Source organism: Salvelinus alpinus, chromosome 10 (assembly GCF_045679555.1).
Source record: "Salvelinus alpinus chromosome 10, SLU_Salpinus.1, whole genome shotgun sequence".
Lineage (NCBI taxonomy): Eukaryota > Metazoa > Chordata > Actinopteri > Salmoniformes > Salmonidae > Salvelinus > Salvelinus alpinus.
Window position 1 is genome coordinate 31,709,914 of NC_092095.1, and position 227,555 is coordinate 31,937,468.

The window sequence follows — 227,555 nt, forward strand, 5'->3', positions numbered from 1 at the left end:
CCTCCACAGGATCAAGAATCACACCAGCACACCTGTGTCTCTGTTCGGCTACAACTGTTCACATGAAGGGAACCCCATGCGGACTGTGTCAATATCACGAGGAGTGTGTGTGATGTTGGAGGTTGTTTTTTGGGATGGAGGGCAGCGGAACGTCCCCATCGCCTCCAGATCAATCCCTCGCCCCCTGCACCACTGCTCTAGTTGTTTGCTTGTGTTTGCTTACACTGAGACCTCAAGCTGTTTTCAACATGTAAATAACACATTCCGGGACTGTTCGGCTAAGCTCAGTGGGAGTTCCTGTTGACTTTTGGAGCGTTTTGCTGAATTACTGTCCCAGATTGTTGCACGTCTAATGGGCTAATTACCGCTGTATAAATTAGCCTAATGCTCTCGCTGTGCTGAGGCTCTCTGCAGTACTGTACGAGGTGTGTGAGCGGCCTAGACTCAGCAAAACAGCTAGTGTGCGTGTGGGTGTGTTTTCGTGGGTGTGCATGTGTGTTTGACTGGGGAGAAAACAGATCCTTTACTCAGCAAAGACTAACTGTGAGAGAGAAGACAAGGCAAGAGGGTAGAGGTTAAATAAAAGAAGTGTGTTTAAAGTGTTGGCTTGCCAATCTCTCTGCCATTCATCATCGAGAGAAACGTTGGCAGATTGCACTTTCTCCTTTCCCAGTAAATCAATACACTTCTCTTCTTCCGCTCTCTCTACCTCCTTTTTCTCTCGCTGTCTCCCTCTCTCTCTCTCAAAGAAGCAAAGAACGTTCTAGTTTACACTGCATAAGTCACTCTGTGCAGGATCTTTTGGCGTTGTGCCTATGCATTGCTGACAGTTCCTTACATACTGGGGCATATACTGTAGATGATTTAAACCAATCAGGAAGCAGGATAGAGATGAGGGTTGAGATTAGGCAGTGAATATGTTTGGTCAAAGCAATTTACCCTCCCTTATTCCCCTTACCCCCGTACTCCTTTACCCCCTACCCCCATACTCCTCTTACCCCCTACCCCCGTACTCCTCTTACCCCATACCACCTACCCCCATACTTCTCTTACCCCCTACCCCCGTACTCCTGTTAACCCACCCCAAATAGCATAATGGAAGTCCTGCATCGGCAAGACATTTACCAAGTGGAGTCAATCTTAGCAAATTGCGCTCCCAGCGAGGGCCCTCGCTTTGTCTCAGAGTGGAGCTACACACGTACCACTCTCCATGAACTGTACCCCTACACCAGCTCCCCTGACATACCTTCCCTCCTTCTTTCCCTCCCTCCTTCTCTCCCTCCATGCCAGCACAGAGCAGCAGAGTAGAAGTTGAGACTATTTTGTGGGGTCCTCTGCAGAGAGCCAATCTATCTACTGCATTTGGTGAATTCCTACAGATTGGCCTAAAATGCGGGGGGGGGGGGGGGGGGGGGGGCAGAACAAAGCGCATTGCGTCGGTTCGCCCTCCTCTTTCTCCTCCTCTCTCCTCCCCCTTTTCCTCCCTTTCCTTCCCCCCCCCCTTCCCAGCCGGGTAGAGATTTACACTGCACTAAACTCCTGTCTCTCTCTCTGCCCCTCTCTCTCTCTCTCTCTCACTCCCTCTTCATCTCCATCTCTCTCCCGCTCTCTCTCTGCCCCTCTCTCTCTCTCTCTCTCTCTCTCTCTCTCTCTCTCTCTCTCTCTCTCTCTCTCTCTCTCTCTCTCTCTCTCTCTCTCTCTCTCTCTCTCACTCACTCCATCTCCATCTCCATCTCTCCCATCTCTCTCCCGCTCTCTCTCTGCCCCTCTCTCTCTCTCTCTCTCTCTCTCTCTCTCTCTCTCTCTCTCTCTCTCTCTCACTCCCTCTCCATCTCCATCTCTCCCATCTCTCTCCCGCTCTCTCTCTGCCTAGTGCCTGGTCCCCCGAGCAGCCAGTCCAAACAATGATACATCTCGCGGTGGAAAGGAAATGACTTAAACCTCAGGTTAACTCAACAGGCCCATGCTATACGCATATTTGGGTTTTATTCCCATGTGATTTATGGTGGTTCGAGACTATCCTATTTTCAGATCTGTGTTGTTTTTAAGGCCCATGTTTAAGTATTTAACCCCAGTGAATAAATAAAGAGGAACATTTTGTGCCAGACCGTTCACTAAACATCTATTTTAAGCATAGCTAATGTATGGTGTATATAGTATATAGCACCATACAGTATATGATTAAATAAAGTCACCCACACACTACCTCTGCAAATTAATCAACAAAACTCTTTGAGTGTCCGTAATGTCATGAATTTTACTTGTGATTTCAACTTGAATGTGTTACTGTGTGTGTATGCTAATATCCATGTATTTAAGTGTCTTTCGCTGCCATGTGGATATCAGTAAAAACTTGAACTTGAAATAAGATAAGACAAGATGTAATTTTTTGTCCATTAGTGCAGAGAGATGAACCAACATTTTGTAAATAACTTATTGACCAACATCAGTTCAATTATTTGAATTCCATTTCGGTCAGGTTTTTTTCTGTGAGCTCAATGCGCACATTGTGCAGTTTCTCTGTAGATAAATCAGATCAAGCCCATACTGTGCGATGTAGTAATGAGTTGTAGTTTCCAACAGGCCAATATTCTACATAGTTTAGCGCAGAAAACATGGTAATTAACTACAATGACCATAATCAATACCCCAGGCCTAGGTGTGAGGAGACATATTGTATTCTACAATTTGAGGAGGACTAAAAATGCTTTTCAGTCTCACTGACTCACCCAATGATCCGCAGCTTACTCGCTGGTGATGGCATATGAGAGAGAGAGAGAGAGAGAGAGAGAGAGAGAGAGAGAGAGAGAGAGAGAGAGAGAGAGAGAGAGAGAGAGAGAGAGAGAGAGAGAGAGAGAGAGAGAGAGAGAGAGAGAAGCGCATAAGCTCTCTCTCTCTCTCTCTCTCTCTCTCTCTCTCTCTCTCTCTCGCTCTCTCTCTCGCTCTCTCTCTCGTTTTACTTTGTAAAACAATATTTGGAAGTTGATAAAATAGTTTAGTAGCCTACAGCTGAAAGATTATTAGAGTCTTCTCTTTTCAGCAGGAGACATTTGCTTTCCAACCTGTGTTTTCCCGCGATTGTAAACTATTTGAAATATTGCGAAAGGCCAGTTTTGTCTGCATGCTGTTTGTTGACTGACATATTTGCTGCGCGTTCCCGACTGCAGGCTATGCCTTGTTATTGTGTTACACACTACAGCTAGGCTATTTTTAAAAGAAGCTATTTATCCTCTGTGGCAAAATGTTAGGCTTTCTCATGGTGTAGTAGGCTATTCTGAATTATTTCATTTCTTTCTGAACAGACAGCAGTAACTCCCGAGTGGCGCAGCGGACCAAGGCACAGTGCTAGAGGCGTCACTACAGACCCTGGTTAGATTCCAAGCTGTATCACAACCAGCCGTGATTGGGAGTCCCATAGGGCGGCGCACAATTGGCCCAGCGTCGTCCGCGTTTGGGTTTGGTCGGGGTAGGCCGTCATTGTAAATAAGAACTTGCTAACTGACTTGCCTAGTTAAATAATGGTTAAATAAGAAAAAAGAAACTCTAACTTTGGCAAATTTATTTACATTTATCAGACATGCTGCAACTCCTCCAGAAGCGTTCGCGTGGCTCTATAAGGAAATAAATGATGAAGTGCAATGCTGAAGAGATGAGAGTTTGAGGGGGGGTTGTGTTTTGATTGTGTTTATTCAAATTTTACATTGCAAAAAGTGACATTTATATTTAATGCCATGAGAGGTACCGGATCCGGCCAAATAGATTCCGGAAGGAAACAGTCCAAAACTGAGCCGGATCCTGTTCCGGCTCCTGCCTATAGCCCCCATATCTCCACAGTGCAGCTCCACCGTGGGCCCCACGGCAGGTCATATTGGGGCTGACCCAGCATGACAGCGTGTATGAGAGTAACCCTGCCTGACTCTGTGAGAGTCAGTGACTGTGAGGCTAATAACACACAGACCGGGTACGGCAGGGGAAAGAGGGACCTCAATTCTAACCCACGCAGAGTGAGGCTAGCTAGTGAGCAGGGTTGGGATTCAACAAGGCTTTGGTCAGCGTGACTGGTCACTGTGGCCCGGGGCATTCAAGTTGATATCCACATGTTATGAAAGAACAGACAGCGTAGGAAATAGCATAAGTGGCTCAAAAAATGAACTAGTAACTAAACTATACTTTTATCTATTCATTTATTACACATGTGATATTTAAGATTCATGATTCAAGAATGTAATACTTTAGTAACATAAAAAAAAAAAAAAAAATGGTAGGAATTTGATTTAGTGCGTCTCGTTAATGTAGTGCACCTGCATGTTGCAGACACAGTCTACATATTTTCAATTATGAGTGTCTACTCTCTTAGAAAAAAGCGCTCCAAGAGGGTTCTTTGGCTGTCCCCATAGGAAAATCATTTATTTCATGTTTTTATTTATTTTTCCTACGGGGACATCACCTTTTCTTTTAAGATTGTAATTGAGGAAACGGTGGGTCACACCACGCGGTGTAGAGCAGAGAGAAACCCAGGGCCGTGTGCCAAATGGCACCATATTCCCTATTTAGTTTACTACTTTTGACCAGGGCTCTGGTCATAAGTAGTGCCCTATTTAGTAGATAGAGTGCCATTTGGGACGCAGCCCCAGTGTCACAGCAATCAGACAAATGACTCTCGGGTCTCAGGAGCAGACAGGGGTCGTCACCTCTGGCCAATTACAGCCCTCGCTCTTCCTCTCCGCACAGCAACACTCCCTCTGTAACTCTCTGACTCTCTTCATTTCTCCCTCTCACACACGCACTCTTCGGTCTTTCTCCGTCTCTCTCCCCATAGGCCGACATCTCTGTCTCTCTTACCTTCTCTATCGCTCATATTGTCCTCTTCCTCTTCCTTTCTTTCGCCCTCTTCCTCTCTTTCTCCCCCTTCTCTCTTTGTCTCTTACTCAAAGCGGGGCCTGATCTCTCCCCTCTCCCTCCTCCCAAAAACAAGGATAACTTGTAATCCATTTACTCCACCCCTGTCAACAAATTCCCCCCCAAAATAATCCTAAAAGACTTACAACCAGAGCTAGGTACTATCAAGGGAACGGAGGGCGAGAGAGAGGAGAGAGAATACACATGGGGCAGGGAAGGAGTGATAGCACTGAGACAGAGAAAAGAAAAGGAGAGCAGAACATACAGTACTGTACACAGGGGAGCGAGGAAGGGTAGAAGAGAGGAGAGAGGAGTAGAACTTGGTGTCACAGTGATTTTTTGGGGGTCTTTTGTCACGCAGGTGGCGCCTCTGGGGGTCCCTATGGCCTCGGTGACTGTGGCTGACAGACAAACGGGGCACCGTGTAAAACCTTAAAGAGGATTAACCCTGCCGGAGTGATTTAATGAGACCTGAACGTGGCGGGCACCGGAGAGCCCCGCTGATTGAACCGGGCCAGAGAGGCAGAGAGTCTGGCTCCCAGCGGCCCGACAGGCCCCAGCCGCACCGCTCAGCCTGCTCACACTGAGCCACATCAAAGCCGCCCCGGCTGGAGGAGTCGAGCTGAGGAGAGAAGGGGGGAGAGAGACGAGGAAGGAGAGGGGGAGGGCTGGACGGAGGAATCCCTTATCTCCTCCTGAGAGGATGCTGCTCTGCAGAGCGAGATTGTCTGGAGCTGCCACCTGTCCCAGCCATCTTTGAAGGCAACACTAAGCCTATGATGGGCCTGACCTCCTCGAGCTCCCATTCTTTTATGTCTCTCTTCATTTTCTGCTTTGTTACACCCCCCCCCCCCCCCCCCTACTCCTCTCTCCTTCTCCAGTCTCACTCTCTTCTCACTGGCACTTCTTCTCACCCCCGTTTTTGCCCTTCCATCTCTCTTTCTGACTCTCCCTCTCTCTTTCTTCCTCTCTCCTGTCCTCCTCCTCTCTGTCGTCTCGCTCTTCTGTAAGTCTCTCCCCTGTGGTACAGACAAGAGGATGTACTGTCGTCTACTTATTTGCTCCAGCCTCAACAGAGGTAACAGAGCTGAGAGGAAACATGTTAATTACCCAGCATGCCTCAGCCCTCTCCTCCTGTAGAACAATAGGTACAGTCCGTCCTCAGGAGAGATGGAGAGATGAAAGGGAGGGAGGGAGGGAAGCGTTGGGGGGGTTGGTTGAAGGGATAAAGGTGCTAATCTTGTAGCTAACGCTATGAGAAAAGGGACACGAATCGCTGCTCTACAAGACCGGCGGTGAGATTTGCATAGAGTGAACAAACATATAGGCGGTCACGAAATTGAGTGTGACTCTCCCACTCCACACCAAGTGATTATCCCACTGCTGCCACTTCAGGAGGGAGAGAAGAGGAAGGCACAAGATGTCATGGTTTAAAAACCAGCAGGAGGAGGAAGACCCATGAGCCTCTATGTTGTCCGTACATGCGCTCACGTCTTTATGGTCTCTGCGTTGAAGACGCGTTATTGTTGTTTCTGGTGGTGTTAGTGCTGGTGGTGGCGTATCCTTACGGACAGTCCGAAAAACAAGTCTTCGTTTTAAAGCCTTCGCTACTTCAAAGCACGCCTATTGTTTTGGACATGTGATGCCTCTGTGTGTCTACCGACCGATTAGCCATTCCTCATTCGACGCTGGGGTCCAAAACACAGACAGATGTTGCAAGAACGATATCCAAAAATGCTGAATATTCATTTCTTAAATAAATATTTTTCATTTATTTTCCAGCCACTCCAAATTAATCTTGGCATTGTTAAAAAATGCAATTGTACGCACGTTCTTGGGCTCTGAGATATTAAGAGAAACCACAAGAAAGTCTGACCTTCACTCAGAGCGAACGTGGCGTTCCTTAATAACTACTTCAAACTTTGCCTAACCCCTTCAATCATCAAACGGCCTACAAACGGCACATGCATGCGAGAATATGGCCTATCTTACACTGCGAGATTCCTCTAATAAGCTGTATAAAAGAGGATCACGGGCGATTATCCCCGGTGCGTTGGACTGCGGGGCTAATTCAAGAGCTGCCCGGCCACGGTTCTCTTTCTTGATGAAAGGTGGTGGATTGAAGAGACTCCTTTCCATCGCCTGCAGGGCGCCCCCGGGCACCCCCCGGTTCCTCTCACCCCCCCCCCCCCCCCTTCTTGCCCCCCTGTGCCCCACTTTCACCAGGACCGCCCGCCGCTCCAGAAGCCAATATTGAAACAATCACAAAGACTTGCCCTCGATCACCCTTGAAACGGGCACGTGTCTCCCCACGCTTCCTCGTGCTCCTCTGTAGTCTAATGTCTGTGGGGAGGAGAGCTTGAACCTGTGTCGCCAAGACTCGTGATGAGGAACCCAATGTGGAACCCAGAAAGTTGGCCTCTTTGAATGGGTTGTCAGAGAAAAAAATATTATAAATGACTTTTTCCAGTTTTTTTCGTTTTCGTTTTTTTTCTGTGGCAGGAAAGCTTTCCTACAGTTCCTGTACGGCCTATATGTGTGACTCTGAATCAGAGAGTGCAGTAACGCAGTCATTAACTGTACAGAGCCTGGTCCATTGTGGTGCAGATCACATTGGGGTCTTGTGACAGCCAGCTCATTCACTTCAGTGGTCAGCTACTGCGCTTGAATATTGAGGCAGACAGACTGACATGGGCTGAGCCTTCGTCTCGCCTCGCCGTGCTACGGACCTGTAGACCTGAAATCTCCTCTGCAAAGCAGCCATGGAGGTTAACCTAACCCCTGTCTGGGGCTGGAGATCACCAGACCACTACCACTGCATAAACCCTGGGTCTGGTTGAGTGCTGGCTGGGCTCTCCTTCCCCTCTCCCAGTGCTCTGGGTCTTCACAATCCCAGGTAATGGGTCACTTCAGCCAGGGCTTTGACTACAAAGAGCAGGGTTACAGGGATACAGCCTGGCGGTATCCAGACGACGCACTACACCAGCCATAGATCTCTACTGTACTTCCACCTTGCTATTTGTTTTAGAAGCCCTGGTCTAAGAGGTCTCAGAGGTGAGACATGGACAAGGCTTTGGTGTGAGGATTACCAGCTGGAGGTGCTTGGCCTTGGATCCTGATTCCAGACAGCAGACTATTACGCTGATATGTTCCCTCTTCTACTTCAGCTATAAGAGTCTGTCTCGGTCCACACAATGACCTAGTCATCACAGACACACACGCAACCACCAAACAGCCTTGGTTGTTAAGGAACCAACCAACATACTTAAGGATTGTTTCAACAGCTTAGTGCTTTTCCTTCCCTCCCCAGTCGCCTTCCTTTGACAAAACATCTTCTGATGTTTCAATACTGTTTGGAATGGTAATGAACATAAGAAAGCCGACCATTGAAGAGGATACGCTTCACGATCCCGTAACGGGAACTGTTTTGACTGGCCGAGGAGGAAGGGGCGAACGAGTGTTTAAGAAAAAGACAAACACTTGAAGGAAGAAGAGGGATCCCGGAGGAGGGAGAGAGCGGAGCCGACGGACGGATCTCCAGCAAGTGTTCCACTGTTGCTGAGGCCCACTGACCCGCTAATCAGCCCACGATGTAAACAGATGTCGCTAGCGCCGCAGCCCGCCGCACTAACGTCCTCACAATACACACGTACTCGTAATACAGAAATCTTTAAAAAAGAAAAGAAGTCTCTCTCTCTTTCTTATTAATCCTCCTCCCCAATCCTTCCTCCTCCTTATCCAGGCGAAAGCCCCACGTATTAGTGTTGTGGTAAGCAGGATATGGACTCTTAGTGCTTACTCTCCAGTGTTTGCCCAAGAAAAGCGGCTAAGAAGCTAGTCATCACCGCGATTTAGCTAATGCACACAATAGGGCCTATTTTTCCTTAATGCCTCCTCCTTTATGTGGGCAAGTGGGTGTAAAGATGAGAGTAAACACAAACATCAGAGTCTTATAGGCCTCAGACAGGGGAGTGGGAGAGAGCACAGAAGGGGCTGCTTGAAAAGGAAAGATTTGCGAAGAGAAGCAGCGACCTCTAAAAAGAACACAAACTCCACTCCCCCTCCTCCGACCCCCAGTATCCACCCTCCTCTTCTTCTCAACACCCACCACAACGCGTATCACCACCACAGCTATGACCATGACGACCCGGCAGTCCAGGTGCGCTTGAGGCTGCAGGTGTTGGCGCGTTTAACCGCATTAAGCACTGACAGTACAACGGAGGGAAGAGTAATCGCATTTACCTGGTTGTCGGCCGCAGCCAGGCCGTGCGGCGCCCCGCGCTCTGCAAGCACAGCACAAAGACCCATGCTCCCCTCTCCATCACCCTCACAGGCACAACATACACCTGGGATACATTTAGGGAGGTGACAGTCAGTCAGAGACCCCAGGGGAGAGGGAGTGTTGGGGGCGTGGACCGTGGAAGTAGGTTTGGGAGGGGTTCAACCAAGCACAGGGTCAATGTTCTTCACACCTCTGGGGCTAGTGGTGGTGGTGGTGTGGCAGAGCCATGGGGCTCCGTGTTCAAAGGGGCTGGAGGCTGCTTTGGGGGGGGGGGGGGTTCTTGCCCTTTCCTGACCCCCAGACTGAAGGCACCATGAGGGGCTGAGGTGGAGGCTCTGGAGCCTGGTCCTGGGTCTTGCCTGGGTCCAATCAGAGAGAATGGGACCGGGCCGACCGGCAGGCGCCTTCAGGGACACCTCGTGTTCCCCACACCTGGTACCAGAGGAAGCCATTTTACACAGCCCCCCGGCCTGCTCTCTTCTCTGACCTCTGGTCGTAATTCTTTCTGAACTGAGTCAGGGTCAGGGCACGTCCCAAGGACATCCATTTACTTTACACTCCACCCTCCGAGGAAAAAACGACTGTCTTCACATTTCAGCATGTACTCCAGTTGTACTTTTCTACTGAACTTCACTTGAACTTAGTCATCTCAATTCGGTAAAATAATTGCCTGTGTGCTAAAACATTGGGATGGAATTGATACTTTTATCAATTTCTGAGTCCAAGAAAGAGAGTGAGAGCGGGAGAGAGAGAAAGAAAGAGAGAGAAACAGAACGGGGGGGGCTATAGCACCAGTCATCTCTCTATCCACTCTGCCCTCTGCCTGGTCTGATTGCTGTCCTGCGGCCCAGGAGGCCCCCAAGTGGAAAGAATGGAGCCCTTTGAGGCTCTACGACCCCTTTGACTTTTCCTGCTTCTTCTGAACTCTCCATTTCAGACTCTGACTTTTACGCATGACCCTGAGGCTCTGCCACCCCTCACTGTGACCCCCAACCACCCCCACCCACCCATCCCCCCAAGCCCTCGCCCCTAGTTCCACTTGGCTTCAGTAGGCTTAAACCCCCTACCCCAAGTGCTCACCCCCAGTGCTCACACACACACACACTCACAATCAAAAGTGGCAGTCCTGCTGAGCTAAGACCGGGCTGTAATCGACAGTAATGTTCTGCTTGCGAGGATCCTGTCCACTATACCAATGAACAGAGCCAGGGCCTGACTTTAAGTAACCTTTCAGATTAGTACTATAGCTCTGTGGTGGATGGAAGCACCAGTGCACAAAGGAGACGCCGGCTTATGAACTAACTAAATAAATAGAGTTACAGTAAAGAAACAGAGCCGGAGCCAGAGCAAGGGACAGAGAGACCTTTTCATTACGGCCTGCGGATTAAAACCCCTCTGTCAGGCCCAATTCGCAGGCAATGTATCGAAAGTAAACAAATCGTCAGATCAAATCCTGGAGGCCACGTCCATTCAGGCTACGGTGGCGGCGAAATGAACCTCCTAAACAGCCCCTAGCTCTCCACTCATCTGTCTCTCTTTCATTCGATTACTACATCTTTCTCTTATTCCTTCTCCCTCTCTCTCTCTCTCTCTCTCTCTCTCTCTCTCTCTCTCTCTCTCTCTCTCTCTCTCTCTCTCTCTCATATTTGATTTTCTATCATTTTTCTGTCATAACCTCAAACCTCATGTACCTCGCTCACTCCTCCCTTTATATATACAGTATCTCTCTCTTCCTCCCGTCTCCCTTTATATATACTGTATCTCTCTCTCTCTTCCTCCCTTCTCCCTTTCTCTCTCCCACAGTCTCTCCATCCCAGTAAGAGAGAAGGGGGAGGAGGTGGGGGGTTAGTGAGTGTGGTTTGACTGTGAAATGCAGTGTAGTGTAGAGTTGGGGTTTGATGTGTGTGTTGATGAGTGGAAGTGGAGTACTGGGCTCAGACAGGCCCCTAATGAGGGAATTAAGGAGCTGCACTGAATGCTTCACATACTAACTTCCCAGAGAGGGAGCAGCTGATCTGTCAGGCCTAATCAAGCGACTAGCAGCCTTGCCTTCTACCTATTATTCTACAGAACCTTGGTGCCACTGTTCAGAGGGTGTTGGGGGTTCTACAGGCATGTTGTCTTTGAGCCTGCCGCCTCACTCAAGTTACAGTATATTGCTCACAAATACGGTTAATTTTTTGACTTATCATTGATCTCGCCCCCAGTTTTTTTTTAATGTAATTATCCATCAATCTATTCAGTAACTCACTGAGACAATTCAAGTTGTCTGATGACCAAAAGCCCCGCTGACACAAACTAAGCGAGTACCCACTACTTTTGGCATCACAAACATTCTCTAACAATCAAATGGAACATCCTATCCAACCCCTCCTCTATAAACGGAGGTCCGTTGTCTGTACTCACCGTAGTGGGAGTCCAGGTATCCGTTGCGAGGGTCCATGGCGAACAGCGTGCCGCGGTACGGGAGGCCGTGGTCGACCAGGTGGGGCAGCGAGCTGTGCAACTCTTTCTTTACCAACGGTGGGCGCTCTTCTGTGGAGGTGGAGGGCTCTTCACCCAGCTTGCTGCCAGGGGGCCCGGGTGTGGGGGCCTGGGTGCTGATGGCATTGCGCCTCTCACGGTGGTGGTGGTGGTGGTGGTGGTGGTGGTGGTACGGCGTGCCCGAGCTCTCATCCTCTGTAAGGGGACAGGGGGGAGAGAGAAGGTAAGGTCCTAACTTATTGAGGGTACATACACCATAATTGATCCCTGTACATTTAAAGCTACTGTACAGAGCCTGAAGTCTGCTGAAGTCTTCTCAACCTGTCCTGAATGCCTTTGGTGGTGAAGGGTAGTAGTTTCACAGTCAGTAGAATTATGAATTACGGATGCTGCCGTCAAGGGGAATTTCTTTACCTCTCAGAGTCAATACACACACACAAATTAGATAATGTAGCATACTCCTATGAGGGGCAGGGGATTTGTTTTGTACGCATGCAACCAACCAAGTATGCACGGTGGGTCTTCCCTGCAAATCCACGCTGGTTTGGTCTCCATATAAGCCAGCTGAACATGTGAGTTCTGAAGCAGAAGACAGCTCAAGCCAATAGGACTCAAGCAGAAGACAGCTCAAGCCAATAGGACTCAAGCAGAAGACAGCTCAAGCCAATAGGACTCAAGCAGAAGACAGCTCAAGCCAATAGGACTCAAGCAGAAGACAGCTAAAGCCAATAGCACTCATCTCTGGTGCTCTCACCAACTAAACGAACCCCCTGCATCACAGCCACATTCAGGGGGAGCGATTCCCAAGTCGGAACTTAAAGTCAGCCTCGTCTGTTCCTTTTATAAAATAAATGGATTCCCATGGAGAAGGCAACCGGGTCTTTCCGCCTGCATTCCAAACTGCCCATTAAGCGGCCTCATGGTATCAACCCCCCCCCCCCCCCCCCACCACACCACACCCCACTTTCTCCACACACCCTCTCTGCCAGAGTAATCTCTTTCTCTCTCTATTTCTCTCTCCAGGTGAAGGAGAGAAACTAAGCGGAGAGATGGAAAGGCGGAGAGTCCCCCTGAGAAGCTATCCCTGGTGTGCTGGGTTAGTGGGGATGAAAGTGAAGAGAGTTCAAGGGCTGAGCTGCTTTGGAAAGAATGTACCTTTGACCTGACCACTGACCCTGGCCTTCATGGGGTCACATGGTACCTGACCTGGTGAGTGCTACTGTACAGACTAGTTCTGAGTAGTCCCTAAAGTGAGCATACTCTGGGCACTCTTCATGTAACACTAACTCCTACACACTTGAATAGTGTCCAAGAAATGATGAATGTTGAGCTTTATTGTAAATAAAAGGAGATTATTCCTATCATCTGTACCTTAGTATGATTATGATCAATTACTACATTTTAACATGCTTAGGTTAATGTTTTGTATGATCGGAAGTTTTACACTGGCTCATCAAAGGTTTTACACTGGCTCATCGAAAGTTTTACACGGCTCATCGAAAGTTTTACACTGGTTCATTGAAAGTTTTACACTGGCTCATTGAAAGTTTACACTGGCTCATCAAAGGTTTTACACTGGCTCATTGAAAGTTTTACACTGGCTCATTGAAAGTTTTACACTGGCTCATCAAAGGTTTTACACTGGCTCATCGAAAGTTTTACACTGGCTCATCGAAAGTTTTACACTAGCTCATCGAAAGTTTTACACTGGCTCATCTAAAGTTTTACACTGGCTCATCTAAAGTTTTACACTGGCTCATCTAAAGTTTTACACTGGTTCATTTAAAGTTTTACACTGGCTCATCAAAAGTTTTACACTGGCTCTAGCCGTATGCGCTTCAGAACTATTGCAGAACCGGTTTGATTCAGTCACATACAATTTTGTCTTCCTAAATGCCTCAAATCCATCCTATTCCTCCATCCTGATCCAGAGAGTCCACTGAGTTTGGCCTTATCTTGACTGAGCAACAGATCCACTTCATTGGAGGCTGCTGGGAAATCTCCTCTGGTCCAGCCCTGGTTCCTGGTTGATTCGGTGCCCCCTGTTGCTGTCTCTTTTCTAACGTCTCACTGAGGGCCCTGACAGAGTGCCGACGCCAAAGGTTCTGTAGCATTTACCAGCCTAGCGCTGTAAGGCCCCCCTATGAACTGGAGGCAATGGAGAACTGCAGCCCTTCAAAAGCCCATTAAGTGCAGAGGAGAGGGCTAGATTAAAGAGCGCTACCCCGAATCGGAGAGCGAGAGGGGTCGAGAGGAGAGCGAAAGAGAGGGAGAACGAGAGACCCCCCTCTCACTCTCCCACGTCCATTACCTGTGTAAGGGCCCAGCCATGCCCGACTGGTGCCACAGCGCTCGGAGCAGCAAATTCCACGAGCCTCAACACAGAACTGACAAACCAGCAAGAGAGCAGAGGCTCATGCTCTCCTCCGCAGGAAATGATAGTGTCAGTTATGATATAAGTATTTAATCCTATACTGCACAGCCCGTGATCTTATTAAGGGAATAATGGCACTTATGCTGTTAAAGCTGGATTAATAGGGGCTGCTCTTGCAAAGCGTAATATTAACATAAAGGGATTTCAGACTCGGGGTTCATCTTCTCGCATGGATTGGATTTGAGGAAGAAAGTGGGGACTGTAAACTGTGCTGGGAGCAACTAGAGCAAAGGACAGGGTTATGCTGCTGAGAGGAGTGTAGGCCGGTATGTACCGAATACTGATCCAGCAGACACAGTGTCGAGGCCGGGAATAATATCTTATGGTAGACCCGGAGAAGATTCTAATTCTTGGTCTAGTTTATTTATGTATTCGCTCCATAGACTTGACATACACAATGTGCTTGTAGCAATAATCTGTGAACATTTGGAAGTGAAGTCAAACTCCCACAAGCCCATGCAGCTAACACCGTCTATGAACTCTTTCTGGAGACAAAATACTTTGGTAATTATTCCCAAAGATATTATTACACTACGTTCCTGTGTCTGTCTTTGGCTTCTTCCCCTTTTCCCCATTTGGGTGTCTTTCTTTCTTTCTCTCCCTCCCTCCCTCCCCCTCCCTCTCTCTTTCCCTCTCAGTGAACTCCAGCCCTACTCACTTATGTCTCGGAGAGGTCAAGCAGCTAATATTTAAATCAAACTATTGTCACTCCAACATTCCTCTCCCCTCCACGTCACCATGGTGAACTGTCATTCTGCCATATACCACCTTAAATGGGTTCATTATTTCAGTGTATACCACCTTAAATGGGTTCATTATTTCAGTATATACTACCTTGAATGGGTTCATTATTTCAGTGTATACCACCTTAAATGGGCTCATTATTTCAGTGTATACCACCTTAAATGGGTTCATTATTTCAGGATATACCACCTTAAATGGGTTCATTATTTCAGTGTATACTACCTTAAATGGGTTCATTATTTCAGTGTATACCACCTTAAATGGGTTCATTATTTCAGTGTATACCACCTTAAATGGGTTCATTATTTCAGTGAATACCACCTTAAATGGGTTCATTATTTCAGTGAATACCACCTGTAATGAGTAATTATTTCAATGTATACCACCTTTAATGGGTTCATTATTTCAGTGTATACCACCTTTCATGGGTTCCATATTTCAGTGTATGCCACCTTTAATGGGTACATTATTTCAGTGCATATTACCTAAAATGGGTTCATTATTTCAGTGTATACCACTTTAAAAGGTTAAACAAATACTGGGCAGCAGAAGGTCAAGAACTAAAACTTGAATGGTGAGACTGAAATAGGAGGGATCCCCCAAGACTCAGTCCTATCCCCATTTCTATTTTTTATCCCGGTCACATGTCATCCAACCTAAACGGCTCGAAAACTTTTTTATATTTTACTTGACTATACTTGAACTTCATAGGTGCAGTTTACTGATAATGATTATAATATGTATTTTTTGGTCTAATGTATGTCCAATGGTGTTTCATAGTGTATTGCGTTGGATAGCTGGAGGCTTTATAGTCAGTGTTCTCATCCATTGTGGCTGTGCAGCGTACTCTGCCTCTGATGTGGAGGACTCAGGTGTCTGCAAACACTTTGAAAAGCCTGAACTTCAGGAGCACCTCTCCAACCCTGAACACCATCAGCCTCAAACAGACCCTCTTGGCTTTTTCTCTTTCTTCCCTCCCTCATTTTTCATTCCTCTTTTATTCCCTCCCTTTTTCCCATGGTTGCCCCCATCCCGTCCTCCTCTCCTCCACCGGTTCACAAGTCCATTCACCCACAACACAAAGCAGGAGGCCGGTCCTCGGTGGACCAAGGGGAAGCATGCCTCACACACAAAAAAAGGGGAAAAAAGACCTATCCCGGACTCTCTATGGTGATTGAATTTCTTAACATCTTTTCAAAAACTGCTTAAATGCCTGCAGGCGAGAGGAAGAAACAAGCTAATGGTGGATGGGGAGCGCTGAACAAATTTCAGAGCCCTTTCCTGCTCGCGTTTGAGGTTGAAAGCGAGCTCCTGCCTTTCAAGTTTCAAAGTCCTCCTTCCTCCCGCAGTGTCACTGAAGGATTTGAAAAGAAGGTAATTGTGCTCACTGCAGTCCTGATCAGAGTGCACGCCCGGCTCCAGTATTTCAGGAGTTCTCTGCTACTATAATGGAGCCTATGCTCTCTCCATCCTCTCTCCCTGGCATTCTCTCTCCTCTCCTCTCCTCCTCTCTTCTCTCCTATCCATCTCTCTCTATCGACTCTCTCTCTCTCTATCCACCTTACCTTTTTCCCCCCCTCTCTCTCTCATTCTTTCTTTTTCCTATCTCACTTTCTCTCAGTGTCTCTTTCTCACTTTCTCTCTCTCACTCTCTATCTCTCTTTCTCGCCCAGCCAGCCGCTCATTAAATCCTAATGCCCAGGTTTTTCCCCTTTTTATGTTGGGGCCTTCCATTGTAAAAGGCTTCTCTGGATACCTTCAGAGAAAGCCCCATGCTTGAGCAGGGGAGGAGAGGGCCTTTAATGGAAGGGGGAAAAGGAGGAGGGAACGAATACAACAAATGACAAAATGAAACATATAAAAGAGATAATGAGGAATGGAGTGGAGCCAACTCCTTAGAGGAGGGGGAAAGAGGCCGAGAGAGAGAGATAGAGAGAGTTGGGCCCTGGGACAAGGGAGCTGAAGTTAAGGGTGCCTGGCTGATTCAAAGTAATGAGAGGGAGCGAAGACAAAAAGCCTCTGCTTCGGAGGGAGTTGGTGTTTCTCAAAGGCAGCCGTTGTGTAGAACAAGGGTCGGAGTGCCAATCTGCTCCTGCCTCTCAGACATTTGATTTGGTACTCTACAGCCAACACCATGTAGGAGTCTCCGCTGCCTTAAGCTACGACATGTGTTTCAGTCAGAGGAACACAAAGGGGCATTTTCATCAGTCTTGCACATTCTACCCCCGAACTGGCTTTGTTGTGCGAAACCTTTACCATCGAGGAGGTGTCGTTTGCCTCTGAACAAGCGCCAGCGACACAACAACCATTCTCCTCCACCTGCAAAAATGTGCAAGCCGTGTTGTCGGTGGCACGGTGATGGGGTTTGGCTGAGGAACCCGACAAAGGGGGGAAAAGATGAGAAGAGGAGTGGAGGAAAACACAAAACACTTCTTCAAAGCTCCTCTCCTCCTGTGCGATAATCTCTCTTTCCGTCTTCTTTCTTTCTCTTGCAAATCAACTCCCGCGAAAAAGAATGAAGACTGCCCAATTAAACAATGAGAGGGAGGCAAACATTTCAGCGGCTGGCTAGAGTTTAATAAGAGCGTAGCAGCTACCTCTCCAAGCGGCTTAGGAAGAGCTCGCTGTACATGGCACCTGCACTATAGAGAGAGGGAATCACTCACGATTAGCAGCGCAGGCTGAAAGAAGAGACAGAGAGAGAACCTTCAAACTCCACCAAGAGGAGGATTCGCAAACACAACAAGAGAAGAGAAGAGAAGGGGGAAGATTAGTGCAATTGTGTGGGGTATTTTTCTGATCAACTTTTTGGCTGCCGGTCCCATAGGATGCAGGTTTTGCCAGAATGGTTTCTTTTAGCCACCGCTGAGGGAGCTTCAGTGGTATCTCCCACAACAGAGTTCAGTTGTGTATTGTGTTGAAGGTGACTGAGTCTTAATGGAGCTTCTTCCCAATGTCTGTTTACAGTGACATGGAGACGTGTCAAGAAGCTCTTTGCGGAACGTCACGACACTAGCACAACATCTCAGAGGATCCTGTGTGCTTAACCTCACAAGGCACGATCTGTGGCATCTTGGACAATCAACTATTGGCCATCTTCCCATTTATCGATCACCAACACAAAAGCTGTGGAATTACATGATTTGGATACGATTTATTTTCAGGAGAACAAGCGAGAAAAGTAGACCGTTACCAATCTATAAAATGTCAATAAAAAAGCACTAAAAAGTTAGCTGTTGCGCAACACGCCAGAATTCACTGTCGGTAACGTTCAGCCCTTGTCTTATTTCCCCTCTGCAGAGTGGTCCCATAGTGGCGCATTATGTAAATACAGCTGCTGTGAGTGATGCTTAGAGTAATTGCAGTGAGAAGCGGTGGGCAGGTCGGGAAGATTCCTGATTTCCCCCACAGCTCGACTGCTGCTCTCCTCGATATTCATCTCGGCTAATTTCGACGGCTCCCACGTCTCAATTTGGCTCGGCGGCACACCGCCCCCTCCCCTCGGCATCCCCAGACCCCATCTCCCCGGAGTCCCACACCCCTCACTCCGCCGCTGGGGCTCTGCTGGGACCCTACCAGGGGCCCCTGGCTCTCAGTCCCAGCCCATAGCCTAAAGGGGAGAGGAATCAAAATAAATCTAGGCTTCTTCCCCCCCTTCCCTTGTCTCTCTGCTCTCCCTGCTCACCTCAAATCAGCCTCACAGCAGGGCCGTGCCTAACACCCACTCCAATCCCTACTGACTACCTTTCATACATCAGGGGCCGGATGCAAGCCATCCGTAGGGCTAGAACCACTCTCTACACCCCCCCCAGCCTATTTCATCAGGAGCACATTGTGAAGGAGCAGAGCTACACTGGTCAAAGAGCTGCACGCACTGGCTAAAAAGAACAGTGATGAGTTGGGGCCATGCCTTTTTGAATTTTTAAGAATTTCACTCAAAGGGCACCTTGACTCATATACTCTTTTAAGAATCCAACCGAGGAGATGCATTTGCTCAGTGCTCGAAACCACAAACGCAATAACGAAGTCTGACCAGCATTGGCATTGCTTCATATTCAACTAACAAGGTCATCAGAATCCGACAACCTTGTCTGTTATCCTCATTGACCTCCTGTCTTCCACCACAATATAATATGATTGTGATACCGTACAGCTATGACAGAAGTGTGACTGGACTGGACGGGCTGGATGGGCTGCTAACTGGGTCTGTTAGGGTAGAGCGTGGATTCAGGCATGGCTCCCAGCCCACCAGGCCGGACTAGGCCAGCTTTCCACTGGGCCGGAGCATTGGAATCCCACTTCTGACGCCACTGTGATCCGGACGGGGCCTGTGGCACTCAGATTAGGAGGCGCTCGCCAAGAGAACATGGACACCCAGCCAAAGCAAGGAGGTGGGGAAGTGCCAACCAACAGTTAGAGCGAAATAAAAAACAGTTACAGTGAATTAGATCCAAATGTCACTGTGGTGAATTCTCACCTAACAAGACAGAATTATTAAAAGACATAATACATTTATCTCACTATAGTTTCTACAAACTTTATGAAGAGTTTTTTTCATGGCTGCCTCTCAGAGCTGCTTTTCTAACACATTGCGATGGATGATGTGTGTGTGTGTGTGTGTGTGTGTGTGTGTGTGTGTGTGTGTGTGTGTGTGTGTGTGTGTGTGTGTGTGTGTGTGTGTGTGTGTGTGTGTGTGTGTGTGTGTGTGTGTGTGTGTGTGTGTGTGTGTGTGTGTGTCTGAATAGATGCGAGGCGATCAGGCAGAGCAGGCTCCATTAAGACAGTTAGCCAGTGCTTACTAGTCAGAGGGATAATTAGACACTTCAAAGGCACCTGCCCACTGCCGTCCCAGAGGGGGATAGAATCGCCCGCATCCTCCCTCCCCCTCCCTCCCCCTGCCCCATTTAAAAGCATGTTAACTCCTATCTGAGGCTAGCAGGCTAATTTAACTTTTGACATTTGATATCTGAGGAATGAGAGGGATCAGCCGTTTAGCTGGAACCGGATTACCTCCCTCATCCCCCCCCCTCTCCCCTTCGGTCCTCTGCCGCCCTCCTCCCCCACATCCTACCCCCTCCCACACCCTCTCTCTCTCTCTGTCAGGCCGGGTGGATGGTGGATTCATTAATTTGCCCGCTGCTAAGCAGTTTATCAATGACTGGTAAATGTCTCAGGCTCTGAGTGGCACATTCATCGCTTGGTTCTTCTCCCTGTCCCTCTCTCCCTCTCCCCAGCTCAGTGGCCATGGTGATTAGGGTTCTTCTGATGTTAAATCCAATGTATGGATCAGTCCACTGCCCTGGCCGGTACTCACTTAGTTAGCTGTTGATCTATTCTGGCTGTAACTACCTGCTTAACAGCTCAACCAACAGTGTAGAGGTCGAATCAAAGTGTTTGAAGTACATTCAGCAATTTCTATAGAGACATGGCAGTTTTGTAATAGTTTCCAGTAGCCATTTTTTGCGCTTTCAGGCATAATTTTGCGAAATGAAAATAAATTCTACACACAAATGACCTCTCACACCCAGTAACCATTCCAGGGAACCAATCAGGTGCGAGCTTCGCTGACCTCTGACCTGCCATGTGGAGGAGAGGTGTTAAGAGTTAACTCAAGGCTGTAACCTCTCATTGGTTGTGGTCTTGACGCTCTCTGTTCAATGTCTACATTACAGGTTGAATCAGGGGCTTTGTGCGAGTGTGACGGATTTGGGTTAAACGCACAACATGCCCGAGCTCCTTTGATGCGGCAGCTGTTAACGCTTCCCGTTTCTCACCCGCCGCATTCAGACATACGGGCTCTTTTTACAGGGAGAGCATGAGAATCAGAATTCCAAACTACATGCCAAACGTCATAAAAATAACACGACCAAACAGATTTCTGTACCGCTTGCCCAAAGCCATAAACACAACCCTGCCCGGCAACCAGGGGCTCTGAACACTCTGAACACATCCAGTCACCTGAAAAAAAACGGAAAAAAAGAAAACCCGCTTCAAGGTAAATCGACATTCTCTAACTTGACACGATAATCATTTGAAAGTCATCAGTTGATTTACCATGCCGTTTTTCCTCACTTTTCCTGACAGCTCAAGACTTGCTTCTTCCCGTCAAAGTCTCCGCGTCGACCAATCACGGGCAACAATGAATCCTTTTACAAAGATATCAGTCTTCATTTACTCTACACAACCCTCATTATAGAGCAGATTTGGATAACTTCTGCCACCAACTGCAGTTCATTTCCCCCCTCCTGTGATCTAGGGGTCGTCCCATGTCATTTCAGCAAGTCATGACACCCACCACCTCAGATGGTTCTGAACTTGTTTCTGTAGTTAGAAACGGAGAAAAGTAGCTAATTGATTGCACCCTAATTGGCCATTTTAATTTATAGGATACTGTAGTAGCTAACATCCGATTTGGACCAAACCTTTTTGTAACAGTGAGTAAGACATCAAAATAAATGGTTTTCGAGCTTCATATGGATTCTGGATGCAATCAATTAGCTTAAATTTAGCTTAAACTCAAATTATATTTCAACAAAATCATGTTGCAGGAATGCCATTCTTATCTGTTTCTAACAACAGAAACTATTTCAGAATAATCTGAAGTGGTGGGTGTCGAGTTCCTCTTTCTTCAGCTTTTTGAGGTGGAACAACCCCTAAGGAGGGAGTGACCACTCCGTAAACAGCACGTAATTCAGCCCCCCAAAACACCTAGGTGAAGCGCGGACCCCATCATTACACTGTCGCAGGCAGCCATAGAAGCCGTAGAGATTAAAGGATCAGACTCAACCACAGTCTGGAGCTGAGGAGAGGTGGGAGGTGGAGAAGGTGGCTAGAGGAAAAAAAGCACAATCTTTCTCCCTATGATTAGATAGACAACTTAGTCAAAGCCAGGCCACCATGCTAGAGACGGAGAATGGGAGAGATTTCGCTTTGTAAAGCTTTGACAATTACTAAATGTTGTAAGGTTTGTCTTGGAAGCTCGCTCCCGCAATCATCCAAAACTGATGGAGTCACACACAATAGGGTCCATAGCTGGGCTTATGAAAGGATAAGAGTAGGTAAACAAGGAAACAATACTATTCTAATCAGAGAGAGAGAGAGAGAGAGGGAGGGAGAGAGAGAGAGCAATGAAAGAGTTAGAGGAGTGCAGAGAGGAGAAGGGAGAGGTTAAGGTCAGGGGCTGAAATGATGCATTGTGGGAAAGGAAGTGCTCTTGGGCACATTTCTACGTGAAAGCTAGATGTGCTCTCACTCCATCCTTATTCCTCTCCTCCATCAACCTCAATCACTATCCCTCATTTCTCAGATTTGTCTTCTACTTCTCTGTCACTTTCTTATCACTACTTGTTCTATCACTTTCTCCCCCTTCTCCCTAATACTTCCCTCTCTCTCTCTCTCTCTCTCTCTCTCTCTCCATGTCATACTCATTCTCAATGTCATACTCTCCATATTCCTCTGCCCTTTCTCTCTCTCTCTCTCCCTCACTCCCTCCCTCTCTTTCTGGGAGTATTGCCTCCTGTTGCTGTCCCTTCTCAGTAATGAGATTTACTCCTCTGTGACCTATCCTGTCACTCCGGCCTATGGAATCCTCCTCCTCCTCCTTGCCATCGCCCCAGAGATGTTTCTACCATCAAACTCCCCTCCTCTTTAATCAACCTATTAAATTCCCATTAATCCCAACATTCCACACACACACAGCTGGGATGACCGACCGACACATTGCACTTCTCCGTTTTTCCCCCTAAGGAAAACAGCTTTGTCTTGAGCTCTGTTATGGTTTACATGATCATGACTTGAACACACAGAGGGAATAATCACAGTGTAACATGGTGGGAAAGGACTATTGGGACGTTTGGACGTAAATGTACTTTACATAATGTACAAACACTGTAAGGATAGGAGCTCCTCATTAGGCTAGATGGTTTTGAAACTTTTGCAAACTGTACATACTGTCCTATACGTATTGTATTGTACACCCCTAGATATTTTCTCCCCCATCCCATCTCCTTCCTCTCTCCATCCCCTCTTCTCTCTCCACCTCCTTTCTCCCTCCTCTCCCTCCCTTCCTCCCTCCTTCCTCCCCCTCTCCTCCCTCTTTCTCTATCTGAGGCCGGTAGGGTTGAGGCAGCCCTATGCCGTAGCCCCATGCTGAGCTGGTCTAGAGCCAGACCAGAACAAAGAACCCATTGAGCCAGCGGTGCTGCCAGGGCTGGGAAAACGTGGTCCATCTCTCATCTCTTCCTCTACTCGGGTCTGACAGCACCACAGATGAAGTCATGAGGTCGCCAAACAGTTAATAAGCAGAGGAGGCCCATCCTCCTTCAGCTGCCCCCAGAGAGAGAGAGAGAGAGAGTGTGTGTGTGTGTGTGTGTGTGTGTGTGTGTGTGTGTGTGTGTGTGTGTGTGTGTGTGTGTGTGTGTGTGTGTGTGTGTGTGTGTGTGTGTGTGTGTGTGTGTGTGTGTGTGTGTGTGTGTGTGTGTGTGTGTGCGAGTGCGACCTCATGGAAAAACCACATGAATTTCACGTGTTCACATGTGATGTCATCTGTTCACATGTGATCTTATTTGACGTTAATGTGATAACATGTGATAACATGATACTACACGTGTGAAAACATGATCTGGTGTGAAATAAATGTGACAACATGGGTATGCAAAGATTCAACATGTGATACCATGAAACTACACGTGACAACATTTTAATGTTTTTCAGGTGAAAGTAGAAATTTGATTTACAAATATTTGCGATTACAAATTCCACATGTGAATCTGCAATTCATATGTGAGGTCAAAACATGTTATTCTCCTAGCAGGTAAAAAGGTGGTGTTAACATGTGAACTCTACAGTATATTGAATACGTGTGAACATATGGCCTCACGTGTCTCTTTTGTTTTCAAATGTGAACATTTCAGCTCAACATGTGCAAATAGTTATGTGATCACACGTGGAAATCCACATGTGAAACATCATCACATGTGAAGTGTTCCCCAAAAAATGTACATTTTTTTCACACGTGAAATCATGTGGTTTTTCCATAAGGACGTGTGTATCTGCCAGTGTAATTACTTGCATGTGTGAACTAATGACTGTGTGCTTTACTGTACACACCATGTACTGTACTGTAGATAATATTAAATCATCTATTAACTTCTGACACCTAATAACGTTTCATTCCAGATTGTGTTCAATTACTCTGTAAAGGTCATTGTTAAAACATAATGCCATCTAGTGACAGTTGCTCCAGTAGTTTTCTGCTTGACTCCAGTGATAGGGGCGTATGTCCCCCTTTCTCTCTGTCTGACGCGAGACACGTCTCCCCTGGACTGGAGCTGTCGCTGCGAGGCCCAAACTCTCAACATCATTAGGCTCACAGCTTCAGGTGAGACACAGAGAAAGAGAGAAAAAGAGAGAGAGAGAGCGATGGGGGAGGGAGCGGACAGAAAAGTAGGCCTCAGATACAATCTCTGTGTGTGTGTGTGTGTGTTGTGTGTGTGTGTGTGTGTGTGTGTGTGTGTGTGTGTGTGTGTGTGTGTGTGTGTGTGTGTGTGTGTGTGTGTGTGTGTGTGTGTGTGTGTGTGTGTGTGTGTGTGTGTGTGTGTGTGTGTGTGTGTGTGTGTGTGTGTGTGTGCCTCTGTGCGCGCTTGCATGCTTGCTCCCATTACAGCATATTTATCTCAATAACATTGAATAGGCACGGCCCTTTAACATGCCTTTAGAGTGCCGTTCAGTTGTCAGTGGCCCAGGGCATTGGATTGGCTTGTGTTAGGACCGAGGGGGAGGAGATGGCAAGAGACAGCTATGGCATTGATTAACATGAGAAGGGGCTTGCTCAAGTTCAAACTGCCCGCCCTTCTGTTGTAAGCAACAGCCGTGAGTTCAGTTCTCCCAGACAGTCAGACGTTTCTTCTTCTCTTTTCCAACCCCCCCCTGTCTTCGCTACACATCTGAGTTCAATTCTCCGCGTGCCCCTCCTTTTTTGAAAATCACTCCATCACCTCTTCTCTCCATTCCTCTCCTTCCTGGGTTCCACCGCCTTCCAACAGGCACATCCAAAACTTGAAACGACCTGAGCGTGGAGCTCGTTCCAACATGGATGTCGTTACTTGGTATTTCTTGGAACTGGCTGCCAATCGCGGCAGTTGTCTTCACACTTGAAAACCTGAGCTATTTACGAGGGCCCTGGGAGGGTGCGCACACAGCCGACGAGAGAGTGGGAAGAAAAGACGCTTCTCAACCTCCTCTGCTTCTAATCAATCACCAGAAATCACTGCCATGGTTTTACTTTCTTTGATCCTGGCTCCTTTTTCGCACTGCGAGGGGAGAGAGTGGGGGCGGAGAGGGGGAGGGAGAGGAGGAGAGGGAGAGACGGGGGAGGCAGGGGGTCGGGGAGGTCAGAGGGGAGAGATTACAGGGTTTAGGGTGCAAACTAGCACATGGTGCCTGCCCCCTTCCCTCCCCCTCTACCCTTCAACCCTGAAACCTAAGATCACGTCTTGATTCATTTTCATGCATCTTGATCCGGGGTAAAAGGACAAGTTTTACATACAGATGTTTTTGAAAACAAAATTCCAACTTATACACACATATGCACTCAATCATACATATACCAGCACACACTCTGGACAACAGACAAGTCATTCACAGACACAAAAACACTGTCTCGCCAAAGTTCACATACAGCATAACAGACCCTCTCCCTGAAACACAATACTTTTTTACATTTTTTAAAATTTATTTAACCTTTATTTAAATAGGCAAGCCAGTTAAGAACAAATTCTTATTTACAATGATGGCCTAACCCGGCCAAACCCTAACCTGTACGACGCTGGGCCAATTGTGCGCCGCCCTATGGGACTCCCAATCACGGCCGATTGTGATACAGCCTGGAATCGAACCAGGGTCTGTAGTGATGCCTCTAGCACTGAGATGCAGTGCCTTAGACCGCTGTGCCATATTAAATGGTTCACACACACACACACACACACACACACACACACACACACACACACACACACACACACACACACACACACACACACACACACACACACACACACACACACACACACACACACACACACACACACACACACTAGTTACTGTCTCTCTCCAAGTCTCACATCCCCCTCTATCTCTCTCATCCAGCAGAGGTAAGCAGGCGCGAGCGAGGGAACAAGAAAAAGAATGAGAGAAAAGAAAGAAAGAGTGAAGAGGGACATGGAGCAATACATTCTGCTGGCAGGGTCAGGACACTCCTGCTTTGTTCCTCTCCGTAGGAGGGAGGTCACTGATGCCTACCGACAAATGGACACAGTGGCAGAATAATCAACTACTGTTTTCCTACTTTCCTACTTTATGTCTTTACGAGGCCCCTGACTGTCTTTCCGTCCGCCCGCTCGTCTGTCTGTCTCGCTCTCTAAACTACACAGACAATCTAGGTAGAAAGTTGCTCTTAACAACAGGTCTAGGATCAGATTACCCTACTTCCTTTCCTAACCATAACCGTTGAAGGGACAGAATATCTGACCCAGTGTCAGTAGTTAGGGGGAGACTGCTATCCACCTCCTCCGACCTCCTGCACAGACAGGCCAGGCTGATCCCCCTCTGTGAGTATTGAGGATGTTCATTGGTTAAGGTTCATGCTCCTGACCTTGTTGACCCCTGACTTCATAGGCCTTCACGGCTTTCACCATTTCACTGAAAAGGACCCCAGGAGCTCCATTGACAGTATTTTAAAGGTTCATACAAACTATACTAACAGATTATACTGCAATATAATACTACCGGCTGAATTTATAAAATGACCAATACCAAATGTGTTTGCTTCCACTCCCTTTTCGGTAGACATATGAAAGAAGGTGACCCATATTGAACGACTTCACTACATGATGCCAACACCAGAATCTTGAGAAACACCAAGCCCCAGCAAACACTCCTGCCAGATCCCCGCAAGACAGTGGGCATAAGAGAGGTTGCCAAAACACCTCCACCTCCCCCTAACCCCTGAGGGCCCGAGAGAGAGAGAAAGTGTAGCGATTCAGATTCTGCATGCTACAGTTGAGTACTGCTAAAGGCAGTGCGAGAGGCTATGTGGAAGCAGTGGAGTTTCTTCCCAGTCCAGAGGTGAATGGATGCTGGATGGATCACTGTGGTTCCTGCAGGCAGACATGCAGGCAGGGGGAGGCCAGGCTGGGTTGAGGTTGTCGGGCAGGGCCTGGGCTAGCTAAGGGCCCCTCCGCCCTGACGAGCAGCGGGGCCGCCCTAATCCTGCGCCTCAGGCCCCCGTGAGGCGTCCCTGCCAAAGCCCGTCGCCCCGCTGCTGCAGGAAATTGCCTTCAGTGCAGAGGTCCATGAAACGGCTAACTCACAAGTGGAGTCCACAGCATACTGCACAACTGTGTGTGTGTGCGTGTGCGTGTGCGTGTGTGTGTGTGTGTGTGTGTGTGTGTGTGTGTGTGTGTGTGCGCGTGTGTGTGCGTGTGTGTGCGTGTGTGTGTGTGTGTGTGTGTGTGTGTGTGTGTGTGTGTGTGTGTGTGTGTGTAGGGCCACATTGACTTTCTGTTCATATCTCTGTATCTAACAACCGCTCTCACTCTTACCATCGTATTGTGTCATTATACTGTTTATCTCAAACACTGTGAGCGTGAATAACGTAAAGTGGTCATTGCTTCTGCGCGTGTGTGCGCGTGCATGTGTTTGTCTGTGTGTGTGTGTGACTCAGACAGAGCCTAGAAGCCACCTTTCGTCCGTGGCATGGGGTGGGTTTGTCAGGGGGGGTCTCTCCCGCCTCCTCCATTGTGCTGTTTGTCCCTTATCCCTCTATCAGGCCTCTATCAGACCCCCTCTCATTAACCCCCGGCTGGCTGGCTGGCTGGCTGAGAGAGTGCGAGGAGGGACCCACCTCCCTGCTTTTTACCACAAGAGCCACAGGGGCCTCACTACACCACTATACTTACATGTATACAGCCCACACTAGCACACTCACAGTCAAGTCTACTATTACCACAAGCAGACTACAAGTCTACAAGCATAATTCATGCAATCGCAGCCCCAACCATAGACATACTGTAAATCAACAATATCTAGAGGATTTTCTCACACGAAATGGCGACGCCACTACCATACCAGAGCTACCAGCCAGAAAGACTTGTACAAGCTGGCACTAAATGCTGAAATAAATTATGATTACACAGGCCTATTTTCATATCACCAACAAATCTCCTCCACCCCACTTCTCTCTCTGATATCGTCCATATTTTTCAAAGCCACTCATAAAATCTCCATTTCTTTGTTAACAAAAAAATCTGCCTTTTGGTTGGTAAAGAGAGAGAAAAGGTGGAATGAAAAGCGGAGAGTGGTGATGGTGGCAATGTTCGTGTGTGTGTGTGTGTGTGTGTGTGTGTGTGTGTGTGTGTGTGTGCGTGCGTGCGTGCGTGTGTGTGTGCGTGCGTGCACGTGCGTGTGCGTGTGCGCGTGTGCGTGCGTGCGTGCGTGCGTGCGTGTGTGTGTGTGTGTGTGCGTCCGTGCGTGTGTGTGTGTGTGTGAAGGAGGGAGTAAAGAGGCAGGAGGACAGTGGAGAAACAGTTGATTATGAGTCCCATTAAGTGATCAATGATTTCATTAATAAGATGGATCGCGTGGCTGTCATCCCGCTGACAGGGGTGCTGAGGGATCATCTGCTCCCCGCGCTCCATTTTCCCCAACGCATCGAATACCAGCCCCCCCCCCCCCCCTCCTCTCCCTCCTTCTCTCCCTCCTCCCTGGCCCTCCATCCCTCCATCCCTCCAATATTTCCAGACACACGGAAAGCAACGGAAAAGGGATGGGAGCAGAGTTGGGGGGGGGGGGGGGGGGGTTGTGTTGATGGGGGTGAGGAGGTGGGGAGGGAATGATGGAGGAAGGGGGGTGAGGCAGGCAGTGGAAGAAAAGTGAAAATCCATTTTGAAACCCATTTTCAATTAGGGTCCACAAGCTGTTATCACAGGTGTCGCAGAATGGGGGCCCCGTAAGTGAAAATGTCTCCTATCCGTTTCTGAAATGAAACCTTATCTGGGCAGCACAAAGATGGCCAGGGACAGCGTATCTGTAAATGACTTTCCATCCCCGCTGTTAACCGGGAACTTTATTTCTGTCAGATGACATCCCCCTTCTATTTACCGTTGATCATTTAAATGGCTCCCTAAAAAGAAGGTGGCCCCTTACTCTTTCTCCTCTATCTCTCCCCTCTCTCTCTGTATCTCTCCCTCTCCTCTCCTTCCCTCTTTCAGGTTTTTTTATATTTTCAAAGCAGTCAACAGCTCCTTTTCTCTCCGAAACACTTTTTCCACGCTCTTCGTTTGGGTTAGGGATATCACTGGTAACCTACTACACATAAGCAGAAAATTCCTTGCCCTTCAAGGCTTAACTTTTGGGCCTCTGAGACTCCTGCTCCTGCCCTTCCAAGCGTGACCGTTTAAAGGTCTCCAGTCCTTCCTTCATAAACTATTAGGTTCACAGACACCCTGCTACTTTAGGCCATGCATTCCACTACAATTTCCTAAACTAGCTCGCTAACTCAAACCCTCCCCTCTTACTCCAATTTTTCTTCTAAAAAATGTCTCTAATTTTTTATCTCTACTTCCCCTCTCTCACTCACTCTTTCCCTCTCTTCTAGCCTTCTCTTTCTCTCTCTCTCTCTCAATCCTCTTTGTCCCTCGCTTCCCTCGCTTTCCCTAATTCAGCAGCGTCCATAGCAAAAAAAGTCCAACGGACCAACCAACCAGAAACTTTTTTCCCCTCTCTCTCTCTTCAATCAATAGGCCTTCCCCTCCCTTCTTCCCTCCCTTCGTTTTACTTTTTTTTATTATCAAATTATCCCATGACGACAGGATTTATTCAGCCAAAGAGCATGGACATCTTTTTTTGGAGGGACCAGGGAAGCAACAAAAGAATCAGGAGACTTTGTGGTCCACCTGCCTGGAGAATGATGAGGGTGGGGGGGGGGTCTCCCCCATGCCTCCTCCCTGCCCTCCTAAATAACACCAATCACAGCATTGTTGTGGCCCAGTCGGTCCTTTTGAGCTGTCAGGCCAGGGGAGCGGGCGAGGACATGAATGGCACACAGGATGAAGCCACCATTTAGCCAACCATGTGGGAACGCTAGCTACAGCTAGCTCCCCCTCCGATACTCCATTACAGCACCAAGCAAGCTCTCTCAACTCAGACAAAACTTACAGAGAAGAAGAGGAAGAGAGATCAGAAGTGAGAGGAGTGCACGTCGACAGAAAAGAGAGGGTAGTAGGATTTTTTTTTTTTTAAGTGAGAGATAACAAAGGAGCGAAAGAAAGGAAGAAAGCCAGAGAAAGGACAAAAAGGAAGAAACAAAAGTTTTGCCAATTTTTTATTTCCACTGCTCAGATTTTTATTAAGTTAGGAAACTCCCCAGGACATATGTACACACACTGTCACATACTGTAAGTGTATAACTACACTAAGCCCTAGGGTTTTGACTGAATATAAGTACTGTATTTTTATCATAATTACAAACCACAACTAATTTACTTGTGTTATCTACTGAATATAAAAATAAAAAACTTTCTAATCTTTAGAAAGAAAAAAAGTTGTATCTTTCCTCTTTGTTCTTTGTGTTCTGGAATTAGATTCGGGAGAGTGGATAGTAACGTCATTTCAAATGAAAATTGGAGTCTTCTAATCAAATTATAACCTCCAGGTCTTGCCAACATTTGAATCAATTAAGTCCAAAACAGCTTTGACTCAAAGCCTATCAGGCAAGGTTTTCCAATAACTTATTTCCATATGCTTTAATCACAAACAAAACCAAAGCACTCAATCATGTTGTAATTGTATTGCAAAAGAAAACACTTCAGAGATGCCTAAAGCTAAACAGCCCATAAGTCCACCAATAACTGCCCCTTTTCACTTTTCACCTTTTCAGTTCTAATAGCATGCAGTGGCGGAGGGGTGTCCTACAGGGTTTCCTCTGCGTGGGTTCAGGGGCCACTACTCCTCTGCAGCATGACAGGGGAAATATTTGCCTGGGCCTTCCTGAGAAGAGCTAGCCACTGGGGTTCCACAGCTGCTCACAATTACCTTTTGTTTGTATGGGGAGCGGGGACAGGGGGGCTACAGGGGTTAAAGTTGACGGGGTGTAAGGTTACACCTGATAAGAGGTTATAAGTTCTGGGGCCACTTGGGGAATGTGCTGTCATTATAACCTGCACAAAGAATGTATAAGCTATCTTACGATTCTCAGAGATATGGATCTAGAAGAGTCTCTCTCTCTCTCTATATATATATATATATATATATATATATATATATATATAAGCCCAGCTATGGACCCGATTGTGTGTGACTCCATCAGTTTGGGATGATTGCGAGCTTCCAAGACAAACCTTACAACATTTAGTAATTGTCGAAGCTTTACAAAGAAAAATCTGCAATCACCAGAGCCAAATTACATCCATGCTTTTTCCACACCATAAAACTTTTTTCCCCTCTTTCCCCCCTTTAATTAATAAAATAGTGTTGGCCATCTGGGAATGAGTAAGAGAGGGAGAGAGTTCCCAAGATGCATCAGGATGTATTCCCCCTTACACACCACCCCACCCCGCTCAACTTCCTGCTATAACTGGCATATGGAGAGAGTGAGAGAGAGAGAGAGAGAGAGAGAAAGAGAGAGAGAGAGAGAGAGAGAGAGAGAGAGAGAGAGAGAGAGAGAGAGAGAGAGAGAGAGAGAGAGAGAGAGAGAGAGAGAGAGAGAGAGAGAGAGAGAGAGAGGCAGACCCTCGGAGTCATTAACCCTCTCCTGGGGTGTTTGAAGTCTCCCGCCACGGACCTGGAAAGATAACATTTCACATCCTACAACTCAGACGGAAACCAAGGGTGACAGAGTGCTCTCTCTCTCTTTCTCCACGGACAACCCTAAATCTACTCCACCCCCGAACCTCCCCGAACCCTTCCAATCCTCGATCCCCCCCAACCCCCCCACTCACCAAAAAAAACTTCAATCTTACAGCTCAGGCTAATGAGCACAGCTGCAACTTAAGTCATGGTCATTTCTTCTCTGGGTTTGTTATGACTTGTGTCTGGCAGTCCCAGTCACTCCTGGAGAAAAAGTTATCTTGTTATCTAATATTCTTCATTTCTGCAGCTGTGTCGTGAGTGAACGATGAAAATGTGAATGAGTCCACAGTCAAAATCTACCTCTCTTTTGGTGTGTCTTCAAGATGTTGCATACAATGCCTTCGGAAACTATTCAGACCCATTGACTTTTTCCACATTTTGTTACGTTACAGCCTTATTCTAAAATTGCTTAAATAAATAAAAAATCCTTAGCAATCTACGCACAATACCCCATAATGACAAAGCAAAAACTGGTTGTTAGAAATTTTAGCAAATTTATTAAAAATAAAAAACAGAAATACCTTAATACCTTAGTATTCAGACCCTTTGCTACAAGACACAAAATTGAGGTCAGGTACATCCTGTTTCCATTAATCATCCTTGAGATGTTTTTACAACTTGATTGGAGTCCACTTGTGGTAAATTCAATTGATTGGACATGATTTGGAAAGGCACACACCTGTCTACATAAGGTCCCACAGTTGACAGTGCATGTCAGCGCAAAAACCATGCCATGAGGTCGAAGAAATTGTCCGTAGAGCTCTGAGACAGGATTGTGTCGAGACACAGATCTGGGGAAGGGTACCATACCATTTCTGCAGCATTGAAGGTCCCCAAGAACACAGTGGCCTCCATCATTCTTAAATGGAAGAAGTATGGAACCCCCAAGAATCTTCCTAGAGCTGGCCACCGGGCCAAACAGAGCAATCGGGGGAGAAGGGCCTTGGTCAGGGAGGTGACCAAGAATCAGATGGTCACTCTGACAGAGCTCTACAGTCGATCTGTGGAGATGGGAGAACCTTCCAGAAGGACCACCATCTCTGCAGCACTCCACCAATCAGGCCTTTATGGTAGAGTGGCCAGACGGAAGCCACTCCTCAGTAAAAGGCATATGACAGCGCACTTGGAGTTTGCCAAAAGGCACCTAAAGACTCTCAGACCATGAGAAACAAGATGATGAAACCAAGATTGAACTTTTTGGCCTGAATGACAAATGTCCCGTCTGGAGGAAACCTGGCACCAGGGTACAGTAGTGGCAGCATCATGTTGTGGGGATGTTTTTCAGCAGCAGGGACTGGGAGACTAGTCAGGATTGAGGGAAAGATGAACTGAGCAAAGTACAGAGAGATCCTTGATGAATACCTGCTCCAGAGCGCTCAGGACCTCACACTGGGGTGAAGGTTCACCTTCCAACAGGACAGCGACAGCCAAGACAACACAGGAGTGGCTTCGGGGCCAAGTCTCTGAATGTCCTTGAGTGGCCCAGCCAGAGCCTGGACTTGAACCCGATCGAACATCTCTGGAGAGACCTGAAAATAGCTGTGCAGCAAAGCTCCCCATCTAACCTAACAGAGCTAGAGAGGATCTGCAGAGAAGAATGGGAGAAACTCCCCAAATACAGGTGTGCCAAGCTTGTAGCATCATACCCAATAAGACTCGGGGCTGTAATCACTGCCAAAGGTGCTTCAAGAAAGTACTGAGTAAAGGGTCTGAATACTTATGCAAATGTAATATTTCAGTATTGCGAAAATGTCTAAAAAACAGTTTTTACTTTGTCATTATGGGGTATTGTGTGTATATTGATGAGGAAAAAAACAATTTCATCAATTTTAGAATAAGGCTGTAACCTAACAAAATTTGGAAAAAGTCAAGGGGTCTGATTACTTTTTGAAGGCACTGTATGTTGCATATGAACTCAACCTCTTACAGAAGAGCCTTGTTTTACACATGAGTATATATATGAGTAAGCTCTCACCACTGGTGTCCCCCAGGGCTCTGTTCTAGGCCCTCTCCTATTCTCGCTATACACCAAGTCACTTGGCTCTGTCATATCCTCACATGGTCTCTCCTATCATTGCTATGCAGACGACACACAATTAATCTTCTCCTTTCCCCCCTCTGATAACCAGGTGGTGAATCGCATCTCTGCATGTCTGGCAGACATATCAGTGTGGATGACGGATCACCACCTCAAGCTGAACCTCGGCAAGACGGAGCTGCTCTTCCTCCCGGGGAAGGACTGCCCGTTCCATGATCTCGCCATCACGGTTGACAACTCCATTGTGTCCTCCTCCCAGAGTGCTAAGAACCTTGGCGTGATCCTGGACAACACCCTGTCGTTCTCAACTAACATCAAGGCGGTGACCCGTTCCTGTAGGTTCATGCTCTACAACATTCGCAGAGTACGACCCTGCCTCACGCAGGAAGCGGCGCAGGTCCTAATCCAGGCACTTGTCATCTCCCGTCTGGATTACTGCAACTCGCTGTTGGCTGGGCTCCCTGCCTGTGCCATTAAACCCCTACAACTCATCCAGAACGCCGCAGCCCGTCTGGTGTTCAACTTTCCCAAGTTCTCTCACGTCACCCCGCTCCTCCGCTCTCTCCACTGGCTTCCAGTTGAAGCTCGCATCCGTTACAAGACCATGGTGCTTGCCTACGGAGCTGTGAGGGGAACGGCACCTCCGTACCTTCAGGCTCTGATCAGGCCCTACACCCAAACAAGGGCACTGCGTTCATCCACCTCTGGCCTGCTCGCCTCCCTACCTCTGAGGAAGTACAGTTCCCGCTCAGCCCAGTCAAAACTGTTCGCTGCTCTGGCACCCCAATGGTGGAACAAACTCCCTCACGACGCCAGGTCAGCGGAGTCAATCACCACCTTCCGGAGACACCTGAAACCCCACCTCTTTAAGGAATACCTAGGATAGGATAAAGTAATCCTTCTAACCCCCCCCCCCCCCTTAAAAGAGTTAGATGCACTATTGTAAAGTGGTTGTTCCACTGGATATCATAAGGTGAATGCACCAATTTGTAAGTCGCTCTGGATAAGAGCGTCTGCTAAATGACTTAAATGTAAATGTTAAATGAGTATGACTGATAGGCATTCAGAAAACATTTGTATGAGCATGATCCACTCATGGCTTGCATTCCACCACAAACATCATTCTAAATGAAGAAACACCCATATTTCAACTTCATGACCAAAACATTCAACTCATTGTAACTCCCTGTTTGGAGCGGAGACAAAACGACAAATAGACAGGAGAGAGATAGAAGGAACCAGCGAGGAAGAGAACAAGAGAGAGGATCAGAGCGGGTAAGGAAGGAGGGATTAAGGTAAGTTAGACTCTTACCGTTTGACGTAGTGCTAGAGGCCACAGCCTTCTCGCTGATGTCGGTGCGCGCCGACGAGCCCTTGGTCGCCACGATGGTCTCCACCCTCTTCTTCTTCTCAGCTGCAGAACTGGCCTGGGACTGGGTTTCCATGACGACTGTTCATTCCTCAGCACGTCATGGAGACAGGACACCTGGGGAAGGGGGTGACAGAGAGAGAGGACAGGTAAGTACCCCAACCAAGAGGAGACCAATGATGTAGCGTCCTATTATAGTACACCATTAGTACACACCGTCGCATCACAGACTTTCCCAACATTCTCTCCAGATACACTGGTCTCTCTGAGTGAGGATGGCCCAGTACAGTAAGTATCTAACATAGTTAAAAAAATAAAAAATAAAAAATGTTTTTGTTGTTGCTTTGTTTTAAGCTTCAAACCATTGTTAAACAAGATTTAAAAAATGGAATTGCTCAAAAAGTTGATGATGTCACACTCTCGCTCAACAATAGAGCTGCAACAGTACGCCTCCACCTCTTGAGAAACTAACTGTGTTGAATTAAAGGCATGACATCTAAAAGCTTTGAAAAGAAAACAATCACATGGTACTGACATTCATGTTTGCTGACCTCTGACCTCTATACCATCAGGAAGTCCTCCCAGCCAATCCCAATTCATCCCCAGCCACAGCGAAGGCTATGGGTCAATCCACCAGCTCCACTGTGTTTATTTTCCCTCATAATTGTTATGTTTGATTTTCCCACTGCCCTCTCAACGCACCCAACGGCCTTATAGTATTCTGATAACCTTCCCCAAATTTCCAGGTTTTACACAAATCCTGGAATAAGCGGAAAATCTGGGAATCCTTCAACTGGAATTTTGGTCCTTTTTCAACCCTACAAACAGGACAGAGAGCTAACTTCTCGTCTTACCCAACTGTGACAAAGTAAACTTCCAGTAACCAAGGGAATTAAGTTCTATATGTTTTATTTCAAAGTAAATTAGTTAAAGAAGTTGCTGTACAATAAGTTTTAGGTTATATCTTAGAGTACATGGAAGTGAAGGTTGTGGATAGGTACGTACTGAGAATTCCTCCTCTTTCAGAGAGAAAGAAGTGACTAACCTTCAGGGGATACTACAGAGAAACATTCACAACCCCAAAAATGAAGACTTGTCTGGGGGTCCTTTTGGGAATAATATGCTGCCAGGCAATTTCTCCTTCTCTCGAAGAATAAACTTTGTTTTGGTTAATTCTGTCTCTCCATTTTAAAGAGGAGTTCAGCCAACAGTCTATAGTAGCACATCGTCTTAGTTCAAAACCTCGACTTGGGTCAAGTCTTCCCTGAATCTTAGCCATGGAGACAGTAACCCAACATGGTGCTAAACCACTTAAAACATGGGATCGTTTAAATCCACTGCAAGCCCTTCTTTTCAGGGGCGTCATGCACCCCAGAAATCTGAGGGGGCACAAAGTACGTGAGAATGACGGGGGTGGTCTGGAGGGGGGGCTATAAGTTTGCATTTTACAGCTTTTTCCTGCAATCTAGAGCCATAATCATTATGTTTAATTCTATTTAAGTCTATTTTTCTGCATATCTAAACATTCCTCTTGAACTGTCTCTATCCTCCTAACTGGTGGTTCTTTTTTTAAAGAAACAAAATATGCTTCTCTGCATCTCTTCAAAAATCTGGGTAAAATTTGATTGATAGCCTGAAATGGCTTCTTGGTAGCTAGTTATGAGGTTGGGAGATTGGGAACCTGTCTGGACTAGGTAAAGCCAGCTTTAAGTGGCTGGTATTGCAGATAGTTTTTTCAATTCATTTTTTATGACAAATCTGCGGGGGCAAGAGCCCCTGTGCCCCCTATGGGCATGATGCCTCTGCTTCTTTTAGACCCTGAAACATGCCATAATTCATGGGTAATTGCTGGAAATATTTAGTCTATGCAACATTTTTCTTTCAAATAAAGACAAACATGCGTTTTGTTCATTTTTTCCCCCAACCCTCCTGAAAAAACTCCGTCTGTCGTTCATTCCTAACCGACAACAACATCTGTAAGCAATCGTGGCGTTACCACCAAAAAAAAACAGCCCAATTACTCCCCGACCAATCAAAACAGAATTAAACAAGAGCTCTTCCTCTAATCACTCCCACATGAATACATGTGTACCATGTCACTCCAGACCTCGTTTCACCCTTTCTACAACAGATCTCATCTCAAATCACTGGTATGTGTTTGATAGGATGAGTGTTTTAGTTTTGGGTTAGATTTAGAGCTTTTTTGGGGGGGGGGGGAGAACAACAAGTGTGTGTGTGTGTGTGTGTGTGTGTGTGTGTGTGTGTGTGTGTGTGTGTGTGTGTGTGTGTGTGTGTGTGTGTGTGTGTGTGTGTGTGTGTGTGTGTGTGTGTGTGTGTGTGTGTGTGAGAGTTCCTGAGCTCGCCATCGATTTAGGTCCTGGGTCGAGAGAGACAGCAAGCCGCTCAACCCCTTTCAGCGGCCCGCAACCATAGAAACTCAAACGTGAGGCGCTCCTCGACTGACAGTCCATCTCAGGCAGAGGGGAGATCAGACAATAGAGCCCCTGAGTCAGGTTTTTTCAGCCCCCCTTTAAATTACACGCTACACCGTTCTGACGATTGAACTTCTTGCAAAAGCGAAGAAGAGAAAAAAGAAGAAAAGGGAGAAGGGAAAGAAACTCCTCCCATTATAGACTGACCCTTGGCATGCCCGTGCTTTTGCCGGTGTGTGCTTGTGTGCACGCGCGCCCTTCCTTGTTTGAGCCCTCAAACCTCTCTGCCTCCTCCCAGGTGAGTCAGAGGAGAGGAGGAGAAAAAGAGAGAAAGAAAAGGTTGGAAGACAGGAGGGAGGGGATGTTCAGATTCAGAAGGGGGAAATCTACTGGGGGAGGAGTGAGGGGTGAGGAGAAAGCAGGGGCATAAACATTCCATTGGTAGAGCAAATATTCACAGCTCCTGGCCACTCAAGCGTGGCTGACTGCCCTTTTGTGTTCCATGAGGCGGTCGGAGCGGTCCGTGGTTCCAGAGCAGCAATTAAAAGCAGGACCTTTTCACCCATAATCCCTCTGACCTCGACGCCACTGCTACATCCAATCACCCCGTCCTGCAGGTGTTCCTCTCTGTCCGTCTCTTTCTCTCTTTTTCTACTTCTCGGTACCTTTTATCAGTGTCGTCACACTCAAGCAATATAACTGATATCTGATTTTGAACACCTGAGTTGTGTTTTCTGGACACATACAGTACATGTGTTATCAGTGGTGCCCAGAGTTTTTCCTATGTCACCTGGCCGGGGAAAACTCTGGGCCCTAGTTATGACCTAATCTAGTTATAACCATTATCGTTACTGAGTAAGTCATAAGTATGTCACATTGTAAGTACCTTGAGGATGCGCCGTTTCTGACGATTCCAATCTAGGCCAGGAAATGATAATGATATTTTCTATCCCGAGGATTTCTCTCAGGGAGGCACATAATATTATACAGTACTTTTGAAAGTCATGATACTGTATGTTGTCATGTACTGTAGGGCATCTACCCTGAACCTTAGCTGTTAGAGAATACACGCTAATCTACTTACATGTCAATACCCACTGGGCACAAATGTCAATTTAACATCTATTCCACATTGGTTGAACATAATTTCATTGAAATTCTGTGGAAATAATGTTGATTCAACCAGTGTGTGCCCAGTGGGTAGAAAATCAAATACTCCACCACGTTTGCATGAGACATCACAAAAATAACCAACATTTTACAGAGGCTGTATAATGTTCATTCTCTGTCTGTTTAACAGAAGGGTTTGGTCTTTGCATGCTCAGTAAGCACCTTACAAAAGAAGGCATTATGAACCACGCATCGGTTGCAGTCGTTACCCAAAATAAATGTACATTTCATATTAATGCTTATTCCTTGAAATGACTGTCCCACACTCAATTAGTGAAGGGAGAATGAAAGGGTGTATCTTTATTTGTGTGTCACCATAATCCTTTCGCACAGAAAGGGAGGCGATTAAACAGGTTTAAAATACCACAATTCAGACTGTTGGTTAGGAAAAAAACATTCTTATTTTATAAGCACATTAAGCAAATCAATTTAACATAAATTATACGCTGTGGTGACAAAGGCTCTGAGTTGAAAGTCATCTGCAAATGGCGCACATCAAAGTCAAACACCGAAATAAACTTTTGCCTTTGATCAAAAAAGCGAACCGGTGTTTTCTCTCCACACAGGGTTAAACAACAAGCCACAAACATTGCCTTTGAAAAATCCTTTAATTTTTGTAACTGCTTAAGGAGACCATTATCGAAAGAATCAAACTAGTCACAATCTATTGCTTTCCTGAATTTACATAGTATGGAAACTTATAGAAACTCAAATAATATTTGTGAGAAAAATGCTGAGGGTGTACTTCCAAATCGGGGGTGGGGGGAGCAGCACGGTGCCGGGGGATCCCTGAGGGGGGGACTGGCAGTGCTGCAGCATTCATCATCATTACATCAGCGACCACCGAGATCCTTTTATCTGACGCTCATTGACAGTGCACAAACACACTACAGCACAGAGAGGGGGGGGAGGGGGGAGACGGAGGAATAACGTAGGATAAATAGAGAGAGGGATGAACAGGGTTCAAGATGAGGGGAGAAAGAGAGAAAGAATGGAAAACGAGAGGAATATGAGAGAGGAAAAAAGTAACAAGCATCATTCCATCAATGGAGGAAAAGGTTCGATCTGGAAAGAGTGAGGAGGTGCACGTGCATCAAATCAAATCAAATGTTATTTGTCACATACAACCGAATACAACAGGTGTAGGTAGACCTTACAGTGAAATGCTTACTTACAAGCCCTTAACCAACAATGCAGTTTTAAGAAAAATAAGTGTGAAGAAAGTATTTACTAAAATAAACTGAAGTAAAAAATAAATACAAAATGAAAAAAGAAGATAAAAGAAAAATAACAAATAATTAAAGAGCAACAACGAAATGACATTAGCGAGGCTATATTCAGTGGGTACCGGTACAGAGTCAATGTGCGGGGGCACAGGTTAGTAGAGGTAATTGAGGTAATATGTACATGTAGTTAGAGGTAAAGTGACAGCAGCGTAAAAATGCAAATAGTTCGGGTAGCCATCTGATTAGCTGTTCAAGAGTCTTATGGCTTGGGGGTAGAAGCTGTTAAGAAGCCTTTTGGACCTAGACTTGGCGCTCCGGTACCGCTTGCCGTGCGCTAGCAGAGAGAACAGTCTATAACTAGGGTGGCTGGAGTCTTTAGCAATTTTTAGGGCCTTCCTCTGACACGGTCTGGTATAGAGGCCCTGGATGTCAGGAAGCTTGGCCCCTGTGATGTACTGGGCGGTACGCAGTACACTCTGTAGCGCCTTGCGGTCGGAGGCCGAGCAGTTGCCATACCAGGCGGTGATGCAACCAACCAGGATGCTCTCGATGGTGCAGCTGTAGAACTTTTTGAGGATCTGAGGACCCATGCCAAATCTTTTCGGTCTCCTGAGGGGGAATAGGCGTTGTCGTGCCCTCTTCACGACTGTCTTGGAGTGTTTGGACCATGATAGTTCGTTGGTGATGTGTACACCAAGGAACTTGAAGCTCTCAACCTGCTCCACTACAGCCCCGTCGATGAGAATGGGGGTCGTGCTCTGCCCTCCTTTTCCTGTAGTCCACAATCATCTCCTTTGTCTTGATCACGTTGAGGGAGAGGTTGCTATCCTGGCCTCTCCCTCATCGTGAACAAGACAAAGGAGATGCGTGTGTGTGTGTGTGTGTGTGTGTGTGTGTGTGTGTGTGTGTGTGTGTGTGTGTGTGTGTGTGTGTGTGTGTGTGTGTGTGTGTGTGTGTGTGTGTGTGTGTGTGTGTGTGTTTGCACTTTGTGCAGCTATGCCAACAACATTAAGAGCTCAAGCACAGCTGGAATAACTAAAACACTGTGGGGTGAGGATGTAGTGGGTATAACCAGAAACCCTCTGCAAGGGGCCTGGGCCCCCATGTGCTCGCTTTGGAGAGGGATGGGGGGTTGGGGTTGAAGGATAGGGCCCTATAAAGGAGCACACAAAAACCAAGTTCGCATCCCAAATGGCACCCTATTCCCTATTTAGTACACTACTTTCGACCAGGGTCCATAGGGCTCTGGTCAAAAGTAGTGCACTATATAAGGAATAGTGTGCCATTCGGGAGGCAAGCCCGAGAGAAACAGCTGAGAGGTGGAGCGGTTAGCAAACCTCAAGTGTGACCAAATGGTCGGAGGTTGGCGGTTCAATCCCCAGGTCAATCCCCATATCGAAGAGACTAGAGAGACGTTCACAATTACAAGCTCAATGGTGTCATTGAGTGAATGGCACATACTTAGGTCGCCATGCTGTGTGCAACACTGCACTGATGGGGATATGGGGATGCCCTTGGCCCTATGGGAGGGGAACGGGAAGAGGGATTCTCTGCTGGATGGAGGATTTGGGTGGTGGGTCCCATTCAAAAGGGATGAGACTTAACATTGTGCCCAGATGGCACTTAGTCTGGCCTACAGCTGATGGGGGATCGTCCCCTGAAGTAAGGCCATTTAGTAGCAATTAGTTACGCCTCACCACACACACACACTCGCACACACACATGCCATTCAACTTGTTCAGTCTAGCCCTTTCTCACCCTTTTGTGTTCAGTGACATGGTCGGGCTGTTTAAACTCTTAAGTCGTTCACACGTTTAGATATTGTTCTATCAGAGTGGGCGACGCCACACCTTGACATCTGAACTGTTTGTGGGGCAATGAGTTCTAGATGAAGTGACTAATGAACAGGACCTGAAATGGAGGGGTGAAATAGCTATGATTCTCGTCTGTTACCCGTCAAAGAAGTCCGCAAACATCTACCCGTCTCCAACAGATACACCGCAAGAGGAATCATTTCAACAAAACTGGGGCTTTTTGTCCGAAGTATCAACTCCATGCAGTTATTTGGGAGTGGGGAGGTGCGGCTGCAAAGCACGTGTGAGAGAGGTTTGGTTTAAATGTTGTTGTCAAGGACAAACAGTGCAACAACGCAGCCCATCGGTGGCTTTCGGCGGAGCTAATGCGATTATGCTCGTCGAGTGCCTCCGTCTCCCAGACCTCTCTACTTAAGACGCTTTGGAGGACTGGCGAGGGACCGTGTGTCGTTTCACACAGCGACGCGCTGAGTGCATCTTACATTCCTGGGTAACAAACCCACACGATGTAATCTTAATGCTTACACGACGCCTCTTTTGCGCTTGCTACCCTGCAGATAAGGGGCAAATAAAGAGCCGGGCCACAATGGAAACCTCCGGCGTTCCTCTAGCGTTTCCCCGCTCCCCCAGCCCTCCGCCTATTAGCTTATTTATTTATTGTGCACTGTATTTGTTTGAGTCGCACTGGTGTACTAAGAGCAACTGGGACCCCAAAAGTCCCCAAGACTGAAACAATGGAAAAAGCAGTCAGCCCTTTTCCCTTGGTGGAACGGTTACGCGGTATCGGGTCGCTCTCTCTCTCTCTCTCTCCTCGCTTTTACTCTGACTCGATTCATTTCCCCCCACGATGCCACAGAGACTCTGTTCAATACACTTTCTGCTACTTGGCATGAAAGAGGGAAAAGATGCTAGTTCGGGTATTTCGTTTCCAAGCAGAACCCAACAATTGCAAACTGATATCCAGGTAAAGCACAGTACGGCAGCAGCCAAGAAATATAATACATGAAGTCTAGCCGTCATTTGTCCGTGATTCCTAAACCAGTATGTGGTTACTTGAGATGTTGGTCCATCTTGACTTGAATCCCCACAACAATGATTATTATACAAATAAGCCTCTCTTTCCAACTTGCTCCTAGCCATTCAGTTCAACATGGTAAATACAAGTTTCCTGCCTACATTCACCACTTTGAGTCTTTGGCCCTAAAATGGGGTTAAGTGACCGCATGGAATTCAAAGCGGAGCAAAGAGTGAGGGTCGTATTGACACACTTCACACCGCGCTTCGGGAAGGCTCGCAAGCAGGACACCACAAAACCTGAACCTACTCTACCTACACATCTCTCCCGTACTTTGCTTAGTATGTTTACCACTGTGTTTTTTTCACTATGGGTACCTCAGCATGTGTCAAAATGAGAGCGAGAGATGCTCTCTACTGTATTTGAGAGTGTGTGAGCTTTTCTGTGCGCGAGTGTATGTACACTGTATGGGCATGTGTGACTTTTCATCTGCAAGTGTATGTATGCACAGCATCAGGAAGAGAGGGGACCCTAGGGAGTGGAAGGGTAGAAGCAGAGGAATTCCTTTGTTGATGAAAAAACTACACATACACTAATACACACACACACACACACCTCATAGTGAGTGGGATCAAGCAGAGGGATGGTAGGGGGGCTGTAGAGGGAGCAGGTAAGGCTTTGAGAGGGGGTCTCCTTTTGCATGGCCCTGGGGACCATCGAACTGCCTCCTCTCCTCCATCTCTCCCTACCTCCATCCCTGCATCTCCACAGGAGGCCTTCCTCTCCATGTCTCCACATACAACTACTCACACTCATGAAGACCTCTAGATAGCTAATACAGTTTGTCCACATACAACTACTCACACTCATAAAGACCTCTAGATAGCTAATACAGTTTGTCCACATACAGTAGAACTTCCATTCATATTTGCATAGTCATCCCTAATGCAATGTCTCCATAGAGGTTCCATTCATATCATTAGACTTGTGTCATTGCATGAAGCAGACATCCTTACCAAGATAATGTACTTCCATAGTTGACATACAGTCAACTAAGGCTGACCCCAATTAGTCGTGGGGTCGATTGTTTGGTCGAATAGACTGTTGGATCGACCAATACTTTTTTTTGTCGAGCAGTAGCAAATACACTATATATACACGTGGACACCCCTTGAAATTAGTAGATTTGGCTATTTCAACCGCACCCGTTACTGACAGGTGTATAAAATCGAGCGCATAGCAATGCAATCTCCATAGACAAACATTGGCAGTAGAATGGCCCTACTGAAGAGCTCAGTGAATTTCAAAGTGGTACCGTCATAGGATGTCACCTTCCCAACAAGTCAGTCAAATGTCTGCCCCGCTAGAGCTGCCCCGGTCAACTGCAAGTGCTGTTATTGTGAAGTGGAAACGTATAGGAGCAACAACGGCTCAGCCACAAAGTCGTAGGGCACACAAGCTCACAGAACGGGACAGCTGAGTGCTGAAGCAGTGGAAACACATTCTCTGGAGTGATGAATCACGCTTCACCGTCTGGCTGTCCGGCGGACAAATCTGGGTTTGGCGGATGCAGGGGGTTCGGGCTAGGCCCCTTAGTTCCAGTGAAGGGAAATCTTAATGCTACAGCATACAAAGACATTCTAGACGATTCTGTGCTTCCAACTTTGTGGCAACAGCTCTTTACTGTTTCAGCATGACAATGTCCCCGTGCACAAAGCGAGGTCCATACATTAATGGTTTGCCGAAGAAGAACTTGACTGGCCTGCACAGAGCCCTGACCTCTACTCCATCGAACACCTTTGGGATGAATTGGAACGCCGACTGTGAGCCAGGCCTAATCACCCAACATCAGTGCCCAACCTCACTAATGCTCTTGTGGCTGAATGGAAGCAATTCCCAGCAGCAATTGTGAGTGTGGCTAATATGCACAATGCACATCTCTCTCCTGAATGCACTCTCTCTCATACCAATTTGTGCTCATTCATTGTTTCCTAACTTAATTGTGTGAATTGTTTGCATTTGATTGTTAGTGTATCAATTGCTCATGACGTATATCACCAGTATTACATTTACCGTTAATTCCTTTCATTTCTAATCTACAATGTTTGTTTGGTTACAGCAATTTATTTTCATGCGTTCAATATATTATTACTCCAGACTTCTATCGTTTTCATTATCGGATTGGACATTTTGTTTTGGTTAATTTAATTCCATTTAGTTTTGTCAGTTTAGTCATTGTCTTTTGTTTGGAGTGCTCGTGCCAACGTTGAGTAACGACGTGCACCTGATTACACATAGAAAGAAGTAGGCCTATAGGCTACCTGGCCTGCGCTAAAATCTAGGCTTATACATTTTATTTTATTTATTTTTTATTTCACCTTTATTTAACCAGGTAGGCTAGTTGAGAACAAGTTCTCATTTGCAACTGCGACCTGGCCAAGATAAAGCATAGCAGTGTGAACAGACAACAACACAGAGTTACACATGGAGTAAACAATAAACAAGTCGATAACATAGTAGGGGAAAAAAAGAAAAAAAAGAGAATCTATATACAATGTGTGCAAAAGGCATGAGGAGGTAGGCAATAAATAGGCCATAGGAGCGAATAATTACAATTTAGCAGATTAACACTGGGGTGATAAATCATCAGATGATCATGTGCAAGTAGAGATACTGGTGTGCAAAAGAGCAGAAAAGTAAATAAATAAAAACAGTATGGGGATGAGGTAGGTAAATTGGGTGGGCTATATACCGATGGACTATGTACAGCTGCAGCGATCGGTTAGCTGCTCAGATAGCAGATGTTTAAAGTTGTTGTGTTGTACATGTGCCCATTTGGAGATCTGATAGTATTTCTGATTGGCTTAAAGCACCACCACTAATGAGCTGTGGAGCTTCTCAAAGTAATCGTTTTCTTCACCTCAGACAGCAAGTAAACAAAGTCTGTTTTTACATCCATAGAGAATGACAATAGTTCCTCAATGTATTTGAAAAATCTTTCCAGCTCTCTCCCTTTCGTTAACCACTCAGCGTGAAAGGGAAAAATGCCTTGCTCTGATCCAGTGGAAACATCATAAAATAGGCCTACCTGATTACTTTTTTATCCCGTAAGCAAATCGCCTACAGTTGTGTCTGTCCTGAGCTCACTTGACGTGTGAGAAACTCTGAGGGCCTAGAAAATGTTATTGAATGTTGCAAGTTTGCTAGCACCAGCTTCAGGCCTGACCTAAGTTAATAGTTGATACAATGTTTCAAGTTCATTGCAGACAGGCCATGCGTAGCCAATGTGATTTATAGGATATTTATTTTTAATCAGGATATTTTCTACCTGCAGGCTGCAATGTTTTATTTGTTGGCTTTATGTAGGTTAGTTTTGACAATGGCAATAGAAGTAACTTTTTAGGTTTGTATCATTTTCATTTAGATTTGGATCGAATTTTGATTAACCACTTGACAATGACTTTGAGATACGAAGACATTATTATAAATGAAATTGAACTGTTCCACGAAAATGTGAATATGAAAACCATAACTGGCACGCAGATCGGTAGAAATAGTGAGATCAATTGGCATTCCACATGAGAAAGGTTGCCCGACTCCTCATGTAGCCTATTACCAGCAACTTCAGGAGACTAACGGCAGAATTTACGAAAGCTAGCAGGAGTGGGAGGAAGACGGTCGGGTCAGGTTATGTTTTTTTCCCTTCTGGTCATCTTGATCTCTGGCTCCCTCTTGAGTCATATGTGTCTTGTTTTATGGCCCTGGTCAAAAGAAGTAGGGAATAGGGTGCAGACACAGAGGCAGTTCCAGTGGAGTGATGGAGTGATGGAGTGATGGAGTTGTTGCTTCAACTTCCCCCAGACCATGTCCGTCTGTCTGTCCAGAGGCTGAGCCCACAGGTTGCTGGTCCCTCTCTCATTTCCACACTCTAACCACCCAGTTCCCTCTGGGCTCTCCTACTCTCCCTCTGTCTCTGTCTATTTTCTCTCCTTTCCCCCTCTCTATCTTTCCATCGCTCTCTTTCCCTTTTCTATATCTGTCTTTTCCTTTCTTTCTCTCTCTGTCTCTCCAACTTTCTATCTCTCTTTTCCCCCTCTCTTTCTCTCACAAATCTCTCCTGTGCGCCTGCTCTCCCTCTCGCTCTGCCTTCCTCCCACCCCACCCCTTTGCTCTCTCCTTCCTCTCTGTCACTGGTATAAACGGTACAGCACAGACCAGAGTGAGTGGAGGAGAGGAGGGTAGTGAATGATGTGATTGATGACAGAGCAGGGCCTCTGCGGGGGAACAACAGCCAGGGGCCAGCGTGATAATAACGCAGCACAATAATCAACCCAACCCATGAAGCAGACAATCAGCAAGGCAAAGCAGGCAGCACAGGCCCCTATTAGGCAGGCCTCATCAGGACGGCTAAGTGAGAAATTAGCCCTCGCCGAGCTCCGCGACGATTCATCAAGTCGCTGGCCCCCGACGCCCCCCCTCAAGAAGTCATAATGTTTACTTAAAGACTCGCCGCCATGCCCCGGAGGTGCGCTTTATTGGCTGTTATTAATTCTCCGTCCGGACCCTCGCGGCCGCCCCATTTAAAGTGTATCAGAGGGGGGATGATTGGACGAGATGAAGTCGCACTGGTGTTTGGCTCTCTGGCGATAAAGCGAGGGAGGGAGGGAGGGAGGGAGGGAGGGAGGGAGGGAGGGAGGGAGGGAGGGAGGGAGGGAGGGAGGGAGGGAGGGAGGGAGGGAGGGAGGGCAAAATAAAGGAATGCCATCACATTGCAAAATGAAGTCCTGGAATTAGACCCTTGTTCAATGGGAAGTGAAAGAGGGATGGAGGGATGGAGGGAGAAGGAGAGGACGAACGGGCGGAGGAAGTGAAAAAGGAGGAAAGGCATTCAAAGGGCAACTGAGTCGCACATTCCACACTACATTCCGATGATTCGGTTTTATCATCTGTTCTCCTTCTACCAGGTGGACCCACGGGGTCCAAGTCCCAAATGGCACCCTATTCCCTATTTAGTGCACTACTTTTGATCAGGGTCCATAGGGCTCTGCTCAAAAGTAGTGCGCTACGTAGGGAATAGGGTACCATTTGGGACGATACCCGAGGAAATAACTTCAACACGCCCTGGCCAAGAACGCCTGACGATTGCTCATGCTATCAGCATGCTATCAGAGCCCTAATAGTCTTTTAACATGGCATGGCTGTGACGGACGGGGGAAGAAGCGGGAGAGGGAAGTGGGGGAGTTGGGCCTAGTTCATTTGTTGGGGCGGACGGAACTGAGGCTCACTTAATGAGGCGGCTAAGTAACTCCTCTTAAACCACGCAATGCTATGAATCACTTGTATAAAACAAACTCTATGACCGGGTGTAAGGAGTGTGCTGAGAGTTGGGAAGCAAGTTCAGGGAGTGAGTGATTTCATAAATAAACACAAGTAAATACAAAACAAGAAACACAAAACAGACATGACACTGGAACAGAACCAATAACGCCTGGAGGATCCGAAGGGAGTGACATATACAGTGGGGAGAACAAGTATTTGATACACTGACGATTTTGCAGGTTTTCCTACTTACAAAGCATGTAGAGGTCTGTAATCTTTATCATAGGTACACTTCAACTGTGAGAGAAGGAATCTAAAACAAAAATCCAGAAAATCACATTGTATGATTTTTAAGTAATTAATTTGCATTTTATTGCATGACATAAGTATTTGATACATCAGAAAAGCAGAACTTAATATTTGGTACAGAAACCTTAGTTTGCAATTACAGAGATCATACGTTTCCTGTAGTTCTTGACCAGGTTTGCACACACTGCAGCAGGGATTTTGGCCCACTCCTCCATACAGACCTTCTCCAGATCCTTCAGGTTTCGGGGCTGTCGCTGGGCAATACGGACTTTCGGCTCCCTCCAAAGATTTTCTATTGGGTTCAGGTCTGGAGACTGGCTAGGCCACTCCAGGACCTTGAGATGCTTCTTACGGAGCCACTCCTTAGTTGCCCTGGCTGTGTGTTTCGGGTCGTTGTCATGCTGGAAGACCCAGCCACGACCCATCTTCAATGCTCTTACTGAGGGAAAGAGGTTGTTGGTCAAGATCTCGCGATACATGGCCCCATCCATCCTCCCCTCAATACGGTGCAGTCGTCCTGTCCCCTTTGCAGAAAAGCATCCCCAAAGAATGATGTTTCCACCTCCATGCTTCACGGTTGGGATGGTGTTCTTGGGGTTGTACTCATCCTTCTATTCCTCCAAACACGGCGAGTGGAGTTTAGAGCAAAAAGCTCTATTTTTGTCTCATTAGACCACATGACCTTCTCCCATTCCTCCTCTGGATCATCCAGATGGTCATTGGCAAACTTCAGACGGGCCTGGACATGCGCTGGCTTGAGCAGGGGGACCTTGCGTGCGCTGCAGGATTTTAATCCATGACGGCGTAGTGTGTTACTAATGGTTTTCTTTGAGACTGTGGTCCCAGCTCTCTTCAGGTCATTGACCAGGTCCTGCCGTGTAGTTCTGGGCTGATCCCTCACATTCCTCATGATCATTGATGCCCCACGAGGTGAGATCTTGCATGGAGCCCCAGACCGAGGGTGATTGACCGTCATCTTGAACTTCTTCCATTTTCTAATAATTGTGCCAACAGTTGTTGCCTTCTCACCAAGCTGCTTGCCTATTGTCCTGTAGCCCATCCCAGCCTTGTACAGGTCTACAATTTATCCCTGATGTCCTTACACAGCTCTCTGGTCTTGGCCATTGTGGAGAGGTTGGAGTCTGTTTGATTGAGTGTGTGGACAGGTGTCTTTTATACAGGTAACGAGTTCAAACAGGTGCAGTTAATACAGGTAATGAGTGGAGAACAGGAGGGCTTCTTAAAGAAAAACTAACAGGTCTGTGAGAGCCGGAATTCTTACTGGTTGGTAGGTGATCAAATACTTATGTCATGCAATAAAATGCAAATTAATTACTTAAAAATCATACAATGTGATTTTCTGGATTTTTGTTTTAGATTCCGTCTCTCACAGTTGAAGTGTACCTATGATAAAAATGACAGACCTCTACATGCTTTGTAAGTAGGAAAACCTGCAAAATCGGCAGTGTATCAAATACTTGTTCTCCCCACTGTATAGGGCAGGTAATCAAGTAGGTACTCTACTCTACTGTAATCTACTCTACTGTACTCTAATCTACTCTACTGTTCTGTAATCTACTGTACTGTACTGTACCAGGAGTATGGTTGAGAGAGTGGTAGATCAAAGGAAGTAGAGACACAGAGGGAGTCTTAGTCAGAGACTCCCAGCCAGCTCCCCTTTGGCTGACGTGTCTCCCAACAGCACCACTAGTTTGGTAGGAAGACAACACTTCAGTCTCACTTTCATGAAAAGCCCCCCCATCAGGGCCTGCTCACTCTCACTCTCTCTCACACACACACACACACACGCGCGCGCACACGCACACACTCTCTCAGAGGGATTGGCGCTCCCCAAAGCACCCGTTTCTCTCCCACAGTGTCAGTAAGGAGCACCTACGCTCACACACATGCACCCACGTGCCCCCCCCCCCACACACACACACACACACACACACACACACACACACACACACACACACACACACACACACACACACACACACACACACACACACACACACACACACACACACACACACACACACACACACACAGAAACGCGCACTGGAGCTAATCCCTCACAAGCACAATAACTCTTACCCAGAGCTCGGCCTAAAGGTCTACTGAAGATGCACTTCACGTTTCAAAACACACACAAGTGAATATCATCGGAGTGAAGACTGAATTTGAAGTTACCGCAAGTCCAGTAAAAAGGTATACATCTGATTCAAACAGGTACTCCATTGAGATATGCAATAACATCCACATGGCTTATCATACAACTCACAGCATTTCCAAGTGTGCAACAAAAACCTCCCCCTACACTCAAAAGGGACATACAGACGAACTCTCGAAAGAAAAGGCCACGAAAAAACGCGGGGAACAAGACTTGTAATTACACTGGCAGCTCCCTCGAGCCGTCGTCAGTCAGGAAGCTAACCAACATCTGGCTGTGTTTACGCCTTTCAGCTGTTTGCGTTGCCGCCTGAAATAAATTCTGGGGGCCGTAAAGCCATCGCTTAGGACGCCTCCTAAACACTCTCCACACTCGCTTACTTCTCAGTTATCCCTCCAGACCAAGGTTGTATTCATTAGGGCACAAATCGTTTCAAAACATTTTAACAACGGATAACACATTTTTTTCCCCTTATTGGACAGGTCAAGGTAGTCCGTCCCTGTTTCAGTCTGTTTTCTTCCATTCGGTGCCCGATGAACACAGCCCGGGGCTCCGGCACTACGCCAACGCTAGCATGCTAATACGTGCAAATAAAAACGTTGAGGAGGAAGCCTTAATTGGTGAGTTAGACGGGTACCGGGGGTAAATTGGGAAACATGGGGAGCAGCTGGCACCGTTCTGGAGGTTGAGACAGGGATAATAAGTTCACCCTTTGCAGGAGAGACAGTCGGCGATGAATCAGATCAGAGGAACGTTGTACTGTAATCACCCCCCTCTCTTTTTCTCTAGTGTTTTCCTCTCGTTCTCTCTCTCTTTTCTGATCGGCAGAGACAGTCTGGCTGGCAGCTACACAATCTGGCACCTATCACACACAGGACTGGTTGGTAGTCGCGGGAGAGGGCTCTCCTGCGTTCACACACACACACACACACACACACACACACACACACACACACACACACACACACACACACACACACACACACACACACACACACACACACACACACACACACACACATACAGAAACGCGCACTGGAGCTAATCACTCACAAGCACAATAACTCTTACCTCTAGGACATGGACCTACTTTATCAGTTTAAGGGTCGATGTATGTAAATGTCTTTCCCAATGTATGTGTAAATGGGTTATTAGGCTGTGTTAGCCGGTTTGCATTGATCTCTACGCCAGCGGGAGAAACGGGAAGCTAGCTCGGCGCTCTGCTCCTATCTCCAGAGCGGAGCCATAATCACACCGCAGCTTGTTTCAATGAAGGCAACATTAACATACACCATCTCAAACGCACTAAACCGTCCACCAGGACTCTGTATAAATGCACACAAAACTCTACAGTGCAATCAAGCCCATATGTGACGGTCAGTATAACTTTGTGATTTTCCTCTGAAGTCTCAGAATTGGGCGTGTCACTACAACCAGAACTCTACTAAATAATAGAACCCATATAGGAACTACTGGAACAACAGTCGTTGTTTTGATCTTGTACTTCTTCGCCCATTAAAAGAAACAGAATATATACAACTGGTGTCTGTAAAGAGTGTCCGAGTAGGAGTCCTGATCTAGGATCAGCCCTCCCGTGCATAATTCGAATCTTATTATGATCTAAAAGGCTAAACTTATCCTAGATCAGCACTCACTGAGACTCAGTACAGTAGCAGAGGGAGTATTTGGGGTTGAAGGTGGCGCAGGTAGAGTCATAGGCAGTAATGGGAGGAGACAGGGATTTACAGAGCCACACAAAAGCCAAGCTTTATAAATAATTCCAAAAGCTAACAGGATCCCTTGTATGTGTGATGTGTGACTGCTGACTCTCCTCAACACACACACACACACACACACACACACACACACACACACACACACACACACACACACACACACACACACACACACACACACACACACACACACACACACACACACACACACACACACACACACACACTCTCTCTCTCTCTCTCTCTCTCTCTCTCTTTCACACACACACACACACCCTACCACCTCTCTTGAATAAGTCATTTCATACCCTCCTTTGGTTCTGGTTAGCACTGACTAGTTAGGACCCATTCATTTTGGGTAACCTTCTAAGAAAAAACATGTCTTCTCACAGTGCACATTTAACCCAGAAAAATACACTCTCTCTCTCACACGCACACGCTCGACACACACACACACATATACTCATGATCCATGGCGGCAAAGCAGCACACCGGAGACCTGTCTTGTAAATCTCTTTGTGAACGCAGCTTTGGGGGGTAGACAGGGCAGGGGCTTACACACTGAGACCTGAGGTAGAGCTATAGACTCCACACCTCTAACGCTCTCTCTCCTTCTTCCACACCTCTAACGCTCTCTCTCCTTCTTCCACACCTCTAACGCTCTCTCTCCTTCTTCCACACCTCTAACGCTCTCTCTCCTTCTTCCACACCTCTAACGCTCTCTCTCCTTCTTCCACACCTCTAACGCTCTCTCTCCTTCTTCCACACCTCTAACGCTCTCTCTCCTTCCTACACACCTCTAACGCTCTCTCTCCTTCCTCCACACCTCTAACGCTCTCTCTCCTTCTTCCACACCTCTAACGCTCTCTCTCCTACATCCACACCTCTAACGCTCTCTCTCCTACATCCACACCTCTAACGCTCTCTCTCCTTCCTACACACCTCTAACGCTCTCTCTCCTTCCTCCACACCTCTAACGCTCTCTCTCCTTCCTCCACACCTCTAACGCTCTCTCTCCTTCTTCCACACCTCTAACGCTCTCTCTCCTTCTTCCACACCTCTAACGCTCTCTCTCCTTCTTCCACACCTCTAACGCTCTCTCTCCTTCTTCCACACCTCTAACGCTCTCTCTCCTTCTTCCACACCTCTAACGCTCTCTCGTTCTTCCACACCTCTAACGCTCTCTCTCCTTCTTCCACACCTCTAACGCTCTCTCTCCTTATTCCACACCTCTAACGCTCTCTCTCCTTCTTCCACACCTCTAACGCTCTCTCTCCTTCCTCCACACCTCTAACGCTCTCTCCTTCTTCCACACTTCTAACGCTCTCTCTCCTTCCTCCACACCTCTAACGCTCTCTCTCCTTCTTCCACACCTCTAACGCGCTCTCCTTCTTCCACACCTCTAACGTTCTCTCTCCTTCTTCCACACCTCTAACGCTCTCTCCTTCCTACACACTCTATCTCTCTTTCTCAAACACACAGCCACACTCGCTCTTTCTCCCTTTTTCTTTCTTTCTTTTTTCTCCCCTTCTCTCTTTCACACACTCTCCATCACTCCTCCTCTTTCCCTCTTCTAGTTCTCTCTCTGTCCGACTAGCAGTCGCTGCTCCAGAACAGCGTTGGTTGGTCCCACAGCCCCGCAGGCTCCACTAGCACCGCGGTGACTAATGTCCTGCCTTAGCTCAGACAATGAGTTTGGGACGGAGCCGGGAAAGTGTTGAGGAGGGAAAAAAACTGCCGGGCACCTTTGACAAATGGAACCCTTCGCACTCCCCTGCTCGCTGAGGGAGGCTTTACAAAGTCACGCGACACGGTGCGACACGCTCGGCGTCCTCCGAGGCACGGCTGGGACATGCGGAGCACCGAGGCTTCTGGGAAAGGGGAACATAATGAATTCTTTGGGAAGTCCAGGCCTGGCTTTTTTTTCTTCATGAATAAGATCTATTTCCAAAGCATGTCGACCTCTCTTAATAAAAACACCAGTCAGGCCTGGAATAGCCCAAGACGTTTTAGGGGCCCATATACAAGTTCATATTTCTGTTGCTCTATACATTTCCGAGGCCCACTTTTTTTCTCCCCAAGCCAAGCCTGTCGGAGTCAGTGTAGTGTCGGGGCCGCCCTGAGGTTTCCTCTGGCAGGTAGGGGAGCCCCGATGACAGACCGTCATTAGAAACGGCTGGAGTCCCCCCCCCCCCCCCCGCTTTTCAAGGAACTAAAAACTCTTGGATCCCCCCCACCTCCCACTCCCTCCTCCGTTTCCCCACCCCCCCCACCCCACCTCCCACCTTTCTCCCTTCAACCCTGCAAGGAACTGGGCTTTGTCTAAAAAATAAGCAAAGGAGAGGAATCCCCCTGCGCCCCCTCCAACCCCCGTTCCTCCTTGCTCCCTGCGGAGTATTGTTAAAACACAGCCCCCACTAGCTCCTTCTCTCTCCCTCTCTTTCTCTCTCTCCGAGGCCCAGCTCTTAAGACAGAGTGCTTTTGCATGAGAAAAAAACGATTAGTCTTCAAATGCCATCCAGACAAAAGAGGCCTCCTTTCAGGTCGGGCAAGAAATTTGCTCCGATAGTAGAGTTCCCCTTTTGTTTTTCTAAGATGAGGCATTTTTTGTCTTACAGGCAGGGGCTGTTAGCATTCACTTGCAGAGGAGGCCCCACTGGCCCCTAGAGAAGAGGAGGAACGGGGGTCAAATTCCCCGCAAAAGAGGACGGAAGTGAAGGAGAAGGGGAAAGGGGGAAAAGAGGGAAAGGAGGGGAAGAGGCACTCATTTAAACATGTTTGCAGAAGGGAGGGGGCAACTGGGCCTGAACTTTATTCAGGTATTAACCTTGGGATTGGCATTTGACATTCACACAATGTCCCCATCCTCAATCTCGACCCCCAGGTTCCACTAAGACCCACGGGGCTCACTCACTAACGCAGATAACCAGGCCAGCATGGGGCACAGCAAATACAAAACACGTTAAAACAACTTCACCATTGTCATGTGTAGCAGAACAGTCTGAGCAATGCAACAGAATCATTCCAAACAGCTATTTATGAAATTGATATGAGAAATGATCTTTCTCATACAGACTTGGGGGGTGTACAAAAATGAACTCCCATTCAGTCCCAATCACAATAATCAGTGGCCCTTCCCTTGCCTTCAATTGACCTCTCCCGCAGTAGTTCTGTGTGTGTGCGTGCATGCGCCTGTCTGAGCCTATCCAAGTGTGTGTGTGTGTCTTCGTGCAGCAGCCTGACGCATGGCTTTCCACACACACACACACACACACACACACACACACACACACACACACACACACACACACACACACACACACACACACACACACACACACACACACACACACACACACACACACACACACACACACAGAGTGACAGATCATTGTTCACAGTGAGCTGGCCGCCTCATCTGTCCCCTGGCCGTCACCACACTCCCTGGACAACGACGGAGAGCAGGCCCCCTTACGGATGCCACAACTGGCTCGCATCAAGTCCCTGACACAATGCCACCTCTACAATAACAGACCCAAAACCCCTGGAAGTCGGGAACTACAACTCCACTGTCCGAGCTCAGCGTCTCAACTTTACACAGCCCACCACACCACAGGCAAATGGGGCCGCAGCTCACTTCACCTCTTGCTGCCACACTTCACACAGCAGCCGCAAAGACGCTTTTACAGCGGCTCAGGGCTAACAGCGGAGGAGACGAGCGCAGTCCAGCTCCATCGTCAGCCAGGCGCGACCTGCCGCCATTTGTACTCTGTTTGTACTCGAGTGTGTGAGAAAAGACAACGCAGGCGCCCGCTGACACGCACTGGGGTTCATGCAGGAGTCTGCTAGCGCTCATTCACTCCTGCATTCATCTTGTTTTTTATCTAGTAAATCATTTGTTTCTCTCTCTTTTCTCTCTCTTGTTCTCTGTTACTCTCTCTCTTTTCTCTCTCTTGTTCTCTGTTACTCTCTCTCTTGTTCTCTGTTACTCTCTCTCTTTTCTCTCTCTTGTTTTCTGTTACTCTCTCTCTCTTTTCTCTCTCCTTCTCTGTTACTCTCTCTCTTTTTCTCTCTCTTGTTCTCTGTTACTCTCTCTTTTCTCTCTCTCTTGTTCTCTGTTACTCTCTCTTTTCTCTCTCTCTTGTTCTCTGTTACTCTCTCTCTCTCTTGTTCTCTGTTCCTCTCTCTCTTTTCTCTCTCTCGTTCTCTGTTACTCTCTCTCTATCTCTTTCTCTTTCCCTCTCTCTCAGGGAAGATGGTTGACCAGGAAGCTGGTTGACCAGGCTAAATGGCAGGTCCAATCTGGGTTTCCGTGAGGCCAAAGCCCTGGAAAAGAAACGGCCACTCTGACTCTCAGCCTCTACGGCAGCTTGAGCTCTGCCCCCCCCCCCCCCCGGGTGCGGTTGCGTGCGTGTAAAACATGTCTATGATGGGGATATTTTATATTGAGGTGCGTTTGCATTTTAAAACATGCAGGTGGAGTCGGAGCACATTTGGAAGCCCATGTGTAGGGTGTGGATGTGGGGGTTTATCTAAATGCATGTGTGTGTATAGGCATGTCATTACACTTGTCTCTCTCTCTCTCTGATCCCCCTTCATCAGATCAACCACCCCCTCCCCTCACTTTGCAAAAGACATGAGCCCAGTGAAAGGTGCCTTAAGTGGGGCTCCTTGAAGCAGGGAGTGGGGGAGGGGGGTGAATGGGGTCCCGCTCTGGGACGCAGCTGGTGGAGGTGGAGGGGAGCTGGGGGAGAAGGAACACATAGCATATTAAATCGGCTAGCGGAGGCCGGGTAGGTCCACGCGGAGAGCTAGGAGAGACAGATCTGAGGCATGCCCTGAAGGGATGGCTGGGCCTGGGGATTAGGAGAGCCAAGGAGAAGCCCTCGTGCTGCGCCACGCCGCACGCCTGCCTGCCCCCCTTCTTCTCTCCGCTCACACGCAAATGCATCCAGACACTTTGGCGTAGGCTACACTTGGTGGCGAACTGCCACAGCACAAACTTTTTACAAGGAGGCGAAGGAGCCTCTCACTCATCACACATACACCTCCGTCTCCTGTCTCGCTGCCTTTTTCCCCCCTCAATATCTCTCTCTCTCTCTTTCTCTCTCCTGGACTTGTTCTCATTCCCCCCTCAACTGTGCCTTTTCGATTTTATGTCGATATATCAAAGTTCAGGATCATCAAAGTGAGGGAATCCTATTGGGGCCCGTCTATTCATGAAGCGGCTATACTCACACGTAGGGGAAAGATGGATTGGATAGCCATTGTGATACCATGTTTATTTATTTCTGCCAACATGCTCTGAATAGATGAGGTAACTGCACCTCTCCTCACCTGCTAATGTAAGCTGTGGTTTGTGGGATAGAAGTACTTAGCGCTCTGCTAAAGAGTTGTATGATAAACCTTTCGTCATATTGACACCCGTGACCGTCGAACGGCCCGTGAGTACCACAGCAGGAATCCCACCCCATATCTGCCTCATACCCAGGGATCCACACCACAACAAACCAAAAATGTGAATAAATGCTACAAAAAATGCCGTGGCCCTTATCTTTGATCAAAACAACTTCCCCTAAATGAACCTGGTAGAGTAATACACTTGCTACCTATGAGTGTGCCTTTGTAGATGCCCATTAGCACGTCATTAGGGCCTCATGCATACACACCTGATAACAGGTATTCTTCCTCTAGGATGTAAAATGGCCTAAGGACAGAGGCCTGCCTAGAACAGTGGATTTGCGGGCCAGGGCGAGGAGGAGGGGGCCTTGATTTAAGAGGGTAATAGAGTGTCATCATTGTGCATTAACATCTGCTTGTGTGACAGGTCCTATTTTGGGCAGGTTGGAGAGGTCACGGGTGCACTGCCTGGTGTTTTTGCAGCGGTGCATAATTGAATGTAAAGGTGTGCTAATATGGAGATAAAGGGCTGCTCTGCTTTCTGACGGGCTGAGGAAGGATAGGGGTTATCCGTGAGTTTCCTTCCCTATCCGTGGGACTGTGAGTTACAGATTCCCCCCTTCACCAGACAGGCACTGATTCATCTCCGCTGGTGGAGGGGAAAAAAACAGGCTTCTTCTATGTGCCTTTTTTAAATACCAGATTATCATCTTAAACATTGTGTGTATTTATCACTGTTACTGAATCATTTATGACATGCAGTCCTTGTTTTGTAAAATTGCACCTGTTCAAGTGAAGCTAGCTGGGCTCTGTTCAGTTCTGGAGACATTGTAAAACAGTAACGCCATACATATTTATAACACGGAGTTTGTTCATCAGATATCATTCATATTTAATATGATTAAATCATAAAATATCTCTGGCTCCATGCACATTATTATACACATGTACTTAGAGCCAATCTGTGGTTATTTCAGAGCATCATTTTCTCATGGAAAATATCTGCCATCCATTAAGGCTAAATAGAGCTCAAATTAATATAATGACATTTCATGTTGCTTTTGTGATCATTAAATCTGGAGGTAAGTAATCACACATTCTTCAGGAAAAATGCACTCTGTCAAAGAGATTTCTGTCGACAATCAATCACTACTATTGCGGTAAATCAAACTCAATAGCAAAAACCCAGAAATATATAAATTGTAGAATTCTTTTTAAGTCCATTGCATCCTCTGGAAATAAAATAACAGATTATAATTTAAAAATAAAATGCAGGTAGGCCTTATCGAATTGAGGTATAACATTAGGATTTGTGGAAGCCAAAAACATTGTTCCTGTTGATTAAAAGGCAAAAATGCATGAATAAAAATGTCCTGGCTAGATAAGGATAACAATGCACTATATTACTGTACCAAACAGATTATTTGATTATGAACAATAATCTATTGAGGTATTGCTAAAAGAAAGGTTTATATATTCCTTGATGTTCACACTTACCAAATATTATTTCAGCAAAATAGTTGAGCCGTTTCCTTTATCAATAAAATTATTATTCAGTAGGCTAGCCTAATAAGCATATGATTTCAAAAATAAGTGCATAATTTCGGCTCATGCAAACAAAAGTATGCATCAAAAAAAATAGATGTGTAAAAACAATCACTAAATTAAGTGGGTTATATGTTCTTGCAATGTATTTATTTATTTACAAATTACCACCTTAAGAATTGTGTAAAAAACACGCATGGCAAAAAATGTAAAAAAAGTAGCACATGACAGATTTTTCATAAGGGCATTAAACTGGCATAGTCCAGTTCAGATGACCATGTTCTTAACCCGAGGGGGAAAAAAAGCTTTTTATCTGCACAAGCTCTTAAACTTCTATTGTTTTGCATTCAACTCTTACTGCTCGTTCTCAAGGCAGTTAGATCTCCGTTAATAATTTGCCAAGTGTCAAAGAAGGTTTGGCTGAGCCGTCACCGCACGGCTGAACGCCTCGAACCTTCGTCGTTTGTATAGCGGCGTGAAACCCGAGACACAAACGGTCCACCAGTCACTCACAGCGAATCCGACAAGCAGATAAAATGTGGAACAGCTGGCGTGGAGCAGAAGGAAAAGTTTAAAACAAATATCTCCACATGTGGAGGCGTGCTGCCATGATACATAACGGACCGAAAAGTACATACGCAGAAAACTCAATGGATAAAAGACTAAAAATTATAGGCCGAATAATTAGGCCTGATTATAATAAGGGCAATAAAATATTTGGGGGAAGTATCCAAATGTGCCCGCGCTAATATTAGTAGCATATCCTGTATTTCAACTCAGAAATTAAATGTTATATTTAGAACTTTTGTATTTAATTTGATATAACCCAGTCAAAATTCTACTATTGTCAAACTCGATAAAATGCTCATTATATAGGTCTGCAGGCCTGTTTAATCTTGAAGCTGTGCCTTGTAAAATAAATGTTGGCCTACTTGTATTCCAACATTCATATTTTGATTGTAGAAATAGAGACATCAGTGTTTGCATTAGATTGTTATCAGAATAGGCTATACTCGATTCAGGAAAATGTTCCATACATTATAGTAATGCAGTCATAACTCATATTAGGCATAATGGATGAGACCGAATCGATAACAGGCACGACTTGGTAAAATCGCGCTGAAATATGATCACATGTAGGCCTAAATATGCATGCCCCGTGCGTTTCTTTAGGCAAAAGTCCAAAAAGTTTTGTGTCTGTAGTGGAAGTTCCCAAAGTTGTTTCAGCCCACACTTCTCAACAATGCAATTACTTTTGCATTACAGTGTTTACAAATAGAAAAGCTTCAACCTTCCATAAAATAACTTTAAACGCACTTTAACAACTATTGTGCTGAATTAACAGAGTTTCTATCACCTAAGAAATTACATCAGCAAAGTTGAGAAAATTTGCAATGGGTCAACTTGTAACTTTAAAGAATGTAGAAAACAACTAGAAAGCATCCAGGAAAATAAATAGTAATTTTGTGTGATAATATTTGTGAATAAGTTGAGTTTTCATACAATTGTATTATTTCATCACCACCCTCCGATGTGTAGACTTCTATGAAATTCCAGCTTATTTGAAACGTGATACCTCTGACAGTTTTTGAATAGACGTCGTGTTTTCTCCCTCAAAACTTTCAAAGCCAGCAAAGAGCAAAAGGTTCAAAAGAAACAGTTCACCATGCCTCGTCGTGTTTTTTGCACTTACGTGTTCGAAGGATGTTTCCCTCCAATAATTCTTGATATGTTCTGTCTTCTTCTCTTAAGTGAAGTATTTTTTCGCTTGTTGCAGATGTGCCTCTCGCGCTCTGGAGTTGCCTGTGAGACACCAACTCCAAAACCGCTCTCCCAGACTTTTCCTTCTTTTCCGCGTCTTTCTCCTTTTCACAGTTTTCTGAATAGAGCGAACACTGAACTAATACTGTGAGCCTCCCTGCATACCTGACGATGGCCGATGATGAACCTGTATGAATAAGACAACATAAGTGTTTACAAAAACGTGTGGACTGTTGTTATTACATTAAGTATGCTTTTCGAGGAGAAGAGGGCGAAGTGTAGTACTCCAGCTGCTCTTTCCCTCGCCTGACTCCTCCCTTCGGATCGGGCTCCCTCGCTCTCTACCTCCCTCTCTTTCTATTCTCCCCCGCTTCCCCTCCCTTTCTCTTCTCTGCTCCGGGCCGCAGTTTCCTGAGACGGTGTAGACATGGTTGGAACGAATGGACCGTTGTACACCACCAGTCCCATACAATTACAAGCATTGGCAAATACTAATATTTCACTTATACCAATACTCCTAAGGATGAAGTTTGTGATTTTGAGTGTCAGTGTTGTCTTGTTACTTATGATAGTTTCAACACCAGTGGCTGGGCACCAGCACAAGTGGCCCTATTAACGATTGGGTTTAGATCTTTTTCACAAACAATAAATAGAGCATGATAAATAAGCAGTATAAAGGATAAGTTGAGCATGGTTTATTTCAGTATGAGTTAATGTAATAAACCATACACACATTCTATAAATATGAACATTATATATATATTTATATATACACTGCTCAAAAAATTAAGGGAACACTTAAACAACACAATGTAACTCCAAGTCAATCACACTTCTGTGAAATCAAACTGTCCACTTAGGAAGCAACACTGATTGACAATAAATTTCACATGCTGTTGTGCAAATGGAATAGACAAAAGGTGGAAATTATAGGCAATTAGCAAGACACCCCCAATAAAGGAGTGGTTCTGCAGGTGGTGACCACAGACCACTTCTCAGTTCCTATGCTTCCTGGCTGATGTTTTGGTCACTTTTGAATGCTGGCGGTGCTTTCACTCTAGTGGTAGCATGAGACGGAGTCTACAACCCACACAAGTGGCTCAGGTAGTGCAGCTCATCCAGGATGGCACATCAATGCGAGCTGTGGCAAGAAGGTTTGCTGTGTCTGTCAGCGTAGTGTCCAGAGCATGGAGGCGCTACCAGGAGACAGGCCAGTACATTAGGAGATGTGGAGGAGACCGTAGGAGGGCAACAACCATGCAGCAGGACCGCTACCTCCGCCTATGTGCAAGGAGGAGCACTGCCAGAGCCCTGCAAAATGACCTCCAGCAGGCCACAAATGAAGCAATACATCTATCCTTCTTTGGACTAGTTGAGTATCTGGAGGATCAGCATTTGTAGGTTCGATTAGAAACAAATAACTTTCTTCTGAAACTCATCAGTCTATTCTTGTTCTGAGAAATTAAGGCTATTCCATGCGAGAAATTGCCAAGAAACTGAAGATCTTGTACAACGTTGTGTACTACTCTCTTCACAGAACAGCGCAAACTGGCTCTAACCAGAATAGAAAGAGGAGTGGGAGGCCCCGGTGCACAACTGAGCAAGAGGACAAGTACATTAAAGTGTCTAGTTTGAGAAACAGACACCTCACAAGTCCTCAACTGGCAGCTTCATTAAATAGTACCCGCAAAACACCAGTCTCAACGTCAAAAGTGAAGAGGCAACTTCGGGATGCAGGGATGCCTTCTAGGCAGAGTTGCAAAGAAAAAACCATATCTCAGACTGGCCAATAAAAAGAAAAGATTAAGATTGGCAAAAGAACACAGACACTGGACAGAGGAACTCTGCGTAGAAGGCCAGCATCCCGGAGTCGCCTCTTCACTGTTGACATTGAGATTGGTGTTTTGTGGGACAAAAAATGGACAAAAAAATTGCTTTTCTTTAAAAAACAAGGTAATTTCTAAGTGACCCCAAACTTTTGAACAGTATATACAGTGCCTTCGGAAAGTATTCAGACCCCTTGACTTTTTCCATATTTTGTTACTTTACAGCCTTATTCTAAAATGTATATATTTTTTTAACTACACACAATATCTCATAACGACAAAATCTAAAACTTGTGTATAGAAATTTTTACAAATGTATAAAAAAAATTAATAAAAAAATACATTATTACATAAGTATTCAGACCCTTTACTATGAGACTCGAAATTGAGCTCCGGTGCGTCCTGTTTTCAATGATCATCCTTGAGATGTTTCTACAGCTTGATTGGAGTCCACCTGTGGTAAATTCAATTGATTGGACATGATTTGGAAAGGCACACAGTTGACAGTATTTGTCAGAGCAAAAACCAAGCCATGAGTTCGAAGGAATTGTCCGTAGAGGTTCGAGACAGGATTGTGGCGAGGCACAGATCTGGGGAAAGGTACCAAATAAATTCTGCAGGATTGAAGGTCCCCAAAAACACAGTGGCCTCCATCAATCTTAAATGGAAGAAGTTTGGAACCACCAAGACTCTTTCTAGAGCTGGCCGCCCAGCCAAACTGAGCAATCCTGGGAGAAGGGCCTTGTCAGGGATGTGACCAAGAACCCAATGGTCACTCTGACAGAGCTCTAGAGTTCCTCTGTGGAGACAGGAGAACCTTCCAGAAGGACCACCATCTCTGCAGCACTCTATCAATCAGGCATTTATGGTGGAGTGGCCAGACGGAAGCCACCCCTCAATAAAAGGCAATTGACAGCCCGCTTGGAGTTTGCCAAAAGCCACCTAAAGACTCTCAGATCATGAGAAACAAGATTCTCTGGGCTGAGGAAACCAAGATTGAACTCTTTGGCCTGAATGCCAAGCGTCACATCTGGAGGAAACCTGGCACCATCCCTACGGTGAAGCATGGTGGTGGCAGCATCATGCTGTGGGGATATTTTTCAGCGGGAGGGACTTAGAGACTAGTCAGGATAGAGGGAAAGATGAACAGAGCAAGGTACAGAGAGATCCTTGATGAAAACCTGCTCTAGAGCGCTCAGGACCTCAGACCGGGACAAAGGATCACCTTCCAGCAGGACAATGACCCTAAGCACACAGCCAAGACAACGCAGGGGTGATTTCGGGACAAGTCTCTGAATGTCGTTGAGTGGCCCAGCCAGAGCCCGGACTTGAACCTGATCGAACATCTCTGGAGAGACCTGAAAATAGCTGTGCAGCAGCGCTCCCCATCCAACCTGACAGAGCTTGAGAGGATCTGCAGAGAAGAATGTGAGAAACTCCCCAAATAGAGGTGTGCCAAGCTTGTAGCATCATACCCAAGAAGACTTGAGGCTGTAATCGCTGCCAAAGCAGCTTCAACAAAGTACTAAGTAAAGGGTCTGAATACTCATGTAAATGTAACATTTCAGTTTTTAGTTTTTTTATACATTTGCTAAAATTTCCCAAAAATACTTTTTGCTTTGTCATTATGGTGTATTGTGGGTAGATTGATGAGGGGGAAAAAACTATTTAATCAATTTTAGAATAAGCCTGTAACCTAACAAAATGTGAAAAAGTCAAGGGGTCTGTATACTTTCCGAAGGCACTGTATATGTACAGTACCAGTCAAAAGTTTGGACACACCTACTCATTCAAGGGTTTTTCTATATTTTTACTATTTCCTACATTGTAGAAGAATAGTGAAGACATCAAAACTATTTTTTTTTAAACACATTTGGAATCATGTAGTAACCAAAAAAGTGTTAAACAAATCAAAATATATATTATATTTGAGATTCTCCGAAGTAGCCACACTTTGCCTTGATGACAGCTTTGCACACTCTTGGCTTTCTCACAACCAGCTTCGTGCTGAAGCGTCATTCTTCCTGTGCTTTCTCTTGGAGTGTGGGGTGGCTTCGTGATCTACATTTCATTTATTCGGGTAAAGTTAAATTGGTATTTAAAATCCCATTCCCATATCTCTAACTAATTGAAATATATTTATGTTTACCATGAGATTCAGATAAGCCTAAAGTAGGCCTATGTATAACTGGGTCCCTCTTTACAGTAGGTAGGTAGTGTGTAATTGCAGAGAGTAGATAGCCTACGCATTGTTACATAGTAGCCTTCTTACAACAGTTTTACCTGTCTGTTTCATTACACATTCAACCTGAGAAACAACCAACTAACATAGGTCACTTGCTCTGGGTATTCCCCATATAAAGTCCCATTCACGTATGAGGGGGATTATGTGATAGGGAAACTGGAAAAGTGGTCCCCTGGGCCACAGCCTTCTGAATGAGACCTAATGTTACGGTAAGGAGGGGGAAAAGCTTTCCTGTTGGGTTAGGTGTGATCAATATACATAATCAATATGCACGGAAATGGTGTAGTAAAAGAGGCGTACAGGGGTCTGTATCAATCAATGGAGAGGTGGGGGTTTGGCAAAAATCACCAATTATCATTTAAGCAGGATTTGACTGTGTGTGTGTGGTCTAGAGGTCATGTTGTCCAGTGGTCTATGGATGTGTCCCAAACAGTACCCTATTCTCCATATAGTGCACTACTTTTGCCCAGAGGGCTATGGGGGACTAGGGGGCCATTTGTGACGCATCGTATGATCATTCTATTTAGGTGTCACAATAACAGAACATGTCACTGCTATGTTGTAGCAGTGGCACCCTGGCTCGGCCATTGCACTCTGGCCGTGCTGACCCCTGCAAATTCCCCAAAGGTGGGAATCTTGACTGCATAAATTGTGTTAGTGGGGGACTGTGTCACGCTGTCCCCTGAGAGATACAAAAAGAAAAGATGCAGAATCATGGTCAAATCAATGCCCCGCTGTTGTTATTTTTTTTAAAGCTGTATCGCAGAGAGTGAGACCTCTGGTGTCTAGTCCTATGTAGATAATTACGACTAGGTAATATTGACTAATCACTCTCGGGATCAATAGTGTGTCATACCCATAGACTTCCAGTCATTGCACTAACGCTAGTTAGCATTGGCTCACAAAAACGACCTCGAACTTCCTTCATACTGGACACAGAGACATACAAATGGTATCGACGAGTTCATCTGACTGGGGAAGTAGATCAAATCCAGAAGCATCCCTTTAACACTTTCAGATTTAAATGTAGGCCATTGATTTTGCTGTGTGTCTTACAGTGGACCTTTGACTGGGCATGCTTTGCTGTTGTCACTGTCACTGATTGGCCACTTCATGCTTCCTGCTTATAATTTTGTAGAATAGAATAGAATAGAATTAGTATTCCCAGAAGAAACTTCAGTTCGTACAATCTATGTTTACTTTGTAGTGCCCTCTATAAAGCTCTCATTGAACTGAATATTTTTTACCCTAAGTGTTGATGAAATGCACTATTGGATTACAGGGAAACTGTTGTACAGGCACAAGCTATCCCTGACCACATACATACAGTATACAGGAACACTTTTCTAATATTGATTTACACTCCCTCTTTGCCCTCAGAACAACCTCAATTCGACGGGGCATGGACTCTGCAAGGTGTCGAAAGCGTTCCACAGGGATGCTGACCCATGTTGACTCCAATGATTCCCACAGTTGTGTCAATTCTTGATACACACAGGAAACTGTTGAGCGTGAAAAAAAACAGCAGTATTGCAGTTCTTGACACAAACCGGTGTGCCTGGCACCTACTACCATACCCCTTTCAAAGGCACTTAAATCTTTTGTCTTGCCCATTCACACTCTGAATGGCCCACATACACAATCCATGTCTCAGTTGTCTCAAGGCTTAAGAATCCTTCTTTTAGCTGTCTCCTCCCCTTCATCTACACTGATTGAAGTGGATTTAACAAGTGACATCAGTAAGGGATCATAGCTTTCACCTGCATTCACCTGGTCAGTCTATGTCATTGAAAGAGCAGGTGTCCTTAATGTTTTGTACACTCAGTGTATATCATAAGGCCTATCTTTGATGGCTTAGTTTTACCCTAACACAGTTTTGTTAGGAAACTCCTGGTTTACAAGCCACATCAGGCTTTCAAGTCATATTATGCTGGTTTGCAAAGTGATGTGTAATATTGGAATCCAACCATAGTTAGGATATCCAACAGATTGAATTTTTATTCACCCGCAACCTGCATTCAGAATGACTGTCAGGTTTAGGAAAGTTGATAAGAAGACTACCTAAACCATTTAAACTGAGACAACCATCTCAGTAACAGGTGCAATACATCTAAAATAAATGTATGTTATTTATCTTTGTGTATCATAAAATTTAAGTTTTCAGACCCTTTGACTTTTTCACATTTTGTTAGGTTACAGCCTTATTCTAAAATTGATTAAATTGTTGTTGTTTTTATCATCAATCTACACACAATTACCCATAATGACAAAGAAACAAACGGTTTTTAGAAATGTTTGCAAATCTATAAAAACAACAACTGAAATATCACATTTACAAAAGTATTCAGACCCTTTACTCTGTACTTTGTTGAAGCACTTTTGGTCGCAATTACAGCCTCAAGCCTTCTTGGGTATAACGCTACAAGCTTGGCACACTTTTATTTAGGGAGGGTCTCCCATTCTTCTCTGCAGATCCTCTTAAGCTCTGTCAGGTTAGAAAGGGAGCGTTGCTGCACAGCTATTTTCAGGTCTCTCCAGAGATGTTCAATTGGGTTCAAGTCCGGGCTCTGGCGGGGCCACTCAAGGACATTCAGAGACTTGTCCCGAAATCACCCCTGCGTTGTCTTGGCTGTGTGCTTAGGGTCGTTGACCTGTGGTAATATGATACTTTACATCAGTCTGAGGTCCTGAGCGCTCTGGAGCAGGTTTTCATCAAGGATCTCTCTGTACTTTGCTCTGTTCATCTTTGCCTCCATCCTGTCTAGTCTCCCAGTCCCTGCCGCTGAAAAACATCCCCACAGCATGATGCTGCCACCACCATGCTTCACCATAGTGATGGTGCCAGGTTTTCTACTGATGTGACGCATGGCATTAAGGCCAAAGAGTTCAATCTTGGTTTCATCAGACCAGAAAATCTTATATCTCATTGTCTGAGAATCTTTTGGTGACTTTTGGCAAACTCCAAGCAGGCTGTCATGTGCCTTTTACTGAGGAGTGGCTTCCGTCTGGTCACTCTACCATAAAGGCCTGATTGGTGGAATGCTGCAGAGATGGTTGTCCTTCTGAAAGTTTATCCCATCTCCACAGAGGCACTCTAGAGCTCTGTCAGAGTGACCATCAGGTTCTTGGTCACCTCCCTGACCAAGGTCCTTTCCCCCAATTTCTTAGTTTGGCCAGCTCTAGGAAGAGTCTTGGTGGTTCCAAACTTCTTCCATTTAAGAATGACAGAGGCCACTGTGTTCTTGGGGACCTTCAACGCTGCAGACCCTTTTTGGTACCCTTCCCCAGATCCGAGCCTCGACAAAATCCAGTTTCGGACCCCCACAGACAATTCCTTTGACCTCATGGCTTGGGTTTTGCTCTGACATGCACTGTCAACTGTGGGACCTTATATAGACAGGTGTGTGCTTTTCTAAATCATGTCTATTTAATTGAATTTACCACAAGTGGACTCCAATCAAGTTGTAGAAACATCTCAAGGATGATCAATGGAAACAGGATGCACCTGAGCTCAATTTTGAGTCTCATAGCAAAAGGTCTGAATATTAATGTAAATAAGGTTCATTTTAAAAATATATTTACATTTGCAAAAATGTTTAAAAACATGTTTTCGATTTTGTCATTATGGGATATTGTGTGTAGATTGCTAAGGATTTTTTGTAATATTGTAACGGCTGTCGTCTTCCTCCTCGTCTGAGGAGGAGAAGTTTGAAGGATCAGAGGACCAATGCGCAGCGTGGTAATTGTTCATCTTATTTAATGAAGTGAACAACTCAAAATACAAAAACAACAAAGTGAAAACCGAAACAGTTCTATCTGGTGCAGACACACAAAGACTGAAGACAACCACCCACAAAACCCAACAGAAAACAGGCTACCTAAATATGGTTCCCAATCAGGGACAACGAATGACAGCTGCCTCTGATTGAGAACCATATCACGCCAAACACAGAAAACCAACACAGAAATAGAAAACATAGATTACCCACCCAACTCACGCCCTGACCACACTAAAACAAAGAAAATACAAAAGAACTATGGTCAGAACGTGACAAATACATTTTAGAATAAGGCTGTAACTTAGCAAAATGTGGAAAAAGTCAAGGTTCCTGAATACTTTCCGAAGGCAATGTACACAGGTATTAAAAACAATCCTAAAACATCTACCTGCAGTAGAGCATGCTGGGAAATATGATAATGATGGGTATGATTTCAATGGAACTGTTTTACTCTCCACAGTGTAAACAATAACTCTGGTTATTAACACCAACACTGGGGGTTATTTTACACCACTGAGTGTTAATTTCACTCTTACATTTCACTCTTACTTAACTCCTGAATCAACACTAGAAATGTTAAACTGTAAAAAGAAAAATTCTAATAATAATAATAAAATACTGCATAGTTTCCTAGGAACGCGAAGCGAGGCGACCATCTCTGTTGGCGCCGGAAGAAAAGTGGGAAATTTGATTTGATTTGATTTTTGAAATGTTAAACTGAAAAATCAACACTGGCCAATTTACTGTGCACGAGTCATTCTCCTGTCTGTTTGTGAAAGCTTGTGCTTATCTGACCCAGACTACATCGAGATAAAGTCCTTGTTATATGAGTCTCTCAAAGAGAATCCTAGGAGCGGGGGAGGACAGGGGAGACAGTGAGGGGGGAAGGAGTGATGGAGGGAGGTGGGGGTGCACATGGACATCAGTGGGGTTAGCAGCTCCCGAAAGTATTTCATCAAAGAGGGCTAGGATCCTAGGGATTGAGATTCAGCCTGGAGGCAAGTAACCGATGGTCTCCCAAGAACATATTCCAAAGTAGAACTCAGAGAGCCAAAGCACACATCAAAAGCACCTCTGGAGCCAAAGCCATTCTGGAGGAGAAAGAAAGGGGTACCGGTCCCTACTTGGCATCCTCTAAGCCCCAGATCTCACCCCAATAAAGGAGGAACTACTGTTTGTTCCAGACCTGAGATCTACTGCAGTCAGAGAGGTGCACACCAAGGCAGGCAGGCAACACAAGCACACACACACAAACAATAATACAGTATACAGTCTCACATGACAAACAAACAAAGGCTACACATATTGTATTCATTTCTGAGACATTCTTGTACTGTAATAGTGTTATACTAAACAATATGTTATGAACTGTATGCATTTGTTTGTCTTCAGCTACACACTGATTGAGACATGACAACAAATACGTATTGTAATACTGGAATAGTCTTTTTCCAAAAGGTAATTTCATGATCTCAATGAAATATCATGCAATGGCCTGTAATGTCTACATTACACAAGTAACATAAATGCAGTACTTGGCAATATGGAGTGTGTTGAATTTCTCTCTCTAATTCTATCCCATTGGACAGATGTCACAGTGAAATGGATATGTCAGCAGAAAGCATATGATATCCATCCAGATGTGACCTTTAGCATAGCATTGGACATGTCCCAGTGACGTGTCCCAAATGGCACCCTATTCCCTACATAGTGCACTACTTGGCCCGGGTCGAAAGTAGTGGACTATACAGGGAATAGGGTGCCATTTGGGATGCAGGCCCAGAGAATGGCAGACTTGTTCAGTGAGTTGTGCCGTTGAGAGCCGCATGCCGTCTCTTCTCGAGTTAACACCAACGGTTTCAGGTCAAGAAGCAGTTTTTATTCCTTTTGGACCAATATCGTGTATGTTTCAAAGCTTCCATTTAATGTATAAGACAATATATTTGTAATACTCTCTTAATTACAGCTTTGTTAAGTCAAGATCTGACTAAAACGTCTCACTGACATCCTATGCTGTGACTCATTTGGCATTATTTCCCACCGCTATCAATGAATAGAGAGGCGGCCTTTACTGTTTATTTGAGCCCCACTTGTTTGTGTAGCACATGGGGATGTGTGAACCTTACTTATCAGCCTGAAGTGTCGTCACTTGTGCCGCCAAACATTTTGGTGGCGCAGACAGGTAAGATGCTTCGAGTGGGGCGGTCACGTGTGCCAGCAAGGCAGAGGTCCTGGGGTTCGAGCCTCGTTGTGAGCCGAATCAGGAGGAAATGGTGCTACTCTATTAAATAACACTACTCCATTATAGTTCATGACCAGGCAGAAAACAGACTAGGGCTACCTGGCCCAGTGGCCCCTGTTTCCCAGTGTGTCAGGGGACAGAGCTACTGAGGGGCAAATAAACACGCCACAAAGGACCACTTTACTGACCACTAATCTACTCCTGAAGAGAGCATTAGGCCTCATCCATCCTAAAGCTGTATACACAGGGTTCAAGTGCTCCTCCGCACACAGACACACATACACACAATGAGGCTCACAGCCATCCGCCAAACCAAAGAACAAACAGGGAACACACCACTGAGATAAAGCCTCTCTCTCGCCTCTCTCATTCTATCTCTCCTCCTTCCTTCTCTCTCTCGCTGCTCTCCTGACTCCCTCTGTGCCTGCTGGAGGTATATCGGGTGTCTATGAGTGTTCCATTAGCATGCATGACTGATAACAGGCGCTCAGTCGCTTCCCCCCCCGCCCTTATAATCGGAGAGAGGGATATTTGCAGAGTTATTTAGAATCTGTCAAAAATAATAAACGCAAAACTATATCCACTTCGGCTATTTAAGCAATTTCCCTGTGATAACGTCCCGAGGGGATCTCATGCGGCTTCCAAATGACGACATAATGAAACGACGACGCCTGCACCCCCTTATCAGGGTGGATTAAAAGGGAATAATGAAAGTGAGGGGGTTTGGAGCCTTGTGTGGCATTAATATGATTATCTAATGGACTCCAATGGAAAAGCATGTTAATTCCACTTAAACGCAAGACCTTTCCCAGCCCTATCTCCTCCTGGCTCCTCTGAAGTAGTTCTCCTTCCCTTCTCGCCCTCTCTCTCACTCTCTCCCTCCTTTCCTCTCTCCTCTCCTTTATGTTGTAATAGTCTCATCTCTCCTCAGCAGAAGTCATTATGTGTACGAAGGGCGAACGTGTGAGAGTTTAGCATTTAATCCCCCTAGTTTTTTCACCGTCTTTTCTTTCTTTGGGCCTGATTGGAGTGTGTGATGCCCTCTCTTAATTTTCAGACAAAAGCTCTCAAGGCGGTTAACAATATTCAGAATTGTTCTCCGTGCATGTACATCCTCGCTGTTGCTGAAAGAATGTGGGTCACTTTCCGACAAACTCAAATCAAACTTTTGGAGCCACCATTGGAAATCGTGTTACACGCTCCCTGATATTAGGCTAAGTAAGTAAAGATTTGACTATTGGGTCAGAAAGGTATTCTTTCGCTTTGCTGAGGAGAGTGCATACTTCAACTCTGACATGATGACAAAGTTGGCAAAGTCAAAGTTCAAGTGAACAGTTCTTCCTCTACACACTAGATAAGGATATGTACGCTGGCTAAATGTTGACAGGAAATTGACGACACAGTACAGTGGGGCAAAAAAGTATTTAGTCAGCCACCAATTGTGCAAGTTCTCCCACTTAAAAAGATGAGAGAGGCCTGTAATTTTCATCATAGGTACACTTCAACTATGACAGACAAAATTAGGAAATAAAATCCAGAAAATCACATTGTAGGATTTTTAATGAATTTATTTGCAAATTATGGTGGAAAATAAGTATTTGGTCAATAACAAAAGTTTAACAAAATCCTGCAGTGCCAGACGTGTCCCCCTGCTTAAGCCAGTACATGTCCAGGCCCGTCTGAAGTTTGCTAGAGAGCATTTGGATGATCCAGAAGAAGATTGGGAGAATGTCATATGGTCAGATGAAACCAAAATATAACTTTTTGGTAAAAACTCAACTCGTCGTGTTTGGAGGACAAAGAATGCTGAGTTGCATCCAAAGAACACCATACCTACTGTGAAGCATGGGGGTGGAAACATCATGCTTTGGGGCTGTTCTTCTGCAAAGGGACCAGGACGACTGATCCGTGTAAAGGACCGAATGAATGGGGCCATGTATCGTGAGATTTGGAGTGAAAACCTCCTTCCATCAGCAAGGGCATTGAAGATGAAACGTGGCTGGGTCTTTCAGCATGACAATGATCCCAAACACACCGCCCGGGCAACGAAGGAGTGGCTTCGTAAGAAGCATTTCAAGGTCCTGGAGTGGCCTAGCCAGTCTCCAGATCTCAACCCCATAGAAAATCTTTGGAGGGAGTTGAAAGTCCGTGTTGCCCAGCAACAGCCCCAAAACATCACTGCTCTAGAGGAGATCTGCATGGAGGAATGGGCCAAAATACCAGCAACAGTGTGTGAAAACCTTGTGAAGACTTACAGAAAACGTTTGACCTCTGTCATTGCCAACAAAGGGTATATAACAAAGTATTGAGATAAACTTTTGTTATTGACCAAATACTTATTTTCCACCATAATTTGCAAATAAATTCATAAAAAATCCTACAATGTGATTTTCTGGATTTCTTTTTCTAATTTTGTCTGTCATAGTTGAAGTGTACCTATGATGAAAATTACAGGCCTCTCTCATCTTTTTAAGTGGGAGAACTTGCACAATTGGTGGCTGACTAAATACTTTTTTGCCCCACTGTATGTATCCTAGCAATTTGAAGGGCTGTAAGCCTTTTGTTATCAGACACACAAACAAACTGTAAATGTACTGGCTAATAGTCATTGGAGAAGATTAGCTAAAAAAAACCTCTCTCCTTTTGATCCCAAAACAAGATGGCCGACCAACCTTATCACCTCGTCAAGGGGGCCATCCATCACATTAAGGACCATTAGGACCAATAAGACTCCTTCAACTGATAGCCCAGTCCATTCTCCTCCAGTAACAGCAGCAGCAATGTGGAACAGACCACTACACACACTACACACATCCTGAAAGCAGACAGAGATCCCACAGGATACAGTTAAAAAAGAGAAACATCAATATTTCAAACTACTCTCTTTTTCTGGTCCACATCAAAGCTTTCCGCTCCCATTGAAATCCTACAGGTAGTGATAGAGCTCTATTTGTTTTTTCTCCTCCGGTACAGCTGTAGAGACCACAGAGATTCCCCCGCTCTCCTTTAGAAAACCTCTCGGTTACACTGTTCGTCTGTCTCGTGGTTTATCGCCTCGCGTTTTGGAAGAAGAAGTGCATAGGGGAGGGCTGGAATTAGAAAGGAGAAGACATACTAGGGACATCTAGGGGAATAGTTGAATCTCCTCAATGTTGCCGGATAGCCTGTAAATACTGCATGTAACGTGATGTTAGTTTGACTTTGAAGGGCTCTGTGTCCTATGTGGGAGTGACCGTGGAGAGCTCTCGACAAAAGGATTGAATGAAAGAGCATGGTACAGAACCTTAACTGTACATTGAGCACTGTATTACAGTAGGCCTTTCATATTATTGCCTGTACATTGATGTCTAAGCTCATCTCTGATTCACACTTACATATGCACATTCACAACAGTCCATATACGACACAAGAGACTCAGTTTAGTGAATCAGTTAAAAGTAGAGAACATGTCTGAATTTGCACTCTTGCATAAACAAAGGATTCTTGGAATCAGAAATCACATCAAAAAGGCCTTTAATTTTAAATGAATCAGAAATGCAGGGAAACGATCGTTCGACAGACAATCCACGAAGAGGAACCATCTGACATGCCAAACCTGTCAGGGGAATGTACAACCCCTGGGAGAGCTCCCTAGCTGGAGGAGGAGGAGGAGGAGCATTGATAATTGGTTGTTGGAGGAGATTTGTACACAGCAAATTGGCCTGTGTTACCTAGTGTTCATTTTTCTGTGTATTATTTCTAGTGTTAAAACTTGAAACTTGAAACTTAATCTTATGCTACAAAAAGACAGCATACATTTTTCGAAACAAATCTTTAGGTTTCAGGTTCTCTTTATTCGCAACAAAGAAAGAAAGTGAAAGACAAAACAGTACAGGGCCAAACAGGTTATATCCTGCCTGTTTGGCCCTGTCCAGGGGTATCGTCGGACGGGGCCACAGTGTCTCCCGACCACTCTTGTCTCAGCCTTCAGTATTTATGCTGCAATAGTTTATGTGTCGGGGGGCTAGAGTCAGTCTGTTATATCTGGAGTATTTCTCCTGTCTTAGCCGGTGTCCTAAGTATGCTCCCTCTAATTCTCTCTCTTTTTCTCTCTTTCTCCTTCTCCTTCTCTCTCTATTTCTCTCTCTCTCTTTCTCTCGCAGGATCTAAGCCCTAGGACCATGCCTCTGGACTACCTGGCCTGATGACTCCTTGCTGTCCCCAGTCCACCTGGTCGTGCTGCTGCTCCAGTTTCAACTGTTCTGCCTGCGGCTATGGAACCCTGACCTGTTCACCGGACGTGCTACCTTGTCACGGACCTGCTGTTTTGGACTCTCGCTCTCTACCGCACCTGCTGTCTCTAACTCTGAATGATCGGCTATGAAAAGCCACCTGACATTTACTCCTGAGGTGCTGACCTGTTGCACCTTCGACAACCACTGTGATTATTATTATCTGACCCTGCTGGTCATCTATGAACATTTGAACATTTTGGCCATGTACTGTTATAATGTCCACCCGGCACACCCAGAAGAGGACTGGCCACCCATCAGAGCCTGGTTCTTCTCTAGGTTTCTTCCTAGGTTCCGGCCTTCTAGCCACCGTGCTTCTACATCTGCATTGCTTGCTGTTTGGGGTATTAGGCTGGGTTTCTGTACAGCACTTTGTGACATCGGCTGATGTAAAAAGGGCTTTATAAATACATTTGATTGATTGATAAACTGGTCAAAACGGTGTGCAGGTGAGGTCGGAAGCCCAAAAGGCGTGTTATGAAAACCACACCACAAATATAAGTACAAAAAAAAAGGTGTTTGTGTGTGTGTGTGTGTGTGTGTGTGTGTGTGTGTGTGTGTGTGTGTGTGTGTGTGTGTGTGTGTGTGTGTGTGTGTGTGTGTGTGTGTGTGTGTGTGTGTGTGTGTGTGTGTGTGTGAGAGAGAGAGAGAGAGAGAGAGTTAGTCTACATGGAGGAAAATAATGGGTAGTTAGGTTCATCAGGCTGACCCCCAGTTTTCACTTGAAATTGTTGAGGGATGATGATGTTTTGGCAATGTGAAGATAAGAATTCCAGAGTATGGTACCTCTGTATCTGATACAGAATTGACTATGTGAGGTGCGGCAGTGGGGAGGGTAAAGGTTGTCGCAGTGTCTTGTAGATCTATTTCAGAATTAACATGGAAGAATCCAAAATCCAAAATCCATTTAGTTAGATTTATTGCACCCGTTACTGAAATGGTTGTTCCAGTTTAAATTATTTAGGTAGTCTCCTTTATCAATGTTCCTAACCCTGACAGTCATTCTGAATGCAGATTGAGGGTGAATAAAAATAACAACTATTGGATGTCCTAACTCTGTCTGGATTGCAATAGGAAATATACACTTGTGATTTGCAGGCCTGATGTGGCCTGTAAACCAGGAGGTTCCCAACACCACTGTGTTAGGGTAAAACTTGGCCTTCAAAGTAAGACCTTATGATATACTGTATGTAAAGTATTGGCATAAAGTTTCATTTTAATGATAACATTTAGTGATGGGTCGTTCGCGAATGAGTTGGCTCTAAGAGCCGGCTCTTGTAGGTGAACGTTGGGAGCCGGCTCGCTTATCTAAAGAGCCGAATCTATTTTTACAAATATTTTTTTAATTAAGATATGAATAATCAAAAGGTTTAAATGAATAGAATTAACTAATTCAAAGAACAATTTTTTTTTTTTCATCTGAAGAGGAGGAGTAGGGATTGGACCAAAGCGCAGCGTTGAAGGTAGACATAATTTATTAAATGAAACCGACGAAACACGAAATAACACTTGACTAATACAAAACAAATAAACGATGTAGACAGACCTGGACTAGAGAACTTACATATAACGAAGAACGCACGAACAGGTATAGACTACAAACAAACGATACAGTCCCGTGTGGTACGAACATACAGACACAGGAGACAACCACCCACAACAAACAATGTGAAACAACCTACCTTAATATGGTTCTCAATCAGAGGAAACGTCAAACACCTGCCTCTAATTGAGAACCATATCAGGCAACACATTAACCAACATAGAAACACATAACATAGAATGCCCACCCCAACTCACGCCCTGACCAACTAAACACATACAAAAACAAGAGAAAACAGGTCAGGAACGTGACAGGCCTAAATGCTCAGACTAACAGCCTCACCTGTTGTTCCTGTCAATCAGACACGAAGTGTCAACCAATGAACCAAAGATGCGTGAGGGAGGGCCGAGCCAACTCACTCACAGTCACACACTTAGCAGCCGAGGAGAGAGAGGAAGGACAGCTGTGAAGACAACAGCTGGAAAATGAGTCGGAAGCACAGTAGCATTTGGATGCATTTTAATAATGTAGACAATGTTAGAGCACAGTGTAGAATTTGCCAAAACAAAATCTCATATAAAGCCGGTTCTACGCACAACCTACACCGGCATATGCGAACTGTGCACCCAACTGTGAAGTTAGCTGTAGCGCAGCTTCGAGAAACTAGCGGGCCTGCTAGTGATAGTGGTGGAGCCAGCACCTCCACACGTGGAGATGTATCCACTCAGTCAAGTAGGACTACTCTGTACCCACAGCAACGCAGTCTTCCATGGACCAGTTTATGCCAAAGTCGATGTCTGTAGCAAAACAAGGCCAAATTGATATTGCATTGCCTAAAATGATTCCACCAATTTCCAACCATTTTCGATCGTGGAGGACAGAGGTATTAGAAATTATAGCAATAATCTAAATCCAATGTACACAATTCCATGCAGGAAAACCCTTTCAAAATCACAGTCTAGCTGTCTTCTGGACTGCTTTGAGTTCAGCGACAGACACCACTCAGAGAACTTGGCAGAGGAACTGTTGAGAGTGGCCAAAGAATGGCAAGTAGATGGAAAAGTGGTCTGTTGTGTTAGCGACCATGCAGCTAACGTAACCAAAGCCATGAAAATGTTCAAATGGACCCATCATCCATGTCTTGCTCACACAATCAAGCTGATTGTAAGAGATGCTCTGAAGGTGATGAAGCCCACTGTGGACAAAGTGAAAGCAGCTGTGGAATACTTCCACAGGAGCACAGTAGGTGCTGAAAAACTAAAGTCTACACAATGCCAGATGGCGATGCCTGAGCTGAGGCCTAAACAAGACTGCACTACAAGGTGGAATTCAACATTTTATATGTTGAAGCGGTTTCTTGAGTCAAAGGATGCCATCATCTACCCTGGCCATTGTCAATGCACCTGTTGATGCTCTGACCCAAGAGGAATGAGAGGTGGTGGAGGTGGTGTGCAGAGTCCTGGAACCCTTTGAGCAGGTCACTGTGGAGATCAGTGGAGAGAGGTACAGTAAGCAGTTATTACTACATCATTATTTAATCCAGTTTTATATATGTATATGAGCAGTAGATGAGAATGTAGTATCAGTAGACAAAACATGAACCTGAACTAATAAGTTACTGTTCTCTCTTTTCAGCTATGTGACAGCCTCAAAAATGACACTCCTGTGTAAGGGTCTGTAGCGAATCACAGCCAGCTGCCAGAGAGAAGCAAATGTAACCACAGGACATGTGACAGAGTTGATGGACACCCTATGTTCATCAATGGACAGAAGGTTCCACAGAATGGAATATAATCACGTTCACGTGATATCAGAAACCGCTGCACTTGACCCAAGGTTTAAGAAGTTAGCCTTTAGTGTTAGCCTTTAGTGATGCCAGAGCAATGCCAGATCAATCAGTGATGCCAGCGCAAACTCCCTTATTGAAATCCTTAGGAGTGAAAATGAACAAATTCTCTGTCACTAACAAATACAGTCATGGGTTGTAACTCCAGAGATATTACAGAAAAAGGAGATAGGAATCCCATTGGGAAATAAATGGAGAAACTTAAAACACCCCACCCAACAGACTGTCGACCAATTGTGTTCAGGTTGTCATGCTGTGTCACGCAGTTGCTAAGCTAATCGTCACTCAATCCCTTCGAAAAAGTCAGTCAATAAACCTGCCTATTTTTCTCGAAAGTACGTAATGACAAAGCTATACAATATTACAGAGAATAAGTGAATTATCTCACATCTCGGAAAAGATTTGCAATGTTGAACTTCTTGTTCACAAAATTCATGCTAATGTTGGGTTTTTGAGCTGGCGCCCAATTGACTCCCATTCATTACTTGAAGGAGAGCTCTCATTGTCCCAGAATTGCCCAGAATGCACCACGCGGCCCATTGACGACACATGTGCAACGTACACAATGGGCGCTAATACGATTCCAATGGAGTTTCCTATCTCCTCAAAAGTATCTCTGGAAATTCTACAATTCACTCGAAATGGCAAGGCACACTGGGAAATGATAGTGGAGGCGTGGCTTAGTGAGTGGCTTTCAATTATTTTTGGCCACCCGTGAATGGAAGTGTTGTATCCGTTTAGGTGGGCTATGGTTATATTAATTCAAATTTGTGCATGTCTGCAGACAATTCTGCAGGAGAAATAAAGGCTTGTAAATATTATTGTAATGTCCTTAACTTGACACTGAAACATATTATATAAAAATGCTATAAATGGTGTTATTGCATAAAACCTTTGGTGTAAACTAAAGTGCATTAGGAAAGTATTCATACCCCTTCCCTTTTTCCACATTTTGTTATATTACAGCCTTGTTTTAAAATGAATTAAATAATTTTCCCCCTCATCAATCTACACACAATACCCCATAATGACAAAGTAAAAGCTGTTTTTTGGAAATGTAGAAAAACAGAAATACCTTATTTACATAAGTATTCAGACCCTTTGTTATGAAACTCGAAATTGAGCTCAGGTGCATCCTGTTTCTACAACTTGATTGGAGTCCACCTGTGGTAAATTCAATTGATTGGACATGATTTGGAAAGGCACACAGCTGTCTATATAAAGGACACATAGTTGAAAGTGCATGTCAGAGCAAAAACCAGGTCAAAGGAATTTTCTGTGGAGCTCCAAGACAGGATTGTGTCGAGGCACAGATCTGGGGAAGCGTACCGAAAACACAGTGGACTCCATCATTCTTAAAGTTTGGAACCACCAAGACTCTCCCTAGAGCTGGCCGCTTGGCCAAAAAGAGCAGTCGGGGGAGAAGGGCCTTGGTCAGGGAGGTGACCAAGAACCCCATGGTCACTCTGACAGAGCTATAGAGTGCCTCTGTGGAGATGGGAGAACCTTCCAGAAGGACAACCATCTCTGCAGCACTCCACCAATCAGGCCTTTATAGAGTCAGAAGCCACTCAGTAAAAGGAACATGACAGGCCGCTTGGAGTTTGCCAAAAGGCACCTAAAGGACTCAGACCATGAGAAACAAGATTCTCTGGTCTGATGAAACCAAGATTTGTCCTGATTGCCAAGCAACACGTCTGGAGGAAACCTGGCACCATCCATACGGTGAAGCATGGTGGTGGCAGCATCATGTTTCTCAGCGGCAGGGACTGCTCCAGAGCACTTAGGACCTCAGACGGGGGTGAAGGTTCACCTTCCAACAGGACAGCAACCCTAAGCACACAGCCAAGACAACGCAGAAGTGGCTTCGGGACAAGTCTCTGAATGGTCTTAAGTGGCCCAGCCAGAGCCCAGACTTGAGCCCGATCAAACATCTCTGGAGAGACCTAAAAATAGCTGTGCAGCGACGCTCCCCATCCAACCTGACAGAGCTAGAGAGCATCTGGAGAGAAGAATAGGAGAAACTCCCCAAATACAGATGGGTCTTCTTGGGTATGATGCTACAAGCTTGGCACGAGGCTGTAATCGCTGCCAAAGGTGCTTCACAAAGTGCTGAGGTAAGGGTCTGAATACTTATGTAAATGTTATATTTTGGTTTGATATTTTTTATAAATTTGAAACAATTTCTAAAAACCAGTTTTTGCTTTGTCATTATGGGGTATTGTGTGTGTATATTGATGAGTGGGGAAAAAAACAATTTAATCAATTTTAGAATAAGGTTGTAACGTAACAAAATGTGGAAAAGTCAAGGGGTCTGAATACTTATCGAATGCACTGTATATACACTTCTTAGTGTTAAAAATACAATAAGGTTTTATTGCATAAAACCGAAAGTGTTAATTCCCTAAAACTGATAAAGTGTAACTGAGTCAGCACTAAGTACAGTGTTATTTTAACAATCAAAAGTGTGGTCCCGTGTAAACACTGGCCCAGTGTTAAATTTAACACTATCAGTGTTGATTTAACACTGGAGAATTTAAGTATTTCCATGGAACGGATAGTTTTGTTTAGTGATCTTCTAACTTTCATCTATCATTGTGGTTTTGTTGTCATTTGTTCCCTTTTTAAAGATTGTTCAGTGTTTTGTACATGCTATTTTTTCACAACATGAGAATCATACATTAAGGACCCAAAGCAAAACACAGATGAACCAGTTTTACAACTGGAAATCCCTTACATTTTAACATGAAACCACTTTTGAATAAAATCAAAAGAATTATCTATTTGATATTGCTCTGGCTTTGCCTGTGTGCAATATGTTGGATTGTCGCTGGATTTGTACACTAAACACATTTTCATACACTGACACGTTCTGAAATGAGGAATGTGTGTGTGTGTGCATGCTTGTGTATTTTCCCCATAGCCCTACTGCTGTGTATTGTGGCTGGGTGTTTAGAGTGTGTGGCTCCAGAACAACACAAGGGTTCTTCCCATCATCACCATCGTCAATCTGTGACTGTCACTCAGAGTTGGACAGTGACAAATGACACTCCCAGTCAGTCACACACTTATCACCATACAGGTAACACACAGCCCTGGAAAGGACGGACATGAAATGGAAACGTCTCTCTTTCTGTGGGCCTGGGAGTCTGAAGTGAAATATTAACTGAGGGAGAGATGGAGAAGGATAACAGGGTCCCTGTTTGGGGGGTGGATACATTTCTATAAAACTTATTTTTTTAAAGAGAGTGTTATGTGTTATGTTATTTGCGTTTAAGAAAATACTTGTATTGCCTTCTGGATAGCTTGAACTCGCAGAGAACGTTTTTGAATTGTATTAACCTTTAAGTCAGTCCCAAACTTTTGCAACACAGTGCATTTGTCATCACGTATTTTGAGATCTTAGAATAGGATCCCGTGTGTGTCGCAGGCCATTGTCATTGTTGATACATGAGCCATGGTCCCTCAGTCTCACAGTACCAAATCCTCTCTGGTGCCAGAATGCAGCCAGGCCAATGGGTCAACACATCCCAACCTGGACTCTCCCATTCTACTAGGCCCATAACTCAGAGGCCTTTCGCTGTTTCTCATATACACCCTTGCGCACAGGCACCTGCTTGTGCACACGCACACACACCGTTGCTCTTATACAATCTATCACAGACACACACACCTAAATCCCTGGGAGAAGAAAGATGGAATGGTGGTCTTAGGACACAGGTGTTGTTTCAGTTGTGAGTCACCTCCCACCACAATCCTTCTCGCTCCGTTTTAACTGATTTTCTTCTCCCCTGTGTTAATTGCCATTACATTATACAGGGTGAATAAAATGTCAGATCAATAGGCCTGTCTTTTGGCAAAGTTTGTTATTCACTGACTGTCTTATTGCAAGACAGTCTATCAGTCAATGTAAAATGAGCCTTCATTTCTCAAGACGACTTGACGAAAGAGGTATCAGGCTGTGCTCTTCATTGCCACTAGATGGCGTTAATTTACCAATAACATTAACACCACAGACTAACGTCAGAGTGACACTTGGTAAAGCTAGTTCGCCATCTTGTGGCAGATAGAGTAATTTTATTTTCACACAGAATGACAAGTTCCCCGAGTGTTTGTCATGAATAGGGGCCCTCATGCCCCCCGAAAGTTGTGATGTTCTTCTCCAAGTTCTGAGGTGAAGAATTCAAGTGAACAATAGAGTAGAAGTAGAGCCTTTGTGAAGCAGATTACTTGTGAACTTGAATTATTACCTGGAACATATTGAAAGGGTTGCAAGTGGGGTTGTGAAAGCTTTGCAGTGGAGAATATTATGAACACTAATACGGTCTTTCTCAATTGACGATTCAGGATGAAACGGGATGATACGATGAGGATAGTTTCTGGGGGAAAAAACACGTGTACAAATAACTTTACACTTAAGACTGGACTATAAAGTACACTATATATACAAAAGTACACTATACAGTGCATTTGGAAAGTATTCAGATCCCTTGACTTTTTCCACATTGTGTTACGTTACAGCCTTATTCTAAAATTGATTAAATAGTTTTTTCCCCTTGTCAATCTACGCACAATATCCCATAATGGCAAAACAAAACACAAAAAAAGCCTAAAATATCACATTTACATAAGTATTCAGACCCTTTACTCAGTACTTTGTTGACGCACCTTTGGCAGAGATTACAGCCTAGTCTTCTCAAGCTTGGCACACCTGTATTTAGGGAGTTTCTCCCATTCTCTGCAGATCCTCTCAAGCTCTGTCAGGTTGGAAGGGGAGCGTCGCTGCACAGCTATTTTCAGGTCTCTCCAGAGATGTTCGATCGGGTTCAAGTCCGGGCTCTGGCTGGGCCACTCAAGAACATTCAGAGACTTGTCCTGAAGCCACTCCTGCATTGTCTTGGCTGTGACAGACAGATTACCAGGACGTGTACTCCAAGCATGCACTGACCAACTGGCAAGTGTCTTCACTGACAACCTGTCCCTGACTGAGTCTGTCATATCGACATGTTTCAAGCAGACCACCATAGTCCCTGTGCCCAAGAACACTAAGGTAACCTGCCTAAATGACTACTGACCCGTAGCACTCACATCTGTAGCCATGAAGTGCTTTGAAAGGCTGGTCATGGCTCACATCAACACCATTATCCCAGAAACACTAGGCCCACTCCAATTTGCATACCGCCCCAACAGATCCACAGATGATGCAACCTCTATTGCACTCCACACTGCCCTTTCCCACCTGCACAAAAGGAACACCTATGTGAGAATGTCATTAATTGACTGCAGCTCAGAGTTCAACACCATAGTGCCCTCAAAGCTCATCACTATGCTAAGGACCCTGGGACTAAACAGCTCCCTCTGCAACTGAATCCTGGGCTTCCTGACGGGCCGCCCCCAGGTGGTAAAGGTAGGTAACAACACATCCGCCACACTGATCCTCAACACGGGGGCCCTCAGGGGTGCATGCTCATTCCCTTCCTGCATGGCCAGGCACGACTCCAACACCATCATTAAGTTTACAGATGACACAACAGTGTTAGTAGGCCTGATCACTGACAACGATGAGACCTGGCCGTGTGGTGCCAGAACAGCAACCTCTTCCTCAACGTGATCAAGACAAAAGAGATGATTGTGGACTACAGGAAAAGGAGGACCGAGCACGCCCCCATTCTCATCGACGGGGCTGCAGTGGAGCAGGTTGAGAGCTTCAGGTTCCTTGGTGTCCACATCATCAACAAACTAGAACGGTCCAAACACACCAAGACAGTCGTGAAGAGGGCACGACAAAGCCTATTCCCCCTCAGGAGACTGAAAAGATTTGGCATGGGCCCTCAGATCCTCAAAACGTTCTACAGCTGCACCATCGAGAGCATCCTGACTGGTTGCATCACTTCCTGGTATGGCAACTGCTTGGCCTCTGACCGCAAGGCACTACAGAGTGTAGTGCGTACGGCCCAGTACATCACTTGGGCCAAGCTTCCTGCCATCCAGGACCTCTATACCAGGCAATGTCAGAGGAAGGCCCTAAAAATTGTCAGACTCCAGCCCCTCTAGTCATAGACTGTTCTCTCAGCTACTGCACGCCAAGTCTAGGTCCAAAAGGCTTCTTAACAAGCCATAAGACTTCTGAACAGCTAATCAAATGGCTACCCAGACTATTTGCATTGTCCCCCCTTTTACGCTGCTGCTACTCTCTGTTTATTATCAATGTATAGTCATTTTAACTCTACCTACATCTACATATTATCTCAATTACCTCAACTAACCGGTGCCCCCACACATTGACTCTGTACCGGTACCCCCTGTAAATAGCCTCGCTACTGTTATTTTACTGCTGCTCTTTATAATTTTTTTAATATATAAAAAAAAATGTAATCTATTTTTTACTTGATACTTATTTTTCTTAAAACTGCATTGTAAGGTCTACTACACCTGTTGTATTCGGCGCATGTGACAAAACCATTTTTTTATTTTATTTTTATTTTTATCTAGCTTAGTTGAACGTAAGTCGCTCTGCATAAGAGTGTCTGTCTGCTGAATCACCAAATGTAAATGTAAATCTAAAAACAAACATTTGCAAAGCATGTTGGGTGTTATTCTAATGAGTTCTGCTCCCAGACAATTACACATTTGGTCCGGACCAGACCAATTCTGAACAAATCATAGACGTCAAGTCTATGTTTCACAAGTTTGAACAGTACAGTACGGCACAGTTTAGTACAGTAGAGTACATTATAGTACGGTACAAGACAAGACAGCAGAATTTTATTCAGTACAGTACGGTACAGTACAGTTAATACAGTAGAGTTTAGTTCAGTAGAGTACATTAGAATAAAGTAGGGTACAGTACAGTAAATGATACTGTGCTGTACTCTACTGTACTAGTTTTTACTTTAATGTACTGTACTCTTCTGTGCTCTACTTTATTGTAATATACTGTACTATAATGTACTTTATTGTACTCTGCTGTGCTCTACTGTGCTGTCCACACGTGTGAAACTTCTATGATTGGGCATAGATGTCTATAATTGGTTCATAATCAATCATAGGTGCCTATGTTTGGACCAAATAAAGGCCGGTCCGGACCAAATCTGAACCAGTTATAGACATTTATGTTTGGGCCACTTCAAGGTAACCAAATCTGAACCAAACAAACCAAATCAGACCAAATCTGAACCAAACAGACAAAGACATCGAGGACCAAAAATCAACATCCATGGAAGTTGAAATCAACGCCGGTCCGGACTGAACCAAAAAAAGACATCAGTGTCTGTCTGTGTTCACTGGGTACACAGTGCAAAATTGACTGATCTACAAATCACCTTGCATCACAAATAACTCCTCAATATCATTTGTAGGTCAGTCAATTAGATTGGAAGTAGGTGTTTCAGGGAAGGAAGGCCCGCCCCTGCAGGAAATTGGAAGTGGGGTGACTGGTCATTGGTGGAAAGTCAGTCAGGAGAGTGTGGGAAATGTTATACATGACCTTTTTGCAAAGTAACAACTTAAGGTAACTCATTACCATTTCAAGGCCACATCCACATGGATGGCAGTTAAATAAAGGGAAGTATGTCATTTTGGAGTAGGCAGAGGAGAAGCGGAGAGAAAGCTGTTACTGATGGAGGTGAGTTATCTGGCTGGTCTCCCTATGGAGGCCTAGCTGTCTGTAGTGTAGCTTTTGTACAGCGATCTAGTGTCTGTAGTATCGCAGTAGTACTATACAAGGATACAAGGATACAGGAAGCCAGTTGTTGACATGACTGATGGCTTCCTGTCGTGCATTGAGCAGACAAAACAAAAGAGACATGAAAGTGTGCGTCTGTGGTCTCACCTGAATTGAACAGGTACAGTGGTGCATGGCCCACCTCACTAACCTCAAAAACACACCATGCTTTTTTTCTACCCTCAGTCTGAGGCATAGTGAGCTTCAAGCAGAGCAGCTTGTCAAGTTTCTCATCGCAAATTTGTTGAATTTCCTAGCTCTCATGAAAACGTTTATATCTAATCGGGAATCCACCTTTGCAGCACAACTTAATTATCTCATCGTTATATGAAAAACACACGCACTGCCTGCCATGCTCAGTTGTCATTTACAAATGTAAATGCGTGTTTTAGCTTGGTCTGGTAAATGGAACGCCATGGTATGCCTCTGTCAACCCCAACTTCAGTCAATCTCTGTCTATTTGCTATTCAGTCTGATTTCAGACTTATGCTTTGATAGCGGTGGTTTGAGTGCATCCGAGGGGGAGTTATGAAACAGATTATGCAACGGGCAGACAGCCTACAGTAAAGCTCACACCGCTTCACCATCTCCAATTGCACTGAGGAGTGAAGAGATAAGAAGGCCTTGCCAGCAACTGCCCACCATTACTGGCCTTTGATGTTCCCATATTTTCAGTAGCATGGCCAACTGTAGAAAAACACTCCCAAAAGTGTCTGCCTGTATCAGATCAGATGGGGTGTCTGTGTCTATACTGCTTATGGCTGGTTCGGGTTGTGACAATCTCATGCCTCTTTTCAACCTGTTGGGTTTGAGAATATTGGCTCAATAATGAGTTCTCAGACACACGTGTATGTATTTATGTCATCTACAGTATGCTGGTAATCTTCAAAGACAAGTGTTTGGATGCTACAAATGGTGACTAAAACCAAAGCAAGTTTAATGTGTAAAATTGCAATTAGATTTCAAACTTAGCTTCCTCTGCTATGAGGCTAAATTCAGGTCAACAACAAGCAGGGGACAGGGGTTTTTCAGTATATCATTCTCAATAGAATGAGGTTGCTCCGAATCAAATTCTCTATTGTCAAACTTCATGACATGCTATTTTCACCCTCTGCCACAGACTTTCACCTCACAATGTGAGCGAAGCCTGGAGCCGAGGCTACTTTCACCCTGTCTGAACCAATGGTGATGACTCAACGGTTTTCAGAGGTGAATGAGTAAACATTTCTCATACCAGTATGAATGAGGTGGGCAAACTTCACCACTAACTTTGAAAATGCCTAGTCATACCCATACCAACATGGGGTACAACTGCTTTTCAATGGGGAAACCGATTGTCAATTGTGCTTGCTCTGCCAACTAAGAGCAAGTCATAGGCTGCAGTCATAGTGAAAGAGTTGTGGACGCAACAAGCCGTACTTAGTCTGTTTCCCCACCACAGGACGTACGTTACACCATTGAAAACAGTGTGCCGTATTCTCACACCAAGTGAAAAATAAGAAGTGAACGTCGCTCTTGTGTCTCAAACGGTTGCATTTATTCATGTGGCCTTTGGGCTGCCTATTTCAATCGTATGACCTCTTATAAAAGAGAGTGTGTGAGTCTCATTATTGTTGACACATTTTGAAGAAAGGACTAAGTGAGGTATTCTAACTGGTGTTGGTTTTCAAGATAATGATTTGACTGTTCTCACTTTGACAAACAGAGGACAATCATTTTATTTCAGTTTTAATTGATACCTTTCACAATTATAATGCCAATAATTTTGAGGATTTGCAGCAGCACCTACTCTTCAAATACAGAAAACAGTAACACAGTCGAGGTAACAATACTCATTGACACAATTTATATACAGTAATGTACACTTTTATACAAGGACCTAGAGAACTGTATGCATTGTATGTTTCTTGACTGTCTTCATGGGGTATATGTAAACAACAATGAATTTCTATACTGGCAAAATACCAACGTAATCAGGATGCAGCTGGGTTTGTCGCCCTGGAAACGTGCGGTCCATAGCAGCCTATGATATCATATGGAAGTAATGATAAGGTCGGAGGCATTCACAGGGGGCTGAAGCCTAACTTTGAGACCCCTGGTATTAACCTTTACACATTTAAATGTATAGATGTCAATGAGAAATTTGAATTACGCACACAGATCTTTAGCTAGGATTCAACCCAACGGTATGGTCTGAGGGGATGTTTAATATGTAGGTAGGTGTGGTAACGCCAAGATGGGGTGAGTGGTCACAGGGAGGTGGGGTTACAAGGAGAGGGCAGGGGTGGTCTCGGTGTCGGACATGACGGAGGGGCGTTTGGGGACGGCATGCATCTTACTGAGGCCTCTCTGGTTCAGGCCACAGGTGTACTGCCTCAGCAGCCTCAGCAGATCCTTCCGGAAGCGAACGCCAATGAACACGTACAGGAAGGGGTTAATGCAAGCATGGGTGTATGCAAGGCTCTTCGCAATCTGCCCGGCGACATCGAAATGGCCCGATACGGCACAGTCTGTGATGGTGGTGTTGGCGGCCTGCATGGCATCAACCACGAGTAGCCCGTTGTACGGTAGCTGGGAGAGGACAAACACAGCCACCACGGCGAAGATGACTCTCAGTGCCTTGTGCTTCTCAAAGCTCTTGGCCTGCAGCAGGGTGCGGATGATGACCGAGTAGCATAGCACCATGACCAGCAGAGGCAGGCAGAAGCCCACACAGACCTGCAGAGCCAGCACCAGGATCTTGGTGCGGTTGAATAGGTTGTTGGGGTAGACCAGGACACAGAAGGAATTCCCCCTGTGGTCAGGCTTAACCTGGGCAAAAATGAACTCGGGCAGAGCCAGGAGGCCTGAGATGATCCAGACAGCCAGGCAGACCAGCTTGCTGACAAACAGCCTCTTGTTCTTCAGGTTGTGAGCCTTGGTGACCTGGACGATTGCCACATAGCGGTCCACACTGATACAGGTGAGCAACAGCATGCTGCTGAAGAAGTTGATTTTGTAGACGGCCGAGAGGATCTTACAGAGGCCCAGGCCGAACACCCAGCCCCTGGTGGCATCAGCAGCCCAGAAGGGCAGTGTACCCAGGAAGAGGAGATCAGCCACAGCCAGGTTGAGTAGGTATACGTCTGTCATAGTCTTGAGGCGGTGGCGTACCGTGGTAAAGATGAAGACCACCATCAGGTTGCCCACGGCGCCCAGGGCGAAGATGAGCCAGAACAGAGGGGGTTCGTAGAGACCCCGGAACTCCCTCACCCAGGACTTATCACACATTCCCCCTGGGGTCTCAGTATAGCCTCCCTCATAGTCCTCTGTGTAATCTCCAGATCCCTGTAATACAAACAAGCATTCTGAGACTTTTACTTTGAATTTGTGCAACAGGTGTCCTTAATCATTTATTTTGTCACTTTGTCTTTCATAACGGTTTAAGACCAACAGATTTATGTAGTTTGAGCTTTAGTTTTTTCTCGTGACTTCCTGTCTGCAGTGGTTGACTAGCTAGCTGCCTGTTCCCCTAAACCGTCTGCCTACACTACAGTGTTTCATAACACAGTGCATTTAGCGGCGCCCAGCACGGTGACATCAAGACCTTTAGGTAGTGACGTTCTACCTAAAGCCAATGCTGCTGTGGTTGCTCTCAGAAGCAGGTGTTGTGTCTCACAACAGGAGAAACCACACCGCTGCACCACTTCCTCTGTGTGAGATGGGGGGGCTAACGCTCCAGGGGGGCTACAGAGAGGGGCTCAGGTTCACGATGCACGTCAGCGACACTGCGCTCGTTGTCGCCTCCGACACAGATCTAGGACAGAGATAAATATGGGGGGAAGGTGACAGTTCTTTTGTGCGCACCGTAGATATTTGATGCTGATGTTTGCGTGTGTTTTTGAAATATTTGCTTCAAGAGTTCTTGTACACTTGCACGAACACAGACTACAAAAACATTGTTACAAACATCATAAACAACCCTTCCAGTCTGATCCAAATCCTGATCTGAATCTTGGCTACTTTGGGTACTAAAAGTGGAAAATAAAATGTTTTTCTCTTCAACCACATTAATGTTGATGTGAAACTTTATGTGGTCTTTGTACGGGAGTTCAAAAGACAAGCACTAGATCAGGGGTATCCAGCCTTTTCTATCATGAGAGCTACTTAAAGAAAAAAAATGAAACTGGTCGCGTGCTACAAATTTTTTCTAGCATTCAAATAGGCACGTTTTTCTCTTCTCCCCTAAAACTCTTCCCCACATCCTAGTGTAGAAGTGAAAGTAGTGCACTGTTTTCTGCCAATATACCTGGTAAAGTAATAGTTAATAAACAACTCTAGGGGGCCCTATAAAAGCTGAGATTCGTTTTTTTCTAATTCTGTTTTATATATTATGTTGTTTTCTCATTTTCTAGTTTAGATTTGTTTTTCACTCTCAATTACAATTGTTCATTTAGAAACAACACAATTGGATGTTCTGAGTCCGTGTCAATGTTTAAATCACAGCAGAATACTTTTTTAGGTCTGGAAGAAAACTAACAGATTTAGATATTTTTTTTTTGAAATCCCCTTTAATTGTGCATCTGGCCAGTGAAGAATGTGCCAGTCTAGTGATGGTTTTGTACTGCTGCTGCTCCTTTCGTGGCAAAGTTTGCAAATAATAGATACACATGACATACTTACTCGTGATACACTTCTGCCAGGTAAGCCTACTTTGCAGTTAACATTTTAATTGTGACGGTTTAGGTGAAACTATTTCTGTCAACCCACAAGACGTTGATCACATCAACTGGCTAAACGCAGAGTGGTAGACGAACGCACCACACAGACAGGCAATATTGCTGGAAGTGAATTGGCAGATATTGTGTTAGGTTTGGCTTTTTAAGCCAATAGTGGCTACCCAGGGGGTGGGATAATGTCATGGTTGTGTTGATTAGATAGTAGCGTAACTGGGAGCTTGTGGTGTCTGATACGTGTGAGATTTGTTAATGACAGTTTGAGGTGGAACACTTATGAATTGCAGGTACCTTCAGATCTGTTTGGCGAGCTACTCAGAGATCTCTGCACTAGATACTCTTGGCTACAATTAACACATTTGGATTGAATCCATTCTCTGCTGATTTGTTGTTGCTCTCTAACTCACTTTATAGCATGGCTTTATAGTTGTAAATACAAGCAATTAGATTGAGATAATACTTACTGTTTCAGAAGTTGGAAATATTGTGAATAATGGCGACTCCATTTTGCCTGTCAGAAGAAGGAAAATGTAAAAAGTTTTATAGTTTAGTCCCCAAACAACCTAATATGTGAGAATTTTTTGTTTACTGCAAACATACACTTTAACACTAGATCATGTCATAATTTATCACCGTCGACCCCCCCCCAATGAAAACATTGAAGAATACAAATAGTTTACATAGTACTATGAAAGAACATCCCACATTTTGGAATAAAACTCACTAAAAAGTTAATAACAAAGACAATGTTACAAGAACTTACCCAGTCTGTGATGAGTGCTACTAGCAAACTAGATAGCAATGCTTTCCTCAAGCCCTTGACAGATATTGCTACATGTCTCATCGTCACCAGCTTTTATGCTTTTGCCTTAACTACAATGGAGGCTGCTGTGGAGGCTGCTGAGGGGAGGACGGCTCATCATAATGGCTGGAATGGAGTCAGTGGAATGGTATCAAAGATGTGGTTGATACCATTCCATTGACTCCATTCCAGCCATTACCATGAGCTGTGCTCCCCTCAGCAGTCTCCACTGGCTACACTGTGAGTATTAAATTGAGATGCTGTGTTTCATTTTAGGGAACCTCTCTGGCATTCATGTCTGTCGGCATGCTAGTGATTACTTGCATTTGTTCTATGAGACACCAACTTAGACAGAAACGAATAGCATTGCATGCAGGCGTTATTAGTCATATCTGCTCTACACATTGGGTTTCACGTCTATTGTCTCTTTCTGCTGTTACAATTCTCCCATTCATCCCTCCAAAAACACGTCATAGACCTTCATGTCACGCCACATTTTACACAACACCGTATTCTAAGTTAAGCACTTAGTGCCTGGGAGAAGTGAAATGGAGAACCTTGGTAGTAGGTGTAAGATAATACCAGTATGGTGAGGGGAGGTTCATGGTGGGCTGTTGTGACAGCATTATCACAGTGAACACACATTTGCACGGTGTAGAGGGTTTTCTAAGACAAGACAATGTACCTGTATGTCACAGGACTCACAATGATCTGGTCAGGTGTTCCCTATATGAAACTAGATCTGAGAAACACCCATGTTTTACTATTGTGGCGAAGAAGCAGACACTGTAGAAAGGGAAGTGCAACTACTATGAGCAGACATTGTGCAGGACAAGGGGAAGTTAAAGAAATGTAAGCAAAGTAAACCACATTTATAATCCCCAAGAATCACTGAATCAAAAGTACCTTGCATTCCTGGACTTGTTTACAACACGGATAAATGAAAATGAACAATCGGTATTGATAGTTTTGATTGAATTCATTTTAAGATATAATTGTGTTTTTAATCGGCCTGAGTTCCAGGTTCCAGCAAGTTTGACAAAACTTGATATAGTCTTATATATATACTCTAAAAGTTGATATCAAGACAATATAAAAACATGTGTATATATATATATATATATATATGTTTTTATATTGTCTTGATATCAACTTTTAGAGTTTCCAAAGTGACTATGTTATGATAGAGACATAAAGGGAGAGGGAAGCCTGCATGGTTGTGTGTTTCCTGTGAGCAGGTGTAAGGAAGAGTCTTCTCTAACCTTATATGTTTTGAACCATCTTTAGGCACCGAGTAGAACAGAGATCAGAGCAAGCCATTGTGCCATCCTCATAAAGGTTTCGCTACCCAAGCTGATTTAGCAGTTTCCGTCTGAGACTGAGGACCCAGAGATGAGAGAGGTTGAGAGTAGATACCAGTCTCTTCTTCTGTCATTTTCAGGTTGCGTTTCTCGGTTTGGACCACAAAGAGGAGAAGTGAAACAACCATGGCCTGTTAGCCGGATTAAGGGTACATTAGGGTGCCTATGAGAACATACTCTTGAAGAAAGTGACAGACGGAGAGGTGTTGGAGGTCACATCAGTACCAATTGACACATGGCAAAGCAGCATTGCTGTAGCTCTGATGTGCATGGTAGGTGCTTAACACCTGTGCAGGACAAAGCCAGACCTCTCTGTCACACACACAAAATGCTCGAAAACACACACTGATACTGAAATATGGCAAACCCAGTCCCCAAATGATCTTGCGCTTCTTGCATAAATTACTCAAATCCCACAGAATACACAGAAGGAAAATCCATATCTAAACGCTGTCTGCACTATGGACATTCTTACATACATCTTACGATTCACTACAATACAATAATAACCACAATGAAATCCTATATGATGAAGCAAAGTTTATTGGGCAAAGGGTCATGTAAGGTCATATAGGGTCACCATGCTGTGATACTGAGGTCTGACCGAGGACTCAGACTCTGCATCAAATGCATTAGTAGTGGTCTCAGAGTAGGCCCCTGTGGAGAGAAGGCAGTGTTAGTTCCAACAACATCTCCTCTGAAATTCTGTCTAAGACTTAGAAGGACTGATTTATTAAGTAATAGGCCTATGCTATGTACATAACATTATGTGGTTGATGGTGATACTGAGAGCATGAGTGCTCTGTGAAGTCCCCTGCGGATAAGGGCAACTCCAACAGATAATCTGAGTGCTTGAGACTGATTCAGCTTGACAGTGATTCACGGCACTTGCAATGACCCTCCTAAGCCACATGGTCCAGTATCATTGGTCTGCTAACACATTGGCTCTGTCTGGTCAAATGATAAGGTTATAGAAACTTGCCCGTGACCACTTCTTCTTTGGTCTCACTCTCAATGACCTCATCTGTCACTGTAACAAGAATTAGAGAACATTAATCAGTACTAATAGTCTTTAATGACGTCAGCTTTTTTAATCTAAGATATAATTGATGAAGAAAGAGTGGCACTCTTCTTAAGACGAATGACACAACACAGTGATGCATAGAGAAGAAAGGTTAAATAGTTATTGTCTGGTTTCAATGGTGTGGATATGTGACATCTATGATTTACCTAGTCATTAAGTTACTCATATCCTCAGACTGCATTATGGCAGTTTGGGCAAATGCCAGATGGGCTGGTCCATCTTTAAGCCAGTGAGCCTTTCTACATTTTTTATTTATTGTACAGAATGATCATTATTTGACCAGTAATGTGGGCCTTCAGGGGGGAAATGGGCCGATTTGTAGGGCTCTCAAAGGGGGGGAAGTCCTTGGTCCCAGTTCTTCCCTGAAAGAGACTATAGATGCCTGGTGGTCTTCATACTGTTTTCTCACCAGTGTAAGTGTAGGAAGTCTTTGTGAAAGACATACTCTCTGCAAATACCCTGAAAGAGAGGTCCAAAACACGGAAACTATTTCATTTTTCAATGATATTGAATGATGCAAGACATTTACCGATTTGCTCAGAACTGACTATTTGATCTTTAACTAAACTCTTTCTTCATCACTGTAGTGAGCTCTGCCAGAACTCCAGATGTGGAGGAAGAGGGGCTCCTGATGTGGGAGGGGCCGGGTGAGATGGACATGTAGAGAGGGGAGGAGCCATAGGACTGGACGGGGAAGCTGTAAGGACAGCCAACTGGTTATTGCCTCACTGACACTGGTGGATGATGTGGATAATGTGAGGTCCTATCCATATCCTCATTAACCAGTGTCGATTGGAAATAAAGCATTCATTCAATTGAATTGAATGAGAGCTCCGAGCCCGCATTCATAAGGCAAAACTGATCATAGATCAGCACTCTAACCTAATATCATCCCAGTTCAGAAGTGTCCGGTAGGTGGTGATCTCAGCGTCCAGGGCCAGCTTGACGTCCAGGAGCTCCTGGTAGCTGAGGATTTGCTTGTGCAGGTCCACCTTAGCCACCTCGATGACCCCCTCCAGGCCTCTGATCTGGGTCTGGTACTCCACCACGCCCCCACTGGACTGGGCATGAGCCTTGGCAAAGTTAAGCTCCAGGGACATGTTCTTCAGAGAGAAGGGAGGAGGATCTGTTAACTAACTAGCTAGCTCATGTTAGAACATATGTGGCATTGTTTAACTGGGACAACATAACCACCGTCAGTCAGTCACCCTGTTATCAAAAGTGTATCTTTCAAAATTAAAGTGCCAGTCAATGCAACCCATTTCCCATAAGCAGGACTGAAAAACAAAACAGCAGACTGATTTTGAGGTAAAAAGAAAACAATCCTGTTGGTGCCTTGGCAAACCCCATTTATTCCCCTGTCTTTCTACTGGAAGGCACAAAACTGTGGTGAATGGATACACCACTGTGATGTCTTCTGGGAAGCAGTATTGCTGTTTGGGCCTAAGCTCAGAACTAGGGGAGTTTGGCAATGCGAGACACCATAGCAACCACTTCCTGTGTGACTGTTAGCAGTGATTTATATCAAACTCTGATACTCATCAGCTGCATCACAGCACTGTCACAGCGTCACTGACTTACAGAACCAGTCAAAAGTTTGGACACACCTACTCATTACAGGTGTATTTTCTACATTGTAGAATAATAATGTAGACATCAAAACTATGAAGTAACCAAAAAAGTGTTAAACAAATCAAAATATATTTTATATTTCAAGGTTATACAAAGTAGCCACCCTTTGCCTTGATGCCAGCTTTACACACTCATGGCATTCTCTCAACCAGCTTCATGAGGAGTCACCTGGAATGCATTTAAATTAATAAGTAATTCCTTGTGGAATTTCTTTCCTTCTTAATGTGTTTGAGCCAATCAGTTGTGTTGTGACAAGGTAGGGGTGGTAAACAGAAGATAGCCCTATTTGGTAAAAGACCAAGTCCATATTATGGCAAGAACCGCTCAAATAAGCAAAGATAAATGACAGTTCATCATTACTTTAAGACATGAAAGTCAGTCAATCTGGAAAATTTCAAGAACTTTGAAGGTTTCTTCAAGTGCAGTTGCAAAAACCATCAAGCGCTATGATGAAACTGGTCTCATGAGGACCGCCACAGGAATGGAAGACCCAGAGTTACCTCTGCTGCAGAGGATAAGTTCATTAGAGTTACCGGCCTCAGAAATTGCAGCCCAAATAAATGCTTCACAGAGTTCAAGTAAGACACATCTCAACATCAACTGTTCAGAGACTGCGTGAATCAGGCATTCATGGTCAAAATGCTGCAAAGAAACCACTACTAAAGGACACCAATAAGAAGAAGAGACTTGCTTGGGCCAAGGAACATAAGCAATGGACATTAGACCGGTGGAAATCTGTCCTTTGGTCTGATGAGTCCAAATTTGAGATTTTTGGTTCCAACCGCCATGTCGTTGTGAAACGCAGAGTATGTGAACGGATAATCTCCGCATGTGTGGTTCCCACCGTGAAGCATGGAGGAGGAGGTGTGATGGTGTGTGGGTGCTTTGCTGGTGACATTGTCAGTGATTTATTTAGAATTCAAGGCACACTTAACCAGCATGTCTACCACAGCATTCTGCAGCGATATGCCATACCATCTGGTTTGCGCTTAGTGGGACTATCATTTGTTTTTCAACAGGACAATGACTCAACACACCTCCAGGCTGTGTAAGTGCTATTTGACCAAGAAGGAGCGTGATGGAGTGCAGCATCAGATGACCTGGCCTTCACAGTCACCCGACCTCAACCCAATTGAGATGGTTTGGGATGAGTTGGATTCATGACCGTTGGAAAAGCCTTTCAGGTGAAGCTGGTTGAGAGAATTCCAAGAGTGTGCAAAGCTGTCATCAAGGCAAAGGGTGGCTACTTTGAAGAATCTAAAATCTAAGCAAATATTCTGATTTGTTTAACACTCTTTTGGTTACTACAGGATTCCATATGTGTTATTTCATAATTTTGATGTCTTCACTATTATTCTACGATGTAGAAAATAGTAAAAAATAAAGAAAACCCTTTAATGAGTAGATGTGTCCAAACTTTTGACTGGTACTGTACATACATGGTTTCATTTCACTATGTCTATAGATATCTCTCTAAGGCCAGTGAAGAGTTCTATTCACATACGAGATGGTATTGGTACAATAGATTGAAATGGTGTAATCAGTCGGTTAGACCCGACGGTTAGACCCGACTCACCATGTTGACCAGACTCTGCAGCTCCAGACTGAGGGCCTGCAGTTCTTTCCTGGAGGCAGAGATCTCTGCCTTGGAGGTGGTGAGTGCCTCAGAGCTGGTGGCATTGGCAGGCTGCACCTCATCCAACTGCAGGCAGAGACAGGGCAGCACGGGGCCATTAGCTACTGTCTCATACACACTTTGATAACATCATTCAGTGTATTCTTTACATGAGCTGCAGGATTCTTGATGTGAGTCACTTTCAGAGTGAAAGATGCATGTAGATGTTTGCATGAGAGAGGCGGAGTGAGTGTCTTGTGTGTAAGTATGCATGTACGTACATCTATATCTGTCTGCATGTCAGTTCTTTTAATAAAACATCAATCCAACAGCAAAAAGGCTGGCAGTTGTTTGTTTCTTCCCCTGCTTTAGGAAGTTGGGTTCCCTGAATCTTTTGTCTGCACCAAAGACACCACTAACTGGGGGTTAACCCACGGCAAACTGCTCTGCAGCTTGGTGAGTTTCACTCAAAACAGGAGGAGAGTAACGGTTGGCTGGTTACCACACCATCACACCATTTTCCGTACCAAAGGGCACCCTATTCCCTATAGGTTCTAGTGTTATATTGGGGACACAAGCTTGTGGTGTCTGTGACAGTTTCAGCTCTAAGAAGATCAACAGATCAAGCCAAATTGTACCTCCCCCTTGTTCCTGCAGGCCAAAATGTAATGGCCTTTGAGTAGCTTATAGGCCTTTTCTGAGTGAAAAGACAACAGTATAACTAGTTGTTCAGTAACTAGTTGTTCAGTAACTAGTTGTTCGGAGTGATCTGCTTTTCAGACTTTGTAAACCATGCGCTAGTTATTTCATTACATAGATTTCAAGGGATTTATACTTTGTGTCGCTCCCCAAAAACATAGCATCCTCACGTCCAAATATTTTCTAAGTAGGCCTATCTCATTCACCATGAGACATCCAGCCATATCTACTGACCCCTATTGGGCAGAGAGTGTATTGTACATTCACAGCAAACAATTAGAGTGGCTTTAAAATAAGTAGCAAATATAATTCATATTGTTTAGAAATCTAAATGGTATTACAAGAATAAAATGTCATATTTACATTTAGTAGGCCTAATGCTGTCAATTTGCATTTTGTAGTTTGAGTAAGCTGTACCTTGATTTTGTAGTAGGCATCTGCCTTCTCTCTGTGCTGCTGTACTGATTTCTCATACTCCGCTCTTATCTTGTTGAGGGCAGAAGCGATGTCAAAGGACTTGACCGGGTCCACCTCAATCATAGATACTGATGTGTCAGTGGACGAGGTGCCCAGTTCGGACTGAATACCGAACAGCTCCCGTAAAACCATCCATCTGTCAGCCAATACCACTCATTACAGTTCACATGACAACACTCCTACAATCTGGTGCAGTCTCATACAGTTGTATGTAGTTTAATAGAATAGAATATAATGACTTTACTTATCACAGAGAGAACTTCAGTGTTCTCTCTGAAGTTTGCCTTGCTCACCATCTCACAATGAATGTAGAGATGCACACATCTACACACAAGCATCGCACGCACTCATACAGTGTTGTCCTCTGTGATGTATTCTAGGCTATTACCTCATTCTGAGTCTTGGTGATAAAGTCCAGCTCATCTTTAAGGCTAGAGTGTTTGGCATCTAGTTCCAATGCGGAGATTCTGGGCCATGTCAATGTCCTACAGGATGGAGAGCTATAGTCATAGCGATTTGTTGTCTAACTGAACAGGAAATTATATTGAATGAAATCTGACATTTATAAGCATATATTCTGCAGTACCCTCCTCATGGTGGCAATATCTGATTCCAGCTGATACCTCACGCCTTGTTCAAAATCATACCTGCATGACAAAAAGTGACAGGTATGACAGGAAATCATAATCGCCTCTTCACAATTTGTTTAGCAGACAATGAAAAGCTAGCATGTAAAAATAAATCACATTGGATGCGTCACTATGGGCCCTGATCAACAGTAGTGTACTATAAAGGGAATAGGGTGCCATTTGGGAGCATTCATGCACTTCTCCCAATGAGAAGGCATGCAGTGAGACTTACTTGGCCTTCATCTCATGGGCGGTTCCCCGGATGCAGTCCAGCTCCATCTCAAGTTTGACCATGTCCAGGGTGGGGCTCTCCAGTTTACCGCGGTTCTCTATCAGCTGGGTCTCGTACTCAGCCGTGGTGGTGGTGGCTCCGGTGGACACATTGGTCATATCTGCCAGCCTGAGCCTCCAGGACTACATTCTCCTGCTGTAGCTGCGTCACTTTGGCCATGTAGCCTGAGAAGCGCTTGTTGAGCCCAGAGAGGGTGTGTTTCTCTGCAGCCCGCGAGAGGACCGGGGCCAGCAAGGGCCCCGCAGCAGGATATGTTCCCGCAGCATCCAGAAATGCACCCGCTCCCAGCCCTCCTACTGCCATGGTGCGTCCCATAGAGAAGGCAGCACTGCCACCACCACCACCCATACCCAGGCCCATCCCAGCCCCGTAGCCTCCTCCTTCCCCAACACCTAGGCCTGCTTCACCCCCCATTCCCATCCCCGTATCCTCCTCCACCCTCAAGACCTAGTCCTGCATCCCCCATCCCCATGCCTCCACTTAACCCCAGCCGTGCTCCTGCCCCAAGCCCCATTCCATAGCCAGCTCCAGAGCGGAGAGCCAGGGCCATCCCTCCCCCCCCACCACCTCCCCCACCCAGGCCTCCAGAGAAGCCCGCTAGCCCCCACGATAACCTCCTTCCCCGGACAGCGTGGAGGACCCCATAGAGAGAGCCATTGGTATGGTCTTCAGATAATGATAGGCTCGGTGGATGGTAAAGCTGGAGCTTCATAAGTGAGCTATGGATGAATATCCAGGATTTATATATAAAGCTCGGGAGGCCAGCCCCACCCAGCCTAGCCCAGTGGTGTATATATCCTCAGGCAAAATCTAAATTGTGGAATATCAAGGTTTTATATAAGTCTTTACAGTCACCTTAAGGGCTACTGAATGAAGATGGGTTCGGCTGTTGCATTGCATGCGTTGCTCTAACATTCCAATTACTTTGATGGTTGTACCTGACACAGTACGTGCTATAGGTCTATTCCACACCAGCTTACCCCGAAAATATCTTTGGTATCCCAGATCGTTCTGGCAATTCTCACATAGAAACTTCATTGAGAGGAAGGATGTTTGACATGCTTTTTACATTTGCATCACAAACCATTTTTGAGAGTATCGTGTTAAAAGTGGCCACATTAGGCCCTTTTTAGACCTATACATGCCTCCTGTAAAACCCTATGACTTGTGAACCGTACAGGATACAGACAACATCTTGATGTCATTATACTCCTTATAATGGGCTCTAACATATGGAGTAGGTCTACATTCTGAAGAATTTTTTTTCTTCACATTCATTTATTCAACATAAAAAATATTGATATCTCAAAAGTATCCTTTTAGATCATGTTAATTTTAAGACATATTATTTTGAACAATATACGGTAACACTGACACCAAGCGTCATAAGTTATAACACGGTCATAACCATGTCATAATATATCATGACAGCTGACATAACCTGTCAAAATATGGTCATAACCCTGTCATGATACAGACATGTACAAAACGTTAGGAACACCTGCTCTTTACATGGCATAGCATGACCAGGTGAATCCAGGTGAAAGCTATGATCCATTATTGTACAGTAGATGAAGGGGAGGAGACAGGTTAAAAAATGATTTTTTTTTTTAGCTTTGAGACAATTGAGACATGGATTGTGTGTGTGTGCCACTCAGAGGGTGAATGGGCAAGACAAGAAAATGTAAGTTACTTTGAATAGGGTATGGTAGTAGGTGCCAGGCGCACCGGTTTGAGTTTGTCAAGAACTGCAACGCTGCAGGGTTTTTCATGCTCATCAGTCTCCCGTTTGTATCAAGAATGGTCCACCACCCAAAGGACATCTAGCCAACTTGACACAACTGTGGGACGCATTGGACTCAACATGGGCCAATGCGAATGCTTTCGACACCTTGTAGAGTCCATGCCCTGATGAATTGAGTCTGTTCTGAGGGCAAAAGGGGGTTACAGCATAATATTAGGAAGGTGTTCCTAATGTTTTGTACAGTCAGTGTAGAACTTATATTCCATAAATATTTATTTGCATTCGCTAAGGTCCAACCTCTGATCTTTCCAATAAATATTTGATATGCTAAAACAGGATAGATGGTAAGAAAATTAAGAAAACATGTCAAATCATACTATGTAAACATTTCCCTCACTAACTTCCCTCGAGATATGTTTTCATGTTATGCTATGCTGCGATTCCTAATATGTACCATTAGCCATGACTCTATTCATGGAGCTCTGAATTACACCATCTGAATACATATAGATAGATGTTGCATCATGCCTTAACTACATGTACAAAGAAATAGATGAAAAATAATGTACTGTCTTGAGAAGAGACAATAATTCATGTGTTGGTGTCATGGAAAAAATTACACATCACCATCAGACAGATATAGATGGCTGCAAAGCTTCAGGTATATCTCCCTTATTCAGAAGGCCTCCTTTTTAGACAGTGAGTCAAGGACTTGAAAGTACTTGCATAGTGCAGTGAGGAAAACCTACTACTACATACAAAACTTCAGCTACTAGATAGGACTCCAACTCATAGATATGGGACAGAATAGAGAAGCAAAGGGACAGAGACATTCAAGGTTCTTCTCCAGTGAGACTGACCATAGGAGGCTCTGTCGATTAGCACCCAACCCTTAATCTCCCACAATCCTCTCCTAAACCTAACGACTACAAAAGCTGCTGGATCAGCGAGATGATACGATTCTTCTAGAAGGCTCTGAACTACTGGTGAACTGTGATATTCTCAAGTGCACTTTTAATTCCAAACGCCTACTCCTGCAGTGGGGTAGAATAAATGATGAATGGGCCAAAACATTCTCCACCGTGACAGACCCTGGATTTGGGCCATTTCCACCTTCTTGTCATGCGCTTTAACCTCCATTTTGTGTCTTGTCGTGTGAGGCAAAGGGTTCATTCATCTGACTCGTATCTGGAAATTAAATATTGGAAATGTTAGCGGAAAAGGTTGTTAGACAGGAACTGCAAACATAATCATCATTCAGCAGAAGATGAATTAATCAATCTGTCTGTCTATCATTCATGATCATTTCTTATGATAATCAACTTACTCACTTTGAAAGGCGTTTCCTGATGTCCTTGATCTGCTCGTTCTTCTTGGTGAGAATCTCCTTCATGTTGCGGTAGGCAGACGTCTGCTGGAACTTCCTATCCAGCTCCTACGCACACACAACCACACAACAGGGTTGCATGATAACCTCTTATTGGCAAATATAGCTGATATAATTGGGTCCATAGCTCTTGAGCCAAATGCTTACTTCAGACACTTCACCCAAGTTCACCCAACCTTGCATTGTTTGACAGCAATGCATGATTTCTGTGAAAGGCACCAGGTACCAGTATGGGGTAGAGGGACGTACCTTCTCTGCTAGGGCCAGCTGTTCTTGTACCCTGAGCAGGTCGTGTTTGGCAGAGACCAGGTTGTCCTGCAGGTCTCTCTGAGAGGCAGCGTTGACACTCAGGGACTTCTGGTAGTCCTCCTGCAGCGCTGCCATCGTGTCCTCAAGACTAGTGATCTCCTGAGAACGGGTGGCCATCTTGGGGATAGAAACAAAGCACTTCAGTGGGTGGACTTTTAGGCTAAGTCCCAAATGGACCCTTTTCCCTATAGAGTGCACTACTTTTGACCAGAGCCCTATGTGAATAGGGAACCATTTGGGATGCACACTTAGATGGACATGTATTCAACACACAAAGCATAGTGTCAGATTGATACATACCAGTTGATTTCCATGAAAGCAAACAAAATAATAGTATTGTTCAGAAAAAAGAACGACTAAAGGTTCAACACATCATAAACAAGGCCAGCATGGGGTCAACTTATTTAAAAGGAAAAAATACTACAATGCTCAAATCAAAACAGGAAGGAAACCGGAAATATTACTGAGTGAAAAGTCAACTGCAACAGTCATCTTATGTTCCTTTGGCCCATTTTGTTATATTTATATTGTTAACCCTTATAGTGCTAAAGTACCTTCTGTTCCCCCTGGACCTTCTGCAGGTCTTTGAGAGCCCTCTCCGCCTTTGTCTTCTCATCCAACGCACCCATGGCCTGAAACACAATCAGTATACTGCAAGCTACTTCATAAAAGTGATTCCAACATTGATCATTCAATTAGCAAGGTCAGGTGTAGGTTAGATGGAAACATGAGCACAAAATAAGAATATCCTAAATCAGAAACACACATCATGGATTTAAATACCTGGGTTTCCAAAGTTCGGAGCCTGCCCTTGAGCTTATCCTTTTCCTCTTGTAGCCTGGATATCTCCTGATGAAAAACCAATGTAATGTAACAGTTACGCATGAGTCTCATACAATGACCTGGTGTTAATTCTGCTAACTCTATATTACCACAGGAGAGTTGAGTTCTTTACCTTGTTGAGAAGTTCAGATACCCCACCTTCATTCAGGGGTGATAACTTGGGCCTGCTAATTTCCTGGTTAGTCTGGGTAAGAAAGCAAGGCAAGTTTTCAAGTTTCAAATGACATTTCCACGAGCATAAGTACAGTGAAATGCCTTTCTTGCAAGCTCTTTCCCAACAATGCAGTACTCAATATCAGTAGAACTATAAAATGAAGTGAAGTAGAACACCTCCTCTCTCATCAATGAATGGCATCAATTCATGATTCCAGCCGTTAACGACCTTGATAACATGGACTTAAAAACAAAGTGAAACACACAAGTTGTTGTTGGTGAATTGTTGTTCGGGCCTCAAGTGAAAACCACACCTCGACAAGCCTGAAGGGAGAACTTCATAGAAAGGTTTCGCATGGGGAGGGTGTGAAGTGCTAGATGAGACGATCCTATCAGAGGGCTGATGACCACGTTGTTCTTCTATGGTCACGTCGTGTGGTCTGCCGTTTCCAATTGTGATACGATTCAAGTGCTGCGTATTTCATGTAAGTGCGATAACTCCGCTGAGCCAGTATAAATCAACATGTCATACATTCAAGCTTATTGTTCGATGGGTGATTTAAGCTGTCAATGACTTTGACTTCAAACATGAACTTATAAACTAAGTGAAACGTATGAGTTGTTGTTGGTGAATTGTTGTTCAGACTCAAGTGAAAACCCACACCTCGACAAGCCTGAAGTCTGGATTTCATAGAAATGTGTTGCATGGGTATGAAGTGCTAGAAATGTGTTGCATGGGGAGAGTGTGAAGTGCTAGAAGAGATGATCCTATCAGAGGGCTGGTGACTAAAAATAGTTGATTTTCTATGGTCACATCGTGTGGTCTGCCGTTTCCAATTGTGATACATTAAATACAAAGCATTTGAATCGTAAGTGCAATAATTCAGCTTAACAAGTATGAATAAACATGTCATAAATGTATAATTTATTTTATATAAAGGGCAAATGGTTGCATAAAAGTCTAGGTGGTTGGGCTTTAGTTAACAGTCACCTTATTTTGGTTTTTAAATTCAGTCCTCTCAAACTCAGCCACTTGCTCTAACAACTCTCTGTGGAGAATGAAAACAAAAAAAGGGGAGAGATAACATGTAAATTAGACAATTAGCACATTTATAGCTTCCTTTTTTTGTCATTAAGCAGATGGTCTTATCCAGAGTGACTTACAGTAGTGAGTACATACATTTTCTATACTGGTCCCCAATGGGAATTGAACCCACAACCCCGGCATTGCAAAAGCCATGCTCTACCAACTGAGCCACACAGGACCCCATGTGGGATACAAACAAAGCAGAGTAACGACAGACTGTTTGATACCATACAGTGAGTGTCAGTGTACTGACTCGTTGGCCTATTACAGCTACATGTTTCTTTATGAAAGAGATGTATAACATATTGCAAAACATTTGACGTCAAGTATAGGGGAGCAGCCAACTGACAGTTCCATATCTTTAAGAACAATAAAACACACTTGTTGTCCTCCTGAAGACAGTTTAACACTAAATGTTTGTGGTGAAGAAAGCACCTCTACACGCTTACTGCATATGTGGTTTGAAAAAGCTGCAGAACGCACGTAGATGTGTGGCTACTAGGGGCGTATTCCCTGCTTCTGACGCCCTACTAACAGCCACACAGGATTGAGGCCTACGGAACACTTTCAAGGGCTTGTTTATCTTATCACATGAATGTAGGCGTACTACAAAAACACTCCACAAAAGCACAGGGCTTGTTATTTTTTACCTTTTGCTTTTGTTTGACTGGTGTCAATAATAAAGGTCAAATGGAGTTGAAGCTCCCTCACACTCATGCCCCCCCCCCCCCTTTACACCGCTGCTACTCTCTGTTGTTATCATCTACGCATAGTCACTTTAATAACTCTACCTACACGTACATATTTCCTCAACTAACCGGTGCCCCCGCACATTGACTCTGTACCGGTACCCCCCTGTATATAGTCTCGCTATTGCTATTTTACTGCTGCTCTTTAATTACTTGTTACATTTATTTCTTATTCTTATCCGTATTTTTTTTAAACTGCATTGTTGGTTAGGGGCTGTTAAGTAAGCATTTCACTGTAAGGTCTACAGCTGTTGTATTCGGCGCATGTGACTAATACAATTTGATATTCGCAGCCACATTATAGGAAAAGCAAAGTCTTGTCTGTAAAGTACAAAAATTCTCTCTCTCTATCAATTTTCCATGTAACCACAGCATTCTACCGTGCTGATGGACTGCCAACTTTTTATATCAAAAAGTTGGGACTGTAAAAGGAATGGCTTTCCCCTCCATCTCTAAAAGACACATTAACACAGTCCATGGGCCTGGAATTGTACTCCACATCACAGAGCCATGCTATAAATGTCAGTGTCATGTTCCTGTGCCCCAGTAACAAGTTAAGATCTATCCAGAGACTGGGGGAGTGAGTGTGAGGAAAAAGTCCTCAGCCTCATCCTCCCATGTGATCTTACTGGTGGGGAAAAGAGGGAGTGGAGTGCGGGAAACCGTTACCTGATAATCCATTACGTAATTGCTCCAAAAGCCCTAAAATCAGAGTTTAGATTTCGGAAGGGAACAATTGAGATGAATTGAGCGACCAGCTAGTTGCCAACGTTTCACTGCTGACCCGGCTGACTTTGGCCACGCTGCATTGTTCCCTGTTGTATCTTTAGCACCTCTGGTCTGAGGCACCATGATGAATGATCCTGTGGTATATTCAGCGTGATGAAAGGGAATGCGCTAATACGTTTTTTGGCACCGTGTCAGTATGCCCTCAAGGGGCAAAGTAAAAATGTGACAACCCCTCCCTATGAGATATAGCTGTTTTTAACGGTAGAGAACATTCCCACATCTTTCTGTGTCCAGGCTTGTTATTAAGCACTCCTGTAAGACATTCTTGGCAGCCATGCTTAGAAACCCTGGATGCAACAGAGACCTTTCATTGGCAGTTTTTTCTACACATTTTGCTTTGTCTCCACTTAGCCTAGTCCATTTACATTTTCTTAAATGGCATTCATTTGGACAAAATTAGCTGCCAAAATAAAGAAATGTACATGTTAACTTTCAAAACATTCACTACACTGCATGTGGAGAAAAGCAAACTTCCTGACAATATACACCAGGCAAGGCAGGCGACAACAACCCAAACAAACCATACCTAGGTATCGTATCATGTGAACTACTCCACCCACACAGGTCACACAAGCTGTGGTTGCATCTGGCTACATATCAGTGACAGTAGGAAACCACAGAAATGGAAAAGCAGGGTACCATTCAAATAAGAATGAGTGGTTCAGCAATGACCTCAGTGCCTTACGTACATGAAAAACACTGAAGGAAGCGGCTTCTGCTTTGAGTATGGGGGTGCTCACTGCTCAAACTCTTGTGTACATAATAGGTGACTCTACTGACAGGCTACACACAGAGGCATGTTGGGGTTAAAAGGTTGCTTCCCATCTGAGTTTCACCCTCTTGTTAACCCTTGAACTCCCATAAACCTTCACACACTGCCTAATTCTCAGTACTACCTACCTACTGCTATCATGTACTTCCATCGGTTTGAAATGTCAAAGTAGGCCTCAGCCTGCCCTCGCAGCCACCCCTCATCCCCACAGTCCACCTCCAAGCCATCCCACCTATCCTCACAGCCCCCTTCCCAGCCACTCCACAGCCCACCTGTTCTCCAGCTCCGAGATGTCAGTCTGCAGACGGAGGTAGAACTTCTCGGCCTGAGAGAAGAGCTGCCGGAGCAGCAGCACGTTGGTGTGGGCCGTGTTGATGAGCTCCGTCTCCACCTCTCCTCGCACCACTAGCTGCAGCCCGTCCAGCATGTCCCGCACCTCGTCCACCGTGAAGGTCTCGTCCACTAGCCTAGAATGTAATAACTTGTTTTCCCAATAACATATACACAAATACCATAAAAAGCAGTCCTAAAAGGACGGGACTTGCATTCCTCCGACCAACATTGTTGGCTAGCTGTGATAAACAATACCCTAAATTTTTTGACACAACACCTGCTGTCTTTGAGGTCCTCAAAGCAGGAGTCAATGGTCTTGAGTCTGATGGCCCTCTTGGAGCGTGCAAAGCGCATGTAGTTGATCGCCTCATTCTGATGGTGTTCATTGAAACCAAACTCAGCCTTCAAGGAGGGACAAGGAGGAACAGGGATGGATGTCAGTGAATATGCAGGTAAGTAATGTTAGCTAGAAGACTGTCTAATCAGTGGCAGTGGCCCTCTTGATTGATCAACTATAGACTAGTTCCTTAGTTAACGTTAACTGCCTAGTTATTGTCTCAAGCATGACATCGAATAAGGCAATGGAGGGGTCCTGCTATTCAATAAATGTATAGTACTGCAAGGTTACCTGGCTGCAGTCACTAAGCTATGATATGGATGGCTAGCTAACCAGTAAAGAGCGCTGTGTTGTCATGGAAACATCATACCATGTAACTTCTAGCTAGGCAGCTAGCAAGCCTAGTTGTTGGCTAGCTAGTTAACGTTAAGGATTTGAATTCGTATTCAGCACTTCGCTAGCTACTAAACTAGCTAACATTAGCTAACTATCCGTGCAGTAGACCGCATCGATTGCAGTGGTTAGTGTAGTACTAGACGCAAGGCAAATCTACATCCCTTGCTAAATCAACATCAGCAAACTGTCCATATCATAGCTTAGCCAAAGATACTGGGCTCGTTAGAGTGGTAAGGCGAAATCAACCGACTGTAGACGAGAGTCGATGAGTGAAGTTGGGGTTCGTGTAGCGTTATATACGACAGCCGAAAGTCGGACCCTAGTGTGGTTTTCCAATGACAAGGCTCAGTGCAACATACTAGTGTTGCCATTGTTTATAAAAGTTGTTTTACCCCTATTACTAGCCTGTTCAACCTCTCTTTCGTATCGTCTGAGATTCCCAAAGATTGGAAAGCTGCCGCGGTCATCCCCCTCTTCAAAGGGGGTGACACTCTAGACCCAAACTGCTACAGACCTATATCTATCCTACCCTGTCTTTCTAAGGTCTTCGAAAGCCAAGTTAACAAACAGATTACCGACCATTTCGAATCCCACCGTACCTTCTCCGCTATGCAATCTGGTTTCAGAACTGGTCATGGGTGCACCTCAGCCACGCTCAAGGTCCTAAACAACATCATAACCGCCATCGATAAGAGACATTACTGCGCAGCCGTATTCATCGACCCGGCCAAGGCTTTCGACTCTGTCAATCACCACATTCTTATTGGCAGACTCGACAGCCTTGGTTTCTCAAATGATTGCCTCGCCTGGATTACCAACTACTTCTCTGATAGAGTTCAGTGTGTCAAACCGGAGGGCCTGTTGTCCGGACCTCTGGCAGTCTCTATGGGGGTGCCACAGGGTTCAATCCTCGGGCCAACTGTCTTCTCTGTATACATCGATGATGTTGCTCTTGCTGCTGGTGATTCTCTGATACACCTCTACGCAGACGACACCATTCTGTATACTTCTGGCCCCTCTTTGGACACTGTGTTAACTATACGAAATTGTTTGACTACAGAGGTAGCAAAACTGTACTTCAAATCTATGATACTCCCCCACTTAACATACTGCTTGACTAGTTGGGCCCAAGCTTGCTGTACAACATTAAAACCTATTCAGTCTGTCTACAAACAGGCTCTCAAAGTGCTTGATAGGAAGCCCAATAGCCATCATCACTGTTACATCCTCAGAAAGCATGAGCTCCTGAGTTGGGAAAATCTTGTGCAATACACCAACGCATGTCTTGTATTCAAGATCCTAAATGGCCTAGCTCCCCCTCCACTCAGTATTTTTGTTAAACAGAAAACCAAAACATATGGCAGCAGATCCACAAGGTCTGCCATGAGAGGTGACTGTATGCTATATGTTTTGGTTTTCTGTTCCCTTCAGGAAAAGCACCTTTAGTAAAGCCGCTTTATCTGTGAGAGCTTCCCATGTCTGGAATACACTGCCATCAGACACACATAACTGCACCACATATCACACTTTCACAAAATGCATGAAGACATGGCTAAAGGTCAATCAGATTTGTGAACATAATCCCTAGCTGTGTATTGCCGCTTTCCATGTTGTCTGTTGTCTGTAGCTTGTGAGGTGTGGAGGCCTCCTAATTGTCCCTAAAGTTTCTAAGCAAACAGCTGGAGGCAGGGCTTTCTCCTATAGAGCTCCATTTTATGGAATGGTCTGCCTACCTATGTGAGAGACGCAGACTCGGTCTCAACCTTTAAGTCTTTACTGAAGACTCATCTCTTCAGTAGGTCATATGATTGAGTGTAGTCTGGCCCAGGAGTGTGAAGGTGAACAGAAAGGGTCTGGAGCAACGAACCGCCCTTGCCGTCTCTGCCTGGCCGGTTCCCCTCTCTCCACTGGGATTCTCTGCCTCTAACCCTATTACAGGGGCTGAGTCACTGGCTTACTGGTGCTCTTCCATGCCGTCCCTAGGAGGGGTGCGTCACTTGAGTGGGTTGAGTTGCTGACGTGATCTTCCTTTTTGGGTTGACACCCCCCCCCCCCCCTTGGGTTGTGCCGTGGCGGAGATCTTTGTGGGCTATACTCGGCCTTGTCTCAGGATGGTAAGTTGGTGGTTGAAGAAATCCATCTAGTGGTGTGGGGGCTGTGCTTTGGCAAAGTGGGTGGGGTTATATCCTGCCTGTTTGGCCCTGTCCGGGGGTATCATCGGATGGGGCCACAGTGTCTCCTGACCCCTCCTGTCTCAGCCTCCAGTATTTATGCTGCAGTAGTTTGTGTCTCGGGGGGCTAGGGTCAGTCTGTTATATCTGGAGTACTTCTCCTGTCTTATCCGGTGTCCTGTGTGAATTTAAGTATGCTCTCTCTAATTCTCTCTTTCTTTCTCTCTCTCGGAGGACCTGAGCCCTAGGACCATGCCTCAGGACGACCTGGCATGATGACTCCTTGCTGTCCCCAGTCCACCTGGCCGTGCTGCTGCTCCAGTTTCAACTGTTCTGCCTGCGGCTATGGAACCCTGACCTGTTCACCGGACGTGCTACCTGTCCCAGACCTGCTGTTTTCAACTCTCTAGAGACAGCAGGAGCGGTAGAGATACTCTCAATGATCGGCTATGAAAAGCCAACTGACATTTACTCCTGAGGTTCTGACTTGTTGCACCCTCGACAACTACTGTGATTATTATTATTTGACCATGCTGGTCATTTATGAACATTTGAACATCTTGGCCATGTTCTGTTATAATCTCCACCCGGTACAGCCAGAAGAGGACTGGCCACCCCTCATAGCCTGGTTCCTCTCTAGGTTTCTTCCTAGGTTTTGGCCTTTCTAGGGAGTTTTTCCTAGCCATCGTGCTTCTACACCTGCATTGCTTGCTGTTTAGGCTGGGTTTCTGTACAGCACTTTGAGATATCAGCTGATGTAAGAAGGGCTATATAAATAAATTTGATTTGATTTGTGGAAACACTGTTGCTTTTATGAATTTTGTCTTGCTGCGTGAATTTAAGTATGCTCTCTCTAATTCTCTCTTTCTTTCTCTCTCTCGGAGGACCTGAGCCCTAGGACCATGCCTCAGGACGACCTGGCATGATGACTCCTTGCTGTCCCCAGTCCACCTGGCCGTGCTGCTGCTCCAGTTTCAACTGTTCTGCCTGCGGCTATGGAACCCTGACCTGTTCACCGGACGTGCTACCTGTCCCAGACCTGCTGTTTTCAACTCTCTAGAGACAGCAGGAGCGGTAGAGATACTCTCAATGATCGGCTATGAAAAGCCAACTGACATTTACTCCTGAGGTTCTGACTTGTTGCACCCTCGACAACTACTGTGATTATTATTATTTGACCATGCTGGTCATTTATGAACATTTGAACATCTTGGCCATGTTCTGTTATAATCTCCACCCGGTACAGCCAGAAGAGGACTGGCCACCCCTCATAGCCTGGTTCCTCTCTAGGTTTCTTCCTAGGTTTTGGCCTTTCTAGGGAGTTTTTCCTAGCCATCGTGCTTCTACACCTGCATTGCTTGCTGTTTAGGCTGGGTTTCTGTACAGCACTTTGAGATATCAGCTGATGTAAGAAGGGCTATATAAATAAATTTGATTTGATTTGTGGAAACACTGTTGCTTTTATGAATTTTGTCTTGCTGCTTTTTGTTCTATGTTGCTCTGTATGTATGCTATGTCTTGCTTGTCCTATGTTGCTCTGTGTGTGCTCACTGCTCAATGATTGTCTATATTGTAATTGTTTTTAATAACCTGCCCAGGGACTGCGGTTGAAAATTAGCCGGCTGGCTAAAACCGGCACTTTTACTGAAATATTGATTAATGTGCACTGTCCCTGTAAAAATAAAATAAACTCAAACTCAACTCAAACCTCCAGACGAGCTTCAATGCCATACAACTCTCCTTCCATGGCCTCCAACTGATCTTAAACGCAAGTAAAACTAAATGCATGCTATTCAACCGATCATTGCCCGCACCTGCTTGCCCGTCCAGCATCACTACTCTGGACGGCTCTGACTTTGAATACGTGGACAACTACAAATACCTAGGTGTCTGGTTAGACTGTAAACTCTCCTTCCAGACTCACATTAAGCATCTCCAATCCAAAATTAAACCTAGAATCGGCTTCCTATATCGCAACAAAGCATCCTTCACTCATGCTGCCAAACATACCCTCGTAAAACTGACCATCCTACTGATCCTCAACTTCGGTGATGCCATCTATAAAATAGCATCCAACACTCTACTCAATAAACTGGATGCAGTCTATCACAGTGCCATCCGTTTTGTCACCAAAGCCCCATACACTACCCACCATTGCGACCTGTACGCTCTCGTTGGTTGGCCCTCGCTTCATACTCGTCGCCAAACAAACTGGCTACAGGTTATCTACAAGTCTCTGCTAGGTAAAGCCCTGCCTTATCTCAGCTCACTGGTCACCATAGCAGCACCCACTCGTAGGACGCGCTCCAGCAGGTATATCTCACTGGCCACCTCCAAAGCCAATTCCTCCTTTGGCCGCCTTCCCTTCCAGTTCTTTGCTGCCAATGACTGGAACGAACTGCAAAAATCTCTGAAGCTGGAGACTCATATCTCCCTCACTAGCTTTAAGCACCAGCTGTCAGAGCAGCTCACAGATCACTGCACCTGTACATAGCCCATCTGTGAACAGCCCATCTATCTACCTACCTCATCCCCATACTGTATTTATTTATTTGTCTTGCTCCTTTGCACCCCAGTATCTCTACTTGCACATTCATCTTCTGCACATCTACCATTCCAGTGTTTAATTGCTATATTGTAATTACTTCGCCACCATGGCCTATTTTATTGCCTTAACTCCCTTAACCTTTTTTGCACTCACTGTGAATATCATTTTTGTTTTCTTTTGTTCTACTGTATTATTGACTGTATGTTTTGTTTATTCCATGTGTAACTCTGTGTTGTTGTATGTGTCGAATTACTATGCTTTATCTTGGCCAGGTCGCAGTTTCAAATGAGAACTTGTTCTCAACTAGCCTAACGTTACCTGGTTAAATAAAGGTGAAATAAAACAAATAAACACACGTTGAAAGGCGGTGACTATTGACAAAAGTGATCAGCTCGAACGCACCCACTAGTAACTGCTCCTTGCTCTAAGTGACTAACGTTAAACGTTACTAGTAACGTTAGTTTACAGTGGCTACTATAACTAGCTAGCAAGCTTCCTGATAACATTTGGCCAATGTTACTTACCATTGCTGCCAGCAAACACCCGACTCCTTAACTGCTAAATTGTAGGTTAACTGGCTAGGCCACAATGCACTAACTAACAGGTACAGTACGATTTATATGTATTCATTTATAGTGATATCGGAGAAGATAATCTAATAACGTTATCAGCGAGCTACGCTATTCAGTGGAGATTATTGGATACCGAATAGAGTAATTGCTTTGGTAACCATGGGGACCTTCTTCTTCCTCTTCTATGGTGTTTATCAGCTGTTGGTATCCAACGTTATGGTGCATTACCGCCACCTACTGTACTGGAGTGTGAGCCAGAGACGGAGAATCTAAATCCTACCTGCCAGCCCTGTTTCTCTTAAAAAAGATAACAACATATTTGAGTCTGTATCTAATGATGTTCTACTCAGTATAATATTTAAACGAATTTCCCTTTCTCCCTCATACTGGATCTCAGCCTCTCTTTTTCCCTCTCATACTGCCCTCACTGCATCAGTCCATGCTCCACTGTCTCTGTTTCCTGGCAATAATCACACTTTCCTGTTGGATGCTTTCCTATCACATTTAAAGTCATATTATTCAACCGGCTGTGTCCCACCCTTAATCTTGTAAAAATAGCCTCTCTTCCTGCCGTCCTCCCCTCCCCAACTTTCCTCAATACTTGAAATAAATACCTGCCCTTAGTATCTCTATTCCACTGCTTCTGCCATCGCTGCACCATCACTGTCCATATCAGGCATTTTGCCTCAGCCTTGCTCATTGAAACTACAACATCAACATCCCCACTACTAAGTACTTGTTTAGCCAGTACATCAAATGCCTCGTTCCCCTCCACCCCCACATGGGCTAGGACACAAGAAAATCTTGTCTTTATACCCATCTGTCTAACCCTGCCATGGGTTTGTAGTATGTCATAAAGCAGGTCTTATCTGCTACGTGAGCTAAAGGACTGCAAACACTTGACCAAAATAATGTGGACACCTGCTCGTCAAACATCTCATTCCAAAATCATGGGCATGAATATGGAGTCGGTCCTCCCTTTGCTACTATTACAGCCTCCACTTTCCTGGGAAGGCTTTCTACTAGATGCTGGAACATTTCTGTAGGGAGCATTAGTGAGGTTGGGCACTGATGTTGGGCGATTAGGCCTGGCTCGCAGTCGGTGTTCCAATTCCAAATATGTTCGATGGGGTTGAGGTCAAGGCTCTGTGGCCAGTCAAGTTCTTCCACACTGATCTCGACAAACCACTTCTGTATGGACCTCCCTTTGTGCACAGGGGCATTTTCATGCTGAAACAGGGAATGGCCTTCCCCAAACTGTTGCCACAATGTTGGAAGCACAGAATAATCTAGAATGTCATTGTATGCTGTAGCATTAAGATTTCCCTTCACTGGAACTAAGGAGCCTAGACCGAACCATGAAAAACAGCCCCAGACCATTATTTTTCCTCCACCAAACTTTACAGTTGGTACTATGCATTGGGGCAGGGAGCGTTTTCCTGGCATCCACCAAACCCAGATTCGTCCATCGGACTCCCAGATGGTGAACCTTGATTCATCACTCCAGAGAACCCGTTTCCACTGCTCAAGAGTCCAATAGCAGCGGGCTTTACACCACTCCAGCTGTCGCTTGGCATTACGCATTGGTGATCTTAGGCTTGTATGTGGCTGCTCGGCCATGGAAACCCATTTCATGAAGCTCCCGACAAACAGTTCTTGTGCTGACGTTGCTTCCAGAGGCAGGTTGGAACACGAGTAATGAGTATTGCAACTGAGGGCAGACGATTTGTACGCACTACAAGCTTCAGCACCCTGCAACCCTGTTCTGTGAAATTGTGTGGCCTACCACTTTGCGGCTGAGCCGATGTTGCTCCTAGATGTTTCCACTTCACAATAACAGCACTTACAGTTGACCGGGGCAGGGCAGAAATTTGACAAACTGACTTGTTGGAAAGGTGGTGCCACGTTGAAAGTAACTGAGTAAGACCATTCTACTGCAAATGTTTGTCTATGGAGATTGCATGACTATGTGCCAGCAACAGGTGTGACTGAAATAGCCGAATCCACTAATTTGAAGGGGTGTCCACATACTTTTGCATATATATATAGTGTAACTACTCTGTCTGGCTTGACTTCCTCCACCCACTGCAAGGCCAACCGTATAGCTCTCAGCTCCGCCATAAATACAACCAGATGATCTGTAACACGTTTCCTGACTGCCACCCCACATTCCTGCACTACAAATGCTGACCCAGTACGTCCTGTCCTTGGATCTTTTGAACCATCTGTGTAAATGGCCACAAAATCCTGATGCACAGTGTCCAGATGTCTCTTAAACCGATCAGATGGATCAACACCCTCCCTATGCTCATGTCTTTAAAATCCCTTTCGCAGGATGAGACACCCCATGTCCCTGTAGGATGACCCAATCAATTCATCTCCAGCTGTCGTCTCCAAATCTAAAATGGCATATACCCATCTCCACCTGTAGTGCAGACACTGGGGTGGTCCGAAACGCCCCACTACATATTGATGAGGTTTGGGCTGCTGAACCATACGCTATACTGCCATAGTCTGTTACAGATCAGATCAATGCAACATACCTGGTGTCATGCCCTGACCTTAGAGATCCTTTTAATGTCTCTATTTTGTTTTGGTCAGGGCGTGAGTTGGGGTGGGCATTCTATGTTTTGTGTTCTATGTTTTCTATTTCTGTGTGTTTGGCCGGGTGTGGTTCTCAATCAGAGGCAGCTGTCTATCGTTGTCTCTGATTGAGAACCATACTTAGGTAGCCTTTTCCCACCTGTGTTTTGTGGGTAGTTGTTTTCTGTTTTGTGTCTGCACCAGACAGAACTGTTTTGGTTTTGTTTGTTGTTTTTGTTATTCAGTGTTAAGTTTTATGAATAAATCATGAACACTTACCACGCTGCGCTTTGGTTCACTTCTTCATGCAATGATGGCTGTTACACCTGGTCCTAATATACTGTATATATTTCAAAAATACATATCTGGGGGATTGGAAATCACGCAGACAATTACATTGATAGAAGCCACAATCTATTTGCAATATTAAAGCTGATCCAACCCCTAAAAAAATTAACTAAAACATACATGGTCCTCAGTGAGGTACGCCCAGCCCCCCACTCTTCCCTGTCAGACAGCGCATCACATTTAGCACCTTCTTACCCTTTCCCACCACTCTCTCAATGTGTTCTGCCCAGGTCAGCCTCGTGTCAAAGTACCCCCCAAGGAACCTGAAGGCCCCCACCTTATCCAAGTTTCTACCATATGACCTCAAGTGTACCTCATCTCCCACCTTCCTCCTAGTTAAGAACACTGTCTGAGTTTTCTCTACAGAAAACCTGAATCCCCACATTAATGCCCACCGCTCTACCTCATCAATTGCTTCCTTTATCTTCCTGACTATGTAAGGCACATTTCTTTCCCTATTCCATAAGGCCCCATCATCTGCAAATAACGACCTCCCAATATCCGGCCATACCTGAGAGTAAACATCATTGATCATGATGGAGAACAACAGAGGACTAATCACGCTCCCCTGCGGTGTACCGTTATCCACCAGGTAGCTAGCTGCCTGATAGAGACTTCCCCACCCTCACCTGGATAGACCTTCCAAACAGGAAGTCCATTATCCAGTTGTACGTTCTTCCTCCTACCCCCATAATATCAAACTTGATTAGCAACCCCTCCTTCCAAATCATATCATATGGCTTCTCCACATCAAAAAAGACAGCTACAACAGTCTCCTTGTTCACCTGAGCCTTCCTGACCTCTGCTTCTAAGCAAAGCACTGGGTCAATAGTTCCCCTCCCCTTTCTGAACCCACTCTGATGTGGCGATACTAGCCCCCTGCGCTCCAGGAAGTAAGTTAGCCTCTCCGTAATCATATGTTCAATAATCTTACATACATGTCATGTTAAAGCTATTGGCTGATAGCTTGTTGGCCTCGTACGGTCCTTCCCTGGCTTCCAGATTGGTACCACTACCGCCAGCTGCCTGGTAGTTTCCCCTCCTCCCACACTCTGCTGTACAACACCAATACCTTATTCAGTGCCTCATCACTAAAATGGGCCATTCTACAGAGTTTACACCCACAGGGTCATCATCGCTATTATTGTGGCCCTTAAGGAATGGGAAATCACCTTACATTCAGATCTTTGCATATTAGATAGCTAGGTTTTATTTACACAAATACATGTGCCAAAACGGAGCACTTTGGCAGTTTACAGTAAAACTGAATTGCAGTGCAGCTTACATAATATATATACAGTACCAGTCAAAAGTTTGAACATTACTCATTCAAGGGTTTTTCTTAATTTTTACTATTTTCTCCGTTATAGAATAATAGTGAAGACATCACAACTATGAAATAACACATATGGAATCATGTAGTAACCTTTTTTTATTTTTTATAAATCAAAATATATTTGGGATTCTTCAAAGTAGCCACCCTTTGCCTTGACAGCTTTGCACACTCTTGGCATTCTCTCAACCAGCTTCATGAGGCAAGAACAGCTCAAATAAGCAAAGAGAAACAACAGTCCATTACTTTAAGACATGAAGGTCTGTCAATGCGGAAAATGTTAAGAACTTTGAATGTTTCTTCAAGTGCAGTCGTAAAAACCATAAATCGCTATGATGAAACAGACTCTCATGAGGACCGCCACAGGAAAGGAAGACCCAGACTTACCTCTGCTGCAGAGGATAAGTTCATTAGTTACCAGCCTCAGAAATTGCAGCCCAAATAAATGCTTCACAGAGTTCAAGTAACAGACATACAGTATCTCAACATCAACTGTTTAGAGGAGACTGCGTGAATCAGGCCTTCATGGTCGAATTGCTGCAAAGAAACCATTACTAAAGGACACTAATAAGAAGAAGAGACTTGCTTGTGCCAAGAAACACGAGCAATGGACATTATACTGGTGAAAATCTGTCCTTTGGTCTGATGAGTCCAAATATGCAATTGTTGGTTCCAACCGCCGTGTCTTTGTGAGACGCAGAGTAGGTGAATGGATGATCTCCGCATGTGTGGTTCCCACCGTGAAGCATGGAGGAGGAGGTGTGATGGTGTGGGGGTGCTTTGCTGGTGACCCTGTCAGTGATTTATTTAGAATTCAAGGCACACTTAACCAGCATGGCTACCACAGCATTCTGCAGCGATACGCCATACCATCTGGTTTGCGCTTAGTGGGACTATAATTAGTTTTTCACAGGACAATGACCCAACACACCTCCAGGCTGTGTAAGGGCTATTTGACCAAGAAGGAGCGTGATGGAGTTCTGCATCAGATGACACAATCACCAGACCTCAACCCAATTGAGATGGTTTGGGATGAGTCGGACCGCAGAGTGAAGGAAAAGCAGCCAACAAGTGCTCAGCATATGTGGGAACTCCTTCAAGAGTTCCCACATACAGTATGTGAGTTCCCACAAGAGTTCCCACAAAATTCTGTCAACAAAGTCAAAATGCAGGTTCTGTAATGAAGAAGAGGACATAGGCCTAATGCATATTTTTTGGTACTGTCTGACAGTGGGTCTATTTTTCTTAAAGGTTCAAGAGTGGCTTTCCCATTATTCCATCAAACTACATATTAACCCACAAATGATCTTGGGTGACCTCAAAGTCCATATTCCCTCAGTTTATAACACAATATTTCTGCAAGATAAAATATTATCTCTAAAGCACAACCTGTTTACAATTTGTTAGGCACCAATTTATCTTTGAAAGTTGACTACAAACCAGAAAGTGATTCTGAGCAATAGGGAGTGTTCTGGAAGCTCAGTAAGCCTATTATTGAGAAAGTCCACAAAATTGTTATGAATAATATGAATTAGAATTAATGCACGTTACTATAAAGGCAAAAGGTTCCATGTCTGCTTTATTTATAATTGATAGATCACATGGCATTGCTTATATAGTAATTATATAGTAGGCCTATTGTTTGTGTTTGCGCTTGTCTTTTTGAGCATTGTCGTGTACATCTTCCTCAGTTTTTATGGTTGTCTTGTCATTGTCTTGTTTGTATTTCGTAATTTTTGTTTTAAACCTCGACGGACATAGTATAAGATATCAGTCCTTTCCACTCTTTGGGTTTTAATTTGCTTTGTTTATATGGGTGCAAGGTGCATTAACGTAATGTCAGCAGCCAATCACTGATCTGTTGTTCAACTCTGTCCCAGAGAATTATCAACACAACCCCTTATCTCAGCAAACATTTGCCACACACACACACACACACACACACACACACACACACACACACACACACACACACACACACACACACACACACACACACACACACACACACACACACACACACACACACACACACACACACACACACACACACAAACAGTCAGGCAGGCAACATAGATAGACAGCCACTGTTGCACAGAGAGAAGGTAAACACTAAAGAGAGGTGGGTTAAAAAAAGAAGAAGAAAGAAAAATAACAATAAGAACAAGAGACGTTGTTTGTTTTGCAGGCCGGAGTAATGGAGATATGTAGTACAGTGATGTTGGGAGGCCTGCTGTTGGTTCTACTGTGGTTGTTCATGCTGAGGAGGAAGAGACACGTCCGTCTACCTCCCGGACCACGCGGCCTGCCGCTGATAGGCAACCTGCTTCAGATGGACAAACAGGCCCCCTACAAGAGCTTTGTCAAGTGGAGTGGTGTTTATGGGCCAGTGATGACAGTGTATCTGGGGCCCCAGCGGGCCGTGGTGCTGGTGGGGTACGAGGCGGTCAAGGAGGCTCTGGTGGACCAGGCTGAGGACTTCACAGGACGAGCTCCCATCCCCTTCCTGGTCCGAGCTACCAAGGGATATGGCCTGGTCATCAGTAACGGGGAGCGTTGGCGCCAGCTGCGTCGTTTCACTCTGACCACGCTAAGAGACTTTGGGATGGGCCGTAAGAGGATGGAGGAGTGGATACAGGAGGAGAGCCAATACCTCATAGACAGTCTGGACGGCACTAAAGCCATGCCCTTTGACCCCCAGCCCTTCCTGAGTCGAACCGTGTCCAACGTCATCTGCTCCCTGGTGTTCGGCCAGCGCTTCGGCTACGAGGACGACAAATTCTTGCGCTTGCTCAACATCCTCACGAACTTACTGCGCTTTGGAAGCACCGCCTGGGGACAGCTCTACAACATCTTCCCCTGGCTGATGGAACGCCTGCCTGGTCGGCAGCATGTCATGTTCAGCCAGGTGGACGAGGTGAGAAGCTTTGTGATGAAGAAGATCCACAAGCACCAGGAGACCATAGACCCAGGCATCCCTAGAGACTTCATAGACTGTTTCCTCACCAGACTCAACCAGGAGAAGGATGTGTCCTCCTCTGAGTTCCATTATGAGAACCTGGTGTCCACAGTGTTAAACCTCTTCCTGGCAGGAACAGAGACCACCAGCACCACTATCAGATATGCCCTCGTGCTTCTCATCAAATACCCTGACATACAGGAGCACGTGCAGCAGGAGATCGACACAGTGATTGGTCGACACCGCGTCCCTCGAGTGGAGGACAGGAAGTCTCTCCCCTTCACAGACGCTGTCATCCACGAGGTGCATCGATTCCTGGACCTCGTCCCGCTCAACCTCCCACACTACGCTACCAAGAATATCTCATTCAGAGGGTACACTATCCCTCAGGGCACCGTGATCCTTCCCATGCTGCACTCTGTTCTGCGAGACAAGGACCACTGGGCCACGCCAACAACCTTCAACCCCAATCACTTCCTAGATATGAGCGGAAACTTCCAGAAGAACCCTGCTTTCTTGGCGTTCTCTGCAGGTAAGCGTGCCTGTGTGGGGGAATCTCTGGCTCGTATGGAGATCTTTCTTTTCCTGGTGTCTCTGCTGCAGCGTTTCTCCTTCTCCTGCCCTGGAGGACCTGACAGCATCGACCTCAGCCCAGAGTCTAGCAGCTTCGGTAACATGCCGCGCCGTTACCAGCTCATATCTACCCCCCGCTGACCAAGAGGGGAACTGCAGCTGCACCACAGGAGGAAAACTCAGGAGGAGGAGGTGTAGAGATGAGGGACAGGTGTTTTGACCAGATAGTAATGCAATGGATGCTGAGGATTCAGGCTAGTGTAATCTGATGAGTTGGAGGCTGATCCAGGTAGCAGTGTATCTTTCACTTGATCAGTTTCTTTGTGTCTAAGCAATGAAATGTGAACCAAATAAAAAGTTACTAAATGTTCATTCGGCCTCCCTTTTTGCCTCCTTTCTCTGAAGCCTGTAGATATCAATGTATGGTTTGTTTTGCAGGATTGTAGGGAAGCCAAATGCTCCCTTTTCCTCTTGTGTCTATCTATAATTCAATTTAGCTAATGGGCAGCACATGGTTGGTAGGCCCTTGAATCAGATGCTCCATAACGTGACCACTCCGTGTCCCTGTCCCACTCTCAACATCACTCTGCCACTCAGTCACAGAGGCCAAGATGTTTCCCATCTACATTCAAGCGCGGTGAGTTCTTACACTTTATGCCAGGCAGGGACCCAGGTGTCACTAAAATCAATAGTCTCGGTTTGTGGAACTGGCTGGCAAGACACTCCTACATTGTGTTGTATTGTTTAGAGAACAACATCTAGAGAGCTACAGATCAACTGTACACTGATTGGGTGCAGTCAGTTCACTGTCTGAGTCACATGAGACAGAAATATCCCACATTTCTAGAAACTTTGTTAGTTTCTATTTTGTTAGACAAGGCTATTGGTGACTGTGACCTACAAGCTGAGGTCAAAACCAGACAAATGTAATTTTATTGTTACATTCAACTTAGCTTCTTCTTTTGTTTTATTTTATCTACTCTGGAAAGGGGGAGTGCACATTTGTTGAGAATGTTCTTGTGATGCGCCATATCTAAGTCAAATGTGGTCTCTACCAAAGTGCACTGTAATGGGTGTTAGGTAACCTAGCGGTTAAGAACATGGGGCAAGTAACTGAAAGGTTGCTGGTTCAAATCCCCGAGGTGACTAGGTGAAAAGTCGATTGATGTGCCCTTGAGCAAGGCACTTACCCCTAGTTGCTCTGGATAAGAGTGTTTTCTAAATAGAAGAGGGAGGTGGTGGAAGGTTCAACTACTTTATTAAATATTTGTATGACATTTTGAGATAATAGATACAGTTAGATCTTAAATAGCCTACTCATTTGCATTCGGTGGTGGAAAAGTACCCAATTGTCATACTTGAGGAAAAGTTAAAATACCTTAATAGAAAATGACACAAGTGAAAGTCACCCAGTAAAATTCTACTTGAGTAAATGTTTAAAAGTATTTTGTTTTAAATATACTTAAGTATTAAAAGTAAATGTAATTGCTCAAATATACTTAAGTATCAAAAGTAAAAGTATAAATAATTTCAAATTCCTTATATTAAGCACCATTTTCTTATTTTTTTTCTTCGTTTACGGATAGCCAGGGGCACACTCCAACACTCAGACATAATTTACAAACGAACCATGTGTGTTTAGTGAGTCCACCAGATCAGAGGCAGTATGGATGACCAGGGATGTTTTCTTGATAAGTGCGTGAATTGGACCATTTTCCTGTCAAAATGTAAGAGTACTTTTGGGTGTCAGAGAAAATGTGTGGAGTAAAAAGTACATAATTTTCTTTAGGAATGTAGTGAAGTAAAAGCAAAAGTTGTAAAAAATGTAAATAGTAAAGTGCAGATACCCCCCAAAAACGAATTAAGTAGTACTTTAAAGTATTTTTACTTAAGTACTTTACACCACTGTTGGCAAGTAGAAGCCATCAACCCTAACCTATAGGTTATGTCAGGTGAAAATAGACATGATCCTGCCGTTCCCTGCTTTCTGCAGAAAGGTCAGGATGTTGTCTATAGTGGGCGCTACTACTCTCTTAATTAACGGAATGTTACAGTTCCATGAATGTTCACTGTAGTGGGCCAGACTTCGATAATTTTGCACCAGTTCAAGGTTTACACAACTCTTTTTCAGAAGAGAACAAAAACAAAACAACTATAAAGCTGCCTTTATTTGCACTAAAGTATATAGTTTCATTCTATCTCTAATCATGTATTATTTATTTGCCTATTTTGTGTTTTGTTCCCCTTCAGAAATAACAAAAACAATCTTTGCCTGAATGTATACTGATCCTCCTCATAAGTTGTGAGATAACCATGACAGGGAGTGACTGTATCGAAATGTACAGGATCTAATTATTATTAATAATAATTATGTAATTGTAATTAATGTGTAGATAACCTCTGGTGGGAAGAGACAGAGGAAGAGGCGAAGCGAGAGGAATAACTGGGCTTCTCCAGCAGGTGGCGTTTTTTTGTTTTGTTTTTGCTCATCAAGCAGGGAGTTTTGTATGGAGGTCAATGAGTGTCGAATTTGGTTAGCTAAACATTTTCTGGATTATTTGCAACGTGTGGGTTATTTGATCGAATAGACGTTTCGTAATGCTTAGGTTGTTACGACCGTACTGCAATAAGTAGGACACGTGACATCCCGGCAACTTTGAGAAGAAAAAAACACTATATCGGAGTTCTGCCTGTTGTTCACACGCGTATCTGTCCTCTTATTGGTTAGAAGGATCCCACCTGATCTTGCCTCGTCCCGACTGCCTTCCATTTAGAGCGGCTACTTGAGTATCTGGTCAATATTATGAATAATCTGTGGTAGAGAGCAACATTTACGCAGCTGTTTATTTTGGAAGGCATCTTTCTTATCCCATTTTATATTCCTCTGCTAATTCTCTGGGTTCACTGATTATTGGCTGATCTAAGGGCATCTATGCATTTGTTGCTCTCAATACCCAAGACTGAGTCTCTTTGATATGATACTGATCATAGATCTGCGCTTATAGGCAACTTCTTCTTAGAAGCATAGACATGAACTTTTAAGCTTAGAACGCTTCTGGACAAATTTCATATTCACAAATGTACATTTACAAACAAAACACCACATTTCATTACATTGGAAAAAGAAATTGAACTATATTTGTCAACAATATCTGTCAACAAAAAAGCTGTTAGAATTATAAATGTGCGCGCAGCGATCTAAGGCACTGCATCGCAGCGCTAGAGGCGTCACTACAGATCCTGGTTCGATCCCGGGCTGTGATCGGGAGTCCCATAGCGCGGCGCACAATTGGCCCAGCGTCATCCGGGTTAGGGGAGGAGTATGGCCGGAGTAGGCCGTCATTGTAAATAAGGTCCTTGTGTAATATTCTTTATATATAGTTGTGTTCGTCATTTATTTTTTTGTATTGATTTGTTGTAAATAATAAAAATACAAATAAAGAAATCAGGCACAGAACGCGCTACTTCCTGACAAACCAATCAGACACTCATGACCGACAGATTTCGCGCGTGCGCTTTCCGCACTTTCGGCTATCAGGAATATGGCAGCGTCCTGAGCCCCGAGTGAAGATAGCGCAATTAAGCAGCTACAGCATCGGATTGGGAAAACAGAAACACAACAGCCTCGCACATTGGAGGGTGGGGGTTCAGGGTCGGAAAATAATCGCATCTGGTAGCGAACATACAGGTAATTTCATCTGCGATTGCCACAATGCACAACTCCTTTCCTTCATTTTTGAGCTCCATAGACATAGCCCTTGCTAAGCTAGCTAGCTAGGCTTACCTAGCTAACTAGGCAGCTTGCTAGCTTCCCCCTTTTGCGAAAAAACACAGCCAGTTAAAGTGTGTTGATAATAAAATAAAACACTGTGACACTTCTAGGTTTCGCTTATTGTCATGATATTTACAATGTTCATCACGGGAATGGCCATTTCGACTCGTCTTTACTCGGTCTAGAGACTCCTCCCAACTTGGCCCGCTCGAGCTGCACTTGAATGTGGCCCTACTAGCCGCTAGCTTGCTACCCAAGCAGAGCCAGATACACAGCGGCTGCCAAACAGGGTGTGATCAAAGTGAGTCGGCAGTTATTTTATAGAATTGTAGAAACCCATATATACATTATCTTTCATTGTGTCTGCGAAAACATATACCTAGTTAGTTTTTCTAACGGAAGTTACTTGTCAACCTATAGAGTGGTTTTCGAAGAGCATTGTTTTGGTCATGACCCTGTGTGATATGTACTGTGAAATACATTTTCAAGTTTTATTAGTCGTATGTACAGGACACATGGTATACACCGACCAACGAAATGCTTACCGAGAAATGTATTTTGCAGTCATACTGTGAATTTGAAAGCAGCATCTACATCCTCAGGCTGACTGCGCTGTGTTGTGGTTGTCATGCATTCAATAGGATTTCTTGTGCCCCTACAGCTACATTAAATAATGTAACTTTATTTATGGAAAGCAATTCCAGGAACAATGCTCATTATTCTGCTGTGTTATTAGTATGTGTAGGTGATTTTACTTCCTAAGTTAGTGGTGGTAACAAATGTGGGGACTAATCTGTCGATCAAATTTGTTGTAGACCGAATGAAGGTAATCTAGGCAACTCCATCCACCCATTAACCGAGATTGAAGTTTTGGAAGTAGCCTTATTATTGATTTTTACCAGCACTATCAGTGCTCAATCAGACACATAATAAGACTAATGTCCACTACAAAGGCTGAGATCCATAAGGCCTAGGGGGGCAATTCCACGCTAACAGAATGATGCTGAGACTAAGATTCTTCACTTTAAAATGTATGTCAAACAAAAACCAATCATTGCAAAGTTAAACAAACCATACAACTCTATGCACAAGGACTACTTTTAACAATTTCCACAAACCGTCATTCGGTTACCAAACTTTGCATCTGCATTGTTCTAAATCTGTTTTTCTAAAATGTTCAGTGGACATTGTTAAAAGTAGTCCTTTTGCATAGAGTTGTATGCTTTGTTTAACCTTCAATGTTTTTTGTTTTTATACATACATTTTAATGTGAGAAATCTGTATCATTCTGATACCAGGGAATTGCCCTAGTCATTGATTGCATGGACGCTATGTAACGATAAAAAGATCACAAGACCCCTTTCCCTAAAGTTATCAGTTGCAGCAATATTACCAACTTATAACATTTTAAGAACACTAGTGGAAATGTTGAGGCACAGAATTATCAAACCTCAAGTGTGTGAAGTTAGACATTTCTTTCTCAGTAGCAGAGTGCTATTATATTAGCTGTCACTAGCCAGGTTTCCATACAACCTTTTTGTACAAGCTTGATGGAAATAGCACATTTTCTGGTAAACTTTCCAAATGTCGACAAAACAAAATATGCTAGACAAAGAATATTTTTGTGTCGGTAAAATGTATAATGCAATAAATGGCAGGGGAAACACTTTTATGAGCAAATATTGATATAATAACCGTCATATCGAAGTAAATGATATTGCGTGACTCCAATATTGTGAACACCAATATTGTGGACCCCAGGAAGAGTAGCTGCTGCTTTTGCAACAGCTAATGGGGATAAATAAAAAAATATTGTGTGGTCCTCCCACTACGACTTGGGGAAAGCATGCAGTTTATTAGGCTACAGATTATGATGAACTTCACAGGGTGTTGAAAGTGCTGTCCACGGTAATGGGTCTTTTCTGGTGACATGATGATCGATGGTTGGCTGCCGTTTGACAAATACAAATGATCTCGCTCTTTTGTCTATAATAATCTCATCATGTAGGTAGCCTACCCGCACTGTATCTGCCAGTTGTTTGCTAGAGCACACGTGCCAAGACCAGAGTGGGCACATTCACTATATAACGCAATTTTGTTTTTGACAAAAACATCCGAGATGAAAATGCGATGGAAATCCATAACTCGTTTATTTTATTTGATACATGGGATTTTAACCTCAAGTAATTTTTCTATGCACTACATCATCACACACAACGTTTTATCCGCAACAACTACATTTGATGTGAACACATCTCTGGTGGGAAAATGCGCAGATTTTTTAAAATGCAGATTTCAGAATATTTGCATTTAAATCTGTGTTACACCAGGCTCCTGGCGTGACAACTGTTCCTTTCAGACAAATACGATTCAAAGATGTAAGATTTGACTCTTTTTATTCCCATTACTATTTCATAATTCTGTGTTAACTGCCACAGGTATCTTAATCTTGTGCAGAACTTCAATGATTTAGTGTTATTGCGCAGTCACATGAGAGCAGGTTACACAGTCACCCAATGTTCAGAAAGGCTTTGCGTAGTCAGCACTGTTCACTCACTGCTTGGAAACCATATGCGGCCTCACAGGTCGTGTAAACCCCCCCCCCCTCCGACTGTGAGGTGTCCGTACAATCCTTTTGCAGCTCTGTCTTGTGTGTGTGTGTATACCATCCATTGGCAAGCTAAGGAACAATTCTCTTCAGAACCAAAAGTCCAACTACTTTTCTCTATAGTTCTTCCTGGTCCGAGGTGGTTTATAACTCTGCAGCAATTGAGCCACAGGAAGAGCTGGGTAGGGCCATCACATGACCACATCCTGGAATCTGGGCGTTCTCTTAATACCCCTCATCACGGTAACAGAATTAAACTGCATGGCCTTTGAGTTGAGAGGAGTGCAGGTCACGTGGTCACATCGATGCCCATCGCTATTATAAAAATCCATCCATCTGGGCTGGATTAAATTAATTAGGTAGAAGGGTTTGATGCATAAAAAATCATGTGCTCTGATTCAGAACGGTTTCTTTTGGTTTAAGATGGCTCTAGCACTGGTTCTCTTTCAGAGGAAGATTGATGACTAACTTTAGGATTAGTCAGCTAGCTCCTGTCTGGTTTGCTATAGGCTGTGTCAGTGGTGAGTCAAGAGGGAAGAACACCCATCATATACGTTGCCTAGGAAGTTTGTATGATACAGTTCTCCGTGATTTCATCTTTCCGTTAAAGAAGGGTTCGACTCGTCGTCTCTTGGGGACACACTGGTCTTTCATAAGGACTTATTTTGTTGCCCCTTGCTGCAGGCCGACATGGAGAGGAAGGAAAAGAAAAGTCCGTTATTTCCAGGAGGATCTGAGCAGAGTGCTGACAAAGGTTCCCCCTGTGACACTGACAGTGCAGTGGCCAGCAGAGAGAGGTTACTACTGCTCTCTGGGCACGATTTACTACTAGTCTACTACTACTGTCTCACTGTACTGTTTGTTTGTTTGTTTGTTTGTATGTCTGTTAGTTACTACTAGTTTTTATCCACTGACTTTTTCTGTGATTTCGTGTGACTAGTTACATTCCAAAGAGGCCTAGGTCTAGTATTCTCAACACAAGTACTGAAAATATGGAAACCTCTGTTTGCCGTCTCAGTATGACACATGGCCAGTGTTTCTCTTTCTAAGGGAGTCTTCTGCTACGAGTCCAGTTTAGTGTATATAAATTGTCATTGTTTTGGCATGATCAATACATTCTCTTGGTATGCTATGCTGACCGGCTCAAAGGCTACGTTTTATTTTTGCAATGTTGTTGACCACTTGCATGCAGTTTCCGTCCCATTTTGCTGTGTTGGCACTATTTCCCCAATGCCTGTAAGTAGGCTATGCCCCAGTCTACACTGAGTGTCTGTGAAAATTTGCACACAGGCTTTCAACGAAGAGGGGGAGAGACAATTTCCATTCATCTATGTGAAAGTTGAGGACATCTACAGTGACTCTGATTCGATTCTAATAGTTGCTGTCAGTCGGAGTATCACGTCTATCTGTTGTGTTGATTCCACTCTAATTTGCTTTTCAACACTGTTTATTCTGTGTTTAGCACCACAGAGTTTGCCAGCGACGAGACAGGACTCTCCCAGCCAGCACAGGGAGTGTCAACAAGGATTTTCACTCGAGGTGTAGAATGTGACCCGCCAGTGTGAAGTGTGTGTGTCAGGTTTTTTGGACAGTGTGTGACATAATGTGCAGTAATGGAAGTATTTTAAGCTCAGGCTGGGTTCTGCCTGTGACTTCTCAATAGAACTAAGCATCTGCTTATCCAAATGCCTCCACTCCACTCCCAACTCACGTGACTACTTCAAGATAGCACTATGAGGGGAATCCATCCCTCTCATTGATCTGTGCTCTTCACGCATAATTGAATTAGCAAACCGTAGGCCTAATTTATATGCTTGCTGCCATTCGCTCAAATGAAAGTTGCCTGGCGTCCAATTCCACTGCTCTGACCTGTATGTACTCAATGAAGAGACACTAAAGCGGGACTGTTAAAAGCCCATTTCATCATCTCTTTGTGTCTGTCTTACCCTGACCTTGTTCTCTTGTGTTGCAGGTCTTGCCAGAAGATGAATGTCATCAAAGACAACAGAGACCTGGCCTGTTTCTACACCACCAAACACTCCTGGAGGGGAAAGTAAGAGCCACCTCATATTCTAACGTTCCTTTCCCTGAAAGACCTCCCATTGATACTGATAACATTCGTTCAACTAATGAAATCCTTTCTCTCTCCTTGGGGCTGGTTTGCTAGGCTGAGTTGGGTAATTACTCCTTCACTAGTCAAGTACCATAACTTCTATATGCATCTCTGCTTTGTGAAAGATAGCTTAGTTTTCTTGATGTTCAGGTCACGGGCAACTAGGTAATGTCAGGTCCGGTACATTCCCTTCTACTCTTTATCGTTCTCTACCGTTCCACACTGATCCTAGTTGTAGGCCTAGCAATCAGGCAGCAGGACAGACACACTGATGTCAACACCAGAACAAAGGGAAAGCACTGAAATCCCTGACTCAGTGCTTCCATTGTGTGTGCGTTTCCTTCAATGGGTGACAAGGTGTACACAAATCACTAGTGTCAGATTCTCACTAACCCGAATACATGTCTCTGAAATCCCAATACCTAGATAACGCAGGTTAGACTGCACTCGTGATCTATGACTTAAGGTCCATAAGTACAGCTGAATGGTAACAACCATGAGATCATGAATCAATGGGATCTAGGTCTATATACTATGGAAAGAGCAAATGTTACTAAACAAACTGGTAACTTAAAAATAAAGGAGAGCCGCACACTCTAGGAGCTCAGATGCAAAAATATTTAATTTACCAACGTTTCGACAGGCAAGCTGTCTTCATCAGGGTACAAACAAACTGAACAAACTGGTCCCATCCCTTTTCTCTGGTAGACCTCCACAGAGGTGAGACATTGAGCAGTAGACAACAACAGGACCACATTACCGATATCCGCTCCCTAAAATAGCTTTATCCCATTAAGGCAGCCATTGACTGTGGTAACTTTAGCAGTAGTGCTAGAGCGTGGATTAGCCACGGGCAGGGTTGAGGGCTTCATAATATGTCATCTTCTACACATCCTCTGTGTGTGTGTGGGTGTGGACACTGAACTAGACAGTCAGTGAGTGAGGCCAGGGCTTTGACTGGGAGGTCAAGAGAGAAGGGTTTTGTGTATTACGTAATGTTGTTGCTCCTCTTCGCTCCCTGTGGCGCATAAGGCTGAAGTAAGGTCCTTTGCGGCTTTCTCAGCTTCACCCCAAGACATTTTGTTTTGTTTGTATAGCCTACAGTGGCCTATTTGCTGTGGCTTTATGGAACTTTATGGTACGCAGCCACGGTACCAGAATGCAAAGCCGGGCTTCTCTACTGTGAACACGGAACATCTGCCAGGGGGCCAACCTTAATTACAATCAACCTTGATTAGCCTGCACTCTTTACTGAAAGTCCCAGCGTGAGCAGCACGTTTGTCCTTTTAATTAGAACCACCTCAGTCCTGAAGTACAGTAGAGAGCAGGTTGAGGAAGAAGCTAGCTACAAGCCTCAGTAGAAAAGGTTCACCACCGATTACATTGCTTCAAAGGGCTTTTTCTGATTTGTGTGTGTGTGTAGTAGTATTTTCCTCTCCCACGGCTGTGTCCCTTCTGTAGTCTTAGTCCTTTTGAATCCTGTGACTCTTGGCATCTTAAGGCTCTATTAGACTTGGCCCCGGCGTGGCAAACAGGCTGCTCAATGTTGTGGCCACACAAAGGACCTCTCTCAGAGCCATCGCTGCCTGGATCGTGGACCGTCAAGAATCTCCGCTCCCCTGCTGCCATGACGAATCTGCTCTGAGCCGGGCGCAAAGGATTCACTCTACACACACACAGACCACATCGGTTACGTTTAGGCTACAGTTTACACACACTACTTACACAACACACGGCTGCTAAAACAGGTTTACCAGGAAACTGGTTTTGGCAGCCATGTGATTTGTGTAAGAAGTGTGTTTGGCCAGTGGCGATTTCTGAAGGCCTCAGGTCCTGGTTTTTCTTTATTGGATTGTTCATACCTTGAAAGTTCAAGCCAAGGTTATGAGGACAAGTGCTTGCCAAGATAAGTGTTGAAGTTGTTCTAGGCTCATACTTACCTAATGGGATCTTAATGAGGATCTATGGCAGTGTGGTAGTTAGCTAGCTGGTGTCCAACCACTAGTCTACCACTTAGTTTAGCGTCACTTAGCCTAGCTTCACTTAGCTTAGCTTAACCGCAAGTGAAGGAGTGAAGGCGCCATTACTCAGTAATCTGATTGACTGACTGCTTCTTTTGTCATCTTCTGACTCAATCAAGGCTCAGACTACAGATCTCATCCTTTATGATAAAGTAGAATGGAGGCTTCTGTCCAAAGGAGGGCTTTTGTTAAAATGTCAATGTGAAGTGCCTTCAGAAAGTATTCATACCCCTATACCTATTCCACATTTATTTTTGTTGTTACAGCCTGAATTCAATATTAATTAAATGGATTGTTTTTACCCAATATCGCATTTAAATAAGTATTCACACCCCTGAGTCATACTTTGTTGAAGCACCTTTGGCAGCGATTACAGCTTTGAGTCTTTCTGGGTAAGTCTCTAAGAGCTTTCCACACCTGGAATGTGCAACATTTGCCCAATATTCTTTAAAAAATGTCTCAAGCTCTGTCAAAGTGGCCTATGGCCAGTCTCTGCTAATCTCCAGGCGAGCTTCAATGCCATACAACTCTCCTTCCGTGGCCTCCAACTGCTCTTAAATGCAAGTAAAACTAAATGCATGCTCTTCAACCGATCGCTGCCCGCACCTGCCCGCCCGTCCAGCATCACTACTCTGGACGGTTCTGACTTAGAATATGTGGACAACTACAAATACCTAGGTGTCTGGTTAGACTGTAAACTCTCCTTCCAGACTCACATTAAACATCTCCAATCCAAAATTAAACCTAGACTCGGCTTCCTATTTCACAACAAAGCATCCTTCACTCATGCTGCCAAACATACCCTCGTAAAACTGACTATTCTACCGATCCTCGACTTCGGCGATGTCATTTACAAAATCGCCTCCAACACTCTACTCAACAAATTGGATGCAGTCTATCACAGTGCCATCTGTTTTGTCACCAAAGCCCCATATACTACCCCCCACTGTGACCTGTACGCTCTCGTTGGCTGGCCCTCGCTTCATACTCGTCGCCAAACCCACTGGCTCCAGGTCATCTACAGGTCTTTGCTAGGTAAAGCCCCGCCTTATCTCAGCTCACTGGTCACCATAGCAGCACCCACCTGTAGCACGCGCTCCAGCAGGTATATCTCACTGGTCACCCCCAGCCAATTGCTCCTTTGGCCGCCTTTCCTTCCAGTTCTCTGCTGCCAATGACTGGAACGAACTGCAAAAATCTCTGAAGCTGGAGACACATATCTCCCTCACTAGCTTTAAGGACCAGCTGTCAGAGCAGAGCACCTGTACATAGCCCATCTGTAAATAGCCCATCCAACTACCTCATCCCCGTATTGTATTTATTTATTTTGCTCCTTTGCACCCCAGTATCTCTACTTGCACATTCATCTTCTGCACATCTACCATTCCAGTGTTTAATTGCTGTATTGTAATTACTTTGCCACCATGGCCTATTTTTTGCCTTACCTCCCTTATCTTACCTCATTTGCACACAATGTATATACACTTTTTTTCCTACTGTATTATTGACTATGTTTATTCCATGTGTAACTCTGTTGTTGTATGTCGAACTGCTTTGCTTTATCTTGGCCAGGTCGCAGTTGTAAATGAGAACTTGTTTTCAACTAGCCTACCTGGTGAAATAAATATAAAGAAAATTAAAATCTGCCCCGGGTCTCATAAATGCGCTGCTATACTCACAGAATGTTTCAGAGATTTAAAGTTATGACGCTGCATTTCATCAAATGTTCGCACTAAAATGACCAATAATACTGTGCGACTCTGGTTCTTTTCATGTGTTTGGTCTGGACTGCATTCTCACCTGCAGCGAACTGCACCATGGTCCAAATTGAATCGTACCGAGACCAACCTTTATGAGCGAGCCATGGTGCTAATTCTTTTTTTTTAGTGCGCTACGAATAGTGTTCACACTAGTCCAAATGAACCAAACTAAGAGGGTAAACACACCAAGTTGTTCAACATTTTTATGCTAAGACAGATTTCCATGCACATGGACGTCTCATTCAGTTTGTGCAGATGTCTGTTTAAATGGCTACTGGATTTTCCTAGCATTAGCATGTTGGCTAAATGTTTGGCGTGTTGCACATAGCAACATTCCTAATGATTTGGATTCAGTTAGAATCGTTTTTACCATTCGAGACGTGGGGTTTGTGTGAGCTGCGAAAGAGAAGTGATTGTACCAAGGTTTCCAGCAGACAGAGGAAGTTGCTTAAAGTGATGCGTTATTCTGAAATCTGAGGCCGGGAAAGGAAAGCAAAACCCCAAAGTTTGCACAGAGTGGAGGAGGGATGGCTTTAACAGGCATAAATGACTGAAGAAGTGGACAGTTCAGTTATGCCTAGTTCATTTCTCACAGGCTTTTCTGCTCTGTCAGTGAGGTTGAGGGCTGTACTATGCACTCTTCTGCATCTTGTGCTTTCTCTCATATAAACTCCCTTTATTGGAGGGTAAAACCTTCATCTCTATTACATCCTGGTAACATAATCCACCATAACCACCCCCTGCCTGCCTTCCTCTGTCCCAGGCAACAGTGAGGAATTGTAAAGGAGGGAAGAGTCATGGATTCAGTCAATGGAAAGGCTCTTTCAGTGTGTGTTTGTACACAACAGTATGCGTGCGTGTATGTGTACGTCATGTACCAAAGCCTGGCTGACTGTAGACAATTGATTTTCCAGCTGGAGTCAATAGCTCAGTGCCAAAGTGCTTATCACTGCCTTGCTTTGCATTAGGCCTCAGTGTAACTCTATAAGCTGTGTGCAGCACAACAGCAGACTAGTGTTTTTATATACACCGTGTACTTTACTCTCTGTGGCGGCCAGTCCCGTCAGGTGAGAGTGATTCCTGGCTAAAGTCTCACTCGGGTTAATAGGCATACTGCATACTTTACTGTAGTTATCTATTGATGGAAATAAATCTTGGCCTTGGAATTCATCTCTTGTTCAGAATATCTTCTGGGTTTAGCTGTGGTACGGCTTTCGAGGAAATCTAGCCGGCTGGACTGAGTTTCAGTGGAAGACCTTCAAACCAAACTGCAAACGGGAGGGAAGATCTAGCCTTTACCTCCATCTCCAGTAATAATGACTAGTTTATCTATCTAGCCTATTGAGTGGTAGCACTGCCAATTAAATGTTACACTGCTTCCAATAACATTCGTATGAACTTTTATGATGTTATAAAGCACTCTGAAGTCATGGCGGGAGAGACTGAACGATGACTATTCTTGTGAGGAGCAGTATACTGTTCCTGCCCTGTACATGACACAATCTCTGACCCATGTAAATAGGCTATATGCTATGTGGCGTTTTCTGACCATGTGACCTGCCCAGGAAAACAACTGAGCCCCTAGTTAAGCCTTTAACCTGGGCCCAGAATAAGAGAACAACCCTGGCCTTGGCTACTACAGTACCTGTCCTGGGCTGTTCCAAACTTAGACTGTGCTGGTGAGTGGCTGTGTCTGCCTGGAGGGGATGACTAATTAAACAGTCTTGTGACGAGGTCGGGTCCAGCCACTGAGCAGCAAGGTCAAAGGGTCTGTGTATGAGGGTGACTTTCGGAGCAGAGCAGGGGCCCTGCACTTAGAGCTGGGAGGGAGGGAGGGTGGAGTTGGCTAGGATGAAAGGAAAACGATGTGCTTGATGATGATCGAGGAGGAGAGGGAGCTCAGTTCTGCTACTGGGATGCAGAGACTGTAGAATCCACCCAAACCTTGACTCTGATTACTCTCAATCTACCTCTGGATTTCTATACTGATATCTGGGCACACTCAGGCGTGAATAAAAGGCCTTTCTACCAGTTATATCCACTTTGTTTCTCTTTACCTAGTGAAGCTGTGTGTGTGCACAGGGCTCAACGTCAGAATGTTTTGTGCTGAGGACAACAGTGATTAGGAGGTACTGAAAGTGCTCCTTTCAGGTCACACAGACTCCCTTCAGCTATTGAAGAGAGGCAACTCTGTGTGAATTCAAGGTCTACAAGCGTGACAGTCTTCTCCTGACAATATGCCTATGCCTAAATGTGTGTAGGTAGAGATTGTAAGACGACAATAAAGCCTAATAATAAGTAGTTGAAAATGTAGGGGCAGCGTGTTGAGCAAGGAAGTTTGCATGATTGTCGTCAGAAGGCCGGTTCATCCTTCCTGTGTTGGGTCAGTCAGTCAGCTTCCACTGAATCTTTTGCCTCACTCATTCAGCACATTTTTAAAAGCATCAGCGTGACCACAGCATGGTTAGCAGTATGTTGGCAGATGTCCAGAAATAATCCCATCCATTCACTTTGTCCAATTTAACAACCCAGGAAATAAGTTCTTTGGGGTTTAGCTTAACAACATCTGAGCCTCAAATCTGACTTCAGCTTGGTTTAGTTTTACAGTTCAGTTCAGAGGTGGATCAGGGGTGCAGTTTAGCGGAAACTCTAAAGCCGGTCTGAGGTAGCTAGAGTGGGTATTGATTGCGTTTTTCATTCACGTTGGTGTAGACCTAGTTCCATGAGACATGGTTAAAACATTAAGTTAAGGTAGATTATTATTATGACTAACTAGGTTTCCCCTTTCATCTGTGATTTAGCTAGCCACCTAGCTAGCGATTGGCATTAGCGGCTAATGAATTTTGTAGGCACAGACCGCATGCTAACTAGCGTTTTGCAGAGAATAAGATACACAAACTAATAGTATAGCAAAGTGGAAAGCAGAATGGTTTTCTCGATCTGGTTTAGAGAGATGTTGCTACTTGACAGCATGTTGACTGCATGCAAGTGCCATTCGCGGAGTGGTCAAGCCTCGAAGAACAGCCTCCTTGAGTGGCAGGGGGCGGGGCTACAGGAGGTGTGTGTCTGCGAGCGGGGTACAGGAGAGAGAACTCACCAGCAAAAAATCACAATTATAAACTGGTTGGTTCGAGCCCTGAATGCTGATTGGCTGAAAGCCATGGTATATCAGACCATATACCACTGGTATGACACAACAATTTATTTTTACTTTTCTAATTCCATTGGTAAACAGTTTATAATAGCAATAAGGTACCTAAGGTTTGTGGTATATTGCCAATATACCACGACTAAGGGCTGTATCCAGGAACATCCCTTAGCTGTGCTATATTGGCCATATACAACACACCCTCTGCCTTATAGCTTAATTAACATGCAGAGTGAACTATAAAAACGGACGTTACAAGCGACCTAGTGGAATGTTAAAATATCACAACCTGTTAAGATTTGGATTCAATTAATTGTGTAGCCCTACCACACACAGACACACACACACACACACACTTACACTGAGTGTACAAAACATTAGGAACATCTGTGCGTTCCATGACATGGACTGACCAGGTGAAAGCTATGATCCGTTAATGAGGTCACTTGTTAAATCCACTTTAATCAGTGTAGATGAAGGGGAGGAGACTGGTTAAAGAAGGATTTTGAAGCCTCGAGACAATCAAGACATGGGTTGTGTATGTGTGCCGTTCAGACGGTGAAGGGGCAAGACAAAAGATTTAAGTGCCTTTGAGCGGGGTATGGTAGTAACAGTGTTTCCGTTAAAAGAATGTGCCGCCGGACATTAGACCGGCAGCATTTTAGATACACTGGACATTTTGAGAAATGTACCGAATCCATATGCATTGGGTGTGTAACCTGATTAGGGCGTCCACCTACAGTGCTCAGAATGACAGAAATGCGATTTAGGTGATGGTAATTCATATTAACAAAGTATTCAAGTCGAGGATGCAACGATGTTCGGTCCTTCTTACCGAATTCTGATGTTCACTTTGAAGATGTTAGAATAACTGTCCAACAAGACAAGCAACGAACAGCAAAATCACTAGCCTGTGTCAATCCACTATCACCCATAGTAGAAAAGTTGACCTATTCTATTGGTCAGCTTGTTGAGAAAGAAAGGGCCTGTTCCAAACAGACTCTGGGACGCTTGTGGGACAATAAATCCCAAATTCATACGACTAGTAGGCGTAGGCTACATAAAATAAACTTTGAAAAGCAATGAGTCTGATGCAACAGATCAGAACATTTAGCTTAAGATGTTGATAAACTATTTCTTCACATTAGGCGTAGCAATGCGCACAAGGCAGTAGGATACGAGTAAATGTTCGTTCCATAATGCAATTAGCGGGTAAACACTGTTGTCAAAAGGGCACCGCATATGCGAGCAGTTTCAGGTGACAGATGAAAATATCCATTAGAAAGAAGGGAGATGCAACAACTAGCATGTTTTGCTAGTATGACTAGGATTGTGCCTTTGGGTACTGGACAATGAAAGAAAGTTGATACATAAAATAATTGTTTCCACGGATATGGTCTGATTTTGGCTAGGATACTTTGAAGCAGGGAAAACATGCCTCATAATATGTAGTAAAACATTCAGGTTTCAAACAATTAAGAAAACGTTTTCTAAATGCATACTGCCTCCAGCTCATTGCAAAGTGGTGTGTGACGCACTGCCTGTCTTCATTTGCTGTTTGAGATGCGATAGCAGCCACTCCCGTGCGGTCTGACAGAAGGCTCTGTATCTGTATGCAGTGCGTGAGTGATGAATAAGATGCCTAATGAATATACTGTACATGCGCCGATTTAATTCCACAAAATTATGCAAATTAACATATAGACCGATAAGCATGATCAGTCAAATGTATGTATATCGACTGGTATTTCCATCAATGAAAGGCTAAAAAGCATTATTTCGCAATGGGATTGCTTCTTCAGGCTTTTCAAAAAATGTTATCGGTCAAAAGTCGTCTATTACCGGCTAACGGAAACCCTGGGTAGTAGGTGCCAGGCGCACCGGTCTGTGTGTCAAACAAGTTTCCCTGTGTGTATCAAGAATGGTCCATCACCCAAAGGACATCCAGCCAACTTGACACAACTGTGGGAAGCATTGGAGTCAACATGGGCCAGCATCCTTGTGGAATGTTTTCAACACCTTGTAGAGTCCATGCCCTGACGAATTGAGGCTCTTCTGAGGGCAAAAGGGGTGCAACTCAATATTAGGAAAATGTTCCTAATGTTTTTTACACTCACTTTATAAACAGTCAGCTTTACAGTGGCTGCCCTTTTCGACTACCTCTGAATGTGGCATGCGGTCACATTTCTCATAGATCTCGGAGCACACTTCCCTTGGCTCATACATTAACTCAACCACTGTCTCCCTCAGTGTCAGCTACTACTTGGTTTATGTACAGTGGGGAGAACAAGTATTTGATATACTGCCGATTTTGCAGGTTTTCCTACTTACAAAGCATGTAGAGGTCTGTAATTTTAAAACAAAAATCCAGAAAATCACATTGTATGATTTTTAAAGTAATTAATTTGCATTTTATTGCATGACATAAGTATTTGAATACCTACCAACCAGTAAGAATTCCAGCTCTCACAGACCTGTTAGTTTTTCTTTGAGATGCCCTCCTGTTCTCCACTCATTACCTGTATTAACTGCACCTGTTTGAACTCGTTACCTGTATAAAAGACACCTGTCCACACACTCAATCAAACAGACTCCAACCTCTCCACAATGGCCAAGACCAGAGAGCTGTGTAAGGACATCAGGGATACAATTGTAGACCTGCACAAGGCTGGGATGGGCTACAGGACAATAGGCAAGCAGCTTGGTGAGAAGGCAACAACTGTTGGCACAATTATTAGAAAATGGAAGAAGTTCAAGATGACGGTCAATCACCCTCGGTCTGGGGCTTCATGCAAGATCTCACCTCGTGGGGCGTCAATGATCATGAGGAAGGTGAGGGATCAGCCCAGAACTACACGGCAGGACCTGGTCAATGACCTGAAGAGAGCTGGGGACCACAGTCTCAAAGCAAACCATTAGTAACACACTACGCCGTCATGGATTAAAATCCTGCAGCGCACGCAAGGTCCCCCTGCTCAAGCCAGCGCATGTCCAGGCCCGTCTGAAGTTTGCCAATGACCATCTGGATGATCCAGAGGAGGAATGGGAGAAGGTCATGTGGTCTGATGAGACAAAAATATAGCTTTTTGGTCTAAACTCCACTCGCCGTGTTTGGAGGAAGAAGAAGGATGAGTACAACCCCAAGAACACCATCCCAACCGTGAAGCATGGAGGTGGAAACATCATTCTTTGGGGATGCTTTTCTGCAAAGGGGACAGGACGACTGCACCGTATTGAGAGGAGGATGGATGGGGCCATGTATCGCGAGATCTTGGCCAACAACCTCCTTCCAGCACGACAACGACCCGAAACACACAGCCAGGGCAACTAAGGAGTGGCTCCGTAAGAAGCATCTCAAGGTCCTGGAGTGGCCAGTCTACAGACTTGAACCCAATAGAACATTTTTGGAGGGAGCTGAAAGTCCGTATTGCCCAGCGACAGCCCTGAAACCTGAAGGATCTGGAGAAGGTCTATATGGAGGAGTGGGCCAAAATCCCTGCTGCAGTGTGTGTAAACCTGGTCAAGAACTACAGGAAACGTATGATCTCTGTAATTGCAAACAAAGGTTTCTGTACCAAATATTAAGTTCTGCTTTTCTGATGTATCAAATACTTATGTAATAAAATGCAAATTAATTACTTAAAAATCATACAATGTGATTTTCTGGATTTTTTTCTGGATTTTTGTTTCTGGATTTTTTTCTGATTTTGTGTTTTTTTTTCACATCACCCTTTAAACAATGAAGTCTTTATTTTGCCTATAGACAAATACAACTTTCCAATCAGAAAAATGGCAGCATGACTGAGTAGGCCTGGTTTCTGTCTCTACTATATGAAATAAAGGGGAGAAAAATATTTAAAAATGAAAAGTGCTTCTTAGCTTTGACAACCTGTAGCTCTTCATCTCTTAATCCAGTACATAGTGAACTGTCACAGTGAGGTAGCTTTGAGTTGCTCTGGAGGGCCAACTATCAGTGGAGAGAGCTAGATAGGGTGTCTGTGTCAATTCGTTTTCAATTTCTCTCCGTGATGTTTCATAGAGTTTGGGCATTCTGCTGAAATGTGTGCGGGAGGGGACGTTGTAATGCGGTTCATTTTTTTTCACCAGGTGACGAAATCCCGAGTCAGTAACCACCGAATAGGGTGGCAAATCTTTGGCTATGAATACTCCCACTGCGTTCGTTAATTCTTAGTTTTTCTGAATTTGTCGCAAATTGTTGTTGAAAGGCAGCAGCGAGAGATTGTTGTGTTTTCGCTAACGAGTTGACTCTCCTTGCTCCAGCTCCAGGGATACGGCCTGGTGATGTAAATGACAAATCATGTTAGAAGTGTTTCCACTCGAGTAGCCGACAGTGGCAATGCTTACAGACTGTACTTTGTTTGTTTATGGTCTTCTTACCCTCGTCATCGTATTGAACGCTGAATTCAAAATGTTCCCACACAGCAGATTTGAAAGAGGTCGGTGCCTCTTCAAATTTGCTTCCCTCTGTCTCGCTAGCGCTCGCATTTGTCACGTCGGAGCAGAGATAATATTTGTTTTTTGTTTCCCATCTCTTCATGAGGCCCCTGTAGGGAGGTTTCCTACTGAGATGTCGTTTCAAATCGTCCATTAGTTGTTTAAGGGGGAGGTGGTTGCGGCCTCTACATTTTGAGACATTGCTGTGGAGTAAAGTTTGTCAGCCCCCACAAGCTGCGCGTCTAGTTCTGTGGATCTGAATGTACAACGTGCGTGTAGTCTGCAGCGCAATAAGCACGTTTTGGAAATTATAGACAGGCATACCGTAATTCCGCGGTTCAAGTGTGCGTATTGAACCGTGGGGGCGTACCGAACGGTTCGATAACATACTGTGTACCGTTGCATCCCTAGACTATGGATGGATGGATGGTTATTCAGTTCCAGTGACAAAACACTCAGTTTTTCAGAGCTCCACTCATCCGTATTGGTACAGAATAAACATCTGCCTCTGAAAATAGCACCATATTCCCTTCATAGGGTTCTGGTCAAAAGTAGTGCACTAGGGAATAGGGTGCCATTTTGGATGTACACAAGTTCCCTGGTCCATTGGTCTCACTGTCCAGTGTCAAACTCCCCAGACATAATAGGTCTTTATTTCTGCCATGGTTATTTCCAGCTCGGAGGGTATTTTGTGGAGCGCTGACTAACGGGGAACAATGTTAGCATAATTTTATCAATGCTAATGGAATTCACAAGCCAAGCCAATCCAATGCTAAGCTAACCTCTGTCACTTCAGAAATACCACCACTTAGGCTACAGCAAGGGCAATCATGTCCACCTACTCCCTCACTGCAGTTCTCCACAGTCCACTCCACACTGCTTGTCTGCATCCCAAATGGCACCGTATTACCTAGGGCTGGCACAATGACCGTATTATTGTGCAACTGACGATTATGGATGAACATCGTCACGAAAATAAAATAACTGTCATAACCGTAAAATAACTGTCATAACCATTTTATTTATTTATTTATTTATTATTAGTTTTGTGTGTGGGTTAGCTGACTGCAGACAGGAAGGCCTGGCACAGGTGTGGTTGAGTCGGTTTCCGCGGTAACATTGACTCTTTACAACCACTTTGGTTGCCTTGAGTTCATTTGACTGTCACGGCCCTGCTATTACCTATATACCGCTTGACCTTTGACCAGGGCCCATAGGTCTCTGCCTCTGGTCAAACGTAATACACTACGTAGGGAATTGGGTGCCATTTTGAGGTGCAGACATTGTTTTGGGTGTTAAGCTACCTCCTGTGTCTTGTAGATCTTTGTATATCAAATGTTGTGTAAGTAGGTATCGGACTTACTGAGCTCCCCTTTTCTCTGTTCCAGGTACAAACGAGTCTTCTCTGTGGGCACTCATGGCATTACCACGTACAACCCCACCACGCTCGAAGTCACAAACCAGGTCAGGGGACTCCTCTTTAATCCCGTCATGTTTTCTCAGTCTGAGTCATGTGACATTATCCATGTGATGAGTACCATTTATGTGATGACTGTCAACATATTTTTTTCTTCTTCTGTTTAGTCCTAAATAGCCCAGTGGTTATGGTTTTGTTCAGCATATCCCCTTTCACCAAGTTGATGAATATCTATGAACTGTCATTTTCACTGTTATGGAATGTGACTTGTTGACACGTGACATGTTGGTCTCTCTGTCTCACTCTCTGTGGTGCCCTGTAGTGGCCGTACGGGGACATCTGTGGCATCACCCCGGTGGGAAAGGGCCAGGGCACCGAGTTCAACCTCACATTCCGCAAGGGCAGTGGCAAAAAGTCAGAAACGCTCAAGTTCTCCACAGAGCACCGGACAGAGCTACTCACAGAGGCACTGGTGAGAGAACACACCATTGGTTCTGGAAGAATATACTTTATAAATCCGTGAGGAGCTTGGTTTAACTGTCTTACCTCATTACAACCCAAATATAAGCTTTTTTTGGTCGATTGTTTGTAAACCATAGAATTTTAAGAATAACATTGTATAACATAAACATGGCTCAAGCTAGCATTTTGATATCATGGGTGGTCAGTCCATAGTGCCATCTATACATTTGAGAGGGGTTACATTTCTTAAGCCCCACCCCCTCAGCTGTTTTCCCCAAACAGTGGTGAGATGACTGCTTAGTAGTTCTTTGAATCCCAGATTGCCCTTTTTAGTATGTTGTACTGGGAACTACACTCACCTCCCAGAACCCATGTGTAGCATCAGCCATTATTTTTTCATGAGAACGCTCAACACATTAGCAACAGTGGTCGACTGTTGGCCTCTTTAGAAACACCATCACATACAATAAAAGTAGGGCTGTCACGTGATACAAATAATTAATGGCATTACTTAATTGCGATTTAATCACAAATCAAGTTTGGCCCTGAAGAACATATTTTTCCATTTAAAAAGCAGTGCATTGAGTTACAGGCATACTATTCTTTGATTGTAAGGGACGGAAAACACTTATCTCCATCAGAATGTTTTAGTAACATGTTCTAAATGAGTGCAAGTATAGGAATAAATAACTGGATACGTGGATACAAAGAGCTTTTAAACTTGTCCAACAATGTTATGAAAACACTGTAAACATCTGTACTGTTCAGATAACTACACACACAGGCCTACACTCTCCCTCCCCTCCCTCTCTCCCACACCCGATGTCTTTCACTCCCACTCTCACATACACACAATCATACACACCCCACTCTTGCATATGCAGCCTACCTTTGAAGCATCTCTTTGAGTAGCCTATTCCTTTTCAATTCTTCCTGTGCCATTCCAATTTGTGCTTAGCCTAGTCAGTGGTAACATTTCTTTGGGGTGGCAGGTAGCCTAGTGGTTAGGGCATTGGGCCTGTAACCGAAAGGTTGCTGGATCGAATCCCCGAGCTGACATGGTAAAATACAAAAATCTGTCCTTCTGCCCCTGAACAAGGCAGTTGTTCCCCGGTAGGCCCTCATTGTAAATTTGAATTTGTTCTAAACTGACTTGCCTAGTTACATTTAAGGTTGAATGATAAAAGCACAAATTCGCAGCAGAAAGAAAAAACATAGCTTGGGCATAACTTTTACATGATTTTGGCTAGAGGCACACTGTCTTCAGCGACGTAAAGGCGCAAACATTCAACACAATCAATTTGTGTTCTGCGCAATGGTCCGTGCGGAAACGCGTGTGCTTAACTACAGCCGATGTCCACGCCGCCACCTCAAATCTAATTAGCATCATAAAAAAACTGTCTAAGCTAGAGATCCATGTTTTTTTTAATGGGCTGCATCTCAATCCGCCGTTTGACGGATTGCCAACTTCTGTCTGAGGAGTTCGAAAGCTTGGGCTACAATCAATCAATCGATCAAATGTATTTATAAAGCCCTTTTTATATCTGCAGATGTCACAACGTGCTGTACAGAAACCCAGCCTAGAACCCCAAACAGCAAGCAATGCAGATGTAGAAGCACAGTGGCTAGGAATAACTGCCTAGAAAGGCAAGAACCTAGGAAGAAACCTAGAGAGGAACCAGGATCTGAGGGGTGGCCAGTCCTCTTCCGGCTGTGCCGGGTAGAGGTTATAAGAGTACGTGGCCATTAAGGCCAGATTGTTCTTCAAGATGTTCATATATGACCAACCGGGTCAAAAATAATCAGTGGTTATAGTGTGTGCAACAGGTCAGTACCTCAGGAGTAAATGTCAGTTGGCTTTTCATAGGCGAGCATTGAGGTCGAGACAGCAGGTGCGGTAGAGAGGGAATCGAAAACAGCAGTTCCAGGACAAAGGTAGCACGTCCGGTGAAACAGGTCAGGGTTCCATAGCCGCAGGCAGAACAGTTGAAACTGGAGCAGCAGCACGACCAGGTAGAATGGGGGCAGCCAGGAGTCATCAGGCCAGGTAGTCCTGAGGCATGGTCCTAGGGCTCAGGTCCTTTGGGAGGGGGAGAGAATTAGAGGGAGCACACTTAAATTCACAAAGGACACCGGATTTGACAGGAGAATTACGCCAGATATAACGGACTGACCCTAGCGCCCCGGCACTTAGACTATTGCAGCATAGATACTGGAGGCTGAAACTGGTGGGTCGGGGGACACTGTGGCCCCGTCCGACGATACCCCCGGACAGGGACAACCAGGCAGGATATAACCCCACCCACAGCACAGCCCCCACACCACTAGAGATATCAACACACCTCCAACTTAGTACCCTGAGACAAGGCCAAGTATAGCTCACAAAGATCTCCGCCGCCACACGAGCCCGAGAGGGGGGGGGGGCAAAACTGGACAGCAAGATCACGTCTGTGACTCAACCCACTCAAGTGACGCACCCCTCCTAGGGACGGCATGTAAGAGCACTAGTAAGGCAGGGACTTACTAGTTAGAGGCAGAGAATCCCAGTGGAGAGAGGCTACACACACTAATATGACCGCTCTGTTGAAAGGTGAGACTCGCTAACACGTCCTTTGTTTTTGCTCTAGGACGCTCACAAGAATAGTCTGAAGGTAGCCCAGCTACCAGTGTTTTTTATATTTTTTTTATATGGAAGTAGTTTAGTGCCTAAAAAAAGGGGTTAAATATGGTTGCAAAATGTTTTTATTTCCTGATCATTATTATATCGCTCAGGTATACACTTCAAAACAAACTTATTTTTGATACATGTTTTTCCATGTATGAATCTGTTATTCAATGCTTTTCTATGGGCTAATAGCAGTAAGGCCAAATTCAGTGTGTCATCCCCCAACAAAGTATTTATTATGTTATACCTAAAGTGGTTGTAAAATTCAAAATCAAAAGCGAAATAATCCTTGGTTGTATGACCATCTTAAAACAATTCCATATCTTGTCTTAAGGAATCCCCCTTAGACTCTAGGGGGTTAAAATGCTCCGTGCGGTGAAGAAATGGAGACGTGATTAACAGCATCAACTTTTTAAGCCGACGAACATGTCAAGCGTTATTAACACTTTACGTTTACAGCCCTAATTAAAAGCAATGAAATTGTCAAGAAGGTGCGCCCGTTCTCTCTCTCTCTCACACACACACACACACACACACACACACACACACACACACACACACACACACACACACACACATCTAAATTGCAGTGGCGGTGGGGAAAAAAATAGCTGCAAAAACGCTCATTGTCTAAATATTTAGCAAAAAATGATAGCGCTTGCAAGTTACAGGTCCCTTGTCACCGCCGGTTCTCACACCACGCAGAAAACAAAATGTGTTGATGACATGAAATTGGTATTCTGAGGAGATGTAAGAGATTCTCTTTTTAATGAGTCTGATATTTCCCATAAGACTCAAGTTTCTCTTTCTAGTGACTATATGCAAATTAGACCAGCATATTTTTCTCAACCTTTATTTTGACATGGAGTCTTGCTGAGACCAAGGTCTCTTTTTTTTATAGATGAGCCGTGTAATTACAAAACTATACACATCAGTACAATATGAAAATCAGAACAGAGATACAAAACAGTCATAGAAAACAAACGCATTCATCATTTAAAATGCTCCTCAATCGGCCGTCTGAAATGCCCTAGAGGCACCAAAAAAACAAATCTTATTTAAATAACTCTGTAGAGACCGAAGGTATGTTTGACCGGTTCTTTGAGACCGGGTATGGTAAGTTGTACAGTGCCTTCAGAAAGTATTCATACCCCTTGATTTATTCCGCATATTGTTACAGCCTGAATTAAAAATGGATTAAATCTATTTTTTTCCCCTCACCCATCTACACACAATACCCCATAATGACAGAGTGAAAATGTGTTATACATTTTTGCAAATGTATAAAAAATTAAATAGAAATATCTAATTTGCATAAGTATTCACACCCTTGAGTCAATACACGTTAGAATCACCTTTGGTAGTGATTACAGCTGTGAGTCTTTCTGGCTAAATCTCTACGAGCTTCATACACCTGGATTGTACAATATTTACCCATTATTCTCTTCAAAATTCTTCAAGCTCTGTCAAATTGGTTGTTGATCATTGCTAGACAACAATTTTCACGTTTTACCATAGATTTTCAAGCAGATTTAAGTCAAAACTGTAACTCGGCCACTCAGGAATGTTCTTTGTTCTCTTGGTAAGCAACTCCAGTGTAGATTTGATCTGGTGTTTTAGATTATTGTCCTGCTGAAAGTTGAATTCGTCTCCCAGTGTCTGGTGGAAAGCAGACTGAACCAGGTTTTCCTCTAGAATTTTACCTGTGCTTAGCTCATTCTGTTTCCCTGTCCTTAATAATTACAAGTTACCCAAACATGATGCAGCCACCACAATGCTTAAAAATATGGAGAGTGGTACTACTCAGTAATGTATTGTATTTGCCCCAAACATAACACTTTGTATTCAGGACAAAAGTGAATTGCTTTGCCACATTTTTTTGCAATATTACTTTAGTGCCTTGTTGCAAACGGGATGCATGTTGTAGAATATTTTTTATCTGTACAGGCTTCCTCCTTTTCACTCTGTCAATAAGGGTAGTATTGTGGAGTAACTACAATGTTGTTGATCCATCCTCAGTTTTCTCCTATCACAGCCATTAAAGTCTAATGGTTTTAGTCACCATTGGCCTCATGGTGAAATCCCTGAGCGGTTTCCTTCCTTTCTGGCAACTGAGTTGGGAAGAACACCTGTATCTTTGTATTGACTGGGTGTATTGATACACCATCCAAAATGTAATTAATAACTTCACCATGCTCAAAGGGATATTCAATGTCTTATTTTTTTTTACCCATCTACCAATAGGTGGGGCCTTTGCGAGGCATTAAAAAACCTCCCTGGTATTTGTGGTTGAATCTGTGTTTGAAAGGGACCTTACAGATAATTGTGTGTGGGGGTACAGAGAGATGAGGTAGTTATTCAAAAATCATGTTAAACACTATTATTACACACAGAGTGAATCCATGCAACTTATGTGACTTGTTAAGCACATTTTTACTCCTGAACTTATTCAGGCTTGCCATAACAATAAGTTGAAAACTGATTGACTCCAGACATTTCAGCTTTTCATGTTTTATTTTATTTGACAAACATTTGAAAAACATAATTCCACTTTCACATTATGGCTATTGTGTGTAGGCCAGTGACAAAAAAAAAATCTCAATTTAATCCATTTTAAATACAGGCTGTAACAGAACAAAATGTGGAGAAAGTCAAGGGGTGTGAATACTTTCTGAAGGCACTGTATGTCTCAATATTAACAATGGAGTTTTTGTGAAAGAGCTTTATAAACAAAAAGAGAGCAGTGCATCAATCTATGAGACGTCAAATATGGCCTACCTACTTTCTGATACAGAATGCAGTGATGTGTACAGAACATGTCAGCCGTAATGAAGCGTAGTACACTGCGATGAACTACATCCAATGGGTTGAGTGTGTTGGCAGCTGCATTAAATAGACGTCGCCGTAGACTAGGACCGGTAGGAACGTTGACTGAATGTTCTGCTTTCTATTATTAAGCGAGATGCATTACCTATTTTTATAGAAGAAACCCATTTTTATTTTTAGCTTCTTAGTTAACTCATCAGTATGTTTTTGAAAAGACAACTTGTCGTCTATCCAGATGCCCAGATTCTTGTAAGCAGTTACACAGTCAATATTGGTACCATCCAAGGTACAGATGCTTAAAACATTTGAGAAATTATTGTACGCCCTAGAACACACACTTAATTTTTACCCGCTTTCAATACTAGCTTGAGGGCAATAAAGGTTTTCTGTAAAACAATGAAGGCAGAGTGAAAATCAGAAAGAGCCTTGTCAACAGAATGGGCAACAGAATATACAACAGTATCGTCCGCAGACAAGTGGAGGTTACAATTTCTTCCAGACAAACCAATGTTGTTTATATAGATGGTAAAAAGTATAGGGGCCAAAATCGACCTTTGTGCGACACGTTTAGTAATAATATCAATGCATATCAGTAAATCCCAGCAACAAATAAATGCATACAACCAGCATCTCACATTTCTTGGGAACGGTCAAATTTAGACTACATGATGATGTGAATGTTGTTTTCACATAATTAGCCATTCTTCACCATTTTTGCAATCTAAACTGAAGATATTGTAACCACAAATAGCAATGTCCTTATCAGATACCGAATCATTCAGGCAAGTCTCTGTGAGAACCAATATGTCAGGGCTTGCGTCCAGCACCCAGATATCAAGGACATTTTTTATTTTTTTATTTTTTTCAATCAAACTCTGCACGTTTGTGTTCAACAGCCTAAGTCAACTTATTCAAAGGATATCTCAATCATCTAACTAAAAAGGATACAGTGCATTATGTCATGACTAATTAGGAGGAAGTTAAATGGATGGCAATGCATCCCGGCCCGTATTCATAAAGTGTTGCAGAGTTATAGTACTGCTCTTGGATCCGGTCCCCCCTGTCCACGTAATCTTCATTATGAGCTAAAAGGCTAAACGAGTCTTAGATCAGCACTCTGAGAAGTTTTATGAATACCTGGCTCAGATTACATGGATGTTTAATCTGATCTCCCATTCTCTCTGCAGAGATTCAGGACAGACTTCTCTGAGGGAAAGATAACTGGCAGGGTGAGTATTGAATGAGGCAATGGAGAAAGGAGTGAGGGAATGAAGACCTGAACAAAAGAGGGAAAGGAGAACAGAATGCATGATCTCACTACAGAGGAGATGATATGAATGCCGACATGAACGAATGAATGAATAAAAGGTGGGGGAACAGAACAAATGAGTAAACGAACCATGCACACACCCTAGGGCCATGTTGAGTAGAGAGGAGGAGGAAGAGTGGAGCAGCCTCTATTTCTTCTTCCTGAGTTGCTAATAATAGGATCTGTGTTCTCCCTCTCCTGCGCTGAGCTGGTCTAGGAGGCTCCCTGAGGGTTTTATTTTGTCGGTCCCAAATGGCATCCTATTACCTATGTAGTGCGCTACTTTTGGTCGAAGGTAGTGCACTATATAGGGAATAGGGTGCCATTTGGGACAGAGCCTCTATCCGTGTTGGTTTTCTCCTCCATCAGCACAATCCCATTTCCTTGTGAGAGAGAGGTTGGAATAGAACAGCTGCTCACCTGCTCCCCTAAGGGTGACTTTCATCTAGAGCACAGATCGATACAACTTCCTGGTGATTTCATCGAAGAGGAGCACAATAAATGTGTCCCAAATGGCTCCCTATATAGTGCACTACTTTTGACCAGAGCCCTATGGATCTCTATGGGGTTTTCTAAGCATTATCATTACCTAGCTTTGGTCCAGGGCATTACTGTACGGAATGTGTTGAGCACATAATGCCCTGGACCAGAGCTAGGCGTGATAATGCTATATCATGCAGTGATGCTACAATTTTTGTCCACTTTGTTAACATGGGTGTCCCTCCCGTCAGCGCTACAACTGTTACAAGCACCACTGGAGCGACACGCGGAAGTCGGTGAGCCTGGAGGTGACCCCGGGTGGCATCGACCAGATCGACCCCCAGACCAACCGGGTGATATGCTCCTACGACTACCGCTCCGTGGAGGGCTTCGCAGAGGTCAACGACTACCAGGGGGGCTTCTGCATCCTCTATGGGGGCTTCAGCCGCCTGGTACGTACCCAGGGGGGAGGGTAGTGTGTGTTTACTTGTCTTTGTGTGTGTCTCTCTCTAAACCAGGGCTCTCCAACCCTGTTCATGGAGTGCCACTGTCCTGTAGGTTTTCATTCCAGCCGTAATCTAGCGCACCTGTTTCTAATAATTAGCTGGATGATAAGCTGAATCGGGTAAGTTACAACGGGTTGGAACGAAAACCTACAGGACAGTAGCTGTCCAGGAACAGGGTGGGAGAGCCTTGTGTCATGTGAAAATCTTCCCAGTGTGAAATAGTTCCCAATTGTTCTGATTTGTGTTGTGATTGTGAGGTCATGTTGTAAAAATGTTGAGTCAATAATGGCTGAGCTCCTGCAGATGTTTCTCCTACACCCCCCCGCCCTTGATTTAGCTAGCTAGCTAGTGTAATTAGCTGTAAACTGGTTGAGATGGATTGTTCTCAGAGGTGTGCAGTTTTAACTTGTTTGTATAGCTAGCGTACAAATATATGCACGGTCAATCTCTCCTCACGTCAACCCTCAGCACTTTGACGCGCGAGTCCGGGTATATATATATGCTAACCTCACGCCTCAACAAGCTTCTGGTTGGTCAGTCAATACTCCTGGTCACCATTTGATTTGGCCGATGTGTGACGCAAATGCGCATGCTCACAGAACAGTTTTTCGAGGTCGAGGGAGGGTGTGAGAAACATCCGCACGAGCTCAGCCGTCCCCATGAAGAGACGAGCTCAGCCGTCCCCATGAAGAGACGAGCTCAGCCGTCCCCATGAAGAGACGAGCTCAGCCGTCCCCATGAAGAGACGAGCTCAGCCGTCCCCATGAAGAGACGAGCGTGCAATTATACAACTGGGGACGGTTTCACGCTGGGAGAAATTTTATAGCATGTCAAAATCGCTACACGATCAGAGGGACTGGGAACCGTTTCACGCTGGGATGGTTTTTACATGACAACCTGCTCTAAAGGTTTGCTTGTCTGTGTGCAAATGTGTTTATGCCCTTGAGAAATTCGACTGTCCAGGACTGATTCACCATTTGTATTGCACCCCCACCCCATCCCTCTCTCTCTCTCTCCACCTTTCCTATTGCCTCTCTCTGTCCTTACTTCCCTCTCTCTACTTTCCTATCCCTCCCTCTCTTACCGATCTCGCTCTCTCTCTCCCTCCCTCCCCCTCCAGCACCTGTTTGCGTCAGAGCACCGGGACGAGATCATCAAAAGCGCCATTGAGCACGCGGGCAACTTCATCGGCATCATGCTGCGGCTGCGTAAGGACCCGCTGACCTTCGAGGACTTTGTGACGGACCGACTCGGGAAGTACGGCTCAGACGAGTCCATCACCTCCCTGGCTGAGTTTGTGGTGCAGAAGATCTCCCCACGCCACTCGGTCCGAATCGCTCCATCCATTACTTTTATAAATGTCCTTTTTAGTGTTTACCTTTTTATGAGGATGCAATTTTTATTAATTAGGATATTGAGATGAACATTTTATTTTGTAGTCAACTGGCCCTTTATAGACTTGAGACTAACTTCTTCTGTGCTGTTTGTCCCTGACAGGAGCCCGTCAAGAGGATCCTGTGCCTGACAGAGACATGTCTGGTGGAGAGAGATCCAGCTTCCTACAACATAGTCACCATCAAGCCCTTTGGAGAGGTGGGTGGCTGCAACAACTCCTACATAAACACTGGGGCTGACTCATAGAATTGGTAGAATAATTTTCCATGACGTGTTATAATGCTTCTACACCTGCGTTGCTTGCTGTTTGAGGCTGGGGTTCTGTACAGCACTTTGGGGCATCAGCTGATGTAAGAAGGGCTATATAAATACATTTGATTGATTTCAGAGCTGTCTGTTCTATCCCATCCTATTTCTATGGCCCGGCCTCTGCCTCAGGCTCTGTTAAATGCCATGTTTGTCTTTTTCAAATAAATTTGACTGAAGCGCCGTTTAAAAAAAATTGTCATTTGGGGGAAATGCTGTTTGTATCTGCAGGTGTTTGCTCTCATCTGCGATGCGGAGAACCCCCAGGTGTTCACCATAGAGTTCATCAGAGGCCAGATCAGGAAGTACTGCTCCACAGACAGGTACAGTGAAACACAAAGCTCTTATTGTACACATACAGTATCATGAATGCCATATTTGCCCTCTACGGTTTCCTTCCACACTTTTTTCTCTTTTTACACCAAATCTATCGGTCTCAGTCCACGCTCTGCTGTTCTTCATGCGTTCATGTGTGTTGTATTTAACCCATCCCACATCTCTCTTTCTCTGTTGTTTGAAAATGTATGTATTTGTGGGTCATCTGTATCGCTAGCCTCTCCATCTTATTGATCTGTCTGACGTGTGTGTGTTTAGGGACTCCCTGATGGCCAGCCTGCTGGACGGGGTGCGTGCGTCGGGTAACAGGGACGTGTGTGTGAAGATGGCCCCCACCCAGCGGGGCCAGCGCTGGGGCCTACTGAGCATGCCTGTGGACGAGGAAGTGGAGAGCCTGCACCTCAAATTTCTGGCAACGCCCCCTAGTGAGTAACACCTTTCACGGGTGTATTCATTAAGCACCAAACGGACGCAAACAGAATGAAACAGGGAGGGACTATTTGAACTTGTCCAATAAGAAACGTTCATTTTCCGTTGCAAAACGTTTTTCTACGGTGTGCCCTAATGCATACGACCCAGGTTTTTTATCAGTGACCTGAAATGGCCAGTTTAATATTGTATGTCTAAAGGACTGAGGGTTTGACCATGAGTCCCTGTCTGTCTCCCTCAGATGGAAACTTTGCAGACGCAGTGTTCAGATTCAACGCTAACGTATCTTACAGCGGTGTGCTGCACGCCGTCACCCAAGATGTAAGTGTGTTCAAACCTACCAAACAACTGTGTGTGTTACGCTATCTTTAACATTCCTCTCCTCTTCCGGTCTCTCAGGGTCTGTTTTCAGAGAACAAGGAGAAGCTGATAAGCAATGCTGTCTTGGCCCTGCTGTCACAGGAGTGTGAGCTGCCGGGCCCCAACGCCGAGCTGGAGAGCCACTTCCAGGCACTCCGACGCCTGGTGGCCTCCAAGGCCGGCTTCCAGGCATTCACACAGCTTCCCAAGTAAGGCCTCGACACACACACACACACCATACACACACACACACACACACACACACACACACACTGCTGCCCCTTCTTCCTGAATTCCCTCTCTCCCTTCACTACCCTCTCCCTTCAAAGCTCTGACTAATTGTGCTTTTCACCTCCTCTGCTACGTTCTCCCACTCCTTCCGCTCCTCCCTCCACCCCCCTCTCCTACTGATAGTTGTTGCTATGCAGTATTGTGTAGTAGTGTGGTGGTAAGTGTGTAGGTAACAGACGTACTCTGTCATTCCAAGGTCGGGTCAAGGGTCTGGATTCACAGATGGAACGTAAATATGAATCCATACATCTCAGTCTGCCCTCTCTGTCTGATTTCCATGTCCTACCTGTCTTCCCTGTCTGTATGCCCTCCGTCTGTCTATGCGCTCTCTAGCTCTGTTTGCCTGCCTTCTGTCTAAGACTGACTACGTCTGTCTGTCTGGCTCAGATTGTTCGCTTGTCTCCGTCTGTCTGCTCTCCTTTAATCTGTCTACTACTCTCCTTTCATGTGTCACACACCGGGAGATCAAAAGAGAGGTGACGTCATCATCTCTCTTCTCCGGCCTCTGTGTGTGTGTGTGTGTGTGTGTGTGTGTGTGCCTCTCTCTTTCTGTCTCTATTTCCCTCTCTCGATCTGTCTCATGTATCCAGGACACTGTCTGTCTCTCCTCTGGGGTCACTGAGATGTATGAGAGGAATTCCATTCTTTGTTCCTGTATAGTTGAGAATGAACCCCCAGACCCTTTTAAAATGATATTTGTAGACCAGAGATGCCATTAAAAATGTGTGTTTGTCTGCGTTTTTGAATTTCCAGTGTCAATGAGCCTCCCCCTTGTCTCCATATCATGTCAAGGAAGTGAATGAGTCTTTGTCTCGTTTAATCTCTCTGTGTGTGTGTGTGTGTGTGTGTGTGTGTGTGTGTGTGTGTGTGTGTGTGTGTTGCAGGTTCCGGGAGAAGTTGGGGGTGAAGACGGTGAAAGCTCTGAAGAGGAACAACAACGGTGTGACACACGCCGCCATAGACATGCTCTGTGCTCTTATGTGTGTAAGTACCATTTGCATTCCCCTGAGCAGAACGTTCACACAGACCATCTAACACACACTTCTGGTGTTTACGCCATGACACTACAGAGAACGTGACTGCCGTTGGTAATGCACAATTTCCATTTACAACTTTTTCAATTGCAATTGTCTGCATCCTTCCAGCCGATGCACGATGACTATGACCTGCGACAGGAGCAACTGAACAAGGCCTCCCTGATGTCCTCCAAGAAGTTCCTGGAGAACCTTCTAGAGAAGTTCGTCAGCAACGTGGTACATGTTTCAGCCTTTTTCTAACCTTGGATATTGGTGCTGAAACCTGGGAGCGAAACCAAAGGAAGCCGTCGTGTTTCTTGAACAACAGTCTCCTTCAATCTTTTTTTCTCTTTTTTTCTATATCCTCCCTCTCTCCCTGCAGAACCACGGCACGGGGGCTCTGGTGATCAGCTCGCTGCTGGACTTCCTGACTTTTGCCCTGTGCGCACCCTACAGCGAGACCAGCGAGGGACAGCAGTTTGACATGCTGCTGGAGATGGTGGCCTCCAACGGACGCACCCTCTTCAAACTCTTCCAGGTAACTAGGTGGGGCGAGAGAAAGGTAGTCTGGAATCCATAACTGATATGCTCCGTTTCAGTTTGGGTTCCAGGCTAAGAATAAGAGAAAGGGGAATGTTAAAAAAAGAAGAAAAATAACTTGTAGTGAAAAGTACAAGGAAGGAAGGAAGGAAGGAAGAAAAACAGTCTTAAGTAAAAAGTGGAGGTGGGTTAAACTAAAAGCTGGAGGACAATTTGAAAAGAAGATAGTATTGTTAAACAGTTTTTGTCTGATATGCTCTGTATACAGTATGAGGTATGTGTGACTAACTGTTTTGATGGGATTCATTTAACATTGTCTCAGTGAGTTGTTATTGTTTTCCAGCACCCCTCTATGGCCATTGTGAAGGGAGCGGGCCTGGTGATGAAGGCCATCATCGAGGTGAGGTCGGGGGGAGAGCAGGTCTTGATATGACAAACAGGGTAATTATTCTGATTATATTGGCGATGATCAACAATAAATTATTGTTTTGTTTATTAGGAGGGGGATAAGGAGATAGCCACTAAGATGCAGGAACTGGCTCTGAGTGAGGGAGCCCTACCCAGACACCTGCACACCTCTATGTTCACCATCAGCTCAGACCAGAGGATGCTCACCAACAGGTAAAGGACTAAGGGTCCAAATCGGTTTACGTCAGGTTTTTACGCAAGTCTCCCATAACGTCCAAACATGTTTTACTTGTCCAAATTACGCATCCCTATCTCAAGTTAGGATTCTGACAAATTCACTCATGGTTTTTAAACTGTTCCTCCCACAGGCAGCTGAGTCGTCACCTGGTGGGCTTGTGGACAGCAGAGAACCCCATCGCCATGAGCCTCCTCAAGAGAATACTGGTTAGGCTCCCGACAGGTGTTCAGTAGGGCTGTGACGATACCAATGTAGCAATCTTTTTTACCATGGCGAAAATGAAAACACAAAGCAGACCGAACTCTTTAGTCCTTTAAAAACCTGCTGTATGTAAAATATTGTGTGCTCTATCTTGGAAAATAAATACATGTGACTGGATGACAACATAATGTTTGTTTCCAACATAAATCTGCTTCGTGTTTGGTTTCCACGCCACGATGGTAAGGAGTATCGCGGTACTGCCCATCGTCCCGGCCCTAGTGTTCAGGCAATTCACTTGTGTACCATCCATACGGTTAGAGGCAGGGAATTTGATAGTGTACAATCTCGCTCTCTCCCCTCAGCCGACGGGGCTGCTGGCGTACCTGGACAGCCCTGATGCCGTCCCGGAGAAAGACGTGGACAGGATGCACATCCGGGACAATGTCAAAATCGCCACGGTAACCTGCAGCGGAGACAATAGTGACATTCCCCTTTACCAGCTCCGTACACTGTTGTGGTACCTTTAGACATGAATGTATGCTTGGATATTTAAAAAAAAACTTTTACTCACCGGCCTTTTTGTGTCTGATCCTTACAGGACCAATTTGGTCAGCAAAAGGTGCCCGACTGGCAGCGGGTGGCGGGCAAGGCAGCCAAAGAGGTGGAGAAGTTTGCCAAGGAGAAGGCTGACATCGTGCTAATGCACTGGAGGGACAAAATGGGTATCGCCCAGAAGGAGGTGAGGAGCGACTCACTGCTCGCTTTTCTCCCCCCATTCAGGGGCTTCATTCTGTGCCAGTAGCACTAATGGCGATGCCCTCATTCAGACTCCTCTGGCTCTTGCTCCTCCTGCTGGCGCTGAGCGGTATTGCAGGCTCTACTGCTTCCATAGCCGTCTGCTGGACTGGTCCAGTTACTTTAGTACCAGTTAGCATGGCTAGCATTGCTATCACCCAGCAACTTTGCCATGGGGGAGACACTCTGGGAACCAGTGGGTTCTGAACCACATTCTAACAAATCATCTGCTTTGCTGTTTTGGACCCTGCTGAACAGATATGCGCTGCTTGCTTTGTGTGTGCGTCTGCCCTCATTTGTATGCGTCAGAGAGATCTTGGTGAAGTGTAGTATTGCTGGGATTGATGTTAAAACTCTTGGTGCTGTTATGACTTCTACTTAGAGAGTGTATGAATGATGCCACTGAGTAGAGTTCTGTGCATTATGGTGACGGAATGAAACGCAAGCATTTACAGTAACAGTGTCGCAAAGACGGTGAATGGGAGATGTCTTGTTTAAAGGACTAATGTGTGTCCTTTAAACCGACCATCTGACCGGGTCTGTTTATTAACAGGGAACACTCTCTCTCTGCCCTCTTCTCCTCTCTTCTACGAGCCGACAGCTGCCTCTCTGCTTTGGCACAAATCTTTAATCAAATCTCCTTTTAAATCAACTGGGCCACAACGCTGCCACAAACCGAAGTTCACCTATACTTTATATGACCATCACTGGGTTTGTCTCACCACGCTAGGTTTGTCTAAGTACCAAGATAAACATAAACTTGTTAGTGCGGATTCTGAATGAGACTATTGTTAGAGGGCTGAATGGGTGTAGGTGAGTCCAGCTCAAATCAATCATTTAATTGAACTTTCTTTCTTTTATCTGCCAACCAATCACCTCACACATTCTAAAATTGCTACCACATCGGTTGTGATTTTCCTTTCAGTTAATGTTAATTTGATACAGTAAAAACGTGTTTAAATAGATCCACTGTCATCGCATACGGTGGGTGAATCTGGACTGGAGGCTGTCGTACTGTTTTTGTCGATAAAGATTTTGATCGTATGGCGCAGATTGCCTTTGACCTAACTTCAATGAGAAGTATCTCTGTTTGATCCGACTGAGGACCAATAATCTCTGTGTTGTTTCTTGCCCCACCCTGTCCCGCTTGTCTGTTGGGGTTCTCTGCTGTCAATCAAATGCAGCAGGACAGAAATAACCTGGTAAGTAGAACTGACCAATGGGAACCCCTCTTCCTCCTTTTTGACCCCTCCCACACTTACCTGTCAGATTTGGAGCTCATGTAGCACGTTATGTTGTGGGATCCCATCTCTGTAGTTGTCACTGTTTATGTCAAAGGTTGTGTGTTTTTTGTTGGTGTTTGTCATCATGACAGTATTTTTCACCTGGTGGTCAGTGACGTTAAACGTTTTGAATTCATTAATACTGTGAAAAAAGCATTTTGTAACATTGTGGGTTTACAAAGGCGATAGATAAAATACATGCCATTCAATACATGCCATACCTTTCCTCGTATTTGTCTTCATCAATCACCTGTGTTGTGACTGTGTTGTACTTTGAACGTTGTCAAGATCAATATGTGTGTGCCCTTGCCATCTCCATTACTGTCATTATCAAGCCAAAGATGACAATTCGGCAATGACCGTGATTGACAGGGAATTGGCCTGATAGCATATTAGTGGGGGGGTCATAAATCATCTTACTGCAGTCGTCCACTCATGTAGACCAGTTGTCCAGCAACGCGAGTTGACCTTTGGAGAGGTGTAGTGTTGACTGACGTTGTTCTTGGCTCTACTACAGAACCCCAACCAAAAACCTGTCATTCTGAGGAAGAGGAGACAGAGGATCAAGATCGAAGCCAACTGGGAGCTCTTCTACTACAGGTAGGTACATTGGTCACTTGCTCACAAAATGGCTGCCTTAACTCTCTCTTACTATTATAGACTTTGTGTTTAATCCTTTCTTTTTTATGTTTGTAATGGTTATCCGGCTGGAGCAGCCTCCTACTTTAAATGATCAAATAAATTAATGCATTAAAAGTGAATATTTTGATTTTGGATAAGTTGCCCCATCTCAATCTTTGGTTCTCCTGTGTCCTAGGTTCCAGTTGGACCACGCGCGGTCCAACCTCATCTGGAACCTGAAGACGCGGGAGGAGCTGCGGGACGCTCTGGAGGGAGAGATGAGGGCCTTTGGCGTGGACCGCGAGCTGGGCAACGCTAGCGTCATCTCCTGGAACCACCAGGAGTTTGAGGTCAGGGGTCAAACCAAAATATGGACATATTTATATTTTGATCATGTGGATTGGTAGCTGACGGGGGGGGGTTTGTTTGCGTGTGTTGCAGGTCAGGTACGAGTGTCTTTCGGATGAGATTAAGATTGGTGATTATTACCTGCGTCTGCTGCTGGAAGAGGATGAGACGGACGAGTCGGGGGCCATCAAGAGATCGTAAGACATCAGCTACCTACAACACAATCGGCCATGTTTAACCCATCTAATGACAATATTGCTCTTAAATCCAAACGAAAGGAATAAAGTCAAATGTTCAAATTGTTAAATTTCCCCAAAGTTTCTTTAGCAATATCTCTGTCTTTCTGTCTCCCTCTTTCTCCCGCTCAGGTACGAGTTCTTCAATGAGCTCTACCACCGTTTCCTGCTCACCCCCAAAGTCTCCATGAAGTGCCTGTGCTTGCAGGCTCTCACCGTCGTCTATGGGAAGTGCTGCGAGGAGATTGGCCCCTTTACCGACACCAAGTACATCGTTGGCATGCTGGACCGGGTCAGTGCAGTCCACACACACACACACCACAAACTAGTCAGAGATCCGTTGGGACAGTTTTGTAATGGTAAGTCTCTCTCTTCCTCTGTATTTACAGTCTACAGACAAACTGGAAAGAGACAGACTGATCCTATTCCTTAACAAACTCATCCTCAACAAGAAAAATGTGAAGGAGTTGATGGACTCCAATGGAGTCCGCATCCTAGTAGACCTGCTCACCCTGGCCCACCTACACACCAGCCGAGCCACCGTCCCACTACAGGTAGGTCTTCACAACTGCCCTGTCCGAACCACCCAAATTGTAGCATATGCTTCTCATCACGTATCTAACGTATGTTTTGATACAGTTGCAGACCATGGAAGCGTGTAGCTGTCGGAAGTCAAATAGAATTTCTATATCCTTCCATTACAGGCCAGTCTGTCTGGTTTCATGTTAATAACGTGCGTCTTTGTGTCTGTCTGTCAGAGCAACGTGATCGAGGCCGGGGCAGACATGAAGAGGGAGAGCGAGAAGGAGTGGTACTTTGGGAACGCAGACAAAGAGAGGAGGGGCCCCTTCAGTTTTGAAGAGGTACGTTTCTACTGAATATATAACCAACACGGATGCTAAACTCTACCCCCATAGGTAGAGTTTCTCTGGGTCCAGTGCCATTGCTTAGATATTTTTGGGTATCCAAGTCGATGTACATTTTGTAACGTCGGTGAACTATCCCTAAGCATGATATTTTGATGACTGAACACGTCCACGTTTCCCACATCAGATGCAGGAGTTCTGGAGCAATGGAGTGCTGACGGCCAAGACGAGGTGCTGGGCCCAGGGCATGGACGGCTGGCGCCCCCTGCAGGCCATCCCGCAACTCAAGTGGTGCCTGCTGGCCAGCGGGCAGGCGGTGATGAACGAGACGGACCTGGCCACGCTCATCCTCAACATGCTCATCACCATGTGCTCCTACTACCCCAGCAGGTAGGGAGAAGATCTTCAGTTCTGACTCTTTAAAACATTTTTTATTTATATATTAGTTTTATTTTTTTCTTACTGTCTCCTCTCTTGCTCGGCCCTCTCTCTCCCCATTTCTCTCTTTCGCTGTCACACAGTTTTAAAATGTGACTCTGTGTCTTTCTCCAGGGACCAGGACAATGCCATTATTCGTCCCTTACCCAAGATCAAGAGAATGGTCAGCGATAACACCTGCCTCCCTCACATTGTCCAGGTGAGCAGAACCAGCCTATTATTAGGTATATCCGTCTTACCTCAGTGGGACTTCCTGGTTAAATAAAATTTTTTTCTCAAATGTGTACTATTTCCTCTTCTTTTCACCTTCCTATATATATAATCATCTGAAGGTTGCTTGAGACTAAAACGTTGGTCAAATAAGATCCGTTCTATTCTTGGACTCAACATTAAAAGTGAGATGGAGGTTTTTATTAAATAAAATGCTTGCGCAAATGTCTCATGTTCTGTTCCCTTCTCCAATCAGCTGCTGCTGACCTTTGACCCCATCCTGGTGGAGAAGGTGGCCAACGTGCTGTACCTGGTGATGCAGGACAACCCCAACCTGCAGCGCCTCTACCTCACCGGCATCTTCTTCTTCATTATGATGTACACCGGCTCCAACGTGCTGCCTGTGGCCAGGTCTGACTGCTGGAGAGATGCACACGGACACACGCATGTCAAACACACACATACACAAACACATTGTGCTCTGCAGATAGGTCTTTTATGTTGTGCGTTTTGGACTCTGTCACGTCTTGTGTTTTCCTGTAGGTTCCTGAAGTACTGTCACCTGAAGCAGGCCTTCAAGTCAGAGGAGGCCAAAGGTACAGACATCGTCCAGCGCAGTGTGCTGGGGCCGGTGATGCCTGAGGCCATGGTGTGTTACCTGGAGAACTACGAGGCAGAACGCTTCTCCGAGATCTTCCTGGGAGAGTTTGACACGCCAGAGGCCATCTGGAGCAGCGAGATGAGGTAGACACAAGCTTGCTGTCTGTCTGGGGAGAGGTCTAACAAATAGTTTTGAAGGTTTTTCTATCCGTTTGTCTACATCCACCTCTTGTGTGTTGGTTTGTGTCTGATGTCTCATCCCCCTTGCCCCCCTCCAGGCGGATGATGATTGAGAAAATCGCGACCCACCTGGCTGACTTCAGCCCACGGCTGTACAGCAACACACGTGCCCTCTACCAGTACTGCCCCATCCCTGTAGTCAGCTTCCCCCAGCTGGAGAACGAGCTCTTCTGTAACATCTACTACCTCCGCCACCTGTGTGACGCCAACCGCTTCCCCAACTGGCCCATCCGAGAGCCTGTATGTTCTGTGTGTGTGTGTGGTTATTGACTGTGTGAGACTTGCGAGAAGGTGTCAGTATATGAGCGAGATGGAGACTGTTAATAGTGCTCTGTGTCGTCGTCTGCCCGCTGCAGGTGAAGCTGCTGAAGGACACCCTGGAAACCTGGAAGAGGGAGGTGGAGAAGAAGCCTCCCTCCATGTCTGTGGACGACGCCTACGAAGTCCTCAACCTGCCCAAGGGACAGGGACAGTAAGTGGCCTTGCATACATAAAGAAGAAGCTTCTCCCTCCAAGATGTCTATCGGTACTCTCTGTGGAGTATGTTTGATTTTGGTTTCTCCACAGACATGAGGAGAGTAAGATCAGGAAGGCCTACTTCAGACTGGCCCAGAAGTACCACCCGGACAAGAACCCAGAGGGCAGGGTATGTTACCCAACCATTGCTGCACTATATAAGGAATCGGGTGCCATTTGGGACACAGACATCATCCGAGTTTGAGGAGTTTTCCACTCCTGTCTTGGAGCATTACCGTCATTGTTCAGAGGGGGGAGGTGGTAATAGCTGTCTCTGTGTGTTCAGGATATGTTTGAGAAGGTCAACAAGGCCTATGAATTCCTGTGCACCAAGTCGTCGCGCATCATCGACGGCCCCGACCCCGAGAACATTATCCTCATCCTCAAAGCCCAGAGCATCCTCTTCAACAGACACAAACAAGGTCTGACATTCTAATACTCTCTCCACTGTCTGTAGTATTCCATGTTATACGCATCTAAAGTGAATACGCATGGAATGTGCGTCACAATCGCTAAATGTTAACATAACTAGAGACACCATTTTTGGAGACGTGATAGACAAGGTAACGTTGCTGTAGCCAGCAAAAGAGTGTAGGAGCTATATATACAGTGGGGAGAACAAGTATTTGATACACTGCCGATTTTGCAGGTTTTCCTACTTACAAAGCATGTAGAGGTCTGTAATTTTTATCATAGGTACACTTCAACTGTGAGAGACGGAATCTAAAACAAAAATCCAGAAAATCACATTGTATGATTTTTAAATAATTAATTTGCATTTTATTGCATGACATAAGTATTTGATCACCTACCAACCAGTAAGAATTCCGGCTCTCACAGACCTGTTAGTTTTTCTTTAAGAAGCCCTCCTGAGGGCCTCCCGGGTGGCGCAGTGGTCTAGAGCACTGCATCGCAGTGCTATGCTGCGCCACCAGAGTCTGGGTTCGCGCCCAGGCTCTGTCGCAGCCGGCCGCGACCGGGAGGTCCGTGGGGCGACGCACAATTGGCTTAGCGTCGTCCGGGTTAGGGAGGGTTTGGCCGGTAGGGATATCCTTGTCTCATCGCGCTCCAGCGACTCCTGTGGCGGGCCGGGCGCAGTGCGCGCTAACCGAGGGGGCGGGTGCACGGTGTTTCCTCCGACACATTGGTGCGGCTGGCTTCCGGGTTGGAGGCGCGCTGTGTTAAGAAGCAGTGCGGCTAGGTTGGGTTGTGCTTCGGAGGACGCATGACTTTCGACCTTCGTCTCTCCCGAGCCCGTACGGGAGTTGTAGCGATGAGACAAGATAGTAATTACTAGCGATTGGATACCACAAAAATTGGGGAGAAAAGGGGATAAAATTTTAAAAAAAGAAAAGAAAAAAAAAAAGAAGCCCTCCTGTTCTCCACTCATTACCTGTATTAACTGCACCTGTTTGAACTCGTTACCTGTATAAAAGACACCTGTCCACACACTCAATCAAACAGATTCCAACCTCTCCACAATGGCCAAGACCAGAGAGCTGTGTAAGGACATCAGGGATAAAATTGTAGACCTGCACAAGGCTGGGATGGGCTACAGGACAATAGGCAAGCAGCTTGGTGAGAAGGAAACAACTGTTGGCGCAATTATTAGAAAATGGAAGAAGTTCAAGATGACGGTCAATCACCCTCGGTCTGGGGCTCCATGCAAGATTTCACCTCGTGGGGCATCAATGATCATGAGGAAGGTGAGGGATCAGCCCAGAACTACACGGCAGGACCTGGTCAATGACCTGAAGAGAGCTGGGACCACAGTCTCAAAGAAAACCATTAGTAACACACTACGCCGTCATGGATTAAAATCCTGCAGCGCACGCAAGGTCCCCCTGCTTAAGCCAGTGCATGTCCAGGCCTGTCTGAAGTTTGCCAATGACCATCTGGATGATCCAGAGGAGGAATGGGAGAAGGTCATGTGGTCTGATGAGACAAAAATAGAGCTTTTTGGTCTAACTCCACTCGCCGTGTTTGGAGGAAGAAGAAGTATGAGTACAACCCCAAGAACACCATCCCAACCGTGAAGCATGGAGGTGGAAACATCATTCTTTGGGGATGCTTTTCTGCAAAGGGGACAGGACGACTGCACCGTATTGAGGGGAGGATGGATGGGGCCATGTATCGCGAGATCTTGGCCAACAACCTCCTTCCCTCAGTAAGAGCATTGAAGATGGGTCGTGGCTGGGTCTTCCAGCATGACAACGACACAAAGCACACAGCCATGGCAACTAAGGAGTGGCTCCGTAAGAAGCATCTCAAGGTCCTGGAGTGGCCTAGCCAGTCTCCAGACCTGAACCCAATAGAAAATCTTTGGAGGGAGCTGAAACTCCGTATTGCCCAGCGACAGCCCCGAAACCTGAAGGATCTGGAGAAGATCTGTAGGGAGGAGTGGGCCAAAATCCCTGCTGCAGTGTGTGCAAACCTAGTCAAGAACTACAGGAAACGTATGATCTTTGTAATTGCAAACAAAGGTTTCTGTACCAAATATTAAGTTCTGCTTTTCTGATGTATCAAATACTTATGTCATGCAATAAAATGCAAATTAATTACTTAAAAATCATACAATGTGATTTTCTGGATTTTTGTTTTAGATTCCGTCTCTCATAGTTGAAGTGTACCTATGATAAAAATTACAGACCTCTACATGCTTTGTAAGTAGGAAAACCTGCAAAATCGGCAGTGTATCAAATACTTGTTCTCCCCACTGTATATGTGTGTGTGTGTGTATGAATATGAATATGACACTTTTGCTACTTTCCAAGAGTAATATTAATGTAAACTGTTGTCCTCTTGTCAACAGAACTGGAACCCTACAAGTATGCCGGCTACCCCATGCTCATCAAGACCATCACCATGGAGACGGGTGATGAGCAGCTGTTCTCCAAGACTTCCCCCCTGCTCCCGGCTGCAATCGAGCTGGCCTTCCACACGGTCAACTGCTCCGCCCTAAACGCTGAGGAACTACGCAGAGAAAGTGGCATCGAGGTAGAACTAACAACCCTACTGGCTATTCAGATATCAGGATCATATTAATTAGGCACCAAACGGACTGAAACCGGGAGGGATCTACTTGGAGTTGTCTAATAAGAAATGGTTATTTTTGTTTTTTAATTGAAAAATGTTTTGCTTCGTTTTGGAGCTAATGAATACGGCTCAGATACTATTGTTACAACAATATTCACCTTTTCCGACCGACATTCCTACATTCATACTTTCAATGTTTATAACATGATCTAAAAAAAAGTATTCCCCCCCTTTTCCGCCAGATTCTGTTGGACGCGCTATCCCGGTGTGTTGCTGTTTTAACCGCTTCCAGCAAGTCTGATGACATGGCTGTTCAAGTAAGATCACCAGATCCACAGTGCAGAGCCGTGGTCACTTACGATTCCCCCACCAGAGACCGGGGTTCAATCCTAGTGTCTACCCTGTCTGAATAGTGTCAAATCGCCTTAATGATTGTGGATGTGGTGTATTCTAATATATATCTTATATAATTTAAGAATACAGCACATCCACAAACATCTATGTCACATTATTAGCACTGTATTCTGACCCGTACGTGTCTGGCTGGAAATGAGTGGTACAGTTCAGTGTTGAAAGGGGTTGTGTTGCCTGTGCCTAGGTGTGCGGCCAGGTGTGTAAGTGCTACAGTGTAGCGGCTCAGTTTGAGGAGTGCCGGGAAAAGATCATCGAGCTCCCCAACATCATCAGGGACCTCTGTCACGTGCTCTACTATGGGAAGGTGAGATCTCCACTTAATCCTATAACAACAGCCTTGTATCTCTGGCTTTGTATACACCGTGGTACCACTGTATCATCCAATGCAGAAGGGACACACATTTATACTTAACAAATATTTTTTAAAGCATTTTAAAATTGAGCGTATACCTTCAATTGAAAGCAATCTTCTCTTGTACACTCTCAGGGTCTCCCGCGGACGGCGGCGCTGGCCGTGCAGTGCGTCAGCTCCTTCGCCGTGGATTACTTCCTGCAGACGCACCTGTACCACGCCGGCGTGCTCTGGCACCTCCTGGTGCACCTGTTCAACTACGACTACACGCTGGAGGAGAGCGGCGTGGCCACCAGCCAGGATACCAACCAGCAGGAGGTGGCCAACAGCCTGGCCAAGCTCAGCCTAGTGGCCCTTAGCCGTCTGGGGGGCTACGCCCCACCCACCGGAGAGGGAGGTGTAGTGGAGACTAACGGAGTGGAGGGGCAACCCCCGGAGAACCCGACGATTCGTAAGAGCCTGGCAGCCATGCTCACACCCTATATTTCGAGGAGGTTAGGGTCGGCGGTACCGGCTGAGGTTAGTGATTATGGGAAAGTGTAAAAGGGAGATATGCAGATTAGACACAATAACACACACACACTCATAGACCAACTAGTTTAAAACACTCTTGACGATGCTATGCCACACTTCACCCACATTCACTCATGGTTCTGTTTCCATGTCGACCAGGTGTTGAAGCTGCTGAACAGTAACTCTGAGAATCCCTACCTTATCTGGAACAACGGGACCCGGGCCGAGCTGCTGGAGTTCCTGGAGGCCCAGCAGGAGGCCAACATCAGGAGGGTGAGCAGAGGAGAGCACATGGACTGGCTCTATCATATGTTTCAGCATGGATGTCTGTTATCGCTGTAGGATTGGCTCGTGTTCATTAGGCGCCGTACAAAACAAAATGGACTGTGTATTATTGGGCATCCTGTGTTAGTATAGTCATGTGTCTCTCTCTCTCTCTCTCTCTCTCTCTGTCCTAGGGGGAGAACGATAAGAGCTTTGGCTCAGAGTTTGTGTTCAGCGACCACGGTAAAGAGCTGATCGTGGGCGAGATCTTTGTCAGGGTCTACAACGAGCAGCCTGCCTATCCTCTGGAGGTGAGCCCCGACGCTCGGCGTCATTGTCATGTCATAGTCCTGTCATTAAGTAGCACTGAGTCACGGTAAATCCATTTGCTTCACGCAGCTCACAGTAATATCTGAAAACCTGCAGGTAATTATGTGGTAATACCTAGGTATTTAGCTACAATAATATCATTAAATAGAACGCTAGTAATTTGATGTATTTCTAAGCTATATCCATCCATAGATTTAGTTCGTAACGCCAGATAAAAGGTGTTATAAGCTTTATTATAACATTATACCATGTCTCCATGGTCCAGTACCCCAAGGCGTTTGCAGCCAGCCTGCTGGACTACGTGGGCTCCCAGGCCCAGTACCTCACCACCCTGCTGGCCATGTCCCAGAGCAACAAGGTGGAGTCCCAGCAGCATGCCGAGAGGCTCCGCTGGGCCGAGATGGCCCTGGAGGCCCTCCGCAACGTCATCAAGAACAACCCAGGTACACAGCAACCTACTTCTGTGATATCTACCGTCACTCTTACTACTACTGCAGTCAAAACTGCTACTACCATTTCTTCCACTACCGTGAAATTGACTTTTTAAGATTGCTGAAGCAAGCACACACATTTTGCTTTAGGAGAGTTAAGAAATGCCCCTCCTAGTTGTACCGTCTCCGTTGCCTTTTCTCCTCAGCTGAACAAACTGAAAGAGCTCGTTGGTCTTTGCGGTTTGCTGACTTGGCTCTTTGTGACCCCCAGGTTCGGAGACGGAGTGCATCGGCCATTTCAAGCTGCTGTTCTCCTTGTTACGGGTTCACGGGGCTGGGAAGGTACAGCAGCTCGCTCTGGAGGTAAAACACAACTAGAATATTCATTTTATTTTATTATCGACGGAATTTGTTGTAGAACACTTTCGTGTGATATCCTGTGGGCCGTATCTTTTTTTCGAAATCAACCAATCAATCAGCCCACATGCATGCACTGTATATTTAAATCTGCGACCTGAGACCTGTTTTTGTGTCCTCCGTAAGGTTGTGAACACGGTCACCTCCAACCAGGACTGTGTGGCCAACATCGCTGAGTCCCTGGTGCTGTCCAACTTACTGGTGCTACTGCACTCTCTGCCCTCCAGTAAGACCATAGAACACCTACTGCGTCTACTAGTCCGTTCTACTAGCTATATACACTTCATTCAAAAAAACCCTGTCTGATTTTCTGTATCACTTTCAGGCCGGCAGCTTGTACTGGAAACTTTATACGCCTTGACCTCCAACACCAAGATAGTCAAAGAAGCTATGACTAAGGGTTGGTATTATACCGATTTTGTTGTTAGTTCTTGAATATACAGTATTATATTCTGTTGTGTATATGGGCTTATATCATTGTCTGTTGCCATGGGTAACCTTCCCGCTTTCCCTCCCTCCCTCTCTCCTCCAGGTGCGTTGATCTACCTGCTCGACCTCTTCTGTAACTCCACCCACCCCCAGGTGCGCTCCCAGACGGCCGAGCTCTTCTCCAAAATGACCTCTGACAAGCTGGTGGGGCCCAAGGTGAGGCAGTATCCCTGTGTGGAGGATCATAGGGAGAGACCTTCTCCCTCTGTAGAGACTACTTTAGTACTGTGCCCCAAATGGCACCCTATTCCCAATTTAGTGAATAGGGAAAAGTAGTGCACTAAATAGGGTGCCATTTGGAAGTAATTTTTTCCCCCCTCACTCATTCTGTCCCACCTCTTCTGTCCTTCTCTCTCTCTCTCTCCCTCATCCCTCCCTCTCAGGTGCGGCTGACTCTGATGCGTTTCCTGCCGGGCGTGTTCATGGACGCCATGCGGGACAACGCGGAGGCGGCAGTGCACATCTTCGAGGGGACGCACGAGAACCCTGAGCTCATCTGGAACGACGGCTCCCGGGAGACTGTCTCCACCACCGTCCGTGAGATGATGCTCGAGTACGCAACCGCTTTTTTCTCTCTCTCTCTCTCTCACACACACACACACACACACACTGTGGCTTTGTGGTCGTTAGGCCCCAAATTTTTCGTGGCCCTGTAAAGTGTTGACATAATGACGGCACAACATTTAGCTGTGAAATGATGAAATACATCGTTTATGCTGTATATTTGATTTGTGTCTTTTGTGTACGATATATTCCTCCCTTATCCTCTGCAGGCACTTCAAACAGCAAAAGGATAATCCTGATGTTAACTGGAGAGTAAGTGTATCCACATTCAATCTAATGCTGTTCTATATGTTGTGAATTTCATTGTAGGCCTACAGTGAATGGGGATAAATGCTGAAGCAACAAAAGAATCACATGTGATACCCATTGTACTGTTTATGATATGCGGCGTGTTAATGGTATGCTGTTGACTGTATGCACAGCTTCCAGAGGAGTTCACGGTGGCGTATGGGGCGGGGCAGGGTGAGCTGGCGGTGGGCGGAGTCTTCCTGCGTATCTTCATCGCTCAGCCAGGCTGGGTGCTGCGCAAACCCAGGGAGTTCCTAGTGTCCCTCCTGGAGACCCTTACTGAGCTGTACGAGAAAAACAACCCCAATGTGAGTACACTCACGGGTTCATCTCCTTGCGACCATGAGTTTCTCACTGAGTGAATTAAAGCACATTTCATACACACACACTTCCTGTAACTGAGCAGAAAAAATATCTCTTGTCATCTCATAGAATAACTTGTATTTCCATTTTGGTTTGATAAACCTTTCGCTGCTCGTTTCCAACAGGGTGAGGCCCTGGAGACGGTTACCACGGCGGCGGTGTGTTTGTTCAGCACACAGACCCAGCTGTGTGATCAGGTCCCTCCCCTGGGCCACCTGCCTCGCATCCTGGCTGCGCTGACCCACAAGAACAACGCCGTGCCCAAGAGCTCCATCCGCCTCATCCACGTGCTGTCGGACAACGAAGTGCGGTCACAGTCTAGGGCTACAACAAACATAAATTCATGATATTTAATGGGCAAGATAAACTGACTACCATAAGGTAGTTTAGCAAGCTATAATTGACGAATGTACTAATGTAGTGGTATAACTACAACCAAGCCAACTTAAACTACATACAGAGTCTACAATAGTACTGTTTGAATGTAAGGAGGTCAACGATCTTCCCATGGACAGTAAATCTGTGTTATATTTATTTCTGTCACACGTAGAAATATATTTAAGTCTAATGCCATGTTTCTGTATGTGTGGTGTGTGTGTGCAGCAATGTGTGCGCTCCATGGCCTCTCTGGAGACCATCGGTCCTCTGATGAGCGGGATGAAGATGAGGGCAGACATGGCAGGACTGGCCTGCGAGGCACTCAACCGCATGTTCCAGAGAGAGCAGACTGACCTGGTGGCTCAGGTACCTCGTCTCTATTATGGCTACATATCAAATGGCACCCTATTCCCTGTTTAGTGCACTACTTTTCACCAGGGCCCATAGTAGTGCATTATAGGGAATAGAGCCTTTTGGGATGCTTCCCATCGCTCTGATATAAAGTTCCATTTTCTCACACCATTTCTTACTGTTAATTCCTTTAGCAAAAGACATGGTGTTCTGTCCTTTTCATACGTGTTGTTATTCCATGTTATTTTAGTGTTTTCATGTGTTTGTACGTGCACACACAGGCCCTACGAGTGGATTTGGTGCCGTACCTTCTGCGGCTACTGGAAGGGATCGGGCTGGAGACCTTAGACAACCCCTCGGCCACCAAGGCTCAGATTGTCAAGGCTCTCAAGTCCATGACACGCAGTCTGCAGTATGGCGAACAGGTAAGGCAACACTGGCTATATGTCAAATCAATATATCATCCAACATATCAACAGGACTCCAGACTAACATTTTCCCCTGTTGACAATGGTGCCACTAACTTTTACAGTTGGTGGTACCAGCCCATGATTTGGTCGCACCTATTTATTTTGCAGCATCACGCAATAAAAAAATATCTAACCATTTTATCAAGTCATTCACCATGCTATACTAAGAGGTGTAATAGATTACTGAGATGGTATTCATCTTTAGAATGTTCATGCTGGGAATGCATGATTTAAATATATTTTGTTGTGCAACACAATCCAGGGATTGTCATGAATTTTGGGTTGGCAATTAGGCTATTGTATTTAATTGTTAAAATAGGGCTCCAGAATTTTCAGAATTATATTTTGTTCAATAGAGATGAATTTCACTACATCTTTATGTGCACTAAATATCACAGGCAAATTTATTTGGCGCTAATTCACCACCTGAGCAAGTGGAAACTCAAAACACGTTAGCTAGGTCGCTAACTGGAAACATAATACCCGCTGCTGGTAGCCATGTATTAATCTAACAGTAAATACAGTGTCCTGGGAAAAAACGGTGCAGTTGTAGCCTAGGTTACTACCCAATGAGGCTTACACTCGCAATTGCTCGTTCATCACAGCGGCAGGCCCCAGCGAAACAGAGACAGGGCAGATACTTTTATCACAGGAATCTTGAGGGTAATGCACATCCCTGTTTTTAAACAAGTCACGGTTTTAGTAGCGTGAAAAAAAGAGGACGTTTTGGAGTGAGGGGAGCATGTAGAATGTGCAGCTTGCATCGATGCGACCAATTTAATAAAATAAATAAATAAATAAAAAATGTCACTCACACAGCCAACTCAAAGGGTTGCAAAATGCGACTAAATTGTCGCAATCTGGAGCCCTGTATTAACAACCTGTAGTCTACTGAGACAGAGCACAGCTGTTTGATGTATTTGAGCTTGTAGTTGAAAGATATATGTTGTGTGTGTGATGTATGTATTGTGTACAGTGTTCATTTTGTATACATCAATACTAGAGGTCGACCGATTATGATTTTTCAACGCCGATACCGATTATTGGAGGACCAAAAAAATCCGATGCAGATTCTATTTGTAATAATGACAATTACAACAATATTGAATGAACACTTATTTTAACTTAATATAATACATAAATAAAATCAATTTAGCCTCAAATAAATAATGAAACATGTTCAATTTGGTTTAAATAATGCAAAAACTAAGTGTTGGAGAAGAAAGTAAAAGTGCAATATGTGCCATGTAAGAAAGCTAATGTTTAAGTTCCTTGCTCAGAACATGAGAACATATGAAAGCTGGTGGTTCCTTTTAACATGAGTCTTCAATATTCCCAGGTAAGAAGTTTTAGGTTGTAGTTATTATAGGAATAATTGGACTATTTCTCTCTATACGATTTGTATTTCATATACCTTTGACTATTGGATGTTCTTATAGGCACTTTAGTATTGCCAGTGTAACAGTATAGCTTCCGTCTCTCTCCTCGCTCCTACCTGGGCTTTAATCAGGAACACATCGACAACAGCCACCCTCGAAGCAGCGTTACCCATCGCTCCACAAAAGCCGCGGGGAACAACTACTCCAAGTCTTAGAGCGAGTGACGTTTGAAACGCTATTAGCGCGCACCCCGCTAATTAGCTAGCCATTTCACTTCGGTTACACCAGCCTAATCGCGGGAGTTGATAGGCTTGAAGTCATAAACAGCGCAATGCTTGAAGCAAGAGCTGCTGGCAAAACGCATGAAAGTGTTGTTTGAATGAATGCTTACGAGCCTGCTGGTGCCTACCATTGCTCAGTCAGACTGCTCTATCAAATCATAGACTTAATTCTAACATAATAACACACAGAAATACGAGCCTTATGTCATTAATATGGTCGAATCCGGAAACTATCATCTCGAAAACAAAACGTTTATTCTTTCAGTGAAATACGGAACCGTTCCGTATTTTATCTAACGGGTGGCATCCATAAGTCTAAATATTCCTGTTACATTGCAAAACCTTCAATGTTATGTCATAATTAAGTAAAATTCTGGAAAATTAGTTCGCAACGAGCCAGGCGGCCCAAACTGTTGCATATACCCTGACTCTGCGTGCAATGAACGCAAGAGAAGTGACACAATTTCACCTGGTTAATATTGCCTGCTAACCTGGATTTCTTTTAGCTAAATATGCAGGTTTAAAAATATATACTTCGGTGTATTGATTTTAAGAAAGGCAATGATGTTTATGGTTTGGTATAGTCGTGCAACGATTGCGGCCCAAACTGCTGCATATACCCTGACTCTGTTGCAAGAGAAGTGACACATTTTCCCTAGTTAAAAGAACTTCATGTTAGCAGGCAATATTAACTAAATATGCAGGTTTAAAAATATATACTTGTGTATTGATTTTAAGAAAGACATTGATGTTTATGGTTAGGTACACGTTGGCGCAACGACGGTCCTTTTTCGCGAATGCGCATCGATTATATGCAACACAGGACACGCTAGATAAACTAGTAATATCATCAACCATGTGTAGTTAACTAGTGATTGATTGTTTTTTATAAGATAAGGTTAATGCTAGCTAGCAACTTTCCTTGGCTTCTTACTGCATTCGCGTAACAGGCAGGCTTCTCGTGGAGTGCAATGTAAAGCAGGTGGTTAGAGCGTTGGACTAGTTAACCGTAAGGTTGCAAGATTGAATCCCCGAGCTGACAAGTTAAAAAATCTGTCGTTCTGCCCCTGAACAAGGCAGTAGACCCACCGTTCCTAGGCCGTCATTGAAAATAAGAATGTGTTCTTAACTGACTTGCCTAGTTAAATAAAGGTGTAAAAAAAAAAATCCAGATTTCCGATTGTTATGAAAACTTGAAATCTGCCCTGATTAATCGGACATTCCGATTAATCGGTCGACCTCTAATCAGTACTGTGTCAAAGAGACTTTTCTCCGTAGGACATTCAAGTTGATCTTATCCTATCCGCTGTAGTGCTGTACACGTATCAGTCTGAGTGGTCCTGTGTTGCAGGTGAATGAAATCTTGGCTCGGTCCACTGTGTGGAGTGCCTTCAAAGACCAGAAACATGACCTATTCATCTCCGAGTCCCAGACCGCTGGGTACCTCACAGGTAGGAATGGAATCTGCACACACGTTATGTTATGCGCTACAAAGATGGTAAGTTTAGAGGGGGCATTCTACGGGCTCAATCTGAATCCTTCGTTCTTCTATGCTTCCCTTGGGGCATTTTGTGGCCGCTGCCTCTTCACTTTGTGCTTAGTACCTTCCCTCCTTTTCCTCTCTTCCTCCTTTCCTTCCCTTTCTCCTCTTCCTCCACATTTCCTTCAGGTGTTTCCACTCCCTCTCTCATGGCGGCCAGCAGCCCCCTGCGGAGTGGGCTGTAGTTTCCTGTGCAGGGCCCTCCCAAGCGCGCCTCCTCTCTCTTTGCTCTGACGCAGGTAGACTTTATCCTTGCTCCCATGCCACCCTCCACCTCCACTCTTTGACATGGCACCCTCCATCTTTTTTATTATTTCTATTTTTTTACCCCCTTTTTCTCTCCAATTTCGTGGTATCCAATTGGTAGTTAGTCTCATCGCTGCAACTCCCGTACGGACTCGGGAGAGGCGAAGGTCGAGAGCCGTGCGTCCTCCAAAACACAACCCAGCCAAGCCGGAGGAATGTGTCGGAGGAAACACTGTACACCTGGTGACCATGTCGGCGTGCACTGCGCCCGGCCCGCCACAGGAGTCGCTAGTGCGTGATGGGACAAAGACATCCCTGCCGGCCAAACCCTCCCCTAACCCGGACGATGCTGGGCCAATTGTGGGCCCATGGGTCTCCCGGTCACGGCCGGCTGCGACAAAGCCAGGACTCAAACCCAGAATCTCTAGTGGCACAGCTAACACTGCAGTGCATTAGACCACTGCGCCACTCGGGAGGCCCCGTCACCCTCCATCTTGTGCCACTTTTCAGTTTTTCAATTTCCACTCATCTCCATCTCCAGACATGGATTGGAGAAACACTGTATGGATGAAGTCCCTGTAGCACAAATCAATGGGTGAATCCTCTGAACCAGTAATGGGCCAGCCCTGCCCTTGATAAGCCAACAGTGTCCCTAACAAAGTAAAGTGGCAATATGCTCGCTGACGCTCTCAGTAGCAATAGTTCATAAACTCGTATACCTCCATGCCATCTCTAGCACCACCTCCCCATACAACCAACCCTGTATCATAATCACACGATGTAGCACTTGCATCAGATAGTGACTTCCACCACATCATGCCTCCTCAGTCACCCAGTTTGAACATTCGCAGTGGCCTTTAGTATGTCTTGCGTTGTAAAAATTCTGGCAACTTTCCAAAAATTCTCGGGTTCAAAAAAATCCTTTTAGGATTCCAGATTTCCTGTTTATTCCCTCCTGATTCTAGAAGACGTCCAACCTGAATTTCTGAAACAACTAAGAATTTTTGGAAAGTTACCGGAATTTTGCCACCCTAAGTATGTCTCACTCTTATCTCATCCTCGCTCTCTCTCTCTCTCTGTGGTTCCTGCAGGTCCAGGTGTAGCAGGCTACCTTACAGCAGGAACCGGCTCCACAGTGCTGCCCAGCGTTCCGCCCCCTGTGGACAATGACATTGGAGACTCAGGCTGATTTGACTGACAGACGGAGAGAGAGAAGTGCTCAGGCATCCAGACTACCCTGTGGCTCACAGGCTGCAGCTCAGAGAGACTGCTCAGGGCTCTAGAGGGAGGAAGGAGAGGGGGCCATCACAGACTATCATTGACTGTCTCCAAAATGTCTGCCCTCAAACCCTTAAAATGTCGCTCTCCTTCCCCGCCTCCAAACAGCACTCGTTGTAAACCTTTGTTTGATTGTTTTAAAGCAAATGATAACACTTGTCATCGAGTCGACCTTTTTTTTTCTTCTGTTTTTCCGCTTAGTTTTTTCCAATGAGACAAATAGTTTACTTTTGTATGAATATATTTTTTAATCTTAATTGTTTTGTGTGGGGGGAAAGACGAACAGAAGAAAATTTGGACCTACCTCCCTCCATTTTCTTCTCCTTCCTCTCTCCATCATGCCCGGTCTCACTGCTCTGCCTGGCAGCACATACCCTCACAGATCACAGCCACGAGTCCTGAAGGAGGGTACATTATGTGTATCCGGCCTGAACATGTGATCACTGGAAAAAGATGAACTTAATCTCCTCCGATCACCTGTTTACAGGACCAGTCAAACCTTTCCTAATTTTATAATATGTTTTAGTGTCGTATGGAAAAGGTTGAAAAATGTTGTAAGGAGGAACTCAAAGAACTGTGGTGTATTATTGCTCTGGACCCCCCTCCCCTCCCCTCCCCTCCCTCCTCTAAAGGGAACAGCGCCGGGGACTTTGAGACAGATGCTGACGTCTAGTCTTGCCCTGTCTACCCCTTTTTGAAGTGGTCACATGTGCGTTCATTGTCTCCTTTCTGTATTACCCCAATCATGATGATCCTGCTCCATACTTTGCTCTGCTCACTCTCTTTGAAGTTTGACCTTTCTGCCACCACCAACAAAATATTTTTTGTTATTTTCCTTCCCCAGAATGCAAAAAGCACTCTAATATTTATAGGTAAATAACGGTCTTTACCAATTCAAATGAGCTTCTGCTGAGACATGAGGAATGATGCTGACTCTGATTATAAATATATGTGAAAGACTAGTGCAATTGTGAAATGTTCAATGTAATATGACAAACTTTCTATATTGAATGTACATTTTAAAAGAATCAGTCGCACTTGTAAATACAATTTTAGGAAATAAAAAGGGAATCCACACTTGTTTTCTTCATAATGTGTGTTTCTATTGTCAGTACTACTAAGAAGAATGAATGACTATATAAAGTACAGTCAGATAAGAGAAATTTTCAACTTTATGCCAAAGTGGGGCATAGCAACACTACATACATTGACAGAACAAGCATACTCTTGTGCCATAAAGGTACAGAATCTTGAGCTGCAGTACACATACAAACAATACACATCTATTCACAATTTACAGCCCATACTTGTTACTATTTCTGATATTTTAAGTAGACTGGGCTTCAGATTTGACCATATTTTTAAAAATGTAATCTTAATGGTGTGCAATTGGTGGCATGCTGAATGAGTTACACAGCAGGCAAGGGTAAGTGGAAATCGGGTTGAATTAGAGTTTATTTATATGCCTGCCAGCAGAGGGCGCACGTTCAAGTAAACTTTATTTTCTTAGGAGAACCTACAACCTCACTTCCGTCTGCTTCTGATTACGACTTCTGCGCGCGAATAGCAACGCCTCCAATATGTTTGAACTATTTGTTTTCTTTTTATTTGTTGTACACAAGTGATCGATACAATTGACGATAACGATTGTTTGTTCAGATTTAAACATCTTATTTTGATGGTCTTCAAGCTTTGTGAATGACGTTCCAATTCGAGCAGGCATCCAGTCTTCATTTGGGGCTCGTGCACCAGTGATTTTGGCCCCTTGCGAGCTCGACTTTAAAACCTGTTAATGTTGCTTGCTAGTTCTAGATAATTTAACAAACCAAGTTATTTCCGAAAGGAAAAATATTATATTGGCGGACCAATAAGGTAAGAACATTGGTGAACCAGGACCCGGTTTCCCAAAAGCATCTTAAGGCATAAGTTCATTGTTAGAACCATAGGATCCTAGCTATGGTTCTAACGTTAAACTTGAAGGTATATGCCTTTTTAAACCGGGTCCTGAACTCATCCCATGTCCCAGACGTTTAGGATACACACTCCGCACATTCCCGACCAGAACAGAAAGTGACTGCCTTGCAATATTGATTTGTCAGCTAATGTTAGCTAGCTAACGTTAAATATGTAGATGACGCTATAGTCATTACTGATACTGGCAGTAAAATAAGCTAACGTTAGCTGGTTAATAATGTCATCTAGCAACTAGCTAGCTATGTTCTCTGTAACTAGCTAACGTATGTCAAGAATTAAAGAGCCGGTGTTAGCCATATGACTTCCTAATTCCATTTTACGAATTAATGCACTTCTGTCACATGGTAGGTTGACCATGTCGAAAGGAGATAGAGATGGCTTCGTTGTGAAGTTTGTAGAAGGCAATGGACGAAAGACAGAACTTGCTGTCAAGGCCTATGAGGTGAGTACAACTTTGATTACGATACCAGTGCCGCTACTGTAGTGTCCATGACTAACCACTAACATTTGATATTAAAATTAGTAATGCTTTTGGTTTATGTTATTGAAATGACTCATCTTTCTATTCCTTCTGAAACAGGCCATAATGGCGCTCCAGTCAGAGAATTACTTGAAGAACATTGATGAGGAGACTGCATTACAGATGGACCGTAATGACAAGTCTCTATTTGTCTTCAGTACCTTTTCCACTCCAGCCTTCCACCACTGCACAAAGGTCTGTCTCAAGACGCACACATTCCCAAACCTGGCTTCTACCTACTTATCCTCACAAGTCACAACATGTTAAGAACACTGTCAGCATTCAGCAATGAAGTCTACTGAAAAATTGTCAGTAGTGTAAAACTTTGTTTCCCTCCCTTTGTCTCTGTGAAAGCTGGGCTGTCGAGTGGTGAGTCCACTAGTGGTGCTCTTCTGCCTGCAGCAGCAGCGCTGCGTTCCCAAAGCAGAGCAGCCTGTCTACAACATGGCCATGGCTGATGTCACCATCTCCTGCACCAGTCTGGACAAGGAGGCTAGGGTAATCCATTGCTTTCCCCTCTACTCTGCTTGACTCGTCAACATTGATGGCAAGTGTTTTTCATGCCAATTATGTAATACATCCACATAAACATCCTTACAGGGGAGCTCTTGAAAATAGAACCGCCTCCCGAGTGGCGCAAGGTACTGCATTGCAGTGCTAGCTGTGCCACTAGAAATACTGGGTTCGAGTCCAGGCTCTGTCGCAGACAGCCGCTACTGGGAGACCCATGGGGCGGCGCACAATTGGCCCAGCATCGTCCGGGTTAGGGGAGGGTTTGGCCGGGCACAGTATACGCTGACACGGTCGGCAGGTGTACGGTGTTTCCTCCGACACATTGGTGCGGCTGGGTTCTGGGTTAAGTGGGCATTGTGTCAAGAAACAGTGCGGCTTGGTTGGGTTGTGTTTCGGAGGACGCACGGCTCTCGAACTTCACCTCTCCCGAGTCCGTACGGGAGTTGCAGCGATGAGACAAGACTGTAACTACCAATTGGATACCCCTAAATTGGGGAGAAGGGGGGGGTGAAAATAGAAACAAAGCGTAATTTTACCCTGAGCAGTGCGAGCCTCTTGCGGGGCTGTGCTGCTTAGAACCAGGTTATATTGAAATGAATGGGAGCATCTCACGCCCAGAAAATGTTATGCATCCAATGTAGCAGGCCTGTTAGTGACTGTGTGTCTGTCTCTGTACCTCCAGTCTGACGTGATGGATCTGGTACAGCTGATGGGAGGGCGGGTCTATCGGGACCTTAACGTGTCTGTCACTCACCTGGTTGCTGGGGAGGTGGGCAGCAAGAAGTACCTGGTGGCCGCCAGCATGGAGAAGCCCATCTTGCTGCCCTCCTGGGTCAAAACCTGCTGGGAAAAATCACAGGACAGGTAATAGGGATTTTTATGCCTTTCTCATTTTGACAGAGACATTAATGAGAAGCTATGTCTGTGATCAACCAAAGATATAGCAAGTATGTTAAAAGTGTACACCTAGTTTCAAATTGAATTAGTCATATGTACGGGACACATGCTATACACGTCCAACAAAATGCTTACTTGCAGGTTCCTTCTCGACAATGCAACAACGAAAAGAAACAATAAAATATAAGAATACTAACAAAGTAAATGGTTCAGTAAAATACACTGAACAAAAATATAAGCTCAACATGTAAACTGTTGATCCCATGTTTCATGGGCTGAAATAAAAGATCTCAGAAATTTTCCATAGACAAAAAGCTTATTTTTTTGTACATTTTGTGCACAAATTAGTTTACATCCCTGTTAGTGACCATTTCTCATTTGCCAAGTTAATTCATCCACCTGACAAGCAAGAAGCTGATTAAACAGCATGATCATTGTGCTGGGGACAATAAAAGGCTACTCTAAAATGTGCAGTTTTGTCACACAGCACCATGCCACAGATGTTTTAAGTTCTGAGGGAGCATGCGTTTGGCATGCTGACTGCAGGGATGTCCACCAGATCTGTTGCCAGAAAATGTTATGTTAATTTCTCTACCATAAGCTGGCTCCAATGTTGTTTTCGAGAATTTGGCAAAAGCTCCAACAGTCCAACCGGCCTCACAACCGCAGACCACGTGTAACTGCACCAGCCCAGGACCTCTACATCCATATTCTTCATCTGAGGGATCATCTGAGACAAGACACCCGGAAAGCTGATGAAACTAAGTTTGCACAACCAAAGAATTTCTGCACAAACTGTCAAAGTGCCTCAGGGAAGCTAATCTGCTTGCTCGTCGTCCTCACCAGGGTCTTGACCTGACTGCAGTTTGGTGTCGTAACCGACTTCAGTTGGCAAATGCTCACCTTCGATGGCCACTGGCACGCTGGTGTAGTATGATCTTCACAAATTAATCCCGGGTTTCAACTGTACCGAGCAGATGGCAGCGTCATGGGTGAGCTGTTTGCTGATGTCAACGTTGTGAACAGAGTTCCTTATGTTGGCTGTGGGGTTATGGTATGGGCAGGCATAAGCTATGGACAACGAAGACAACTGCATTTTATTGATGGCAATTTGAATGCACTGAGATTCCATGACAAGACCTTGAGGCCCATTGTCATGCCATTCATCGGCCAGCATCACCTCATGCTTAAGTGTGATGTACGGCTCCATGTCGCAAGAATCTGTGCATAATTCCTGGAAGCTGAAATGTCCCAGTTCTTCCATGGCCTGTATACTCACCAGAAATGTAGTATATTCACTAGAAATGTCACCCTCTGGATTGACGTGTACGACGGGGTGTTCCAGTTCCCGCCAAAATCTAGCAACTTCGCACAGCCATTGAAGACGAGTGGGACAACATTCCACAGGCCACAATCAACTGCCTGATTATCTCTATGCGAAGGAGATGTGTCGTGCTGCATGAGGCAAATGGTGGTCACACCAGATACTGACTGGTTTTCTGATCCACGCCCCTACTTTTTTTTTTTTCGTTGGTGGTGTTTTGACCAACCGATACATATCTGTATTAACAGTCATCTGAAATTTGTAGATTAGGCTCTAATTAATTTTTTTAAATTGTGCAGTATTTAGCAATTATAATAGTCCGGTAGCAGCAGTTGTGTGTGCGTGCAGAGAATCAGAGCAGGTGGTCAGTTCAAGTGTTCAGCAGTCTGATGGCTTGTAGATACGAACAGGCTCAGAGAGAGTTTCTATCAGACGTCATGCTCCGATACCGTCTGCCCGACCGTAAGGGAGTGAACAGCTTGTGGCTGGGGTGTGTGGGGTCATTGATTATGCTGCAGGACTTCCTCAGGCACTGTGGTGTCGTCAGCGAACTTGATGATGGAGTTGGTGTCGTGCAAAGCCAGCCAGTCGTGGGTGAATGGGAAGTACAGCAGAGGACTGAGGACACAACACAGGGGGCCCCTGTGTTAAGAGTCAGTTTGGAGGAGGTGTTGTTGCCAATCCTCACAGCCTGTGGTCTGCCTGCCAGGAATTCCAGGATCCAATTGCAGAGCGTGGTGTCCAGACCCAGGGCTCTGAGCTTGGTGTCGAGCTTCAGGAGAACAATGGCGTTGAATGCTGAACTGTAGGTATTCCTCTTGTCCAGATGTATTGCGGCTGTGTGAATAGCTATGGAAATGGCATCTTCCGTGGAGCGGTAAGCAAAATTGGAGTGGGTCCTGTGTTCCTGGCCTTGATGTGAGCCATTCCCAACTTCTCAAAGCACTTCATGATGACTGGGGTGAGTGAGACAGGGCGATAGTCATTTGGGCATGTCACATTGTTTTTCTTGGGCTCTGGGACAATGGTGGTCTCCTTGAAGCAGGTGGGAACTACAGCCTGGCACAGGGACAGGTTGAAGATGTCAGAGAAGACACCCGCCAACTGGTTAGCACACACTCTGAAGACGCGGCCAGGGATGACATCTGGGCCGGCGACTTTGAGTATTCACTCTTTTGAGAGTTTTCCTCACATCAGCCTCAGAGAGAAAGCACTTGGTCGTCCGGAACAGCGAGAGACTTCTAGGATGGCTCGGTATTGTCTGCCTCGAAGCAGCAATAGAATGTGTTAAGCTCGTCTGGGTCGGAGGCTTTGGCGGGCAACACACACACCTGGATTTGCCTTTGTAGTCTGTGATAATCTGTAGTCCTTGCCACATGCGTCGCGAGTCAGTTGTCGTACATCAATTCAAGTTTGAGTCTGTATTGTATTTTTGCGTCCCTAATGGATTTGCGAAGCTCTTGCCTTATACGCATCACCGGGGTTCATTCTGCTGACATTGAATGCTGCAGTACGGGCTCTCAGCATGGTATGGATAACTCCTTTCATCCAGGATTTTTGATTGGGGTATGTCTGGATTGTTATTGTGGGTACATCATCAACACATTTCCTAATGAAGCCTGTGACTGACGATTTATATTCCTCAATGTTGATGGATGAGTCCTGGGTGGATGAATCTTTTAACATATTTCAATCAGTTCTCAAAACAGTCCTGCAGCATTGAGTCTGCCTCCTATTCAGCGCCTTACTGTTCTCTGTATTGGTAGCTCTCCCTTGAGTTGCTGCTTGTAGACTGGGAGTAAGAACAGAGAGACGTGATCCGATTGGCCGACGTGGGGGCCGGTGATGCCTTTGTATTCGTCACAGATGTTTGTATATACATGGTACAGCACATTGTTTCCTATTGTGGGGCAGGATATATGTTGGTGATATTTTGGAGAAGATTTGTTTTAGCGTGCTTGGTTAAAATTGCCTGCAATGGTCTCCCAGTGGCACAGCGGTCTAAGGCACTGCATCGCCACAACAGCCTGGAGTTCGATCCCAGGGATTGGACATTAGCCATCAGGATACTAGGAAGAGGAGACCGTGTAGTCCGTCTTTTCAGCCTAGCTTGGAGTCCCATTTCCTCCTTCGTTGCCTTCAGTCATCTTGGTCAGCAGCAACCGGTAAGCCCGCTGTGCGTGGAACGAAGGAGTGAATGTAGTATTCCAGGTCTAGGAGGCTGAGAGAAGTGTGTACCTTCAGAATCATGATCCAGAAGTGTTTCAGTCATAGGACGTTATTGCGCTATCATTCTGAGCAAACAAAATAATAATTAACGCAATTATTTTTTAAAGCCATAAAAAAAAAGAAGGGACCGGCAAGATGCGCGCCCTCAGCACCTTCATCTCATCGTATTTACTAGATGCTCCATGTAGCTGCACTTGTATTTGACTTGCATACCTTTAAGGTGCAATATTCAGAAATCACTCTGCCATTTCCTGGTTGCTAAAATAGTGTGTGACAAAACAAGCAATACATGGTGTAGAACAAGCAATGCATTACCATCTGATCTGCTGTGAAATATATTTTCGGTTACCAAAAATATTGTATTTTCAGCTGATTGAAGCTTGTGTACAAAACTGCAAGTAAAAGACGCAAAAACGAAACTTAAGAACAGAAAGCATAGAAATGGCTCACAAGAACAGACATACCGCTTCTTAGACTTGCTTTCACTCAAAATGACAGATCTATAACTCGCGTTTCCATGTGAATTTGGTGGGGTCACTCAAAAAGTTACGTATTGCAGCTTTAAACCGATCTACTCATCTCCCTGTCCCGGTCTCTCTCTTCTCCTCAGCCTGTTCAGATACACTGACCTGCCCGTAGAGGACTACTTGTGCCCTGTGCTCTGTGGCTGCACCGTCTGTGTCACAGGCCTCTCAACGGTGGAGCGTAAGAAGGTGCAGAGGCTCTGCCAGCTGCACGGGGCCAGCTACACCGGACAGCTCAAGATGAACGAGTGCACCCACCTCATCGTCAGCGAGCCCTCGGGTAGGTCGAACTTACCTTTTATTGTTCAACTTAGTTAGGTTCAGAATCAGTTCAGCACACATTACAAATAAATTAAGAAGGGATAAATCCTGCTTCAGCCACTCAGATATCTTTTCCTTCATAATCACAAGGACAGACATGCTTCAGCCCTGTCTTTCTGATGTCCTTTCATATAATAACAGCGTTAGGTCGTAGAGTTCCTGAGTCTCCTACTGCTACCCGGGTTCCGTCACTTTCACTGATCCCTCTCTTTCTGTGCCTGCAGGTCAGAAGTATGAGTGTGCGCAGAAGTGGAATGTCTTCTGTGTGTCTCTGCACTGGCTGTTTGACAGCATCGAGAAGGGCTTCTGCCAGGATGAGAGTCGCTACACGGTGGAGCGAGGGGATCAGAAAGACAGCAAACCCCACACCTCTACTCCGACCGGGACCAGCAAGAAGAAAGAGGGTGAGGCGCCAAGCTTAACATTTATTTTGACCATTTTTTATTTCAGAATTTTATGACTGATTATTCAATAGTAAGGATGTGCGTTGTTATTTGACTATCTAAATGGATGTTGGTATTCGATTTCTTGAATACATTTTTGCTAAACTAAATCAATATAAGCCTATTTTAACAATGAAAAGGCTTTTTCTAAATGACATTTAAAATATCAGTGTGGCATTCTTACATCCAAGGATATACCATGACATTTCAAATGATTAATTTAATATAACAATGTAGTTTTTATGACGTGCACGGTGCGCAACCATGAAAAGACCAGTAGCCCAACAGTTTGAGTTTTATTTTGACAGGGACGGTGCACATTAATCAACGTTGCAGTAAAAGTGCCGGTTTTATTTAAATCAATAACAATACAGACAAACAATAAGCAGTGAGCACATGCAGAGCAACATGGGACAAGTAGCACGCAGACCGAGCAATAGCCCAAAAATCAACAAAACAGAATACATAAAAGCAACCCTGTTTCAACACCTCACAAGCGACAGACATGGAAAGTGGTAGCCTTCGTGTGTAGCGTGTTTGGCCAATCAAAGCGGCAAAGAGGCTCAATGTGTAGCAAATGGAGTGAGCTCACTAATGCAATGCAACGTGGAATGAAATGACATAATTAAAAGTTAGTGAAATGAGAAGGAGCAGGATACAACGAGCACCCACAGGTGGGCTGTTTTATCTGAATGGGGTTGGGGAGAAAGCGCAGCATGTGTCCTCAATTAGCCTAGCTTGCTATAGCTGTGTAGCTTCTCTGGGCTACTCCCGAGGGGCTCATCGGTCTAAGGCACTACATTGCAGTGCTAGAGGCGTCACTACAGACGCGGGTTCGATCCCGGGCTGTATCACAAACGGCCGTGATCGGGAGTCCCATAGTGCGGCGCACAATTGGCCCAGTGTCGTCCGGGTTAAGGGAGGGTTTGGCCCGGGGGGGCTTTACAAGTAGGCCGTCATTGTAAATAATAATTTATTAACTGACTTGCCTAGTTAAATAAATATACTCCAGTAAAGACGGGAACTGTTAAATGGGATGATGAATACCATTGTGGCTGCTACAAGTTAGCTAGTCTTGGCTGTAGCCGAGTTGCCTTTGCATCTCTCGCCCTCTGTCTGCTCGCTACACACACGTCCTCCGCAGCTGCAGCAATAGAGAACGGTGTGAATATGGCAAGTGTCCAGTGTTCAATAGAGCGCCAGCATCTCTCCCTCGCGCCGCAGAGCTCAGGTTAAAAACGTAGCTACGTTAAAAAATAAATATATTTTCGTTATCTGACAAATTCACGATACTGTTAGAATAGTCAAATTATTTAAAATCCCTATTCAATAGATCTGTATTGACTCTGAAGGGCAATTGTCGTGTAGCGTAAGAATACACATGCATACATAAACTCAGCAAAAAAAAGAAACCTTTTTCAGGCCCCTGGTTTTATAAGTTAATTCTTAAAAATCCAATTAACTTCACAGATCTTCATTGTAAAGGGTTTAAAGACTGTTTACCATGCTTGTTCAATGAACCATAAACAATTAATGAACATGCAACGAGCCTGAATCTCAATCCCATTAAGCACATCTGGGACCTGTTGGATTGGAGGGCTAGGGCCATTACCCCCCAGAAATGTCTGGGAATTTGCAGGTGCCTTGGTGGAAGAGTGGGGTAACATCTCACAGCAAGAACTGGCAAATCTGGTGCAGTCCACGAGGAGGAGATGCACTGCCGTACTTAATGCAGCTGGTGGCCACACCAGATACTGACTGTTACTTTTGATTTTGACCCCCCCTTTGTTCAGGGACACATTTATTCAATTTCTGTTAGTCACATGTCTGTGGAACTTGTTCAGTTTGTCTCAGTTCTTTAATCTTATGTTCATACAAATATTTACACATGTTAAGTTTGCTGAAAATAAACGCAGTTGACAGTGAGAGGACATAAATTTTTTGCTGAGTTTACATACATACAATGGCAAGAAAAAGTATGTGAACCCTTTGGAAATACCTGGATTTCTGCATAAATTGGTCATTAAATTGGATCTGATCTTCATCTAGGTCACAAAAATAGACAGTCTGCTTAAACTAATAAATCACAAACAGTTATACGTTTGTGCCAATTAGATGTTCATGTCTTTATTGAACACACCATGTACACATTCACAGTGCAGGGTGGAAGAAGTATGTGAACCCTTGGATTTAATAACTGGTTGACCCTCCTTTAGCAGCAATAACCTCAACCAAACGTTTTCTGTAGTTGCGTATCAGACCTGCACAACGGTCAGGAGGAATTTTGGACCAGTCCTCTTTACAAAACTGTTTCAGTTCAGCAATATTCTTGGGATGTCTGGTGTGAACTGCTCTCGAGGTCATGCCACAGCATCTCAATCGGGTTGAGGTCAGGACTCTGACTGGGCCACTCCAGAAGGCGTATTTTCTTCTGTGTAAATCACCCAACTTCTGTTGAGCTTCGTTTGGCAGACAGACAGCCTAACATTCTCCTGCAAAATGTTTTGATAAATCATTTTTCCATCGATCGCAAGCTGTCCAAGCCCTAAGGCAGCAAAGCAGCCCCAAACCATGACGCTCCCTCAACCATACTTTACAGTTGGAATGAGGTTTTGATGTTGGTGTGCTGTGCTTTTATTTTCTCCACACATAGTGGTGTGTGTTCCTTACAAACAACTCAACTTTAGTTTAATCTGTCCACGGAATATTTTTCCAGTAGCGTTGTGGAACATCCAGGTGCACTTTTGCAAACTTCAGACGTGCAGCAATGCTTTTTTTGGACAGCAGTGGCTTCTGTGGTTGTCCTCCCATGAACACCTTGTTTTACGTATCGTAGACTCGTCAACAAAGATGTAACCATGTTCCAGAGATTTCTGTAAGTCTTTTGCTGACACTCTAGGATTCTTCTTAACCTTATTGAGCATTTTGCGTTGTGCTCTTGCAGCCATCTTTGCAGGGCGGCCACTCCTAAGGAGAGTAGCAACAGTCCTGAAATAATGATGATCATCAAGGCTTTTAGATACTTTTGTAACCCTTTATGCAAGTCAACAATTCTAAATCTTAGGTCTTCTGAGATCTTTTGTTCGATGCATTGTTCACATCAGGCAATGCTTCTTGTGAATAGCAAACTCAAATTTTGAGGGTTTTTTTATTGGGCAAGGCAGCTCTAACCAAATTGTCCAGTCTCGTCTCATTGATTGGACTCCAGGTTAGCTGACTCAATTAGCTTTTGGAGAAGTCATTAGCCTAGGGGTTCACATAATTTTCCCAACCTACACTGTGAATGTTTAAATTATGTATTCAATATAGACAAGAAAAATACAATTTGTTTATTAGTTTATGCACACTGTCTATTGTTGTGACTTAGATCAGCTCAAATTTGATGACCAATTTATGCAGAAATCCAGGTAATTCCAAAGGTTTCACATACTTTTTCTTGCCACTGTACATAAACACATGCTGCAAATATCCATATTATAATGCTTCAAAGCGCTTAGAAATAGCCCCTGGTCACAATGAGGTAATTTGTTGTTTTCCTACAGAGAGTGCGTCTCTACTGGGCTTGAGCCACATTTCTGTGAACAGCAGCATGACGGTGAATGACACGGCCTTGACCAATGCCACGCTCAGCCGGCTGGACACACCAGACCCTATCGACGCTCTGGACATCACAGTCGGCCCCGCAGACGACTTGCTGGACGGCTGCAAGGTCAGTAGGAGGTCCTTTCAGCACTTCATCTTGATATGAGCCAGTCGCTGGAGATTCTATAAATCTACTCTCTATGGAGTAATCAAAGGTTACTTTTCCCACTGAGGCCTTATAGAAATGCGCTAACCAGAAGTTCAATTCCGGTCACTTACAGACATGTCATATACCTTTTGGTTCTTTATTCCTTACGGTTTCTTATTGTAAAGCCACTTTGGATTTTAGAAAACGCAAGTTGAATTTCCGCTGTCTTCCCCTGTAGCTGTACCTGTGTGGGCTGCCAGGGATGAGGCTGGAGAAGCTGCGTCGCCTGGTCAACATGGCCGGGGGCCTGCACTTCAACCAGCCCAGCGTGGAGCTCACCCACGTTGTCATGGGAGAGACTGACCAGGAAACCAAGACCTTCCTGGCCAAAGCCACACACAGGTCAGTCAGGACCACAGAGCTGCTGTTAGACACACACAGCTGTTGCATATCCATAATGTACTACGCTTAGGTTGATAAGCTTTGTCATTTAAACCATCATTTGTTCAAGTACGGGTATCACGAGGTTGGTGGCACCTTTAATTGAGGAGGACGGGCTCGTGGTAATGGCTGGAGCCTAATCGGTGGAATGGTATCAAACGCATGGTTTCCATGTGTTTGATGCCATTCCATTTGCTCCATTCCAGCCATTATTATGAGCCGTCCTCCCCTTAGCAGCCTCCACTGACGGATATAGATGCAGGAAAGCAGTCTTGAATCCAAGCACTGTAGATAGGTTTGCAAAATTCCATTAATGTGCACAAAATTCCCAGGTGTTGCAGAAATCCCAGTTGGAATATCCCTGGAATCAGGAGGGAATAAACAGGAAATCCAGAATCCACCAAACTGTATTTCTGGAAAACCTGGGAATTTTGGATAATGAATTTGCAAACCAACCTGTTGTCAAGTAGGAAATAACCTATGACGGTTATCTTGTGCCTTGACGTGATCCCATCTTTCTGATCTCTCCCCCAGGCCCCATGTCGTGACGGTGCAGTGGCTGCTGGATAGCTTCTCCAGAGGTGGCCTGCTCTCCGAGGGGGACTACCACCACCCGGCTTGTCTGCCCCCCGCCTCTTCAAACGTGGCCATGCCTGCCCCCCGCACCTCCGCTTCCCGCCCCTCCTCCACCACCTCGGCTCCCCCCCTTGCCCACGAACCAGCTACCCCTCGACACAGGAAGGCCGAGGAGGACATGCTCTCTCAGTACATGGATGACGACCAGACAGTGGGTAAGGGAGGAGCTCCTCTGTGTAGCAGCTAGACCACAACTCAAAGGGGTCACAGCACGGTCACCTGCAATCCCAGGTACCATGTACCACCATCATATCCTCCTAACTTCCTCTCTTCATCTGCTATTTCTCTCCAACCCCAGTGGAGATGCCTCCACCAGCTGACAGCAGCATCCACAGGAGGCAGAGCTCTATAGCACCAGAGCCCTGGGTCTCAGCCCCAGACCAGGCTTCTACTATAGCCGAAGGTGGGGCCGGAGCTGACACCACCCTGCAGGAGGCCAGTGAGGCGGGCCTGTTTGCGGGGAAACGCTTCCTCCTGGTGGGCTTTGGGGCTGAGGCGGAGGCCCAGCTCTCCATGCTGGTGACGGAGAACTGTGGGAAGGTCCTGGTGGGGCGCATGCGGGCCGTGGCTGACTACGCTGTGGTGCCCCTGCTGGGCTGCGAGGTGGAGGCCACTGTGGACGAGGTGGCCACTGATACCTGGCTGGTAAGAGAGGGAATTTTGACAAACATTCTGGCTCCATGTTTTTGATGTCTTTGGTGTGGGTGGGCTCTTCAGGCCAAGTGTGGGATTCTTCATTAACCCATATTGTGTGCGTTTTAATCAATGTGTCTTTGTGTAGGCTATGTGTGTGGAGCAGCAGTGTGTGTTAGAGCTGGGCTCCCACCCCTTGTTCAGCCCTGTGTCAGTGATGGAGGGCCGCTCCCCTCTCAGAGACTGTGTTCTCTCAGTCAGCCAGTTCACCGGGGCGGAGAGGGAGTCCCTGGTAGAGCTAGCCAAACACCTGGGAGCCAGGTAACCACCTAACCACCACACACACAAGGAAGGACACAGTTTGCTCTTGTAGTATACAGGTTGCACAGTAGTTAAATGGCACCAGCTGAAGTTAAAAATAATAATAAATAAAAGTTTATCAAAGCTACAGTTCGTCAAGTACAGCGGTTGCTAAGATGAAGGGCCACATGTTCATATGGACAGAGTATGTTCCAGCGTTCTGTTATATTTAGTGTTTGAATGGTTTGTTTTTAAGAGATAATTGTGATATAATGGACACACTTACATCAAAGGACTGCACATTTTCATATGGGCTGTAGGCGGATCCAACCTTTCCAATGAGACCTTAGGGAACTCCTAAGTCAATACTTGATGAAGACACCATTAGCAGCAAATACAGCTGCAAATCTTTTCAGATAAATGCTTTGTTGTTTTTTTTGACATTCTAATGTTAGTTATGCATCATACTCAGTCACACACACACACTGGATATACTAGTCCCTTGTCACAAACAGACATGGATTGCACTGAGAACAAAATAACCTGTGGCTTATGCGTCAAACTGAAAGCCTGCAACAAGAACCTTTGTGGCGTATTTGAGTAGTTTCTCTTGTCTTACTACCTTCTCTCCTTTCCATCTATCCATCCTCCGGACAGTGTCCAGGACTACTTTGTGCGCATGGCCAATCAGAGGAGGGGCATGCTGGCTAGTACCCACCTGGTTCTGCAGAGCCCTGAGGGCACCAAGTACCAGGCGGCCGAAAAGTGGGGGCTGCCCGCCGTCACCCTGCGCTGGGTGCTGGAGTCTGCCAGGTCGGGCCGGAAGGCAGAAGAGGGGCGATACCTGGTGGACTTGCCCCGTTCTCCAGGTCAGTCTGCCTCGCAATCATAGACACTTCTTGGATTTTAATTTAATGCCAGCATCAGTGGGGTGATGAATTACGTTTTTGCAACCGTTTTAGTAACTTCTGGGCCAGTGAAAGCTTAGCATTTAATTTATTGAGAGGGGATGAGTTTTGCACAAACAGTTTATGCTCTACTGTATGTGATAGATCTCACCTTCATCTGAATCAGTGTATGTATTCCCTCTGTTCCCCAGAGAGAGAAGAGGAGAGTTTTGTGGGCGGTTCGCAGAAGCAATCCATGCCCCCTCCCCCAGCCCGTAACAAGTCCCCAGAGATTCCCCTGCTGGGTCCCCAGAGCGGGGCGGCCGTCACCCCACTGGACACGCGCCGTTTCCAGAGTAAGGTGTTCCGCTCCGTGCTGGACCAGGGCCAGCTAGACAAGGACTGTACCACCCCGGGAGGTCAAGAGGGGGACAGGAAAGCAGGGGGGCAGAAAGAATCCCCAGCGCTGCCGTTGGACACCCCCTCCCGCTTCCTCTGCCGAGACCAGCTCTTCAGACCCACCTTCAATGTCAAGGTAAGATTCACTTGTCTCTATAGTATACAACATTTTAAGAATACCTGCTCTTTCCATGACAGAATGACCAGGTGAAAGCTATCATCACGTATTGATGTCACTTGTTAAATCCACTTCAGCAGTGTAGATGAAGGGGAGGGGATGGGTTAAAGAAGGATTTTTAAGCCTTGATACAATTGAGACATGGATTGTGTATGTGTGCCATTCAGAGGGGGAATGGGCAAGACAAAAAATGTAAGTGCCTTTTGAACAGCAGGTATGGTAGTAGGTGCTAGGTGCGCTGGTTTGTGTCAAGAACTGCCACGCTGCTGGGTTTTTCATGCTCAACAGTTTACCGTGTGTATCAAGAACGGTCCACCACCACAGGACATCCAGCCAACTTGACACAACCTTGGGAAGCATTGGAGTCAACATGGGCCAGCATCCCTGTGGAACACTTTCGACACCTTGTGTTGTCCATGCCCTGACGAACAGAGGCTGTTCTGAGGAGGAGGGGGGGGGGGGGGGGGAGTAACTAATGTTTGGTATACTCAGTGTGCAAAAACAGTCATTGACGGAATAGTGTTGAATATTGGGCTGTTACGGTGACCGTGTTACCGGCAGTCACGAGTCATGACCGCAGTCAAATTCCACCTGACTGTTGAGTCATAGTAACTAGGCTTCTCCAAAACTGCGCTTTGATGCCGCTGATGGCCGTTAGTACCCTACCAAACTTGCTAGCGGCCAGTCGCTAATGGCCTAATACCCAGCGCCCTTGAACGCGGCTGGAAAGCACATAGGCTGGAGAGCCTAGTGAAACGTGTTCTTATAAGCCCAATCATTGCCCAATCTTGTGTGGAAACAGAGTTTTGACTGGCTGCTTTTTAAGAGGATTCCAGCTTTCTCGTGCTGCTATATTTATTTCTCAATTCTTAAAATTAAGCACATTAATTTGCTTTACAACCGGTGTATCCTACCTGGCATATTAAAAAAACTTAACCGCACATAACTTCCGTTCGAGTGCAGGCTACAGATGATGTGATATTGCCAACTGCTTTAATGATTTTCTTTCATTGGCAAGATTAGCAAACTTAGGCAAGATATGCCAGCAACAAACGCTGACACTACACATCCAAGAATATCTGACTAAATTATTAAAGACAAGCATTGTGATTTTGATTTCTGTAAAGTACGTGTGGAAGAGGTGAAAAAAGTATTGTCTTTCAACAATGAGGAGCCACCGGGGTCTGACAACTTGGATGGAAAATTACTGAGGATAACAGTTGATGATATTGCCACTCCTATTTGCCATATCTTCAATTTAAGCCTACTAAAGAATGTGCCCTCAGGCCTAGAGAGAAGCAAAAGTTATTTGCCTACCTAAGGATAGTAAAGCCCCCTTTACTGGCTCAAATAGCTGACCAATCAGTCTTTTGGAAAAAAATTGTTTGACCAGATATAATGCTCTTTTACAGTAAACAAATTGACTTTCGGCACGCTTATAGGAAAGGACATTCAAGCACAGCACTTACACAAATGACTGATTGGCTTAGAGACGTTTATGATGAAAAGATTGGGGGGGCTGTTTTGTTAGACTTCAGTGTGGCTTTTGACATTATCGATCATTGTCTGTTGCTGGAAAAACATGTTTTGTATTTATTATGGATCCCCATTAGCTGCTGCCAAGACCCATACTCCACTACCACATACTGTTGAAGTCGGAAGTTAACATACACCTTAGCCAAATACATTTAAACTCAGTTTTTCACAATTCCTTGTCTTAGGTCAGTTAGGATCACCACTTTATTTTAAGAATGTGAAATGTTAGAATAATAGTAGTGAATGATTTATTTAAGCTTTTATTTCTTTCATCACATTCCCAGTGGCTCAGAAGTTTACATACACTCATTAGTATTTGGTAGCATTGCCTTTAAATTGTGTAACTTGGGTCAAACGTTTTGGGTAGCCTTCCACAAGCATCCCACAATAAGTTGGGTGAATTTTGGCCCATTCCTCCTGACAAAGCTGGTGTAACTGAGTCAGGTTTATAGGCCTCCTTGTTCGCACACGCTTTTTCAGTTCTGCCCACAAATTTTCTACAGGATTGAGGTCAGGGCTTTGTGATGGCCACACTACAACTTTGGAAGTATGCTTGGAGTCATTTCCCATTTGGAAGACTCATTTGTGACCAAGCTTTAACTTCCTAACTGATGTTTTGAGATGTTGCTTCAATATATCCACATCATTTTCCATCCTCATGATGCCATCTATTTTGTGAAGTGCACCAGTCCCTCCTGCAGCAAAGCACCCCCATAACATGATGCTGCCACCCCCATGCTTCACGGGTGGGATGTTGTTCTTCAGCTTGTAAGCCCCCTTTTTCCTCCAAACATAATGGTCATTAGGGCCAAACAGTTCTATTTTTGTTTCATCAGACCAGAGGACATTTCTCCAAAAAGTATGATCTTTGTCCCTATGTGCAGTTGCAAACCGTAGTCTGGCTTTTTTATGGCGGTTTTGGAGCAGTGGCTTCTTCCTTGCTGAGCGGCCTTTCAGGTTATGTCGATATAGGACTCGTTTTACTGTGGATATAGATACTTTTGTACCTGTTTCCTCCAGCATCTTCACAAGGTCCTTTGCTGTTCTGGGATTGATTTGCACTTTTCGCACCAAAGTACGTTCATCTCTAGGAGACAGAACGCGTCTCCTTCCTGAGCGGTATGACGGCTGCGTAGTCCCATGGTGTTTATACTTGCGTACTATTGTTTGTGCAGATGAACGTGGTTCCTTCAGGCGTTTGGAAATTGCTCCCAAGGATGAACCAGACTTGTGGAGGTCTACAATTTCTTTCCTGAGGTTTTCTGGGATTTTCCCATGATGTCAAGTAAAGAGGCACTGAGTTTGAAGGTAGGCCTTGCAATACGTCCACAGGTACACCTCCAATTGACTCAAATGATGTCAATTAGCCTATCAGAAGCTTCAAAAGCTATGACATAATTGTCGGGAATATTCCAAGCTGTTTAAAAGCACAGTCATCTTGGTGTATGTAAACTTCCTACACACTGGAATTGTGATACAGTGAAATAATCTGTCTGTAAACAGTTGTTGGAAAAATGACTTGTCATGCACGAAGTAGATGCCAAAACTATAGTTTGTTAACAAGAAATTTGTGGAGTGGTTTAAAAACAAGTTTTAATGACTGCAAACCTAAGTGTATGTAAACTTCCGACTTGAACTGTATCTACAACACAAAATCTGTGTGTACCTGTTGTGACTGTTTGTTGCTTCACAGTCCCCGCTGTTCCTGAAGGTGTATTTTTATCAGGTTTTAAAAAATCTGATTCTACTGTTTGCATCAGTTACCTGATGTGGAATAGAGTTCCATGTAGTCATGGCTCTATGTAGTACTGTGTGCCTCCCATAGTCTGTTCTAGACTTGGGGATTGTGAAGAGACCTGGTGGCATGTCTTGTGGGGTATGCATGGGTGTCCCAGCTGTTTGCCCGGTAGTTCAAACAGACAGCTCGGTGCATTCAACATGTCAATACCTCTCTCAAATAGTGATGAAGTCAATCTCTCCTCCACATTAAGCCAGGAGAGATTGACATGCATATTATTTTTAGCTCTCCAACAGTCAGGTGTGCTTCCCAGTTCTGAGCCAATTGCAATTTTCCTTAGTCCCTCTTTGTGGCACCTGACCATACGACAGAACCGTAGTCCAGGTGTGACAAAACTATGGCCTGTAGAACCTGCTGTCGTGTCTTTGGCAATGCCGGATTAAGTGATATGACATGCTATTCTATAAAATCCTTTCTCTGTAATTAATATTACCTGATTGAGCTAATCATGTAAATGTTATTAACTAGAAAGTTGGGGCAGCACGAAATAATATTTATAGAGCCGTTATCTTCCGAATAAACTCTTATAGACCTAGTAATATTTTACATCAATAGCAGTCAATATTAATCGTTACCTTATTTGTCTCATCTGAAAGTTGTAAATTCTTGGTTATCTTCACGAACCCTGGCTAACAAGTTGAATCAGCAATACAAAGTTGGATTTAATTATTTATTTACTAAATACCTAACTAATCACACAGAATTACATTTACACATAATGAATCATACCTTGATTACAAATTATGTCATAAAGGAAAATATCCCTAGCGGACGGAACAGATATGATAGCTGGTTATACAAAGAAAAGGGGGTTGGGTTTGAGTGAAAAGAGCGGGAGGACTGAGGAACAAAGGGAGAAGCTATCGTAAATACAGTATCTTATGCATTCTAAATTACCGTCCATTTGGAAAAGGAAAATGCAATAAATATTTACTCTGAGCTGCGCTTCAATAGGTTGGTGGTAGATGGAAGGCCGTGTTGCCCAACAGTCCTTTTTCCTTTGAAGAGTGTCTCTGGTGCTGAACGGGATACGTTGTAGTGTCGTCGTTGTGTGGTAGACGGGATACTCTGTCTGTCCTCTCCTAGCCCACGTTTACAGCGGCCGCTGCTATCTTAACGGCAAGGTGGTATCACTTCTGTAGTGAATAAGAGTTCAATGTTCATACCATTCGCAACCAAAGCTCACGCTGAGGTTGGCTTCGTTCTGTAGTTATTATCTGAATCCTTCTGACATCGGACCGTCGTCCTTATGTACCCGGAACAGGAGGTTACATTTTCGTCAAGGGCTTATATAGTGGAGGGAGAGAAGGGTGTGTTTCATAGTTTATAACCCATGTCTCTTCACAGGGACGGGCCACTGATTTGAGCAAAGCTCTAATCTTATGAAAACCAAATTCTCTCAATTGGAAGCTAAAATTACATTTAATCTTTTCACAAATAGTTTCATTTAAATTGCATTTAAATTGCACAACAATTCCATGTGAATCTGATAACTATAATGTGTAGACTTTCCCAGATACAGTTTATTTCGTCCTGTCATCAGTCATAATGTCTCAGATGACAACCGAACTGACATATTCATTAAGTACCAACGCATATTTTCAACTGGTTCTATTACCAAAATATGGTTCCTTTCCCTCCACTTGTTTGATGTTCCCAGACTTTCTATGTTTAACAAAGGCTATTCAAGAGTCCCTCAGTAGAGTCAAGGTAGAGGGAAGGGAGTGTTGTAACTTTAATGTGTTACAGAGTTGATGTTTAAGTTAATTCATTGAGCTGTATCGAAAGATATTTCTTTACAGTTATTTACATATGTAATTGTATTGGTTAGTATTGAATTACGCTTTTGACTGCAAGTTCCAGAATGCCTTGCGACAGGAAGTAGAGAGTGAACGCGCTAGTTAAGTGCAATTAACAGGTGATTATTTTGGCTCCTTTGCGCTAGCAGCTTGCTGGCATTGCTTTGTAGAATCTAAAGTTGTTAAATGTAACGTGATCAAGAATTATTACTAAAAGAAGCTTTCATATCAAACCCGACGTCCCGAGTCATTACTTTGAAGATAGTTATTCTATATTTTGGTGCCGAAACCCGGGATATGAGCTGCGTGGAAGAAGCGGTTGAAATGGCTGAGGAGGAACGTCGGAATGAAACCGAAAGAATGAAACGAAAGCGGGGTACCATTCGAGGTGCCACAACACGGATTTTGAATCAGATTGACGTGGAAATATCCCAGTTAAATCCGGATACCGATCACTTGAGTACATTGTTGGAATTGCTGTTAGCTAAGGAGAACAGTTTGTTTGAACTTGATGGTGGAATTGAACAGTTAACCCCATTGGACGGATTGGAGGCAGAGATTGCATGCACGGAGGATTATAAAGAGCGCGTTATCATGCTTAAGAGCCGTGCACAACGAGTGATAAAGAAAAAACAGGATCTCAATCCACTACCAGCACGGGTGAGTGACGCTAATTTAAACAGATCACAGAGACAATCAGTAAGGCTACCAAAGTTGATTATTGAGAAATTCTATGGAGATGTCAGTATGTGGCAGGAGTTTTGGAGTCAGTATGAGACTGCTATTCACAACAATGATTCACTGTGTAATAAAGAGATGTTTTCAGATAGGTACTCTTATCTCACTGGACCAGCTGCAAAGGCAGTAGCAGGACTGATGTTAACAGACAGTAACTATGATGATGCAATCGCTCTACTCAAGAGCAGATTTGGAAGGAAAGATCTTGTGATTAGTGCTCATATGTCAAAGCTGCTGAATCTCACCCCTGTGAAGAAATCCTCTGATCTAAATGCATTGAGGCAGCTATATGATGAAAGTGAAATTCAGATTAGGAGCCTGGAATCACTGGGTGTAGTGTCAGAAACCTATGGAAGCCTACTATGCCCAATCTTACTGCAGATGATTCCAGAGGACATAGCTCTTGACTATAGTCGTCAGAGGGGAGTAGATGATGAATGGAAAGTGTCTGAGATTGTCAGTTTCCTACAGAAGGAGGTTCAGAGCAGGGAGAGAGCGCTACAAATGACAAGATCATGCAACCAACAGAAAGAGAGCAAACCATGGAACAAGTCATGCTTCTCCAATGAAATGAAAACAAAAAGACCCAACTCTGCTGTAGCACTGCATACAGCCAGCCAGAAGGAACAAAGCTGTCTGTTCTGTGACAGTGCAGACCACAAATCAGAAAACTGCCCTGACCACAATATTGCTACACGCAAAGAGAAACTAAAGAAAATGGGAAGATGCTTTGTATGTTTAGGACAGAAACACATAGCAAAATTCTGTAAAGTCAGATGTGTCATGTCTGCTTCCACATGTTGCACATCACATTGCTGTGTGTACCGGTAAGAGGAGTGAGGTGCAACCCCCTACTGTTTCTGCAGATGCTGTTGTTTCCTCAGTTATTCCCCATTCAGTGAAGATGAAAACAGATGGACAGAACACTGTGTTGCTACAAACGGCAAAGGCATGGGTAGAAGGCCCATCGGGCAGGAAGATGGCTCGTTGCTTACTAGATGGAGGCAGTCAGAGAAGCTTCATACATGAAACCCTTGTGAAGGGCTTGAAGCTACCAGTAATCAGACAAGAGGCACTCACTCTTCACACGTTTGGCTCCTCTGCCCCAGCAACGTCCCAACGCAACACAGTGAAAGTCATCTTGGAGAATGTCTGGGACAAACAGCAGAGAATAGAGATAGAGGCAATTGAAACCCCACAAGTGTGCACAGCTGTGATGAAGGTTCCTGGTGAACAGATTCGACATGAGCTCAATAGAAAGGGACTGCAGCTCGCAGACTTTCCAGGAGATGACAATGATCCTGAACTCTGTCCTGATAGGAGCAGACTACTACTGGCAGATAGTATCAGGCAGAGTGGAGCGACTGACGGAGACACTGGTTGCTTTAGAGAGCACCTTTGGATGGTCGGTGCAGGGACCCATGTTCATGTCAAGTGTCGCCGAGGCAACTTGCATGTTCATCCCACTTGATGAAGACACACTAGTCTCCAAACAACTGCATGCATTCTGGGAGCTTGAGTCTCTGGGTATTATAAGCGAGAAAACACAGAACCCAGAGGAAACCGAGGCTCTACAGAGGTTCGAGGAAACAACCACCTTCAAAGATGGTCGATACCATGTGGAGTTGCCATGGAAACGAGAAATGCCAGAACTCCAAGACAACTATAGAATCGCCAAGAAACGGTTTGAAGGTCTGAAGAAAAGACTGAAGAAGGATGTGATGTTGTACAGCAGATACAATGAAGTGGTAGAGGACTACTTACAACAGGATATGGCAGAGGACGTGCCCAAGGACAACGCATCAAGTGCAGACAACGTAAAATACTACTTACCTCACCATGCAGTACTCCGAGAAGATAAGGTGACAACAAAACTGAGAGTGGTGTTTGATGCCTCGTCCCATGAAGATGGCTGTCCATCCCTCAATGACTGGTCTACTCACAAGACCGAACCTGAATCCGGATCTGCTCAGCGTTCTGATAAAGTTCAGACTACATGAGATCGCATTCATGGCAGACATCAAGAAAGCTTTCCTGCAGATATCCCTAGCAGAGAGAGACAGAGACGACGTGAGATTTCTATGGCTCACAGGCCCACCAAGGGGAGAAAATGAAGAGGAGCTGCGTGTGCTGAGGATGAAAAGAGTGGTATTTGGCACTTCCCCAAGTCCATTTTTGCTGGCAGCTACAATCAGGAAGCACCTGAAACAATATGAAACAGAACAACCAGAAGTTGTAGAGATACTGAGAGAGTCACTCTGTGTAGATGATTTCATTGCAAGTTCACGCAATGTTGAAGAGGCTTACCTTGTGACAACAACTGCAAAGCAAATGCTGTCGATTGCAGGCATGGACCTCTGCAAGTGGATGACCAATTCTCCTGAATTGAAAACAAAATGGGAGGAGAGTACGACAACTGACCACCCGTTGACGCTAGAAACACAAGGATTAGTGCTGAAGGTTTAGTATGGAGACCGGAAACAGATGATTTTGTGTTTGACCTCAGGCCGCTACTGAGCATTCTAAAGCAAAAGGAAAACACAAAGAGAAGTGTTCTACAGTCGTCTGCACGTATCTTCGACCCTCTTGGGTTCTTAACTCCCTTCACCATCAGGATCAAGTGCATGTTCCAGGAAATGTGGGAGAGGGGACTCAGCTGGCACGAAGAATTACCACCTGATCTGACACGAGAATGGCAACAGTGGTGTTCAGAACTACCCCAGTTACACCAGCTCACCATACCAAGGTGGTACAGAACAGACATGCGGCCACATAATAGCCACACCCTGAAACTACACGTGTTCTGTGATGCAAGTGAAAGGGCTTACAGTGCAGTAGCTTACTTGCAAGGTGAATCACAAGACAGGGAAACAAGTTTAGTCGCATCCAAGTCCAGGGTAGCCCCACTCAAGAAAATGACGCTGCCACGCCTGGAGCTCATGGGAGCTGTGATTGGAGCGAGACTAGCAAACAACTTGATGACCACACTGAAAATGGAAGAAAAACAGATCAAAATGTGGACAGACTCGATGATCGTGCTGCATTGGATTTGCAGCTCAGCTCAGAAATGGAAACAGTTTGTTGCAAACAGAGTGACGGAGATCCAGTCCTTGACCAATCCAGAGTCATGGTCACATATTGAAGGGAAAACTAATCCAGCTGACCTCCCTACAAGAGGACAAACTGTTCGAAACTTGACACAGAGCGAGCTATGGTGGAATGGACCCAGAATTCTGACATCACCCAATCAGTCCGAGGGGACTGATGATAACAAAGTTCCGGAAGAGGTGAATATAGAACTCAAGTCCAGTTGCCAGGTTACTGTACAACTCGCAGCAAACAGCACAGACATCCCTGAACCTGTGTTGGAGCTTGAAAGGTACAGCAAACTGAAAAGAGTGTTCAGAGTCACCGCCTGGATAAAGAGATTCATAGCCAATGCTCGTACAACCATAAAGATACAAGGTGAACTGACTGCTGACGAACTGTTCGATGCAGAAAAGTACTGGATTAAGGTAACACAACAACAGAGTTTTGGACAGGAGATCAAACTACTGAAGGCAGGAAAAAGCCTAAACAATGACTGTAAAATCAGAGAACTGAAACCGTTCCTGGACGAACACGAACTACTCAGTGTAGGAGGAAGACTGCAACAGTCCAGCTTCACATTCAGAGAGCAGCACCCATGGGTTCTGCCCAACAAGTACAGATACTCAGAAATGCTGATAGAGTACCACCATGAGAAGGTGATGCATTCTTGAGCAAGAGACACTTTAGTACAAATCAGAGAGCGATACTGGATCTTGCGTGCTAGGCAGCTAGTCAAGAGCACAGTGGCAAGATGTATAGTGTGCAAAAGATTCAAGGCAAGGGCCGGACAGCAGGTCACTGCGCCTTTACCAAAAGACAGAATAACGGAATCGCCACCATTTGAAGTCACTGGTGTGGATTTTGCAGGACCACTCTATGTGAAAGAAAATGGGTCTGTGAAGAAGTCATACATTGCACTGTTCACTTGTGCTGTAACCAGAGCAGTGCATTTGGAACTGGTCTCAGATCAGTCAACAGAGAAATTCCTGTTAGCTCTAAAAAGATTAATCTCAAGGAGAGGATTATGCAAGGTAATCTACTCAGACAATGCAAAAACGTTCAAGAGAGCTGATCAGGACTTGAAAGAGCTGTGGAAGGCAATCGAAGAGCCCCAACTCTTGGCTTTCTTCTCAGAAAGGGGCATCACCTGGAGGTTCATCGCCGAGCGAGCAGCCTGGTGGGGCGGATTCTGGGAAAGACTTGTCAGGTCAGTGAAAACATGCCTGCGAAAGGTTCTTGGGAGAGCTTCACTCAACTTTGAAGAGATGTGCACAGTCCTGACAGAGGTTGAAGCTATTCTAAATTCTAGGCCTCTGACCTTCGTGCACAATGAAGTGGATAAACCACAACCCCTGACCCCAGCACACTTCCTGGTGGGTAAACGACTAACCTCTTTGCCTCCAAAGCCATTTCCAGCTGACACTCAGCACCCAACGCTAAACAAGGGGGAAATGACACGCAGATGGAAGTACAGGCAGAGACTTGTGACCAGTTTGGAACAGTTGGCGAAGAGACTACTTGCTGGATCTAAAGTCAGCACACCGCTGTGATACACCACAGCCCACCCCACTGAAAGCGGGTGACGTTGTACTCATTGGAGAAGATAACAAACCCAGACAAACCTGGAAACTAGGAAAGATTGAGGAACTGTTTCCAGGCCGAGATGGCCTAGTTAGATCATGTTCAGTTCGTACTGCTTCAGGGACTTTGTTGAGGAGACCTATTCAGTTGATATACTGCCTAGAGATCTAGATGAACACAGTTGTTCATCGGGGGGGAGGATGTTGTAACTTTAATGTGTTACAGAGTTGATGTTTAAGTTAATTCATTGAGCTGTATCTAAAGATATTTCTTTACAGTTATTTACATATGTAATTGTATTGGTTAGTATTGAATTACGCTTTTGACTGCAAGTTCCAGAATGCCTTGCGACAGGAAGTAGAGAGTGAACGCGCTAGTTAATTGCAATTAACAGGTGATTATTTTGGCTCCTTTGCGCTAGCAGCTTGCTGGCATTGCTTTGTAGAATCTAAAGTTGTTAAATGTAACGCGATCAAGAATTATTACTAAAAGAAGCTTTCATATCAAACCCGACGTCCCGAGTCATTACTTTGAAGATAGTTATTCTATAGGGAGAAAGGTAATAATGGGGGGGGTCATAAACCTTACCCACAGGCCAACGTCATGACACTGCCTTTTTATATGTGGTAGTAGAGTAGGGGCCTGAGGGCACACACTTAATGTTGTGAATGTATTGTAATGTTTTTTTTTTTAAATATATAAAACTGCCTTTATTTTGCTTGACCCCAGGAAGAGTAACTGCTGCCAAGGGGGATCCATAATTAATACAAAATACTAATTGGTTGATAATGTCATTGGAAACACTTATCTTCCTCTTATCTTCTTTTACTACAAAACTTAGAAACGCAGAATTTTCTCATGTTGGTGTTGCTGGATATGAAGTTGAACATTTAGAAATGCCCCTTTTTAGAAATTAACTATCAATTACCTGGAGACCGGCAGTTATTTGCATGACAATCACCGGCTGACAAAAGGTCATGACAACTACAGCCCTCGTTGAGCATTATTTAAGCATAAGGCACAAGAGGGTGTGGTATATGGCCAATATACCATGGCTAAGGGCTGTGTTCAGGCACTCCGCGATTGCGTCGTGCCTAAGAACAGCCCTTAGCCGTGTTATATTGGCCATATACCATAAATCTCTTGAGGTGCCTTATTGCTATGATAAACTGGTTACCAACGTAATTAGAGCAGTAAAAATACATGTTTTATCATACCCGTGGTATACGGTCTGATATACCACTGCTGTCCGCCAATCAGCATTCAGGGCTCAGTTTATAAATTGTAATAACACACCTTGAAACTATGTACTTGTATGACATTCCAGGCTGCGTTAGCGGCGTTGGACACGCCAGGGGGCAGGTCACAGCAGAGTCAGAAGGTCGTGACCCCGCTGTCAGAGGTCATCGGGAGGAACCTGAAGGTGGCCCTGGCCAACAGCACCCGCAGCCACGACCCTGACCTCCAGGCCTTCACAGCCAGCCCCCAGCTCAGCAAGGAGACACACAGAGCGGTACAGAACACACCCTACAGTCTTCACAGCCAAGTTCATACACTCACAAGCCCATGTACACAGTTTCTTAAATGCCTGTGTGGCGTTTGTGTGTGCATGTGTGCCTTTAGGTGGAGGAGGAGGCTGCTGCCCTGACTGGTGTGGTGATCTGTGTGAGTAAGAAACTGAGCAAGAAGCAGAGTGAGCTCAACGGCATCGCTGCCTCACTGGGAGCTGACTTCAGGTACTCCTCTCAACTCAACAGTACATGCTCGCAACTATGTCTACAATGTTTGTAATTTCAGTCACAACACTTGTCATTAATGATGTATGTCCCTCTATAATCCAATACTCTCTGTGTGTGTGTGTGTGTCTGTGTGTGGAGTCCAGGTGGTCGTGTGACGACACCGTGACGCACTACATCTACCAGGGTCGTGTGGGGGACAACACGCGGGAGTACAGGGCTGTGAAGGAGAGAGGGGTGCATGTTGTGTCCCAGCACTGGCTTCAGGCGGTACGGAAGGTTTCCATTACACCCAATAAACACAAATGTACTGCATGAAGTATACGACAGGCACGGTCCATTCTTATATCAGACATAACAGTCACAAAAGTGCTGCTGTAGTTCGTCTGTGTAGTTTGTCTGTGTGGTTTTGTGTGTGTGTGCTCAATACTGACTCGTTGCTGTTTGTCTGTCCAGTGTGCTGAGGATCAGAGGCACGTGTCGGAGTCTCTCTACCCATTCACCTACAACCCCAAGATGAGCCTGAACCTCAGTCAGGTGCCTCCTGACAGTAGCCGGAGGTCTCCCCCTGCCACCCGCACCACAAAACTCGGAGACCTCACTGAGGCCCAAGAGAACAGGGTACGTTCCTTACAGAAACTGCTCACTGAAGATCTGGGGCTGTATGTATTGAGCATCTTCGCGTAGGAGTGCTGATTTAGGATCAAGCCCCCCCCTCCATGTGTTTTGGAGGACGCATGGCTCTCGACCTTCGCCTTTCCCGAGTCCGTACAGGAGTTCCAGCGATGGGACAAGACTGTAACTACCAATTGGATATCACAAAAAAGGGGTAAAATGTACCCCCCCTAAAAATCATACTACTACTCTGAGATGCTTGATACTTACAGCCCCTGTATTTGTTCAATGGTTTGAGTGTCTGGAAAATGGTGCAGGGAGGCTGTCAGTTCAAAGCTTCACATCATAACCTTGTCCCCCTCAGCCTGAAGATAATGTCGTAGAAGACGCCACAAACTCCCATCACGTCAGAGAAGGAGAGACTGATCAAGAGCAGGGCCGGGACAATGCAGAGAAGAAAGGTGGGGCTCTTATACACGTAGACTTAGTTGTTCTTCATGGTCGGACGTAATCAAAAACGTTTCAATAAAAGAACCCGTAAGAAATGTGAAACGGCACAATCTGCTAGTCAAAGTAAATAAATCATGTGTTGGAACTACTGGTCAAATAGAACAGTGTAGCGAGCCTAGCACCTGGTAAATTTCGCAGTTTGCGGCAAGGGTTCAAAATCTCAGAGGATCTTTTTTTTGTACTTTGAAATGTAGAAGTTACACTTACTGTGTTAGTGTGTTGAGAAGGGAAGTGCAGCCAGCACCTTGAAGATTAATGAGGAGCTGCTTCTATCGTTAGCCTCGTAGACAAACACACTGCTAATATTCATACATATTATATAGTCCTGTACATTTAAATGTACGTTTTATATGCATCATTATATGTTGTACTTCAACACATGCGTTATTTACTTGAGGACCAGCAGTAGTTTTTTTTCTAACAAAAAACGAAAAGTTTGTCACGAAGGGTCTTGAACCCGCACTTACCGAATCCAAAAGATTCCAATTATACTACCTTAATGGAGGACGGCAACTGGCAGTGACAGCAGAGATAGAAGAGGAAGTGAGACGTTCCACTCTCATTTTTCCTGGTTCATGTACAGTCAACGAACTAAGCAGACCAGACACAGCTGCTATCGCATTGGTGTCTATGCGAGAGCCACCCCTTAAGCAGACCGGAACTGGGACCATTTTAAAACAGCCTGAGTAAGACATTAATTTATCCACCATCTTTTGTGACAGTAATGGAGGGTAAATTAGAGCTATTTGACAAAGACCATGAGCCTCTTATTTCACTTAACAATAAATTAATATAAAACTTACATTTTGTATAATTGTCCTCTATCTTTTTCTTTAACAGCACATGGACGTGTGTGAAACAGAGAGGCAAAAACAATGAATTTTGTTCATTAGCTGTTTTCTAAAAGGTTTATACCGGTAGTCTCAGCAAGAGTTCATTAGTCTGGACCCGGAACGTTTCAATTCAATGCACTTGAGCTATGGCACAGCAGGGCAGACCGGTTGATCATCAGTGTATCAGTGGGTGATTTTCTTTCTTTTTTTTTTTTCTTCCCTTCATTGTACCAAGGTAGCTAATTGTGACATGTTTTCCAATGGGAAAAGCTAACAGCTAGCATAGTTCTAAAAGCTTTAAACCTGTGGTCTAAGCAAGCATTTGTAATTATGGACACTCCTGGTTCATACAGAATATGAGGCTGTTGACTGATAAAAAGTGAAGTTTGCACTTATCAGGAGTCAACTGAATATTCCGTGAGTGCAGGTCCCCAAAACACACACATACATACACACTTCACTTACTTTCATTCCCCTCATCCTCTGACCGTCTCTGTCTCCCAGACCTGTCAGAGACCCTGGAGATGAGGGAGAACCTCCAGAGGCAGCTGCAGGAAATCATGTCAGCCACCAAGAAGACCACCAGCAGGCGCTCTTCGGCCCGCCTAGGCTCCGTGGGGACAGACTTTCATCCCCATACCCCTGGCCGCAACGCAAATGTCCGACGCACTCTGGAAGCATTGCGGTATGAGACACCGACACACCAGGGGGCTGCGAAACGTCAAAATAATCGTCAATTTACCTTCACTATTCAGTTTCCCTATGCCGATGAACAGATCTGTGTCCAGACAGTCATCCCATTGTTTGGTTTTCAAATTTCTCTGCACTGCAAAGGTTTAGATTTTACTTGAGACTGAGTTGAATTTGTGCATTAAGTTCGTTGGATGCTTATTAATGTAAATGTCTTTGTTTGTCATGTAAATAAGGCATGTACATCCGTGTCTTTACAGTGTGAAAAAGTGCTAACGCTCTCGGTCTCCCTCCTTTGGTGTTATTCAGGATGTCTCGTCAGGCAGCAATGGACCTGAACACAGAGCCGTCTCAGAGTGAGCAGATCGTGTGGGATGACCCAACGGCCCGGGAGGAGAGGGCCAAGCTGGCTGACAACCTGCAATGGCCCGGCAGCCCCTCCCAGCACTCTGAGCCCCTGGCTGTACCTCTAGCAGCACCTCTATCCCACTCTGACAATGCCGGAAACACACTCCGGGACTCCATGACCGACTCTGAAATGGTGGAAATGGGTGAGGGGGGGAATTAAAAAAGTAGTCCCCTGTCTTCAATCACACTCAAGTGTTGTAGAAGTTTCAAAGGAGTTAAAAAGAGTGCAATAGACTTCGGAAAATCAGTTTTTCCAATCTTGTTATATATGCCAATGCACCTGCAGCAAGAGATTCTTGCTATTGCGTTGCCAAATATTTACCTATGAAACGTTCTCCCTCCTATTCAGTGGAGTGTGACGTGATTGACCAGCAGATAGGTGAGAGGGTGATGACCGTGCCAGGGGAGGAGCCTGACCTCCTCACTCCTAAAGCCCCCAGCATCGCCTTCCCCCTCGCCAACCCCCCCGTGCCCCCAGAGCCACAGGTAACCACACTCACCCTCCCTCCCTCTTGTAAGGTGATATTATAAGTAAATGTTTAGATGTGAATCGTTACTTAGCGGCACGGTGGTGTACTGTGATGCTAAAAAGGCTGTGCTGTCAACAGATAGAAGAGGAGAGTGAGGCGGAGAAGGAGCCTCCTCGGTTCCAGCTCTCCTCCCTCAACCCACAGGAGAGGATAGACTACAGCGCCCTCATAGAGGAGCTGGGTGAGTCTCTGACCACCTAACTAACTAGACGCCATCTTTACCGTCTCTTTGGTACATATGTGGTCCCGTGTGGCTCAGTTGGTAGAGCATGGCACTTTCAACGCCAGGGTTGTGGGTTCGATTTTCCCCGGGGGACCAGCATAAAAATGTATGTACCCACTACTGTAAGTTGCTCTGGATAAGAGTGTCTGCTTAATGACCAAAATCTAAAGTAGCCTCAACTCGTTGGTTGCGTGTCAAATTGACACCCTAATTCCTGTATAGTGCACCATTTTAACCAGGGCTATGGGCCCTGGTTCTGGCTATGGGTTCTGGTTCAAACTAGTGCACCATATAGGGAGAAGGGTGCATTGGGCACTCACCCCGTGCCTACTTTTTTATTTGCAGGGGTCTTAAAATATCTTGTTTCTTTCTCTTCTGAGACGGTCTGTCGTCCTGTTTGTCAGTCCCCCTATTGCATTTGTCTGTGTCCTTGTCTGACTCTACATGTCTGTGTTCCTGTAGGGGGTGTGGTGCTGGACAAACAGTGCTTTGACCCCAGCTGCTCCCACATCATCGTGGGGAGCCCCCTGAGGAATGAGAAGTACCTGGCAGCCATGGCCTCCGGGAAGTGGATCCTGCACCGTTCCTACCTGGAGGCCTGTCGCTCCGTGGGACACTTTATCCAGGTCAGGATTTGCATCAGACCACCACAACATGCCTCCACAGACTCGTAGCCCCATCTTTTTGGATTGAATCTTTATTTAACTTCTTGCGACTACAGGGGGTGCTGTTCCGAATTAGCATTTTGTCGTCTCCAAATTAAACTGCCTAGTACTCAATTCTTGCTCGTACAATATGCATATTATTAATTCTATTGGATAGAAAACACTTTCTAGTTTCATACAACGTTGAAATTATGTCTGTGGGTGACCCAGAACTCTTTCTACAGCGAAATCCATGACAGACAGTGAAAGGTCTGAGAGCGAAGCTCTGGTTTCAGATCAGTTTTTAAGGTCTCTGTCTATCCTATGGAACGACACGAACTGCACCCGCCTTCCCCTGGATGTCAGTAACCAATGAGAAGTGGAATGGGCCTTCTAGGTAGCTCTCAGAGGTTATAAAAGACCAAGGAGTGAGAGTAGCCCCCCTTTCGACGCTCGCCCTTACGCAGGAAGGGACCTCCGGATGCCATTTTCACAGGCTCGGTTATCAACTTGAAATGTATCCGTCTGTAATTTAATTCGATATAGGACTTAGAAACATCATAAGGTAGTTAATTTAAACCGTTTTATAGCAATTTATATCCGTTTAGTGCGATTTTGATGCATTTCTATGTGAAGCACCGGGCACATTTCGGGGTCCTGGTTGAACGTTAGCGGGCATTTAGACGGACAAAGGACATCTTTCGACCAAAAGAAGATTATACCCAAGAAAGAATACATTGCCCAAGAATCCGATGGAAAATCACCTCATAGTAAGTAATATTTAATATGATAAATCGTTGTTCTGTCGAAATATTTTAAACGCATATTTCGCCATTTTGTTTTCTATCCCTTCGCTTGGCGAACCCTGTATTGCACAGTAAGGATAATTTTAGAAATGTAAATCAGCGATTGCATTAAGAACTAATTTGTCTTTCGATTCCTGTCAACCCTGTATTTTTTAGTCAAGTATATGATTAGCTTTCAATTAAACTAGATCACTCTGATAGATGACGTCAGACATATTGAGGCTTGATTTCCTAGTATTTTTATTGTGTAACCACGGTTTTGTATGGCTAAATATGCACCTTTTCGAACAAACTGTATATGTATGTTGTAAAATGATGTTACAGGAGTGTCATCGGAAGAATTCTGAGAAGGTTAGTGAAAAAATTAATATATTTTGGCGGTGATTACGTTATAGCGCTCTTTGGCTGGAATCGATGCTCTGGTAACGTTTGCACATGTGGTATGCTAACTTATCGATTTATTGTGTTTTCGCTGAAAAACGCTTAGAAAATCTGAAATATGGTCTGAAATCACAAGAACTGGGTCTTTCCATTGCTATGCTTTGTCTATTTTTATGAAATGTTTTATGATGAGTAAATTGGTCATACACGTTGCTCTATCTAGTAATTCTAGTCGATTTGTGATGGTCGGTGCAATTGTAAACTGTGATTTCTACCTGAAATATGCACTTTTTTCTAACAAAAACTATCCTATACCATGAATATGTTATCAGACTGTCATCTGATGGGTTTTTTTATAGGTTATTGGCTATCAATATCTTAGTTGAGCCGAATTGGTGATAGCACCTGAAGGAGTAAGAAACTGATGGAGTTAGAATAGTGGTGTATTTTGCTAACGTGTTTAGCTAATAGATTTACATATTTTGTCTTCCCTGTAAAACATTTTAAAAATCTGAAATGGTGGCTTTATTCACAAGATCTGTATCTTTCATCTGGTGTCTTGGACTTGTGATTTAATGATATTTAGATGCTACTATCTACTTGTGAAGCTATGCTAGCTATGCTAATCAGTGGGTGGGGGGTGCTCCCGGATCCGGGATTGATACTCGTGAAAGGTTAACCAGGGAGTCCCAATGAGATCAGAAGACATCTTTCACAAGAGAGACTTATCCGAGAAGGAGCAGCTCAATTTAAAAAAATACATCTTGTTTATGCTTCTTGAATTTAATGGAGAGGGTGTACATACTGTGTGTTCCAGGAGGATGCGTACGAGTGGGGCAGTAGCTCCATCCTGGATGCCCTACCCTCCATCAGCTCCCATCAGAAGAGGCTGGCATTGGCTGCCATGCGCTGGAGGAGGAACCTGCAGGACCAGAACAACCTGGAGGGAGCGTTCAGCGGTTGGACTGTCATGCTAAACATCGACCAGACCAGAGAGTCAGGGTTCAGACGACTACTGCAGTCTGGTGGAGCAAAGGTACCAACAAAGCTCTTAAAGGGCAACTCCACTTTTCAAACTCATTGTCATTATCTCTAGCACAATACCAGTGTCAACATGTGTGAAAACGGCACATTTCTACATTTTTCTTTTTAGAAAGAAATATAAAAGTTCTACCCGATGACAGCAAAAAACATTTGATCAACTTTGATTTTCAAACGCTATGAGATTCACGGTGACGTGGGAGCAAGAAAATACCCTCCCTTGGGCTAGAAACTCACTGCAGGTTTTAAAAAATCTTAATTTAATCCTGTGATGTCACAGAGAAGCATTTCTTTGGACCTTATTTTTATAACCACAGATCATAGAAAAATCACGTACTACTGGAAAAATAATATGCTGCTGAAAATATTAGGATAGGCTATTCATCCTATAGCATGAATCAGAAAAGGAGCTTGGCTTCATTTCATTCAGTTGCACCCCATTTAATAAGAAAGGAAACGCAAAACTGGCACCTGTCGTCATTCCTCGCACATATGTTGACCAACATAACGCTTGCTGCCTACAGTTTTCTGTCCATCTGATTTTAAAGGATGAAGTCCAGATAGGCTAGGCCTGAGAAACTTTATGGATGGACATAGAGAATTAGTAGCTCATACACGCACACCCACCCACCTAAAAGGACCTATCAATCAAAGCCGCCTGCAACCTATCTCAGACACTTAACTTCTTATGGGCAGGTGGGACGGTAGCGTCCCACCTGGCCAACATCCGGTGAAATTGCAGAGCGCGAAATTCAAAAATACCAAATTCAAATATTTAACATTCTTGAAAATGTGTTAAACATCAAAATAAAGCTTAACCTTTCTAGGACACACGTTCCGCTAGCGGAACCCCTCGACAACATTCCGCTGAAAAGGCAGCGCGGGAAATTCAAAAATATTTTAGAAATATGTAACTTTCACACATTAACAAATCCAATATAGCAAATGAAAGATAAACATCTTGTTAATCTACCCATCGTGTCCGATTTTTAAAATGCTTTCCAGCGAAAACACAACGTATGATTATGTTAGATCACCGCCAAGTCCAAAAAACACAGCCATTTTCCGAGCCAAAGATAGGAGTCACAAAAAGCAGAAATAGAGATAAAATGAATCACTAACCTTTGATCTTCATCAGATGACACTCATAGGACATCATGTTACACAATACATGTATGTTTTGTTCAATAATGTGCATATTTATATCCAAAATTCTCAGTTTACATTGGCGCCATGTTCAGAAATGCCTCCAAAATATCCGGAGAAATTGCAAAGAGCCACATCAAATAACAGAAATACTCATCATAAACTTTGATGAAAGATACATGTTTTACATAGAATTAAAGATACACTTGTTCTTAATGCAACTGCTGTGTCAGATTTCAAAAAAACTTTACGGAAAAAGCAAACCATGCAATAATCTGAGACGGCGCTCAGATAGAAACAACATTTCTCTGCCATGTTGGAGTCAACAGAAATACGAAATGACATTATACATATTCCCTTTGATGATCTTCATCAGAATGCACTCCCAGGAATCCTAGTTCCACAATAAATTGTTGTTTTGTTCGATAATGTCCATTATTTATGTCCAAGTAGCTACTTTTGTTAGCACGTTTAGTACACATATCCAAACGCTCGTGCAGGTCCAGGCGAACTTCTGACAAACTTCAAAAAGTTATATTACAGGTCAAATAAACTTGTCAAACTAAGTATAGAATCAATCTTTAGGATGTTATCATAAATATTCAATAACGTTCCAACCGGAGAATTCCTTTGTGTCTATAGAAGTAATGGAACGCAAGTCGATATCATATGGAATGCGCGTGACCAGGACCTGGCTCTCTGCCAGACCACTGACTCAAACAGCTCCCATCCGGCTCAACGTCACAGTAGAAGCTTCATTCAACGTTCTACAGACTGTTGACATCTAGTGGAAGCCATAGGAAGTCCAAACAGATCCATATCCCACTGGGATTTCAATAGGCGATGAGTTGAAAATCGACCAGCCTCAGAATTCCCACTTCCTGTTTGGATTTTTTCTCAGGTTTTTGCCTGCCATATGAGTTCTGTTATACTCACAGATATCATTCAGAGTGTTTTCTATCCAATATTAATAATAATATGCATATATTAGCATCTGGGACTGAGTAGGAGGCAGTTTACTCTGGGCACGCTATTCATCCAAAGTGAAAATGCTGCCCCCTATCCCTAAAAAGTTAACTTCTTGTTAATCCAGCCGCTGTGTCAGATTTCAAAAAGGCTTTACAGCGAAAGCAAACCATTCGATTATCTGAGGACAGCGCCCCGCATACAAACACATGAAAATCATATTTCAACCAGGCAGGTGTGCCACAAAAGTCTGAAATAGCGACATAATTAATGCCTTACCTTTGAAGATCTTCTTCTCTTTGCACTCCAGAATTTCCCAGAGACATCACAAATGGTCCTTTTGTTCGATAATGTCCTTCATGTCCCAAAAATGTACATTTATTTGGCGCGTTTGATTCAGAAATACACCGGTTTCAACTCGCCCAACATGCCTACAAAGTATCTAATAAGTTACCTGTAAACTTGGTTCAAACAACGTTCCTAATCCAACCTTAGGTACCCTACATAAATAATCGATCAAATTTAAGACGAAATAAACTGTTTCTAATACCGTATAAAAACAATGTGAAGCACGCTCCAGTTCACGCGCACCAAAACAGTAGAGTCCACCTGGAGTGACACTTACAATGAATAGGACCACTTCTTCATTTCTCAAAAGAAAAGCATTGAACAATTTCTAAAGACTGACATCTAGTGGAAGCCATAGGAACTGCAACCAGGTTCCTAATAAAAAGGGTATCCCATAGAAAACGATTGGAAAATCATATGACCAACAATTTATTTTTTCCCTGGATGGTTTGTCCTCGGGGTTTCGCCTGCCATATCAGTTCTGTTATACTCACAGACATTATTTTAACAGTTTTAGAAACGTTAGTGTTTTCTATCCAAATCTACCAATGCATATCCTAGCTTCTGGGCCTGACTAACAGGCAGTTTACTTTGGGAACGCTTTTCATCCGGAGGTGAAAATACTGCCCCCTACCCAAGAGAGAAGAAAAAGAAAACCACATTTCTTGTTTAAAAAATAAAAAAAACATGTAAAAAACCTTGCCTTAGATTCAAATCCTTTCTGTTGGATATCAAAAACTAGTCTGCGTTATAGGATAATGCTAAATGAATGTAGCCTATCATATAAATTGACGAGGAAAGTTGAGGAGATATAAGCTGGAGACTGATCTTCAGTATTCATACCCCTTGACTTATTCCACATTTTGTGTTACATCCTGAATTCGAAATGGATTCAAGTTTTCAGCCATTTACACACAATACCCCATAATGACAAAGTGAAGATGTTTTTTGAAATTTTAGCAAATTTGACTGAAAATGAAATGCATATGTCTAATTTACGTAAGTGTTCACACCCATGAGTCAATGCATGTTAGAATCACCTTTGCCAGCGATTAAAGCTGTAAGCGTTTCTGGGTAAGGCTCTAAGAGCTTTAGCAGTGTTCCAGATAACAATTTATATTTTCGCTTGCAAAAAGACTCGAATCAATCCTGTTCCGAATAAATAATTGATTGCGGCAGGACTGTATTTCGCAATTGACGTGAACGATGTCATAAGCAAGACGTGCTCATATAAAAAAATAAAAAAATGTAAAACAGACTTAGTGAGAGGGCCTTTACTCTCATTCTGCACCTCAGTCTTCACTTACTGTTTCTTAGTATGGAGAAAGCTTATGATATATACTTATCTGTTTCTGACTGCCCATCTCCTCCATACCTTGTAGATATTGACAACGTGTACACTTCTGGATGTTACTCCATCCATCCTCTTTCTCTCTTCTCCCTAACCCTCTCTCCAGGTTCTCCCCAGTCCCTCTCCATCTCTGTACAAGGGAACCACGCACCTGTTTGCAGAATTCAGTCGGTTGAAGCCGGGAGACTTCCGGGTGGATGTGCCAGAGGCCATGTCCCAGGGAGTCAAATGTCTGAAGCCAGAGTTCATCGCAGATTACCTCATTCAGGTTGGTGGAACTGTAACTAAAGCACGTAACTGCCTCATAAAGGGACATTATGCTGGAGGGAATATGTGTCTGACTGCTTTAAAGGCATTTTACAGTGCCTTCAGAAAGTATTCCCACCCCTTGACTTTTTCCATATTTTGTTACCGCCTGAATTTAAAATGGATTCAATTGAGATTTTTTTGTCACTGACTTACACACAATACCCCATAATGTCAAACGTGGAATTATGTTTTATATATGTATTAAAAATAAAAAAGCTGAAATGTCTTGCGATAAGTATTCAACCCCTTTGTAATGGCAAGCCTATATAATTTCAGTAGTAAAAATGTCCTTAACAACTACCATAAGTTGCATGGACTCACTCTGTGCAATTTTTTTATGACTACCTCATCTCTGTACCCCACACATACAGTGCATTCGGGAAAGTATTTAGACCCCTCGACTTTCTCCAACTTTTGTTACAGCCTTATTCTAAAATAGATTACTTTTTTCCCCCTCATCAATCTACACACAATACCCCATAATGACAAAGTGAAAACTGAAATATCACATTTACATAAGTATGCACACCTTTTACTCAGTACTTTGTTGAAGCACCTTCGGCAGCGATTACAGCTTCGAGTCTTCTTGGGTATGATGCTACAAGCTTGGCACACGTGTATACGGGCAGTTTCTTCCATTCTTCTCTCCAGGTCCTCTCAAGCTCTGTCAGGTTGGATGGGGAGTGTCGCTGCACAGCTATTTTCAGGTCTCTCCAGAGATGTTAGATCGGTTTCAAGTCCAAGCTCTGGCTGGGCTACTCAAGGACATTCAGAGACTTTACCCGAAGCCACTCCTGCGTTGTCTTAGCTGTGTGCTTGGCGTCATTTTCCTCTTGAAAGTTCAAACTTCGCCCCAGTCTGAGGTCCTGAGCGCTCTGGAGCAGGTTCTCATCAAGGATCTCTCTGTACTTTGCTCCATTCATCTTTCCCTCGATCCTGACTAGTCTCCCAGTCCCTTCCGCTGAAAAACATCGCCACTGTGTGATGCTGCCACCATGTTTCACCGTAAGGATGGTGCCATGTTTCCTCCAGACATGACGCTTGGCATTCAGGCCAAAGAGTTAAATCTTGGTTTCATCAGACCAGAGAATCTTGTTTGTCATGGTCTGAGTCCTTTAGGGACCTTTTGGCAAACTCCAAGCGGGCTGTCATGTGCCTTTTACTGAGGAGTTGCTTCCGTCTGGCCACTCTACCATAACGACCTGATTGGTGGAGTGCTGCAGAGATGGTTGTCCTTCTGGAAGGTTCTACCATCTCCACAGAGGAACTCTGGAGTTCTGTCAGTGACCATCGGGTTCTTGGTCACCTCCCTGACCAAGGCCCTTCTCCCCCGACTGCTCAGTTTAGCCGGCCGGCCAGCTCTAGGAAGAGTCTTGGTGGTTCCAAACTTATTCCATTTAAGAATGATGGTGGCAACTTTGTGCTTGGGGACCTTCATAGCTGCAGACATTTTTTGGGTAACCTTCCCCAGATCTGTGCCTCGACACAATCCTGTCTCGGAGCTCTGCGGACAATTCCTTCGACCTCTTGGCTTGGTCTTTGCTCGGACATGCACTGTCAAGTGGGGGACCTTAATATAGACAGGTGTGTCTTTCCAAATCATGTCCAATCAATTGAATTTACGACAGGTGGACTCCAATCAAGTTGTAGAAACATCTCAAGGATGATCAATAGAAACAGGATGCATCTGAATACTTTTACTTAATACTGAATAAGGTATTTCTGTTACAATTTTTTTTATTTGCTTTGTCATTATGGGGTATTGTGTGTAGATGTTTTATTTAATCAATTTTTGAATACGGCTGTAACTTAATAAAATGTGGAAAATGTCAACGGGTCTGAATACTTTCCAAATGTACCGTACAATTATCTGTAAGGTCCCTCTGAATCAGTGTTTGAAATTCACTGCTCGACTAACACAAAGACATGGAGTTTTTCCATTGCCTCGTAAAGAAGGGCACCTATTGGTAGATGGATCAAAATAAAAAAGCATACATTGAATAACCCTTTGAGGATGGTGAAGTTATTAATTACACTTTGGCTGGTGTATCAACCCAGTCACTACAAAGATACAGGTGTCCTTCCTAACTCAGTGGACAGTGAGAAAGGATTTCACCATGAGGCCAATGGTCACTTTAAAACAGTTTTGATTTTATTGGCTGTGATAGGAGAGAACTGACGATGGATCAACAATATTGTAGTTAATCCACAATACTAACCTAAAATGAGCGAGTGAAAAGAAGGAAGCCTATACAGAATAAAAAATATTCCAAAACATGCATCCTTTTTGCAATATGGCTCTAAAACTGCAAGAAATGTGGCAAAGAAATTAACTTGGTCCAGAATACAAAGTGTTATGTTTGGGGAAACATGTTTATATTTTCAAGCATGGTGGTGGCTGCATCGTGTTATGGGTATGCTTGTCACCGGCAAGGAGTTTTTTAGGATAAAAAGAAAGCTGAATAGAGCTAAGCACAGGTAAAATTCTAGAGGAAAACCTGGTTCAGTCTGCTTTCCAACAGACACTGGGAGACTTTCAACAGGACAATAACCTAAAATACAAGGCCGAATATACACTGGAGTTACTTACCAAGACGACGTTGAATGTTCCGGAGTGGCCTCGTTAGTTTGACTTAAATCTGCTTGAAAATATATGGCAAGACTTGAAAATGGCTGTCTAGTTATAATCAACTTGAGAGCTTGAAGAATTTTTAAAAGAGTAATGTGCAAATATTGTATAATCCAGGTGTGCAAAGCTCTTCGATACGTACCCAGGAAGACTCAAAGCTGTAATAGCTGCCAAAGGTGATTCTAACATGTATTCCCTCGGGTGTGAATACTTATGTAAAATAGATTTCTGTATTTCATTTTCATTACATTTGCCAAAATCTCTAAACATGTTTTCACTTTGTCATCATGACGTATTGTCTGTAGGTGGGGGGGATTTAATACATTTGGAATTTAGGGTCTAACGCGACAAAATGTGGAATAAGTCAAGGGGTATGAATACTTTCTGAAGGTGAACTGTATATGGGTCTTCCTCACGAAACTGACATTTTAGCCATTTATCATTTTTCACAATTTCCTCATGTTTCACTGAAATTAGCATCTGTACTTGTCTATTTCATAATTATTATGGTTTTGGATCCGATATTATGCATTCTACCACAATTTTCACAATTCTCTAACGCAAGTAGAGGTCCAAAAAAGTTAAAAGCAAATCAATTTCTAAGATGTTTTTTTTAAACATTACTCCTCTAATGAAAAGGCCTGAGCTAAACATGACACTGAAAATATTAAATTCAGTCATGCGAAGGCCAAGTGGGGTAAGGGGGGGGGGTGTTTTGATAAGAAGAACCTCATTCTGAAGGCATTTAAGCAAAATAAAGTTTTTTTTTTTTTAAACCTTTTTCTCCCACATTTTGTGATATCGAATTGTTAGTTACTGTCTTGTCCCATCGCTACAACTCCCGTACGGACTCGGGAGAGGCGACGGTCGAGAGCCGTGCGTCCTCCGAGACACGACTCCGCCAAGCCGCACTGCTTCTTGACACAATGCTCGCTTAACCCAGAGGCCAGCCGCACCAATGTGTTGGAGTAAACACTGTACACCTGGCGACCATGTCAGTGTGCATTGCGCCCGGCCCGCCACAGGAGTCGCTAGAGCGCGATAGGACAAGGACAACTCGGCCGGCCAAACCCTCCCCTAACCCGGACGACGCTGGGCCAATTGTGCGCTGCCTCATGGGTCTCCCGGTCGCGGCCGGCTGCGACAGCCTGAGATCAAACCAGGATCTGTAGTGTAGTGCAGTGCCTTAGACCGCTGCGCTACTCGGGAAGCCCCTAACGAATACATTTACTAGTGCTCATCTAAGGACTACTCCTCTTGATCAGTGGTTCTCAACTGGTTTTGCCTCGGTACCCAAATTGAACCAGGTTGTCTCAGTTGCGACCCAATATTCACATCACAAAAATACAATTTGGTAAGCTATGCTATATTCAATGTTGCAACATTCCCACGTCTTTCATTGTCAATAATAAAATGTTGCCCATATTCTTGATGAATGTTAGTAAACTCAATGGTTTGAGACTACAAAATCAACCAAAATTGCGCTGCTAATAGCTCTATATTAAAAATATATCTTTTTTGTAAGTTCATTATAATTTCTAAACAATTTCATCCTGGTTTGAGTTCAGACTGGAGTTTTTAATTTTTTTATTTTCATTTACTCAGACACAAGATCCATTCAAAACCTCCCTGGTCGCGACCTACCAGCTGCTCTAGATAGAACCAATTGGAGTTTTACAGGAACTAATGAGACATGCCCACTGTTCTATTCATAAGAAATATAGTTGAATGTAAACTTCAACCAGTATACAATTTTTTTTTAATGATTTATTGACAAACTACAGCAACATTTTGTTTTATTCAAATAAGTTAGGTTTTAATAAAGTAAAATTGTATTAACTAACCTGAGCATTTAATCTGGAAGCATTTTAGTAATGAGAATTTTGGGTGAAAATGTACAAAATTCTGACGACAATTTTAAATTAATGTAAAATAAGACACAGACATTTTTAAAACTGGTTTCATGGTTGTCACCCATACAAGTAATGTTGGGAAAGTCTAAAGCACGTGTCAAACTCATTCCACGGAGGGCCAAGTGTCTGCAGGTTTTTCGCTCCTACCTTGTACTTGATTGATGAAATAAGATCACTAATTAGTAATGAACTCTCACTCACCTGGATGTCTGTCTTCATTGAAAAAGGAAAAACCTGCATGCACTAGTCCTCCATGGAATGAGTTTGACACCCCTGGTCTAAAGTGAAACCAGTTGGTTAATATTTGGTGCCTTAATTAAGGTGCCTTAATTTAACCATACCATGTGATCAACCTTCTCCATAATACCCACCCTGGCCAGTTAAAGGTTCTCCATGTAACATTTCCACCTGCAACTAGGGCCCAAATACCAATTACATACCAGTAGTAACAAAGAAATATAAATTCACCAGAGTAAAACATATATTTTTAGAAAGGCACGTGGCCTCCAACTGCTCCTAAATGCATGCTCTTCAACCGATCGCTGCCCGCACCTGCCCGCCCGTCGAGCATCACTACTCTGGACGGTTCTGACTTAGAATATGTGGACAACTACAAATACCTAGGTGTCTGGTTAGACTGTAAACTCTCCTTCCAGACTCAAATTAAGCATCTCCAATCCATAATTAAATCTAGTATTGGCTTCCTATTTCGCAACAAAGCATCCTTCACTCATGCTGCCAAACATACCCTAGTAAAACTGACTATCCTACCGATCCTTGACTTCGGCGATGTAATTTACAAAATAGCCTCCAACAATCTACTCAACAAATTGGATCCAATTTATCTCAGTGCCATCTGTTTTGTCACCAAAGCCCCATATACTACCCACCACTGCGACCTGTATGCTCTCGTTGGCTGGCCCCCGCTACATATTCGTTGTCAAACCCACTGGCTCCAGGTCATCTATAAGTCTTTGCTAGGTAAAGCCCCGCCTTATCTCAGCTCACTGGTCACCATAGCAGCACCCACCCGTAGCACGTGCTCCAGCAGGTATATTTCACTGGTCACCCCCAAAGCCAACTCCTCCTTTGGTCGCCTTTCCTTCCAGTTCTCTGCTGCCAATGACTAGAACGAATTGCAAAAATCATCTGAAGCTGGAGACTCATATCTCCAGATCATTGCACCTGTACATGGTCCATCTGTAAATAGCCCACCCAACTACCTCATCCCCATGTTATTTATTTTTTGCTCCTTTGCACCCCAGTATCTCTACTTGCACATCTATCACTCCACTGTTTAATTGCTAAATTGTAATTATTTTGCCACTATGGCCTATTTATTGCCTTACTCCCTAATCTTACTTCATTTGCACACACTGGATATAGACTTTTCTATTGTCTTATTGACTGTACGTATGTTTATTCCATGTAACTCTGTGTAGTTTGTGTCGTACTGCTTTGCTTTATCTTGGCCAGGTTGCAGTTGTAAATGAGAACTTGTTCTCAACTGGCCTACCTGGTTAAATAAAGGTGAAATATATATATTTTTTAAACAGTGCAAATTAGCTTATTTTTTTCTCCCATGACTAGCCGGTCCGGCTCTTGTGTGTACTAGTTCTTCACATCCTTGCAACTGATGTTTTTTGGATTGTGATAAAGTAAGAAGCAGTACCAAGCCATTTTAGGCGTTTCTAAGCAGTGTTCTTGTAAAACCATGAAGGAATCTAAATTATGGCTAAAATATTACATGTTGCTCCACTAAGAAAATCAAGACTGATACTAAAACTCTCATAAGTCTATTGTCTTTTTGTCCAGGAGCCGTCTGCACCAATAGAGATGTACTATCTTCCTCAAGCGGCCCAGTGTCTGCCAGCGGGCGCAGACGTCAGCCGCACCACCCCGTCCCACAAGCGCAAAGTATCAGGAGATTCCTCCAAGCTCAAGAAGACCCGCCTCAAGTGAGAACATCGGCATTTAGAGCTGTGGTGTCAACAAGTAAATTCCATCATTTTAGAAATGCCTTTGCAAGCCTTAATGATAGTATGTCTGTAAATAAGATAATTTTTTTTTAATTAGTTGTATGAAAATAAAATGAATGTGACAAATGTTTGTCGTTGTGATTGATTGGCCCTTTCAGCAAGAGTCAGACAATGTTCTCAAGCACTCGACACAGAGATGCACTGTCAATGTATGTCCTATAGAGGGCACTCTACAATCGGTTTGAATCCAAAGCTTCATACCTGGAATGAGTGCATTGTAGTTCATTGTTCTAAGCATCATATGCTGAACCATTTAGCTTTTTTTTGCACCTCTAAGTGTACTGATACCAAAAGCAGGGACACAATGTTTTAACCTCTCCTTTTTTAATTGACAACGTGAGTCCTCTTGAGATCAATTCTACCTGCTATGAAGTGATAATGGCATTTGTTCAGGGTGTCACACCAGTCTCTGACCCACGCTGTCACACATCCGTTGCCATTACTGGCACCAACCTCGTTACTCATGGCAACCACTTACCACCACACTGCTGCCATTGCCTCGCTAAGCTATAATTGTTATTTTTGGCATGATGGAACATTGATCTCACCTACCAGATTCCACATATATGCGTACGTATAAACGCAGAACAAGCTGGCAAAGGCTAACCATGGCAGAGGTTTACTTATTGTGCTGGAGAACAAAGAAAAAACAATGGAAAATTTAGAAATCCCCAGAGCCCACTAGATGTGTTCCAAGCAATTGTGCTGACCTTGCAACAGCTGTGTGGTGCTCCGGTACTGTAAACACCAGATTTTGTTTTGCCACCTCTTACCCTGTTATGTGCCAATGCCAGGCTGGTGAGGGGCAGGGTTTCTACTACACGGCTATGTGGAGGGGTAAGTGGTTTAACCTCAAAATGGCTAAGCTGTTGGTTGAATGCTGCAGGATTAGGGGAGAAGATGGGGGAGTGCTCCCCGCAGAGCAATAGGGTGACACAGGCTTTCTGAACCAAACTGGATCCGTAGCCTACATTTCCACTGATATGGTGCTAAACATGCTACAATATTGTCTTGTTGGTTACAAAAGAGTGGTCCTCTCGCAAGTGCAATACTCCCCATTTAATCGACTTAGTGTTTAACAATTGTGCTTCCATGTTGGCCAGCTATAGGACATTCACAATAGGAAGCCCAATTATATTCCTCTGTCCCAGGTCTGTTTCTGGAGGCACAGATAAGTGTTCTCTCCCCCTCCACAATCTCACTGGCCATGGTTGTGTCCCAAATGGCACCCTATTCCCTATGTAGTCCACTATATAGGGAATATGGTGTCATTTGGGATGCATTTCATAAGGCGAATGCTGCAGGGGCTGAGGAACCTAATGAGAAAGTCGGACCACTGGGACAGCGCACAGCATGATTCCCACAACAATGCCATGTTTCCTTGGTGATGATCAGAGGGACATGGGAGCCTGTGGCAGTGTTGTGTGCTCTCCATCTCTGAACACAATAAACATTGCAATAACAGAAACCTCCATTCATAGTGAACTGATTTAGTAAATATTGGTGGTATAAGCGAGAGAGCCCATGCCATGGCCCATAATTAAAAACCTTCCAAAGTGGGGTGTCTCGGCATCAAGGACAACCTAGTTAAATTGAGTCAATTTGAATGTTTTCTGTCAACACTTGTATTTATTTAATGGGGTAATCTTTGTATTCTGTTAGAGGGTGTTGTCTTGGATTTTTAGGCACGCTTTATTTTGTCTGGTTTAGCGTCCCAGATAACGCTAAATATTTTTTGCTCGTATGATTTGATAAACAAATCATCAGGACTAGGCAGCACCATAAGTGAGTAAACTGAGATATGACTAAGGAGTTAATCAGGGCAATTTTTCCATAAATAGACAGGTATTTACCTCTCCATGGTTGCAGGATCTTGTCTATTTTTACAAGTTTTCTATTGAAATTCATTGTGGAGAGCTTATTTATATATTTTGAGATATGAATACCAAGTATGTCTACTTCACCATCAGCCCATTTTATAGGTAAACTGCAGGGTAATGTAAAAGTTGCATTTTTTAAAAGATCCAATACGTAATATTGTACACATCATAATTAGGTTTTAGTCCAGAGAGTACAGAAAAGTTATCTAGATCTTCAATGAGACATTGCAGGGATCTAGCTTGTGGACTTAATAAAAAAACTTGAGTCATCGGCCTACATTGTTTTTAAGCCTTGGATTTCTAATCCTCTAATGCTGTTATTGGATCTGATTTTAATAGCTAGCATTTCGATGGCCATAACGAATAGATATGGTGACAGCGGACACCCTTGTTTAACTCCTCTTGACAATTTAAAACTCTCTGAGAAGTATCCATATATACTAATTTACACCTGGGGTTGCTATACATTATTTTTACCCATTTTATAAGAGAATCACCGAAATTGAAAAAATTCTGGCATTTCTAAATAAAATCCAGTCTTTATCAAATGCCTTTTCAAAATCCGCTATAAATACCAGGCCTGGCTTCTTAGATGTTTCTTGATGTTCTATTATTTCTAGTAGTTATATATTATCTCTAATGTATTGTCCATGTAAAAAACCTGTCTGATCAGGATGAACAATACGTGGTAAAACCCTTTTAATTCTGAGTGCTATGCATTTCGCTAGTATTTTTGCATCACACATTGAAGTGTAAGGGTGCGCCAGTGTTTTAAATAGACTGGGTCTTTATATTTGCTATTTGGGTCTTGTTTTAATAATAGAGAAATCAGACCTTCCTGCTGAGTACCTGACATACTACCATTTCTATAGGAGTAGTTAAAATAATCTAACAATGGAGCTTTTAATATATCAAAAAAGGCTTGATATACCTCTTTTGTTTTTTCACCTTTTTTTAACCAGGTAGGGTAGTTGAGAACAAGTTCTCATTTGCAACTGCGACCTGGCCAAGATAAAGCAAAGCAGTTTGACACATACAACAACACAGAGTTACACATAGAATAAACAAACATACAATCAATAATACAGAAGAAAAATCTATATACAGCATGTGCAAATGAGGTAGTATAACCTACCGGTATGCCATCAAGCCCTGGGTTTTTTCCAGACTTAAAGGATTTAATAGCCTCAAAAGGTTATTCCTGTAATTTGGCCTTCGCACTGATCTTTCTGTACATTTGTTAATTTTCCATTTTTTATATTATTTGGAAAGAATTCCTTACTGTAATCTTCATTCAGTGGGAGAGGATGAAATGGAAAAGAGACCATCTGCCTAAAATATTTCGATATTTTGAAGATATTTAGAATTACATAGATGACTCCGTCTTCAGTAACGAGTTTATGCAAATAATTTTTGTTAGCGTTCCCGTATTGGAGATTCAGGAAGAATCGGGTGCATTTTCCTCCATATTCCATCCAGTTTGCTTTATTTTTGTAATAGATTACATTATATTGTTCTTGAATAAGTTCCTCAAGTTTTTTTTTGTTTTCCTCTAACTTATTTTTTATCTCTGTAGTATCGTTTTTATTGCCATCTACCTGTACTATTAGTTCATGGATTTCCCTTGTTAGTCTTATCTCTTTAGCCAGAAACTGCTTTTTTATTATTGATGAATATTGAAGTGAATTACCTCTGAAGGTACATTTAAAGGTATCCCAAACAATCAGGGGATTTGCTGAACCTATATTATACTGGAAAAAATTCAGTTATTTCCAATATCCCCATCCATGTGGAAAATCTATAAGAGTTATGTGAATGCCAATTAGATGATGATCCGATCGCATTCTGTCTCCTATTAAAACTTTTTTAACCTTTGATGCAAGAGAGAAAGAGACAAAGTAGTTAAGACGACTACCTTGATTTAGTCTCCTCCATGTACACCTTACCAAATACTTTTAAACTCAGTTTTTCATAATTCCTGACATTTAATCCTTGTAAAAATTCCCTGTCTTAGGTCAGTTAGGATCAGCACTTAATTTTAAGAATGTGAAATGTCAGAATAATAGGAGAGCGAATTATTTATTTCAGCTTTTATTTCTTTCATCACATTCCCAGTGGGTCAGAAGTTTACATACACTCAATTAGTATTTGGTAGCATTGCCTTTAAATTGTTTAACTTGGGTCAAACGTTTTGGGTAGCCTTCCACAAGCTTCTCACAATAAATTGGGTGAATTTTGGCCCATTCCTCCTGACAGAGCTGGTGTAACTGAGTCAGGTTTGTAGGCCTCCTTGCTCGCACACGCTTTTTAAGTTCTGCCCACAAATTTTCTATAGGATTGAGGTCAGGGCTTTGTGATGGCCACTCCAATACCTTGACTTTGTTGTCCTTAAGCCATTTTGCCACACCTTTGGAAGTATGCTTTTGGTCAATGTCCATTTGGAAGACCCATTTGCGACCAAGCTTTAACTTCCTGACTGATGTCTTGAGATGTTGCTTCAATATATACACATAATTTTCCATCATCATGATGCCGTCTATTTTGAAGTGCACCAGTCCCTCCTGCAGCAAAGCACCCCCACAACATGATGCTGCCACCCCCGTGCTTCACGGTTGGGATGGTGTTCTTCAGCTTGCAAGCATCCCCCTTTTTCCTCCAAACAATGGTCATTATGGCCGAACAGTTCTATTTTTGTTTCATCAGACCAGAGGACATTTCTCCAAAAGTACGATCTTTGTTCCCATGTGCAGTTGCAAACCGTAGTCTGTCTTTTTTGTTCTAGGATTGATTTGCACTTTTCCCATGGTGTTTATACTTGCATACTATTGTTTGTACAGATGAATGTGGTACCTTCAGGCGTTTGGAAATTGCTCCCAAGGATGAACCAGACTTGTGGAGGTCTAAAAAAAAAAATGTCTGAGGTCTTGGCTGATTTCTTTTGATTTTCCCATGATGTCAAGCAAACAGGCACTGAGTTTGAAGGTAGGCCTTGAAATTCATCCACAGGTACACCTCCAAGCTTCTAAAGCCATGACATAATTTTCTGGAATTTTACAAGCTGTTTAAAGGCACATTCAACTTAGTATATGTAGCTTCTGACCCACTGGAATAGTGATACAATGAATTACAAGTTAAATATTCTGCCTGTAAACAATTATTTGAAAATTACTTGTGTCATGCACAAAGTAGATGTCCTAACCGATTGCCAAAACTATAGTTTGATAAGACATTTGTGGAGTGGTTGAAAAATGAGTTTAATGACTCCAACCTAAGTGTATGTACACTTCCAACTTCAACTGTATATCTCACTAGGTCGGAGATTTTTAGTCTCCAAATATCCACTATTTCTAATGTGCCCATAATATTTGAGATTTCCTTAAGGGCACGGTGTTAATCGTTTGTAGAGTGATTACCTTTACGGTCCATTGAGGTACTTAACACTGGGTTATATTCTCCTACCATAATTATATGATAATTTGTTGCCTGTAAGTTCAATAAATTGGTATAAATGTTCTTGAAGAAGTATGGATCATCCTGATTTGGACCATATAGATTAATGAGCCAAATCTCTTTTTCGTCCACTTTTATATTCAAAAGGATCCACCTTCCTTGCGAATCATTCCTGACTATTTGCACATTCAG

General features: G+C 44.6%; 6 protein-coding genes and 1 pseudogene across 16 annotated transcripts in view; 3 read left to right on the plus strand and 4 right to left on the minus strand.

Moving 5' to 3' along the window:
* LOC139531901 (transcriptional activator GLI3-like) overlaps positions 1-61,358 on the minus strand; it is a 133,760-nt gene extending 72,402 nt beyond the window's left edge. For all 3 annotated transcript variants that reach the window (XM_071328845.1, XM_071328846.1, XM_071328844.1), the window contains exons 1-3: positions 60,991-61,358; positions 35,099-35,272; positions 11,588-11,860 (exon numbers count right to left, since the gene is read on the minus strand). In XM_071328845.1, coding sequence (XP_071184946.1) covers positions 11,588-11,860; positions 35,099-35,231 — 406 coding nt within the window. In that variant the 5' untranslated portion in view covers positions 35,232-35,272; positions 60,991-61,358. The remainder of the gene's footprint in view (positions 1-11,587; positions 11,861-35,098; positions 35,273-60,990) is intronic.
* A 26,868-nt stretch (positions 61,359-88,226) lies between these two features.
* LOC139531902 (C-C chemokine receptor type 9-like) lies at positions 88,227-92,244 on the minus strand. The gene is made up of 3 exons (XM_071328847.1): positions 92,012-92,244; positions 91,713-91,759; positions 88,227-89,860 (listed from the first exon to the last, which is right to left on the minus strand). The coding sequence occupies exons 2-3, from the start codon at positions 91,752-91,754 to the stop codon at positions 88,799-88,801; spliced, it is 1,104 nt and encodes a 367-aa protein (XP_071184948.1). The 5' UTR covers positions 91,755-91,759; positions 92,012-92,244; the 3' UTR covers positions 88,227-88,798.
* A 2,505-nt stretch (positions 92,245-94,749) lies between these two features.
* Positions 94,750-100,344, minus strand: LOC139531348 (thread biopolymer filament subunit gamma-like; annotated as a pseudogene).
* Positions 100,345-101,156: 812 nt separating this feature from the next.
* On the minus strand, positions 101,157-114,197 carry LOC139531903 (leucine zipper transcription factor-like protein 1). Of its 3 annotated transcripts, none has more exons than XM_071328850.1 (10): positions 113,982-114,197; positions 108,283-108,407; positions 107,945-108,139; positions 105,267-105,324; positions 104,235-104,306; positions 104,063-104,128; positions 103,834-103,911; positions 103,220-103,378; positions 102,915-103,018; positions 101,157-102,771 (listed from the first exon to the last, which is right to left on the minus strand). In XM_071328850.1, exons 1-10 carry the CDS (start codon positions 113,982-113,984, stop codon positions 102,753-102,755), a joined length of 879 nt encoding a protein of 292 aa, XP_071184951.1. In that variant the 5' UTR covers positions 113,985-114,197; the 3' UTR covers positions 101,157-102,752. The 3 variants fall into 3 exon arrangements, with proteins under 3 accessions (XP_071184951.1, XP_071184949.1, XP_071184950.1); XM_071328848.1 differs by having other exon boundaries at positions 103,220-103,396; XM_071328849.1 differs by having other exon boundaries at positions 102,911-103,018; positions 103,220-103,396.
* Positions 114,198-120,336: 6,139 nt separating this feature from the next.
* LOC139531904 (cytochrome P450 2F3-like) lies at positions 120,337-122,197 on the plus strand. The gene has a single exon (XM_071328851.1). The coding sequence runs from the start codon at positions 120,491-120,493 to the stop codon at positions 121,964-121,966; it is 1,476 nt and encodes a 491-aa protein (XP_071184952.1). The 5' UTR covers positions 120,337-120,490; the 3' UTR covers positions 121,967-122,197.
* Positions 122,198-125,334: 3,137 nt separating this feature from the next.
* Positions 125,335-177,504, plus strand: LOC139531918 (dnaJ homolog subfamily C member 13-like). Of its 7 annotated transcripts, XR_011666455.1 has the most exons (56): positions 128,836-129,002; positions 130,178-130,258; positions 143,091-143,166; positions 143,442-143,591; positions 150,260-150,301; positions 151,113-151,313; positions 152,488-152,694; positions 152,865-152,960; positions 153,300-153,391; positions 153,663-153,829; positions 154,075-154,154; positions 154,233-154,402; positions 154,681-154,713; positions 155,369-155,468; positions 155,630-155,737; positions 155,883-156,038; positions 156,384-156,440; positions 156,540-156,661; positions 156,817-156,892; positions 157,250-157,345; positions 157,486-157,626; positions 158,867-158,884; positions 159,483-159,565; positions 159,783-159,936; positions 160,028-160,131; positions 160,303-160,462; positions 160,560-160,724; positions 160,929-161,033; positions 161,224-161,426; positions 161,589-161,673; positions 161,941-162,095; positions 162,228-162,428; positions 162,563-162,764; positions 162,881-162,996; positions 163,092-163,170; positions 163,327-163,462; positions 165,853-166,037; positions 166,319-166,393; positions 166,675-166,794; positions 166,978-167,361; positions 167,515-167,628; positions 167,814-167,930; positions 168,215-168,392; positions 168,652-168,743; positions 168,924-169,023; positions 169,123-169,197; positions 169,330-169,442; positions 169,670-169,839; positions 170,060-170,102; positions 170,273-170,446; positions 170,627-170,806; positions 171,105-171,245; positions 171,512-171,655; positions 174,712-174,811; positions 175,030-175,139; positions 176,238-177,504. XR_011666455.1 is itself a non-coding variant. In XM_071328893.1 (55 exons), exons 2-55 carry the CDS (start codon positions 130,191-130,193, stop codon positions 176,333-176,335), a joined length of 6,807 nt encoding a protein of 2,268 aa, XP_071184994.1. In that variant the 5' UTR covers positions 125,335-125,513; positions 130,178-130,190; the 3' UTR covers positions 176,336-177,504. The 7 variants fall into 7 exon arrangements, 6 of the variants coding, with proteins under 6 accessions (XP_071184994.1, XP_071184996.1, XP_071184990.1 ...); XM_071328893.1 differs by lacking the exons at positions 128,836-129,002; positions 175,030-175,139 and adding an exon at positions 125,335-125,513; XM_071328895.1 differs by lacking the exons at positions 128,836-129,002; positions 175,030-175,139 and adding an exon at positions 125,797-125,898.
* Positions 177,505-177,966: 462 nt separating this feature from the next.
* On the plus strand, positions 177,967-222,099 carry LOC139531906 (DNA topoisomerase 2-binding protein 1-A-like). The gene is made up of 27 exons (XM_071328852.1): positions 177,967-178,296; positions 178,747-178,840; positions 178,979-179,113; positions 179,273-179,416; positions 180,114-180,295; positions 184,492-184,685; positions 184,951-185,130; positions 188,712-188,878; positions 189,138-189,301; positions 189,875-190,131; positions 190,275-190,621; positions 190,758-190,930; positions 191,567-191,778; positions 192,009-192,331; positions 204,243-204,428; positions 204,539-204,651; positions 204,798-204,921; positions 205,108-205,272; positions 205,631-205,727; positions 207,114-207,294; positions 207,609-207,850; positions 208,057-208,193; positions 208,316-208,418; positions 208,923-209,086; positions 211,109-211,327; positions 215,250-215,411; positions 221,810-222,099. The coding sequence occupies exons 2-27, from the start codon at positions 178,754-178,756 to the stop codon at positions 221,954-221,956; spliced, it is 4,605 nt and encodes a 1,534-aa protein (XP_071184953.1). The 5' UTR covers positions 177,967-178,296; positions 178,747-178,753; the 3' UTR covers positions 221,957-222,099.
* Positions 222,100-227,555: the final 5,456 nt, after the last annotated feature.

Excerpts from the sequence above, each read along its gene's own strand:
- LOC139531918 (XM_071328889.1), top strand. The coding sequence starts at position 128,896 with ATGGAGAGGAAGGAAAAGAAAAGTCCGTTATTTCCAGGAGGATCTGAG. Across the intron at positions 156,893-157,249 it reads GCCTCCTCAAGAGAATACTG|CCGACGGGGCTGCTGGCGTA; the intron begins GTTAGGCTCCCG and ends CTCTCCCCTCAG. Across the intron at positions 167,629-167,813 it reads AGGAGGCCAACATCAGGAGG|GGGGAGAACGATAAGAGCTT; the intron begins GTGAGCAGAGGA and ends TCTCTGTCCTAG.
- LOC139531902 (XM_071328847.1), bottom strand. The coding sequence starts at position 91,754 with ATGGAGTCGCCATTATTCACAATATTTCCAACTTCTGAAACA. Across the intron at positions 89,861-91,712 it reads TATTTCCAACTTCTGAAACA|GGATCTGGAGATTACACAGA; the intron begins GTAAGTATTATC and ends TTTGTATTACAG.
- LOC139531906 (XM_071328852.1), top strand. The coding sequence starts at position 178,754 with ATGTCGAAAGGAGATAGAGATGGCTTCGTTGTGAAGTTTGTAGAAGGC. Across the intron at positions 204,652-204,797 it reads TCACTGGGAGCTGACTTCAG|GTGGTCGTGTGACGACACCG; the intron begins GTACTCCTCTCA and ends TGTGGAGTCCAG. Across the intron at positions 215,412-221,809 it reads TCGCAGATTACCTCATTCAG|GAGCCGTCTGCACCAATAGA; the intron begins GTTGGTGGAACT and ends CTTTTTGTCCAG.
- LOC139531904 (XM_071328851.1), top strand. The coding sequence starts at position 120,491 with ATGGAGATATGTAGTACAGTGATGTTGGGAGGCCTGCTGTTGGTTCTA.
- LOC139531903 (XM_071328848.1), bottom strand. Across the intron at positions 104,307-105,266 it reads AATTTAAAAACCAAAATAAG|ACTAACCAGGAAATTAGCAG; the intron begins GTGACTGTTAAC and ends TTTCTTACCCAG. Across the intron at positions 103,019-103,219 it reads AGCTGGCCCTAGCAGAGAAG|GAGCTGGATAGGAAGTTCCA; the intron begins GTACGTCCCTCT and ends GTGTGTGCGTAG.